Source organism: Pleurodeles waltl, chromosome 3_1 (assembly GCF_031143425.1).
Source record: "Pleurodeles waltl isolate 20211129_DDA chromosome 3_1, aPleWal1.hap1.20221129, whole genome shotgun sequence".
Lineage (NCBI taxonomy): Eukaryota > Metazoa > Chordata > Amphibia > Caudata > Salamandridae > Pleurodeles > Pleurodeles waltl.
In genome coordinates this window covers 608,645,887-608,934,244 of record NC_090440.1, presented here as the reverse complement: position 1 = coordinate 608,934,244, position 288,358 = coordinate 608,645,887, and the positions used below count along the sequence as shown (strand labels likewise).

At 45.1% G+C, this 288,358-nt stretch overlaps 1 protein-coding gene and 1 non-coding gene across 3 annotated transcripts; one reads left to right on the top strand and one right to left on the bottom strand.

Annotated features, from left to right (window-relative positions):
- The first annotated feature begins 51,820 nt into the window (after positions 1-51,820).
- PGGHG (protein-glucosylgalactosylhydroxylysine glucosidase) lies at positions 51,821-266,995 on the top strand. 2 transcript variants are annotated; one of them, XM_069223060.1, is made up of 15 exons: positions 51,823-52,035; positions 68,083-68,344; positions 109,373-109,583; positions 135,567-135,999; positions 141,146-141,265; positions 142,786-142,917; positions 156,782-156,893; positions 198,224-198,296; positions 204,389-204,525; positions 205,158-205,291; positions 205,455-205,550; positions 234,520-234,596; positions 245,049-245,069; positions 251,203-251,414; positions 266,565-266,995. In XM_069223060.1, the coding sequence occupies exons 2-15, from the start codon at positions 68,092-68,094 to the stop codon at positions 266,630-266,632; spliced, it is 2,079 nt and encodes a 692-aa protein (XP_069079161.1). In that variant the 5' UTR covers positions 51,823-52,035; positions 68,083-68,091; the 3' UTR covers positions 266,633-266,995. The 2 variants fall into 2 exon arrangements, 1 of the variants encoding a protein (XP_069079161.1); XR_011201384.1 differs by lacking the exons at positions 245,049-245,069; positions 251,203-251,414; positions 266,565-266,995 and having other exon boundaries at positions 51,821-52,035; positions 205,396-205,550.
- Positions 203,008-203,123, bottom strand: LOC138286222 (U5 spliceosomal RNA). Its single transcript, XR_011201887.1, has one exon. It is a non-coding gene; the product is annotated as a U5 spliceosomal RNA (small nuclear RNA).
- Positions 266,996-288,358: the final 21,363 nt, after the last annotated feature.

Genomic DNA, 288,358 nt, shown 5'->3' with positions numbered 1-288,358 from the left:
ACAAGGTGTAGCCCTCTCTCCTTCAGTTCACCCACCAGGTTTAGAGCTATTTCTTGTCATGGGTCCCAAGGCAATTCTCTACACACCTTGGGCACACACATAGGCCCTCATTATGACATTGGTGGTAAATCCCGCTTACCGCCATGCTAACGGCCGCCAACTTACCACAGCAGCGGCGGATATCCGTTCACCATATTATGACACACACACCAATCCAACAGAATTCAGCCACATACACAAATCCGCCAGTCCAAAGGTCAGCGATAAAGTGGCGGTATGGAAACCCACACCGTTACGCCAACAGAACACCGCCCATCACATTATGACCCATGAATCACCATGGCGGACATTCAACGTCAGTAAACAATTGGTGGTACATACCGCCGCGCTCACAATGGGCACCCACAGACAAAACAACACCACATTGGACAATTCAAACAACACACACCTGACACCCATACACATACCACACTCACACCACTATAAAACACATACCCACATTACCCACAACCCTTTACGATTACAAATCATTGCCACCAGAGAGACACCAAGACCTCTAGAGCCACACACTACTCACACCTATACACCACTCATGCACTCCACATCACACACCCCAACACATTACCCAACACACCCTCACCAACACACCTCACATACCACCCATAGCATCACAAAGACACCCCCGTTTCACAGAGGAGGAGCTAAGGGTTATGGTGGAGGAAATCGTCAGGGTAGAGCCACAGCTATTTGGAGCACAGGTGCAGCAGATATCAATAGCCAGGAAGATGGAGCTATGGCGGAGAATTGTGGACAGGGTCAACACCGTGGGCAGCACCCAGAACTAGGGATGACATCCGGAAGAGGTGGAACGACCTACGGGGAAGGGTACATTCCATAGCAGCAAGACACCAGCTCGCTATCCAGAGGACTAGCGGTGGACCCCCAACTCCTCCCCCACAACTCAATACTCTTGGCAATATTGCATCCTGAGGGCCTGGCTGGAGTCGGAGGAGGACTGTACTCCGGTAAGTCAACTCTCTACTATTATCACCCCTCTACCTGCATGACATCACATACCCTCACTCTCACCCTCACTCCCATCATTCCACTACATCCCACACACTCCACCATCACATCTCCCTTATCCCAATACCAAACCCAGCATGCTGTACCAATGCATGGACACCCCTCACAGCCCTGCATGGACACCCATCACTAAAGCATGCACAGCATAGAGAACTAACAATCTCACCATACACTAACATACACAAGTGAAAGCTGGCAGGGCAAATCCAACCTTAGAGGGGAAACCAGGGATGTACAATATGTCATACACATAAACCAGAACACAGCATTACATCCCCAGAGGTACCCCAGCCAATGTCACCGGAGAGGAGGTGCCAGCACTATCAAGTCCCCCAACTGAAGAGGCCCACAGTGATGACAGCAACTCTGGACTTCAGGATCTGGACGATCTACATGGCCCATCAGGGACCACTGGACAGCCGGCTACCCAAGCCCAGTCGCAGACCACCACAGAGCCTCCCCCTTCAGGAAACACCACCACAGCACCCACCCCGCATACCCACACCTCTGTCCCCAGGTCACGTCAATCAGCAGTGTGTCAACCTCTACAGGGATCCTAGGCCACACCTCGCCCCCAAGACAATCAAGGACCTGGGGTCAGTGGCAGTGGGCACACGGTTCAGGGGACAGAGGCACAGGCCAACAGGGAAACTGGGAGGAGAACAGGCCCATGGAACCGACCCTCCAGGTAGCACTTTCTGAGATCCTGGGAGACTATCAACACTCCCAGGACACGATGGGCCAGATCCTGGACATGTCACGACTTACACGTTGCTTGAGCCTGGAGTCCGCTGAACGAGTGACAAGGTTCTTGTTCTTGAATGTTCTGCTTAGGCCCATGTAGGGGCGACTCTTTCTGGTAGCCACGGTGCTGCAGGCGATAGGAACGCCAAGGGCAGTCCGTGTCCTTCAGAAGTAGTGCCAGAGGGAAAAAAAAACTAAAAAGGGGAAAAAACCTCAAAAAGGAAAATCCTGGAATAAGAGCAAAAATCAATACTTAGAATACAAGACCAAAAATGAACAGGAAAACACTGGAACAAAAAGCGTAACCAGTATCTGACGCACAGGAGAAGGAGCAAAGACAACATCCAAACAGAAAGTGTTGCAGCGCAAGGAGGAAAGGAATCACAGCCCTTAAATACCCATAGAACAGGAAGCGACCAGCAGGAAGTGCAAGGACACCATATTAGATAGGGAAAAAATACATAGAAAGCCATGGACAAGGCACCATAGTGAGTAGGGAACCAAGGTATGCTGGGAAGAGAGGGGAATAAAGGGAACAAGGAAAAACATAAAGGGGAGAACAAACGAGGGTGACAGTAAAGAAGAACACAATAGCAGGTGAGTTGGGGGAAAGGCTACCTGAGAATGGAGGCGTGCCACGCTAGAAAGAAACGAGGCCCCATGCCTAATTTGGGGCCTCAAATACTGCTGGAGAGTGCCGTGGCGCGACAGTAGGTCCCCCCCCCGGAGCCCCAGGTTTGTGTTGAAACAAGCCGTAAAAGTGACGAATCAGAAGAGGGGGGTGAACAGAAGCACATCTTCCCCAGAGAATTCGCTAAGAGGGTAACCCTTCCAATGAATCAGATACTGAAGACGGTTTAGAAAGACACGAGAGTCACAAATTCCTTGTACCTCATATTCTGGTTCATCATTCACCAACAAGGGAGGAGGACAAGGGAACTGCCGGGAGAAAGGATCAGGCATATAGGGTTTTAGCTGGGAAACATAAAAGACCGGATGGATCTTCCAGGTACGAGGTAAGTGAAGACGGACAGTGACAGGATTAATTAACTGAAGAATACGGAAAGGACTGTAGTAACGGGGTGTAAACTTATTCTGAGAGAGCCGCAAAGGCAGAAATTTAGAAGAAAGCCAGACTTTATCCTGGATGTGATACACTGGAGCCTCACTGCGCTTCTTATCTGCCATTCTTTTCATGTATCTCTTAGTGTCCAGCAGATTAGATCGAATCATTCTATGGATCTTCTGAAGTCGTTTGGAAAATGAGGTGATAGCAGGAAGCGAAGATGTAAAAATGTAAAATGTAAATTAGCACTTGTATAGCGCACTACTCACCCGTTAGGGTCTCAAGGCGCTGTACTCATACCGCTATGGAACCCCTCCTGGCTTTTCCCTGTGAGGAACCCACTCCTGAGCACCCCCAGGGTGAAGCCAGGCATCCAAGCGCTGTTGGGGCCGTTGTGGAGATTAAGCAAGCTATTGCCCAGAGTTGCACCCATGAATTAGATTAGGCACCGAGGCGAGAATTATCTGGTCAAGGGGAATTGAGCCCAAGACCTGCCGAAGCGGGACTTGAACCCTGGTCTTGAGCCAGATCTCTGCTTCAGGGTCTGCCGCTCTAACCATTGAGCCACACTTCTCCACTAGACTTAGGAGTAGTAGGAAAAGAGGTAGGATGATAGCCATAGGAACAGGAAAAGGGGGTGACCTTGGAGGCACTATGGACAGTGCTGTTGTAAGAGTATTCTACGATAGGAAGGTAAGTGTTCCAGTTACTCTGAGTAGAATTGCAGAAGCAGCAAAGGTACTGCTCTAGTCCTTGGTTGAGACGTCCGGTCTGCCCATTGGTTTGGGGATGGAATCCATATGACAATGCTACATTGATGTTCAAGGTCCTACAGAAATGTTTCCAAAACCGAGAGATGTACTCAGGTCCCCTGTCTGATACAATGCTGTGTGGGAGTCCATGTAGACGAAAAATATGGTGGATGAATATCTGACTTAGTTCTTGTGAGGTAGGTAATTTCTTCAGGGCAGTGAAGTGAGCCATCTTAATAAAGGAATCTACTGTTACCATGATAACCCGATTTCCTGCTGATGGAGGTAGTGAACACATGAAATCGGTCGAAATTGTGTGCCAGGGAGCTGGTGGAAAAGGTAACGGTTGCAATAATCCTGCTGGCCTGATACGGGTTATCTTTACTTGAGCACATATGGGACAGGCCTGTACATTACTTTCGACATCCGGTTTCCAAGTAGGGCACCAAAAAGATCGCGAGAGTAATTCCTGCATGGCCTTGATACCTCTATGACCAGCAATTGGGGAATCATGGCACATCTGCAGCGCCCTTTCTTGTGCTCTTTTTGTAGGGAGGAACAAAAGGTCCCTATAATAATAATATCCCTTCTGTTTATGTATTTGGGGGTTTAAGTCCTCAAGTTCTTGTTCAGAAAGGTTTGCATATTCCAGTTGTACCTCATCCAGGAATGATTGAGCTACACCAATGATCTTGCTAGGCTCAAGTAGATACTGTGATAGGGTAGGAGTACAATCAGGATAACGGCGAGACAGAGCATCGGCCAGAATGTTTTGGGATCCAGGAATGTAGGGGACATAGAAGTCGTACTGACTAAAGAAAAAGGCCCAACGAGCCTGACGACTGTTCTGGCATTGAAAGTTATGTAAACATTGTAGATTCCGATGGTCCGTTTTCACCTCAAAAAGTTCTTTGGAACCCATAAGGAATTGTCTCCATTCTTGGCAGGCAGTCTTAAAGGCTAATAATTCCCTTTCCAATACTGAGTAATGTTCTTCAGACACAGAGAGTACATCGGACAGATAAAAAACTGGATGTTCTAAACCATCGTCATCTTGTTGTTGGAGTAATACTGCTCTGATGGCTCTTTCGGATGCATCAGTAACAACAACAAATTGTTTGTTCGTGTCTGGATGTCTCAGTATCGGTGCTTAAGTGAAGGCCTTTTTTAGACTTTGAAAAGCTGCTTCAGCCGCCTTTGTCCAGATAAATTAATTGCGTAAATTCTCCTTTTTTCAGACGACGGGAAGTAGCGTTTCCCGATGGCTTTAGAGGACGAACGGGGCATGTACGGAGCATATGACCAGCAGCACCACAATACAGGCACAATCCTTTTTTCCATCTTTCTTCACGTTCACTGAATGAAAGTAGGCCACGAGTAGTACCCACCTGCATAGGTTCACATTCAGTTTCTCTTACGGGAGGGCGAGGTTCCTCCGGACAGTGCAAAAAGACACGTGAGGTGCTTGACTGGGAAGGTCCTCTATTTCTTCTTTTCTCCAAACGTCATTCTTGGAGACGATATTCGATGGAAAGAGCTAAATTCATCAGACCGCGAAGATCCTCTACTCGGGTGGAGTGCACTAATTCGTCTTTGATCTCCTCTTTTAGCCCTCTACGAAATAGAGTAACCAGAGTACGCTCCACCCAAGTTGTTTCGGCAGCCAGCTGTCGAAAGTGTGTTATGTATTGGAGGACATCTTGAGAGCCTTGTTGGATGTCACAGAGTGCTTCTTCAGCAGAGGCCTCTAATCCTGGATGACCAAACATCTGTTTGAAACAATTCACGAAGGCTGGATAATCAGACAATACTGGGTCATTGGAGGATACAATCGGAGTCGCCCAGGCCAAGGCAGGACCAGATAGGGCACTGATAAGATAACCCACCTTTGTCTTGTTGTGAGAAAATTGTGTGGGTCGGAAGGCAAAGTAAACAGTCAACGCATCCAAAAACTCTCGCAGCTTCGTTGGTTCACCGGAAAACCGAGGAGTTGAGGTGGAAACAGTAGGAACATCCGTAATGCGGAAGGCCAAAGCTTGTCGTAAGGCAGCATTCTCGTTTCGTAATTGTTGCAGTTCCTGAGCCTGTTGCTGAATGGTTGCCAGAAGGGACTGGTCAGGGTCTGCAGCCGCCACTGTATCATCCATTCTGCTAGACGAAGTCGGGTTTATTTGGCGCTGCAATCTGTCACGACTTACGCGTTGCTTGAGCCTGGAGTCCACTGAACGAGTGACAAGGCTCTTGTTCTTGAATGTTCTGCCTTGGCCCACAGGGATACACCAACATATACTGGGTGGGAACCAGTGCTCACCTATTAGCCACACCCTGTGCCTCTGTAATTGGGCCATCACATTTGGGATGCTGCTATTCACCAGGACAAAGGCATCATGCACCGACCCAGGATACATAGCATTGACGTGGGAAATATACTGGTCCGCCAAGCACACCATCTAAACATTCATGGAGTGGAAACTTACGATTCCTAACACCTGTTCATTCTGCCGGGGGTGGGGTACAAATGCAAAATATGTATCATTGATTGCCCCAATTATGTTGGGGATATGTCCCATTGCATAAAACTGGGCCTTCACTGTGGCCAAATCCTCAACATTGGGGAAAACAATGTAGCTGCACATGTGTTTTATCAGGGAAGACAACACTCTTGTCAGCACTATTGAGAACATTGACTGTGACATTCCTGCTGCCAAGCCCACTGTCACTTGGAAAGAACCAGTTGCCAGGAAATGGAGTACAGATAGCACTTGCACAAGAAGGGGTATCCCAGTGGGGTGACGGATAGCAGATAGCAGGTCAGGCTCCAATTGGGCACACAGCTCTGTGATTGTGGCCCTGTCAAGTCTATAGGTGAGGATAATGTGCCTGTCCTCCAGTGTAGCTAAGCCCACCAGGGGTCTGTACACGGGGGTATGTCTCCATCTCCTATTCATCCGCAGCGGTAGGTATCTAAGGGACACAAGAGTGAGGAGGCTGTCACAAACTGAACATTGGAGCTACAACAGTAGTTTGGATTCTGTAAACATGTAATGGGTCAGTGTGATTTGTGCAGTATGTGCCTATTTCTCCTGTAATGCTGCATGATTCCATAGGGCTGCCCCCCCATGAAATGGCATCCGCCTGTCCTGTGTGGAGGGAAAGGTGGAAGTGCCGTAATTCTTCTGACATGCGCCGTGGCGGAAGGTGGTCGGGAACCGCCGTGCAATTCCTCATTGGTTAAAATTGGGCCCTATGGGGTACAGTGGCTAATGGTGATCTATGCCAGGGGTGATAGTATGCCCCGCCACGGACGTGACTGCCATTTTCTATCTGATTCCTGACTTGCTACTTGACCTTCCATAGGAGAGGACCTACACTGCATGTGCTGCTGTAACCTGTGTCTGGAACCTACCATGGCCCGTGTGACCGGGGAAAAATCCACCCCCTTCACTCAGAGGAGTTGGAGAGACTGGTGGATGGGGTCCTACCCCAGTACGGCTGCTGTATGGTCCTCCAGACCAACAGGTGAGTACACTGTGGGCACGATGCATGTGGCAAGAATGCATGGAGTTGTGTGTGAAGGCCTTGTGTAAGGGGGTGGGTGGATGTCCTCTTTGTGGTGTACACATTGTGTGCTGGGCTATGTGTGTGCCAATGGTGATGGAAACGGGTATGGTGGACCATATGTGTAACTGGCTGGACTGATTGTCTAATGGTGTTTTCCTGTGTGTATTGTACTGCAGGTCAGTGCCCATCAAAAGAAGGGATTATGGCGTGCCATCTCCAAGGACATGTGGATTCTGGGGGTCTATGGCAGGCGGAGCACCCACTATCGCAAACGGTGGGAGGACCTGAGACGTTGGGCATGGAAGACGGCGGAGGCCCAGCTGGGGATGGCCTCACAACAAGGAAGGTGTGCCCATCGGACCCTGACCCCCCTGATAGCCCCCATACTGGCGGTGTCCTATCCAGAGCTGGATGGGCGCTTGAGGGCATCACAGCAGCCACAAGGGGGTGAGTACAGGGGCTATCATTACAACTTACGGCTAGTGGGGTGGTATCCGGGTGGTGGGTGTGTGTTACTGGGTGCCCCTAGGCCAGGCCTGACATAACAGCATAGTTCTTCTGGTGGCTAGGGTTCTGAAGGGATAATCCTGCCTACCTAGCTTGTAAGCATCCACTACTGGTCAGGGCTGCGTGTGTCCCAGGTGTGCTGCAGTTGGTGGTGTGTGCCCCTCCTCATGCCTTGGTGGCTAGCAATATCAGTGGTGGTGCAATGCATAGTGCATGGGCTTGTTCCCTGTGTGTGAGGGTGCTGTGTACGCCAACGGTGTTGTTGGTGCAGCCACTGACTCAGTGTATCCTTTGTCTCTCTCCCCCCTTTCTTGTTTTGTCATCCTGTCCTTATGTGCATTAGCATCATCTGGCGGAGGAGCAGAGGCACCGGCGACGGAGGGAGCTGCATCCCACAGGACCCAGGAGGCAGAGTCCACCGATGCTTAGGACACCAGTGGGACGGAGGGTGAGGGGAGCACCACGGCAGAGACTGGAGGGGAGAATTCAGACTCAGATACCTCCTCGGATGGAAGCTCACTGGTGGCGGCGGACACTTCTGTGACCACCCCAGCTACAGGTACAGCCGCCACCCCGTACCAGCACTGCCCTCCCACCAGCCCCACAGCGAGTTGCCCGTGCCCGCTCACCCAGGAGGGTGGGCATCTCCTTTGTCCCAGGCACCTCAGGCCCTGCCCCAGTGAGCCCTGCTGCCCTGAGTGAGGAAGCTGTTGACCTCCTGAGATCCATCTCTGTAGGGCAGTCAACCATTGTGAATGCCATCCAGGGGCTGGCAGCCCAGATGCAACAATCTAATGCATTCCTGGAGGGCATTCACAGTGGATTGGCAGCCCAACAGAGATCTATCCAGGCTCTGGCCTCCTCTCTGATGGCAGCCATTGTCCCTGTTTCTACCGTCCCCCTCCAACTACCACTTGCCAGTCGCATTCCCCTCCACCCCAACCCATCCCAAGCACACAGCCAGACGAGCATGCACACAGGACAACACCCAAGAGTGTCACAGGCAAACCAAGCACCACACTTCATCCCACAGGCACTCACACAAACACCAGCCAGTTGCAGACACAACATCCACTATTTCCACTGTCTCCCCCTCTTCCTCCTCCTCCACCTCCCACCCAGTTACGTCCACACTCACACCTGCATGCACTACATCATCATCCACTACCTGCATCATCACCACAGCAAGCAGAACACACATCTTACTGGCAGACACCTCCACAACAGCCATGCACACGTCCCCTGTTTCCTCTCCCACTGTGTCTGTCCCCCCCCAAAGTACACAAACGCAAGCACTCAGACACCCAGCAGCCATCCACCTCGCAACAGCATACAGCCCATGCACCTGCATCCAAATCCAGCAGACAGACACCTCCAACAACCACTCCCTCATCCTCCACTCCCATTACTTCTCCCTCTTCCCACCCCTATGTCCCTAAAAAGCTTTTTCTTTCCACCATTGACCTCTTCCCTACTCCTCCCCCCTCCTGTCCTGCACATATGGCCAGGGTATCACGAACCCAGCCAAGCACCTCAGCCACACGGTCCACGGGACCAGTTCCATCTGCACCTACTCGTGGTGGAAAGGATTCCAGGCCACATATACTGAAGGGGAAGGAGCCTGCACCAGCCAGCTGAAAGGGGAAGGAACTTGCACCAGCCAGCTGAAAGGGGAAGAAGCCTGCACCTGCCACCCAAAAGAGGAAGGAGCCTGCAACAGCAGGCAAGAAGGGAAATGAGCCTGCACCAGCAGGCAAGAAGGGGAAGGAGCCTGCACCAGCAGCAGGCAAGAAGGGGAAGGAGCCTGCACCAGCAGCTGTCACGGAGCCCCCACCACCAACCGTGGTTGTGCGGCCATCTGAGGGTGCAGGGGCTGTGCAAGAGCCTCCTACCAGCACCAGCACCACCACAGTGCAGCCATCCCAGGGTGCAGGGGCTGTGCAGGAGCCTCCCATCACCACCACCAGCACCACCACAGTGCAGCCGTCACCACCGGTGGACGCAATGTGATCCTGCCTCTATGGGCTGCTGTGCAGCCTGTCCACTCCAGAACTAGTGGGGAAGACACCCACTCGAGAGACTGTGGCCTATCATTCCCCAGGACAAAGCACAGGGCATGTGGCCCCCTCCAGAACCAGTGGGCAAGACACCCACTCGAGAGACTGTGGCCTACCACTCCCCAGGACAAAGCGCAGGGCATGTTGCCCCCTCCAGAACCAGTGGTCTGGTTTCTGCTTCCGGCTGAGGTGTCCCCCCCCTAACCCCCCTGAGGTGCCTGCCTATTTGCCAACTGATGCCCCTGCAGTGTTCTCTCCGTATTGATGCAGGTGACAAGTGGAGCCTTGGACTTTGCCCTGTGGCCATGTGGCCCACATGAACTGAGGACTGAGCAGTGTCCCTTTTTCTGTACATTTGTAAATATCTGTAGCATTGGCTAAATTATTATTTATACTGTGTTGATCTTATTATAATCACTTCGATACATTCCTGTTGTCCTTGCATTATTCAGCCCATTTAGGGGGGTTTACTTGTTTTCTTGTGCAGCTGGTTCTGTGAATGGTGTGTATGTATGTCAGGTGTGTATGGTGCGTGTCTGTGTCACTGTCGTTTTCCTCCCCCCCTCCCTTGTGTGCTAGGCGGCTGTACTCACAGTCGTTTTCTTTGCGGCGTTGGTGTTCATGGTGGAGCATAGCATAAAATATCATCGGAAATACTTACAGTTCTGGTTCCATGGCAGCGTGGTTCTTCCTTGTATCTCCAATGGTGAGTCCTTTTGCTTCTGTGCAGTGTTTCCGCCAGCCTTTTGATGTCGTTGGTACCGCCCCGGAAAAGGTGATGGATTGTCTGGTCTTAATATGCTGCGCGGAACTTTGACTTCCGCCTGGCTGTAGGCGGCTACCGCCGTGGTGGCTGTTGTTTCCGCCCTGGCGGTCGGTGTGGTACATTGGCTGTCTTTTGGAGATCTTTCTGTCATGGTCATAATTTAGCGGTAGTTACCGCCGGCCTGTTGGCGGTATTACCGCCACTTTATCACTGACCGCCAGGGTCGTAATGAGGGCCATAGTCTTGAATCTTCCTCTCAGTTTCTATGTTTAAACCAGGTCACCAGAAATCTGATCTAATTCTTTCTTTGGTTTTGCTAACCCCCAGATGTTCATTGTGAGCCATATTGATAACTGTAGTCTTCATGCTCATAGGAGCAACCAGGCGGTCGCCCCTGAATACTAACCCATCATGAACAGAAAATCAATTCCTGATCATCCAAAATTGGCAAGTTTGTTTTTGATAGGTCACCCTTTCACAGTTCATGGAAAACTGGAAATCAAGATTTCATTATTCTTCACTTCAGATCTCCACTCTTCCTCACTGATGGCCCCATTTGTTACAACACATACCATTTCTTCAGCCCAAATAATATCATCCAAATTGCCACACTCACCATCATGATCATCTGAGACCAATCTGGATAAACAGTCAGCCGTACGATTCTGTATTCCTGGAACATGCTCAGCCGAGAATATGTATTCTTGTAGCTCCACAATCCACTTATGAATTCTGGCTGAAACACTATCCAGCCCTTTTTTTATGAAGATCTGCCTTAGAGGTTTATGGTCTGTTCCAACTGTCAAAGTTCTGCCACATAAGAAATACATGAACAGTTTTGATGGACCAAAACTCTGCCAAGGCTTCTTCCTCGATTACTGAGTAATTATGTTCAGCCCCTCTCAGTGCCCATGATGCACCCACAATCGTGTGCTCCTCACAATTACCAATCTGAAGTAGAACCACCCCAACACCTTGTTACTGCCAATGGTAACCACCTTGCTAATTCTGTGTGCTTTAAAGGCATTTAAGTTGGGAGCGTTACGTAACTTACTGTTAATAGCATCAAACTCCTTCTGACAATCATCACTCCAAATATATTCTGTCCCCTTTCTGCACATACTCCGCATCACCATAGTTTTACTGGACATATTTCTTAAAAATTTGCTATAAAATTCAGAAAGGACCCTTCTTCATCATTGTTCTTGAGTGGGCACAGCTTACATATGGTTTCAACCAATTCAGAGTTTTGTTTAACCTCTCAGGCATTATGGTGTTACACAAATAGGAAATTTCAGTCTTCCCAAACAAACATTTTTCAACATTCAATGACTTCCCTTAACTTATGTAATACAGAAAAATGTTTTCTATAGTGCTCTTCCCAATTACATCCATAAATTAGCATACTGTCTTGGAACCCCTACAACTTTCCGAGTACTGAAACCATCAATCTATGGAACACTGAAGATAGATGCCCAACTCTTTCTGATGCGGCCATCCTAGGATATTGTCACCCTTGTAAGCCACATATACTTTAGCAGAAATAATGCTCCTTTTATACTCCACAGTGCTCATTAGTTCTTGTCCTACGTAACCCTCTAGCCTAACATCCATTTGACAAAGATGTGTGCCAAGGAAACATTTCTTGGAAACACCATCACCTAGGATAATAAGTCTTGAGCAAGAGTCAAACAGCTTATTAATTTCCACACCGCTTACCTTAACTTTATCCGCTGGATTGTCAGGTGGTTTGGCATTCACAATTCTCTCATTAATGTGTAATACTATCTCCTGCCCAATCTCCTTCACTCCACAACTCTTATTCATTTTCTACTGGGGTTTCCCAGATTTATCAGAGTGGGAGAGGCTGGGATTAACTGACCAACAATACCTCATGAAATGACCCTACCCCCACACTAGTGAAACTCAGCTTTCAAAGCAGGGCATCCACTGCAATATGCCAAATGGCCCATTTGCTCACATCTGAAACACTTACCTTTGAACCCTTATCCAGATTTAATAGCAGTTTTTGTCTCCACAGACATTAAAAGTTCTTCCACAGAATCACTTTTACGCAGTTCCTTAACACATTTGGGCATGAATTCCACCCTCTTGGCAGTGGCTAATTCAGCCTCACATGTGGCACCTCTTTTAGCCACAACTCTTCCCTTATCCGGTCACTTTTACAGTGCAGGAGGAATTGGTCCCTGATGTGATCCTCCACTAATGCTCCAAACAAGCAAGTACATGCTAATTTGCTTAAGTCTGTTATAAATTTCTCTACCATCTCATCCTTCTGCACACATCTCCCAAAATGGTATCCCTCTAAACTAGTGCTTGTTAATAACCACTTCAAACTCATTCAAACCCTGTTCCTCCTCCAGACTGAGCTCAGGCAGATTTTCCAACACATCCTGACCTTTTGATAGTGGCAGTTTCTTCAAGACTGTGGGAGAGCATCACCGCCGCCCACCTGCAGCAATCCACACATGAAAAAATAAAATGGCAATGAAAAGATTTCATTGCCATTTTATTTTTACCGATGTGCCTACCGCTACATCCGTGAGCCCATAAACATGCGGGGCATGTTCCCTGTTGCCGATAAGCAGCATGAAGGACTAAAGCAGGGCCGACTGGATGCTCCAAAGTGCTCATGTCACTTTGGCTGGCTGTCTTGCACCGGCCAAAGTGACGTGCACTTTGAAGCTCTCCACCCAGCTGTGTTAGACAGCTGGGTGGAGACCAAGCACAGGCTTCCAGGGCATGAAGGAGCATCCAGCCAGCCCGCTCCACTCAATCCAGGCACTTCTCTCATGCTAACTAACAGCATAAGAGCAGCATTTGGATTGGAGGAGGAAGCACAGCCAATGGGTAAGTACCATTTTTATTTTAGTTCAAATGTGTGATACATGTAAGTGTAGGGGTTGTCTTTTATTTTGTAGTTAGTGGTTATGTTTTTATTTGAGCTTTTTGAGGGAGGGGTATTTTATTTTGGGCTTTTGGATAGAGGGTCATTTACTCTGGGCTTTGGAGTGGGGGGTATTTCCTTTTGTTTTTTGGGAAGTGGTGGAGCACTTCACTAGTTCAAACACTTTCAAAGGGTACGAGCCGCCCCTGCCTTTTGCTCCAAGAGTATGTAATAAAAGTATCAATTCTCACTCTGTGCTCAAACTTGTGCCACACACTCTGGCATTATTATTATAGAATACATTCTTCCACCTAATCTACTTCATAGGAGGGTCACCAGAGCTATTTAGGAAGAATGACGGTGGTGTAATATTCTGCATAGTTTACAAATGCAAAAACTGCAGAACACAGTAATGTTGATATCTGCTAAAAAAATATTTAAAATATACTTTTACCAGTAGACAGAACTGTCAGTTCTTGGCAACTGATTGAAAGCACTATAATCCTTCTGTGGTACAATAGTATATTGACTTTGTTCCAAAACATTCATGTCACTAAAGACTTCCTCAACTATTTGACACAGAATAATCCAAAAAGTATGCTTGCTCCCCAAAACTCTGAACAAGGCTGTAATGGCTGCTATACTTGAGATTCTGAAGGTAGTGATTTCCCACTTTGAAGTACATTCAGCAAAACAGTCTTCCCAACATAAAATGGCGGCTGCATTGGAGCATTTTCTATATATATTTGTTCCCCACTTAAAATGGCGGCTGGTGTTTACTGGCGCTATGCCAATCTTCACCTTAAAACTCTGTTGTGCAACAACGATGGGGGCCGCACTTGTGCATTTCTTCTACAACAGTCCCCACTCATGCTTAACTTATGTTCCTGACCTCTTAAGATGTCCGCTGCACCTGTACGTTCGATTTCTCCACACCCAACAATATAAAATGATGGCTGCAACTGCTTGCTATCTTGCCAACATGTAGGTGCACCGCTGGGATCAGAGTCTTCCTCTCTGAAGGAATTACTTCATCTTAGATCCCCCGAACCTTTTGAAATACCACTACACAACTCCTCATGTTGCTGGATTCTTGTACACTTTGATTGCATGAAGCATGATGCAGATGAGATGTCAGGCTCCTAAACAGACCTCTGACAGCTCCTGCCTGAAGAGATTTTCAGGTCGAGCACACAAGCGCTCTGGCCTGTTGTAATCTATCTGTGGGCTCTTAACCACGCCCACTGCACTCCCATGACTATCACTCGTTCATTGGCTTGCCTTTAAAAAATCCTTTGTTATCATTATTAAATGCTCTACATTTGTCCCTCCTTGGGGAAGTTTTGTTACCACCTTGGCCATCGACCCTGTTACATGGATAGTTACACGTTTGCTGATATGTTTTGACTGCGAGCAAACCTCTTTTTTGTCTCTCCATCGCACTCATGCTCTTGGGGGCCATGGCTCTTTGAATCGCTCGCTTATGTCAACTGTTTTACTTTTCATTTTCAATTTATGTGGCAAGAAAAGTACAGTTCGGAATTTACAACGCTAATAGCTCTAACTCGAGCAAATGCGAGACCCGTTGCATTGCAAATGCTTGTTCTTTCATGTTGGGGCCGTGACCCACTTGTCACCAAGTGAAGTAAGGAAAGCACGACACTGACCACGTTGTGGTTGAATGGATCAAAAATGGTTTATTACTGACCCATCCACAGCTTGCTGTTTCTCCCCACTCAAATCTAACTCAGTATTCCAGTACATGGAACTTAAAACACCAATTTGCAAACAACGGATTAACTTCTTCAGCCAATGCCATAGTAAGGCTGTTTCTTGCTTCTTCCTGGGCAGACTGCATGCACTGAGCTATGTATCTCCTGGGCCTCAACGGACCCAGACAAATCGAGCCCTTCCTAAAATGAAGAAGGCAGGACATATGCTGGTTTATAGGCACTGAATTATTGTTGTTGATAAAAAAGTGGCTATGATCAGTGGCAGTGTAAACAAACCCTTGCACTGGTATCCCACAGGCTTAAAAAGTGCCAGATAAGAATACTTTGGAATCTGCGTATTGCAGATAATCGGGGGACATATAACTTGGCAGCAAAATTCATAGGTTTCTTGTAAAATAGTAAGATTTGACAAGTGTGCTGTTTTAAGATGATCAGTGCTTTTCGTAGCCCCAGTCAGACATCAATGGTTTTATATGCTTTTTTCCTCACCATTAAGTTCTTGTTAAGTGTTTGCGTGTGTTTATCTAACCTGAACACATCTGGAGAATTGCTTCAAAGGATCACAGCAGTTGTAAAAATGAGTGACATTACCTAATTTTTTACCAAATGGCTTCACAAATCATGATGTAACAAGTCTCTTGACTTCCAAGACATCACGGAAAGTTGTATTGGAATTGCACAACAATTGATCTCTATTGTCTATTTTGTAACCTTTAGTTATTTAAAGCAGGCATGTGTGACATGTTTTTAAGAAGGAATTGATAACCCGCAAAACGACTATCAATTAAAATTAACAATGGTGTTGCCACTGATAGAAGGGACAGGTCACATATAAAACCACAAGCTACTAACCATGCACAACAAAGTAACCTCTTATTGGGCCATCTGGAGGCACTGCAGCCCTTCCTCAGGCATTTGATACGCTGTATAAATGGCACAAAGGGGGTCATTACAACATTGGCGGTAAAAGCCGCTTACCGCCGTGCTGAAGACCGCCAACACACCGCCGCGGCCGCTGTAAACCGCCACGGTCATTATGACCCACAACTCGGAAACCACCAAAATACAGACACCCACAGAAGTCCGCCACACCAAAGGCCAGCGATAAACTGGCGATAACCAAACCGACACCGTCACGCCAACAGAAATACGCCCATACTATCACGACACACGAATCCACGCGGCGGTCTTTCAACCGTGGTATCCCATTGGCGGTACACACCGCCGCACTCAAAATACACACACTCCTACAAAACACAGCCACATTGGACAAATCCAAATACACACACCTGATACACATACAAACACCACTCCCACACACCCAATACAATATAAAACACACACCCACATCTCCCACAAACCCCCACCAAAAAAAAATCGGGACGACGCACAGAGAGAGAGACCATATAGAAGAATCGAGCACCCAGACGCACATATTACCATCACCCACACAAATACCACGCACTTCACACAACACACCACTACACATCACCACACTTATCACCACACATTCCACCACACACATCACCTACACCACCCCATGGCACCGCAAAGACACCCCAGGTTTTCGGAGGAGGAACTCAGGGTCATGGTGGAGGAAATCATCCGGGTAGAGCCACAGCTATTCGGAGCACAGGTGCAGCAGACGTCCATTGCAAGGAAGATGGAGCTATAAAGCAGAATAGTCGACAGGGTCAACGCAGTGGGACAGCACCCAAGAAATCGGGATGACATCAGGAAGAGGTGGAACGACCTATGGGGGAAGGTGCGTTCCATGGTATCCAGACACCGGATTGCAGTGCAGAAGACTGGCGGCGGATCCCCACCTCCTCCCCCAGAATTTACGACATGGGAGGAGCAGGTCTTGGCGATCCTGCATCCTGAGGGCCTCGGCGGAGTATCTGGAGGAATGGACTCTGGTAAGTCACATCTTCACTACTTTATCCCCCCACCCCACCTGCATGCCAACACATACCCCCACCCTCAGCCTCACCCCTATCACTCCTACTGCTTGCAAATGTCCCACCATCACACCCACCCATCCCAACACCAAGCCCTGCATGCGACCACAAAGCATGGACACCCACCACCATAGCATGCCCACTGCACATACCCATAGCCCCCCCAAAGCACCAACACAAAAGCCCCCACACAGGAATGCAAGCACTGGGGGACACGGGCACCCACCCATTGCACACCATTCCACGCACAGATGCAATAATCATGCTTTTATACCCCTGCAGGACCCCTACGCAACGTCACTGCACAGGAGTGTCCACAAATGTCCACCCCCCCCAGAAGAGGCCCACAGTGATGACAGCAGCTCTGTCGACCTGGATCTAGATGACCAGCCCGGCCCATCGGGGACCTCGGGACAGTCGGTTCCCCTCACACAGCCACAGGCCACTGCAGACCTACCCCCCTCTGGAAACACCAGCACACAGCACCCACCCAGCGGGCCCACACCTCTGTCTCCAGGACACGTCAAGCAGCAGTGTGTTCACCACTACAGGGCACCCAGGTTAACCCACCACCCCAACAACAACAGGGACCTGGGGGCAGTGGCAGTGGGCACACGGTCCAGGGGGCAGAGGCCCAGGGAAACAGGGGAACTGGGAGGGCTGCTGTGCGACAGGGTGGGGACAGGCCCAGGGAACCCACTCTCCATGAGGCCCTCTCCTCCATCATGGGAGCATACCACCACTCCCAGGAAATGATGGCTACGTTACTGGCCAAGTTTCAGGAGACCCAGCGCATGCAGGAGGAACAGTATTTGGGCTTCAGGGAAGAACTCAGAACCATCAGCTCCGCCCTGGGCACCATCGTAGGAGTGCTGAATCTGGTAGTGACCACTTTGAGGGACACTGTGGCACCACAAAGGGCCCCTGACACTAGCATGGACCAAGAACTGCCCACCACCTCCGCCGGTGCTAGTGGACAGGAGGCACCGCCACAGGACCAACAGGCCACCAGCACCCCACCCCCTGCAGGAGGAGAACCACCCCGCAAGCAGTCCCAGAGATCCAGGAAGAGGACAGAGTAAGATGCCAAGACCCCCGCCAAGGATGGATACCACCCTGATAGTCATCCCACTGTCCCACTTTGTCACCCTGTCCATCCTTAAACTGCCCCAGCTCCACTTCCCAGACCCATTTGGACAATGCACCTGTGAGACTAATAGACTGGACTCTGCCATGGACATTCCTCCACCATCACCGCTCACCTATTTACAACCCCCTCCAATATTTTGCACCTTAATAAACACAGTTTTTGCACAAAACAATCATGAGTCTGTATGTGAATGTGAATATATTTATCTGTAATTACAGTGCCAAAATGGTTATTTACATTGTGATGCCAACATACCAATGTCACACAGCTGTAGTCCATGGGGGAACAAAGGAGATGTCACACTGTGGCACCCAGATCTCTGAAATCGTAAGGGAAAGTGACAACTCAGTTACCATACACTGGGTGAAAAGGACAGACAGTACAGAGGTAGTAGTGTTTAAGTACATGTAGTAGGCCGGTTTGTATTCTTACCTCTGTTCATTGGAAATATTGCAGCATCACCGTGTTCCTGTTGTCTATGTCGTCTTCTTCGTCTTCCTCCTCTTCACTCTCCACAGGCTCCACAGCTGCTACAACACCACCATCTGGACCATCCTCCTGCAGAAAAGACACCTGGCGACGCAAAGCCAGGTTGTGAAGCATACAGCAGGCCACGATGATCTGGCACACCTTCTTTGGTGAGTAGAATAGGGATCCACCTGTCATATGGAGGCACCTGAACCTGGCCTTCAGGAGGCCGAAGGTCCGCTCGATCACCCTCCTAGTTCGCCCATGGGCCTCATTGTAGCGTTCCTCTGCCCTAGTCCTGGGATTTCTCACTGGGGTCAGTAGCCATGACAGGTTGGGGTAACCAGAGTCACCAATTAGCCACACACGGTGCCTCTGGAGCTGACCCATCACATAAGGGATGCTGCTATTCCGCAGGATGTAGGCGTCATGCACAGAGCCAGGGAACATGGCATTCACATGGCAGATGTAATGGTCTGCCAAACATACCATCTGGACATTCATGGAATGATAATTCTTCCGGTTTCTGTACACCTGTTCACTCCTGTGGGGTGGGGACCAAAGCCAAATGGGTCCCATCAATGACACCTATGAAGTTGGGGATATGTCCAAGGGCATAGAAGTCACCTTTCACTGTAGCCAAATCCTCCACCTCAGGGAAAACGATGTAGCTCCGCATGTGTTTCAGCAGGGCAGACAACACTCTGGACAACACGTTGGAAAACATAGGCTGGGACATCCCTGATGCTATGGCCACTGTTGTTTGAAATGACCCACTTGCTAGGAAATGGAGTACTGACAGCACCTGCACTTGAGGGGGGATTCCTGTGGGATGGCGGATGGGTGACATCAGGTCTGGCTCCAGCTGGGCACACAGTTCCAGAATAGTGGCACGGTCAAGCCTGTATGTCAGGATGAGATGTCTCTCCTCCATTGTCGACAGGTCCACCAGCGGTCTGTACACCGGAGGATGCCGCCATCTCCTCACATGTCCCAGCGGACGGTGCCTATGAAGGACAACAGCGACCACAGAGTCAAACATCCCAGAGGTACGTAACCCCAGCTTAAAATAAACACGGATCTTGACCCATCGAATGGCTTGTATGAGTGTGGATGCAAGGCCTAAGTATGTGTGATGCAGTACAAAAAGTAAGGCATGTAGGCCCCTGAAATGGCGGCTGCCTGACCTGTGAAGTGTGACAATGGGATGTGAGGTAACTGCGCTGCCGTTGTACACCGTGGCGGTAGGCGGTCGAAGACCGCGGCGCAATGCTGCATTGGTTAACATTGGACCCTATGGGTCTCAGGAGCCAATGTCGATGTGCACCGGCGGTCGCGGTACGCACCGCCGCGGACGTGACCGCCATTTTTTCTCTGTTAATTCACTCGATACCTGATCTTCGACAGGAGAGGACCTACACTGCAAGTGCTGCTGTGACCTCAGTCTGGAAGGGACAATGGCTCATGCGACTGGAGAAAGGGCCCCTGCCTTCACATCAGAGGAGTTGGAGAAGCTTGTGGATGGGGTCATCCCCCAGTACGCGCTACTCTACGGTCCTCCAGACAAACAGGTAAATACACTGGGAGCATGCTGTATGGGCTATGCCTGTGTTGAGTGGGGTGGATGAAAGATGGGGGGGGGAGAGATTGAGGCATGCTTGAAACGACGGTGAGTGCATGTGCCACATTGCAAGGGTAGGGATGGGGGGCCACTCACATTGATGGTGCAGAAGGTAATTACTTTTCTTCTCCCCCTGTACATTTCATATAGGTCAGCGCCCACCAGAAGATGGATATTTGGCGTGCCATCGCCAAGGACGTCCGGACCCTGGGGGTCCACCACAGACGGGGCACCCACTGCCGGAAGAGATGGGAGGACATTCGCCGCTGGAGCAGGAAGACGGCGGAGGCTCAGCTGGGGATGACCTCCCAACGTGGGAGGGGTGCCCGTCGGACCTTGACCCCCCTGATGTTCCGAATCCTGGCGGTGGCCTACCCCGAGTTGGATGGGCGCGTGAGGGCATCACAGCAGACACAAGGGGGTGAGTAGTCTCACATTCTGCTAACTTTGCGCGCTGTGGAGGTGTCTGGGTGGGGGAGGAGGGCTGTGGGTATCCCTAGGCCAGGGTGAGTTCCGTAGGCGAGGCCCCTCCGTAAGGCACGGCCCTGTGCCCCCGCCCCCCACCTCTGTAGGGTGCCAAGTACAGCTATTCATGGCCCTGTGTCACCTATGTGTGCAGATGTCATCCATAGCCTTGTAGGCCATGTCCCAGGGATTGCAAAGTGGACCCCAAGTGCGCGGCGTAGTGCAGGGGGCTTCTGTGTCTGTGCTGTCCGCCAACGGTAGCGGGAATGCATGCACTCAACATGTCTTTCTTCTGTTTCCCCCCCCCATTTTTGTGGTCTTCCTGTTCATGTGTGCATTAGCATCATCAGGCGGAGGAGCAGTGGCACCGGAGCACGAGGGAGCTGCATCCCACATGGCCATGGAGGGCCACACTACCGACTCTGAAATCGCCAGTGGGACGGAGGGTGAGGCGAGCTCCATGGCGGGGACACGAGCGGACATTAGTGGATCGGACTCGTCCTCTGATGGGAGCTCCCTTGTGGTGGCGGCAACATCTCTGCCCCCCGCAACAACAGGTACAGCCGCCACCCCCCGCACCAGCACCGCCCTCCCAGCAGCCCCTCAGCGTTTGCCCCGTGCCCGCTCACCCAGGAAGGTGGGCATCTCCTTCGCCCCAGGCACCTCAGGCCCTGCCCCAGTCACCCCTGCTGCTCTCAGTGAGGAGGCCATTGACCTCCTCAGGTCCCTCACTGTTGGGCAGTCTACCATTTTGAATGCCATCCAGGGTGTAGAAAGGGAAGTGCACCGAACTAATGCATACTTGGAGGGCATTCATTCTGGTCAGGCTGCCCTTCATCGAACCCTGCAATCTCTGGCCTCAGCACTGATGGCAGCCATTGTCCCTGTATCTAGCCTCCCCCCTCCAACATCCTCCACCCAGACCCAATCCCCTGTACCTCTGCCTATCCCAAGCACACCATCAGACCAGCCTGCACACACCTCAACACCCAAGGGCAGCTCACGCAGACATAAGCACCACACATCCCACAGGCATTCACACAAGCAACATCCACATACAGACATACCAACATCCACTGCCTCCACTGTGTCCCCCTCCTCCACGTCTCCCTCCTCCCTGCCAGTCTTGTCTCCACTCACACCTGCATGCACAGCATCTTCAGCCACTACGTCCCTCAGCAGCACACACACCAGAACACCCCGCACACGTGCATTCACCACCCCCACTGCCATTTACACGTCCTGTGTCTTCTCCCAGTGTGTCTGTGCCGCCCTCTCCCAAGATGCACAAACGCAGGCAGCCACCCACCCAACAGCCATCCACCTCACGACAGCCTACAGCCCAGGCACCTGCACCCAAAGCCACCCCACTTACACCTCCTACAACCACAACCTCTTCCTCCACTCCCATACCCACTACACCTACCCGTCCCACTGCTCCCCAAAAATGTTTCCTGTCCAAACTTAACCTCTTTCCCTCAACTCCCCCACCCCGTCCATGTCATAGGCCCAGAGATAGCACCTCAGCCACTACATCACCGGGCCCGGTGGTGCATGTCGTACATGGACACTGGAGTGCACCGCCCACCAGGGCAGCCAGTCTGGTACGGAGCCACAGCACAGTCAGCCCCCCCCTCAGAAACATCCAAAAATTTACAGTGCACGGCGGCAGAGGGTAAAGACACCAGGGACAAAAACCCCTACCAGGGCTCCCGGCGGGAGTGTCGATGCAGCTGGGACACCGGCCAAGGTGGGGAAGGGCCACAGGAGAGCAGGAAAGGCTGGGAAGGGCAACACGCCCTACAACACCGCCATCAGCCCAGCTGGCCAGGAAGGCCCCGCAAGCCCCATCCCAGCTGGCCAGGAGGCCACCAAAAGCCCCAGCACAGCTGCCCAGGAGGCCACCAAAAGCCCCACCACAGGACAGGTGGGCAGGAGGGCCCCGCCAGGCCCAAGCCATATGGCACATGAGCACCCCAGCATAGCCAGCACCGCTGAACAGGGGCCTGCCATCTCAAGCAGCGCTGAACAGGGGACCACCATCTCAAGCACCGCTGAACAGGGGACCGCCATCTCAAGCACCGCTGAACAGGGGACCGCCATCTCAAGCACCGCTGAACAGGGCACGGCTATTCCAAGCACCGCTGAACAGGGGACCGCCATCTCAAACACCGCTAAACAGGGCACGGCTATCCCAAGCACCGCTGAACAGGGGACCGCCATCTCAAGCACCGCTGAACAGGGGACCGCCATCTCAAGCACCGCTGAACAGGGCACGGCTATCCCAAGCACCGCTGAACAGGGCACGGCTATCCCAAGCACCGCTGAACAGGGGACCGCCATCTCAAGCACCGCTGAACAGGGGACCGCCATCTCAAGCACCGCTGAACAGGGCACGGCTATCCCAAGCACCGCTGAACAGGGGATCGCCATCTCAAGCACCGCTGACCAGGGCACGGCTATCCCAAGCACCGCTGAACAGGGGACCGCCATCTCAAGCACCGCTGAACAGGGCACGGCTATCCCAAGCACCGCTGAACAGGGGACCGCCATCCCAAGCACCGCTGAACAGGGCACGGCTATCCCAAGCACCGATGAACAGGGGACCGCCATCCCAAGCACCGCTGAACAGGGCACGGCTATCCCAAGCACCGCTGAACAGGGGACCACCATCTCATGCACCGCTGACCCATGAGCGGCAGAGGCAGTGCCGCATCTGTGTTGGACAGGGCTGCACGATGCACTCTGGGCACCAGGCCCCCCCCAGAACCAGTGGAGACATGCATCCACTACCTCATTCCTGCACAGGAAGAAGCACTCTGGCCAACAGGCACCCTCCAGAACCAGTGGAGACTGTTATCCACTTGAGAGACTGTGGCTTTGCACTCCCCATGATGGAACAGTGGGAAACCCACCCACTGTAGAGACTTGAGAGACTGTGGCTTTGCACTCCCCAGGATGGAACAGTGGGCATGGAGCCCCCTCGTGGATCTGGCGTGGTGCACTCATCCGGCTGAGGTGCCCCCCCCTTCCCTTCCCCCTGAGGTGCCTGTAGTTTTGCTATCTGATGCCCCTGCAGTGTTCTCTCCATTGAGGTCGGGTATCTGGTGTGTGCTTTGCCCATGTTTTTTGGGCCCAGTGGTCCACGGACAATGCCTGGTACAATGCCTGGACTTGTGAATTTGGTGTATATAATAGTTTTTAGTGTGTATATATTTTTGATTGCTGTATTTCAATATATTTCAATGGTTACAGTCATTTCCTTTTGTCTTTGCATTCTTCCAGGGGGTCTGGGGGGTGTAACTGTGATGTATAGATATGTATTAGTGTGTGTGTTGTAGTGGGTGAGGGTGGGGGTGGGGGTGTTGCGTGTGTGTGTCACTGTTTTTTCCCTCCCCCCTTCCCTGTGTCTAGGTGCAGTACTCACTGTTGTCTTCTGCGTCAGCGTACGTGCTCCTGGTAGAGGAGCAGGAAGACTATAGCTGGGAGGATTTGGAGTTCTGGCTCCATGGTGTCCTCGTTCCTCGTGGGGTGTGTAGAGGTGAGCGTTTTCCCTTCGAAATGGCTGTTCCGCTGTGTTTTTATCAGCGGTGAATCCGCCCCGGAAAAGGTGGCGGATTGGACTGTTGTGATACTGTGGGCGGTACTTTGACTCCCACCTGTCTGTTGGCGGTGACCGCCGCGCTGTTTGTTTGTACCGCCGTGGCGGTCGGAGTGTTAAAGTGGCTGTCTTTGTTGGCGGTTTCCGCCATGGTCGTGATTCCATTTTTTTTCCCGCTGGTCTGTTGGCGGTTTTACCGCCGCTTTAGCACCGACCGCCAGGTTTGTAATGACCGCCAAAGTGTTGTTTGTGCATCTTTTTTAGGTCTTGTCTGAGACAGTGCATGCACTGCCAATTGTGATATAGATATTTTTGCAAATTGTAATGCCTTATACTAATGAAACCTCATACTCTAGCTAACTTAAGGCAAACCAGGCATCAGACTCCACCATTAGTAGGATGTTTCAGTCTACCACGTAGAGACCTGTATTTTCTTATATCACTTGAGTCAAAATGAAATACGTCACACAGAGAAGGACGAAAACCTTCACAGACGGTTCTGAATAAAGTTTACACATTCAAGGTTAAACCTGCCTGCACTAGACAGAATTACATACTACGTAACTTTACTGCTCCATGTGCAGATATTGCTTGTGAGAAGCTCAATGTAGTAGAATTGTCAGAATCTTGTTGAATGTATTCATCTATATATGTTTCTCTTTTGCTTCATCCTGGTTGGTTGAGAATCTGTGAACCATATACTACCATAGTGAATGTATGAAATCTTTTGTTAAGAACCCTATATAAGAGTGTGATTTCTTGGTGTGAGAGAAAGCCCTTCCCACTGACTATGCTGGAATTCCTCCCCATCTCGTACTTTGTATTTGGCAGATCTGAACTTTACTGAGTTCTTGATTGATTCTGTGCCTTAACTGCTTTAGCACCGACCGCCAGGTTTGTAATGACCGCCAAAGTGTTGTTTGTGCATCTTTTTTAGGTCTTGTCTGAGACAGTTCATGCACTGCCAGTTGTGATATAGATATTTTTGCAAATAGTAATGCCTTATACTAATGAAACCTCATACTCTAGCTAACTTAAGGCAAACCAGGCATCAGACTCCACCATTAGTAGGATGTTTCAGTCTACCACGTAGAGACCTGTATTTTCTTATATCACTTGAGTCAAAATGAAATACGTCACACAGAGAAGGACGAAAACCTTCACAGACGGTTCTGAATAAAGTTTACACATTCAAGGTTAAACCTGCCTGCACTAGACAGAATTACATACTACGTAACTTTACTGCTCCATGTGCAGATATTGCTTGTGAGAAGCTCAATGTAGTAGAATTGTCAGAATCTTATTGAATGTATTCATCTATATATGTTTCTCTTTTGCTTCATCCTGGTTGGTTGAGAATCTGTGAACCATGTACTACCATAGTGAATGTATGAAATCTTTTGTTAAGAACCCTATATAAGAGTGTGATTTCTTGGTGTGAGAGAAAGCCCTTCCCACTGACTATGCTGGAATTCCTCCCCATCTCGTACTTTATATTTGGCAGATCTGAACTTTACTGAGTTCTTGATTGATTCTGTGCCTTAACTGGGCTTTGCGCTCTGATTTACTGATTGATGTTGACTACATTGAATTAATTCCTATATGACTAAAATTCTTAAAATAAAACCTTTAAGGTTGAGATGTCATCGTCGGTCATTCTTGTGGGACTAAATGTGTTATACATTACTGCTATATGAAATTGCCACCTTCTTGTTTATGTTATGTTATGTGTTTTTATAGCATGCTTGTCACCCGTAAAACAAGCCTAATTGAGAGCACCAACGTCTGTCTAGGGACTACACCGCCCCTGATCCATCAAGGCATGCTTCCGTTGAAGATTGAGTAGATTCTGCACACTGTCACTTGTGAGACACTTTGTTAGTGCTGGCTGCGTCTCGAGTTTTTTTTTTATTGCTGCCAGGTAGGTGGTCTGGGAAACATCTTCACAATTTGTGTTACACAACCCCCCTCTCTTGGAGATGCCTCTGTCCCAATCCTCCCTCCAGCAAATTAAAAGAAGTGCCATGATGTAACCAGTGATGACTGCCTCACAGCACTTTTTTTAGTTGAAAGCTTTCATTCAAACTGCAAAGCAGCCGCACAGCTGTGCAACAGGGCTAAAAATATTGACAAACCCAAAAGATCACATAGGCAAGGCCTATTGACTTTGCCAGTGCTTGCTTTTCGCGTGCTTCCTATGTGAAGTAGTGGGCTGAGGAACCAAAAGCAGCCCTGACAGAATTCTTAAAACAGGCCCACCGCCTTCATCTCCTAGCCTAATCTCTCTCTATCTATCCATTCTCTCTCTCTCACGTTCCTCCTCCTCTCTGCCGTCCCTGATCACTTTCTCTCTCCCTTCACCTCTCTTCCTTCCTTCTTTCATTCTTGCTATCTTCAAGTCTCCCCCCGTACCTGCTACAATCACTGTTAGAGAGCTGGGAAAAGTGACAAAGGCACCAGGCGCAGTTCTGGGCTTGCAAATTAGCCCAACAGGGAATCGCCCAGTGGAATCAAAGGCCTGCCCGGTTCCTATGTGGCCTGCATTATTATAAATGAAGTAACATAACAGTATGTACACATACCCTGAACTCAAATACCATTGAACACTTGCAACATACCAACCATATAAAACATTGAATACGATATAGCCAAGGAGTCCCAGAAAAGGATTCAGACAATAAGTAAACCTCCTGATTGGCAAAGATGACGAAAGGTGATAGCACTGGGAAGTTGGATGTTTTCTCTATATTGTGAAAGCCCAATGAAAAACACATCACAGACTACGGCTGGGCAGAGGTGCAGGATCCTGCTAGCCAAGCTGTCATTTCAGTCACAGTATGAATCCCAAAACTCTCACCAAGCTCCCTTCAAACGGATCGTGTGCCAGCAGTACAGTTAGCTATGCACACCCTTGTTGCATCATCTAACCATGGCCAGCTTTAGGGCGGTGTGAGAGGTGCGGCCGCACCGGGTGCTGACCTGATTGGGGGGCGCTGACCTCAGAGGGGCGCTGTGTTTAGCAATAACTTAGAAACTTGCGCTTTAAAAGCACCTGCTGAAAGGTTCCTTGTGCGTTTAGCCTTCAAGAAACAATTAAAATGTCAGGATACCTCTTGTGATTAATGTTCCTGGTAGGGAGAGAGAGATGGGAGTTTTGTCTAGCGGCAGCTTTAACTCAACATAAAGTAGCACAGGTTAGTATACCTGATGCAAAGAACAGAACTATATTTTATGTGGATAGCTGAGTGGATTAGTAAAGCCAGCTTTTACCAGTACGTTAAAACAAATGAATGTATATGAAAGGGGGCTAAGGAGGGATGAAGGACACATTTGCAGGGTGGTAGTGGGAGAATCCGAGGAGGTGGTCATGGGGTGGTGGGCACCAAAAAAGACTGTCATACAGGGCACCACCAGCACTAAAGCCAGCCCTGCATCTAACATCCTAACAATAGCCATACCGAGAAAGGAGATGGTGCGCCCGTGGAAAGAAAGTAGGCAATGAAAGCAAACAAGCATTGGCAAAGCATATAGGCCTGACCCTGGCAAATGTGCAATGTTTTTCAAAGTTTTTATTTTTTGAAAACACATTTAATATGCAAGAAAATTTGGCAAATATATAAAGGAGTGGCCCAGGAGCACAGACACACCAAACCTGAGCTTGAAGAGCCCTCCCTTTTAGGTAACTGTACTCATGCGATTAGGCACAATGCCATCACTTACAACAATTAGATGAAGTGGGTTGACCTTTTTGTCCATGTCTAGTGGTGTAGGCAAAATGTGACCATTTTGAAAAAATGAGGCTGAGGAGATAGCAAAATCTGTCTCTAGACCAACAAGCATTTGCAATATAATAGGTCTCGCATATTTCAAACAAGTTAATTGTCCTCTTTTGTCTTCAGTGCCAGCGAGCGAAAACAAAAGAAAACATGGGTGGAAACTGATAAAAGACGACTTGGCAAAATAAAAGAAAGTTAGCTTTAAAAAATAAAACTTTGTGATTTTGTTTATCCTGCTGGGTATGGTTTTGCCAGCTACAAGCTTCTGTTTGTGGGGCACTAAAAGTTTAAAAGAATATATAGTACCTCAATCACGTTGGGAGCAGCAGATGGGCACTAATTAAAATTAATTAATCAGTGCTTGATCCCTGCTCCACACAGAGGACCGAAAATGATGCCAGACATGCCTTGACAAATTACGAGGCTGTAAAGAAGACGCAAACCAACAAATGGTGAGTGACAGACGGGCTCCAAGCCCTTTATTGAAAGCAAAAGAGTCTCACAAGCGAGACGCATGCGCTAGCGCATGCACTCGCAGGGTCGACCCTAGAAAGGACCTCTACAGAGAGTGTATGTAGTTCATGGATTTTAAATGGAATGCTTTTAGAGCTCTATTTGCATGACATCAGCAGATATGCAGCTTCAGAAGGAGGCAGATCTAGAATTCCTGTTCTACTTCAGGCCTGGGGTACAGAAGATGACACCTCACTGGTCTGCAACATTCTGACTCAATCCCATGCCATGACAAATTTGGTAACTTGTTGAGAGATAAACATGCATGGCAAGCCTCCTTATCGAATATCGGAAATGTGCCATTCCTGAATACATCAGGCCACAACAGGCTTTCCCCAGCCTCTGCCCACACATGTCTGACAGGGGGCGGGCTCAGTGAGCCTGGCATCAATTGACACCTCACTGATCATCCTATTTAATACATTTACATGCTTTAATGGTCTCCTTTACCCAGCTGTCTCCTCTCCGCTCACAAAACGAGATAGCCTTCCTTCTTTTTCAGCCATGGACACGTCAGAGCTTGGATTAAACATTCAGGAATAGCTATTCATTCAGAAGAAAAAAAAATCCTAAAAAAACAAAAAAGAAATCTTGGTAACATTGTTCCCAACAGTTCTTCCCCACTTTAACCTCGATTTGCGTGTCTGCTATTACCAAGATATTGCCTCAGAGGAAGCAAGTTCAACCAGCTTAGTAGGTTCAAGAATGAATGGTTGACCAGGCCATGGACAGCGGATGAAAAAAGTAAAATGTGTAACAAGGGGGATTACAGACTGTATCGCAAATCTCTGTGTGCCAAGGGAACGCATTATTGTTACTTTTGAATTTTGAAGCACTCGTCAACTTGCGTTTGTTAGGACCAAACCAAATAAAATCTGAACCATCCTGGCCATGGACTAAGAATCACACGAATATTGAACTATGTCTGAAACATACGTCCGGTTGAGCAATTACGTATTGGGGAGTTTCATCATGACTAGTATTGTAGTTTCAGTTTCGATAATTTCTCTATTCTAAGTATTTTGCTGCTATGGGAAATATATAACAAAAAAGTGATACACAGCACAATCCTTCTGTCTTGACATACAATCAGAAGGCATCTTTTACTTCAAAGGTAATTTATTTTAGCGGAGTGTGTGAAAACTCTTGGGAGGTGACGTTGTATAGTGAATGGTCGTAGTGCCCTCTAGTGGGTAACTTATGTAAACACAACTTTGGTCCGGAATTTTACTATCCCTTCTGACCAGAGCTGCTTAATAAATCGTGAAGAAATTATTGTCCAAAGGGGCTATAGATATTTTGGTATACATTTGTTTTATATGTAAATCATTTGTAGCTAAACGAGGTGGGAAATTATTATACCATCAAATACATTTTTTCTTCAGTTTCCCTATATTGTCTTTCTTCCATTTTTGGTTAACAAATAGCACACTTACCTCATTATAAACTTGAGGGACTCGTGATTTAGTGGACATTATGCTGTGTCACAAATGTGCTGGAGTACCCTGCCCTCCAAATCCTCGATCCGTTCTGCGCGTCAGACAGACCATCAGTTTTCTGACGGCGGAGTCCCCTCTGACTGTGGTGTTGGAAAAAATACTCCCATGGCCTGTTAGAGTTGGGACGTCAGAGGAAGCTCACCAAACTGTCCAACCCATTTAGAGCGGACAGTGCATACAATAGACAAATTTAAGTCTAAGGGGCTGCTGCTTAACATACATAAAATGTAAAATGTTATATACCACTCTGTTTGAATTAACATTTGTGATCTCTTTTTATAGCTGCTTAAAGCCAGGGGCGCAACTAGACCCAAACTTCGGGTTGGCTAGGACTTCAGGCCGCAGTGGTGGAGCTTCCATGTCACGCAATGTGGGTAGAAACGTCCTCAGAGCCAGTATGAGAGCCCACATTGCTAATACATCTGGGTTTAATGTGCTAACACATGCAAACAGCATTTTTACTTGTCTGTATTTTAATGCATCAGCACATTACAGCCAGATCTATTGGCTTTGCCAGTCATTTCCACTCAGACACTAAGGGGGTGATTCTCACCCTGGCGGGCGGCGGAGGCCGCCCGCCAGAGTTCCCCCCTCCAGAATACCGCACCGAGGTCGGAAGACCGCTGCGGCTATTCTGTGTTTTACACTGGGCTGGCGGGCGACCGCCAAAAGGCCGCCCGCCATCCCAGTGTAAAACTCCCTTCCCACGAGGACGCCGGCTCAGAATTAAGCCGGCGGAGTGGGAAGGTGCGACGGGTGCAGTTGCACCCGTCGCGAATTTCACTGTCTGCAATGCAGACAGTGAAATTCCTTGTGGGGCCCTCTTACGGGGGCCCCACGACAACCCATACCGCCATCCTGTTCCTGGCGGGAGAACCGCCAGGAACAGGATGGCGGTATGGGCTGTCAGAATCCCCATGGCGGCGCAGCGAGCTGCGCCGCCATGGAGGATTCTAATGGGCAGCGGAAAACCAGCGGGAGACCGCCGGTTTTCCACTTCTGACCGCAGCAACACCGCCGCGGTCAGAATGCCCTGCGGGGCACCGCCAGCCTGTTGGCGGTGCTCCCGCCGACCCTGGCCCTAAGCATTGCTGGAGCTTTAAGAATATTCACCACACCTGTGAGCATCGGATATCTGCAAGATGGTTGGTACCAAGAGAGTCAAGTGCATGAGCGCATGTCTGACACTCCGAAAATAAAGCACTGAAGCCTTATTGGAGAGGTGCCTTCTATTACCAAAGACAACTAAAGACACATAATAAACAAAAATGTCCATGGAATAAGATGTGTATGGGTATGTCCAAATAAACACAAGAATGTGCTCTCACAAACATCAAGAAGTAAACTTCCATGAACCCTAATAAAAGTGTGATGTGTGCTAAAATAAAAAAAATATATGGGACTTCTATCTGAATGTCACAAAATGAGGGGGGCTCACAAAGAGTTAAAACATAAGGAGCATTCACAGAGCGGGTAAGCAGGATAACTTCACAATGTAAAAACATGTTTTTATATTGTTATTGCATAGACTTAGCTGGGGAGCAACATAGCGCTGTGTATGATGAAGAGTGATGGAAGCTGAACCAAGACTGTATACATTCAATTAAGGCATCATCAGATCATCAGAGGTTAAGTGATTTGCCCAGAAATGCACAACACAATTTTTGGTCAACTGTCATGCTGACTTCAAAATCATGTCCTCTTGTTGACTTACTCACTACTCCACATCTTCTTCCTTAGTTGATGTAATAAAACATTCAAAAAAGGTTAAGAGTTAAAAATGCTCCCAAGGTTTACCTTCACCAATCCTTGTTAACACCTAGATTATTTTGATGTTTTCCCATAGGCATTATGCTATGTTCCTTGTGATGTCTAGTGAGGAGACTAAATGCAAATTATTGTGGTATGTAGGTATTATAGAGGGATTACACCTTGAATACTTGTTTCTCATTTAAGGTTCAGGCTTAAAAATTATGAATATGCACTATAGGTTAGAGTATGACGTGACATATAACCTAAATATTTATGTAGTTCTAAAAAATTTAATGATTTATTAATAGTGATGTATCCCCTTTGTACCCATCAGCGTGGATCAGAGATCATGGTCCAGATGTTGAGTACCTTTTACACTAGGGTATTTTCTATAATTTAAAATAGTATACAGAGGGTGATGAATCTTTTTCAGTCTTTGGCACTACAATCTTTTGTGAAATAGCTAGGCGCTGCTCTGACAGGAAGGCACCAATATTACAAATTACATCTATAAAGCCATTTTCTGTTTTAGAGTTGTAGGTTAAATATCTTTCACAAAAATACAGGTACTTGCCAACGCCAAATTTGCACCCAGTAAAGTTTTCTTTTTCTCTGAATGAAAGAGGGTTGGCTTAATATGGCAACATTTAAATGTGTGTATGCGGCACCAGAAATTCATTTTGGTAAATAGTGTTGTCAGTCATGTTTATGAAGGAGACGAAGCTGTGTAAAAATTAGATTAAATCTTGTTATGGTCAACATCAACAGCATGAGACACACTGCTGAAGAACTAGAATAAGTGATATAAGGATAACCAGACAGAGACCTGGGCATAGACATGTGTATGTGGGAAGGTGTGAGCACACCTGCCAAACCTCTGCCCCCTCACACTGGAAAGCTGTAGCTCCAGTTAGTTGCACCACTTGTTCCACCAGCCACTAAGGAGCTCATGTTCATCCATCTGAACAGATGCAAAAGATGATCTCTCGCAGGAAGATGAAAGGATTGATAGCAGTCTAGGGGAGAGCTTAGACCTTTTGTCTGCTGAGGGTACCATGATTGGAGCCTGAGGCTGCTGAAGGAAATCCCTTTTCCTGTATCCTTGAAGTTGACCTACTCCTGAATGCATTATGCTTCACACATTCATCCGTTCAGTTTGAGGTTTGCCTACTGCAATCAAGCCCAGGGAGGTGGTAGCAGCAAGACTCACATTGAATGACAGCATTGTACAGGATATCCTGAAGAACCAGGACAATGGCACAAGTTATATCCATTGACAGAAGTCTGCAGAGTGAAATTAGCAGGAACTGACAGTATATTATACGTGCAGCAGCTTCACCCCCCAGACAGTGCTTAGTTTGGAAAAAAAACATAAGTGCATTCTCTTCTTTTACCATCTCAGTCACATTCTCCTCTCATTTCTTTTTCTTCTCTTTCATCCCTCCTTATTGTCTTATATGTTCTCTCTCTCTTCTCTGTTTCTATTCTCTACCTTGTCTTTGCACCTCTTTATTTCACAATTATTTCCTCTATCCCTTACTTTTCATCCTCATCCTCCCTCCTATCTTCTCTTCCTGACTCCTTGCAGAGACAGGCTATGCCAGACACTAACCACTCCCACAGATTAGGAGCTGGTGAATGGTATCTAAATCCCCACAAAAGTTCACTTTTTACATGGCAGAAATGAATGCTGAAAGAGCTGAACTCTGCCTGTGAAGTGGTTCACTATCTACCTCCCTCACTCCTCCTATCTACCTATCTCTCTATCTCTCTATCCCACTATCTAACTCCCTCACTCTCCACCTCCTCCTATCTTCCTATCTCTCTATCCATTTCTCTATCTATCGATTTCTCTATCTATTTTCTCTATCTATTTCTCTATCTCTCCCCCCTTCCCGCCACCCCCTCTATTACCTATCTTCCTATCCTCTCACTCTACCTCTCACCCTCACCCACCTCTACAACCCCCCCTCCCCTATCTTCACAACCCTACTCCTATCTTTCTCCCTAATCTCCTAAACCTCCTAACACTCACCCCCCTCCACCCTTAAACCCCCCTCCCCCAGCTCTTCTCACTCTACCTGTCCCCCCCTCCCTCGCGCTTTCCCGCCGCGACCTCCTGCACGCCCCCGCCCCCCAGCTCCCATTCGCCCCCAGCTGACCCCTCCCCCCCACCTCATATGGCGGCCGCTGCGCAACTGCGCAGCGGGCGCACCGCTGGCGCGCCAGAGGCAAGCCCGTCTGCGCCTGGCCCGCGCCCAGCGCCACGACCCCTGGTCCCCAGCTCTCCCAAGCCCCGCTGATCCGCTACGACCCCACCACCCTCCACGCCCTCAACCCAGGACGCTCCAACACCTGCTTCCAAGCTCACCCCAAATGCACCCATGGACCCTTCGCCTGCAACTACTGCAAACGCATCTTCCACCACGCAACTACCACGACCACAAGCCCACGCGCCATCAACCACCTCAAGTGCATCCTAGTCAACGCTCACTCCGTCCACAAACACGCCGTTGAACTCTGGGACCTCCTGGACTCCACAGCACCGGACGTCGCCTTCATCACGGAGACCTGGATGAACGCCTCCTCTGCTCCAGACATCGCCACCGCCATCCCCGAAGGCTACAAGATCTCCAGAAAAGACCGCACCAACCAAGTAGGAGGAGGTATCGCCATCGTCTTCAAAGACTCCATCAGCGTCACCACCTCCACCGAAGACGCCCCTCTCGCCGCTGAACACCTGCATTTTCAGATTCGCACCGACCCGAGGACCACCCTCAGAGGATCCCTCGTCTACCGTCCTCCCGGACCACGCGCCCCTTTCAGCGACGCCATCGCCGACTTTATCTCCCCGCACGCCCTCGCCTCACCGGACTACATCCTCCTATGCAACCTCAACTTCCATCTGGAACAAAACAACGACCCCAACACCACCACCCTGCTCGACAACTTCGCCAACCTCGGCCTCAAACAACTGGTGAACACCGCCACCCACATCGCCGGACACACGCTCGACCCTATCTTCTCCGCCAGCAAACACGTCTTCTTCAGCCACACCTCCGCCCTACACTGGACCGACCACAGCTGCGTCCACTTCACATTCCGACGCGAGACCCGCCACCTCCACACTCAACCCATCCCTCGTCGACAGTGGAACAAGATCCCTGAAGAGCAACTCTTCTCCGCACTCGCCGCCAACCAACCCACCCTCACCACCGACCCCAACGACGCAGCCCTCAACCTCACAAACTGGATCTCCAACTGCGCAGACAACCTTGCTCCCCTCAAACGCACGCATCGACAGACCAACACCAAAAAACCTCTCTGGTTCTATTACACCCTCAAAGAATCAAAGAAAACTTGTCGCGCCCTTGAGAAAGCCTGGCGCAAGGACCACACCGCTGACAACATGACCGCCCTCAAGAACGCTACCCGCGAACACCACCACCTGATCCGCACTGCCAAAAGGAACTTTTTCACCGACAGACTGGACAAAAACAGCCACAACAGCAGAGAACTCTTCAGCATCGTCAAGGAGTTCTCCAACCCCAGCGCCAACGCCAACGCCGTCACGCCCTCATAGGATTTGTGCGAATCCCTCGCCACTTTCTTCCATCGCAAGATCAGCGACCTCCACGACAGCTTCGGACACCAGACCCAACCAAACACCACCATCACCCTCAACAACTGGACCCACATCAACACGGAAGAAACCAAATCCATCATGAACTCTATCCACTCCGGCGCCCCTTCGGACCCCTGCCCGCACTTCATCTTTAACAAAGCCGACGACATCATCGCCCCGCACCTCCAGACCGTCATCAACTCTTCTTTTTCTTCTGCTACCTTCCCCGAATGCTGGAAACACGCCGAAGTCAACGCCCTACTAAAGAAACCTACGGCTGACCCGAGCAACCTGAAAATCTTCCGCCCCATCTCTCTTCTGCCTTTCCCAGCCAAGGTAATAGAGAAGACCGTCAACAAACAGCTGACCACCTTCCTGGAAGACAACAACCTGCTCGACCCTTCACAAACCGGATTCCGAACCAACCACAGCACTGAAACCGCCCTCATCTCAGTCTCAGACGACATCAGAACCCTGATGGACAACGGTGAAACAGTCGCCCTCATTCTCCTCGACCTCTCGGCTGCCTTTGACACCGTCTTTCACCGCACCCTAATCACCCGCCTCCGCTCCACCGGGATCCAAGGCCAGGCCCTGGACTGGATCGCCTCCTTCCTCGCAAACCGTTCCCAAAGAGTTTACCTCCCTCCGTTTCGCTCAGAACCCACCGAGATCATCTGCGGCGTACCTCAAGGCTCATCACTCAGCCCAACACTTTTCAGTGTCTACATGAGCCCCCTCGCCAACATCGTACGCAAGCACGACATCATCATCACCTCCTACGCCGACGACACCCAACTTATACTCTCCCTCACCAAGGACCCCGCCAGCGCCAAGACCAACCTACAACAGGATATGAAGGACGTCGCAGATTGGTTGAGGCTCAGCCGCCTAAAGCTGAACTCTGAAAAAACGGAAGTCCTCATCCTCGGCAACACCCCGTCCGCCTGGGACGACTCCTGGTGGCCCACGGCCCTCGGCACCGCACCGACCCCCACAGACCACGCCCGCAACCTCGGCTTCATCTTGGACCCTCTTCTCACCATGACCAAGCAAGTCAACGCCGTGTCCTCCGCCTGCTTCCTCACCCTCCGCATGCTCCGCAAGATCTTCCGCTGGATCCCCGCTGACACCAGAAAAACCGTGACCCACGCCCTCGTCACGAGCCGCCTGGACTACGGCAACACCCTCTACGCCGGGACCACAGCCAAACTCCAAAATCGCCTGCAACGCATTCAAAATGCCTCGGCCCGCCTCATCCTCGACGTACCCCGCAGCAGCCACATCTCCGCACACCTGAGACACCTGCATTGGCTCCCAGTCAGCAAAAGGATCACCTTCCGACTTCTCACCCACGCACACAAAGCCCTCCACGACAAGGGACCGGAATACCTCAACAGACGCCTCAGCTTCTACGTCCCCACCCGCCTCCTTCGCTCCTCTGGCCTCGCACTCGCTGCTGTCCCTCGCATCTGCCGCTCCACGGCGGGTGGGAGATCTTTCTCCTTCCTGGCGGCCAAGACCTGGAACTCCCTCCCCACCAGCCTCAGGACCACCCAGGACCACTCCGCTTTCCGGAGACTCCTAAAGACCTGGCTGTTCGGGCAGCGATAACCCCCCCTTTTCCCCTAGCGCCTTGAGACCCGCACGGGTGAGTAGCGCTTTTTTAAATGTTAATGATTTTTTATTTTGATTTTTGGTTCAACACAATGTATGAATCAATACTACTCTGTGTATAGGGGCTCAGCTTCATGTATACAGGGACTCTTGTCTGGTTCAGTGCAAGAAATAAACAGTCTGCAAAGAAACTCAACATTATATCTGGAGGAGCTCAGCTCCACCCATGCACAAACTCGGCTGTATCTGTGCAGGGGTTCCGGACTATGTATGCAGAGACTCAGCTGTATTGTTACACCCAGAGCTGCCACCTTTGGAACTGAGAAACCAGGATCAAGCCTTGGCACCGGCTCAGCATCCCAATTCTGGGAAAGCCCCTTAATTTGCCAAAGCCTAAAAAATGAATGTGACCTTGTGTATTGTCACTGGTGCTCCTGTAAAGCAGCCCATTACCTTCCAGTCGAGTTTGTTTTATATAAAGCTGTGGAAAAAAGGTCAACTCTATCTGTGAATGTGCTCTACTCTTCAATAGGATGGGGTCTGAATATGACAGAGACCTACTCTCTCTGCATGTGCAGGAACTAACTTTATTTGTGCAGCAACTCACCTATGTCTTCTAGGTATTCCGGCTAATCTGTAGAAGTTCAACCAACTTATTTTGCATTCATGGGAGCAGGAAAAAAGGAAGTGGTATATGTAGAGTGTGACTACAGGTGCAGAGAGTAGTATGAAAGTATACACTGTGATGAAGCCCAGGCCACTGCCTATGGATGATGTGGTAAAAGTGAAAATACACTTCAGTAAATGGGAAAAAAAGTAGACCTGGGCAGAAAAGCAAAAGACAAAGAACTAATATGAACAAAAGAGGCTCCATGTGCCACCGGCATTTCGGCAGGGGCCAGTGGGAGGGGGTGGCCAACTGCAGTTTTTGTCATCATATGTGAAAATTAAAACTTTCAGCAGGAGCCAGAGATCAGGCAACAAAGCCTGTGAAAACGGGAGCCCTATCAGTCAGATGAATTCTGGATTTGGCTCCAATTATTACTCCATAGAAGAGTAGTGGGTCAGTGGTCTGCAGACAGCTGCAATTTTGGCACTAGAGTAACTATATTTTGGCTGCCAATAGGTGCTTCTTTAACAATGCCTAGGGGTAATTTAGTAGATGGTCTAGCACAATGATATGGCCAGGTTACCCAGGTCAATCTTCTAAAGGTGCCAGGAGTATCCAATTTGCTCTGGAATGGTTTAGGGTCCAACTTACTTATTGACTCAAGGGGGCTTCCCTGGTATTAGAAAGTGAAGGAGTTCACCTGGTTGAGTACTAAGTAGGGGTCATAGAGGAAATCTGGGGGTTCCAAATCACATTTTGTTGGGAGGGAGCTTGAAGTGCCACCCCGATGGGTAGCCATGATTTTGAGAATTTCAGACAGAATTTTTTATGTTTAGCCTTGTATTAAAATGGATGTTCAATATACATGATATAAATATTTAGAAGTGTGTCAATATCAAGAAATTTTATTCATGTATATTTAGGGAAATAAATATGACCCGAGAATGTTTAATTCTCAAAACCTGGGGCCAGATGTATGAAAGCATTTTGCATTCGCAAACGGTGTGAATGGCCGTTTGCGACTGCAAAAAGCCATTTCAGAATGTATGAAAAACATTCTGAATGCAATTTTAAGAAATCGCTAAAATAGCGATTCCTTAAAATTGCGACCCTGTTTAGAGAGTCGCAAATTGCGACCCTCTAAATAAGAAATCGCAAATAAGGGTTCCTTATTTGCGATTTCTAAGCACATGTAAGAAGCAATTCCTAAATGCGATTTGGGCATTTTGGAATCGCTATTTACCACCAGGTTGTACCTGGTGGTAACCATGTGCAAATTTTAAAAATGCATTTAAAATGCATTTTTTAAATTTACATGTAAAGCACACATGCCCTTTTGGCATGTGTGCACCTTACATGTTGCAAAAAAATATTTTGGGGTGCAGCAGAGGGGGCCTTAGGCCCCCAGCACCCTGGGGTTTTGCATTTCCAAAATTGTGATTTCTGGTTAAGAAATCACAATTTTGGAAATGCAAAAAATTTGCAGATCTGGGCCTACAGGCCCATATGTGCGAATGGGGCCGGTATCGCAATTTGCAATTCGTTAATAGCATTTGCGATTTTTAAGAAATCGCTATTACCGATTCGCAAATGTGTTACATTGCATTTTGTGAATCAGAAATAGCGATTTCTTAAAAAACGCTATTTCCAACTCGCAAAAGGCCTCCTTGATACATCTGGCCCCAAGTGTTGTGTCCTCATGCTACTTCATTGCTTTAATGGGGAATGGGGCTAGTTTAGTGTATTCACCCAGATGTAATTCTCACTCAACCTCAGAGAGTCCCTCACTTGTGCTAATGTGAACTGTTGTACCTGGAACCAAGCTTGAGCCTTAAAAAAAACCTCTTCAGGTAAATTATGTTTGTTAATTATGAACTGCGCAGTAACAAAAATATCTCTATAACAAAAGCAGCATCCCACTAATTTATGCACATAAAATACTGTTCTGTAATCTGTATAATACACGTTCTTTGCAGAAGGCACATTAACCCTCTGCGCTACCTTAAATGAGTCACAACTGCCACTAGACAAAACTGTGATCTCTGTCTGGCAGGTACATTAATCACCAGAATTATCTTGGCACTTTTTTGTTGCCTGAAAATTGTTGGATATACAAGGAACTCTGAAGTGCTCTTAAAACTGCTGCACTTCTACAAAACCTCCCTTCGTAACAAAGGCAGCCCCCACCATTCCAGCCTCCATTTTGCCCTATGTCCAATACGGCCAGGTCCAGCTTTGGCAGGGATCACTTTTCAAGTGCAAATGCTGCCTCCATAATCAAAGTAATAATGGCCAATCATTGTCTCAATGAGAAATCCTAAAGCACCTGCCATTCACAGTGAAAGCCCCCACCATGGGTCTGTGAACATTTTATTATTACTGGTGACCTCTACTCCTCATTGCTTCCCAAGCAGTGCCCTGTACAGGGAGAGACAAGCACCGAAGAAGCTGCTGGGCTCTGATCTCACCGGGGGCGGGTGATGGGCTGAAGCCCCTCTTACCCAATGGGCATTGCGCACCTGATTAAAGCCCACGAGGGCCTTAGCATTATTAAAAATGTACACATATTTTAGATGCACTGACAATTTGATATCTTGTATTGTGCATTGCACAATTTGCTCAATTTTCCTAGTTGGCCTAGCCTTATTCTAATGTTGGCACCACAAAGTGAGAAATGCAGAAATTATTAAAGTCAGCCATTTTACATGAGAAAGTTGTATCTAATTCTCAAGGTCTTCTCGCATTGTTCCCACAAAAAAAGTCTGGCATCAGCTCCTTAGCACCTTTCTGCAGTTTCTGTTCATCGTATGTTTTCTCGCATTCTTCTGCATTGCAAAATGTTTTACATATGGTGCTCAAAATTGTACAGACTTTAGCATTGCATACTCCAACTGACCAAGGTGTGAAGCTCTGGTCTGTTCATTTGGCTTTTCAACTTTGCTTATTTTAGAGCCTGGTGGCTATCTTTGCATCAAGCACTTTAGACTTCCCTGAGCTATTACGAGTGACTGTTTTCTTTAACACATACATTCAAATAGGTTTTTTCATTTTCCCATTGTATCATCCTGCCCATTCTCCTGGTCACTGTCTGTGATGCGTTCTGTTTCAGGTTCTGAACAAGCCTTGTTGTTATTCCAATGAAGCATGCTAGGGATTTTGTGATCTTTGCTTTGGATTCCATTCGGTCTTTTAACCAAGACAGCAGCTAAAGCTAGGGACATGGCCCTTCCCTTATCACCCGTCCTGACAAGTAATATGAATGAACACATTTGTGGGGAGGTGGCATAAGTGGGAGGATCATGATGTATTTTTATATGTAACTCAAAAAGATGATGGACGGAGTGCTGAACAATGCAAACACTCACCCCCACTCACAGATCTGGGTTTAATCCATCGTTCTTTTGCTCACCATGCCACTCCAGTTTGGACCCAGCCATATGCAAATCAGTCTTGACCCTGTTCCTCATGGGAACAGTCCAGCCCGAGCTGCCAGGCCAGGTCCTCCCTGGACCGGAAACAAGCATCCTGGGACCAGTTTCAGGGTATCACCCTTCATCAGCCAGGCTAGCTTGAATCCAGTGGCTCAGTGAGCAAGGGACCCACGTCTGGACATACCCTTCCCACTGAGGGCAACTTTAGCAACACAAAAGGATGATAGGCGGAGTGCTGAACAATGCAAACACTCACACCCAGTCACAGATCTGGGTTTAATCCATCATTCTTTTGCTCACCATGCCACCCCAGTTTGGACCCAGCCATATGCAAACAGGGTCAAGACTGATTTGCATATGCTGGGTCCAAACTGGGGTGATGTGGCGAGCAAAATAATGATGGATTAAGCCCAGATCTGTGACTGGGGGTGTGTGTTTGAAAAGTTTCAACACTACGTCCATCATTTTATTTTGTTTTGTGATGCATTTTTATATGTAACCTTCTTCAGTTCAAATGCTATACAATGAATACCTGGACAATGCCAAAGCATATATGGGAAGGTAGTCTAACTGAGCCTTCAGATTTCTTTGGACTTATTGTACTTAATACCTAATGGTTGATTTGTGTACAGCTTAACTTAAAGCAGACACTGTGGGGAATCTTTCTCATATAAGTTGGCCTAGTGCAAGTCCCTATAAGCTGGCCAAGTGCCATTCCCTATCAGTCATTCCAAATTTCAGACAATTTTGCACTTTAGCTTCCGTTTTCAACCAAGGCGTGTTACTGATTGCAGTGGCCAGTATGTCTTAGAAATGAGTCTTGCACCCGTGATACAGATAAGCATAAGTATGTACTGTTGGGTGATACGCTGTAGACTGGTACCCATGCCACATCCTAAGACTAAGGCTTGACCACATCCCAAACTTAAAAGCGTTATTGCCTCGCCTTGGGTACACCTTACAGGTGAGACCAGAATACTTCGAAGTAGGTGGGTGAGAACATGGAAAGTTCATGCACTTGCAACTTCGCAATGTGTTGTAAAAAACATTGGGACAAATACATAAAAGCATTTATAAGTACGGCAAGTCAAACTGCAGGAAAACTCTCGTGTGTACTCCTACATGGCTTTGTGAATCAACTCCGTATTAACAAAAGTGCAAAGAGCACAGTCTATTTTATTTGCATGAATTCTACGTGCATTATCAATGAATATTCACGTTTTACATGTTTTGTGGCTAATTTACAAGAGCTTGTAGGAGTATGGATAGAAGTAGTACTTTACGCACTCCGTAATGGCTAGTGAAAAGGCATCAACATGAGCTTCACATAGTGCAAAGCACATCAAGTTTGTGGAATTTAAAAACTGCACGGGCAGTTTCAGCAGCCCGCCCAGTACGTATATTTGATATATCTGAGGAAGAATAGAAAAATAGTTTTATAACAAAACACCAGGAAAAACATGACTATTGTACGCAACAATTAATTGTCTTAATATTTACAAGAGCACAATACTTTGATATATTACTCAATTATGTTGATAATAAATATTAAAGCTACGTGAGGAAGGATCATTTACTTGGATAGAATTGAATGTGATATCTAGTGGGCGGTAATCAAATGACAGAAGTAAAGAAGCCTCTTCTTAAAACAAGTATTAACAAATCAAATATGTCTAGCTTTACTGTAACAAAATTTGCAAACACAGGCATGCAGAAATCAGCACATTAAAGTCAGGCCTGTTGGCTTTGCCAGGGCGTGTTTCTCCAAGTAGTTACTCACGCAGGTGGCTTAGAGCATACGGTGTTCAAGCTAAGCCCTCTGTGTTAAAAGCATACTGTAGTCATATGTTTTCGTTCACATAAGATGTTCCCTTGATGTAATATAGAGAAAGCAGTGGTGTAGGCAGACACACTGAGTCATCAATACTAACATTGACAATATGTCCTCGCCCTGCCAATCTTGCTCAGTTAGGCACTCGCGCACGCACACACACACCCATACATACACACACATTCCCCTCCCCCGACAAAGGCATGAATAAAAATTGTTGTAGAGCAAAAACAAAATAACAAGCATTGAATTCTGCATAAAAATGCATACGTGAGATAAAGAACTGATTTTGACGAAATTTGACAATTTGTTGTATTGGCACTATGTAAAATAGCTCCTCGTGCATTGCAATAGAACTACATGGGAGATTGAACATGTGTTTATTCAATAAATCCTGATTGGTGGGGTCAATGTTGATTTAGTTTCTGTAAATGGATCATCTTGAATGTAATATTCCCACACTCTTGGAAAGGGGATTTAATTAAACATTTTTTTTAAAAAGGGGAATAGAGATACTCCTTTATGCTGCAGTTTTATTTCAATAATGGACATGGCCCCAAAAATATTCCCTACATTTGTTTTGAGGAGGCAAATGATTGGTGCTTTGAAAATTGTTTAATACCTTTGGAGCAATTGGGCTTCCTGAGCAGCCATTCTACAATGGGCCAATGCTTTGTACTGTGGGCCGCGGCTCAGAGCTCGATAGTGGCCAAAGTTCCTTATAATTCTATGGACCAATTGGAGTCCAGGCATGAATAATGGAAGATACCACAAGAACTCCTGTTGATTATATCATTGCTACATTCGGACAATAGGGCTACACTGGAGGTATCGACTAGCTGTAGACTAATTGAGGAAATAGCAATTAGAAATGGCTAAAATAAGGTTGTTTGCTGACCCAAATATTATTTTGCGGATTGTTGGCTAACTTTCTATCTACAATTGTAGGTTCCCTTTCTCACTCCTCTGAAGTTAAGGATCTTCATATTGGGTCTCTCATTTTTTTCTAATGATTTAGCCTTGCTGGCCAAAGTCCAATTGGTTTACAGAGGAAAATCAATGCTTTGAATTTGCATTGCAACTTTACCTAATTAAGAATAAATAATGAAAAAAAAAATTAGCTTGCTTACGCAATAAACATATTGTTTATTCATGGTGGCGAGCTTGCAGGTATCAAAGAATATCAATGTTAGGCCTATCTTGCACCTCCCTTCTCTCTCGGAAATCTAATTTGCAGAAAACAAAGACAAAGGCTTCTAGTAATACAGCAGTCTTACTTCATTTCAGTAAAGAGTACAGTGGCCTTTCGATTACCATTCTGTTAAAAGCAACAATAAGGAAAATGTAACCAATTCTAGTTCATGGAAACAAAATCCTAATGATGGAAGGTATAGTGTTGTGTGAATTATTAATGACAGAACCCTTTTGGATCCTGATGGACTACGTAGAACTATGACGTAAGTGTTAGAGCGTGGTGAAGTGAATGCAGGTTTAGAATGCGATGTTCGTGGTTATACACAGATTAATAAAGACGTTTAATACCTGCTCCATGTGTGGCATAGTCATTGGCCAGTACACAGGCTTGGGAGGATGCTACTGAAGGTACTCTGAAGTCAGAAGCATTGTTTTAAACAGAGCTTTGTCCTTCCAGGGCTCAGCAATGCTACAAGTTATTAGAATTGAGCTGGGCTTATGTTCCTTTCTTTTGGAGAAAGTTTGAATGCCTAGCTTTTTGTTAAATATTAAAGATTTTAATTATAATAAACTTTTTAAAATTTGTCTTCTGGATATTCTTGAAGGTGAACACAAGGACTATGAGTGTGCAAGAGAATGAACTCATTTTGTAATTGGTTTGATATACACTCAAGGATAACCAGACATTCTAGAAAACAGGTGAGAAAAACTTACCAAACTGGAGAGCTTAGATCTGAATTATACTTATGTGCTTGCGTTTGGATAGAAAAGTCCTCTGCATGATAATGGATGTGCCCCAATTGTAGTGATGCCTGGATACCTGATGCTGAATTTTGTTGTCACAGGTGAATATGGATCATGTGTGTGCGCCATGACAGAGGCTTGTCTCACGGCCTGTGGTCTTTGTGGACCGAGATGGGAGCCCAAAGTGCTGCCCTCACAGTGGTGAAAGGTAGTGCCTTTACCAGGAGATAAGCAGCAAAAGAGTGGTGGTGGTAGCATACTGTGTAGTGATCAGTAGGAGTGAACAGGTCCTTTTTAACATGTGGCACTGGAGTGAGACCTACAGGCTCGTTCATTCAAAGTTACATTGATGTGTACTTAACCCTTGGCCTCTATTGGACTGATGTGGAGTGCTGAGCAGAGCATGAGTGGTGTATCTGCACTGGGTGTGTGTGCCTAGGAAAGATACAATTCAGGAATAATGAAGTACTGTGCAGTGTGTGCATGCTGAGTGCACGTGCTGGATGTGTGTGTCTGTGAGTGATACAGTACATAAAGGATACAGTGATGTGTGGTGAGTGTATGTGAAATGCATGTACTGGGTGTATGTGTGCCTGGCAATGGTACAATACATGGCAGGCTATGGGTTCCATTTTAGGTGACCCAGAGCTGCATAATGGAGAGGCGATAGAGGAATCCCCTAAGACAGATTTGTGCATTACTGCATTCCGTAATGTGGGTGGGACACACTGGAGTGGGGAGAGCGAAGGCTCCCCCGTACACTTCAAAGCATGCTCTTGATTCAGAGAGGGGTCACAAGGAAGGGGCTTCAGCACATTTAAGGAAGGGGATGGGGCTGATTAGAGAATCATAAAGAGTAGGGCTGAAGCCCTGGCTAACCTTTTAATGTACATACCATGGGGCTGTCCACCAGGTGTCTCTAGTCACTGCCATTTGCCTGTGTTGTGGGCCTATCAGTTTTGGGGTCACTCCTGCTGTGAAAGCCTGTTTTTAAGAGGAAGAGAGGGCACTTTAAAAGGAAGCAACCCCCCAACATAAATTTCAAAGACTCAGACCCTATATCACATTTGGGTCTGGGAATGTACTATAAAAAGGGGAGCTTGCAACCCCAGAAATTGTCAACTGTCAAGCAGCCAGTCAGGCAGTGCAAGGAGCAAAAGCTATGCAACACTTCTGCCTGTAAACAGGCCTGGGGGCCAATGACTGCTAGTCTCCCAGCTGGGTGAGGGAACATCACCTAGGGAATCCAAGACCATCTGCCCTGGAGCCTGGAGCACCAACATCTGCCTGCCTGCTAAGACCAATGTGACCTCTGAGTAAAAGCACTGGACGAAGTGGGGTCCACTGAGCAAGCCTGTCGAGTGGACTCCCTTTGTGAGGTGTGAGGAAAGAGATGCTGCACCCATCAGGTCGTTGTCCATATGCAGGCAAAAGTCGGTGACCCTCATATGCTAGAGAAGGGCCTCCGTGAAGTGAGCTGTGAACATCGCTGTGCCATACAGGTCATTGTCAGATTCCTGTGTAGAGTGGGTATTTGCCATTGCATGGTGGAGAGCCGGCGACCCTGTATGTCAAGAGAGGCCACTATGAAGGAATCTCCAATGCCGATTGAGTCAGATCCCATGTGCAGTTAAGATACCGTGACCCCCCATACGTCAGGAGGGGCTACCATGAAGGAATCTGCTATGCTGACCAGAGCCCATGTGTAGTAGAGCTACAGTGACCCTGTATGTCAGAGAAGGTCACCGGGACCAGCAAGCAGACTGACCTGATTAGGATTAGTGCCGGAAGAGTGAGGCCACCTTGGTATCCCTTATGCACCTACACGGGGACACAGGATCAGCGTCAGACCTTCACACTACATTGACGCACAGTGGGATGAAAAAAAGACTTACTCTGCCACGAGGAGCCACAAAGAACCTCCGGTCACTGAGATTGCAGAGCTGCATGTCAGGAACTCAAGGTCTGCCGAGTATAGCCAGCCTGGGCCATGTACAGTGAATTCACCTGAACGAGCTACTGCTGCTCCACTGCCCTCGAAGGGGACGTGCTCAGGAACTCCACTCGCTCAAACCCTGCAGGTAAGATTTTGGGCCAGTTGGCCTGGGAGAATAAAACTTCGGTGCTGGAACACCTTTGACTTTAATACAAGAGTCAGAGCAGGCACTTAAGACACAGTGGGGTTTACCCTGGATATTGCCTATAATGAATTGGGATTAATCACTATTGCTAGAGTGAGGAGGGAGTAGAACACAGAGAACTGCCCATGAAACACTAGAGCCCCAACTCAGGGGGACTGTGTAATTGTTTGTGAATGTCGTATTTCCCTATGTGTTGTCAGCAGTAAAAATAAAGTACTTCCTTTATCATAAAAGTGAGTATCTGGTTGGACAATAATTTACTGGCGCTGCTGCATGTATTTTGTGTTGTGAGCCTGTGTTGACCTCCCCATATCTACCTCCCCCCCAAGGGAGCCTTTGGGGGCACGTTAGTCCTAAGGTTCAAGTGCTGAAGGGGTATTTGGCCCAGTTACTCAGGATCCATAGTAGATCAGGCCCTGGGACATCAGGAGTAAAATGCCTAAACCCCCATGGTTGGTTCCAGTCACCCCTGTTTGCCCTCTGAAAAGGGAACTGACAGCCTGTGATTTAGAGTTCACCTTACTCAGCATTAGAAAAGAGTTATTTCTCTCCATGGAAGAAGACAGGAAAAACTGTCCTAAAATACCTTAACCTCTATGCTGCTTATGATATACTTTAACACCCAATGTTGCTTGAAAAGCTAGAAAAATAGACAAGGATATCTGGATCTACATTGCTAATAATTCAATTGTTTCTTAGCAAATGCTGCTACAATGGGTCAGATTGGCCATCTCCAAACCCAGTGGTGTGCAGAATGCCACAAGGATCATCCCTGCTTTGTCTCCTGTTACATAACCCTTAGCATATCTTCTTGAGCTCTACTATATGTACTTCCAAATCCACGTCAACTTCTGGTTGGATAACAGACCACATAACTTGACCAACACTACCCTTCAAGTGATCCTAGACTTCATATTCTCTCCTCCATTCTCTGTCCAGAAAAAATCTGGGCATAATTATTCACTTTGAACTTTCTTTCACTCCATAAGTTAACAGATCGGCCATGATCTGCAACTCCGTTAACTTTGGAACTGATGAGAACCATTGTCATAGCAAGTTTCAGCCACTGCAATATTACCAACACACATGTCTCTATAATGCTGATCACCAGTTTGCAAAGGCTATGGAACCAGGCAGCCATACTGTGTCACACTAAGCATGACGGTAGCAAAACTGTCTCCAAAGCACTCAACTCCCTCCCATTTTAAACAAGGATTAGGCTCAAGTTTGCCTGCAACATCTTTAAAGATTATACCTGCAGAACCTGTCACATCACTATTCCCCATCTACAAACCTTCATTCAGCTGCTCTAAGCTTCAGCAACCAACTGCCATTTAAGAGAGGAAAACATGGAGGCAAAGCCCTATGGTCCTGATTCACAAAGATTTTGGTGTGACTTACTCTTGTACTTCTGAATCCAAGTAGTAAAGTAGAAGGAAGCCCGGGGTTCTCCTGACTTACTCTTGAAAGACATGGGTGAGCCAGGAGCACCACAAGAGTATGTCACTTACTCAAACACCAATCTTTATGAATCAAGTCCCGTAAGTACAAGGCCCCAAACCCTGGAACACGTTATACCTTAACTTGAGATATGAAAAATCACACACAAGTCAAGAAACTCCTAAAAACCTAAACTTCTAGAACATCATTCAACCGAACTTTGATCAGTTCATGTGTTGTGACTGCGGAATATACGTACATTATAGGTTTCCACCTCTCCGGATTGCACTATAAGCTCCTCTTCCAACTCATCAAGCTGTATAGTTTGGCGGTATCTCTAAAGTACTGACAGGTGTCACATAGCGCTTCATAAAACTATTAAACTGTTAAATAATGCTTTCTTTATGTACTACTACTACGTGACTCTAGTAACATTTGTGAAGTCAATAGAACTTCAAAATTCCACTATAGGAACACAGCATATGTTACGAGTTTTTACACACATTTTGTTTTGGTTTTCTAATAAAGTCCGTAATTCATAGGTATTGCCTAATTCCCACGTTTTTAACTGGTGTCTTTGTTCTGGGGTGAAATCCGAGATACGTAGGAGTGAAGCAGCTCTGCAAAGAATCATGTATCTGGGGTGAAAGTTGAGCATTTTAAGGTAATTTACCACAAGGGCATGAATTTACCATGCATCTTTAAAATTGTTTGTTAGTGCTGGGCTTCTATTTACCATCAACCGAAAGGCCGCACCTTCCAGTGACAGTGATGGACGGATCCAATAGTCACTAAAGTCAATCAGAGTAAAGCTTTAGTGCACCGTGCAGCTGAAGAGCTCCAGACTGGGTCATCTTTAGGCCCACTTGGTGCCCACTGCATCTTCCATGTTGACTGAGCCCTTGTGTCTCTTACAGAGACTGCAACCATTGGAGAGTGCTTGTGACTGAATCGACCTGCCACTGGCTGTGATTGCAATTACCTGAGATTATTGAGCCTATCACCTTGGGTGTAACCAGATCACTTGAAGGCCTGTCAGTGCCCTGGCGGCTCTGCTGTTCGCGGGCTGGGTAAGAAGCAGCCCAGCCATAGTGGATGAGGGAGACGCTGCTCGAAACTGAAAGCACCTATGTTGAACTGCGGGAAGCTCGAGACCCTCAACCCAGTGCTTTAATGGGCGGGTACTATCCGGTACTGAGTACCGGCACTTTGTTATTTTGAGAGGGAGAGTACCTGCACTTCTCAAGAAAAACACAATACTTTTAATTGGAGAGTACCGGCACTTCTCAGAAACAAGCAGGTACTCTGACACAGAGTACCTGCACTTCTATTTTTCCATTTCAAGCACTGCCTCAACCTACTTCATCCAGCATGACACTCGCAGCATCCAAGACCCGAGGCCAGCGCAAGCTGGGGGGAACGCCAACTCCCTCTCCAGCAGCACCCAGAGCGAGGCTGTCCCTGCTCCCTGCCATCCCTTTTGGCACCAGTCTGTGCATCTGGCTTTCAGATTGGTCGAGAGGAAAGGAGAAAGGAGAACAGGGAGAGAGATCAAAGGAAACAGATTAGAAGGGAGGGCACATTAAACTAGAGGAAGAGAAGTAGGAGAAGAGGGAGAAATATAAATCCTAGAAGAAAGCCAAATCAAGATGGGGGCAAAAAGCGAGCAGATGAAAACCACAGACAAAGACAGGGTAGGAGAGGGAGGGAGATAGATTAAGGACTAGAGAAAGATGGACTTAAAATAGGGGGAGACTCTGGGAGAGACAGAAAATAAAAAAGAGGATGGGGCAAGAGGAAGAGTGAAAAAGACAGATAGGTGGGAAAGAGATGGGCTGATAACAGAGAGGGAGAAAGTAGGAGAGACATAAATAGGTGAGAAAGGGAGATACTGATGGAGAGAAACTCCAGTAACCTGCCTGCTAAGGTCAGGGCAAGCGCTGGTAGCTTCACTGTAAGGGCTACAGCTGCCAGGGGGGAGGGGGCAAGATGGTTCGGACAGTATCATTCTCAAGATTGCCAGCTGCAGATTGCACAATGTCTGGGTTCAAAATGTCATTATGTGGCCTATGGTCAACCGTCACAAATGGGCCATGGGCTAAAAAGACACAGTAATAAATACTTAAACAATGTGAAATTCTGTCCCCTTCCTCTCATTTTCTCTGTTGAGCCCTCCTGCATTAATTACAATATAATTCCATGTTAATAAAAAAAAACGCATTCTAAAATTAATAGCAACACATGCTCAATTATATAAAATTACATAAAAGTGATAATGGAACTTTGTAAAAGGTACATATTTTTTTAAGCCAAGTCTGAAATGTTATATTCCACCCACACTTCTCCACCATTGCTCTATGACCATAAACATTAGTAACAAATTGCTTTACATATGCTGAGGTGAGTGTTACACACTTTCAGCAAAGCATTTTAGCGAGCAACTTGTGCAAAATGCAAAAACAAGGCCATAAATTCAAAGTGCTGTGAGATTCGAAAAAGCAGTACTGGCTGAAGATAGGACTCATAATGTTGGGTCAGATTATACTTCTGGCAGCCATGCTGGAAAACTGTTTTTTTCCTGGTCCAAACGTGGATGAGGAAGCTGCAGCCATGTGGATGAGTCACACGTGGCTGTATCTTCTGTAACTGATACATTTGCCACACCGAGCTTTTAGTCAGGACTGAGCACCTTGCATTCTGCGACTAGTGGTTCAATGTTCACAGAGGTGGACAGGCTCTTTGTCTTACAAGACTACTGTGTGTTACCAAATTGATTGCATGTTGTTTATTAGATATCACAAATATTTACAATATGATCATGCTAGAAAAGAGTTAAGTTAGCTGTACTGTATAAATACTACAAGGAAAGTTTGAGCCCTTTTTGCAACAAAGGGGATACATCTGATGAGTATCTAGCTACATGGACATAAGTGCTTGGTCCTACCCGCAAGAAAGTGCCACTCAAAGTGACACACATTATCTAACTCTCACGCATAAGCATGCATAAACATTCACACGTCATACATAAGTAATCCCTTAAAACTTGGCCGCTATAGTGAAGGCAATTGGTTTCAGTGTGGGCAGAACCCAGTTAATATGTGAGATGATTCAGGAAAGAAAAAAATCCGGCTACTTCCCGAGAGACATCTGGCTGCAGTGGAAAAAAAAAAGTTTCTTCCTTCTAAACAGGCACGTAACTCTTTCCGGGGGAAGTGTGACCTAAGGATTAAAAAAAAAAAAATTACAAGTAGCCGAACTCCGGAGCGAAAAAGAAACCCGGTTCTGTGCTGGAAACGTCAAAACCCGAGCTTCTCACGGAGGCGGGCTGAGGACACGACGGATTCCGCAACAGAGGGAGCTGCGAACTTACACTGACCCTCTACCTCCGGCACAGTCCTCTCTCTGCGGAGACGGCGGTGAGCTTACACTGGGGTGTACCCACCCCCCTTCCCCGCATACTCCTTCTCTGTTAAGAAACCACTGGCACAGACCTGTATCCTCGTTAGGAAAGCAGGCCTCTTGCCTACACTGCTGCCCAAACCCCTCCCTACACTCACTCACTGACAAAGCGCATCTTTTAGCGCCAAACAAAAACATACACGTAGTGCTGGAAAGGGGAGACCATACTTTGGAATCCCATTGGTTTGGTGTCAAGGGGTGGGAGCAAAAGGGGTGGTGTTACAGGGGCGGAGTCGCGAGGAGCGAAGTCTGACAGTCAATATGAACAATGTTTCAAAACTGCTCCAAAGAGATTGGGAACATGTGATAGTAATCTGTTCTACTTAATTCTTTACCAAACAGATAGAATTGTAATTTTTTTTAGTCAAGGTGGCTTCTGTATAGATGTCTGTATAGATGTTTGTGTACCAAGCCAATGTAGGACCGCAGCCGTGGGAATCAAATCTACATAAGATATGTTGCGCACATAAATGTCCAGAATGTCACTTCTTCCTAGATTTAAATAAACAATACGAGTTTCAGGGACATTGTAGTGACCCGTGAAGTGTGATTAAAAGAATACTTGACAAGTACATCTCATGGTTTAAGGCTGCTACAGGCACAGGGCCCTTTGTTAAGTCCTTAATGTAGTGTAGGCAGAGTGGTGGCAGCTTTCTTTATTTTCGTCGCTGCCGCACGCTACATTGCCGCGCACGCTTTTTACCCAACAGTTTATAACTTTCGGACGTCACAAAGGCCCAACCATTCTTCTGCTTATGAGGGGAGAAGGGCTACCCCCCTCTCATATTGGTTCGCCCGGACCCGGGCACACACAACACTTAGGACGGTGCATATAGTGTTATGCATGCATGTCTCATTGAGGTACTATGGGGCATTGTCATTATTGTAGGCGACCCCTCTAGTTCTTTATTAAAACACAGATCTTTACAGGCAACTGTTAGCTGAAGAAGACATAGAGAAAGGTATGTGGGTTAATGCGGCAAGGAGGTAGTAGCTGTGAGTCCCCTGCACTGACATCTACTCGTCAAACGTCACTTAGAATGCAACATTTTGCTAATGCGCACCTGCTTGGTTTATAATTAAACACAATACATAGAAAATATTGGTTGAAGTGTGAACCTTTGTTTCGTTTGCATTCTCAAGAATACAGCACAAAATAAAGAAATCGTTTTTTTAATTAGCCTTACTGAGAACTACTATTCTGTTACAAAATACATATTTTGGATAGCTCCTCTTTTGTGCTTGTTCTTGGTTGAATCTCTATATCTGAATAGAGACGTATAATGGCACAGACATGAGGGGAATTCATCTGACTTTGGCCCCGTGGAAGAAAGAGAAAGGAAAGAAAATAGAAAAATAGGAAGAGAAAGCTAGAGAAGTAGTGACGTATTGAGATCACAAGCATGGACAAGAGCTCGCTCGATTGGAATAAAAAGACAGGAAGTGTAGGGTGGTGGAAGAAAGGGGAATGGGGTGGAAACATCTCATGGCTCTTTCTTTCCAGTGGCATTGGTACTCGCAACCTTAGCATCCAGGAGTGCTTGCTCCAAACTGCTTGAAAATATTTTAGGCCCTTAGGCAATTGTTTATATAAAAAATAAGAACTGACTGTAAATATGTGGATGTTATTACATTAACTGATATGGTAATCACCTGATGTTTTAAGCGCAAGTCCTGAGGTTATCTGACCTCCAGGTTGAGTCATTGCCAATCTTTTCTAGTAGAAGGTCTTTACTGGAGATCATTGGAGCACCCCTTTGTCAAAACCCAAAAGTAATTCCTCAAGCCTGACAATGTCTTCCATTAAAGCACCCAACCTCTAAGGAAGTGAGGTTTCAAACATTCAAAGCAGTGCCTCCCACAGATATCCTAGTCTTTCGTAATCTTTGCGGAGATTAGTTTCCAGCTGTAGTCAAAATACCTTCTTCAAGTCCATAGTGGAGTATATAACCAATAGTAACAATATCTTGGACGGATTACGCGACAAATATGGCAAATGCATGGGTTTATTCTTGCTTATACCTCTTGACAGGTCTGTGTTTCTTATACTATATGATGTGTTATTGTTCTTATTATCTGACGTAACTATTGTTCACATTACTTAATGTAAATATTGCCAATTTTGCTTGAAAGTTAATTAGTGCTGGTCCTCTCTGATGGATCACTATTATTGCTTATGCAACTTGTTGAGCTATTTTGTATATATGTCGATGAATTATTGACATGTAGGGCCTGAATTTGCCCTGCTAATGCTTTGGAAGTGGAGTCGTACACTGGCTGGCAAGAGTGCATCTTGGTACTTATAAGGAGAAGTAGTGTTTGCTCACAGTAAGAAGTGGTTGTGGGGGAGATGTCTTCGACCACCATTTTCTAAGGTAACCTCCAGTTGCCAATGTTTCCTTTAATCCTGTATTGAGTTTCTCCCAGTCTCGCTGGCTCTGTTGTTTGAAAGTAGGGCTTAGACATATATTCTGCTGCTGCCCGAATTAGTTAAATCATTTTCCCCAAAAAGGAAACAGTGGAAGTATTATCCTGCTGAACTTTTATTTCCCTGCTGCTAATGTCTTTCTTCATTTGCTTTTCTTTTTATATACTTGCATGATTCATAGTAAACAAGTTTTCTAATTCATTACTATCTTGCTGTGCCACTGGAAATATTACATTTGTATTTACCGTTTTCATTTTTCCCAAGTACTCCTTTTTAGAAACTCTTTAGTAGTAACTCTGAGCCTTTCAAAAAGAAATATATACTGCTGTGAATGGGAGTCAATTGTTATAATACAAACAAGGATTATGATTGCCCCAAACTACTGCTTGGTGAAAGTGTATTCTAGGAGGAAGCCACACACAGGTTTTCTGACCATGCCAGTGTGAAAGAAATCACTTATTCCTCAGTTTGACAAGGATGCTGAGCGAGTGGCCACTGATCTAGGCCATCACCGCACATCCTATCCAAAATACTTACACCTCCTATTGTCCCGCAAACACATAGCACACATTTGGAGATCTGTGTGCATCTACAGGACAGAAGATGACTCTGGTATCTTGTGTAGTAGTTGACGGGATGTTAAGAAATGAATTGTTGGGAAGTTCCAGGTTGATGATTATGTGACCATGACTCCATGGTGGTCAGTTGAGACAGGAACCTGGATGCTGTAGACTTGTGGATGAGGTGCTTTTAATAAATGAACCTGACCTATCACTTATTGGATTTTCTCATCTTTACACTGGTGATGAGTGGGCAAAAGCACCTCAGTGTAGGAGGCTGGCATGGTTTGTAGTGGGTACCTAAGGTACTTACACCTTACAGCAGGTCCAGTTATCCCTTATTAGTGAAGTAGTAGTGTTCTAGCAGCTTAGGCTGTCTAGAGGTAACTGTAGCAGAGCAGTTTAGGCTGAACTAGAAGACATGCAAAGCACCTGCAATACCACTATAGTTACACAGTACTTATACACAATAAAAGATTATACTCAGTGTTACCCAAAATAAAGGTACTTTATTTTAGTGACACAAGGCCAAAAATATCTTAGAGGCAATACTCCTTCTGGAGGTAAGTATTATACACAATATATACACTAGTAACCAAAATCAGGTAAGTAAACAGTCATAGAATAGTGCAAACAGTAGAAAATACAATAGATTGCGATAGGCCTAGGGGCAACACAAACTATATTCTAAAATAGTGGAATGCGAATGTCGAATTCCCCCCTAGGCAACTGTAGTGTGTAGAGGGGCACTGGGAGTATAGGAAACCACCAAAGGTAAGTAAAGTACCCCAACCCAGAGCCTAAGAAATCGGGAGTAAAGTAGAGAAAGTTTCCTCAGGACACACTACAAGTCGTGATAAAGGATTTTGCAAAAATCAAGCAAGGCTGCAAGCAACAAACGATGGATTTCTGGACTTGAAGACCTGTGGAGAGAGGAGACCAAGTCCAGAAGTCGAAGAAGGGTCCAGGAAGGACAGGAGCCCCTGCCAACCTAAAAAAAGGTGCAAAAGTGGATTCTCTGGTCAGAAGAAAAGTACAGAAGAGCACCAAAGAAGATGGCTGCAGGTTCCTTCTGGGTGCAGGAGATGTCCCGCGTTGAGTTGTTGGATGCAGGCTGTTTGCGTAGCTGGATTCCGCCAACAAGCCTTGGTTCAAGCAGGTACGCGTTTGCATAACAAAGGAGCTGCCTGAACCCTGGAGGGACCTGGGGGTCTCAACTCAGAGTGAGGAGACAGAGGGTGCTCTCAGCACTTCAGAGAGCCCACAGAAGACCAGGCAGCGCCCACGGAAGTCCCAGAACACAGGGACAAAGAAGATGCACAGTATGGTCTTCGCTAGCATTACACTGGAAGGTCCCATGCTGCTGGATAACAACTCACGGAGCTGTGTGTCACAGGATGGAGTGCTGGGGACCTGGGCTACGGTGTGCACGAAGGATTCTTGGAAGAAGTGCACAGAAGCCCAAGGAGCTGCAGAAGATGCAGTGCACAGGGGTACTGTTGCAGCACGGGGAGGCAAGCTCTTACCTCAACCAAATTTGGACAGCTGGACATTTGGACAGTCTGGGTCACTTCGGTCCACCACCTGTGTTCCAGGGAGCACGCTCGTTGTCAGGAGAGGAGTCCCAGAATACCGGTTGTCGTTGTAGAAGGGTGCCTGTAAAAGCAGGGAAGTGACACTCCACGGGAGATTCCTTCGGTTCTTCTGGTGCAGGATGATGACAGGCAGTCCTCAGAGCGTTCACACCTATGAAACTATTGCAAAAGCTGGCTGGAGCTGAACTTGCAGGTCACAGGAGTTGTCCTGGATACTGTCTGCGGTTGATCCAACTGTCAGAAGCTGAAGCAGAAGATGCAGAGGAGTCTTGGAGGAATCTTGCAAACCGAATCTGAGGAAACACCCAGAGGAGAGACCCTAAATAGCCCTGAGACGTGGATTGGCTACCTACCCAGGTATGCAACTATCAGGAGGGGTCTCTGACGTCACCTGCTGGCACTGGCCACTCAGAGATCTCCAGAGGGTCCCCACACCTTGGAATCCAAGATGGCTAACGCCAGGGACAATCTGGAGGAGCTCTGGGCACCACCCCTGGGGTGGTGATGGACAGGGGAGTGATCACTCCCCTTTCCTTTGTCCAATTAAATGCCAGAGCAGGGACTGGGGGTCCCTGAACCGGTGTAGACTGGATTATGCAAGGAGGGCACCATTTGTGCCCTTCAAAGCATTTCCAGAGGTTTTGGGAGGCTACCGCTCCCAAGCCTGTAACACCTGTTTCCAAAGGAAGAGGGTGTAACACCCCCACCGAAGGAAATGCATTGTTCTGCCTTCCTGGGATTGAGCTGCTCAGAAACCTTTCTGTGAGGTGGCAGCAGCTGGGGCTGCAGTGGAAACCTCCGAGAGCTGGTTTGGCAGTACTGAGGGTTTATGGTGGAGCCCCCAGGGTGTATGGGATTGCCCCCCACCCCCAATACCAGATTTGGATTGGTTAACTATAGGACTATTCCATGAACTTAGACACCTCACATTGCCATATTCGGAGTTACCATTGTGCAGCTACATATATGTACTGACATATATGTAGTGTACGCTTATCAAGGTGTCCCCACACTCACAAAGTCCGGGGAATTGGCCCTGGACAAAGTGGAGGCACCTTTGGGAGTGCAAGGGTGCCCTCACACACAGTAACTTTGCACCTACCTTCGGTAAATGAAGGTTAAACATATAGGTGACAAATAAGTTACCTAAGTGCAGTGAAAATGGCTGTGAAATAGTGTGTGCACTATTTCACTCAGGCTGCAGTGGCAGTCTTGATAAAAGGTTTGTATGAGCACCTTACAGGTGGAAAAGGAAATGCTGCAGCCCATAAGGATCTCCCGGAACCCCAATGCCATGGGTACCTAGGTACCATATACTAGGGACTTATAAGGGGGGGTCCAGTGTGCCAATTAGAATTGGAATATGGAGTCACTGAAGTGTGGTGACAAATTTGGTAAGTAGAGAGAGCATAAGCACTGGAGTTCTGGTTAGCAGAACTTCAGTGACACAGTCACTCATAATGACAACACACATAAGCCACAAACTAGCAGGATCCCAGTGAGACAGTAAAATCACACTGACAAACACTCACAAACAGGCCATAAATGGGGGTAACCATGCTAGAAAGAGGCTACTTTCTCACACTCGGCACCAGACCCTGAAGCATGACTGCAAAAGATTTGACCAGGACTGTGATCTGTTTTACAGCACTTAACTTTGGATAACCTTATAGCCTGCTCCGGGAACATCTACTATCACTTGAGAGTATATGGCACAGTAAAGATACCAATCCTGCTTCTAAACTCTTACATTTGGGACGTTTGAGGTGAGCACCGCCTAATGATTTTAACTGCAGCGCTCACGCTACTTAAGCTGTGGCAGGCTCCAATCTTGAGCCATCATATAATTTGAAAGTGAAAGCGATACTCCTGCTCCTACCTCGAGGCTTCATACTCAAGTGTAGTGTAGTCATGGTGGTACCAGTGAGCTTCATCTTCTTGAGAGAGGCTGTGCAGTTACAAGGCAGCATTCTACAGTGTGTGTGTCTTGTTTCTTTCGCGAGAAACTGTGCGCACTCTGTGATGTCCACACGCATTTCCGGCTTCACACATAACTTCCTCGAGATGGAAGAACAGAGAAATAGACTATGTCCACACTTTTACGGCCGTTGCAGTGCCGCATAGTGATTCATGAATACGCGCTCCATTCGGTGTGCTCAACATTGCAAACTATATACTGGAAAACACTGGAAAGTACAGTAAGTGGTTGCGTCCTTACTGTGCGCCTCAACTGAGTAACTTTTCTGGAAGTCTTTTTTTTTTTTTTATGTTTCCTTACTGTTTTATGCAGGAACCACCATTTCCTACTTCTCCCGCTAGAAGAGCTTATTTCATGTAATATAGTGATTGGATTTTTTTGTTGTTGTTTATTTGTTTACTAACATTTTACTTTCTAGGTATTGCCATGCAGAACATTGTTCCTCCATCATTTTTTCTCACCTCAACTGGAGAACCTTTAATCCGCTGGTCGAAATGGAAGAAAACATATATGCACTATCTTAAAGTATGCAAATCAATTGTTGTTACAATGTTTGGGTTGTAATGTACAGGGAATAATTGAACATTTACTCAAGTTGGAAGGAGATGAGAATGAGGAGTTGAACAAGTGTGACACATGTTTGAAAAAAAACGTGCAGATTTGGTACTACGTTGGAAGAACGCATCAGAGACCATTTCATGTTAAGATGTTGTTCTGACAAAGTAAGGCAGGAGTTGTGGTTGAAGGATGATCCATAATTCCATAATGTAACTCAATTAAATTATCACCATTGCCAAGGGTAAGGAACATTCCTTGGATTTTGTAGAAAAATTAGACAGGAACAAGAAGATTCCGTACAGTAAAGTTGAGATATTAAGAGGAAGAGATTAAAAGTAAAGTAATGTACCAGTCTAAATATAAAGGAGTGTGTTTTATGTGTGGGAATCCAGGCCATGTGGCATTTTAAAAAAATGTGTTCGGCATTGAGGGCTGTGTGTAAATTGTACTATAAGAAAGGACAGCTAGCTAACTTTTGTTGTTCAAACAGGAGCAATCCACAAGAATCAGTAAAAGTGGTTGAAGATTGCATTTTGTCAGTTTGTACCAAAAATGGAAAAATATCTTATTTCAATCAATGGGTTAACTATGGAGACCCTGTTTGATTCTGGAGCTTGGCACACTTTAGTGTTCAATGAATTGCTTGACAGGGAACTCTTTTCTCAAGAACGCCAAAGCCACGGGTGCCTTCTGACCACCATATTATGAGTACTGAAGGACTTCCGCCATAATTTGGGCAGAAATCCTCCAGTAGTCGTGCTGGCGGTTGGAGGCGCAGGGGTGGTTCCATCACCGGCCCTGCCCCGCCAAAAGGACTACGCCAGCTGTATTATGACCCTAAATACGGACTGGTGGTGTCTGATAGCGGGGCGCTGCTGGCAGTGGAAGCGCCTGTTCCCGTTTCCTGCTGACGACCTCCTCATCGGACAAGGTAAGTCGATCGTCTGACAGGGGAGGGTCTGGTGTTGTGTGTGAGTGGGTGTTGTCTACGTGTGTGAATATAAGTGTGTATGGCTATGTGAATGCGTGTATGATTGTTGAAGTGAGTGTGTGTTGGAATGTTTGTGTGAATGTGTCTATGTATGCGTGTGAGTGAATGCGTGTATGTATGCATGTGAGTGAATGAGTGTATGTGGGGTGCGTGTGGGGTGTGTGTGCGTTTGTTTTTATGTGTGGAGCGGGGTGGGGGATAGGGGTGGTGTTATGGAAGGGGGTTGGGGGAGAAGGGTGCTGGTCTGGAAGGGGAGATGGGGGGATATTGAAATTGCAGGGGGAGGGTTGGAGGGGTCGTCTGCCGGTGACAGGAAAGAAATATCCTGTCACCAGTGTCCTTTCCTTCAGGGTTTTCATGGCGGTGCTACCGCCGCGGAAACCCTGGCGGAAAGTCGACTCATGATACCGCCGGTGGACTTCAGTGAACCTCCAGATCGGAGATGCTGATCTCCTGCCCGGCTGTCCAACCATCCTGGCTGTACAAGTGGGAATGTGGCGGTTTGACAGAGGCCAAACCGCCACACTCATAATGTGGCGGTCTTCTCGGTGGTGAGACTACCACCGTGGCCCTGGTGGTCATCGGACTGCCAGGGTCATAATGAGGGCCTCAGTCACAAAATAAATTTGTTAGCGCCTGATGTTGTACCAGGAGGTTATGGGGGACAAACAATTGACCCGATGGGTTACTTTGAGGCTGACATCATGTTTAAAACCAACAGTATTCATGGAAAAGTATATATCCTGGTTAAAAGGGACAGTGTGTTGAATTGGACACATTATAGAGATCAGGGAGTTGTTTTAGATCCTAACTCTTCCCCTCCTGTGAAGTTGAAGAAAAATTATGTTAAAGAAATACTAATAAGTGCTGTTCAAAATGTGTATGCAATGAAAATTGATGAAGAAATTGATTTTTGTTTCAGAATTCCCTGATTTGTTCAAAGAGAAAATTGGATGTTTGAAAAGTTATGCACATCAGATCCTTGGTAGCCAAGGTTAGGCCCTTACTCATTTCTATGCATGTATCTGTAGAAAACGATCTGAAGAGACTGTGTGAGGAGGAAATTATTGAACCAGTAGAGAGTTCTGAATGGGTTGCACCCGTAGTATTGGCTCAGAAGCAATCAGGTGACATCAGATTGTGTGTGGATTTGAGGGCCTTTAACAAGAGTGTAATTGCAGATCATTTTCCTCTGCCCAACATTACAGAGATGATTTTGTAATTGCATGGAGCAAAATTCTTCACCTCATTAGATATAACACCAGCGTGCCGCCAAATAAGGGTGCATCCTGAATCAAAAGACCTAACCATCTTTGTGAACCCTTTTGAGACTTATTGTTTTGTATGTATGCCCTTTAGGTCAGGTTCAACGGTTGCTGTTTTTCAGTGCATGATGCACAAGCTGTTTGGAAGTCACTCTGGAGTGTCGTATTTCCAGGACAACATCTTGATTTAGTGTGAGACTTCAAAAATTCATGATGTCGGAGTGAAACAAGTTTTAAGCATCTTACAAGAAAATGGGTTAACTCTCAAACTGAGAAAGTGTGTATTTAAGAAGCAAGAAATAGAATACGTTGGCCATTGTGTAAACAGAGAAGATTTTTTTCCCAAAAAAGAATTAGTGGATAACATCCTGAATTTACATAGTCCAGAAAAGAAGGAGGAGTTTATATTGTTCCTTGGAATGCTGGAATTTCATTCAAAAATCATATCTGACTTGGCTACTAAAACACTTAGGGCTCATTATAACCCTGGCGGTCGGTGACCCCCGGGGCTATAATGGCGTTCGTACTATCAACAGGCTAGCGGTACTGGACACCACATTTTGACCGTGGCGGTACCGCCATGGAGGTCCTGGTGGTTGTAATCTACCAGGGGAACGCTGCCCAGGGGATTTTGACTCCTCTTACTGCCAGCCTGTCCACGGCAGTAGACACCGCCATGGAAAGGCTTGCGGTAAGGGGACTCGGCGTGCCCCAGGGGGCCCCTGCACTGCCCATGCACTTGGCATGGGCAGTGCAGGGGCCCCGAGGCATAGCCCCATCACGCATTTTGCAGTGAAATGTGCTACTGCACCCGCTGCACATCAGCATTGCTGCCGGCTCTATTACGAGCCAGCAGCAATGTTGATGTGACTTTTCCGCTGGGCCAATGGATGGTAACACTGTTACCGTCCGCTGGCCCAGCTGAAAAGTCGAAATAGGGAGCCAGACATACCACCAGCAGTTCTTTTGGGAAGGCCGCCGAGGTTGTAATGAGGGCCTTAATATGAGACATTTGCTCAAGAAAGGAAGGGAGTTTATATGGAATGAAGAATGTGAGTGGGATTTTGAGGAAGTGAAAAAAGAATTGGAGAAGGTGAATAATCTGAAATGTTTGGATCCCTCTAAACCATGTTTTATTATGACAGATACCAGTACGAAAGGTCTGGGGTGGTGTTGTTACAAGACGAGGGGAGTACGGAGCAGGAGTAGAAACCTACTGTTCATATTTTGAGGTCTTTACGGGGAGCAGAGGCCAATTACTCAACATTAGAAAGAGACATTCTGAGTGTATTCTGTGTAGTGAGGAAGTTAGAAAAGTTTGTGTGGGGAAAAGCCTTCACCATGCTGACAGACCACAAGCCTTTGGTAGAAGTGTTCACCAAAAAGAGACTGAATATGATCTCCATGAGAATCAGTAAATGGATTGTGGGGCTGCAAGAATTTAGGTTTCAAGGTTGCTATGCTCCCGGGTCACGCAACAATGTTGCTGATTGCTTGTTTGTGGTGAAAGCAGAAGACACTGAAAAGGATGAAAAAATAAAAGTGTGTAGTGTCTCTAATAGATGTGTATCACATGAAGATTGTATGGATGCAATTGGAAGAGATCCTGTGTTACAGGAAGTGTTGAGTGCTATTCAAGATTTTAAAAGGATTCTGAGATGGAAGGGCATTAGAAGGTACACAACAAATTGTCTTGTGAAGATGAAGTGCTTTTGCATGGATTAAGATTAATAATGAATAAGTTAAGAGAAAAAATTGTGAACCTGGGCCACAATGGACCTCAAGGGATGAGTAAGACCAAGGCTAGGATACGATTGAGTTACTATTGTCCAGGAATGGGTATACTAATTGAAAGAGAGGTCATGAAATGTCTTTATTGTGTGGGGAGTGACAAAGTGTACAAAGTCAGAAATCCCCCAATGGCATGTAGAGACATGCCCACCAAGCCATGGGAAGGGGTTGCTTTGGATATTGTGGGACCATTGCATTGCAGAGGAGTGTGTGGTTATTTGCTGGTCCGGATAGATCAATTTTCCCGCTCTGCAGAAATTGGTGTTACAAGTGGAATTGAGACCGAACGTATTGCAAGTTTTCTTGAGGAAATGTTTGATCATGAAGGCTTACCCAATACTATTCTGACTGACAATGTAATGCAATTTATGTAGGGGGAAATGGAGGAGTTTCTTTTTCGGAAGAGTATCAAACTTAGAAAGCGTTCCTTTTACCGCAGTGAGGGACATGGCAGAGTAGAGAGATTTAATAGAGGAATAAAAGAGTGCACACAATTAGAACTGAGTGCTGAAAAAACTGTAAGGAGGGCTTAAGGACATTTCTGCATGCATATAGATTATCTCCGTATTCAATGACAGGAATGTACCTTTTGAACTCTTCTGGGGAAGAAAAGCGAACACAGAGTTATCTCCAGGGTGGTTACATTGGGGTAAAGACAATACAGTAGTGTGTCTTGGGAGTCAACAGAGGATGTGCTTGTTAAAGGGATAAGGAGTGTGGGGAATTATAAGAAAAGCTATGATATTTAAAAAGTATGTGGCTTTGTTAAAGTTCAAGGGGGGATTTGGTCATGATTAAACAGCCAATGAAGACAAAGGATATTTCCAAGTTCTCGGGTCCCATAAGAATGCTCAAGTTGTTCTGCAGTGCTGTCAAGGTTGAAGATGGACGAATTTGGAATCTCAACAAAGTAGTGGGGTGCAAAAGAAATGTTCCTGAATGAAGCATATCCTCCTATATGACTGTGTGTGCTTTCCATTTCTTAAGATGCATTTCTCAGATTTAAACTTTGTCTGTACATTCTGTGTATAGTTGTATTAATCTGTATTTGATATTTTTGTTTTGTGCAAATCTGTTATTTTTTTTTCTTTTGTTTGTAAAGGAGCGAGCTTGTGGTATTTTGTTAGGTAGCTGATGGAATGTTAAGAACTGGATTTTTGAGAAGTTCCAGGTTGATGATTATGTGACTATGATCCCATTGTGGTCAGTTGAGTCTGGAACCTGGATGCTGTAGACTTGTGGATGAGGTACTTTAAATATATGAACCTGGCCTATCACTTAATCAAATTCCTCATCTTTACAATGAATAATCATACCTATAAATCAGGGAAGTGAGTTCAAGTGAAACATTGTTTTCAGTGTTTTTATATTAATTTCAGCTACATCTTGTTCATAAAATGATTTGTTCTTAAGTTTTGACCAATTCGTCCAGCATATCTGAACGTGAGTATTCATTGCCACTCAGTGACACAAATATACCGTCTTTTGTAATTCTTGTAAAGCTATTTGGCTGAATGTATATTATGACAGAAAGCAACATTGAATATTCATCTATGCAGTGTGGTTAAAGAACCAAAATCTCTGAGTTTAGTTATCTGGCTTCTGATGCATTAGTTTGATAATGGAGCCTCAAACAAAGCCAACAATTATGCTAGTTATCCACAAGGATGTAATCAGTTTAAGCATTGTTGATGAGGGTCAAAGGTTGTGTAAAAAATGCATGTTTTAGAAAACCTACATTTTCTTCACAATTTCCTAGAGAAAGTGTAACTTTTGTGCCCAGAGTTAAACAAACATCAAGACCTTACATTTTCACGACTCTTAGAGCAGTAGTAGTCTTGGGTGCGCCATGTTCAGAGTTGGGCATTTTTTTATTGGAGTCGATCAGCCACTTCCATGCCTGTGGGGCCTCAGAGGGGATGCTCGTGGGTAGTGAATTCTAGATTACCGCACGGCACGCAGAATGTCAAGCTTGGGCTTTGTCATGAGATCAAAGCAGCAAGGAGTTTCTGGCGGAAGATGGAGCTTGGCTATATAAAGTGTTCAATTCCATTTTTTAATTGGTATCACTCAGAATACAAGCCCCGGTATGGTTAAATTGAGGAAGGTGCTGCAGCGCCGGTCTCCCTGGGCACTGTGCTGACCAGGCGCATCCCAAAATCAAAAGTGCAGTATTCACATGATAGACAGTGTGTTGTATGCGTGGCATAATATGGCTTCCACTGAGGGACTCCAGGGGCCGTATTACATATAGGGTCCACTGTCCCTGTTTGCATGACAGCTCACCTTTAAGCATGTGCATCAGGAGCAAACAGGGACAGTGCACCCTATTTTAATTAATGCGCTGCTGGGGGGCAGCTGCTTCTTCAAAGCCACTCCATGCTTCTGTGTGTAGCCGGCAATCCCCCTATGCTTTGGAGATTATTGAGAGAACCCCATGCAGGTGGGTTCAGTGAGTGACTGCACCTGCCTGCAAGTGGATGGCTAGGCATCTACTGGACCCGTTTCGTCCCTCGAGATGGCTGCCCTCAGGCGCCACCCTCGCCAACTCACGCACTTGGACATTACAAGAAAGGTAGTCCTTTACATAGCAGACACATTCATTTCTTCGGAGAGTTCATTGGGGTGTATCACCACCCGAAATTTCTCTTCACTTTAGGCTTTGAAATTCCATATGTGACAAATACTATACGACCATTCAGAGCCTCACATGCTGTCACTGCTACAGCAACTAATTGCAGGTACTGGCATCAATGGAATTATGCCCAAATTCTGAAAATCATTTGCAGGTAATAGAAATAATTTTGACTCTATACCAAGCACAGTTGGGAGGCTGAATTACAAAAAGAGTTATCGATAAAATCTGGAAGTTTTGTTGCTCGCAAACAGAGAAGGTATCCTTAAAAAGCAGGCATAGTCTTTTCATTTCGAATTTTCAATAGATTTGACTATACTGCTGCTGGACTTAGATTGATGGGTTTGAATTTAGATCCAAAATGTCCATGCTGCTCCTACAATACAGCAGATTATATACACCTCTTGTGGCCCTGTCTTCCTGTGCGAAGTACTGGACCCAAATTTTTTAAAGAATCTTTTAAATTATAGGGTTTTAAATAGCCCTGTCACCCGTGGTAGCCCTGCTTGTTTATGTTGTAAAAATGGATGAGAATATATACGCACTGGCCTGCTTGTTGTCCAAACGTAGAGTGGCAGTGGCCTGGGTGGCTTGTTTAGTGTTCTGCAACAGCTGATTAATATGCCACTACTCCACCCATAACCGTAAGATATAAAAAAAATCTGGAAGCCGCTTAAATAATTTCTTATAGAGCAGGCGGACTGATGGCTGAAGTGTAGCACCATGTGAGAGCGAACATTGTGTAATGAACCGATGGGGACAACTGCTGTGAAGCAGAGTAAGGCCTTGTCCCTAACACGGAAGTAAGTTATGTATGCAAGCACACATGTAAAACTGTGATATATATGCAGTGCAGATGCTGGTAGATGTAATGATTAATTGATCATTTTAATATGCTGTCTGTTTACTTGATGTACTTTAACACTCCTCCCTCCCCACACCCCAGTTTGTGTGTTACACACAGTACATGAATAGTGGACAACTTGTCTTTAAAAAGCGTTAGATCCAAGATGGTGTCTTTCGATTGGGAACCATATGGACTTCTCAATCCAAGAAGTAGTCAAGTCTCTTCATATGAGGTCTGTTGCTGTTTTTGGCTTGTAAAAGACATCAAAACTTGGAAAGTTATTGTTTTTAAATCATGCTCCGCACCCACTTGCTGTAGATTTTATTCCTGATTTTTCTCTGCAATTTGGGAATATTCTTTGTGAAACCTCCATTTTGTGTTTTCTAGTGCCTTGCTGTTTTTGCTATAACATTTTCTCTAAGCAACTTTGGATCAACTTACTGTTCATCATGTGACACCAGTCCTATTATCCTACTTGTCTTTTTTGTCCCTCCTGATGTCAAGGGGAGTTTGGTGTCTTTTTGATTTTCACCAACCAAAACTGCATCAATAATCATGATCTTCACACATATCCAAATGACCTTTTTCACATGTGGGTTTTTTCTCCTATCTGTTATTGTTTAAGGAAGACATGTGTACCCACTGCAGAGTGGCACCATAGGTATCGAGAGGAGAAATCTCAGAGAGCATCAACAGACCTACATAGAATGCAGGGCATGAAAGAAAGTTATTTATAGGATTGGTGATATGATTTTCTTTTACGACGAATGGCAGATTAGAGCTAGAGCAAAGTAAAATAGTTAGTATAGTCGAAAGAAGACACACCATGCTTGGTTTATAGTTGGTGGGTAATGAAAAATGCTTAATTGTCTGGAGGAATTTAAAGCACTCTGCTACCATTATGGTGGAGTACACTGCCCCGGCAGATCGCCCCACTTTTATAGGGGCACTTCCTCCTGAAAAGTGAGGATTTTCTGTTGTCACCCAGCTCTAAATGAAGTCTGAGACTGGTGGAATTCACTGTAGTCCGTTTGTCAGATTCTGGGCATTTAGCCAGTGGTGATTGTTTGAAAGGGGAAAAAAGTAAACAAAAAATCTGCCTCAGTCTTGTTCCAAGAAGACAAGCATTAATTCCTATTATCATTTGAGCAAGCCTTTTCAGCCCTTCATAATATTTCAGTCAAACAATATTGCTCCCTCATTGCCATGTCCCTTTTAGAGCTTATCCAATCTGAATTTGAAAACACTGCCCCTAAATACAGAGGCTTCTGACAATTGTTAATTCATTACATTGGTAAGAAATGTATCAATACTAAGATCACATTCTAACTATCCTGTTTAATATGTCATTTTTAGGTTGCAACTATGTCAGGCTGTGGTGAAGATCCAAGAGTGTTTTCTGCACTTTCCCTGCCCTCCGACTCCCGTTATTCAGCAACAGTTGCCAATGGCTATTTGGGTACACGCATATATGGCGATGTACTCCATGTCAATGGGACGTACAATGGGGCTGTTCCAGACTGCCATCGGGCCATTATCCCCAGCCCTGTCAATGTGCGGATGAGTGTCGCTAGTGAAGAGCCGCTGACAGACTCCTTCTCCTTAAACACACAAACAGGTAAACCACATAACCTATTTGATAAAAGACTAGAAGCCAGATGTACTAAAATAATGTGTGCTAAACGTGGTTGCAGATTGTGCTCCAAGTTTTTTTTGTATATTTCTTTATTGATTTTCACATATTTAAATTCAAGTGATACAGAACAGTATAATGTTACGTCATTTCTTCTTGTCCATGTGTATTTTGTGTTTTAACAATCAAATCAGTTTATAGAGGAGTCCAGTCGTTTCACCTGCTACCGTGGTACATTTCCTGTTTGATATGCAGTTTGTTGAATATATAAACATACGTTTTTTTTTTTATTAACAAAACTATAAACTGTTTTGCTGAATAGAAGAATGAAAATTAATAATATATATTCAAAACTAAAATGTAAAGAAAAGGGAGAAAAAAATATATTTAACCGTCACCATGCTTATGTTGTATCATATGTTTGTCATGTTATGTCTGATATATATCAAGGTCTATTTCGCAGTATGGGTGGCAAGTGTTGTGAGTCGGGCTCATTCCCATTGGCATTCTGTTCTCTGGGTATGCATGTGAGTATATAGGGTGCGTGTGTGGCTATATAGTAGTCCTGTGCTTCCCCTAGGGGAGGGTGCTCCGTTTATGGAGGGCGTAGGTCATTTTTTGCTTCCACCTTCAGAACTAGTGATTCCCAATATTCCGCCCGAGCTTGTTATGCCCTCGTCCGGAGCCATTATAGGTGGTGAGCCCCTGCTTTGGACCATAACAGAAGGTCTTTCAACCATTGCGTTATTGATGGGGATGTCTGGGATTTCCATGCCATGGCTATCCTGCGCTTAAATAGTACAAGTGCTAAATCAATGAACTTGTGGAGGTATTTGTCTTTTTTTTTGGTTTTGGTTCGAATATTTAACAGGCAGAGGGATGGCGTCGCAGGTAACATAAAATCTGTTATTTCAGTAATTATTGCAGTAAGTGTATGCCAAATAGTTTGTAAATTCAGGCAGTCACATACCATGTGGTAAAATCCTACTGGGGACGTAGCGCATTGTGGACAGGTGGGTTCGTGTGTTGGGTACATATGATTTAGACGTTGGGGGTCTAAATAGGCTTGATGTATATAGTTAAAGTGGGTGAATCTAAATCTGGCATTACAAGAGATCTCCTTTACTGAGCGCAGTGCCAGATTCCATTCTGTTGTTGTCAGTGGGTTTGGTAGTACCTTATTCCATCTTTCATATGTTGTTTGTAATGGGGTATCGGTGTGTGCCCGAAGTGCTGTATATAGAGAGGAGATGATGCATTTAGTTGTCGTTGCAGAGAGTATAGCATGTACGACCAGAGAGGTGGGTGGTTCGGTATTTTCTGGGCCCCATGTGTGACATATACCTTGTATTATGGTGTGATAAGTGATAAACTGACCTGGTGTAATTTTGTATTCAGATATCATATCCTGGAAAGATTTAAGTGCACCATCAGAAAAGAGGTGTTCCATTCGTGTGATACCCTTATCTGTCCATAGTGTTCGTGTCTGGGTTGGTATATTTTGTAATATTCCAGGTATATGCCATAGTGTTATTGCCGGTGTGTATGGAGTAGGTGATTGTTTGGGACATAGGTAACGATGCCAGGACGTGTGCGCCGTTTTTAGCATTGGGGTTATAGTAGAGTCACCCTTCCTCTTACTAGACAACCACGTGTATAATGGTGTGGTACCCAGATAGCCTTTTAGTTCACCTGTCTCAGGGTGTAGTGGAGAGGTCAACCACGTGGGGCACCTAGACCCCCATCTTGGAGCGGTCTCTGGAGTACAGATAATGCTACTCTGCGGCGTTTATCTCCCCATATTAAGTCTAATAATAAACTATTTAGCATTTTGAAGAAGGCACGTGGTACCACAACAGGCAGTGCCGAGAAATAATATAACAACCAGGGTAGAATTAACATTTTAGATATCGCTATTCTGCCCATTGGGGATAAAGGTAGCGATTTCCAAAAATTAAGGGATGTGCGGGCAGACGTTAGTGCTTTGGTTAGGTTGCCATCTAGGAGATTTTTGGTCGAGTGATATATATATGCTCCTAAGTGTTTGAAGGTTTCATATTGCCACTGTAATTGTGTGTTGTTCGCGGCAAGGCATGCAGTGGGAGGGTATAATACTAAAGGAAAGACACATGACTTGGGCCAATTAATCTGGAGTCCTGATGCCGTGCCGAATTGTGAAAGTACATGTTTGAGTTCGGGAAGCGTTGAATGTACGTCTCTGAGGTATACAAGGGCATCGTCTGCGTACAGTCACACCACGTGGAATCTATGAGAGTCCCATATGCCCCAAATTTCAGCTTTGGAACGTAGGTAGCTTGCCAGGGGTTTCATAATAGTTGCGGCGATAGGGGGCAGCCTTGCCGTGTTGTCTATTAAAGCAATTAGATATTAGCCCGCCTGTTTTTACTCTTGCTAGTGGCTCTCCGTATAGCATCTTGATCCAGCGCAATAGGCAAGGACCAAATCCCATCTGTTCCAGACAGGCAAATAGGAAGTCCCACCCTAATGTATCGAAGGCCTTCTCTATATCTAGAGAGACCGCTACGCGATGCATGTCTTCGGACAGTGTGCTATGTATTAAATGTAAGAGGCGTCTGATATTTATAAAGGTGGTGTGGTTTGGAATGAAGCCTAATTGATCGTGGTGTACCAATGAGTGCATTATAGGTAGCAGGTGGTTGGCAAGTATTTTACCCAGAATCTTGCAGTCTAAGTTGAGTAGCGATAAGGGGCGGTACCACTTTACATCTGTCGTATCTCGCCCTAGTTTAGGCAGCACCACCATCAGGGCCTCCCTCATAGAGCGTGGTAGGGTGCCCTGTTGAAATGCTTCTTGGTATACTTCTCGCAATCGTGGATAGAGAGTGGTTGGATATGTGGCGTAGTACTCAATGGGTAAGCCATCAGTGCCTGGAGTTCTACCGCATGCCATTTGCTCGACCGCGGCCACAATTTCATCTAATTGTATGGGTTCTTCTATAGCATTGTGTTGTGTGTCATTCAATTTAGGGAGATGTATCCCTCTTAAAAAACCCTATGTTCTTTCCATATTTAGATCAGTAGGGCGCTCATAAAGCTGTTGGTAGTAAATACTAAAAGCGTTGTTTATTGCGAGTTGTGTCGTGGCCATACATCCGTCTGGCAACCTGATGGCCATTGCTAGTGTTCTATGGTTAGCTTCTCGGAGGAGCCAGGCAAGTACCTTACCCGAGCAATCTCCCTGTGCATGTTGTAAGGCCATACGCGTGCGATAATCGTAACGACTTAGGGTGGACTCTGCTTCATGCCTACGTCTTCTTAGTTGGCACAATTTTGTGGGGGACCCAGGAGGTTCCGCAGCATGCATTTCTTCCTGCTGTAAGTCATGTTCAATCTTGACGAGGTCCCGGGTTAATTGTTGTTTTACTCCCTAGGTAGTGGTCATACAGTGCCCACGAACAACCACATTATGTGCTTCCCATTCTGTTGCACGGGTGGGAGTTGTTTTAGCGTTTGTTAAGAAATATTGGCGGGTAGCGTCTGCCAATGATTCACGGAATGGGGGGTGTAGTAAGGCCTCTGTTTGCAGGCGCCAGGTAGGTATGGCGGGTCGTGGTGTGCCCCAAGACAAAAGTGCTGTCAGCGGATTGTGATCAGAATGTGTTTTCGCAAGATATTCTGCGTGTTCTAAAAGAGGACCATTATTGGTGGTGTTGAATAAAATATCTATCCTGGTGTGAAGTTTGTGTACCGGGGAGTAGAATGAATATTCACGGCCCTGTGGATGTTTTAAACGCCATACATCAACTAATCCCATGTGTGTACTCCAGGTACAGACTGGGGGCTGAGGATATTGGGGGATGGGATTGGTCTAGTTGTGAATCCATTATGCAATTGAAATCACCACCCCAGATCGTAGGTGCGAGTGGATCATTGAACAGGGCTGGTGTGAGCGAGTCTAAAAAGGGGATCTGGTTATTATTTGGGGCATAAATAGCCGCTAGGTTGATGGGTGCGCCATCTAACTTTCCCTCTAATATCACAAATCTGCCTTCTTTATCTATTGTCTGGGAGGTGAGGGCAAAGGGATCTCCGGGGGCTACCCATATTGGCAAATGCTGAAGTAACAGTGCCATATAGTTGACCTCGCCAGCGGGAATGTGCTTTCGTCAATTCTGCCTTTGTAAGATGCGTTTCTTGGAGTAGTGCAATGTGTACCCTATGGCGTTTGAGATATGAGTATATTTTATATCATTCAGTGTATGTTGCTATACCTATAACATTCCAAGTCATTATTCTATACAGTTGGGCTTGGGTCAAAAGGCGAGCTATGAGAGGGCTCAGAGGGTTACCTGCCTTAGGTGGTCTACCCGGTATTCGGTGGGCCCTTTCAATGGAGAACAGGGGTGGTACGTTTTCAGGAAATACCATGGATTTAGGCCATTTTTCCAGGAATGCTTCTGCGTTAGGTTGTTCCGATCGTTCAGGGAATCCAATGAATCTGATGTTGTTGCGTCTCGAGCGGCCCTCTGCATCTTCCGCCCTGCGATGAAGCACATTGAGCTCTTCCTGCATGGCTGCTACCTGCGTCTGTAGCGATTGGAAGGTTGGTTATACAGTCTGAGTAATTGCTTCCGTCTGAGTGACTCACTCTGTGAGTTTACGATGATCAGTTCTCAGTGGATTAACTTCCAATGAGACTGTGTCAATCTTGGTTTCTAATGAAGTTTTAGTGTCTAGTATTGCATGCAGGATTGATTCAAATTTTTCCGAGTGACGCTGTAATGTATTTTCCAGTTGGCGAAACTGTTCAGTTTGTGACAGTGGTTCTGAAAAGTCGTTGTCAGTTGTTGCCATAGTTTTGTTGATGGTTTTGTTAGGTCGTGATTTCCTCATGGTGGCGGTGGGCGAGAGAGTTGTATTTGCGCTATATGTCTTTGTTGTTGTTGATTTGCTGCAAGTAATGATCACGTTGTGACACTGCTTAATATCTGTGATGCAGCGACTGAGGCACCTTAGGTGTGTCCTTGTGTCATTTAGAACCTAAAAGAGTGGGCCGAGGAACACCTGGTGATATCTGAATGTTGCGTGTTGGCGGTGCCCAGGATTGAAAAGTGCATGGTTTGGTCTTTATGGTGTCTCTTAGGCAGTTCGTTGGGCACTGGTTACTGCATTCTTAATATACCGCGCTCAATGTCCGTGGGCCACAGCTCAGTCCGCATGTGCTGTGCAGGGCCAGGGACTCAATGGGCCCCGGTTCGCCACAGAGGTGTGTTGCCGGCAGCGGGGGATGAGAGGGAAAGCGAGCAGCTTCTTTATTTAAAAGATTCAGCGGAGCGGACTGCCCCGCGGCATGAGCGATGCACTCACCTCTGAAGTCCAGGCCGCATCGAAGGTCCGAGGTAACGGAGGACTTCCTCTTGGCACTAGGACGCTGGGTCGCACACGCGCTGGTGTGTTACGCAGGTATTCTTTGTTTACGCCGCGGGTAGATTGGCAGTGGAGCTGCCGGCGAAAGTCCGGTTGGAGCTTCCCTGCAGGAGTGGCTATTGCGCTGGTCATACCGCCATCTTGATTTTGATTTTAGAGGCGCTGGTTGTAGGTGCCATGTGAGGAGCAATACCTCATCTCTCACCTACACTGGCACCAGCAGCTTGTCCCTCGTTGATCCGCGATTTCGCAAGGGGCCTCCTTTGTATGCAAAGCTCCTCCTACGCATGTTTGTACAGGATATTTTCAGGCCCCGTACAGAGCTCGTTTATGAGCGTCCTATAAGGCCGCCATCTCGGCCACGCCCCCCGATTGTGCTCCAAGTTAATCTTTAATTTGGTATGCATCCTGTGTATTTATAGGTCACATCTAAAACTGTTCAGTTGCAGGGGATTGCAGAATTACCTTCCTAATGAATACTAATTAGGCAGTCTGCAAAAGTGAGGGGCTGCAAACTCAGGGATGTTGGCCTGCAAAGAACAGCACACCATGTTCTCTGTATTTGCATTCCAAAACAGGTAACAGAAAACTCGTGGTGCTTTTTTGTTGTTGTTTTTAAAGGCTTTTGGTTTTAAAATACAAACATCGGCAGGAGCAGGCAATGGTCCTGTTGAACACTGCCTACTCCCAATTACCCCTTTTCAAATCGGTTACTACCTCTTTTGAAGTGTTGGCAACTGATCACCAGTTTACAACTACAATTATGGTAACAAACTATTCATACATACCGTTGTGACTAGCAAATAAGAGGGGACACCACTTTCATGTACCCTCATAAGTGTGATCTGGAATATTTCACAAAATGAGATTACCCCCAGACAGACGCACTGTTTGGTCACAAATACTTTGATTTTACGAATCACAGGATACTCAAAATCAAACAGAATTTTTTACAGCTCCGTTAAAAAATGGTTACATTACTAATAGAAAATACCTTTTTATGACAGTTGTGTAGCTTTTGCCTCATCCCCTGAGAAAGATGCCTGAAAAATATTTAACTTCATTGTTTTCACATTCACTCTATTCCTACATCAGATATTTAAGTTGCTGCTACGGTTGACACCACTACAATTAACAGCCCAGTATCTTTGAAGCTGGTTCCTGTCATGGTTGTTTGCGTCAAGTTCATTAATACCTGAAAAATCTCAAGCTCTGCCTTGGATAATTCTCTACTAAACTCTGCATGTAACCACTCACTGCTTAGAAACACTCTTTTCAGACCCTATGTGATCAATGATTTCTTCTTTATTGAGGAAGTTGCTGACTGATCCAACAGATTTGTCAAAATGCAGTCAATAACTAACCTTCCCTTTTTAAACCATGTTTTTATTTAGTTTTTTTTTATTAGTAAAGACATTGCAAACTTTTCTTCACATTACTGTAACATGATAATCAAGAAATATGAATTCCTGAGTCACTATAATTATAAATGTGCCCAATTTTGGAGAATTTTCAGGTCTCCAGATTGTGACCTACAGACATGCTCTTCAGTGTGTCTTGCAGCCCGCTTGTGGTCCGAAATTTGTTAGTTAAGAGAATAAGCCAAATAAAAACCTAAAAAAACGGAACACACTGGAGGGCGGTGGCATGACATATATGCACAGACTTTTAGAAATATCTAAGTAGAGATCCTAAAGGGTGTATGGATTGGTTGCAGTTGGATCTAGTTGGAGGTATTGTGGACGGTTACCATTGTCTGGTGCTCGCCATGGGCTCAACATCTAAGGAAGAGTCTGTGAATGTTTTAAAAAAACAAGATGTCACTGAGCTTTTGGTATAGCAGTATTTGTCTCACAGAGACTTGGCAATGTAATTAGTCAGAATGCCCCATTGAACGGTATTGTGGTGGTGGTGAGGGTGTGATATTGCTCAGACCTTTTCTAACAACTAGTCTAGGGGGAGGAATTCATCCTTACCACTGGTCTGGAATGCTATCAAAATTTCAACCCAATCAGTGAAAGGAGGTGCTTCCTCTGGCCCCTTGCCTCTTCTTGTCTAATTGCTCTGCCCATATTTCCACTGATCAACGTCATATGGAGGCTTGGGTGGTACACCCACTTCCAGTGTCGAGTTACTAGGTGTTTTGCGAGCAGTAAGACAAGATCTTGGTCTAGGAAATGAGCTGTGAGTTTCTTTAAGTAATCCCAGAGTGCTGGCTTCCCAGCTTTGTATTTTCTTTTTTACTGAGAGAGTTCAGTAGTCCGAATATTAAATGAGAATCAAAACATTACATAATTTTACACATATTGCAATCAGAGATACCCATTACCCTCCTTAAAACACTAAAATGAAAGAGGATACATCATTGCCCATTTACCCTCTTTTTTTTTAAGAATGAATGCCATCCCATATAGCATTATATTTCATCAACCAAGAACCTTCCACAAATTCAGAAAGCTGGCATTAGACCCTGATCCTAATGCAGTTCTCCTTTCCATCTCCTTAATTTTACCCACTTTAGACCACCATTGTTTTGGGTTTTTTGAAATGTCTGAACTATTTCCGTCGGCCAGTTGGGAGAATTATCAATCAGACTATTAAGGCAATAATATTCAAACTTTTTTTGCAGGGAATCAGTACTGATTTCAGATGATTATCTGAAAACTGCTGCCTGAACATCTAGCAACTGCTCCAATCCCAATGTATGAGAGCAATAATTTGCAATCTTTTCCCACAATCGTCTTATTTTGGAGCAGCCCATATAATATGAGTCCAACTGCCCGCACCCTACATTGAGCAACGAAAACATTTATCAGGAATTTGAGGGTTGATTTTATGCAGAAAAACTGGTTGTTCTATACAGTAACCATTTAGCATAAAACTGCACGTGCCTGGGATTCGCACCCTTCAATAAAGTAGCATTAAACTCATTAATCTTATTTCAAGCAGCAACTGTGAGCTGACTTCTTGTCCTCCCATGAGCCTCAGTGTACTGTTCTTCAGCCCGGGTCCTTGGATTCCTCACCGGTGTCAGTAGCCAGGAGAGATCAGGATAAACTGATTCACCTGTGGATAGGGTAAACTAACATTTACATTCCACTATGTCACATACAGACTGAGTACTAAGGCTGGGGTAACTGTAATTACATATGCACTCCTCATAATCACCAATGAGTTAGGCCGTCACTCTTTGTAGAGGTGCCATTAACTGTGGGATACTACTCTTCCTGAGCCTCTACGAATCATGGACAGAACCTGGAAACCATGCAGTCACCTGGGAGATATACTGGTCAGCTAAGTAGACCATCTGCACATTAATGGAGTGAAAGCCTTTACGGTTCCTGTAGACTTGCTCATCAGCCTTGGGTAGTATTAATGCAATGGGGGTGCCATCTATGGTCCCAGTCACATGAGGGATATGTCCCATAGCATAGAAATCAGTGTTCACACAGGCCAAATCTACAGGAGTGGGAAATTGAATGTAGCTGTCCATATGTTTGACTAAGGCGGACAAGATATTCCTCAACACATTGCTGAACAAAGGTTGAGACATGACTGTTGCCATTCCCACTATCCCCTGAAATAAGACAGTGGCCAAGAAACGGAGCGCGTATATCATCTGCACAGTTAAAGAAATTACTGTAGGTTGTCGAATGACTGCCAGCAGATCAGACTCCAACTGGGTACACAGCTCTCTGATTGTAGCACGGTTCAGTCAATAGTGGGAGATGATGTGGCGTTCTCCTATCATTGGCAAGTGAACCAGCGGTCGGTACACAAGTGCATGCCTCACTCTCCACAGTGGTTGCAATATACACATGCATACAACACAAGTATGTCAACGATTACTATTCATGCATCCTACTGTAGGGTCACAAATGGGGAATCAACATCACATATGCTGCCACTTGTTGCATGCAAAGCAGACCTCAATATGCCAAGCCGTTGTAATTTCCATGTTAGTTGCACATACATCTGGGATTAGCAATGGATGACTTCATTGAGATGCTTGCCTGTCACTGGTAGTGTACAGTCAACATCAATATGCAAGTTTATTCCCACACTGTCATGCTGTAATTTCCTGAATCTGTGCACACTCCAAGTTTATACTGCCTGATTGTAATTTACACTGTAGCAGGGCGTAACTCATCACATGTCCATGATGGAAATGAGTAGTGACGCTATGTATTTGTTGCAGTGCAAAATGGCTGCTGCCTGTCCTGCATGCAAGGGACAGATGTCAGTGAGCTCATTTTACTGGCGTATGCCGTCATGGCGGTAGGCGGTGAGAACCGCCTTGCATCTCCTTATTGGTTAACATTGACGTCTATGGCAGGTGGGGAGTCTGCAGCCCACAGGACCCAGGAGGCAGAGACCGCCGAAGCCGAGGGGCCAGTGGGACGGAGGGCAAGCAAGATTTCTCCTCCGATGGAAGCTCCCTGGTGGTGGCGGTGCCTTCTGGGACCATCCCAGCACCATCCTTGTCCACCACTCCCATACCAGCACTGCCCTCCCAGTAGCTCCACACCCAGTTGCCCGTGCCCGCTCACCCAGGAAGGTGGGCGTCTCCTTTTCCGGAGGCACATCTGCCACTGCCAGCCCTGCTGCCTTCAGTGCTGAGGCTATTGACCTCCTGAGGTCCATCCCTGTAGGGGAGTCAACCATTGTGAATGCCATCCAGGACCTAGCATCCCAGATGCAGCAGAGTAATGCCTACCTGGAGGCAGTGCTTAATTTGTAAATAAAGAGGTGCCAGTGCCCAAAGTAGTCCTCTTAAACAGGCGGCTGCTGCAATTAAATGTGTGAACACGGAGTACTGAGGCGGTGTAATCCTGAAGCCATCTCAAGCCTCTTCAATCGATATAAAGCCACTCCCTGCCCCTTCAGCTCACTCTTGCAGCTTTCTATGTTCTTCCCTTGTGACGTTTTTTCGTTTTTCCCGTCCTCCGTCTTCCCCATATGTGTATTTTGCTCGCAGCAAATGTTTGAGGCAGAAGAGTAAGCCCTGACCCTCAAAAATAAGTGCACCGGAAACAACAAGCACAAATTAAGCACTGCCTGGAGGGCATTCAAGGTGCCTTGACTTGCCTACAGAGATAGTTTCAGGCTCTGGCCTCTTCATTGATGGCAGCCGGTGTCCCTAGTACTTCCATTCTCCATCCTGCTACCTGTGCCTCATCCCAGAGCCTTCTCCCCGCTCCCAGCCAAGCCACACATCCAGACAATCACTCACCCAACTCAACAGACAAGGTATGCGAAGACAAAGACAGGCACCACAATTCACACAAGCATGCACACACTCCACACACAAAAACAGACACAACATAAGCCGCTACCTCCCTGTAGGAGGCTGGCCTGGCTTATAGTGGGTACCTTGTGGTACTTACACCTTGTGCCAGGTCCAGTTATCCCTTATTAGTAGATTAGAGGTGTTCTAGCAGCTTAGGTTGATAGAGGTAGCTATAGCAGAGCAGCTTAGGGTGAACTAGGAGACATGCAAAGCTCCTATTATACCACTTATATCATATAGCACTATATCATAAGAAAACACAATACTCAGAGTTACTAAAAATAAAGGTATGCCAAAAGTATCTCGGAGGATATACTCCCTTAGGAGGTAAGTAATATACACAAAATATATACACACAAACCAAAATCAGGTAAGCAACAGTTAGAAAAGTAGTGCAAACAATGTAGAATCACAATGGAATGCAATAGGGAGAAAAAGACCTAGGGGCAACACAAACCATATACTCCAAAAGTGGAATGCAAACCACGAATGGACCCCAGGCCTAGTGTAGTGTGTAGAGGGTCATTGGGAGTGTAGGAAAACACTAAGGGTGTCCAAGATACCCCACCCCAAGACGCTGAAAAGTAGAAGTAAAGTTACCCTACTACCCCAGAAAGACAGTAAAGTCGAGATAGGGGATTCTGCAAGGACAACAACTGACTGCAAAGCACTGAAGACGGATTCCTGGACCTGAGGACCTGCAAAGGAAGGGGACCAAGTCCAAGAGTCACGCAAGTGTCCAGTGGGGGGCAGGATCCCACTAAACCCTGGATGAAGGTGCAAAAGGGCTGCCTCCGGGTGGAAGAAGCTGAAGATTCTGCAACAATGGAAGGTGCCAGGAACTTCTCCTTTGGTCAGAAGATGTCCCACGGCGGGTTGGAGGATGCAGAGGTGTTTCCACGCAGAAAGACTACAAACAAGCCTTGCTAGCTGCAAGAGTCGTGGTTGAGGATTTTGGGTGCTGTTAGGGCCCAGGAAGGACCAGGAGGTTGCCCCTTGGAGGAGAAGACAGAGGGGGCGCTCAGCAACAGAGAGAGCCCACCCAGAAGCAGGTAGCACCCGCAGAAGCACCTGAACAGACACTTAGAAAATCTGAGGACAGCGGTTGACTCAGAGTCACGAAGGAGGGTCCCACGACATCAGAGTCCAACTCAGCGAGTTGGGCAATGCAAGACAGAGTGCTGGGGACCTGGGCTAGGCTGTACACGAAGGAAGTCTTGCAAAAGTGCACAGAAGCCCGAGCAGCTGCAGTTCACACAGTACACAGGATTTCTGACTGGCGTGGGGAGGCAAGGACTTATCTCCACCAAATTTGGACAGAAGGGCCACTGGACTGTCGAAGACACTTGGACCCAGCTCCTGTGTTCCAGAGACCACGCTCCTCAGGATGACAGGGGACCCAGGGGACCGGTGATGCAGAAGTTTGGTGCCTGCGTTAGCAGGGGGAAGATTCCGTCAACCCACGGGGGATTTCTTCTTGGCTTCCAGTGCAGGATGAAGGCAGACAGCCCTCAGAGCATGCACCACCAGGAAACAGTCAAGAAAGCCGGTAGAATGAGGCGCTACAATGTTGCTGGTAGTCTTCTTGCTACTTTGTTGCGGTTATGCAGGCGTCCTGGAGCAGTCAGCGGTTGATCCTTGGCAGAAGTCGAAGAGGGAAGTGCAGAGGAACTCTGGTGAGCTCTTGCATTCGTTATCTGGTGAGATGCCCACAGGAGAGACCCTAAATAGCCCACAGAGGAGGATTGGCTACAGAGAAAGGTAAGCACCTATCAGGAGAGGTCTCTGACATCACCTGCTGGCACTGGCCACTCAGAGCTGTCCAATGTGCCCTCACCCCTCTGCATCCAAGATGGCAGAGTTCTGGGACACACTGGAGGAGCTCTGGGCACCTCCCCTGGGAGGTGCTGGTCAGGGTAGCGGTCACTCCCCTTTCCTTTGTCCAGTTCGCACCAGAGCAGGGCTGGGGGGGGATCCCTGAACCAGTGTAGACTGGCTTATGCAGAGTGGGCACCATCTGTGCCCTTCAAAGCATTTCCAGAGGCCAGGAGAGGCTACTCCTCCCAGGCCCTTCACAGCTATTTCCAAAGGAAGAGGGTGTAACACCCTCTCTCAGAGGAAATCCTTTGTTCTGCCTTCCTGGGACCAGGTTGCCCAGGCCCGGGGGGGGCAGAAACCTGTCTGAGGGGTTGGCAGCAGCAGTAGCTGCAGTGGAGACCCCGGAAAGTTAGTTTGGCAGTACCCGGGCTCTGTGCTGGAGACCCAGGGATGCATGGAATTGTCCCTGGTATGGTGTGACAATTCCATTATCCTAGACATGTTACATGGCCATGTTCGGAGTTACCATTGTGACGCTACATATAGGTATTGACCTATATGTAGTGCACGCGTGTAATGGTGTCCCCGCACTCACAAAGTCCGGGGAATTTGCCTTGAACAATGTGGGGGCACCTTGGCTAGTGCCAGGGTGCCCACACACTAAGTAACTTTGCACCTAATCTTCACCATCTATCCTGTGCTGTGGAATGTGCATTTCTTTGCATTTTTTCTATCAGATTCACTGTTCTTTCTTGTATTTGGGCAATGTATGTAGTGTTATGTCTTTGTATTGGTTTGTGTGTCTCTGCTTGTTGGTGCTAATGGTTTGGTTGTGTAGTAGTGATCCGGTGTGTGTGTATGTGATGTGTGTGTTTGGTGTGGCTGTGTTTTATGTGTGTGTGTGTCTCGGTAGGGGTGTTGTGTTGCCTGTGTGTGAGCGTGTGCGCGCTCACCAATGGCGTCAGCGGTCATAGAGGAGGAAGAGCGCTGGGAAGATTTCAAGGTGGCGTCTATGTCCTTGGAGGTGAGTGGATACTTTTCTACTTGCAGTTTCCGCCAGGCTTTGGGTGGCGGGTGTCCAGCCCCGTAAATCGTGGCGGTTGTAATAGGGTGGGTAGTGCAGTGGCTACTGCCAGCCTGGGGATGGCAACCGCCGTCAGCGGTGGTCTGGCGGCACTGGCGGTACTGTCGGCAAACTGGCTTGGTTGCAGTGGGTTGACCATCATGGTTGTAATATGGCGGTCCACACCGCCGACTTGGCTGCAGTCCGACTGTCATCGCTGGTGTGGCAGAACCATTACCGCCAATGTCATAATGAGGGTCTATATTATCAGCATACAGTTTAAAAGTAGTCATCCCGCTTATTGGTGTCACCACATCCACACTAGTTCGAATAGCTTTCGCCAAAGACTTGATTAAACGAGGCAAAAAGTATAGGCGACAAGAGGAGATCCCCTACTCACGTTGCATAGGCCAATATTGCAAGAATTGATAATTATTTGCACCACTCCTCTTTTATAAAGGTGCATTACTGTCTGACTAAAACTGGTGGGAAAGCCAAACTCTCTAATAATGAAAATACTTCCAAGCAGGCCAGATCAAAAGCCTTCTCGGCATTCTGCAAACATAACTTGAGCAGATATTTTGTTTTGTGAGAAATAGTCTAAGGCTTCAATAAAAAAAGTTAGTTTTAGAGAATAGTTGCCTGGCTGGCACGAAACCACACTGATCTGTGTGGACAATAGAACCCATAACCCTGTGCATTCGATTTGCTAATAGTTTAGAAAAAAATATATAATCAACATTTAATAGGCCTACAGGAATTACTATTTCCCTTACCCTTCGCCAGGAATCTAATTACAAGTGCCATACGAAAAGATATCAGGACTCCACCCACCCCAAACTCCCCACCCCGCAGAATATGGTTGGTCAGTTTTAATAGTTTAGAGTTTAACACTGGTGCAGTTTTCCTAAAAAACTGGGCTAGTATGCCATCTTCGCTGGATGCTTTTCCATTGGCCAGTGATTTCACAACCACCTCTATCTCCCGAGGTGAGAATTTGGCCACCAATGCCTGTGCTTGCCTTAATTGCAACATAGGAATAATACGTTTGCTTATAAAAACCTAAGTTGCGCAACATCAACCTGCTGCTGCTTACTATATATTTCTGTATGGTGTTTCAAAAAGATATTGTTTCCGCTGTAAGATCTTTTTAGAGGTAATGTACCCACAAATAGTTGCTTTAAAGGCCTCCTAGATGTTCTTGAGCTGGGCTGAGTTTCATTTGGCCTTGAAGAAGTTTGTTATTTCATTATTTCATTAAGAATGTCCTTACACCATTCTTCGTTTTCCAAATCAACTTCGTTGAAAAACCACCTTACACCTGCCCTTTCTGCCTTAAAGCCTGATAACTCCATTGTTACTAAAGAGTGGTCTGAGAAGCTAGTCTGAAAATGGCCATAGTTTTTAAAATTCAAATTACGGGAAGAAAGAAAATAATGCAGTCTAGTTGCAGATTTATATGTGGCTGAATAGCATGAATAATACAGTTAATCAAAATATTTATCTCGCCACAAATCTGTAAGATCAAACACTTTGGAGTACTGCTCTAAACAGCTAGCTATGCATGGCTTATTCTGCTTGTGCTCACCCGAAGATGAATCCAACTCTGGGTGTTGAAGAAGTTTAAAATCACCCCTCAAAATCAGAAAACCAGGGGTATTGAGTAAAGCCTTGCACAATTCAGTTAGAGGTGTTGGTTCATCTGAAATCGTTGCATATATAGTGGCTAGAGTGAGTCTAGCTTTATTAAGCAGTCCACTAACTAGCAGCTACCTGCCTTCTGTGTCAGCCTGAGAGAATGTAACTTGCAAAGGGAAGCTCTTATTGATCTAAACTGCCACCCCCTACATGCAGCACTTGCATTTGACATGCACCAATACCCGGCCCACTGCTTACACATTTTATATGTATCATCACTTTTATCCCTGAAGTGAATCCCCTGTAAAAGCACAAAATCAGATGAGTGCCCTCTGATCCATACATCTGTTGCTCGAGCCTTCTGTTTATTATTGATGCCAAAAGCATTTAATGAAACTATTTTTATATAATCCTTATGTGTCTCCATTTCATATTCTTGATGTCTACTTTTTGGATTATGTATGGCCTTAGTTTAAACTATATTTGATTTCCACATAGTAAAGTGTGTCTAAATAAATAAAGTGGCTGAGTGATAAAGTGACTGAGGGCCGTGCCTATTTATCTTAGCGATGATTGAAGCACGCACTTTTTAGCATGAAAGTGGAAAGTACAAATTAGTAGGCATCCAACGATGCACATGCCACAGCAAGTATCATGGCTCAGTATTCAAAATATTTGTCTGCCACTTGAAATTTAAGTGTTACAGTGCCTCGTGACTTTGCCATGCCTGAGCCAACCAGTCCTTCTGGGCCTGCCTGTTCCTTTCTTCTGTGCCAAGTACGCCACTTCCGATTATACCATTGTCGGCTCCCATTAAATATTCCGATCCTCTGTATAGTGATAAAGAACTCTCTCTTTTTTCACCCTGCAGTGACCCACCGATCCCAGTACCCAATCCCTGTGCCTACCCTAGGGAAAAATTGCCCATATTTCCTCCCTTCCACCCAGCAATACCTTGAGTGCTATTCTATTGCACCCTTTGTACTCAAGTACGCATTGAAGCAGTGGCTGCGCTGCATTCTGGGGGAGGAGGGTAGGGTCGAAAACTCTCCAGGCCTGGAGAGTTTTTGACCCTACCCTCCTCCCCCAGAATGCAGCGCAGCCACTGCTTCACCCCAATTACATTTCTCAATCAGAGCAAAAACATTACACATAACTATTATGCAACACTGCTATGCTAAACAGAGCTTTTAAATACATTTCAGCATACTTGAGGCATACTTGCTATATATGTGTACTGGAGCAGCTACTCATCAGTCGACTTTACTAGTCAGTTTCTGAAGAAGCTCCTGAGCATCACTGATATCATTGAAGAAGAAAAATTGTCCCTTTGCTAAAACCTTAAGCTTCGACTGTTGAACAATAGTTGCTTGAGCGCCCTTAGCTTTAAATGTGTCAGTCATTTTAACAATGTGTCTATTTTTCCGTGCCATAGCTGCGGACATATACAAAAAAATACAAATTGGGCACTTCAGGAGTTGAATGAGTCTTCTTTGTGATAACCTTAGACAAGGTGCACTCCTTTATACGGTAGTCGGCAAAGTTTAGCAGTATCGTGCGTTGGTACTTTGCCCCAGCAATTTGTGAAGCCGAGACTGTGTGAGCTCTTGTAATAGTTAAATCGCCTGCTAATTCCGGTATTGCCTGCTTCAAAAGAGCCTCTGCTCGTTCCCTTAATTGAGGGCCTTCTCTTCCCTCCGTGACTCCCACTATATGGAGGTTCAAGCTCCTATTGTAATTCTCCAAATCGTGCAATTTATTGTCCAGAGAGCTTTACTTTTTTCTAATTGATTGGCTTCCTGCTGCAAAAGCAGAACTTTGTCCTCTAAAGTCGAGATTCGGCTTTCAGCCTTGTTTAGTCTTTCTGGGAACAAAGCCATGGTTTCCTCTATCTTTGGCAGTCGTTCATGAAGCACTGATATTTCATGTGCTTGTGTATTCTTCAAGTCTCTGATTTCAGCAAGAATAAAGGCCAGTGCTTTTTACTGAATGTGCAAACCTATCCTCATTGTCGCTTGCACTTCGCTCCTGCTGTGCTTTCTGATGCCCTTCCTCAGCCTTAACTTCTGCAGGCACCGAAGATGTTACCTCAGTCGAGTTCATAAACTGAGGTAAATTCACTTCAGGCAGCACCCCTTGGCCGCTGATCTCAGCATTCTGAGGCGTTACCTGAGCCTCAGTCAGTGTCAGAGGCTTGGCTGGTTCTTTCGCAAATAATTACTATCGTTAAGGTCAGTAGGCCTCAAAAAGATAGCAGTTGGTGATTCAATAATACAATCTGAGCCTTCAAGTCCTGATACCGAGCGAGCCAACTCAGGTGCTGTTGTTTCCTCGCCGCTCATTGTCTCTGGAGTCTTCTCTCTGGTAGTTTGATTACTGGAGCCTCCTGTTTTTTCAACTTCCAGGAGTGCCTGGAAGTGTACATTCATTTTCTGTAAGGAATCAGGGTAAACTTTAGTGGCCACAGATACCTTCCCCTGGCCACCTTATGCCTCAGGTTTGAAGCTGAAATCAATTGGCTCAGTATGACAGCATCTTGCACTCTAATGTGCGCATACTATGGTTAAGTGCACAGTCCAAAGCCCAAATCGCCAGTTGCAGACAGCGATATTGCAATGCTATTTGTCTGAGTGCCTGCTAATACTTTACTAGGGGAGCGACTATTACTTATGACCTTTCTGGGCAACCCAACTCCTGGAGGGAAGCCCCAACCCACCCGACTCCTCAAGGTGGCTCATTCTCACCTGTGGAGTCCGGCAGGTTGGGAGCCTCTCAGCAGAGCGTACCTCATCCTCTCTCCTCCTCACGGGCTCAGATTCGGCTTTTTCCATGTGGCATATGAGCTCTGTGCATTGCCTTTTTGTCGCTAGCTGGGTCGCACACAATTACTTGGCCCCTCCTGGATCACCGCTGCCTGGTTGGGGTCAAGGGCCCGCTGTATTTGAAGGTACTTCAGCTGATGGAAGGCTCCAGATACGGCATTGTTGGCTAGCTCCGCTTCTGTGACCTACGGGCCTAGATAAGTGCTTCCGGGGGAGGAGCAAGGGTCGGAAGAGCACAGTAGTGGCGAAACGTGTGGGCTGTTACTCTGCCACAGCTATGTAATATTGTATTTCTTGTGATTTGGTGAAGGTGTGTGGTAACCGCCATCCACTATTGTGTGAAGGTGAGACATGCTCAAAGTATATGTTGGAAATTTGCTCCGACCAAGTGGCACCAATGACAACAGAAGCCACCACCAGGAAAGAATTCATTTATTTTGTTGGGCATAAAATAAGCCCCGTGTACCAGAAAAAAATTGAGTGCATATGAACCTTGCATTTCTAGACACAGTAGCCAGGCATGCAAGGATTCAGTCCAATTCATTGTCATTGAGTGTCCTGTCTAGTACAGCTTGGGTATACTTGCTAAGTTCTATGGCCAACCAGCTACTGAGGTATCTGCTGCTGCAGATAAAGTTAAGGTTCTATAAAAACGTATACTTGGGCAACTCCTCAGTGGTAATGGGCCAGTCTAGTCAGCATACAATTCAGTACATTGTATATTACAAACTGGGCTCTTTAAGTATCATGCTGTTCTGTGAGCTTCTCACAGTTTAGGAGAAAACCATACTGGAAAGGTTTCAAACACCCTGGCACAATGGTAAGGTCATATAAATTGCACATCTCACACTGCCCTCAGTCAAAAATTTGGTAAACACCTGTTAGAACTGACAGCCTTAGGGTGTTCTTCCCCCAAACATTTTGCCAGTTTGCCTCACATGTTTGCTGATTTCATTTTGTTGGCCTTAGGACTCTGACCACTTAACCGCTGCCAACCTTGCTAAGGTGCATGTGCCCTCTTCTTAAAACATAGCAACATTGGCTTATCTACAATTGCCATAGTTAATTTACTTATAAGTCCCTAGTAAAGTGCACTACCTGTGTTCACAGCCTGTAAATTAAACGCTACTGGTGGGCCTGCAACACTGTGCTACCTACTTTATTAGCCCTTTACACATTGCTCAGGCCTGCCATTACAGAGCCTGTGTGTGCAGTTTTAAACTGCCATGTTGACGTGGCAAGATAACCCTCTAACCAGGCCCAAACCTTCCTTTTCAATACGTATATGTCACCCCTAAGGTAGGCCCTAGACAGCCCAAGGGCAAGGTGCAGTGTATTTAAAAAGTAGGACATGCAACTTAAAAGTTTACATTTTGGAGTAGTGAAAAACTCTTACATTTATTTTTCACTACTGCAAGGCCTATCTCTCCCATAGGATAATATTGGGATTGCCTTATTACATTTTATAATTGTATGTTGCGTACCACTCACCTGAACTCCAGGTGGTTCCGATGGGGGTGACGATAATACCCAAATCCCAATGAGAACTGACAGGGCAGCAATGAAGGACACACTGCAACCCAAGGAGTTCCAAGGGGAAAGGGGGTTGGGATGAGAGAGAAAGAAAGAAATACTAGGAGTTCTGCGTATTCAGATTTCTCTACCCCAGGCACTGCTAGGCTCAAGATATCTAGATTCTGGTTCTGGATTCAGGATATTGGCAATCAGGATTACTCAGATACAAGGTTCTGGACTCAGATTTCCCTGCAATGAAACTACACTTTAAAGCAGGAAAAACTAAACAGATCTTTGGCATTAACTAACACCAAATGAAAATAACAATAATTCACACCAGAAACATTCCCCAGTGTGATTCAAGAAATATCCAGGAATTATCATCAACTGGAATTATCATGTACAAGGATTTCCGCTAAGAGAAAATAACTGGATTAATGACAACAAAACTGCTTCAAATTCTTTAATAGTTCGAGTCTCATGAGTTCAAGGTTTATATGCAAATATGCAACGACAATCAGATTATAGTTCTCAATGGCCCCAAAAGTCTTTAGAGCACCAACATCAGATTCTGATTGAGAAAACACAGATTGAAAACCACCTATGAGCACAAGATCCAGGAAGGTGCAGTTATTACAAGAAATACAACTTTTCAGTCACAAGGTTGATCTGAATATTATTGTTGAGTTTAGATATGTTTGATTAATTGGCGCTGATCAAGATCCCAAATGAAACAGAAAAACTTATATTACCTTATTTGGGATGACTTGTGTCTTTTTGCTAGCGCAAGATAGAGCGATGCAAGAGATGAATTGCTAGCTGCCCGCCTTTTACAGGTAGTGTTTTAACTGCAGAGAAGATCGGAAGTACTAGGTCGGAACTCAGGAAGTGCGTAGCTGAGAGAAGCCTGTGCTGTGAAAGTATGGATGCTGCTGCAAAGAGAGGACTGCCATTTTGAAGGGAAGGCTGCCAAAGACTGGAGACAGGTAAGCGTCGCTTTCAAGTTAAACAAGGCTAAGCAGGATTTAGTCTGAAACCAGATGCAAGGAAACACATGGGGAAAACAGAGGAACTCATTAGTCATTATTGTCATTGCACGTTTCTCAACTGTCTTTTTTCCATTCGGAGGATCAATTAAAGAACTGCAGTTGTTGACAGTTGACCTGTGCTTCCTGGATTATCTGGGTGAGGCCCAGGTGGTTGTAGACAGTTTAAATGTGCTTACTGGATTACCTGGGTAAGGCCAGGTGTTCAGAAGTTATCTTGGCAACGAGCATGGTCGTTATCTGCTTTAAACATTGCCATTATGTTAATACGTGAGTCCCCAAGTTACACAAGGTTTCAAAGGCACACCATGATTCAAACTGGTACTGTGATGAAAAGAAAATATCGTCCCTGATATCACTCATGGGGGGGGGTAAGAAGGTATGGCTAAGGTATAACTAACCCTGCTCACAGGTGGGACCATGACAGTGTCATTTCCAATTGGGAAAAGTGGGGGCCCTTAAGTTTGGTCTCTTTGGAATCACAATTAAAAATCACAACCTATGATGAAATCAGACTTTAAATTGTAATTCTGAAAATGCCACTTTTAGAAAGATGGCCTTCTCCTGCTCTTAGCCCTGTGTGCCTAGAGCCTGTCTCCAATACACGTCAGGGCTGGGTGACAGCTGGACTTTGCACATTCCTTCTAGACAGCCACACACAAAGGAAGCTTAGATGTGACTGATAAGCCATCAACATCCTGATGGGCATTCCTGGGCAAGATGGAAGGGAGGAGTTCAGACTTGCACTTGACTGGGCAGTGTCCTGCTCCAATCCAAGGGGCTGTAGTAAGTCTGGACCCAGGACCAGAAGAAAGGACCTCTGTGCACTTCAAAGACCCTTATTTGAAGTCACCCCCACTTCAAAGGCACACCTGGGTAAAGGACCTCTGACCTACCAAATCAGTACACTGCTGGACCGGTGAAGAACTCTGCCACGAAGAAGGACTGCTGTACTGCTACGAGGCCTGCCACTCTAGACTGCTGCTCTGTAAGAACTGCTTTTCTACAATGCTTCCCTGATGAGGAAGGTCTGCACCCATCTCACTTGAACTAAGAGTGACTCCAAGGGCTTGCACACATACTACAGCTCTGGGACCCCTAAGAGGTGCCCCTCCAGTCCTTGGCCATTGAGAGTGGTTTTGTAGCTCCTGAGATTAGGCTTTACAGCTCTTCATGACCTCGAACGGGCCTGCTTGCACCGGAACATTGCAGATTGCATGAAGTATCAGCGTGAGCCACTGCAAGTTTGTCTCTTTGCAAGCATCGCTGCTCGCAACTGTGAGGCTCCAGTCCGCCCTTCCCTGATGCCCGGCCAACTCTTTTCGCCCGCGGACCACCGCCAGCGATGCTCTCCTTACTCCCAGTGAACTTCTTCCCCACAAACAGGACTCTTGTCTCAACTTTGAGAAGGTAAAACTTCAGCAGGACTTGTCTGGGACTGTATCCAATCTGCTCTTCATTGCATTTGGCCTGATCATTTGGATTTCTTCCGGTCTAGCGTGACCAGGTAGCTCCAGTTGGCACTTTATGCTTTTGAGGACTACATTTCTCCTCAGCCACGCTCACAAGGTACTGCACAACACTGGACCAGAATACCTCAACAGACTGCTCTCCTTCTACACTCTGACCCTACAGCTTCGCTCCGCTGACCTTGCCCTTGCCACCATTCCACAAATCGACAGAACGACTGCCGGTGGCAGATCATTCTCCCACCTCACCGCCAAGATGTGGAACACTCTTCCCACCCACCTGCGACAGACACAGGACCTACTTACCTTCAGGAGACACTTCAAGACTTGGCTGTTCGAGCAGTAGCAGCTCCCCCCCCCGCACCTTGAGACCCTCACGGAGTGGTTACAACTGCAAAATAATAACAAAATTCAGTTTAATCTTTAAAAATTCATACCTTGACTTATACCTATTGGAGTTGTGTTGTTTTGGTCTTGTTTTACTTATAAAATTAACTTATCTTTTTCTAACCTGGTGTGGAGTCTTTTTGTGGTGTTTTCACAGTGTTAACGTTTGAAGTGTCACACAAGTACTTGGTCCAGGCCGGTGGTTTTGGTACCTAAGGCTGCTCACCTCGTGCCACACCAGAACTTCGGTTCTGTGTGGACTACTGTGGGCTCAATTCAGTCGCCAAGACTGATGCCCACCCCATCCCCAGAGCTGATGAGCTCAGTGATTAGTTACGAGCTGCCCAGTTCCTCAGCACATTTGGTTTAAGGTCTGGGTACTGGCAGATTGGCTTAACTGATGGGGCCAAGGAGAGGTCTCCGTTCTCAATGCTAGAGGGGCACTTCTAGTTCTGGGTTATGCCCTTCGGGTTGAAGAATGCCCCTGCCACCTTCCAGAGGTTGGTCAATCAGGTCCTGGCTGGGCTTGAGGACTTCTCCCACTGTAATCTTGGTATCCCCAACGATGCTGCTCTAAGGTGACACCGATGGCGCTGCTTGCACTATGGCCTGAGGACACTACTCGTTAGGTACATGAAGCATTGCCCTGTCCTACACCGCAGCCCCGGTCCACCCACGCCATCGCCATCAACTCCAGCATTATCAACAGATGCCCCTGTCTGCACCGCGGCCAGTGGGCGCCACATGGAGCCCGCCCTGTGTTGTATCGCCACCTTAGGCCTTCTGACGACAGTGCTTAGTCAACGACAATGACTCTGCCTGTACCACGACCTGGAGACACCGCATGTCGCACCGCCCTGCTTCACACTGCAGCCCTGGTCTCACCGACACCGCAGGACGCCATCCCTGTGCCGCTGCCTGCACGGTGACCTGTGGGCACAGCATGTTGCATCATCCCGCTTCGCGTTGCAGCCCGGACACTATAAATGCAAGCACCCCTGACTTCATCATCAGCTCGAAGTTCGATCTGCAATGTTTGTAGCTTTAAGGGCCCAACGACCCCTGCACCAACCTCCAGAACCGACGCCAGCGACGCCGCACTCCGGATCTCATCGCAAGGATCACAACATCCTACATTTCCAAGGTACTGTTTGTGAGTCTTTCCGACAGTGTAGCTGGCCCGTCGACCCTGCAGTCGGCCTGAACTTTTGGATTTGTTGTTAAGAACGCATTGATCGCCCCAGACGAAGCTATTGACTTCAAGGAACTGTATTGTTAAGTTAATTCTTGCAAAGTTCATATCTTTATTATTGTATGTTGGAATTTTTCCTGTTTTGGTCTTGTTTTACACAGATAAATATTGGCTAGTTTTCTGAAACTGGTGTGGTGTCCTTTTGTAAATGTTTTACTGTATTACTGTGTGCTATGTGCAAATGCTTTACACATTGCTTCTGAGATAAGCCTGACTGCTCTTGCCAAGCTGCCAAGGGGCAAGCAGGGGTTATCTGAGCTGGGTATCTCCCTTACCCTGACTAGAGTGAGGATCCTTACTTAGACAGGGTGTAAATTGACTGCCAACTAGAGACCCCATTTCTAACAGTGTGCATCTGACTTACCCTGACAAGGATTGTCGTTCCTGCTTGGACAGCGTGTATGCTCCTGCCAACCAGAAGCCCCATTTCTAACAACACCCTTCACATACCAGCTGCTTAGTGACATTCCTGTTCCGCAGAAAAACATGTAATTATAAACATAATTATTCACCAAACACAATAAGGTAAAACAAAATCCAGTAACAATACCTGAAGTTCTTTTATCTTCATTATCTTACTTGAAAAAACGTTTCTCTTTTTTTTAACATGTTAAAACCTTTACAACCACAGCCAACTTGTTTCGTTCAAAGGAGAACTTTTTCAATGTTTTGGTTCAAGCACAAAATATTTCCTTTGTATATCCATAAGAAAAACACCTTTTTCCTGTATATTTCTTATAATTATGCTATGACATAATAAACTGTGTTCGTTCAAGCACAATACATTTGTTTATCCATAAGAAAAACACCTCCTTCCTGTATAATACTCCTCATTGTGGTATGACATTATGAATGCAGATATAGCAGAAGAAAGGTAGCTGACATCGAGGTGGCTGACAATCCAGGCATGAAGTCTAGTCACTCCAATGGCTTGTGTTGTGGGACTATCAGCTTTGGAGTCTCTCCTGCTGTGACAGACAGCCTTTCAAGACGAAGAGATAGAGGAAGATTGCAAGTTTAAAAAGAAGCTAAATCCCAACATAAAACTTCAAAAACCTAGATCCTAAATCACAATTGATGTCTGGAAATGCATTATAAGTAGGGGAGGTTGGGAGCCCAATCATTTGTCTTCTGCCAACCAGCCAGACGGGCTGTGTGAGGAGGGGAAGCTCTGCAAGCCTTCTGCCTGTGACCAGGACTGGGAAGCCAACATCTGCTAGTATCCCTGCTGTATAAGGGGACATCACCCAGGGAAACCAAGACCATCTGCTTTGCAGCACCAGCACCTGTCTGCGTGCCAAGACCAGTGTGCCCTGTGAAGACGACAAGAGTTTTGGAAGGAGCAAAGCCTAGTGGGGAGGCCTATGAGAGGATTCCCAGTCCGAGGTGTGAGGAGATGAATGTGCACCGAACGAGTCGTTGCCATTGTGCAAGATCAGGTCGGCGACTGCATATACCAGGAGAGGGCTGCTGTGTAATCATCCAAGAACTGAGTGCCATGCAGGGAGCATGAAGCCTGTACCACCTCATTGCAGAAAACCAGTGTTAAAAATTGGGTCTCTAGTTGGCAGAGGTATACACCCTTGTTAAAGTAGGGAACACAATCCTAGTCAGGGTAAGTCACAACACAATCCGAATTATCCTCTGCTCACCCTCTGGTAGCTTGGCACAGAGCAGGCAGGCTTAACGTAGAAGGCAATGTGTAAAGTATTTGTACAATTTTCTACTCTGGGGGGACGTCTTTGTGACCCTGAGACTTCAGAACAGGAGGCAAGCTCAATCCAAGCCCTTGGAGAGCACTTTGTGGAAGGCAGAGTCCTTCCAGCAGAGTCAGAGGCCAGCTGGGCGACAAGCAGGGCAGCTGTCCTTCTCAGCAAAGCAGTCCAAGTGAGTAGTTTGGCCAGCTGGGCAGTCCGAAGTGTCTGATTCCATGTTGTCAGATATCCAGTATGTTAGACCTGGCAGCCTTAGGGTGGTCACCCTCAACTTTTTGCCTGCCTTCCTCCACTTTTTGACACTGTTTTTTCTGGTTTTAGGACTCTGCGCACTGTACCACTGCTAACCAGTGCTAAAATGCATATGCTTTCTCCCTTAAAACATAGACATTGGCTCATAGCCAATTGGCTTATATAATTTACTTATAAGTCCCTAGTAAAGTGCACTACATGTGCCCAGGGCATGTAGATTAAATGCTACTAGTGGGCCTGCAGCATTGATTGTGCCACCCACATATCTCAGGCCTGCCATTGCAAGGCCTATGTGTGCAGTGTCACTGCCAATTCGACTTGCCATTTAAAAGTACTTACCAAGCCTAAAACTCCCCCTTTTCTACATATAAGTCACCACTAAGTTAGGCTCTAGGTAACCCATAGGGTGCTGTGCAGGCAAAAGGCAGGACATGTACCTGTACAGTTTATATGTCCTGGTAGTGTAAAACTCCTAAATTCGTTTTACACTGAGCTGAATGGAGTAACAAGGTCATATTTAGTATGGCCAGAATGGTAATACAAAATCCTGCTGACTGGTGAAGTTGGATTTAATATTACTATTTTAGAAATGCCACTTTTAGAAAGTGAGCATTTCTCTGCACTTAAATCCTTCTGTACCTTACAGTCCACGTCTGGCTGGGTTAGTTGACAGCTCCCTTGTGCATTTCACTCAGGCAACCCTAAACACAGGATGCTCAGTCACACCTGCACACATCTGCATACTGAATGGGTCTTCCTGGGCTGGGAGAATGGAGGGCCTGACACTTACATGTCAAAGGACAGTGGCTTGCCCTCACACAATGGACTGCCAACCACCTGCTCGAAGTCTCCCTCCATTTCAAAGGCACATTTGGGTATTTAAACAGGGCCTCTGACACTACCAACTGAGACACTTCTTGACAAGATACCTACTGGTGAGGAACCAGGAAAGCTAGAATCCCCACCCGGGGTTTCCTTCCCAGCGGTGGAGGGACACCCTAGTCCTCAGGGTCCGTTTAGCAGACAGTACACAAATCAAGAGGAGTCACCAACTGGAGGAATAAAGAGAAGTTTATTACATGGATTATAGCTCGAGCTAATACAGAGTCCCAGGACAGTCAAGTGACTATCCTACGGAGGCTGCCCCATCACTCTGGGGCATCCAACCTTATATACACACAAAACTGCTTAGTCAGAGGACAACTCCACCCCTAGCGTATTCAAGGTCCTCTGCGGCCTTCAGAATATTTCAGGGATACACGTGTGGTGGGAGAAAGTACAGATGCAGCTGGCAGGAGGTGGTAGCGACCTGTACGAACCTGTTCTGGCAGTTACTGATTAAGCACAAAAATTCTCAGAACTATGGTTAGAACAAGTAAATTACAGCGATAAGCAGATTGCAGCCCAAGGCTGCGAGCACAAGGTCAATCATCAAAGTTCAGGAGGTTTGTCGAGCACATGGCAACATAATAAAGATAAACAGATGCCTAGCAGCTATGGTGTATGATTAAGTTTATGTACATTTTCTCAATCCCTCCTTTTGCCATCGTTAGGCAAGTTTGAACGTCATTCAGTGTCTATGTTAATGGACATAAGGTCTTTTATCTCCTGCTCAAGGGACAGCATAGCCGTGTGTTGAGGAGGGCGAACAGGCTAGGGGGCAAGGGATGCCATACAGCAACCGCACAAAGCAGGTAGGCACTGTACACAAAGACAACAGGTGAGGAATACAGCAGCGAGCACAAAAAGGAATATTAGTATCTTCCAGCCCCATTGGGAAATCAAGCCCCAAAACCAGTCGGTCAAGGACCATGTTCCTTCGTCTTGGTGTATTGTGGAAGCTATCGTATGCAACCTTTGAATAGCTTTATGCACTGAAGGGGCATTGTCTGGAATATAAACGCAGCAGCTCGATCCGATCAAAGTACAAACTCCACCACGGTCCGCCAAGATGATGTCAAGAACCATTCTGTTTTGAAGAGTAACAAGGCGGTCAGCAGCGAGCTCTGCAGTGATGTTACTCAGAGCTCCTGCTGTTTCATTTATTGTTGCTTCCACGACTCGCGTGAGATGTCTGATATCCCTACTGTTCATCATAGGGCTCCAAAATGGAAGGACTCCTTTAAAGTAGTCCAGAGCTTCTTGTGCTGAGGTATCTTCTGCCGATATTACCCCTCTCTGAGTCCTGTGGTGTTGAGGGCCAGCTGTGTAAGTTGGTGGTAGTAACCAAGCAATGTAACACGTGCCGGTCCAGGTGGGTACCAAGGAGGTGTAGGCATTATTACCACAAACAAAATACGAGTTTTGTGATGGTATCATGGTAGGCCAATTAGTTCCATTCAATATTACTGTAGCATTACAGTTACTGGCACCTACACTTCTATTACCACTTTTCTGAAAACAAAGTGGAGCCTTGACCTGTGTTACAAAAAATCTTCGGCCAATCCGGGATGTGGTATTAAAGGATAAAAAATATATGTCAGTAGACCTATTTCGTCGGTCAGCATATTCTGACTTTTCTTCCTTTGTTCCATAAACTCTCGTTCCAGTGGGCCAGCATAACCGGTATAGGTGGGTGACCAATAGTCCGGAATTAGTAGCATCCATTGAGGTAGCCCAAATGGCTGATAGTTCATACCAGGCGCTGCAGGAGCCATCAAAAGAAAAAGGGAATTAAATATATGGCAACCTTCTTTGCACGGAACTCGGTAGCAAGCCACATATCCAACAATTTGTTCTATTTACAGCCAGCTGATGTTGATGTAACATAGATATGAAGGTATTGTTTTCATATTCCTTACGTCGTCCTTACTCATGGGGTGGTAAGGAAACATGGCTGTGTTCTGAAGGCGGTGGCGTAGTTGGTGAGACCTCTGAATCAGAATCATGTATTACCCACCCAATGCAGGACAGAAGTACCAAAAATAGTATTGTTATGGTGAGACAAGAGATACGTGGGCCTAATAGTCTTTTTAAATTACTTATTTTCTTCTTTTTCCTCTTGTCTTCTTGTATAACACCCATTTCTCTTTATTGCTTGTCCCACTAGCAGTTCAGTCCGACCTAAGTGCTGCCCGTGACTGGTGGTTGCTTCACTGTGGGGTGAGACCAGCAGTCCTATTGACACACTCTGGTCCGCCCCGACAGACAAAATCACGGGCCTGCAGCTATCGTCAGACTTAGTACGGGGGACAAGCAATCAGTTCATTGTTCATTTTCTTATTTTCGTGGGTGGAAATCGTATCTTGTGGACTGTGGTATGGTCAGGAAACAATTGTTCAGTGTGACCAAAATCTGAGGGAACCTCCTGCAGCACACTGTCGTTCTGTTTTTTATCTCTCCGCGTAGTGTTGCTGAAATGGTCCTCAGTCGTCGGGTGGTCACCACTTTTTATTTCATCAGAGGGTACGAGTAGGGGTACTTTCTTACAGTGGGATGCATGTATCCAATTCTTAGCTCCCTCGACTTTAACTGCTGTTCGAGTAGCAAGAAGGACCTGTCGCGCACCTTTCCATCGAGGTTCAAGACTCTTTTTCCGCTGGAAATTCTTTGTGAGAACCCAGTCGCCAGGTAGTATCTTGTGACCTGGATCAGTGGATACAGATGGGAGTGCTTCACGCACCTGTTGGTGAATAGAACGCAAAGAATTAGTGAGTTCATTTAAATAGTCCATCAAAACAGGATGTTCTAGTTCTGAGTACTTGTGAGGTCGAGGGACCCCCCAGACATTTGCTGGCCTTCCTATCACTATCTCATGGGGTGACAACCCTGATCTAGAGTGAGGCGTCATCCTGACAGACATTAAAGCCAGGGGCAACGCGTCCGGCCACCGTATACCGCGTTCTGTGCATATCTTTGACATCTTCAATTAAAGTGTGCCATTATATTTTTCAACTAGACCTGCTGACAGGGGTTGGTTAGCTGCATGAAACTTCTGGCGGAGGCCCAACCCTTCACACACCCTTTTCATCACCTGCCCTACAAAATGACTCCCATTATCTGACCAGACACACCTTGGGACCCCAAACCGTGGGAAGAACTCCTTCAGAAGTACCTTTGCGGTAGTAAGGGCAGTATTATCTTTAGTAAGGTAAGCTTCTACCCACTTACTAAACATACAGACCACAACTAGGACATATTTCAAGTTGTTACAACTTTCCATCTCAATATAATCCATTTGTAGTACTTCAAAGGGATACGTTGGTGGTGAAAAATGCCCAGCGGGGACTGAGGCACCCTTCCCTATGTTATGTTGTAAACAAATCATGCAGGATTGAACCAGTTGGTCAGGTACTCTTCTGATATTTTTATTAGACCAAACCGGATCAAGCAAATCACAGATGCTTTTCGCACTAACGTGTGCAGGACCATGGGCCATAGTCACTACTGGCAGAACGAATGCATCGGGTAACATCCATCTTTCCCTCTGTGACAGATCTGTCCAGCACAGCATATTTTCATCTAACTTGGCCTTCCCTTCTTCCCATTCCTTTTTCTCCTGTTCAGTTGCCTCATCCTGTATCTTCCTGACACTCTCTACCGTGTTCCCAAATATTTCATGGGGACGAACCTTCTCTGTACTATCTACCACATACATGTGTCCTGTCTTTGCATACGCTGTATCTTTTGCTGTCTGATTTGCTAGGGCGTTGCCCCGTCCAGTTTCATCTGCCACCTTTTTGTGTGCACTACACTTCATGATAGCCATTGTTTTGGGCAATGCCAGGGCAGAAAGCAAGTTAGTTAGAAGGGTCCCATGTTGAATACGTGTCCCATGTGAGGTGAGGAATCCTCGTTCTTCCCACCAGCGACCAAAATTGTGTGCTACGCCAAATGCATACTGACTGTCTGTGTAAACATTCACATTAAGTCCTTTACCTAACTCACAGGCTTGTGTTAGAGCTATTAATTCTGCGGCCTGAGCAGAGTTATGTGGTATTCTCGCTATTTCAACTACAGTGGTAGCTGTTGTAACTGCATAGGCTGCAGAGGTAGTGCCATCGGGTAGCTTGATGCATGAGCCATCTACGTATAATATGCCATCAGGGACTTTCAGTGGAGTGTCCTGTAAGTCCACTCTCCCTTTTGTTTCATCCTCCGCCTGGAGAATGCAGTCATGTATGTCATCATAATAATCTTCAGTTTTTTCAGTAATTGGCAATAAAGTGGCAGGATTGAGCGTGTTGCACCTTTTTAATGTTATATGACTAGCTAAAAGTGTCAGTTCATAAGTAGTTAATCGTGCATTGGTAAGATGCTGTGTTTTTGTTTTGTTTAATAGTGCGTCAACAGTGTGTGGGACCAACAGGGTGAGGGGTGAATCCATGACTATCCCGGCTGACTGGCACACTGCAACCACTGCAGCGGCTACTGCCCGTAGACAGCTCGGGAGTGCACGGGCCACTGGATCCAGTAGGTCCGAAAACTAAGCACATGGGCATTGTTTGCCGCCATGCTCTTGGGTTAACACTGATAGTGAACATCCATTTCTCTCGCTCACATATAACTGAAAATCTTTACGATAATCAGGCGTACCCAGTACAGGTGCTGTGCAGAGTGTATTTTTCAATTCATCAATACCAAACTGAAAATCGTCATTCCATTCAATTGTTTCAGGACAATCTTTGTGGGTGAGATGCAAAAACGGTTTTATCAAAAGAGAATAATTAGGAATCTATTGACGACAGAAGGAGGTAATACCTATAAATGCCCTAACCCCTCTCTGTGTCCTTGGAACCGGTATGTCTCGTATAGCTTGTATTCTCTCAGCCGTCAACGTACGTCCCTCCTTAGACAGGAGGTGTCCTAGGTATATAACCTCATGTCTACAATATTGCAATTTGGAGAGGGAGACCTTATGGTGATGGTGTGCAAGATGTTTCAATAAGGCTACAGTATCTGTTTTACAATTTTGTTCTGAAGTGGATGCTATTAAAAGGTCATCCACATATTGAACCAGCGTCGAGGAGCAAGGAAAAACAAGGGTATCGAATTGACCCTTGAGGGCCTGGCTAAAAATGCTAGGCGATTCAGTATAGCCTTGTGGAGCGCGACAGAACCGGAAACTGCGACCACCCAGTGAAAACCCAAAGATGTGTCTGCTATCTGGATGAATGGGAATGCTAAAGAATGCATTTTTAAGATCGATAACAGAGAACCAAGTAGCGGAGGCAGGTATGATTGTTAATAATGTCAGGAACAACAGGGAACTGGGGTATTACAATCTTATTGACCGCCCGTAAATCAATAACAAATCGGAGTCCTGGAGACGCGGTGCCATCAGATAATTCTTTATGAACAGGAAGAACAGGACTGTTACAATCATTACCACGCGTGTCTTCAATGACACCCAAATCAATCAACTGGGTCACAATATTTTTGAGTTGTTGTTCAATGTGTTGGGATAATTTGTATTGGGGAAGACAAGGTAATTTGGCATTGGCTTTCAAGCGTATGACATACGGTGGTATGTCCAGACATCCAACATCGTCCTTATGTGTGGCCCATAAAATGTCTGGCAAATCTCGAAGTTCGGGGGGAAGTGGTTTTTACAGAAATTGTGACGGGGAAATATTTGGACCTAAAGTGACATGATCTCCATCCGGAGAGCAATAAATGGTGGCATACAATTTCTTTAATAGGTCCAAACCCAATAAATTCTCACTACAGGCCGAAGTAAGAATGAGAGGGGAGCTAATGGTGTAAGGACCTATAGCAACATGCAGCGGCTGGGAGACGGGGTTAGCCACCGGAACACCAGAAAAGCCCATAAAGACGTTAATATTGCCAGACAGAGGGACCCCTTGGACCCCTTCCTGTTTAACAGAACTTTTGGTGGCCTCAGTATCTACCAAAAAATCATGTGGAGTACCTTCTAATTGTACCTCAACGTGAGGGCCATTCTGCCTAACAGGAATAGAAACTGGTCCCACCCCCCTCTGTCGAAGGCTGTCCTAGTCAAAGGAGGACCCCTGACCTTCATACGCGTCATAGTCGTCATTAAAATATTGACGCTGGGATGAGGCATCAAAATAATTCGGGCAGGGGGTACTGTGGGACCGTGAAGGGGCCTGCTGGTGGGGTCTGTCTGCAGGAACAGACCTACCGCGTGGTCTGTAGTCCTGTTGCGGTGGAGGCATGGGGCGACCTGTGGAGTTGTCCTTATTGGGGCAGTCATTCTTCCAGTGGCCCTCCTGCTTGCAATAGGCGCAATGATTGTAGGAGAGGGAAGAACGGGGAGGGCGTTGAGCTTGCCTCCCATTTTCTGAAGTCTCAGGGCCAAAAACACTTCACCTCTGCAAAGAACTCCTTGTGCGGCAAACTTTTGATGCACAGCCTGCCAGAAATGATGCACAGCCTGCACTGCGGAAAGAAAATACCGCACACCAAACCGGAACGACGCAGCTTGGCTCCCTGAGTAGAGATCAACGCAACACCAGCGCTGCAACCAGAACTGTTAACGCATGACCCACTGGATCGATGCATAGCCGAGCTGGAACGACACAGCCCGACTTCCTGCGAGAAGAATCAATGCGTTGCCTGCCGGGCGACAGAAATTTCCCTGCATCGCCCACCGGATCGATGTAGCTCCTGTGACTTCATCCTGCACGCCCAGGATTTCTCTGCATCGTCCCCGGGGCGTCCAAATACCCCACAACCCAAAGAGGATTCAAACCTGCGCACCGGAAATCCATGCAAAGCCCTTGCTGCGTGGAAAAACATTGATGCATTGTCTGTGTGTGCCTGCAGAAAATGGCACACACTTCCCCGTTTTTCACGCATCTCCTCTCCTGCCGTCCCTTGTGGATAATTTAGACACAAACCAGGCACTTTGTGCTTGCAAGAGACACTTATTGCTTTTTAAGAACTTAAGACTCTTTTTATCATTTTCTAAAGTGATATTTCAACATGTACATTGATGTGCATTTAATCAGATAAATATTCTATATTACCATAAACCTGTGTGGTTTATTTTTGTGGTGTTTATACTGCGTTATTGCATGATTTATTGCACAAATACTTTACACATTGCCTTCTTCGTTAAGCCTGACTGCTCAGTGCTAAGCTACCAGAGGGTGGGCACAGGATAATTTGGATGGTGTGTGACTTACCCTGACTAGAGGGAGGGTCCTTGCTTGGACAGGGGGTAACCTGACTGCCAACCAAAGACCCCATTTCTAACACAGTATAAATACCCAAAAATGCCTTTAAAGTGGAGGAAACTTCAAAGAGTGGTTTTGAAGTGCACAAGTTTCCCTGTCAGCGCAGTCCTGTCTGCCAGGATCCCTGTGGCGGGTTATCAGTCCTTTGTGGGAGGGCAGGCCATTGGCCTTTGAAATGTAAGAGAGAGCCGCTCCACCCTTCCTGCCCAGGGAGACCCATTCGGTATGCAGATGAATACAGTTGTGACTAAGGTGGTCATTCTGACCCTGGCGGTCAAAGACCGCCAGGGCGGAGGACCGCGGGAGCACCGCCGACAGGCCGGCGGTGCTCCAATGGGGATTCCGACCGCGGCGGTAAAGCCGCGGTCGGACCGGCACCACTGGCGGGGTCCCGCCAGTGTACCGCCGCCCCATTGAATCCTCCGCGGCGGCGCAGCTTGCTGCACCGCCGCGGGGATTCCGACCCCCCCTACCGCCATCCAGATCCCGGCGGTCGGACCGCCGGGATCCGGATGGCGGTAGGGGGGGTCGCGGGGCCCCTGGGGGCCCCTGCAGTGCCCATGCCACTGGCATGGGCATTGCAGGGGCCCCCGTAAGAGGGCCCCTACATGTATTTCACTGTCTGCTGCGCAGACAGTGAAATACGCGACGGGTGCAACTGCACCCGTCGCACAGCTTCCACTCCGCCGGCTCGATTCCGAGCCGGCTTCATCGTGGAAGCCTCTTTCCCGCTGGGCTGGCTGGCGGTCTGAAGGCGACCGCCCGCCAGCCCAGCGGGAAAGTCAGAATTACCGCCGCGGTCTTTCGACCGCGGAACGGTAACCTGACGGCGGGACTTTGGCGGGCGGCCTCCGCCGCCCGCCAAGGTCAGAATGAGGGCCTAAGTGTCCTATTTTTATGGCTGTCTGGGTGGCATGCATAAGGGGAGCTGTCAACTAGCACAGGCCAGACATAGATTGGAGACAGGCTGTAGGACACAGATGGCAATAAGTGCAGAGAAATGCCCACTTTCTAAAAGTGACATTTCTAAAATATTATTAATTTCAAGTTCACCAGTTAGCAGGATTTTCTATTACCATTCTGGCCATACTAAACATGACAGGGCTAGTCCTTTCAGATCATAATCTACCACGTAAAAGTATATAGGGGTAGTTCTTATGCTGTTCTATGAGATGATCAGGCCTCACAGCAGTGGAAAACGAATTTGTGAGGTTTCCATTACCAGGACATGAAAAACACTTAAGTACATGTCCTGCCGTTTACTTACGTAGCACTCTGTCCTATGGGTTGTTGAGGGCCTACCTTTGAGGTGACGTATATGTCGAAAAAGTGGAGTTTAAGGCTTGGCAAGTAGTTTTAAAAGCCAAGTCGAAGTGACAGTAAACTGTGCACACAGACCTTGCAATGCAGGCCTGAGGCATGGTTAAGGGGCTACTTATGTGGTTGGCACAACCAGTGCTGGAGGCCCATTAGTAGCATTTAATTTATAGGCCCTGGGCACTTCTAGTGCACTTTTACTAGGCACTTACAAGTAAATTAAAAATGCCAATTGGGTAGGAACCAATGTTATCATGTTTAGGTGAGAAAGCACATGCAGTTTAGTACTTGGCCTCAGTGGTAAAGTGCGCAGAGTCCTAAAACCAGCAAAAACAGTGTCAGAAAAATGGAGGGGGGCAGACACAAAGTTGGGGGATGACCACCCTAAGGCTGTCGGGGCTAACATCCCGTATGCGAGGAGGGGTCAACGTGGAAGTAATTGCTGCCGACAAAGCCCCAATACCTGTTTGGGCCTTAACTGTCACCCCATATGCCCAGAGGGGGTGCTGTGGTATAGGTTGCTGTCCAGTGAAGTCTGAGGTCTTGCCAGTGGGTACCACAACAACCTTGTATGGTTAGAAGGGCTGTCGGTATCAGGTACTGAGGAGTTCGGGCCCCTGCCCGGAGAACTGAAAGTTGAGACCCATCTGTCTAAACCTGCATGAAGAACTTCTCCTGACCTACCTATGGACTCAGGACCACTCCAAGAGGAAATAGTCACATCGCTGGGAACAGAACAGGAGCACTCGCATAAACCCCCTGCATCCCTTTTTAGGGAACGCAGAACTAACCGTGCCAACCGAAGCCAAGTAGCACCTCTGATCACTGTGGAACCCGGCCGTGCAGCTCAAGGAGAGCCTGTGCCTGCCAGATGATGTGGTAAGTCCTGCATGCATACCTACTCGACTCAGCAGGACTGAGGCATCGAAAGTGCCTGCAGTCGGGCACCCGCTGAGACACTGAACGCCTGCTCGCTGATGGAGCAGGCAAGACTTGTTACAAGCCTACTAGGTCCCAGGGGACTCGCTGCTAAAGGTGCTGCAGCACCATAGACATTTTTTACTGTTTTCTAAGAGGTGGTGCATACTCTTGAGTAAGGTCTACTAGTGAGCATTCCCTAGATACAGCCACCAGTGAATGGGAAATAACCCTGATCGCATTATGAACAGCGATGGGACAGTGATTTGCCAGAGCCCCAACCTCAAGGGGATTGTGTTATTGCTTATGACTGTAGTACTACTTATTTGAATGCATAGAGTTAGAAATAAAATACTTCTTTTTATTGCAAAAATATGTATTTGACTGGACGTTGATTTATTGGTATTGCTGTGCGCATTTTGAGTTATGAGTCAAGTTCACTAACTTGTACCTGAGCCCCACCCCCCCTTCCAGGGGAGCTTTTGATTGCTCCTCCACAGCTACCACTGACAGTCAAGTACAGAAGGGGTGATTGGCCCAGTTGCTTAGGATCCATAGTAGGTCGGTCCCCAGGACATCAGGGGTAAAAGGCTTCTACCACCATGTTTGGTCCCATAGCCTCTGTGTGCCCCTGGCCTCTGAAAGGGGTTCTGACAGTTGCTGAAAGAATTTTACACGGGGAGGAACAAGTAGAAGATCTTAAAAACACGGTGTGAACAGCACTGAGAAACAAGATATCTGATTGTGATGAGTTGGAAAATGGATCCCGCCAAAACAACCTTTGGATTGTTGGTATACCTAAAGGTTCAGAGAACCAGAAGGCTCCTTCATTAAATTGCAGCTGCTATAAGAAGAAATGTTAAAGTAAGATAAAGATTGTTCCTCTGAACTGTTATCAGTTGGAAGGGTGTATTACATTCTGTTCTTGCCTCCAAAAGTGGACCCCCAAACAAAACTATTATTGTGTTTTGTTTAGATTTCCTACTGAAAGAAAAAATATTAAATAATGCTTGGGGGGGAAATGAAATGCTTCTCTCAGTATACTTTTTCCATTTTTCCACACTATTCTTATTCTATGGCAAAGTGTTTAAGAGAAATTAGATCTGTGTAGTTTAAATAGAAAGTAATGGGTATTTCCACAGCAGATGAGGCTTGACTGGTTTGAAAATAGCATGGCAGCGAGATATGGCTGTGTTTCATGAGCTTGAAAAGTACAGAGCTTTATTTTAAAAAATGACATAGAAAAGGATAGTAAAACAACTAACACAAGTAACTCCAAATTACTAAAACATAAACCCATGTAAACATGTTGGATTAAACTGACTGATAAATGCTGTTAACTTCATTCAGCAAGCATCAGGAAAGGACAGACGTGGGCAGATTGAATCAAGATGACAATCGGGCAACAGAACTGAAGGGGGGAGGGTATGGGTGTGGTGAAAGTTTTGGGGTAATGGAAAAATACCAAGAGGGAAAAAAGCTGCAGATCTGATTAGGAATAACGAAGACTGTTTAAGGTTGTGATAATTAATGTAAACAGTTTATATAATGTCCGCAAGGCAAACTCTATGTTTTCATATTTACAAGACATGCAAGTGCACTTTATATTTCTCCAAGAAATGCAAATTGTCCAGGAAAAGCCTTTTAAGGATAACTGGAAAACTAAGCCTAGATAGATTTTCGAAGTTACATTTCCTTGTGCCACTACATCACATAGAGGTACAGCTATAATCATTAGAGAATTGCTGAGTGTTAAAATAATTTAGTTGAAACTGACCCCAAAGGTTGATGGACTTAATTTCCTTTGTACATTGGTTTCATGTTATGAACCCACCACAAACAATCCTTACGTTCTGAAAAATCTTACGTTCTGAAGGTTTACATGACTGGAAACTTTATAGGAGTGGCACCGTGGTATATGTTTGACTCTAGACATAATGGATTAAAAAAAAAAAATACATGGGAAAAAGGTTGTCAGAAAGCATCTGTTTGAAGTAACACAGGTTTATGATTTAAAAGATATTTGGAGAGAACTATATCCCAGTGGATGACTGTATAGTTATCAAAGGTTCTTGTTGCTACACAAACTAAAATTATTAGTGCCATGTTTGCTGACCATTGTTTGGTATTTTCTACTTTTAAAACCTAAACAATGCAGTGAATAGTGCTCTACTACACTCCTCTTAACACTGATTACAAGATGTTCATGAAAGTATTAGCTCTGCAATTAGTGGTGAAGCAGGGTGTATAACAGGGACACCAAATTGCTGCATAAATACATTTCTTGGGAAAAGCAATCTTATATCTGTTCTAACAAAGTCAGGCAGTCCTTATAATTTTTCTTGATGCCAAGATGCCATTATTTGGAAATGTTTATTGGAGATGTTAAGGAGAAGGAACAAGTTTCAACAATTAAGAACAATTAATTAAAGTAATATTAGGTGCCTATCAAGGGGAAAGCACATAATTAAATGAGAATAGTTATTAGGGGGACTAGATCGAGTTGATCCCGTCTCCTGTACTATTCTCTATTTATGTCGACCCATATCTAGAACCACTGGGCATTACATTAAGGAATGATTGGGGTGTGTTTGGTTGATGACGTAGTACTCTATCTGCAACAGGAAACCAAAAGTCTTGCTCAAACTTTTTATTTAACAGTGTGCCCGGGGTAAAACATAAAAGCAAGGAAAAAATTATTATTACAGTTTGGCACTAAGCACGCCCAATCTCCATCTCCACATAAACAAAGCTTTTGGACACTTAGGTATTCATACAACTAATAATTTGAATGATCTATTTGAGTTAAACTATAAACATCTCATCAAGATTATAACAAATCATTTCAAAGGTGGGATCAAAAGAGGGCCTCGAAGTGATTGAATTAATCTGATTAAAATGGCACCACTGCAATGCTTGTTTTTTTTCTAAACCATCCCATGCAGGACCAAACTATGGCGCACCATTCTGTATGGCATTGATGGCTGCTGTATTTTTAGAAATACTATTTTGCCACGTCCCTTGGCTATTACAAATGTCTTAAGCTGTCAGGGTCCTAACACTGGAATAATAGTATTATGAAAGCAATAATCGCTCCAGAGGGGCTAGATGGATTTATATTTAAATATAATCATTCTAAATTTTTCAAGAAAAGTAGACTTAAAATTCTATAAACCTCCCTCCAGGTATGTCTCAAGAGTACTAAAATTCCCATCCTTCTATGAGCTTTCCGCTATCCAATTTTTATAGAATGTAGCAAGGTATGGAAACTTAGTGGCATCTCCTACTTTGGAGACATATTGGAAGCATCTGAAAAAAAAAAAAATTGCAACTTAAGAATGATTTAAATTGCTACCCAAAAGTGCGTTTCTGAAGTATCTACAAGTAAAGGACTGGATTCAAAATAATTGAATTGAAATTTGCTTCTAGCTGTCAAAAGGGAGGGTTGAGGGAAATGTGTGTGACAGAGCATCTTTCCTCAGAATACAAGATCATTTTTAAGGAGTTAGATCCATTCTGAAAGATTCAAGAAAAGTGACCGGAGGCAGGAAATATGTTAACAGAGGCAGAAATTATGTAATCCTATGTAATATATATATTTATTAGGGACTTCAATAATTGGTGTATATTATATTTCACATTGTTTAGGGTCTACTACTCACAAGATAAAATTAGAGAACGGTATGTAGGTGTGGATGCAGGATGCCTAAATGTGCGCAAATAGGTTCTTGGCTTGGGGACATCTGTTTGTGGAGTTTCAGAAGATCCAAGCAATGTGAGTTTTGCTGCAAGACGATTTAACATATATTTAGAAAATAGGGAAGAAGACTTCTCTTATGGCATGCCCCTCATGCACAAGAAAGAATAGAACATATAATTATATTGCAACATCGGTGGTGAGAATGATGAGAAACTCACCGATAATTCAGGAATGGTATACCGAAATGAAACAATGAGTTGTGGTAAAAGTATATTTAAGGGGTGGTTCCAAATTGTGTTGCAATGTATTTATATGAGTAATTACCCCTTCTTTTTTTTTTTTTTTTTTCTGATGTAATGTCTGACTGACCTTTTTTTCCTTCTGGCAATAAAAAAATCTTTCTAACCCCCACATACCACCTAACAACCCATGATTGTGGTGCATTCAGAACTTTTGTAAAGAATGGCATGCATTATGGGCTTGAGTTCTGTGCAACATACAAATTGTAGACCCCGCAAGTAAAATTTAAAATGCTTAAATGGTAAGGTAACACCAACTGCTTTAATATCCTCCACTGAGTAAATATTTTCTGAATGTGTCAAAGACCTAGATGCTATTAATCTTGACATTAACTGTGTGGCTAAGGTTGCACTGTTCTTATGGCTCAGATAAGGGGAAGTGCATAGTGGTGGTAAAGAATTTTTATGACTCGGAGAAGGCTAGTGTAATGCGTAGGAAGGCGTTATTAGTGCTAAGGTGGGTAGTGTATCGGTTAGTAAGAAGTTGTTAGAGCTCAGAGATGGGTAGTGTGTAGGGTAACATGGTGTTTTTAGGGCTTGGAGCAGTGTAACGTATAGTGTTTCCATTTCTGTTGGAATTCTGTAATTTGATATATTCTGCATTTAATGGTTTCAAGTTGAGTATTTTTTGCATTTCTTGTAAAACAAGAATATACCTCATTTGCACGGCAGAATGGATTGGGTTATTGTGTATTACTAACTTCTCAATTTAACATTTTTGTAAGCCAGGGCTTTCAACAGTGGAACACTTTGGATTTTTATAATTTCTTAATTTCTTCCCTGCAAGATAGGTTGGGGTTAGGTAGCTGCTACAGAGATCTGCATTCTAAGTGATTGTGGAATAAAACCACTAAGACCAATTGTTTTAGTAAATCACAAAAAACTTCAGTTCCTCGTAGACAGACGCACTTTGGTGAAAAATAATTTTCTTTCCTTTCTAGGTACATTTACACACATTCTGCAGTGCCCGGAATACACCGTGACCCAGCAGATTTTTGCCCATCGATCTCATACTCACTTGATTGCCTTCTCTATCATCATAAAAAGATTGAGTGCCTCAAGCCAGCCAATCACAGTGAGTCTGCAGACGTCATTCAAACCAGAGAGCCCGGACCTCAACCTTCAACGAGGACCTGATTTTCAGGGAGCTCAGTGAGTATGTTTGTAGGGGCATCTTAACTGTAGTGACCGGCATTGTGCTTTACAGTCCATTGGGTAAGCTGCGGCTCATTCTGGTCTCCTATTAAATGTTTGTCTGTGGTTGACTGTCGTGCTTGAAGGTGATGCATATTTTAAATTCCTCTTGAGTTTTTGCTTGAATAGTTTGAGCCAACAATGTTGTCTTAGGCCAGTCGGCAGAGCTGATCAGTTTGAGGCCTGCAACCAACACCTCCTGAGGGCTGGACCAACCAGCCCTGGTAGGCCACAAGCCTGTGAAAATTGGGTATGTTGATAGGTCGGCATTGTACAAAAGCCACCAATCGGAGGGCCGGTCAGCAGGGCTAAAAGGCGAGTTCAGGACGGCACTCCAACACAAAACGAATTGCACCTACAGACGCAGGCCAAAGGAGGAGAGATCCATTGAGAACTGGCTACGGGCCTTTAGGACCCTGGCTTGTGTGTTTCTGGAAAAATTCCCAGAGAGTTCAGCAGCCTTGTTTCTCCCTGAGCAGAACTGCACGCAGTGCAATAGAAGTACCAGGGGGATGCCTGGCTACATTATGATGAAGGGTTCTGGGAGATGAATGCATATATGGCGAGTCATCGAATGTGACCAGCAGGATGTGGAGGGTTTTACTAATCAATGGTTGCTGCCAGAGAGGGTGTAGGCACATGGAGCATAGTTTTCACCCATCAGGGGGTAAAGGGAGGCAGGAATGGCATACTCACAGTGACAGGGCCAAGGCCAACAGCAAGGCCAACAGCAAGCAGGTCAAGTCCTGAGCAGCAGCTTGTTGGAAATATCACAAGGACAAATGTAAATGGGGACAAGCTTGCAAGTTCAAATATAGCTGCAATAATTGTAGTGGGGCACATCCAGCAATCAACTGCAGAAAAGGAAGGGGAACAGGTGAGAGAAAGCAAGCCCGTAACTAAAAATAGTACACTAAGCTATGGGCCACCAAGGAGGGTGGGGGACAAAGAGGCCCCACACTTCACTTCTGACTCCCATTCACACGGGTGGCTGCTACAAATGTTAAATGGGTACCTCAAAAGGAAGGAGGGACAACTATTGGCAGAAGGTTTTGTCGCAGGTTTCATCATCCCATAACAGGGCCTCCAGGGGCACAGGCAGTGAAAGAACTTAACATCAGTACGGAGCCATCAGATGGTGGCTAAGCAGAAGGTGGGTGTAGTTAAGTACCCTCATTTTTGCATGGTTACCCCCACTTTTTGCCTGTTATCAGTATGTTGTGTTTACTGGGATCCTGCTAACCAGGATCCCAGTGAATGTGCTCTCTTCCTGTAAATTTGATTGCTTGGATCACACATACCCCACATTTGGCATACTTGTGCCCCCTCATAAGTCCCTAGTATATGGTACCCAGGGCATTGGGGCACCAGGGTTTCCCTAAGGGCTGCAGCATGTATTATGCCACCCATGGGAGCCAAGTAAAATGTTTCTGCAGGCCTGCCCTTGCACCCTGTGTGAAAAGGTGCATGCATCCTTTCACTTCAGGTCTCTGCACCAGATCACTGTAAGTAACCCCTATGGTAGGCCCTCCTAGCCCAGAGGGCAGGGTGCAGGTACCTGAGTGTAAGGGCACCCCTCCATGAGCAGAGGTGCCCCCACAAACTCCAGCTCCACTTTCCTGGACTTCGTGAGTGCGGGGACGCCATTTTACACGTGTACTGGACAGCTGCATAATGGTAACTTTGAACCAGGGCATGTTTGGAATCAAACATGTCAGAATCATTCCCCAATACTGTTGCCAGTATTGGTTGTATGATTTCATGCACTCTGGGGGCTCCTTAGGGGACCCCCCAGCATTGTTCCTACCAGCTTTCTGGGGTTTTCTGGGCAGCTCATGCTGCTGCCACCCCTCATACAGGTTTCTGCCCTCCTCCTGCTTGAACAGCTCAAGCCCAGGAAGGCAGAACAAAGGGTTTCCTTTGGGAGAGGGAGGCAACACCCTCTCCCTTTGGAAATAGGTGTTACAAGGCATAGGAGGGGTAGCCTCTCCAAGCCACTGGTATGCTTTGAAGGGCACATTTGGTGCCCTTCTTGCATAAACCAGTCTGCACCAGTTCAGGGGCCTCCAGCCCCTGCTCTGGTGTGAAACTGAACAATTAAAAGGGGAGCACCTGCTCCCCTGTCCATCATGACCCCAGGGGTGGTGCCCAGAGCTCCTCCAGATGGCCACTTGATTCTGCCATCTTGAATGCAAGGTCGGCAGAGGCCTCCAGGAGCATCTGAGTGGCCAGGTCAGGCAGGCAACGTCACAGCCCCCTCCTGACAGATGACCAATCCCCCTTTCTGGGCTCCCTCTTGGGTGGGTCCTCAGATTCAAAGTGCAAGACTCCAGCAGGACTCCTCTGCAATGTTTACTTCAACTTCCGACCACTGGGACCGCAACTGGACTCCACAGGAACATACAATCTACAGCTACAGCGATGACTCTGCTCTGCAAAATTGTTTCTCTGGCTCCTTCCAGCAAATTCAACATTTCCCTGGCTGTGCATCCTTTGAGGGCGGCAAGTCTTCAGTCTGCACCAAGAAGCAAGAAGGAATCTCCAGTGAAGGAGTCACTCCCCTGCATCTGCAGGCACCAAACACAATGACAGCCAGCTGCGTGGATCTCCCCTAATCATGAGCTGCAAGGATCTTGCATCACAGGTGGTGATCCGGTGTGGTCCCATTGGTCCTGTCTGCCAGTTGTCCAACTTTGGTAAAGGTAGGTCCTTGCCTTCCCACGCAGGACAGTACCCCTGTGCACAGCGTCTCTTGCAGCTTCCAAGGCTTGTTGGTATCTCTTCCATGAGATCTTCAGGCTTCGTGTAGCCCCAACCCCCAGCCCTCTTCCCTGCAACACACAGCCCTCTCCGTGCTTCTCCTGCGACGTGGAGACCTTTCTCCAGGTGTGCTGTGTGGGTCTTTCTGCGACTTCTGGGCTCCTTGCCTGTGGGTCTTCTGTGGGGGCTGCCTCTTCTTCTTCAGACTCTCTGCACTGCTGAGGGTCACCCGGGACTCCCCTCCATGGGTTGAGTCCCCTTGGACCTTGCTGGTCCCCGGCAGCTCCACTTTTCGTCTACTGCGAAATTTGCCTTTGCCATGGCCTGTTGGTGGTTTTTCCACACCACAGACTGCCCTCGTCTGGCGTGGGACATCGCTGCATCTCCCAGGAACACTTAGTCAGCTCCAGTGCTGCATTGCTGACCGTCTTTGTCTCACCGTCGACCAACTCCTGCATCCACAGATGGGTGGGTAGTGGCTCCTGTTACGATCAGACACTCCAACTTGAACTGGACTTGGTCCCCTTCTTTTCCAGGTCTTCCTCTTTCAGGATTCACCTCTGGTTTCTTGCAGTCGTGTCTGGTTCTTGCAATATCCTTCTCTGAAGTCCTTTTGGTGGGTTGGGAAAATCCAGTAACGTACCTCTTTTCTTCTGGTCGCTGGGGGGCAATCTGGTACTTACCTTTGGGCTTTCCTTGTTTCTCCAACTCCCCTCTACCGATTCAACTTCCTTGGGTCGGGACCCGACATTTGCATTCCACGTTCTTGTTCCCCCCCAGGACTTCAGTATTGCCTATTGCTTTTCACCATTTTCTATTGCTTTATATGCCTATTTCTGATTGCTGCTGTACATATGTAGTGTGTTTACTTACCTCCTATTGGAGTATTGCCTAATTAGTGTTTTTTATGCTTGTGTTACTGTAATAAAGAGCCTTTATTTTTGTAACACTGAGTTTTTTCTTTCATGTGTGTGAGTGCTATGTGACTACAGTGATATTGCGTGAGCTTTACATGTCTCCTAGATAAGCCTTGGCTGCTCATCCACAGCTACCTCTAGAGAGCCTGGCTTCTAGACACTGCCTACACATCACTGGTAAGGGGCAAAAACAGATATCGAGTCTGCTTTCCTCCTCTTGTCAGTTCCCCCAGATAGCTATCAACTTCTTGGTTTCCAGCTTGAGGGATCACTCTACTATGACATATGTTTGCTAATGGGCTGTGCCATTTCTTGCGCTTACTTTGAGGCCTTTAGCTCTTTTCTCGAATGGGTGCTGCAGTCTAGATACAAAAAAGGAGGGTGCACGCATTACCTTGACGACTTCTTGTTTATCAGGAAGACGGGTACGAATGAATGTTCAGAGCTGCTACAGGGTTTCACTGGGCTCACAGAGGAGCTAGGGGTACCACTAGCAAGTGTGTGTGTGATGTAATACATCTACGCCCATTTATACTCCAACAACATCGCCTCGTCAGTCTTTTGGAGTAAAAGACAAGGAATGGGGGGAGAGGACAGGGATGGGAATCTGCTGCGATGGGATTGACTGTCTCGCACGCCTGAGAGGGGTTTTAACCTTTTTTAGTGAGCATAAGAGGACTCTTTGTTGCTGCCTGTAAGGACATCTTAAGGATTTTGGGGGCCCTATGCCAAACGTACTTTTGAGGCCCATGTTTTGAGCAGCTTTTAACTTATGATCCAATTACAGGTCTTTCATGCCTTCTTTGGCCAGGTCACTGACAGCGTCCTGGCACACTTGTACAAATTCTAAATGTGTTTTTATCTAATATTCAGGGATAGTGACGTCTCTTTTTAATCGTGTAACACAGCAGCAGCTCACTAATATAACTGCAACTAATCCCTGTGACACCCTCCCATTTCTCATATGTGAGATCATGTGTTGATCTAAAAGAAACTTTTATTTTTGGATTTTGCATGAAACAAACACATTGCTCTGCAAAATATCTGTTATATAGACTCACACATCACCAACATGAAAATTAATTAAATCAAACGAAAAAGGTATTTAAAACAATCTGTTTAATAATCATTGAAGGTCATGATGGCAAGACTCTCTGCAGAACAGAGGTGGTTCTATCAGGGGGTGCCCTGAAAGACTGGGGCCCTGGGCCAGAGCTCACTGTGCCCATGCCTTAAAACGTCTATGGATGCCTGAGCCGCGGATCTCTGGTGCAATTTCTTTGAAAACGGCTGCAAGTGACGTGGCGATATGCTACCGCAACATTGGTCACTAGAAACAACATTGTTCTATATTTAATATTAGCCAATGCATGTGGATTCTAGGAGCTTTGATTAGTTAAAAACGCAAATCCTTATTGAATAAAAGTAAACCTTCCAGCAATTGGTTAGAAAGAGGCAGAGAATGAGAGTGGAGGGGAAGAACCGTCTATCGTAATAGCAGAATTTAGACAAAAAAGAGGAAGGGGGAGGGAGCACAGTATCTGGCATTCCAGCACACAATTTGCCCAGGTGCATTGTGGTAACTGCAGTGCACGATAACACTCACTGTGAGTGAAAGTCAATAGTATTTTTATTGTTGTCACTACCACTGCTGTGTATCTCTAGATACATGTTTCAGGATATTTGTGCTACTTCAGAAGAGAGTAACAACTCACATTTGGAGCTGCTGGCAACTCTATAACTGGTGTGCAATATCTCTTCAACGTACAACTGTAGTTCAGTCTCTATACAACTGCAGTGCAATATCTCTTCAACGCACCACTGCAATGCAATCCCTATACAACTGATGTGCAATATCTTTTTAACATACAGCTGCAATGCAATCTCTACAACTACAGTGCAGTATCTCTTCAAGATACAGCTGCAGTGCACTCTGTCTACAATTGTAGTGCACAATCTCTTCAACGTACAACTAAATTACAGTGTCTCTACAACTGTAGTGCAATATATCTACAATGTAAAACTAGAGTGCAGTCTCTTTGTAAATGTTGTGCAATATCTCTTCAACGTACAACGCTGTACAGTCTATCTCCACAGTACAACTGTAGTGCAATATCTGTGCAGTGTACAACCCTAATGTGACCTCTCTCTGCAGTACAGCTGTAGTGCAATCTCTCATCAGTACCACAGCTGTAGCATAGTCTCTCTTGAATGTACAGCCGCAGCGTGACCTCTCAATGCAGTACTGTTGTAGTGTTGTCCCTCCACCGAGTACATCACTAGTGTGATCTCTCTGCACAGTGACAGCACTGTGTTGCTGTGACATGCCCTGCTTCCGGTCCCATACCTCTTCGGTCGTCTGTGGTTACTCCTTCTCAGTGCTTAATTTGTGCTTGTTGTTTCCGGTGCTGAGCACCGGCGCTTATTTTTGAGGGCCGGGGCTTATTCTTCTGCCTCAGAATTTGCTGCAAGCAAAAGACACATATTGGAAAGACGGATGAAGGGAAAAACGAAAAAGCGTCACAAAGGGAGAAAGTAGAAAGCTGCAAGAGTAAGCTAAAGGGGCAGGGAGGGGCTTTAAATGGATTGAAGAGGCCCGAGATGGCTTCAGGATTACGGCGCCTCAATATTCCATGTTCACACATTTAATTGCAGCAGCCGCATGTTTAAGAGGAGGGCTTTGGGCACCAGCAACTTTTAAACACGGCTCCTTCTGCATCTGAGCACTCTGCTCTAATGTCCTCTCACCCAGGGGACAGTTCGTGAAGCATCGCCCACCAAATAAGTTTCTTTGGAGACTACCACCAAGCTTGTAACCGAGCTCGGGACTCTAAAATGCACTGGGACTATTGTATATCATGGAGCCCATTACCTAGGGGATACGACTGGTCACCTCCATAACGTCCTGTTTTATCCTGTGTGAGTTTGTCAGACTCAAGTTCTCTTTTAGCTGCTGTAGAAATATTTAGTCCCTCATTACAACCCTGGCGGTCGGTGTTAAAGTGGCAGTAGTACCGCCAACAGGCCGGCGTTAAAAAAAAATAGAATCACGACCAATGGCGGAAACCGCGAACACAGACAGCCACTTTAACACTCCGGCCGCCACGGCGGTAGAAACAAACACTGCATTGGTAACTGCCAACAGACAAGCGGAGGACAAAGTAGCGCCCACTGTATTTCAACACGCCTATTCGCCACCTTTTCCGGGGCAGAACCAACGCTATCAAAAGCACGGCGGAAACAGAACACAGAAGGGAAACCAATCACCTCTCGACACTCAACGAGGAACCAGGACGCCATGGAGCCCGAACTACAGGTGTTACCTAAGCTGCTGTTCCTCCTGCTCTATCAGGAGCAGGACAGATGCCGTTGACGACCACGGTGAGTACTACACCTACAACACGGGGAGGGGGGAGGGAAAAGAGAGTGACACACACATGCAACACGCAATACCTCCACCCCCACCCTCACCCACAACAACATACACACAAATACATGCCCAACAATACATATACATCCCATCAGCCCCTGGAAGAACGCAAGGACAAAAGGAAATGATTGTAACGATTGTAATCATAAAAAATCTGATAGTCAAAAATCAAAATTCAGTATATACAAATATGTACACCAACTATACAAGTCCGGATAGTATACCAGTCATTGTCCGTGGACCACTGGGCCCAAAATGCATGGGCGAAGCCCACACAAGATACCTGACTGGAAACGGAGAGAACACTGCTGGGGCATCAGATCAAAAATATACAGGCACCTCAGGGGGAGGGGAGGGCACCTCAGCGGGAGGGGAGGGCACCTCAGCCAGATGAGCGCACGACGCCACTGCTGCACGAGGGGGCTCCTTGCCCATTGCTGTATCCTGGGGAGTGCACAGCCACAGGTCTCTCAAGTCTCTCCAGTGGGTGGTTTGCCCACTGCTGTATCCTGGGGAGTGCAAAGCCACAGTCTCGCAAGTCTCTCCAGTGGGTAGGTTGCCCACTGCTTTATCCTGGGGAGTGCAAAGCCACAGTCTCTCAAGTCTCTCCAGTGGGTGGTTTTCATCCTGGGGAGTGCAAAGCCACAGTCTCTCAAGTCTCTCCAGTGGGTGGTTTGCCCACTGCTTTATCCTGGGGAGTGCAAAGCCACAGTCTATCAAGTGGATAACAGTCTCCACTGGTTCTGGAGGGGGCCTGGTGCCCAGAGTGCTTCATCCTGCCAAGGACTGAGGTAGTGGATGTGATTCTCCACTGGTTCTGGATGGGGCTTTGTGCCCAGAGGGCTTCATCCTGCCAAGGACTGAGAGAGTGAATGTATCTCTCCACTGGTTCTGGAGGGGGCTTTGTGCCCAGAGTGCTTCATCTGCCAAGGACTGAGTTTGTGGATGTATCTCTCCACTGGTTCTGGAGGGGGCCTTGTGCCCAGTGTGCTTCATCCTGCCAAAGACTGAGATACTGGATGTGATTCTCCACTGGTTCTGGAGGGGGCTTTGTGCCCAGAGTGCTTCATCCTGCCAAGGACTGAGGTAGTGGATGTGATTCTCCACTGGTTCTGGAGGGGGCTTTGTGCCCAGAGTGCTTCATCCTGCCAAGGACTGAGGTAGTGAATGTGATTCTCCACTGGTTCTGGAGGGGGCATGGTGCCCAGAGTGCTCCAAGTGCAGTGTGGCCGGTACAATTCCCTCACCTGGGTGTATGAGCCACGAGATTGCCGAGGTACAGGTAGCATGATACGCCATGGAGGCAGCGACATACCCCACACTGCGCGGCTTTGCATTCCACCTGCAGGTGCAAACAGTGATGGAAGTCATGCCTCATGGAAGCTGGCCAGGGTCCAGGAAGTCTCCTCCAGCCTCGGACGACTGACCACTGGGGATGGTAGCCATGTCAGCGGTGGTGCCCATGTCCGAGCACGTCGCGGGCTGGTGGCGGTGCTTGCGGCTGTGTCTGTGGCGGCGGTGCTGGCGGTGGTGCATGGTTCAGCACCTACTGAGGAACACAGCAGGACGTCTCCTGCAGCCTTGGATGGCTGCCCACTGGGGAAGAGGCTGGGGACTGTCGCTGAGGCTGTAGATGTGCCGGTGCAGGTGGCGGTTGTGGTGGCGGGGCAGCTTGCGGTGCTCGCCGGCGTACAGGTTGGTGTGGTCGTGGACAGAAGGTGTGACACTGGTCCCTCAGTCAGTGCCACCGTGCCCTCTCCTGACCTGCTCTTGTGCTTTTGTCCCTTCCCCACCTTTGATGGTGCCGCAGTTGTCTTGCCACTATCCCCTTTTGTTTTTGCTGAGCCCCTGGTGGCTGGTAGGTGTGGCTTCTCCCTCTGGGATGTGGGCACCTTTTTCACCTTGGCAGGTGGCGGAATGTCCTTGCTCTCGCTACGTGGCACACTGGCAGCCCTGGTGGGTGGCGCACTCGATGACCCCGCAGTTGCTGGCACCACTGTGCCTGGGGATTTGGTGGCTGAGGTGCTGGGCTGGGACCTGGGAAGCCTGGCCCTAGAGGAAGGATGGGGGAGGAGGTGTAGGGAAGAAGTCAATGTTAGCCAGGAAGAGTTTTTTTTAGACACACTGGGACGGGAAGATGGAGGGGGTTTGGGAGTGGAGGAAGAGGTAGTGGTTGTAGGATGTGTACGTCTGCTGAATTTGGGTGAAGGTGCATGGGCCGGAAGCTGTTGTGAGGGGGATGGCTGATGGGTGGGTGTGTGCCTGTGTTTGTGTACCTTGGGAGGAGGGCTCACAGACACACTGGGAGATGACACTGGGGATGTGTGAATGGTAGTGGGGGTGGTGATTGCACGTGAGCGGTGTGTGGTGATGGGCGTGCTGGTGATGGAGGTAGTGCCTGAAGATGTAGTGCATGCAGGTGTGAGTGGAGATGAGACAGGGAGGGAGGAGGAGGATGTGGAGGAGGGGGACACAGTGGAGGCAGTGGATGTTGCTGTGTCTGCATGAGGATAGTGCTTGTGGGAGTGCCTGTGGGATGTGTGGTGCTTATGTTTTCCAGAGCCACTTTGTGTTGATGTGTGTGCATGCTGGTCTGATGGTGTGCTTGGGATAGGCTGAGGTACAGGGGATTGGGTCTGGGAGGAGGAAGGTGGTTGGGGAGGCTGGACACAGGGACAATGGCTGCCATCAGTGCTGAGGCCAGAGCCTGAAATGCTCTCTGTTGGGCCGCCTGCCCAGAATGAATGCCCTCCAGGTATGCATTTGTTTGTTGCAAATGCCTCTCAACACCCTGGATGGCATTCAAAACGGTAGATTGCCCAACAGTGAGGGATCTCAGGAGGTCAGTAGCCTCTCAGCAGGGCTGACTGGGGCAGGGCCTGAGGTGCCTGGGGCGAAGGAGATGCCCACCCTCCTGGGTGAGCGGGCACGGGACACACGCTAAGGGGCTGCTGGGAGGGCGGTGCTTGTGGGGGGGTGGCGGCTATGCCTGTTGATGCGGTGGGCACAGAGGTGCCCACTACCGCAAGGGAGCTCCCATCAGAGGAGAAGTCGCTGTCACTGGTGTATGCTCCTGTCCCCGCCATGGAGCTCCCCTCGCCCTCCGTCCCACTGGTGGCTTCAGACTCCGTTGCTTCACCCTCCAGGGCCAAGTGGGTTGCAGCTCCCTCCTGCTCCGGTGCCACTGCTCCTCTGCCTGATGATGCTATTGCACACAAGAAAAGGGAGACTACAAAAAGGGGGGGGGATGACAGAAGAAAAACATGTTTAGTGCATGCAAAACCACTACAGTTGGCGGACACAACACACAGGGAGCAGCCCTCAGCACTATGCCATGCACTAACAGTTCCTAGAAAATTCGCCTGACCCTGGGGTACGAGGCCTAAGCCCAATTGCTGCACACCTGGAAGTCACAGGAGCTTGACTAGGTGTAGATGGCTCTTACCACTAGTGGGGCTAAGGTGCCACATAGCCTGCCTCACAAGGGACCTTGCATACCAAGTTCGCCCTGGCCTAGGGGAACACACTGCCCACCTCCCCCACCCAGACACCTCGTAATACGCGCAGAGTCAGCTGAATGAGAGTGTACTCACCCCCTTGTGGCTGCTGTGATACCCTCAAGCGCCCATCCAACTCCGAATAGGCCACCACCAGGATCTGGGACATCAGGGGGGTCATGGTGCGACGGGCACCCCTTCCACCTTGGGAGGCCATCCCCAGCTGGGCCTCCGCCGTCTTCTTGCTCCAGCCGCGCAGGTCCTCCCATCTTTTACAACAGTGGGTGCTCCGTCTGTGGTAGACCCCGAGGGTCCGGACGTCCTTGGCGATGGCACGCCAAATACCCTTCTTCTGGTGGGCGCTAACCTAGAGGAATGGTACAGGGGAAAGGGAATTACTCACCCATCCGGACCGTCATACTCATTGCCCACCAGTTCCCAACCATTGCCTGACGCACATACACTCACCATCCGCACATGCAGGCCTCAGCCCCCCCATGTATCTTCCATCCACACCACTCAAAGCAGGCATTGCCCATGTAGCATGCTCACGGTGTACTCACCTGTTTGTCTGGAGGACCGTACAGTTGCGTGTACTGGGGGAGGACCCCATCCACTAGTTTCTCCAACTCCTCCGAAGTGAAGGCAGGGCCCTTTTCCCAGACACTGTAGCCATTGTCGCTTCCAGACACAGGTCACAGCAGCACTTGCAGTGTATGTCCTCTCCTGTTGAAGGTCAGGTATCAAGTGAGTGAACAGACAGAAAATGGCGGTCGCGTCCGCGTTGGTGCGTACCGTCACTGCCGACGTACATCGTCATTGGCTCCTGGGACCCATAGGGCCCAATGTTAACCAATGCAGAATTGCGCTGCTGTCTCCGACGACCCACCGCGATGGTGTACAACGCCAGCGCAGTTACCTCATTTCCCCTTGTCCCACCTTACAGGTCAGGCAGCCGCCATTTCAGGGGGCCACATGGGATGGATGAAAACTGCGTCACACCTATCTAGGCCGGGAATACAGACAGATACCAGCACATTGCGGATTACTAACGTTTCTGCAAATAACACATTGTGATACCTCAGTGTTTGATGACTCTGCTCGCTGTTCTCCTCTATAGGGCACGTCTGCTAGGAGAGGTGATGAGATGGCACCATCCTCCGGTGTACAGACTCCTGGTGGACCTGTCGACAATGGAAGAGAGACACATCATAATCACATACAGACTTGATCGTGCAACAATCCTGGAACTGTGTGCCCAGTTGGAACCAGACCTGATGTCAGCTATCCGCCATCCCACAGGGATACCCCCTCTAGTGCAGGTCCTGTCTGTACTCCATTTCCTGGCCAGTGGGTCTTTTCAAACAACAGTGGCCATGGCATCAGGAATGTCCCAGCCAATGTTCTCTAATGTGTTGTCCAGAGTGTTGTCTGCCCTGTTGAAACACATGCGCAGCTACATCGTTTTCCCTCAGGTGGAGGATTTGCCCCCAGTGAAAGGTGACTTTTATGCCCTGGGACATATCCCCAACATCATTGGTGCCATTGATGGTACATATGTGGCATTTGTCCCCCCCGCAGGAATGAACAGGTGTACAGAAACCGGAAAAGCTACCATTCAATGAATGTGCAGATGGTGTGTTTGGCAGACCAGTACATCTCCCATGTGAATGCCAAGTATCCTGGCTCTGTGCATGACGCTTACATTTTGAGGAATAGCAGCATCCCTTATGTGATGGGCAACTCCAGAGGCACCGTGTGTGGCTAATAGGTGAGGCCAAGGTCCCAATACAGTTGACATAGGTGTCTGGGTATGGGGTTGTCCCTAAGGGTTAGTGTGTGTCTAACAGTTGTCCCTCGACATTTGCAGGTGACTCTGGTTACCCCAACTTCTCATGGCTACTGACCCCAGTGAGGAATGCCAGGACAAGGGCAGAGGAACGTTACAATGAGGCACATGGGCGAACAGGGAGGATAATAGAACACACCTTCAGCCTCCTGAAGGCCAGATTCCGGTGCCTCCATCTGACAGGTGGTTCCCTATACTACTCACCGAAGAAGGTGTGCCAGATAATCGTGGCCTGCTGTATGCTGCACAACCTGGCTTTGATACGCCAGGTGCCTTTTCTGCAGGAGGATGGGCCAGATGGTGGTCTTGTGGCACCTGTGGAGCCTGTGGACAGTGAAGAAGAGGAGGCAGAAGAAGAGGATATCGACAACCGAAACAACCTCATCTTGCAGTACTTCCAGTGAGACACAGGTAAGAAGATGTCACTGCTTCCCACATCTCATACTATTGTTGGAGCTAGCATAAGTCTGTCATTTTCACTCAGTGTATGGACACTGACTTGTCACTTTGATCCATTTCACATATCTGGGTCCCACTTTTTGCACTCTGCTATGTTTACTCCTGGCCTACAGCTGTGTTACATTGATATGTGAAACAAGTAAATTGACATTGCTATATTCCATAGATATTGCAATTACACATTTGTGAAAGCACAGACTGACTCCAGATTGTTTTGTGATTGAAGTGTGTTTATACCTGTGCAAATAAGTGGGGGGGGGGGGGTTCTAAAGTGGGCTGGGATGATGGTGGAGGTATGTCCATGGCAGAGTCTAGTCTATTTTTTTCACAGGTGCATTGTCCAAAGGGGCATAGGAAGTGGAGCAATGGCAGTTTAAGGATGGACAGGGTGACATTCGGGGGGGTCTTATCTCCTGGCAGGGGCCTTGGCAATGTTCTCTGTCTTGTTCCTGGATCTCAGGGACCGTTTGCGGGGTGGTTCTCCATCTGCAGGGGGTGGGGTGCTGGTGGCCTGTTGGTCCTGTGGCAGTGCCTCCTGTCCACTAGCGCTGGCAGAGGTGGAGGGCTGTTCATCGTCCAGGCTAGTGTCAGGGGCCAGTTGATGTGCCACTGTGTCCCTCCCGGTGTTGAGAAGTTCTGCCAGCACCCCTGCTATGGTGACTAGGGTGGTGTTGATGGACTTCAAGTCCTCCCTGATCCCCAGGTAGTGTTCCTCCTGCAGCCGCTGGGTCTCCTGAAACTTGGCCAGTACTATGCCCATGGTCTCCTGTGAATGGTGATAAGCTCCCATGATGTTGGAGAGTGCCTTGTGGAGAGTGGGTTCCTGGGCCTGTCCTCCCCATGTTTGCACAGCAGTCCTCCCAGCGTCCCTGTTATCCTGTGCCTCTGTCCCCTGAACCGTGTGCCCGCTGCCACTGCCCCCAGGTCCCTGATCGTCCTGTGTTAGTGGGGTTGCCTGGGTTCCCTGTAGTGGTGGACACACTGCTGATTGATGTGTCCTGGGGACAGAGGGATGGGCCCGCTGGGTGGGAGCTGTGGTGGTGTTTCCTGATGGGGGAGGTTCAGTGATGGTTTGTGACTGTGTCAGGGGAACCGACTGTCCCAAGGTCCCTGATGGGCCGGGCTGGTCATTTTGATCCTGGTGTGCAGAGCTGCTGTCATCACTGTGGATCTCTTCTGTGGGAGGACCTGATATGTCTGGCACCTCCTGTCCGGTGATGTTAGGTATGGGTCCTGTTGGGGTGTAAATGCATAGTTCTTGTATCTGTGTGTGCCATCTTGTGCAATGGGTGAGTGACCCTCTACTCCTGCGCTTGCATTATTGGCTTGGTCCTTGTGTGATTGGTGATTTTGGGGCATGAGTGAGTCTCTGTACTGCACATGCTTTGGTTTTGGGTATCCATGCATTGGTGTTACATGCAGGGATTGGTTTTGGGATGTGTGGGTTGTGTTAGTGGGATATCTGTGGGTTGTTGGGGTGATGGGTGTGAGGGTAAGGGTGGCGGTATGTGATGGCATGCAGGTGGGGTGGGAGGGATAAAGTAGTTAAGATATGTCTTACCAGAGTCCAATCCTCCTGCTACTCCAGCGAGGCCCTCAGGATGCAGTATTGCCAAGACTTACTCCTCCCATGTTGTTAGTTGTGGGGTTCCACCGCCAGTCCTCTGTACAGCAATCTGGTGTCTTGAAACCATGGAACGCACCTTCCCCCGTAGGTAGTTCCACCTCTTCCTGATATCATCCTGTGTTCTTGGATGCTGTCCCACTGCGTTAACCCTGTCGACAATTCTGTGCCATAGCTCCATCTTCCTTGTAATGGAGGTGTGCTGCACCTGTGATCCAAACAGCTGTGGCTCTACCCAGACGATTTCCTCCACCATGACCCTGAGCTCCTCCTCAGAGAACCTGGGGTGTCTTTGAGGTGCCCTGATGTGGTGTGGGTGATGTGTGAGGTGGTGTCTATTGTGATGTGTGAGGGGATGTGTTGGTGTGTGCTGTTTGAGGTGCGTGGATGTTGTGTAAGTGATGGCGTTGTGTGTCTGTGAATGCCGGTGTTGTTTTAGGTAGTCTCTCTCTCTGGCCTTCTTTCAAATTTTTGGGTGTAAGGGTTTGTGGGTGATGTGGGTGTTTGCTTTATATTGGATTGGGTATGTGGGAGTGGTGTGTGTATGTGTATCAGGTGTGTGTTTTTCGAATTGTCCAATGTGGTTGTGCTTTGTAAGTGTGTGTGTATTTCGAGCGCGGCGGTGTGTACCGCCAATGGATTACCGCGATTGAAAGACCACCGCGTTGATTCGTGGGTCGTGATAGTGTGGGCGTATTCCTGTTGACGTGACGGAATCGGTTTCCAGTTTATCACTGACCTTTGGTGTGGCGGACTTGTGTGGGTGTCTGTATTGTGGCGAATTCCGAGCTATGGGTCGTAATACCTGTATCAGAATTCCGCAGCCGCAGCGGTATGTTGGCGGTCTTCCGCACGGCGGAAAGCGTGATTTACCGCCAGGATTGTAATGAGGGCCTTAGTTCGTTCAGAAAAGTTCTTCATTGGTGGAAGTAGTTTCTTTCACAGGAGCATTTCTTGGTGTTTTCCACTTTATTGTGCTAAGTATCTATCTATCTATCTATCTATCTATCTATCTATCTATCTATCTATCTATCTATCTATCTATCTTACTTCTTCAGTTCTGCTGGGAAGGCATCTGTGGTTCAGGAGGTATTGATCATGTCTATTATTGGAAATGCAGCTGAGGTTGATAGCAATATGTTTAAAATGGTTGTGGTGTGTTGCGAGGTTTTTATGAGATCATGCAATGTTATAAGGGACAGTTTCTTGAAGGTGGATAGATATGATGGGTTGACCTTTGGAGTGTTGAAGTGTTTTCCTTCTGTTGGTAGTTAAGCTGAATGTTTCAGAGGTATATAAATAAAAACCTCTGCTTTGGAGGTGAAGTGGACACCAATTTGGTTGTAAAAAATCTTGAGATGGCGGTGCCGAGGTGGATGTGCAGCCTGGATTGCTAAATACTCACACACTCTTATTGTATTGTATTGTAATCGTATTTATATAGCGCTTACTACCCCTGACGAGGCGTCGAAGCGCTTTTCGATGAGTAGCACGCTACTCCGGTACCCAACAAGAATTAGTGATGGATTAGTATAATTTAATAAGGAGTACAGTTTTAGTATTATTATGAGTTAATTTGAGTTGCGGATATGAGAGTTTGTTAGTTAGATTGACTGGAGTAATGGAGGGGTGGAGGAGGAAAGAAATCCAGAAGTGTTAATTGGGAGTTTATCCTAAATTTGCTCAATCCAAAGGCTTGAGATGAATAAAAGGGGGGCGGAGGGGAAAGAGGATGTGGAAGGGTTAGGGAGAGCATAGTAGCAGGGTGAGATGAATGCAGGAGAATTTAGTAGGGTTGTGTGGGAGGTCACAGAGGTAGAGTGAGGTTTGGTGAGTTAGATGTGGGGGTGGAGGGATGAGCTTAGGCAGAGATATTTAGGAGATGGAAGTGGTCGAAGGGATTTGGGATGAGTCCGAGTGAGAATGGAGGATAGTTTGATAGAGACATGACATAAGAGCGATGAGTAGATAAGTGTGATAAAAAGAGAGCAGAAATTCATAGAAACATGCCAGGCACAGAAACAACATATACACATATATATATATATTTATACACACACACACACACACGACTATACACACACATCTGCACATACAATACATAATTAGAAACATGGGTAAAAAATACTTAGTCGTCCATCCATCATCCTGGTAAAAAGGCGTTAACTCCCCCACCTACCTCGAGGGTGGACGGGGCGTGGCCCAGCGGGCGGAGCCCACAGGTGCTCCACAAAGGGAGAAACCCTCCACTCTGTGTCTCCAGCAGAGGAAGACAGAAACCGCGCGTCCCAGTCAGACACAGACCACGCTCCAGCACATCATCAGCTCACCTCCAGGAAGGATTCCAGATCCCCTCCGCCATGGGATCTCTGAGCGCACTGCCCCGCCCCGCCCCATCCCTGCTAAGCCCAAGAGCCAGGGTGGGCCGTCCTTTCCAGAAGGTGAGCTTCAAACCGCGGCATCTGCCGCGTCCACATTGTACACTAGGGTACGTGATGGGCCACGGGGGCAAAACGTCTTCAGCAACCTTGTGTGCCCCCGGCAATGTCATTGCCACTAGTGCGTCCCCGCGGAGATGTCCTCGCGCCCCTGCGCATCATGTAGTTCTTTCCTAGAGCATTTGGCCTTTTTTTACCCCGTTTGAATAATGTGTTCTTTTGGTATTTTTAATGAATTATTTATAAATCCTGTTGTCCTGGGAGTCGTATTTTGCCTGGATATTTTTTTTTGTGCCATTATTGCTGGAATTAGCCAACTTCTCTTTTTAGCGTATTTATGTTTTTATTTCATAATTTAGGTATGTTTTTTTTTATTTGTGGCATTGTGGTTATCCAGAAATTGAGCTGCATTCATAGACCATCATTTCAATAATATAGCACTTGTTCTGTATGATTTCATCACGGTTTGAGATAATGCAAGCTGTGTTTCGAGTTCATCTATGTTCAACTTGTTCCACTGTCTCTAGTTGTTGTGCGTGTGTATGGCGATTTGTACCTTTTGATGTGATGTCATATCCCAAGGAAATGAGGTGATGAACTTTCTGGTGAACAGGGGTGATATCGTTAATTCTAATTGAGTCTGGATTGCTGAAGACCACGTCTACCGTATGTCCTTCAGTGTGTGTAGGCGAAAGGATCAATTACTGAAGGCTATGTGTTTGGACCAGTTCTGTCATATGATTTGGTTGTGGCATGCTTTGTTTATCAATCATTACGTTCAGGTCGCAAGTATACACGGATTAGGGTTTTTGATGGTTACGTCTGATATAATGTCAAGCAGAGTGTCTGAGAAGGCTATGCTTTTTGTTGGAGGGCTAAAGATTAATAGAAGGTTGTCATAGGGCTGCATCTTGCTAGCAACGACTTACAGTCTGTAAACTTTATGTCTTCTTGTTTATTGGCTGTTATAGTTTCATTGTTGATTATTTCCAATCCTCCTTCGGTTGTGCTGTGGCAGTTTTGTGTATGGCATCTGTATACTGGTGAAATTTACTTCTGATGAATTGTTCCTATGTAATCTCCTAGTCAGTTATGAAGAGTAGGTCTGGCATTTGGTGAATTATCGTTCCATAGATATTATGCCTGTTCTTGGCTATAGAACCTGTATTTCTCAGCATACACTTAAGGGGATGAACTTGATGATTGAGAGGAGTAAATTGGTGGTTAGGGGGTGTTTTTGGTGACAATAGTGGCTGTGATAGTTGTGAAAGTTGAATTGCGTCTCTGGTTAATATGTGCATCTGTAAGTTGAAGTTGGTGATAGCTGGGCATGGTGTGAATGGGGGGTGGGCACCTATGATGTTGATAGTGTTATCTGCACTGCATGAGGCTGGGTTTGTGGAGTCTCTTATGGTTTCAAATGTGCTGTTGTGGTTGCTTGCCAGCCATAACAGGCTCAGTAGTGATTTGCCAGTTTTTGTGGATGGGGATTAGGTTAAGTCTTGTGCTTTGATACTGGTGTTTGTGGAGTGGTAATTGTTAGACCTGACAGCCTTAGGGTGGTCATCCCCCAATTTCTGTTTTTGCTGGTTTTAGGTCTCTGTGCACTTTACCACTGCTGACCAGTGCTGAAGTGCATATGCACTCTCCCCTAAACATGATAACACTGGTTCCTACCCAATAGGTATATTAAATTTACCCGTAAGTCCCTAGTAAAGTGCACTACATGTGCCCAGGGCCTGTAAATTAAATGCTACTAGTGGGCCTGCAGCACTGATTGTGTCCCCCACATACATAGCCCCTTAACTATGTCTCAGACCTGCCATTGCAAGGCCTGTGCGTGCAGTGTCACTGTCACTTGGCATTTAAAACTACTTGCCACTCCTTAAACTCCCCTTTTTCTACATATACGTGACCCCGAAGGTAGGTCCTAGGTAACCCATAGGGCAGGGTGCTATGTAAGTAAAAGGCAGGGCATGTACCTATGTGTGAAAAATCACAAAATCGTGTTCCACTTTTGTGACACCTGCTCCTCTCATAGACTACTATTAGAACTGCCACCACATACTTTTAAGTGGTATATTCTGATCTGGAAGAAGTAGCCGTGTCGTTTTTAGTATTGCCAGAAAGGAAATTGAAAATCCTGCTTACTGGTGAAGTTGGATTTAATATTACTATTTTAGAAATGCCACTTTTAGAAATTGGCCATTTCTCTGCACTTACTGCCATCTGTGCCTTACAGCCCTGTCTCCAATCCACGTCTGCCCTGTGCCGGCAGCATCACTTGTGCATTCCAACCAGACAGCCATAAACACAGTACACTGAGTCTCATCTGCATCATTCTGCATACTGAATGGATCTCCCTGGGCAGGAAGAGTGGAGGGGCCCTCTCTTACATTTCAAAGTCCAGTGGCTTGCCCTCACACAGAGGACTGATAATCCCCCACAGGAATCCTGGCCGACAGGACTGGGCTGAAGGGGGAACTTGTTCAGGGCAAAACCACTCTATGAAGTTTGCCCCACTTCAAAGGCATTTTTGAGTGTCTAAACTGGGTCTCTGACCCCAAGAAATCAGATACTTCTGGATCTACAAATTAACTCTGTCAGAGGAACTGCATGGCTGCCGAAAGGACTCATCTGGACTGCTTTGCTGAGAAGGACTGCTGCCCTGCTTGCTGCCCTGCTGCCTGCTGGCTTCTGACTTTGCTGGGAGGACTCTGCCTTCCCCAAAAGTGCTCTCAAAGGGCTTGGATTGAGCTTGCCTACTGTTCTGAAGTTTCAGGGTCAACAAAGACTTCACCAGCTAATTTGTAGCTAGTTTTCTGACTTCAGCGACGCCAGGGACAACTTCAGTGACCGCAGCACCGATGCTGCAGCCTACTCCCTCCCCTTGGACCTTGCTGCCTGCAATGACTGCGGCCTGCAACGCAAGTCCAACGTTGTTGCGATGCTGATGACATCCCGCAGTTTTACTGTGACACTGTGAAGTCAACGCATCGCGTCTTGACCAACTGGATCCATCAATCCCACTGGGTCACAAGGAACAGACACCTTGCCACCAACGCCACTCCAGCTCCTCCTGCAACCAGATGGAACTGACGCCTCGCCTCCCCTGCCTCGCAGTACAGAACTTATGCCTCATCTCCATGGATGCCGTAATGGACTGACGCTGCATCGGCCCCTGCAACGCCTGACCTCCACGACTCCGTGCAACAACTTTGTTTCTTCGTTTTCAAACTGTACATGGGGGTCTGTGTGCCTCCGTGACCAGCGCCTGTGACGTCGGACTACTAGGAACGACTCATTCAATGATACAGTGATAGCCTCAGTTGGAGTTATTCTGATTCTAAGAGCGTTAGTGGGATTTCATCTTTAAAAATTAGTAACTTTGCTTTTATACGTTGGCTTTTCCTTGAGTTTACCTTATTTTATTCAGACAAATATTATCTATTATTCTAAACCTGTGTGGTGTATTTTTGTGATGTTTTCACTGCACGACTGTATGAGTTATTGCATGAATACTTTACAAATTGCCTTCTAAGTTAAGCCTGCCTGCTCTGTGCCAAGCTACCAGAGGGTGAGCACAGGATAATTTGGATTGTGTCGTGACTTACCCTGACTAGGATTGTGGTCCCTACTTGGATAAGGGTGTATACCTTTGCCAACTAGAGACCCCATTTCTAACAGTAATATGTTGTGCAAGTTTTGCTTTTGGCTGTGTTTTATTATGGTGTAGGAGGGGTAAGCAGAAGGCTGCAGATGGAGGGACAAAATGCTCATGTTGTGAATTTTAGATGTACAGGGTGTATGTTAGTGGCCGAGGAAGAGGGTTGCGTTCTGGTTTGAGAGCTGTGAATGTTGTGACTGAGGATAGATATGGATATTTTTCTGTCTTTTGTGTTAAGGCAGGAGGGGGTATTGGATGGAGGATGGTTGTTTATATTTAATCAGAGAGTTTTGTTGATTCCTGGTGTGTATTTATCAGATTGAAATAGTTTGGGAAGGTGATTTTTGTTTCTTGGAGAGAGTATGACTGATGAGGAGTGAGTTGATAGCAGAGTGGAGTAGAATAGGAGAGCCAAGTGGGAAAGCATGGGGGACTGAGTGTGTAAATTGGGGTTGATGGGAGTTTCATTGTGTTTTGGTGTTTGAGTAGTGAGCGAGGGCCAAAAAGGGTTGTGAGAGAGATGAGTAGGGATGTGAGAACATAAGCAGAGGTGGAATGGCAAATACTATCATGGGTGGGGTTGGGAAGTAGGAGCAGAGCAATTCAGAAGGGGTGTAAAGAGATACAATATGGACTCGGGTGAGTGTGTACTGGAAAGACAGTGGAGGCAGAAGTGAAGTAAGAGAAGTGTTGGTTGTCTGATGTAAAAGTATTTGATGATGATTTTTGTGGCCTGGATGGCAAAGATGGTGAACATTCTTTAAAGAGTTCCGGAACCTAACCTCGCTATCTATCCTCATCCTGCTGCTGTGACCGTCACTTCTTCGGGAACCGCCAACACAGCTGTCTGCGTGCCCTTGGGAGTTGCTTGGCCCACGCCTGTGCTTGCCAGTGCCCGATAGGGTAGGAAGTGCTCTGCTTGCTGGCCTGCCAAAAGTTGATCTAAAGTGGCGGTGGCCGGTGTGTGATGCCTCCCACATTATAGGCATACAGGCACCCTCCAGGTCCACTTTGTGTATGTGGGGGCTCCTGAGTTCTGATCAGCCTCACACCAAGGTCTCAATTACGAGTGGTGAGCGTTACTGGACTCAGTTAGAGCCCTATGTGGAAAGGCCTGCACTGGGTGCAGACATGGGACATGCGCCTCCTTCTTTCTTAGATCTAGGTACTGTAACGCCCTGTTGAGCTGCTGGGGCTGGGGATGGGGCTGGTCGTGCCTGGCCAGGCCCTCTCTTAGGCCTCTGCTTTACTGCTTCCTCTGCAACTCTGGAAGCTTCCCGGCTCTGCAAGACAGCTTCTTTCGGACTTAAGGTCTACTGTGTTGGAGTAGTCAAACTATGGGCTGCTGGGCCAGCAAGACCCTGGAGCTGATCCCTAGTGGTGGTGATGCCCAAAGGTTCACAGGTCATGGACTGCACAGGCCAAAGGTTCGGCGACTGACTCCACCTTCTCCTCCTGACTCCACCTTATTTGCCTCAAAGGCCACCGTAAGGCCCACCTTTCACCCTCTATGAATGGGTTACACCCAATGGCCTCTGCTCCCTCTTCGATGAGCAGCTCCCTGGTTGTGGTCCCAGAGAGGAACTCTTAATTGATGGCCTGATCCCTCTGCTACATAGAAGCTTGACCTGGTGGAGGGTGTCCCAAGCCCAATACCACAAGCCTATTCGATTATCCTGGGATGAGGGAAGTGCCCTGGCCACGCTGTGCTGCTCCATGAGGGGGGCCTAGATCTTACAGTGACTCATTGGGCCACCTGGGAGGGCAACATCTGTTGTGTAGTAAACTGTGTCTCTCTTCAGGGATCTGGGTCCATGGGACTTGGTTGTGGAGGCCCTCAGTGGCACCTTGTACTCTGCTCACTACCTGTCGGCTTGTCTGACTGCTCATGCCTGTGGGTGACGTAGGGCATTGCAGCACAAGTGGGTCACCAGAGCCAGTCATCTGTGATACCTGAGTTTCTGTGTTTGGAGGTCCGGACATAGCCACCTACTTAGGGAGGGGCCACCCTTCATCCCGGCAAGCACAGACCAAGACCGACCCATTCATCTGGAATCCTCCTTTGGCCTCCTTTTCCCCTGATACAATGGGAACAGAACGTATCCCACAAGCAATGCAGGCATCCTGGATAGCCCTCGAAACCAAAATTGGAGACGTGGGCAAGGGTGTAGCGTTATTGCAACAAACCTGCGCAACGTTGCAGATAAAGTCTCCGAAATAGTGGGGTGCATAGCAACACTTGAAGATACTGTTGTGGCTCTGTTCTATGGTTTTCCACACCTCCACATTCTCCGAAATCCTGGAATAAAACGCTGATGATGCTGAAAATAGTAGAGGGAGCCTGCCAGGAGAAGTTCTTGGATTCCTGGATCATTTCATGGCAGCAGAGCCGTTTTCCTTCTGCTTTTTCCTGGAAAAGACTTACTGGGCCTAAAGATAGCAGCCTTCCCCTGGGAACCTCCCAGGACCCTCATTGGCAAGATTACTAATTACAAAGACAGAGATGTGATTCTTAAAGGAGCTTGGGAACAAAGGTCTCTTTCTTTCCAATCCACTCGGATCGTTATTTTCCCAGACTACACCTGCCAGGTCCAAAAGCAGAGGAACTCATTTGATGCCATTAAGCAGATTTTAGGAGCAATGATTCTCACCTAAATGCTTTTGTTACTGGGGCAAAAGTAAACGTTATGGTCAAGAAAGGGGGATGTATTCATAGACTTCCACATTGAATTATTGATTAAGCGATTATGTATGTCCAATCTATGTTGCTTCAATTGTGCTTTATTGCTTTCGTAATTCCTTTTTAAAGATTTTCAGCAATATGTATTATACATTTTTGCAGCAAGAAATATTTTTTTTACTTGTGCTGGTAGGTGCTCCTGATAATAAAAACACAGTGAAAGTGAATATTGTGCAAAGAAGTGATGGTGATATATACAATATGTACAGAAGGTGGTTTAAGAATAATATGGACTTCTAACGGCTCTGTCAATCCAGAAAGTTTAATAAATGGGGATCCCCTCCCAGGCTCTCTGCTTGGGGTCAATCGGGCGCCTCTCCTGTGCTGGTGGTCAGCCCTTTGATTGATCCGGTGGGACCAGAAACCCATGCATGAGGCTCCTCTGGGGCAGGGAACGTGGCTTCTACAGATGGTCTGACTGGAGGGCTTTGCCGATGAAATATTATTGGTATCTTCAAACTAGGTGGCATCTGGAATGGCTCACAGATGAAGTAATTTCGGAAGCTTCAGATGGACATTGCACTTCATAGGACCCAATTCTTTAAATATGTACAATTGTGCCATGCCTTGACAGTTTACCAGTTGGCCCTAATTATTCTGCTGAATACAATCCACCAGAATCCAAAGTTATTTTTAGTTCCCTAGACCGAGGCAACATCTCGACCCTATATAGTTCTCTGCTAATTCACTCACAAAACCACTTTTTTGCTTGGAAAGAGAAGTGCGAGGGTTGAGTGGGCCCCTTGGAAGAGAACAACTGGAGGAACGGCAGGATGGACCCAAGAGAATTGGTCATGCCTTCCTGCATGCTCTACATGCTGTTGAAGTACTTGCATAGATCCTATCTCACTCCCCAACACCTGTGGAAAATGAAAGGGCTTTCCCTGCCTGCCTGCCTCAGGTGTGCTAGTAGAGTCTGTAGCCGACTGGATTTACTCCCCTCGCATTGCGCTGTTGGGCATTTAATAGGACACGGGTGGCCCCAGAGGTGATCACACCATAGTAGTTATTGATATCACCATAACTAAAATGTGCCATTGCATGAAACTGGAGATCTACCCAGCCCCCACCTCTGGTTGAATGTAGGGCAGCAATGGACTGGTGTGCTAAGTTAGAGGAACCGATGTAGAAAGCATGGGGTTGCTCGCATAAACATGGAAAGATCTAAGGCGGTGGTGTTCTTAATATTATAATATACTTACTCATTAGTGTATTGTATTGTACCCATTTATGATGTCTTGTTGATTCTCATCGACATGATTGCACTATGTGCTTGGTTTGTTTGTTATTTTGTTTTGCTTTATACAATGAAAAATCAATAAAGTTCGGTTATCAAAAAAAATATTTGGTGAAAGCGCTGAACTTGCTTATGCATTGGGCACCATGTACTCAACTGAAAAGTTGCTATGGAGAAGCCCCAGTGGAATTATTGTTATAATATTAGGGGGCGTTGCTTGGGTGTTGGGAGTGGTCATACATATGGAATGTTAGGGAAGGCTTTGTCACCACTTGTGTGGGCTGATGCTAATTGATGCAGTATTGAGGAGACTGGTTAGGGGAGTTAAATAGTTTTTAGTACAGAGTGGGCGGTGGAAGGAGGATGGGTGGCCTTACTTACCTATTTGCTTTGGAGCAATATTTCTGGCCTAGGTCCCTTACCAGGAACTAACATGTCCAAACAGGCAGTCCACTTAACCTGGCACCCTTTTACCTGGATGCCCAACCTGGGCTCTGTAAGGTTCTCGGTTAAATAGGAGATATCCCAAGCATTCACACTTTCAAGTTCCAGTCAGAACCGTGTGTGTTACAGACAGGGCAGCCTATGGGCAAAACTAAGCCCAAAGACACAAACTTGTCTAGTGGAACCCTCTTGCCTTAGAAAACCTGGGAGAAGATCTAAGAAAAAAGTGAGAAGCAGCAAAATTTTTTTTACAAATAATGACAACCATTTTTTCAGATTGTTGTGATGCATTTTTTCAGCCCAATACAAACAACTGACTATCCAAAAGCAATCAAAACACATGTACAACTAGAGATGGTGGACCCTAAGTTAAATTATTAGATATTGCTATGAGTCGTTAGCTATCCAAACTCCTTAACACCCAGTTTAAGTGAGCCGAGTAGTGCTACAACAACGTTTGCGGTATAGGGGAAGTAGTAATTATTGTTCAAGCTGTTTTGTTTAGAGATGGACCTTTAGAAACTTGTACTTTGATAGAAGTTTTATATGTGTAATACTGTATACTGCTTTTACTTGACAATAAAACTAAACTGGCCGCCAATAATTGTAATTCAAGTTTCTGATAATAGGTCTGACACGTTCCTGACTTTTTGTAATTGGACACGTGGTGTTCTTGTTTTCGGATCATCTTATGAGTAACAAGGTGGATCAGTTTCCATTGAGTTTAACTTGTTGAGCCCACCTCCATTCCCCAAAAAAGCGTTCTAAGATCTACATTCCTAGTGCATGCTGAATCTCTTTTTCGTCACATCCTCCTTAAAGTGCCTCAGTTTGCCTGACCTTTAATGATGGGGTCATTGTCCCTCTTGTCTATTTCAGATACATCTATGGGCAGACTCTAATCCCAGAGGTGGAGGACTGTTCTCTGAAAAGTGTGCACATGATCTGGCCTCCTGTCCCGCCATCGCTCACGCTCTCCACTAGTGAGAGGCAGGGGTCATGGGAATTTTTGGCCTCGGTGGCAGAAACACAGGAGGAAGCAGAGGAGAGCTTCTTGGCGGGGCTTTCCTTGATTGGTGCTGGTGAGCTGTGGACCTCACATGAGAAGGCCTGGGAGGAGCTCTGGGAAAGAAGCTGCATTGATGTGGAGGGCCCGTTCCCTCTGAGGCAGGCACTGTACGGGTGTTTGTACTACATTCTGAGCTCACTTCCTCCCCTCGGATTTCCTGGACTGTTTAATGGCATTAGTCCTGGAGGTCTGTCGAATGGGCAGCAGGGAGAGGATTACTGGGGCCACGTTTTCTGGGATCAGGTGGGTTTTCTTTGCTGTAGTTCATTCCGATACGTAGTCACGGGACTGAAAGTGTGTGTGAGAACTAGATTCAGAAATATACCAGTTTAATGTCTGTTTTCTCCATTGGGCAAGATCTAATTTGGTGTATGTCTCCAAGTAGTTGATGCCAAGGGAGAGCATCAAAAGCTGGCTGCTTTAAAATTACTCTAGCAGTCTATTCAGCCCCTTCAAAGTGGCAGGACATTTCCAACAAGTACGAGTCAAAATGTGTGACAGAGGTGCAACTTTGCCTGCTCGTTATTCTCCCTTAAGAGAAGATTAGAGCTCTGCCAGGACCAGAGATTACCAGCAGGGCTAGCTTTAGCGCTGGTGGCACCCGGTGCAACAGTCTTTTTTGGGGGCCACCTTGTGACCTCCTTCTCCAAGGATTCCCTCACTAAACACCCTCTAACAGTGCCCCTCATCTCTCCATAGCCCCTCTATCAGATGCATCTCATTTGTTTTATAGTGCTGCTCATACCAGTGTAGTGTGTCAGAGTACTTTACATCACACAAACATTATACAGAGTCAAAAAATTGTAGTGTGTAAATCAGTGGCGTAACAAAACTGGAGGGGGCCTTTCTGCAAAGAACATGGAGCGGTCCCCTTCTGGGCTCATTCTGGGGCTCTCAGGCCAGGAAGCTGTTCCAAGGGGGCTCCCTGGAGCTCAGCACCTCCGCTCCCACCCCCCCACCGCATGGCCTGCGTGTGCCTTTGTTATGCCACAGGTGTAAATCAGTCAATAGGAAATGTTACATAAAACAATAAGGAATATGAGGTGTAGGAATCGCATGTCATCCTTACATGAGGGCAGTATATTTTAAGTGTTTGTTCTAGAAAAGCACAAACTCAGAATGTAAAATGTACCACAGTGAATGGAGTTTGTTTTTCTACTTACAATGTATTTGTACCAGAATGCATGGAAAAAGATGTTTTTGACAAAACCAGTAATCAACTGAGCTATCTACATAAAATACAGGTCTGTGATCTGCATAGTGTACACTCTTTGCAACAGGCATATTAATCCTCTGCTCAAATGTATGATGAGTCAAAACTACTACTAGACAAATCTGTCTCCAGAAGAAATATTAATTACCAAAATTATCTTGACATTTTATTGTTGCTGCCTGAAAACTGCAGGGCTCACAAGGAACTCTGCAACAGTTTTTTTTTATTCCCATAAATTATTTCTAAACACAGACCCCCCCCCCCCACAACACTGCCCCAAACACAGCACAAGGTGCAGCTGCACTGGCCCTACCACCCTAAAGCCATCACTGAATGCCAGTCAGGGCATGGGTGGCCTTTATGCGCTCCATCTTCACAGCTTTAGCAGTCTTTCTGAAGCTTATTAGGTCATCTCTCCAAGTCCTGATTGGCCAACCTGCCTCTCTTCAGTTTGGAAGGTCCACAGCTATTCTATAATTGTATCCTGAGTGTGTTAGCAGAGAGATTTCATTTTTTGTAATTTTTAATGAGTGTTCAGCCCTTTCTTGGCAGGTTTGTAACTACCAATTCTAAACTGACACCTGGAGTTCCCCAAAAGACATGCTACACCACCCGCCTCTAAAAGCAGATAAAAGAGCTATTATGTCTTGAAATTTTAAATATGGAGGATGCTATAGTTTCCCATCTTTCTTTGTAGGTTATACCAAAAGTGAAATAAAATAAGAGTCAAGATAAATGCAGTGCTATGGAGAATACTAGTCCTAGGTGAAATGGTTACTTTCCACTGCATTCACTAAAAGTGAGAGTTTTGATGTAAATTCATGCAGAAAGACCTCTCTTGGAATTTCTATTAGTTGGAAAATTCTAAACATTTACCAAAAGTGCACATTTTTAGTATGAAATGTTAGTGTTTTTGTTAAAGGTTTCTGCATGCCAGACATATGATCGAAAGGCTGAAATTGTGGGAAACAAAATGGAATTTTCATGCTTTTGTTCCCCAGATGGAATTTGCAGCATTGGTGGTAATTCTGTAGAAAGAGCTAGAAATGACAGACATTTCCTAATGTTATTGGCCCATAAATATCCTAAATTGATTACTAAATGCACTTCGGGCCATATGTACGAACACATTTTCCCATTGACACAGAATGGGAAAAACCCTTTGCTACATCTGGCCCTTATACACACATCTCAAAAGCATTATGACGATCATCAAAGTTCATATCAAATATGATCTGTAGCAAAGGTCTCCTCGGTACCTCAGGCAATGATTCCTACAGACAAGGGATGAAAAGAGCCCTTGATGAGGTTAGATCCAGAAATTTAACATGCTTGAATTAGGATTGTATTTAATGAACAGATTTGGTTGAGCCAAGACATGCCTCTTGCCCTCCGATTGAGCTTTGCCTTTGAAGTTAGAGGAGTCCCACTAGCAAAATGCCCTGTACAGTACGCCAGCAGGAGAAGAGAAGTGCCACCTCCATTCTTTACTCCGACTCTATAAGCAGTACAAGTCATCCACCAAGGGCCAGTTGTGCTTTGTGACTGGGCACTGCCTTTCCTGGGCAAGTGATGACTAATGCAAAATGAGTGACTCCTAAGGCAAATGAACATTTTTGACACGTCAAGTCTGCATTTGTAAGTTGCTAGAAACCCCGTGGTATTCAGTCTTGTAACAATGCTCCCATAATAAAAGTGCAATCATGTACCCGTAACGGAACCAAGGTGCAATATTTGGCACAATAGTTTTTAACAATTTGCAAGTCAATTTGTACATTTACAAAGAGATTTATACACTTTGAATGTAGTTTGTAGTATGTGTGTGTGGCTTGGGATGGCAGAAACCGTTCATGTATCTTACATTCCAACTTTCAGCAAGGGTCTGGTCTCACTTTTTTACTTGACGTTTCCTAAATTCTTATTTGGATAGAAGTACTCTGTAAGTTTCACACATTCCCCCACCCCATTACGAGCACACTCTTCATTCAATTTGACTGGTAACCCGGGTCAGTGGTCGAATTGGGGTTATGATTTGGGAGCACCACATCCATGATGCAGTCATCCATGGACATATTGCATACTGCTAGTAAGAGACATTTAGGGAACAAATAGGGCCAAAATAGGAAAAAACGTGAATCGGTGAAGAAACAACGATTCTTGTTCGCAAGCGGAAGTTCTATCTTTCATCCCTTATAACTGAAGCCAAATAGCACACAATCCAGTTGTGTAGATTGTATTTCAATTGTTGAACTCTTATTCCAAATATAGAACTACGTTTAAACGTAGAACTTCTTTTACAAATACGGAATTCTTATTTTGACTGACGCACCCTAATGCCAAACTCATCATTATCTTTCAAATGAAGCCCTACAAATTCAGAATTGCTTTAGATGACCAGAGAAACACAAAGCCTTTAGCAGCGTGTTCTATAAATGCAGGATGGAAAGCAAATGTATAGCCACCAGCCAAGATTATCTGAATTCAGAGGGATAGAGCTGGATCTTATGGCTTCAGCTGGGGTTTAAGATAGCCGGGTATATTCCCCAACAAGACGCACATGTTAAGGAAAAATGTGATCAATACTAGGAACATTTACTACAGTCCTAGAGTCTGAATTCTATAACACTTGAGTTTCTGATATTGTATTAGCAAAATACTACTATTGTCTAATGCTGAGGCAGTAACAACCCTATTTATAGTGTCCCATCGTTGTCAGCATGTAGTGGGTGGGGAGGCTGCCACAACATTACATAGTAACTATATTCATATGTAAAGTTAAATCAGAGATGTCTCCTAATATGTTTCCTTTAGACTGAGATCAGGAGTAAGAAAATATTTCCCAGTATGAATGTTTAGATATTTAGGTATGAGTGTATTTTATGTGAGAAGATCCTTAGCAGAGTAACTTAGGGCCCACGTTAAGACTCAAGCAATTCATATTCATACGGTCTTGAATAATGTACAAAGTGGACAAAATCGAGGCAAAATCATCATTAGGAGGGGCAGAAGACCCAAAGATGAATGGAATGCCCATTTCAAAAACATAATTTGTATTCTAGCTTAGAACTTGTATTCCTCCATGGGGAACTCATAAAAAGGTGAGTGATCTACACTTGGTAAAATCTAGGAGCCAGATATATGAAGCCCTTTTTGTATTTGCAAAAGGCCCAGTACAAAAAGTGGGCCATTTATGACTGCAAAAATTAATTTTATTGTATATTAAGCCCAAATTGCACTTCTGTAATACCGTACGGAATCGCAATTTGAGTTTATGGCCAAATACGATTTTGGTATTTGGACAGCGCATGTTTAGGGTGTCCATTTAAGATGCTGAATCAGAACCGAAACCCGGTTGCAAAACGTTAATACTTTATGGATTACTGAAAGGTAGGGATAAGGCATTCGCCAACCAGAAGGGGTCCATAAAGGACACCTTCTTCTTTGTGAAGATTAAAAAAATATGTTTTTGGTCACATGGACCAATGCCTACTCTTAAAAACTGTTAGTAAGATTAATATATCCTCAACCTCCTTCCAGTATACTAGAAAGGACCGGAACTCCGATGGCTGTGTTTCAAAACTTTATTTTGCTGAGGTGCGATCAACACGTTGCGGCTACTACAAGCCTTTTTAAGCCCCTAATCCTAATGTATCTTTCTTATTTCATATGCAGAACTCGTACTCCAAAACTGAACTCTTGTTTGAAGTGTAGACCCCTGTACTCAGTATGTAGAGCGCCTATTTCAAATGTAAAACTCCTATTACAAATATTGTACACGTATTCCAAATGTACAGCCCCGTTTTCAAATGTGGATTTCACATTTAATGCACAGAACAATGTTTTAAATTTGGAATTGTTTTGTAAAGTTCCTGAATATGTCTGCTCTTAGGGGTTCAAAAATGGGAATTATTTTATCAGAATAATGATTAAATCTAACCTTCTTCACTTCTCCTGAACTGTACGTGTCAGACATCTGTCTTTTCAGCCATTAAACCCTGCTTTGCTCTAGTTGAAGTGTTTGCATCAGCCTGGTTGTTTGCTAAGATTGTTGCCAAAGAGCTTTTGCAACTACCCTCTGAGTCTTTCTATGCGAGTTCTAGTATATACTTACTTCCCTCTCCCACTTCCAGGCCATTAATAAGTGGTGTGTTTGAAATGTTTCCCATCTTTGTACAGGATACTTGGATATACCCCAATATCGTGCTGTTCTACCCAGAGCTAGCTCGTGCTGTGCTGGCTTATCGGATCCGAACTCTGAGTGGGGCGCTCAAGAACGCCACAAAGCAGGGACTCAGTGTAAGTGAGATACTAAAGCCCTCATTCCGTGTTAATCGGAGGGTTAGCACTACATTCTAAATGTGGGGAAGCTCGTTTCTTGTAAATTTAGCCTAATTTTTGTGTTTTGCTTTTGTGGAAGAGGTATTGTTTCATGAAAATGTGACGGCGCCACTTCACTGCCACTCTAAAACGGGCATCTACGACTGAGGAAAAACAGGTGGAAGGGCTTTCACTGCATTTGATTATTCATTTATTCTAAATGTACAGATATATCACGATTATGGTAATGCAGTTATTGGAATCGTGGTAGTATCACAATGGTTTGTAGTACTCTATATGAGGGTCTGTCAGTGAAAACTGATTTTAAACATTGATGTTCTACTTTTTTCTGAATTATGTTTATCTGATGGGTCCAAAGGCCTCTGCAATGACCAAACCTAGAACAATTGATTCTTTGAGTTGAGTGCTACGAATGCTTGTCAAGGGAGGCAGGCATGTGTCTGCCATGGACAGGGCCTGCCAGCTCTTGCTCAATGCAGAAATATTATGTTTTCTACATTAATATTATGTGGACTGGCCCTCACTAAAGGACAGGTGCTCTGCTTTAGTGGAGCTGTTAAAGGCGAAGCACCTGGTTTGTGTTTTCCATAACTCCTCCCCTGGCTGTGGTCTGAGAACTGTTGGGTTGCCCTGCCCAAAACTCTGATATCATGTTTTGACTTAGTTTGTTACCAAGCACAATCCTGTAGGACTATGCTGTCCACCCCTCTGTTCACAATGGACTACAATTTAGTGGATGTGACACATCTGTCTCCCTGGACTCCTCATACATGACCTGCTAAGGACAGTCCACTCCACATCCTGAGGAGGGCACAGACTGGATCAGAGCTGACCTGCTGCGTATCACACCAGGGCTAAGCCTCCTGCTGACACACACATTAGTAGTGGGCCAGTAGGGCTGGGCTGCCAAACACTTTGTCTATACCCATAGCAGGGATCAGAAGGTGGCACAGAAGGTGGCACAAGAATGAAAATATTTAATGGAATGAGCTTCTGCGAGCGACATGGTACTTTGAGAGAGCACTGTAAATAGTATGGATATTCACAAATAAATCGATAAAAAGTAAATGAGTTACATTAAATATCACTACTTCTTGCAGTGTTATGTTGCTTGATAAACATATGATCTTCCACGATTATTGCTCAAGGGCGAGGCTGCCTCTGACTACAACAGCCCGTATCTTGAATGGATGTGTTAAGGATCAGAGAGTTACACAGAGGTCAGCCATTTTCTATTCAAGGTGCTGGATTGACAGGTGGCAGAATGCGTACATGTGAAGTAACTTACCAACGCTCCAATAGAGTGATTCTGTGAAAAGGCATCTGGGACCAAAGCTAAGAGAAGGACTGACTAGACATTATTGGCAAACAAGTATTTTGACTATGATTCTTAACACTAATAGGTCAATAGCATAGTCAATATTTATTTCAGCAGTAATTGAAAACATAATTTCTGCATTCTTTCTAACTTTTCACAGGGTGCAAAGTTCCCATGGGAAAGTGCAATGACTGGTTGTGAAGTCTGCCCAGAAGAAATATATGGAGCTGAAGAAGTCCATATTAACGGAGATGTCTCACTAGCTTTTCAGCAGTACTTCTATTTGACGCAGGTAATAACACCGAGGTACATATGCATATATAATTAATTTTGGAGATGACTGAACACTCGTATCGTAATCTCATACTGCTATGGTGTTACGTCATCTACTAGAGTGTGCCAACTACCTTGGCTGGAACCCAGTGTAATTATGCCTTTTCTTGTCGCGCACCTCAATTTAGACTACATGAAATCATCTGCAGTGTTTTTGCTGTCAAAAAAGTTTTGGTCATTTGGATTCTCTTTTGTACTTCTGCTTTCTTAAATCTTCCAGTACTTATATTATTTTAAAAGGGAGCTCAAACATGGATGTCAAATAGGGAACTCTAAGGGTAGCAACTGTCTTTCTCTGTCCTTCTGCTTGCAACCCTGGCATGGTGTTGGTGATGCCTGGCTTTCAATTATTATCTGCCTCTTATGTGCTGATCATTTTACAAGTTGTGTAAATAAGTGAACTGGATTCTGTGATACATCTTCTTATACGTTCGAGTTTAATTGAAGCTAAATAAAAGCACTGATAACCTTAACAATCCTTGTCAAAGTCAGCAGGTCGGGCTTGCATTTTGTGTCCTCAGTAACATATAAAACAATCCCGTTGTTGTAAAAACACAAAGCAAGGTTTGAAGCTATCTTTGATAATCTGATAACATGTAAGAAAAAGCACCTATGCAGGATCTGAGCGGTGTTAAACGTATGAGGAAAAGTGACTCAAATTGACAGCTAAACAAGTAGCATAGTCAGTTAAATAAGCCTTCTTGATAGACTATAGTCAGATAGCAGCTTCTCATCCAATTACGCGGGGTGTTAAAATAAGCAGTTCAAACACAGACATAAAAGAATCCTCTTAATATTGGTTCTACACCATTCAAAACTTATCATCAACCTCATATTTCACATTAAACTCACTCTTTCCAACCCAACTATTTCTGTTGGCTCACCATTCTGAGATTTATCATGCATCATACACTTTACCCCTTTACTTTGTCGCTCCACTCTCAGACTTTCATGCATTTTTTAATTCGTGAATTTCTCTTCAGACCCTCCTTGGAATTCAATCTCGCTAGCTTCATTCTAAGTCCAAGTAATCTTTACTCTTCATTCATTATATTCTTTCTTAACCTTCCTTTAATTATATTCATTATTACATTCTCATTCCACTCCACTCCCTTTGAACACAGGTTTATTTTTGGTCATGTTATATTTTGAATTCGTTGTATTATCAATCTCAAATTATTAAAAACAGAAATAGACTCCTGATGTTTAGTTTTTAGAAGCTCTTCCAAGGAAACATTGTAATCCTTAAGGTAAGGTGCCAGAATTTACTGACCACTGAAAGCACTAATGAAGATGTAACATGATAAAGAACAAGTCAAAGTAAGCTAAAAAAGAAGTGGAAAGAAATGTACATATGTAACAATTCTGAATTTTCATAATATCTGCATATTGCATGAGCACATTGGAATATATGTTCTCTTTAAAGTTACCCTATGCATTTATACTTGTTTTATGTCTATTATGCTATTATTTGTAGTGTTTAACTCTTTGCTCTCACTTTTGGGTAAGAAATACTCAACTGGTGAAATCAAACACAACAGTAAGCCAAGTAAAAATACCAAACAAAGCTAAACAAAAATCTAACCACTAAATGTAAATGTACTAAATCAAAAGTTAAACATCAGTTGCTTCCGATATTCAGCTTCAAGCTTAGTGAATGTTCAAAGAAACCCTACCATGTTCAACTGAATACCAAAGGTACAAAGACAGACTGACTCTAACTATGAACACAGTGTACAAATTTAACATTTTAAAAAGTCAATTTAAAAAATCCCTTTCTATTAAGAAACTATTGAGTGATCTTCTCCAGTTATTATTCACAACACGTTCATGGAGGAGCGTCAATAAATTGGAAATGTGTCAATCGATAAACTGCACATCTAGTTCAATGTCATCGAGGTAAGACCATTCAGGACTTGCATGCTTTTTATTTGACACTCTTACTCTTGTTGATCTTTTGGCTACAGGCTGTTCACTTTCACTATCATTGGAGTCTTGTACTACTGGTTCTTACCCCTCCTCAATTATTTCTGGTCTTTTGTCTCTTTTCAGCACTTTTTTCTACCTCTCACTGATTCAGGCCACTTATCTTCTTGATGCACTTTCTTACCTTCAGATCCATTTATGATTACTACTGCATCCTCATCTTCACCTGCCACCTGGTTCACTTTGTTGTCTAAATCAGCTTGATTCACTGTAAACTGATTTCCTCTAGGGGTTCTTGAAATGTGGATTTTTAGCGTCACTCCTTGATCTTTCTTGGAGCTGGTGTAGAACTCCACCTTCCATGGATCCATACAGCAATCTCAAGCTTGACACTGAGAGTCAGTGGTTATTGTCACCACTTCTTCATCTGCAGTCGTCACTCTCTTTATTTGCAATATGTGATTCACTGTACCAAGCCCACACATTTCACAGCACTGCTCGTCACAAGGATCACTTAAAATGGACGATTTCACCTTGGCTCCAGGCAGGATTCACAGTGTGCTTCTTCACCACATCCTAGCCCCCAGGCTGAAGGTTTGGGCACAATTATTCTTTAGTTGATGGTGTTGCCAAATTGCACTTTTGAGAGTTAGATCATACAACACCAGCCAGACCCTTGCAGTAAATCTACACAATGTCATAATTTATAGACACAAATGCAGATGAAAGAATGCAATTAGATCTCATGGCTGTCCCCATTAACACCTCATGCAGGGAAAGTCCTGTCTTTTTATGTGGAGTACTTCTAAGACTCATAGGAATGAGTGGAAATGCAGCCAGCCACTTCATTGATGTTGACGCACACACACTTTTGCTAACTTTGATTTCAGCGTGCCATTGATTCACTCCACTATTTCTGACACTTTCTGCTCTACAACTGCAAGGGAATTTCTACTCATAATGTAAGGCTGTACAGAATAGCATCATTACTTCGTTATATCACTCTTAAAGTGTGTTCCGCTATCTGATTCTAAAGAAGTTGGCATCCGAAATCTGGGGATCAACTTCCACAATATTAGTTTGGCCACTGTCATGCTGTCATGTAGCCTTATTGAGAAGGCTTCAATCCACCTTGAAAACCAATGCGCAATCACTAAAATGTATCTGACACTGCTATGAATAGGCATCTCCACTAAATCTATTTGGACTCTAGTAAATGGACTCTCAGACTTTCACACGTGACTCATTTTCAACAGTTTTTATTACCAGTGTTAATTTGTTGACAGGTAGAACAATGATGGCACAAACCTTCTGCCACAGTTCTAAAGTGTGCATTGAACCAGAATGTGCTAATAGCCTGACCATAGCTTCATGACCGACATGTTTAGGTGACAATATCGAATTGGGTAAGACTTATTGGTTCTCAGTTGTCATCCAGGCTATATTGAGATCTGATGTACAATCTGTTGTTTCCCACCTCCTCTTTTCATCTTCTGATGACTTGTCCTGGAGCTCCCTAAGCTCACTCGAAATCTGGATTGGAGTCAAGAGGAAACAATTGACATTGTATTTTTCAGTTTTCTGCAACTTCATCTTCAATTTATGGCTCAAAGTGATCATATCGTTTTCAATTTTGTGGGCATCACACTTTACTAATGAAGGGCCAGATGTATCAAGGTTTTTTGCATTCAAATGCATTTTTAAAATGTACATGTAAAGCACACATGCCCTTTTGGCATGTGTGCACCTTACATGTCCCCAAACAATTTTTTGGGGTGTAGCAGAGGGGGCCTTAGGCCCCCAGCACCCTGGGGTTTTGCATTTCCAAAAGTGCGATTTCTGGTTAAGAAATCGCAATTTTGGAAATGCAAAAAATTCGCAGATATGGCCCAACAGACCCATAGGTGCAAATGGGGACAGATTCTCTATTTGCGATTCGGTAATAGCATTTGCGATTTTTAAGAAATCGCTATTACCGAATCGCAAAAATCATACATACCTTTTTGCATTTCTGAAATAGCGATTTCTTAAAAATCGCTATTTGAGAATTGCAAATCGGTTGTATGATACATCTGGCCTGAAATCTCTTTAGTTTGCTTGTGAATCAGGGTACCAGAAAATCTCATAAAACATCTTTGTGCAAAATTGTTGTCCACTACAAAAACTTACCGGCTCTCAGTGTAGATTGTAACACTCAATCCATAGCTAATCAGCATGCTCCTATTAGTGCAACTAACTCTGTTACTTTTGAAATCGTTTTTGAATAAAGTTCTTGTGTGGTGCTGTATTTAACTTGCAATCTTCTTTTGTTTTGTGTGCTAGCATCAAGCTGTCTACATATAGAATTAGTACTGAGTTACAAGGCAACTTTACATTTTCCAAATCCGTCTTTAAAATCTGGCTAAAGATTGAGGGTCTTTCTATGAACCCTTGGGGACATGACACCACACGAGGACTTTATGCAAAAACTTAAATGCGAAGAGATATTGACTATCCTCATGAAAAGTCAGTGACTGTGTACCATTCTTCATCAGTAGGAATCTGAAACAAAATCACAGCAGAATTCGGTACCACAGGACAACATAGGACTACAATTTATTGATTTTTCACAGGCCTTGGCCCACCCTCTATTTGCCACATATTTTTTAATGTCCATTAACAGAGACTTATTTTTTACTTAGGCGTTCTAGGGAAGACTGCATCTGGTTTGCCTGTAATTCTCAATGGCTCTGCATTTTTAATCAATTCAGTTTCTTTGCCTGTCAAATCCCATACTTCCTCATTCACTATGTGTCTTAAATAAGAAGGCAAATCCCCTTTTGTAATAACTGGGAAAAGAAGGACCATTGACTCCTGTGGTTATTTTTTAAATTCAGAATCTTCATTCTGCATTTCAGTTGCCATGCCATCCGCTGTGCAATATATCACACAGTTATCTTGCAACAAAGGTACCTGCCTAATACATTTACAGAGCTCATCTCACATATTATAAATTGGTGGTTGTTCCGTACTGATGATATTTTCACAGGAACATTTGCTGTTGTCTGATTAGTTACTAATGAATCCAACTTTGACCTTTTTTCTAAGAGGAATAGGATTGGAACCTCCATGGGTTATTCTGAAGAGAGGCTAGCACCTTTATGGATTAGAAATTATACTGGGTAAGCATTCACCTTACTTCAGCATATGGGACACTTCAGGCTACCTCTAGGACTTCACCAAGCATGCAAACATCCTTCGCCATCCCTCATGCACAGTATTGCGACTGAATCGGTCCTGTAGGGAAAGTCATTGAGATCTGGGTTTTTAATTATTAAAGGATGCTGTTGAAATCTGGAATTTTGCTGAAAATTATGCATTTTATTCCAGCGTTTTGCTGCAACACTGGAGCTACAGGCATATTATTCACATGGAATTAGCCTTGATTCTGCATGCGCTGTGCAGAAGCCAGTGAGAGTTGGACCATTGACTGGTATTGCAGTATATTCTCTCCTGTCTAACTTAGTTCTGCTGCATCTGAGGAATAAAACCATTTTGAACTTGATCTGGATTCTGTCTGCATTCCTGTTTCAAGTGTCCAAGGTGCCCCCAATAATGTCAGGGAGTACTTTTCTTCAACATGTTTTTGTTCACATTATTTCTATTAGAATTCACAAATCCTCTACCTCTACTCTACATTGAGGGACAACTTTCCCAACTTCCACAAATTGAACATTATTTCTCTACACACCCACTCCTTGCTTACTCAGATTTGTACTTGGGTTTTCACCATTATCAAAGCCTGAATCAAAACCTGAATGCTGGTTTCTAGAAGTCCTCTGAAAATGCTTGATCTGTGTAACCATAAGCTTTTCATTCGCCTTCCTCTGTTTCAAAATATAGCAGTCTCTACTGTGCTTTGCATATTTCAGTATCTCATTGATACTGTTAGTCCACACTCACCACTCTCTAATGAAAATGAGAATTAAGCTCTGGGCACAAACTCAACACAAAGACCAAAACAAACTGCTAATGTCTTCTTTTGTTGGATCTTCGACTCTTCTATATTGTCCATAGATTTGCATTAGCCTCTCATAATATACGTGCACTGCTTCCTTTGGCTCCTGAGTAGTTCTCATACGGTTTATTTTGCCAATTCACCTCTTTTCTGGAACTTTCTGCTTCAAATGCATTAAATTTTACTTGCAGTGGCATAGAGTGATGTAGAGTAGAATGCAGTGACATAGAGTGGTATAGAGTGCAGCGGTGTAGAGTAGAGTGACTAGAGTGCAGGGTGTAAAGCAGAGTTGCTAGAGTACAGTGGTATAGAGTAGAGTGGCTAGAATGCAGTGGCATAGAGTGCAGTGATGTAGAGTAGAGTGGCGTAGAGTGCTGTAGAGAGGTGTAGAGTGTGTTGGTGCAGAGTACAGTGGCATAGAATACAGTGGTGCAGAGTGCAGTGGTGCATAGTAGGGTGCCATAGAGTGCAGTGGCATAGAGTGGTGCAGAATGGAGTATAGTGGCTTTGAGTGCAGTGGCGCAGACTAAAGTGGTGTACAGAGAAGCACTGTGGTGAAAAGAACAGTGGCATAGAGTGGTGCCGAGTAGAGTGGTGCAGAGAAGAGCAGAGTAGCGTACAGTGCAGTGTCATAGAGTGGTGCAAATTAGAGTGGAGTACAGTGGTGCAGAGAATAACAGAGAGGCATAGAGTGCAGTGGTATAGAGTGCTTTGGGTAGAGTAGAGTGGTATAGAGCAAAAGGGTGTAGAGTAGAGCAGTTTAAAGTGCAGTGGAGTAGAGTAGAGTGGTGCAGAGTAGAATGTTGCAGAGTAGTGTGTAGTGACTTAGAGTGCAGTGGCATAGAGTAGAGTGGAGCAGAGTAGGGTGCAATTGTGCAGGCTAGAGTGCCATGGTGTAGAGTATTGGGTATGGAGTGAGTGGAAAAAAAGTAATAATGAAGGGGGATGGGTGCGAAGGAATAGAAGCTACACTGACAGGGATATGGGAGATGGACTAAAACACAAGCACTCATATGGAGCGCTTGAACACAAAGAAAAAAGTAGCTCCAAAAAAACGAGAGCAGTGGATGAACACAAGTACTTGGTCCATGAGCCAGGGGAGGGCTAAACACAAGAATAGGACATGACTTGCACATGCAGTGACAAATGGGAGCGAAGCAAATGAGAGTTACGCTGACTCTAGTAAATGGTAATCTGTGGACAGGCTGTAAGCCCACAGTATGTAAACAAAAGTCTTGCAGACAGAGTGCCTGCACTGTCTATGCAAAACCTAAAATGAAACAGACACATAAAAAAGCAAAATACGATCCCTTTCGGTATTCAATGCTTGTATGAGATACAGAATTTAATGTGTCATGATTCTGTGTACTTTTGAAATGCTAAATAATATTTCTTGCTCGACAGTGCAATCACCCATAGGCCATTGAATGATACAACAAATATCCAATAGTGTGAGGAAAGGGAGAAATACTCTTGCAGGCAGTGTTTAAAATGGAAATTTAGAAGTGGAGGCACTCATTATCCCAGAGTATGTTTTTACTATATATAAGTGCTGTTACTCTCCTATGAAACATATTGCCCCTCTGCTGAGAAGTGCTGGTACTCTCCCATGAAACATATTGGCCCTCTGCTTAGAAGTGCATGTGCTGTCCCTTTAAAATGAAGGAAGTGCAGGTACTCAGTGCCTGACAACACCTGCCCATTTAAAGCACTGCCTCTGGGTGTAACCAAAGCCCACGCCATGTATATTTTAAAGAGTTGTTAACGATGCATCTAGGAGATTGCTGCACTGTCATTCCAGACCTATACAAGCTGCCAATCTGTAAGTAAACTCTAGATCTGGAGGCCCAACTGCGACTGGACAGCGGCCAGGAGGCTGGTCTCTATATGAATCCCAGGGGCATAATTTAGAGTTCCGGGTGTATCTGAAAACTCTCCAGCTTTTGGAGGACATTTTTTTCGTTGCAGTTTTATATAGCACAAACTCGGCCTGAAGGTATTGGAGAGCTTTACTAAGCACTGGTTACATTACACTAGGACACATTCCTTTTTTCAAGGCACAGGGAGATGAAGGGATTTATCCTGAATTACAGGATGTTGAGCTGATGCCCAGGCATTTTAAGAGATCCCCTGAACCAGTGCTTAATTTGTAAATAAAAAGGTGCTGGTGCTTAAAGCTCTCCTCTTAAACACGCGGCTGCTGCAATTAAAAGTGCGAGCACATAATACTGAGGCAGCGTAATCCTGAAGCCTCCTCGGGCCTCTTCAATCCATCTACAGCCACTTCCTGCCCCTTCAACTCACTCTTGCAGCTTCCTGCTTTTCCCCTTTCTGACGCTTTATTATTTTTCTCTTCCTCCATCTTTCCCACGTGTCTTTTGCTCGCAGTAAATGCTTGAGACAGAAAACGAAGCACCAGCCCTCAGAAACAAGTGCCGGTGCTACGTACAGGAACCAACAAGCACTCCCCTGAGCACACACAAGCACAGAGAAGCAGCTTGGTAAGGAGAGGTAAGGGACAGCTCACCAGCTGCTCCCAGCCTTCTCCTGGTGACACACTTGAATCCGTGTCACTGAAGCCACCATAAGACATTATTTATACCCAGGAAGCACCACCTTGTCATTACCCCTCATCGGTTTCATGTTTTTTTTTTTTTTAGGGCCCACTAAGGCCTGGTTTCGTTGATAACTGGAACACACGTGGTCTGTAATTAATAACATAAACGCACAATTACCCCATCAAATAGGTATTCATAATATCTGATGAGGTGTGCGATTGCAGCCGGGGGCTCTACACTACACAGCACACGTGTGGGACAGCCCTGCCAACACACCTCTTACACAACCTGGGTGCTCCGACACAACCAGTTGATCATAAGGTGATAGGACGGTTACCTGTGCGCGCACTCATCAGTGGCGTCTGTTCGATCATGTGCAAGCAAGTCCTGCTTCAATGTGAATAAAATAGGGCAGAAATCTGTAGGATGAGAAAGCATCACAAGAACGCATACACCCCACATCACACTGCACAGACCCACAGCAGTAGAGAAGACATGAAAACAGCCATGTACCGGAAGAGATTACAGCAGACATCCGGTGCACTGAAACCAGGTGGGAGAAGAAAAGAGGGTGTCTGATCAACCAGCACCATCACATTTCCCCGGACTCCAACCACAAAAAATAGAGTGTTACTTTTTCTATTACTAGTGACATGTGATATCAATAGAACAACAGAAGCATAGAGCAGCTGACTTTTAAGCTCGGGAACCAGTTTCGAGTCAAAATTGTCAGATAATTGAGTCGCATACCCTGTTAAATAAGTCGTCTTGAATCAGATTAAAGTTAGATATATGAAAGTTTAATAGTGCAGTAATCATTCCAGAAGGCGAAATACAGGTAGTATTCATAACGCTCAAGTAATTTACGGAAATCACGAATGCAGCCTGAGCTCTGACACAGAGTCCAGACAGAGCACGCAATTGTTCCATTAGAGTCTGCTCTCTAGGAATCAGGAAAGCAACAGAGCGTTCTTTCATAGGAAAATATGCAGCAAAAAATCACAGTCAACATAAGGTGAGCAAAATGTTACAATGGCTCAGCAAATCACATTTCAGAATAGAATGGAACAATACATAACACATCCCAGCTCAATCTCCCAATGTAATTGGCTGTGACCGTGAAAATCTAGTCACAAAGTAAACACTTAAAGATTTATGAGATCAAAAGGCCCACTGACTTACAGCTAAGCTTAAACAAACACTGTTCTGTAAGACACATATAATCGTTTTGATGCTAAACATTCATGATACTAAGCAAACATTATTTTTTATTTAAAACATCTCACAGAAGCATTGGCAAAGGCAATAGGCTTGAGTTTAATGTACCACTGCAAGCATATTAGATTGAGACTCACACACTGGAGGAAACGAGCAGGAGCGGACAGAGAGGCCTATGGTTGTAAAATAGCCCCTCAGAAGTTCAGTGAAAGCACTGGAGTAGAGGTGAAAGGATGCACCCAAACAGCCAATAGCTTTAGGTGAGAGATGAATACTCCTCTGGGCTGAGCAAAGACAAGATTGACAAAAGCCTAGTAAAAGTAAGCCAGTGGTTGAAAAGTGTGAACCTAAGCTCAGTCTATTTCTGTTGTAAGCAAAAGGACTGTTTGATAGCACAACAGTAGTAAAACAATTTTGCTCATTTTGCTCATAGTTGAGTGAACAGAATCTGACAGGAATGTGCAACAAATAGAAATCTGTGATGGCACTGCACTACTGGTGTTGACATTAGTTTGCTCTCAAATCATGCAAGTGCATGGACATCATTTAAGGGTCGTCTGGCTTGCCTTTTGCCACCCTCACACAGCTTTTGTGACCTCTGGCCTTAAAGTTGGCAAAGTTAGTGCCAAGAACACATGGATAGCTCCCTCTTTTGATTGTTGGGTTCCCAGTCTTATTTGCTACCCATGCTTTTATATTATCATTCACTATTAGTGTAATACAAAATTGAGCACCTGTACCTGGAACAAGACTTATGCTAGCAACTGAGGTATGTAGAAAAATAATTTTAAATGTATATTTTGTGCATGTTTGCCAGTGAGAGTGTGTATTTTCGAGAGTGACAGAGACCCAGATTCACTGCCTTACTATGCTGCCATATGCCAGAGAATTAAGAGATAAAAATTGTGCTATACCTATTACGATATGGTGCGTTTTTTCTCTCCCGCCAGCTCTGATGTATCTTTGGCTGCCATGCGCCAACACACACGTCCTTGCACACAGTGCAAAGGTGTGTGGGTTCTCTAAAGCACAGGTTTAGTATCGGAAGGAGACTCGTCCAGTACAAAAACTATGCTTTATTACTTTTCCCTCTTTGTATGTGTGTTGTACAGTGGAGCACACGTGCAAAGTTGGAAAAATGAGGAGAAATAAAACGTTTTTCCTTGTTACGCCTGCTTCGAGGTGGCGTACACTTTTGGTGCTAATCCTTGTGAACGAATATTAGTAGATAGGTATTTCTGACAAATGCCCTTACTGTTTCCATGGGAATTCCCCTGTACCGCCCATGAAACGTCCCCTCTTGCAAAGTAGCCCAAAGTAGCGGGTAGCACAACTTTGCTTTACTTTGATATACTTTCAAATGCAAATACTATTTTGTGTTGGATTGTAAATGCCAGTCCAACACTCTGTACTGGGTTAGCGTCAAAAAAGTCACGCAAATCCGGTGCAAATCTGGACGAAAGTGTGTATGCGTGAACGTACGTGTCTGTATTAGTGAGCTTGGGTGTGTGTGGGTGAAATTGAGTGGGAGATGGTCGTTGACCAGTAGTGAATGAAAATGAGTGAAATTTAGTCTCAGTAAGCCAGTATAAGTCAGAGTGAGTGAGGATGAGTGAGTTAGAGTAATAGTGACTGCGAGAGCATGCGGGTAGATAGATGAGAATGTGAATGAATAATAACAATAATAAGTGTGAGGCAGTGTTAGAGAGTGTGAGGGAGAATAAATAAATGAATGACCAACAATGAGTGAGAAGGAGTGAGAGTAACAGTGAGTGCAAGTGATTATGAGTAAGCGACAAAGTATAGTGATCAAGACCAAGAGTGGATGTGAGTGAGTTTGAATGAATGAGAAAGAATTAAGTGAATCACACTGAGAATAAGTGAGAGTGAGTAGGACCAAAGGAATGAGAGTATGAGTCCGTGAAAGTGAGTGAGTGAGAAAGTATGAGTAGGTCAGGGTAGGAATGAGAGCGATAGAGTGTGAATGAGAATAGGAGGGCGTGTAAGAGAGTGAGTGAGAATGTATGAATGCACGTGAGTTCAAATGAATGTGAGTAAGTGAGAATGATTGTGAGTGAATATAACTGAGCGTTAGTCAGAATATGATTTATGCCTGGTAGTTTCCTGATGACTGTAGAATACTAAACGTCTTTCTTGGCTTATAGAGGCACTCATGGCAAAGTACTGGTGCTGGTGTACAGCAGACAAATTGTGGCATGACAGACACCTCACAAAAAATACTGGCACTAGCATACAGGAGGTAATTCTTGGCATGATGACCACTCACAATAAAATATTAGTTCTGGCATACTAGAGGCGATTCTTGGCATAAGGGTATCTCACAAAAAATGCTAGTGCTGGCACATTGGAAGTCGTTTATGTCAAAAGAGGACACCCAGGGCAAATGGGAGGGAGGCAACGATTGCAAAATGCTGGCACTCAATACTGGAGGTAAATATTGCCATATGGGTCACCCATGGCATATAGTCAGCATTAATGGCAAATTTTGGCACTGGCATATTGAATGTTATTTTTACCTCAGGGACATATGAGGGGTACCCATGACATACAGAGCCATTCAGAGAAAATTTGACAAATATGGGGTCAGCTCCAGAGGAGCTGCATGTTTCATTGGCTCAGTACACCATGGAAGGATTTGAATATTTCATCAGAGCCCTTTCAGAGTCTGTTGCCTTTTATGTAGTTTATGGAAAACGTGTGCTTTAAATGCACCTTATGAACCTGTTTGTTTGTAAATGTTCTTGGTGAAGAACCCACTTGAGCCCTTCTAGAAGAAGTCAGGCTCAGTTGCTTCAGTCGTTTCGCACGAATCAGGGCAAGCATTACTCTCCACTATTTTCAAAGATCATGACAGCACCCTAACATAGGTTATATCTAAAACAGATATTTGTATATGTTGGTTTGGTATATTAATAATTCAGTTATTATGTAACTTCAGCAATGTCAATTCCTATGGTATCATCAGGATTAAGATCACTTTCTGGGAAAAGTAAGGCATTGTATATCAGATTAGGCCACTTCCTTTGATGTCAAACGGTGGGTAAAGTCACTTCTGCTGGGTTTTTATTGAATCGGCATTCGAATGAATGTGCTAACAGTAAGTACTGTTATTATATGCTGTTAAGTTTACAGACATGTTAAGCCATCTGAATCTTATCAATTTGGATTTCATATAATTGACCAATCACTTGCCACACCTTAGGCTATCTGACATCATGTACCAAAATCATATCTCCACGCAGTCACAGATGGTGCTCTTGCACTGTGGATATGAAACAGGTGTTTGTTAGGGGTGGGCAGAACTCACTGAATTTGACTCTCGAGAATTCCATGGAGTTACATAAAAACTCAATGAGATTTTGCGGCGTTCCATCAAGAGCTGGAAAATATGCACGTCGTGTTGCTTGTGCTGCAGTTTAGCACCAATATTTACTTCAGCTGCAGAAAATCTATGCGAGAAGCAGCCCTCTGACTGTGACCGCCAGAGACTGCCCACATTAGAAAATGGCGCGTGGGGATGCCAAAATCTTGCTCTGGCTTGCCAGTTCATATTTCTGGAGCCTCGCGTGAAAAAAAATCCACCACACTGTAGACCAATTTCATGGGCAGAATGAAACATTCCCCCCACCCCTAGTGTTCAAATTTCTCTGGCACAGTGACAGAAATGACTATTTTGAAGAATGTGTTTCAGAATTCAAGCTCCAATTTCTGCAGCCTTTAATATGAGTTTTCACCCAAGCATCCATGCATTTGCTGAACAGTGGCAGGCATCGCTTAGCCATCTAAACCGTTCTGTGGTTGTGCCACTGTTCAGATTTGAGCTGCTGTTATCGGATCTCTTGGTATTAAAGCAAAATTGCAGTTATATTTTCAGCTTGTACTTTAATGCTGGGTTTAAAAACACCAAATAAAGGCCTTTTGCGTGGGGTCATCAATGATAATGGTGAATGTGTGATTTTTACTACACTGCACAATAAGGTTTTCTTTTCTTTTTACTCGCAGTAATATTATGATTGTTTGGCCCTGTAGTTTGCTGATGGTTTATGTCTTCCTTTGAATTGCTTTTCTCTTCATTTATCTCTTATTGTTTGTGCTGCGTGCAGGACTTGGACTTCTTCAGCAAAGATGGCGGCTGGGACGTTGTGAGTGCCATAGCTGCGTACTGGTGCAGCAGAGTCCAGTGGAATGAAGAGGAACAATGTTATCACATCAAAGGTAATTTTGGCCACGTTTTTCTGGAGTTTGCAATAAAGCCTTACATGCATTGTGCCAAGATGTGCAACAGACCACTTCAGTGAAGTGCTATATTTGTGGCTGTATTCCAAGCCCCACTTCACCTCTCCTGAAAATAAAATTATAGAGGTGCTGAGTTTCTGGCCCTCCAGTTAACTGTGCTGTATTGTTAATCAACTCGATTTGGCATTGTCCGAGACCGAGACAGACAAATACGGACACTTGGCATTTTACACATGACCTGTCTGAAGAAAACGTATCTTAGAACAAGCATTTGCAATGCAACGGGTCTCACATTTGTTTGAGATAGAACTATTAGCGTAATAAACTCCCAACCGGACTTTTCTTGCCATATAAATTAAAAATGACAAGTAAAGCAGTTTCACATAAGGGAGCCAATTCACAGCGCCATGCCTGCCATAAGCATCAGCGTGAAGCGACACACCAAAGGAAAAAGAAGTTTGCTTGCTTTCAAACTTATCGGCAGAAGTGCAATTAGCCATGTAACAGGGGTGATAGCCAAGGCGGTAACAAAACCTCCCCAAGGAGGGACAAACGCAAGCCATTTACCAATGTCATCAAAGGATTTTTGAAGGGCAAGCCCACTAATGAGTGGTACTGATGGGCGTGTTATGGGCATTGTTAAAAGCCCAGATACATACCATCACGTCGGAAAAGCAGCGCTTGCGCGCTGCTATGCTCGACCTAAAAATGTAAAATGCCATTGTACATAAACATGGCTGTACATTGCCGAGTCGCCCAAGATGAGTGTATGGACATCAGGGATATCTCCTAGCAGATTCTCATAAAAATGAGAGTAATGGCGCATTTTACACCATATTTTAAAATACACGTTCTAAAATACATATGCTTTACAGCTCTTTCATCATGGCACTTAAAAACAATCCTCAAAGGAGTACCACAGTAACCAATAGCTGTATTCCACTGTAGTAGCAAATACATGTATGTGCCTGTCAGAAAACAAAAACATTTGTCTTCTGGGCATGCATTGTTTCTATCATGAAAATCAGTGCCCACCTGATACAGTTTGCTCCACTAGAAAAGTGACATTCAGAATTGGTGTAACTAGACAGATAATCACAGCCTAAAGTATTGTTAGAAGAGAGATAACACCATAAAACTGAATGGCTTTTAGCTGCTCCAATATATAAACTAATACCAGGTGACGTAGCACTGCCCTTCTAATATCTGACTAATGCAAGGTGCTGTCACTAATATTAAAATCCTGCTCGAAACAGGTCACACGGTCGTAGTGCAATGAAGCCATGATGCCAACAGAGGAATAAATCCACTGTGTTATAGAATCGTTTCACGCTGATGTAGTTGAACACATCGTATTTGTCGAACATATGAGAGAGCACATGGAGTGCAAAGAGTCCCAGTCTCAACTGACACAGATCTCTACATGCAATAAAAAAAACACATATCTGACTCTGGCAAAGGATGGCCAGAAATGAAAATTGTAGAGGGGAAATGTGCTGTTGACATTGATCTGAACATACAAAAGTAAGAAGTGAAAAGTCAGACACAATAGCAAATAAAATATAATATGAGTATTACAATAAATGTTCACTCTAGCAAGAAACATTAATATGTTTTAGACTTCTAAGAGTCTGTAAAGGGACCAGGACAAGAGATCACACCCTCAACTTGAGAGGAACTTTCCAGATTCTGTCACAGCGTTGAAGGGTGATGCACGGCTGCTGCGCTGAGAAGCAGACGCATTATGAGTGACTTTCACCTGTATCCTCTCCTTTTCCTCCCCAGACACATTGACTTTGCATTCTCTAGATATATTCCATATTGACTGTTAAGCGCCTGTACAGAATTACCCCTGACTTCTAGCTCGTGTTGATTCCCTGAACCTGGAAAAATCTTTTTCCCACCAACAATGGATCCTTTATGTGTACCCAAACACCCACTCTAAACTTCGGCACTGCTTATTTTTCATTTTTAATATGCGAAATACAGATGATAATCAATTAGTTTAGCTTTGCACAACAGTGCTCGTCGTAGTCTCCTTTTATTCCCAACTTTCATCATCCAACATGGATATAATTCTGATGCCGTGTGTGAACCATGCATCAATTTAGTTGGTGAGTTTCTGGTTACTGTTTGCTCTGCTCCCTTATGGCGTCCACTAATCAATATTAGGTTTATGAGCAGTTTGGATACACTCTACCAACATGTTGTTGCATCTTTCATCTTTCTATTAGCATTGGGGTTGGTATAATCTGCTCTGTATTTTTTTTCAAAACTATTTTTATTGATTTGCGAGGATACAGAGCAATACAAGAGAGCATTAACTATATCAATCAATAAACCATACATTAGTACTTCTACATTTTGCGAGAGAAAATAATTTTGCATTCAAAAACCCATAAACATACTAGCAAACTTAAACATCTTTACAAGGGCGGTAGAGGGGAAGTAGAAGGTCCCTATTCATGCTTGGAAATAGTGAAGGTATCTGGTCTGTAGATGTTTTACTCCACACTTTCTAAATTATTCTTTTCTAGCACAAGAGGTAAATCGTACCTCTCTGGTGAAAGGATCCTGACAAGCTCTTATGACACTGTAAGTGGTGGGTTGAGTCACACATTTTAACCTCCAACCCTTAGAAATCTTTATTAATACAATCATATATCACATATGCCTTGGAAGAATATGAAAAGTACCAATAAAATCAACTTAAATTCTTTCTCAGGCCCATTTCACACAGAGTGCAGGTAGAATTCCGATGCCACGGTAACTAAATACTTGTCTGTCACATTACAGTGGACACATTGACACAGCAACCTCTTAACTTCTCCTTTAAAGTCAGGTAACCAGTGTCTGACCTTCATTTTCATTAGGCTCTTGATAAAATGGCTAGAATAATCTGTTTCAAGAATCCTCTGTTTGAAGCAGATTGTAGGAAGTGACTTCTTACCTCTGATCAACAAGCCATTTTCTAGGGACAGTTCGTCATAGACTTTCTAGAATGGCTGTAGTTCAAACCTTAACATTTTCTCCCAAGGCCATCCTTCGGGTACAAATCTCACCAGTTCTTCCAAAACAACATCCTTACCCAACTTTTCACACTACCTATTCTTGTCATAACCTGCTACCAAATAATTACCTTTGCAAAGAATGCACTTTCCAATCTCGTCTTTGCTCATATCTAAAAAAAAATAATCAATATACGCATTCTTATCTCCAGAAAAATGCATCACCCTGAAATGAAACCCTAATATCTCGGCAGATAGCCTCACCAGTCTAGCTTTGAATTTCGATCTTCTTCCTACTCCATATGTCAATTACAGCAATTTAAATGAATGATCTACATTCATCCTAAATATTTGGACACAGCAGACACATGCAAGCATTTCTTATTTTGATCACTTAGGCCCGAATTACGACCCTGGCGATCTTGAGACGAACAAGGTCGTGGTGGCAGTCAGACCGCTGCCGATGTGGCGGTCCGGCTTCCACATTCCGACCGTGGCAAACGTGCCACGGTCGGACCGCCAGCACTGCCAGGTTTCCTCCGGCCAATGGCAGAGAGAAACAGTGCTTTGCAGACTGTGAAAAGCGCAACAGGTGCTGGTGCACCCTATGCACCGCAACATTGCTGCCGGCTCAATTATGAGTGAGCGTCAATGTTGTGGGCTGTTTCCCGCTGGGCCAGCAGGAAACTGATAATAGGGGCTGCAGGAAGGTCACCACACTGGCAGTGACCTGACCGTGGGACTTCGGCAGAGTGGCTTTTTGGTCCGTTGAAGTCAAAATGAGGGCCTTAGTATCTTCTCTCAACATCTCTCTCTGTTCTTGGGGCAAATCCCATTGCAACTTTTTTTACACAATTATGTGGAGAGAGGAACGCTGCAAGGCCAAAGGAGCCAGAAGTGACAAACATCACACTGCAGTGACATAAGGCTGCACAGCTGGTGCAGAAGTTAAACGTTTCTTGACAAGATTAAAGTTCATTTGACGTTCTTTAACATACAGTTTGTTCCGTGAAATCTTAAAACAAATGAGAAGTACAATTTTCATAATCGAGAAAAATGAACAAACTTAGCTATTCCTTGCCTTTGCAGGGGCCTTGATGATGTCATCAAGTAAGCAGGGCTTTGACTTCACACTTTCCAAAAGGTTATACCTCTATCCTCCAAGATTGACAACATCGTTTGAACAGTACCATCATTGTCAGATTCTGTTTTTGAGAATATGACAATGTCATACTCATGTGCACAGGCAGAAGGAGACATGAGCAGAATCTCCACATGGGTGAGCTGGATAAGTTGAAAGCATGCACCACCATAGAAGGCACCACTTTGTACGTCTCAGCCACATTGAGGTGTGCATAGGCTAAATGAGACACAACTATTTTCCTATACACCGTTTAAGTTACCTCGAGCTAATGGTGGTGGCTGGTGTATGAAAATGTAGCAGGATCTTCAAGCAATTGAGGAACATTACCCCATGCACTTAACAAGCAGTCACTGGAAAGCAAAGGGTGGTTGAATACACAATACAAAACAACAGGAATAGCAAAACCACCATACAGTGTTACAAATTCCCAACTTACATAGTAATAATTTGAAGCAAGCCTTGACTACTGTGGAGATGGGCAGCAAATGATATCTGTAGATTAGGCAAAAGAAACAATTCCCCATACAAGTACAGTGTGTGGATGTATGCAGGTAAAGAAAGGCCCACTAGAAGCCCATCCTTATTACCAAAATTGTGATATCTAGCGAGCAGGTGAAGTGCAGATGGGCAAGCTCAAGTGACATTGAACCTGGAACCTTCAGTTATAGCACAAGGAAGATTCCATCATTGAATTCCCACCAGCTAATCCTAGCAATACCACATCTACTAACATACAAAATTGAAAGATAATCTCCCATATGCTACTAGTGGTGAAGCACGTGGTGTCGCGCAGGCTTTAATTTTTCGAATGAGACTACTGGATTTTGAGCGGCAGAATCGCCTGCGGTGTGGGAGACTGAGGCCCTCATTACGACCCTGGCGGGCGGCGGAGGCCGCCCGCCAGGATTCCGCCCTCCATAATACCGCTCCGCGGTCAGAAGACCGCGGAGGGTATAATGAGTTTTTCCCTGGGCTGGCGGGCGGTCTCCAAAAGACCGCCCGCCAGCCCAGGGAAAAACTCCCTTCCCACGAGGATGCCGGCTCGTAATCGAGCCGGCGGAGTGGGAAGGTGCGACGGGTGCTACTGCACCCGTCGCGTATTTCACTGTCTGCAAGGCAGACAGTGAAATACATTTTGGGGCCCTCTTATGGGGGCCCCTGCAGTGCCCATGCCGTTGGCATGGGCACTGCAGGGGCCCCCAGGGGCCCCGCGACTCCCCCTCCCGCCATCCGGTTCCCGGCGGGAGAACCGCCAGGAACTGGATGGCGGGAGGGGGAGTCGGAATCCCCAAGCCGGCGCAGCAAGCTGCGCCGGCTTGGAGGATTCCTTGGGGGCAGCGGGAAACCGGCGGGAGACCGCCGGTTTCCCTTCTCTGACCGCGGCTAAGCCGCCGCGGTTAGAATGCCCCGCGGGGCACCGCCGGCCTGTCGGCGGTGCTCCCGCGTGCCGCGGCCCTGGCGGTTACAAACCGCCAGGGTCGTAATGAGGGTCTGAGTCTTTAACCCACTACAGGTGACACCTGTCGCCCTAATATGGGTTTTGCTCCGGCTAACTAACAGTGCATCATCTCTACTCAAGTGCAGGGATGATTAGGCGGCCGAGCGCATGACATAATTAATTTCTCAGGGAAATTGTGGTCACTCAGGTCTCATCCTTTTCTCTCAATTACATTAGTCTCACATACACAATGACAAACAGAGACAGTATATGTTTCAATAAGGTTTTAATGAAGCAACTGCATCCTAAATAGCAAAGCATGTACTGGAATAACCAGGACGATACAGCATGCCAAAATTAGAATTGTGACAAGGAGAGTGAAGCATAGAAATAACACTACCATATTGTCACTAGAGTCAATAGACTAATTCCTACCTAGGCTATAATAGAGCACAGCATGTTAGGCTCTAATTCTGCCCTTCAGGTTACCCTCGGAAGACATCATCACCCATACCTGAGCAAAGGCATGAAGTCTGCATAAGCAGCTTTAGCGAAGCATTCAGCCATCAGCATACAGTTGTGGTTCTCTGGCTGGAATCTCCCTCTAACGTGTAAGGGACAAGGAAGTGTTTTTAAAATAAAGCAGCTTATATTCTAAGAAAATGTCCCTATGCAAGGATGTGTGTTTTTCTATGAATGTCAGAGACAAAACTGTTACCACGTTCACCGGAAACCTATCTTACTGCAGCCTTGAAAGAAGCACAGAGTGAACACAAATGTCTTGTTTAAGAACATAATGCTGGCCTAAGCAAAACAGCTAGATCGAAATAAATAAAACAAGACTACAAAAGTGGCTGTTGTAAGAATGTTAAACAAAGCTGAATAAAATATGTCTAGGTTAAAGTGCACAGCGGCAGGCCTAGTATGCTAAAATAACGTGCATGGAGCTATAACTAAAATGGCTACACAACAGTGGTATGGTAATGTGCGCATCTTACAACATGTCAACAATTGGAAAATGGTTGTATAGATTATGGTGACTTTGTGCCATGGAGAAATAGGTCTGCAACACCGATTGGAAGATACAGGATGTAGCAATACAGAAACCATACCTCAAATGTCTGATTTCCTTTGATAGCTTTTGCTCTAAAGATGTGAACGTGCAACGTGGGAGGGCCCGAGATACTGGACAATAGGCAGGTGTGCTGGGTAGTTATCACAACCTCCCCCGCTCCATCCTGTAGTTAGATATTGCAGCAATGGGGGAGCGGGCATATTCCTACCTTTACTTTCTGGGCTTTGCAGCTCTCCCCTTTGTACGGCCCGGGTTGGCAACGAGATGCTGCTTGGTATCTAAAGTGGGCAAGGAGTCGTGCTGCATAACATACAGCACAGAGGACACAAATAAGCTGTCCTGTGGCAGCTTCTGGAGGCTATGGAGCATCATGTCAGCAGCTGTGGTGCCTTTCCCGGACTGGGTGGCTGGTGCACCTTGTTTGCAATGGCAGGGAAATCTGTACTTAATTAATTTCAGCAGACAACTCTTCTGCCTTAGTTGCACTCCTTTTTTATTGAAAGAGTTCACACAAATACATCCCATATCTTAAGACAGACCAAATCATTTTTAAGATATCATAAATAAACCAGGAGAGCTAGACACTGTTATCCTATGTGTCCTGTACAGAACCACAGAAACAGGGATATAACACAACCCCCACTCCCCTTCTCCCACCAAACAGCAGGTTTCCGATAGCAGCAAGGCCTATATGCTTAAAGTCCTTCCCACAACTTGAGAAATGTAGTGTAGGAGCCTGACCACAGCATATAACAACATTCCAAACCCTCTAGACCACCAGTGTTCGAAAGTGGGGAGTGCACCAGACTTCCAATTTAGTAAAATTATGGACCTTCTATCAAAGTAACCACAGACAACTTATTTTTGTCTCTCATCCTAATACTGGCATTGGAGGATTATCCTAATAGGTTTGCTTGAACATCCTGAGAATATTTGATGTTCAATGTACGTATACAGTAATCAGTGATAGCGTCCCAGACCCCCTGAATCTTTGGACAGTCCCAAATAATATATCTCCAGCTCCCCTCACCATCTTTTAAACAACTGAATTATATTGCCTGTATCTGGGGGGTTAATCCTATGGAAAACATCTAAGGTTCTGTAAAGCAATGACTTGGTGTTAAATTGCATCCGACAGAGGTTTGCCCCATTCAGCAGAGCAAAGGTGAACAAGTTAATCTTGTTCCAGACCTCAGCTAAGATTATCATTCCCTCCCTTGCCTGCCATTTTTGTTTAGCTCTACTGGACCAGTTTCCCTCCTTATATTTTCGAAATGTGGCCATCCAGTATCTAACAGATCTATCGTTACTAGACTCAAACAGTTCTTCCTCTAATTCCAAGCTGGTCCTAATTTTTGTAAGAGCCAATTATTTAAATATCTACTTCGAATAAAGGACCAACAGTGAGAGGTCTTCCAGTACCTAATGTCCGATTCAGTATCTGGCAAGTCTTTCCCGGTATCTATATTTAGAAAATGTCCAAAACTCTGGTAGCCATTTATCCCCTATTCGTAAGCCAAATTCCTGTAAAGAATGGTCTGTGACCCTTTAAAAATATTGGTAAATCGAGTAGATCATTTAATAACGGGTACATTAAAAAACAAGCATTTGCAATGCAATGGGTCTTGTGTTTACTCGAGTTAAAGCTATTAGCGTTGTAAACTCCTAACCAGACTTTTCTTGCCACACAAATTAAAAAGTAAAACAGTTTCACATAAGCGAGCTGACGGCCACCATGCGCCTAGAGAAAACACAGAGAAGAAAACAGAAGTTTGCTCGCAGTGAAACATATCAGCAAAAGTGCAGTTATCCATGCAACTGGCAAAAGTGTAAATATCCATGTAACAGGGTCGATGTCATGTAAATCGCTCTACTACTGCCTAGGAAATACAGAGAAAAAATAGTGCAGAGACCATACGGAAAACATTGAGCCTCGAATGTTTTCAGTTGTTGGCTGGTGCGCTCGAGGCGGGCTAAATACTGGAAAAGGCATGTGGTATGCATGCCTTTCACTAATTAAATCAAGCTAATTTTAGAAGGCAGGCCCACAAACCAACCAAACTGATGGGCTTGACATGGGCGTGGTTAAAAGCCCACAGAGAGATTACATCAGGGACGAAGCACTTTGAGCTCGACCCTAAAAAAGGTGAATTTGACAGCATAGTTTTTTTTACAAAGATTGACTGAAAATCCAGAGTTTTTATATGTGCGCAATTGCAACATTCTCATAATTTTATGTTGTGTGCTAAGCATGACTATCCCTCCCCAAGAGGTCTTTAAAATATAGTGGCAACACAGTACGTTTTGCAGTAAAATATCCATAAAAATTAACTAAAGGACAATATATTGTTCAGACAGATAACAACATAATGTCATTATGCAGTTTCACATGGCCGATCGTTTATCACATGTATGTATACAATTAATTTTCCGTCCTTCTCATTCATGCAGATTTCAAGAATCACTGGGAAGAGGAAGGGTTGAGAAATCAAAAGTTATATCAATCTCACACACATGTGCTTTGACAGAACTAGATATATTCCAGGGCTCACTCTGTAGTGTTTCTTCTCACACAGAGCTTCCAGGATTAAAGAATATAACTGTGACACTGGTCTTAAATGTTCTGGCCCTGACAGCAGTAGTGCTATCACAGGATGATTTTCCCATAGTGAGGATGAAATGTATTCACACAACTTATGAAACTGCAGCTGTACTAACAAGTCCCCTTTGGCACCAAGCAATCAAAATAAGCAGTAAGACTCTTAAATTATGCATAAATATCAAACCTAAATTGCAGACAGAAGGACACCCTTGACCTCGATGTACATAAAGTTTATATACACTTGTATGCCCTCACTACATATGCACTCAATCACCAACTACAACACAGATGTAGGCAGTGTATGTTCCTAACAGTCACAACCTATAAACACACACAGATAATTAGCTCACATGCTGACAGTGTGCACTTGGACTGAAACACAACTTAAAAACAGAAGTGCATTCTTAAAACAATACAAATGGCTTACAAAAGTGTAAGAGCAATGGCTATTGTTCTCAGTGTACACCCCTCCAATTCAGAGTATATCCATCAGTCGCAAAAATAAAGTTCAGAAACACTAAGTCGGAGGTTCTTGTCAGGAGCTCCAGGGCGCACCTCCTTTGTCTTCTGTTTAGCCCTACATTCTGCACCTTGCCTCTGAGTTCGAACACTGTGCATTGTTTAATTTAACAACATTCATGAAAGCACGACTTTTGTGTTTTCGGAGAACACTGCCAGTGCTCCAGGCCGCCAATGATAGGAGGAGGAGGGGGCTAAGGCACGATCTAGCTACAACGCGCTGTTAAAACACAATACTCTGTAGGTGGGTTTTTGGATTGGATGTTTGAGGTGCGTAGTTCATCTATGGTCCCCTCCCTTCACACAGGCACAATCCATTTTATTTAGCAGACATACTGCACATGCCCCAGGAAACACAGTACAACTGCTAAAATGTGGCAGTCAGGGCACATGCTAGTGCATCTCTGAGGCCAGTGAGAAGCCACACGCAGCAGCAGGGGCAGGATCCTTAGCTCTGTCCCAGCTTCCTGTGGAGCTGTGCTTCCAGTCCTATCAAGAAGGTGGGAGGGGGATTTAGGTGGGTTTTCTTCTTTTCAAAATTGCCCTTGCTGCCTTGGCTGACTCCTTGTTGGGAATTATGGCTTTCTGGTTCCAATATCCAGCATCAGATTCCTGCTCTGATGCAAAAGAAGCAAGGTAAGTAATAAAAAAAATTCTGTGTTCATGTAGGTCTGTGTTTTCAAGTGTGCTTGTGAATGATTGAAAGTGAATGCGATTGAGTGAAAATGCGTGTTTGTGAATGCCAATAAGAGTTAAAGTGAGTGAGAATCTGAGTTTGGGTGTATGAATAAGTGAAAGTGAGTACAAAGGAGTGAGTGTAGGAGAGTGAGTACAATAGAAGGAGTGAGTGATTAGGATTGTGAGAGGGAGTGGAAGTGAGTCAGAGGCTGTACCTAGCAATGGTGCAGTAGATGCAGCTGCACCAGAGACCAGGGTCAGTGAGTGTGAAAGGTTGGGTGTGTGTAAGAGTGTATGTAAGTGAGAATGAGAACAAGTGAGTATGAGTATGTTTATGTGTGATCAGTAGTGAGTGGGAGCAGGGTCATAGCTTGGTCTGTAAGACGGGGATGTGAGCTTCAGATTTCTGAAAAATCACACGGGCATTAGGCGCGGCTTCTACACTATGGCGGAGGATCATCGCCCCCCCCGCCAGCAGCAGGATCTGCAAAATGAAAAATTAAAATGATAATAAACAGTGTTTATTATCCTTTTTATTTTTTAGGGGGCGGGCCCTGGGCGATGACAGAGATGGAGGGGGGAGTGCATAGCACTCCCCTCAGTGTTCATGTATGTTTGGCTGTCTGTCTCGGGCCAGCCAAATACACATGCACACTGGACTCTGTCCATTGTGTTGCCGGGTTGGAGAGAGCAGGCAGAGGCTCCCACTCTGCCAAGGAGCGCCAAGCCAGGACACTCCGGCCAATCCTAATGCTGCTGTCATGCGACAGCAGCATCAGGATTGGTCGCTGGGCAGGCTGGGAGCCTGTGCCTGCAGTGAGTGGAGCGGTAGCCAGAAGAGCGGCAAGGCTGCGGCGGAGGAGAGTTTTTTTTTTTTAAATTCCTTTATGTTGCTGTGACCCCACCCGCAGCTTTGCCCCTACATGAGCCCCCCCAAGCTGCATATATTGTTAAAATACATCATATAACAAGCAGATCGCATGAGAGTGGCTTAAGCTGCAGTGGAAAGAGAGAACAGTGCAGATTGGTATGATTAATAGGTGAGAGGAACATAATATTTTGTAAAAATAATTTAGATTTTTAGGGCTTTCAAATGTATGCATGCTTTCCACTAATTAAATCAAGGGAATTTTAAAAGGCAAGCCCATTAACCAACCAAACAGACGGGCTTGACATGGGTGTGGTTAAAAGCCCACAGAGAGATTACACCAGAGACGGAGCGAGTGGTGCTCGACCTTAAAAATGAAAATTGTTCTTTGCGCTTTAAAAATAATTGCAGATGTTTATAACAAACTTTTTTCGGTGATTTGGTCAGGTGTAAAAAATCCTTCATTTTATATTCCTGCATAATTTGGTTTAAAAATAAATTGCCGATTGGTTTATCAGGACTTTTGGGATAGAAAATCTAAATGAAAAATGTGCAGAGTTGGCAAAATAATATTCTTTTACATTTGGCAGTGCATAGCGGCTTTCTGCTGCTGGCCTGTATAAAGTGCTCAAACAAAAGTAGACCACAGATCATCAATTTCCTTAAAAACTTTATCTTCAGGGCACAGGGTAAGGCAGCGAGTAAAAAATTAAACAAAGGCAATACCAACATATGAATCAGGGCCACTCTTCCTATTAAGGATATCGGCAAACTAGTCTACCTAGAGAAGAGTGTCTTAATTTTCTTGATAAGAGGTAGATAATTTAACATAAATAAATCGTCCACATCTTCTGTAATATAAATACCAGGAATCTCTTTGGCTTAGAATTAACTGAGGAGCGGAGTTCTGGGGGTTAAAATCAGTCATAAAGTTAAATAGAAGAATTTCGATGTTTAGCCTATTTATTTAATTTATAGCCTCCTGCATTCTGAAATTCACAAATGTTGTCCGAAACCCTTTGTTTGGTGACCACATCGGGTTTTAAAAACAATGCCACGTCGTTTCCATATAGCTTAATTTTTGACATTCTACCCAGAGGTAGTTCTATACACCCATCTTGCCCAATGGCAATCGCCAGCGGTTCTATTCAAATTGCAAATAAGATGAGTGAAAGAGGAAACCCCTGTCTTGTGCCCTGATTTAACTTACAAGTGCTGATGTCGTCGGAATTTATGATTATATGCGCCGTGGCCCCCTCATAAAACCTGGAGATAGCCTGAATAAGATTTATAAGGAAGCCAAACTTCTCCAGAGTTAAAAAGAGGCTCTCCAAGCAGACCAGGTCAAAGGCCCTCTTGGCGTCTAATTAAAACACCTGAGCAGGTACCTGTTTTTGTTTAAAATAATCCAGAGCCTTGTACAAAAAAATGTGTATTCATAGAGAGTTGCCGGCCCTCAATCAACCTACAATGATCTCGAAGAAAAGTGCTCCGACCACTTCGGTTGGCCATTAACTTCATTACTATTTTATAGTCTGTATTTAGAAGGTTGATAGGCCATCACGAATTAATATTCTCTGGGTTTTGGTCGTTTTTCAAAAAGCTAACAATAGCAATATTAAATTATGGAATTTTACCACTATACAAAATGTGGTTAGCAAGTTGCATTATTTTGGTTTTCAGCAGCGGTATGTATTTTTTATAAAATTCGACCGGCAGGCCATCTTCCCAAAATAACTTTCTGTTGGCTAATGATTTGATGGCCTTGTCTACCTCCTCTGAAGTTAACAGGGCCATCAAATCCTGTGCTTGACTGCGTTTCAGCCTGTGAATGGAAAGTCTACTTAGGAAACATCCAAGAAATTCAACATCGACCTCCTGCTTGACGCTGTATATATGTTCACAGTGTTTCTGGAACCGAACCTGAATATGCCCTGGGTCGGTCATCCGAATTTTAGTCTCCTCGTCATACAGTGAGACATTCTGGGCCCTCTTTTCCTGGGCCTGCCAGGCCAAGAATCTCCCTGTGTACACACTCTCTTTATATACCTTTTGTAACTAGGCATTATCGACAGTATAGGCTTGCTCATAATAATAACCCAGCATTAACAATTTCATTTTCCTAAACTCTCATTTGATTATTAAGACTGTTATGCTGCAAAACATTGTCGTTGGACCGCTTCAGACTCTGCTGAAGTTCAGTTCTTTCTACGAGACACTTTTTTCCTGCAATACTCTTGGACGTTATACAGGCAAGTATGTTTGCTTTAAAAGCATCCCATACAATTTGTATACTAGCAGTATGTTGATCAACTTTGAAATAGTGGTTAATCTCATCCTCAGCCTCCTGAGACCAAACCTCATCCTCTAGCCTGACCCTATTAAAAGTCCATCTAACTCTTGACTTTGCGAGCTGCAGTCCCACCATTGAGACTGCTACTAGGGAGTGGTCTGAAAGCCCATTTGACATGTGTATAATCCCTTAAGGCCAAATCCTGGGTGTGTAAATAATAATCCAGTTTTGCTGCTGACATACCATTCTGAGATGCATGTATATTCATGCCTAATTTGATATTTATCTCTCCAACCATCCAGCAAATTTAGACCTTCATATAGTCAAATACAGGTTTGGCAGACCGCAGTTTGTTCTGTTTTCACATAATGGTGGATCAATCTAGAGCCAAGTTCCGAAGTAGGCTGAAATCCCCTCCCAGTATTAATTTGCCAGGGATAGATGAGAGAACCTGAAAAAGTTCCAACAGCGGTGCTGGATAATCAACAGTAGGGGCATAGATTGTGGCTACCGACATGCTAACATCACTGATTATTCCACCAACCCATGCACACCTCCCCTCTTTGTCCGTCTAAAAAATGCTTATGCTGTATTTAAGAAATTTGCTAACGTATACAGCCAACCCCCTGTGGGCTCTCCTATCATTTTATATACACACAAATCCGGCAAAATTTCTATACATAACAGGGCATGGCTTCCCCCCTCCCTAAAATGGGTTGCCTGAGGAAAAACAATATTAGGGGAGTGACTTTTTATCTAATCCTCAACACCCTTAGCTTTTCACTTGTTGTTTTAGCCATTGACATTTTACGAAATGACTTTCAAAGCATCATATTATATCTTAATTTGTTTACGTTTTCACTATGGGGATGGTGTGTAGGTGGTCCCTGTAGTAGGCCACACACAGCTTCTCGCACCTCACTCCATCACCTCCAGTTCTGATGACCAAAATGTACAGCAGACATTCAGCAATGTCGTAACGGGACCGACCACGGGCCATGGCCCTAATAGCCTGGTGATGGACCCAAGGGTATGGCTATGCCGCCCCCCAAAGTGTAGCCCTTGGAAAAGATCAGCGCGCACATGGGAGGCTTCAGTTGAGCATTGCAGGGCAGCTGGTGAACCTTGATTCACAGAACACCAGGCTCCTGAAGCAGCTCTTCGTCCAAAGCCTGCTGGTGGTCTCCCTGTCCCTAATGCTGAAGCCATCTGATCTCAGAGCCCTTCTCTCAAGAGTAGACCACACATGTAGACTGAAGCTTTCAGGTCACTTAGATGTAAGCAGGGTGTGTAATTGGTGAGGGGGGCAGGCCTGCAGTGTCTAGCCCTGAAGGAAACGGACAGTGATTATGCTGTTAAAATCACTAAAAGGTAGTAGTAAAGCAAATAAGGTGACCCGCGCAGGGAAGGATGCATGACTGGCAGGGGAGGCCTGAAGGATTTGACTGCTAACCAACTAAACAACACCTAAGGGAAAATGGTAGAAAATTGTACGGATACATGGCTGGCAAACTGGTCAGGGCTATAGATGGCAACCTATGAGCCAGCAATACTGGACTCTGCCAGTCACCTGAGGTCTTGGGACCCCCTAAGGCTCCATAACACATCAGCAAAATTAGCCACCCCCAGCCTGAGAAAAGGCGAGAAACAGCATTTCTGGGAGAGGGGTAGCTTCTCACTGTAGGTGCAGGGGTATGTAGGGCATGGTGCCCAAAAACAGGGTTTCTGGTCTAAAATTCTGTGAGAGCCCAGTGGAGACAGCTGGAATGCTAACTCAAATGGAGACACACATGAACAATAGAGCTACGGAATTCTTCCCAACAAGCACCTTGAGTAGTGCAAAAGCACTGGGCTTGGAGGCCAGTTTAGAGCCAAACCCTCCTGCACCCTCAAGCCCTGATATGTCACCAGGGAGACAGAACTTAATGGACAGTCCCCCGTGAGGATCAGACCTCGACAACAGCAGACAGCTCAAAATGTCTAAGCCATGAGTGGAAGAGCACTTTAGGTGACCCTCAGAAAGTGACTGAGCTTCCCTGTGCTTTACAAGGGATCCTGTGTGAGATTCTGGATTAAATAAAATCAATGAAGAGCATGCAGCAAACAATTGCTAAACAGGTCGCAGACCAACTGCTTAGTCTACAGGGTAAAATATCACAAGCACTCAATAAAATGGAAGAGATGGAGCAGTGCATCTCAGACTGTGAAGATACGTTGACCCAAGCCTCTGGGCAATGCTCCATATCAAAAAACAATTAGCAGAATTAAGGATTAAGAAGGAAGAGTTAGAAAACTGTTCCTGAAGGTCTAATCTTAGAATCACAGATATCCCAAAACATAAGGAGGACACGGAGGGTCCTATCACGTATGTGAGTAACCTGATTAAGAAATGCACCCTTCCGGACTATCTGCAGGACTTATCAATTGTGCGAGCGTATTGTGTGCCTGCCCATGCTCCTGCCAGTCTCAAATACCCCCGCACATTGCTGATAAATCTTTCTGTGTTCAGGTGCAGCCTTTGTGAATGCAATGGTTTTTATTTGAAACTACTGCCTCAAAGTGGCGAGAGATCGAGGACAGCACATGGAGATATTATATTGTGAATTGTGTCAGTGGGTTGTTGAAGAGTTCAGGACCTTGGATAGTTAATCTTGAGCTTAAAAATAATTTTGCAGTCTGAACCTATTTTATATTTACATGCTGTGCATTAATTGTCACTAGTAGTTTGATCCAGTATTATATCTAATGCTCACAAAAGTGTAACTCTTGAAAAGTAATTCGTTTTGCCTTTGTTGTGTACATAAGCAACTTACTTGTATGTATGTGAATACACTCGATGAGTGTGTAGAAGCTCCCCTTGCTGTACTTTATTCTCAGTGAAACTCCCCAGACAGGTGAGATTCATATCTTCCCCTCGCCTCTAAACCTGGCATCCTATTTTGGTCCAAGGCCTGTTTGACATGAAGAGAAAGGATGGCAGAAACATAGAAGTAAGTGGGTAACTATTCCGTTAAGTGCAAGGGAGTGACTCTCTACCAAAACGCTACCGCTATGCCTGTAAAACTCTGTGACTCTGTAGGACTGGTATCTCCTATTTCTGTGCTTTACTAAAATCAGATCAGCAGTCCTTTCTCCATCCCCTGCCCCACTGTACCAGTGATAAACTGACTTGACTCAGCTCCTAAGGGGGGGAGTTTTGAAAAGTACCTGAGGGTATAATACAGCTGAGTGGGCAGGAAAGGCTCTGTTTCCTATAGAGATTCTGCAGAAGGAGAGATTGTCCTATTCTCAGCACCTTTCTGCGCCCTCACATGGCCCACTGGTATACAGGTATGAGTTCTGGATGTGATCCAAAAGGTGTAGCCTGTTGATGTTGAGGAAATATTTCTGGGCCTTTTAAAGTTAGTTTATGAGTAGTCTGCAAGTTTCAGTATGTGATGTGATTTAGAAGGTATTTATATATGAATAACTGCTTCAGATGTAATCGGTGGAGATTTAGGCAGATTTTGATGGGGACATTTACAGCATGGCGAGTGGTGTGCCAGGTTGTCAAAGGCCATCACCTCTGCTTTCCCAGCATAAGACTAGCCACCATACCTAGAGATACACATCAGAAACCCTGAGCTTGGCAGAATGGGAACACTCGCAATTTCAATTTGCGTTAGTCTTCCCGCTCTGCCAAACTCTACATGACCACCTGAGTCTATGTTTATAGGAACCCTGCCTCCCTCTGTCTCTGATTTGTTGATACCTTGTTAGAACGCATTCAGAAAATTCCCAGGAGTGCTCGGTGGCATATAGGATAGATTATAGTCACCACTGGCATTGCCTTACTCATGTTTAAATTAATGAATGATGGGGGGAATGGCTGGCAGCCAGCCAAGGTGGACACTTGACTATTGCTCCCTGAGGCAGATAAGTCCTTTATTTGTCCTTCAAATCTATGCAGATCGTTGCCTATAGCGAGCCTCCTGAATCACCTGTTCCAAAAGGCAGAAGATGACCTTAATCTCCATGGACGGTCAATGTGTCTGTGGGTGTTAGGGCCACTGATCCCATTTTCTGATGCGAGGGGCTGTTCAGGGTGCTAGTGAGAGGTACAGGTGCTGTCTAAAGGGTGCAAGTCTTCTAGTATTGGTGGTTCTGGCTGGTAAAGAACCTGTGTTCTATGGCTTGCAGAAGTTCGGGAAGCCTGGGGCTTGCTCTCAGGCTTCAGTGTCTACCTGTTTATTGCCACCATCTTGGCCCACGTGCAGCATGCTCTGATAGATCTCCCTGTCTAGGTGCCATCTTTTTTTCAAAAGGACCGTTTTTTCCTTTCCGATTCCCTCTCATAGGCTTAGTGGCTTTTATATGCCTATCACTAAGAATATGAATAGAAGTAGTAATAGGGGCATAATAGTTATGCACACCTCGTCAGATAGAGGAGAGCCCTCTCACACCCCCTCTCATCATTAGTATTGATAGTCTGCCACAGCCCACTAAACCCTCAAACAATTTGCCATCTGAAAGGCTATGACTGGAATACACAGAGGATGGGTATTGGGAAAGAGTAGCTATTCTGTATGAAGCAAACCATGATGGGCAATGGAGACCTGAAATGGGACCAACTGTCCTTTGTCACAAAATGCTCTTCTTCTAAGACAACAGTAAATAAAGATGGTGGGCATGTTTCTAAGATGTCGAAATGCCATAACCAAACGGGGTCATTCGGATGTCCATTTGTCATATACAACTCAACAATCTATGTTAAGAATTGTCCTTTTCATTACATCCATTGTCCAATTACCCCTTATTTCTATCTTCACATTTGTACACTTCACAAATTATCACCTTAGCACTGAGCATTTTGGTTTTATCTGTTTTGCATGTATTCCTTAAAGTATTAAAAGCAACTGTCGGCAGAGATTGTTGATTAACTCTGCTGTTGAGGTAATGCTACATGTCTTGTGTTTAATTTTGATAACCAATGGTACCACTGGAAGCCAGTGCTGTGTGTGTGTGATTAAGATTTTCAGTGTCTGCAAAGCAGACACTGAAAATCGCGACGGGTGCAACTGCACCCGTCGTACACCAGCAACTCCGCCGGCTCCATTTGGAGCCGGCTTCATCGTTGCTGGGGCTTTCCCGCTGGGCGGGCGGGTGGCCTTTTGGCCCGCCGGGGTAGGAATGACCCCCTATATCTGAAACCTCGGCACTGAAAAAAGCGGCTTCGGAGCGGAAAAGAAGCTCTTACACAGAAGAGCAAGGACTTTCCACCCAAATGAAGGAAAGACATAGATTTGAGCAGGAACTAAGTATGGAAGAACCGGACCATACACAAAGGAGGTTACATATCCAGAAAGAGACTGGAAAAATACAACCTCTACCTCCAATCAAATCTAAAAGGAAACTTGCATTTCAGGAGACAGAAATGCAGCCTGAGGCAAAGGTGGTTAGAGACAAATCCCCACCACCAAGGTTTTCACCACAACCGTCCCCACCGCACTCACCACAACTGTCACCAGTGGGAACACCTCCAATGCAGTCACCTACACATACAGGGATGACACAGGATGATGCTGATGCATGGGACTTATATGATGCACCAGTATCGGATAACAGTCCGGATTGTTAACCAACTAAGCCGTCACCTCCAGAAGACAGTACTGCATATACGCAGGTACTATCCAGGACAGCTACGTTCCACAACGTAGCAATGCATTCAGAGCCAATAGAGGATAATTTCCTGTTTAACACCTTAGCATCCACCTACACTTCCTATCAGAGTCTGCCAATGCTCCCGGGTATGCTCAAACACGCAAAACAAGTATTCCAGGAGCCAGTTAAAGGAAGACCTATCATGCCTAGGGTTGAGAAGAAGTACAAGCCTCCCCAAGAGATCCTGTGTTCATAACACAACAACTTACACCGGACTCAGTGGTTGTAGGAGCAGCAAGAAAGAGTGCAAACTCTCAATCGTCAGGAGACGCTCCACCGCCTGACAAAGAGAGCAGGAAGTTTGACGCAGCGGGCAAACGAGTGGCAGCACAAGCAGCCAATCAATGGCGGATTGCTAATTCGCAAGCCCTACTTGCTTGCTACGACAGGGTACACTGGGATGAGATGCAACACATCATACAGCACTTGCCCAAAGAACACCAGAAATGTGCCCAACAGGTTGTGGAAGAAGGACAGGCCATATCCAACAATCAGATAAGGTCCACACTGGACCCGGCAGACACAGCAGCACAGACAGTCAACACAGCGGTAACCATTTGCAGGCATGCATGGTTAAGAAGCTCTGGATTCAAGCCAGAGATCCAACAAGCGGTGTTGAACATGCCATTTAACCAGGAACAATTGTTTGGGCCAGAAGTTGACACAGCAATTGAAAAGTTAAAAAAAAGACATGGACACGGCCAAAGCCATGGGCGCGCTCTACTCCCCACAAGTCAGAGGCACCTTTAGGAAACCACAATTCAGAGGAGGTTTTCGACAGCAAACATCAGAGCTTTCCACCTCTCAAACCAGACCCACCTATCAGGCACAATATCAAAGGGGAGGGTTTCGTGGTTCCTATAGAGGACAATTCCCAAGAGGAAGGGGAAAGTTCCAGGCAACCAAACCAAGCCAGACCAAACAGTGACTTCAATGTCACAAAACCCCAACACTTATCAACAGTGGGGGGGGGGCTAACCGCATATTATCAAAACTGGACACATATTACCACAGACGCATGGGTCCTATCAATTATCCAATATGGTTATTGCATAAAATTACAAATTTCCCGCCAGATGTTGCCACAAAGAACACACAATCTGTCCAAACAACACTTAGACCTATTACAAATAGAAGTCCAAGCACTATTACAAAAACAAGCAATAGAGCTAGTACCCAATCATCAGAAAGGAACAGGCGTCTACCACTATATTTCCTAATTCCAAAAAAGGACAAAATGTTAAGACCTATCTTAGATCTCAGAACACTAAATCTCTTCATCAAATCAGACCACTTCCACATGGTAACACTTCAAGACGTAGTTCCCTTACTAAAAAAGAAGGACTACATGTCAACATTAGATCTCAAGGATGCGTATTTCCACATACCCATCCATCCTTCTCACAGCAAATACTTAAGGTTTGTTAATACAAAGCGTACACTATCAATTCAAAGTGCTACTGTTCGGGATAATAACAGCCCCAAGAGTATTCACAAAATTCCTAGCAGTAGTAGCCGCTCATATAAGGAGACAGCACATGCACGTATTCCCATATTTGGACGACTGGCTAATAAAAACCAACACTCAACAACAGTGTCTTCTTCACATGCAATACGTCATAGAAACTCTACACAAACTAGGGTTCTCTATAAATTACCAGAAATCAAATCTGCAACCATCCCAAATACAACAATACTTGGGAGCAACACTCAACACACAAAGAGCAATTGCCACTCCAAGTCCACAAAGGGTCCAAGCGTTCCTAAATGTAACATCAAGCATACAGTCAAACCAACACTACCCAGTAAGGTTTGTAATGAAACTTCTAGGCATGATGTCTTCATGCATAGCCATTGTCCCAAATGCAAGGTTACACATGAGGCCCTTGCAACAGTGCCTAGCAAAACATTGGACACAAGCACAGGGTCAACTACAAGATCTAGTGTTGATAGACCGCCAAACACACTTCTCGCTTCAATGGTGAAACCCTATAAATTTAAAGAAAGGCCGGCCATTCCAAGACCCAGTGCCTCAAGCTGTTATCACAACAGATGCTTCCATGATAGGGTGGGGAGCACACCTCAACAAGCACAGCATACAGGGCCAGTGGGACAATCAGCAAAAACAACTTCACATAAATCATTTGGAACTGCTAGCGGTGTTTCTAGCATTAAAAGCATTTCAACCACTGGTAGCCTACAAACACATCCTTGTCAAAACCGACAACATCACAACAATGTAGTATCTCAACAAACAAGGGGGGACACACTCGTCACAACTGCGTCTCTTAGCACAAAGGATTTGGCATTGGGCAATTCACAATCACATTTGCCTGATAGCACAATACATACCAGGCATTGAGAATCAGTTAGCCGACAATCTCAGTCGAGAACACCAGCAAACTCACAAATGGGAAATTCATCCCCAGATCCTACAGCATCACTTCCGCCACTGGGGAACACCAAACATAGACCTATTCGCAACAAAAGAAAACGCAAAATGCCAAAACTTCGCGTCCAGGTACCCACACCCTCAATCCAAATGCAATGCACTATGGATGAGTTGGTCAGGGATATTTGCTTATGCTTTTCCCCCTCTCCCACTCATTCCTTATCTGGTCAACAAACTAATTCAAAACAACCTCAAACTAATACTCATAGCACCAACCTGGGCTCGCCAACCGTGGGACACAACATTTTTGGACTTATCGGTAGTACCCCACATCAAACTACCAAACATACCAGATCTGTTAACACAACACAAACAACCGCTCAGACACCCGAATCCAGCATTGCTCAATCTAGCAATCTGGCTCCTGAAGTCTTAGAATTCGGACATTTTAATCTTACACAAGAGTGTATGGAGGTCGTTAAACAAACAAGAAAACCAACAACAAGGCATTGTTATGCAAACAAATGGAAAATATTTGTTTGCTACTGCCAAACTAACCAGATCCAACCACTACATGCCTCCACAAAGGACATTGTAAGCTACTTGTTACACTTACAAAAGTCTAATCTAGCATTCTCTTCCATTAAAATACATCTCACTGCAATATCTGCCTATCTGCAGATTACACATACAACATCGCTTTTTAGAATCCCAGTCATTAAAGCATTATGGAGGGACTAAAAAGAATCATACCCCCAAGGACACCACCAGTACCTTCGTGGAACCTTAATATTGTATTAACACGACTCATGGGCCCGCCATTCGAACCCATGCATTCTTGTGAAATGCAATATCTGACTTGGAAAGTTGCATTTCTAAAAGCTATCACATCACTTAGAAGAGTAAGTGAGATACAAGCATTTACTATTCAAGAACCCTTTATACAAATACATAAAGATAAAGTGGTTCTCCGTACAAATCCGAAATTCTTACCAAAAGTCATATCACCATTCCACCTAAACCAAACTGTGGAACTCCCAGTCTTCTTTCCGCAACCAGACTCAGTAGCCGAAAGAGCATTACATACATTAGACATAAAAAGAGCACTAATGTATTTCATTGACAGAACAAAACAATTTCGTAAAACAAAACAATTGTTTGTAGCCTTCCAAAAACCTCATACAGGTAAGCCTATATCCAAACAAGGCATCGCCAGATGGATAGTTAAATGTATTCAAACTTGCTATATTAAAGCAAAAAGAGATTTACCTATTGTAGCAAGAGCACATTCCCCTAGGAAAAAAGGCACCACAATGTCTTTTCTTGGGAATATACCTATGACTGAAATTTGTAAAGCAGCCACATGGTCTATGCCTCATACATTTACTAAGCATTACTGTGTAGATGTGTTAGCAACGCAACAAGCCACAGTAGGACAGGCTGTATTAAGAACATTATTTCAACAACTTCAACTCCTACAGGCTAAACCAATGCTTTTTGGGGAGATTAGTGCTTGTTAGTCTATGCACAGCATGTTTATCTGCAGCTACACATGCCACCGAACTGAAAATGTCACTTACCCAGTGTACATCTGTTCGTGGCATGAGATGCTGCAGATTCACATGCTCCCTCCCACCTCCCCGGTAGCCTGTAGCCGTTCTTAGTTGAATGAAAATTGTAAATATGGAAATAAATATTATTTTGATACACATTAAGTACATACATAACTACTCCATTGCATGGGCACCTGTAGTATACTCGCAACTCCTACCTCACCCTCTGCGGGGAAAACAATCTAAGATGGAGTCGACGCCCATGCGCAATGGAGCCGAAAGGGAGGAGTCACTCGGTCTCGTGACTTGAAAAGACTTCTTCGAAGAAAAACAACTTGTAACACTCCGAGCCCAACACTAGATGGCAGGATAATGCACAGCATGTGAATCTGCAGCGTCTCATGCCACGAACAGATGTACACTGGGTAAGTGACATTTTCCATATAAGTACCAGGGTGCAGGTGGGGTGAATCCCATCCTCAATATATGTGGAATTTAATTCTGTAGACAAGATATATTGATGATCTATTTATTATCTGAAATGGTACACCCTCTGATTTTAAGACGTTTTTTGATATACTCATATTGTAGACAAAAACATGGTTGACTTTCTGGATGTTACAATATATGTGGAAAATGGAAATTTGCAAACAACATTCTGTTGCAAAGTAATGTCTGCCAACTTGACGTTACATGGCTAAGGTTTTCATCCCCATTTCATTTTGGACAATATTCCATAGGGGGAATTCTTGAGGTTGAGAAGAAGCTGTTCCCTCTTGCAGGGTTTTGAAAACAACTGCAAAATAACCAAAAACAGATTACGTGCAAGAGGATGCAAGGAGCATCATATTCATAGAGGGTATGAGAGGGCACCTGATACTAACTGTATGGACTTATTGGTTACCAACAAGCAAAACAAGGTCATACAAAATAGAATTGGAGAACAGGAACTAAGAGTCATCCTAACATACAGCAAAGAGAGCATACGGATCAGAAAAAATCTTCAGAAACATTGGCACATAACAATGGAGGACTTGGACATAAACAAGAGTCTCAAATCCTCTGTGTGAATTGCATTCAGGAAGGCCCCTTCAATCAGAGGCAAATTGATACGTAGCCACTTTAAGGACAGACAGGAAGAGACATGGCTGTCATCTATGAGTAAAGTTTTCAAGAGAATCTTCCAATGTAAAGTCTGCTCCATTGCTAAAAATACGAAATTGGTCAAAAACTGTAATGGAGTTGAAATAACCATCAATCAGATGATTAATTGTGAAACAACATATGTAGTCTACATCTTAGAATGCAAGTGCGACTTAAAGTACATTGGGAGCACTATCTATCCTTTGAGGAAGCTGATCTTGGAATATATCAGAGCAGTGGAGAATATACACACTTACATATGCAGTGGTGAAACATATAAAGAACATGCAAGGGTGACTTGGGGAATGCTGTCATATTATGGTTAAGGCACAGTGTATGTAATGTCCCAGGCTTCTGTTTGGTTCAATGGGATGTCCTGGGAACATCTTAACTCTTACTTCATGCACTCTTTTCCAATGTGTTTGCAATTGATATGGGGAGGGAACACCGAGCCTGAGGTTTCAGGCCACCGCTGAAATCCCATCTTGATCCATTATGTGATATTCTTGAACGATCAGACCCATGACACCAAACCCCATCTTGCTGGTGGCAAATGTGAATTGATCTATCAAAGTGCATTCTATCCATTTACTCAAACTGTACTGTGGTAGTATATGATGTGGGGCGAGCATTTCAAAATATGAAGCAACAGCTTCGACCTTAGATAAAAATTTGCCATGCTGTACCCAGCGATGCTGGAGATACCAGTTGATGATAAACTGCGCCTTTTTCAGATTGGTAAGAGGCTTCTAAGTACCTTGCAGTACATATCAGTGGAGACAGCAACAACATTGGTGTTGAGTGAGTCGCTGAGTTTTAAAGTACGGTATTCAGGGTCTATTTCTATTGAAGGGAGGGCACAGGTATGCTTAGTTCCATGCGCAGCTAGGGTCTGCACTGTATTCAATTTATATTTGCTGTTTTATGTCTCTTTTTGACCAGCCTGAGCTGATGTGCTTGTATTGTCTATTCTAGTTCCTGTACACTGTTAACTAGAGTTAGTCTACTTTTCTCATGATAGAACTGGCAGGGGTAGGTAAACTAGAAGGAAATTTTGTGTATGCAGGATGTGGGTGGGAGGAGCAAGATGGTGGCTGTGTGAGGCAGCCGTAATGCAGCTCTCTGTCTAGCCTCCGGAGCTGCAGCACGCTGTAGGTTATCAGTCTAAAAAGCATGCTCCCTAGCACAGTGATTGGTTTCTGGTGTGCTGTGGCAAAGCGATACACATGTGGCAGCAGGCAGCGCAATCGCGTGCTGTTCAGAGTAAAGTTCCTCTTTGTGTGGGAGCATTTCATCGCCGCAGCTAAAGTATTTTGTGGCTGGAGCCGTGGTCAGGCTGGAAGCAGAGCGGTGAGATGTATGGAGCTAAAGGTGGCCGGTGTGGGGCCTGTAATCTAAAAAGTATGGCAGTCTCTGGCCCTTCAACACAGTCTGCAGCCATATGAGAGCCTACTGGCAGTGATGCCCCGCAGGAGGAAAGTCAGATGTAGCAGAGAAGATAAGGAGAGGAGACCTCTTGGATCTATAATAATAGATTTGCTGTGAAACTCAGTGGGAGTCACTCAACAGACAGCACAGTTGTGGCTATGGAGTCCATTGGCACCACTGGCATTTGCAAGGAAGGAGGAAGTCTAGCTGAGTAGGGATGTCCCCAAGGGCAGCAGGTACTGTAACGAGCGATACGGCACCCTTTTAATTTTCCAGTATTTGAAATAATTGGTTGTGATGCGGCATCGCCCATGCAGATAACTTTAGACCCTGTGTTGCGCCCTGGCTATGATACTAAATAGGCAGTAGGAGAGGCAGGGGCGAGGGTGGCCCTCAGCAGGCAGGTTCAGCATGGTGTCTGAGGAAGGTTGAGGCCTCTAAAGACTAAGACAAAAGATATTAAGGAGGAGCCATATAAATTAGCGTACACTCAGAAGTCCAGCAGGCATGATAGGCTTATTCTGGGGCTACGAAGAGTGGCTCAGACTTGGACGGTAAGGGGTGCTTTTTCACCTTGTCTGACTGGTCACAGTGGTCTGAAGAGGAGTCGGATCTGACCAGCAAATCTAGTGCTAGCACTGCTGGCGAGCTCAGTGATGATACTGCTTCCTCAAAAACTCATAAGGCTGTTAAAAAGGGTGGGTAGCAGGCAGCAGCTGGGAAGGGGCTGAAAAAGGACTACTCACCAATAGCGCAATTACTTGGAGGCACTGTATAGGCCCCCTAACAGACTATCAGTCTGAATCCTCCCACCTTAGAGTTCATATACCAATGCATCATTGGGCATAGGTAGGAAACCCGGTTGGACAACTGCAGAGCTCAAGCTGCGTCACGCAAGCTGCAAGGAGTTGTACGCAAAGTTGCTAAGCCATGTGCTGCTATAGTAGAGCGAATGTCATAGTTTGAAATCAGGGCCGCAGTGCTTGAATTGGATGTTGTGTGCGCTAGAGGTCAGGTTGAGGTGCATGAAGCCCAGCTGATTGATATTCAGTGGAAATTAGAAGAACATGAAAACTGCCAGCGACAGAATAACCTGCGGGTGCTAAGAGTGGCAGAAGGCAAGGAGGGATCTGCCATAGCACTGACAGGATCTGATGCCGACTCTTTTTGGTGGACCTGTTTCAAAAGGCCTTTCCTGAGCTGGAGGGCTAGGAGATCCAGCAAGGGCACAGATTTCCACTAGTCCAGAAGCAATCTAAGTTGGAAGATGGGAAACCAGGGGCAATCCTGGTCTTTATCTAGAACTTCTTGTTGAGACAGGCAATTTAGGAAGAAGCCAGGCTGGAAGCCAAAAGCACCGTAGAGGACTGCTCCTTTTTTGTCAAACCTGAATTTTGTCATGTAAATGTGAGACATGCTGGAGGCTTTGTCAGCTAATTAAACCCTTTCAGGATAAGGGGGGCTCAGGTCTTTCTACTGAATCCTGCATGACTAAAAATTATTTGGAACAAGAAGAAGCAGATGTTTATGTCTGAAATTAAGGCAAATGAATTTCTGGGGGATATGAATGCTTAAAAAAAAAAAAACTGGGGTGCAGGGAAGGCTGAGGGAGTGTGTATATTGTTCCTTTTGGTGGGTGTGTGCTGATGCACTTATGTGGTGGTTGAGTTCACATGAGGGTTGAGTCCTCTGCTTTGGTGGCTGTACAGAGAGTGTGCTCCTTACGGACCAATGTGGGGGGAGGAGATGGGAGGGGTGCATCACAAAAAACAACAAGCATTTGCAATGCAAAGGGTCTTGCGTTTGCTCAAGTTAGAGCAATTATCCATGTAACAGGGTCGATGTCATGCAAAGCACTCAACTACTTCCCAGCGAGATTGCGCTGCCTACAAAATAAAGAGGAAAAGTAGTCCAGAAACCATTCGGAAAACATGGAGCCTCGTATGTTTTCAGTAGTTTACCAGTGCTCTCAAGGAAGGCTAAACACTGGAAAAGGTATGACGTATGCATGCCTTTCACTAATGAAATCAAGCAAATTTTTAAAGGCAAGCCCACAAACCAACCAAACTGATGGGTGTGATATGGGCGTGGTTAAAAGCCCACAGAGAGATTACAGCAGGGACAAAGCGATGTGCGCGCTTGATCCTAAAAAGGGATTAGGAGTAAATGTAAAGGTCAAAATAAGGATAAAGTGGAACAAAACGTGATCCTGCAATGCCTGGGCACAGTGGGGGTTAGCATAAATTGGCAAGGTTTCTGTTCTGTGGTATACAAGGAAGTGGGTGGCTGGAGGGTCTCAGCGCTGGTACTTACTAGGCTTTACCATGGTGCAGGTGGGTAAAATGACCATCGGTTCAGTAAATGTCGGAGGCCTACATGATAGTTCTAAGCGGTAAAGGGTGGCAGAGATAATTAGATCTCCGGGACCTGATATTATCTGTGAACAGGAAACACATATCCTTTGGGGGAAGAAGTAACTACTGAAGGTGTGGGGGGTGTACTATTCTTGCCTGTACAGGCCAGAGCTTCTCCATCGGGGAGTGTCTATACTAGGTAAGGGGCATATTGGCTGTAGTAAGTGTAAGATAGAGGGTAAACTGGGCATATGGGCGATTGTTGAATGCCTTATTGCTGGGGCCAGATTCACCATATGCTCCATTTATGGCTCTAATCAGGATGAACCAACTCTCATTAAAGATTTGGAGGGGGAACTGCCGACTTGACCCACCCGCTGATTGTTTGTGGGGACCTAACTTTGCATCTTGAGACTGGCAGAAAACCTGAAACTAATTACCAAAGGATAAAGCTTCAGGTGTATAGAGCTTTGCGGCACCTAATGGGCTGCCACGTTCTGGCATATGTGTGGAATGGAATGAAAGCCCTGAATCTCGGGTATGCTTATTTTTTGTGCCCACACAGAAAGTATGTTCGGCTGGATTATTTTTTTATATCTACCGGCCTAATGAGCAGGTCGTAGGCTCTTTTCTGACCATAATCCCTTAGTCTTGAAACTAACTGGCTTGGGGGTAATTAGGACTCAGAGTAAATGAACATTTGATCGGACACTCCTTTTAAGTGCCCTGAATGTTGATCACATGAAAAATTACATAAAGGATTTTCTGGAAACTAACAGAGGCAGTGAGAGGTGAAACCATCAGTTTTGCCACACATTCCCAGAAACAGCAGGGTAAGGAGTTTAATAGCCTGTATGAGCAGTTAACCGTCCTTGAAACCCAACATATTGAGGGGATTACACTGGGCTGTGATCTCTCATAGAGTCAACAGAAAATTGCGGTGATAAAAGGATGACTAATAGCTGCTATACTAGGAAGCTGGTGGAAAGGATACATGCATATAGAGGAGCAGCAGGACCTGATAAAATTCCTCTAGGGTTCCATGAAACATTTCATAGAGAATTAGCAACAGTTTTGCTCGATATGCTCCTGAGGGTTCAACAGGAGGAGGTTCACCCCATCTTCTTGGAAATCTAAAGCACTCCTGCATGCCAACTATGAGTGTGAAAGCCACCAGTTTTTTGTGGTTGATCTGTAGACCCAAGTAACTTCCAAATCTAATTATTTCTTTAGGGTCTTTGACCTACTAAAAGATGACGTCCACATATAGGCTTAATCTAAGAAACAGATCTTTGAGGAAATGATATCCCCTCAAACAGTTTTAAATCACATAACACAGGGGACCCAGGGCAACCTTGTCTTGTGCCGTTTAGTATAGAGAATGGCTTAGAGACATTGTCATTCATTCTAACCCGTGCAATAGCACTAAAATAAAAGAGGGATATTGAACCTTCCAGACCCTATCCCAGATGAATCTTAAACAGCATAGAGAATAGGAAACTCCACCCAAGAGGGTCGAATGGCTTCTCCGCAGCTAAGAAAATAGTGATAGCTGCTCATATCATGCACCTGCCTTCTTGGCATGGTACTGACATCATAATGTTCAGGAAAAAGAATAAGCGACTGGACAATCGGGGCTACTATCGGCCTATCTCCATTATCAACTCCGACGCCAAACTGTACTCAAAAATGTTCGTGGTGCACATGGGAAGGACCATAGCCCAGATGGTTTTGCCTTTGCAGCACAGGTTTATACGTGGTAGAGGGGCAACTGACCATGTCAGATGGGTCTTTACATTATTCGATATTGCTGAGGTAGCAGGAGACCCTCTGGCTATGATCCTCCTCAACGCAGAAAAAGCATTCAATAGAGTGTCTTGGAGGTTTCTTTGGGGGATCTTGAGGCACAAGGGATTTGGCCCAAGATTGATCAAGGTGATAAAGGCTTTGTAGCGTTCTTCATTTGCCCAGGTGTAAATTATGGGGTTAGAGTCAGCAAGGATAGCGATTACTAGGTGAAACAAGGCAAACCCGTTCCTGCTCCCCCATTCTGTTTGCTTGCTATATTAGCCCATTGCCAAAGCAAATATTAAGGAATCAAAATATCAACGGGTGAGGGTCAATAATTATGACACAAGGTATTAGCAGACGCCGACTAAATTGCGGTAGTCACTCAAGACATGGCGGAGACATATGGGGGTATTTCAGGTTACGTTCTCAATGTGCAAAAAACTCAGATCATATGCACTGATAATATAGCTATGTCAGATAGCAGTAGGGTTGAGGCAGCTACATACTTGAGGGTCAGGGTTTCACTAAAGGTTGGTTCCATCAATAAGATCAATTTTGATCTGTTATTGGGTAAGGTTAGTTCAGATTTAAGGCATCTTAACACTTTGCATCTTACCCTAGTGGGAAGATGCAATCTGCTAGAGATGATAGTGCTTCCTAAAGTGCTTTACTTTTTCAGAGCTGTATCTCTTAAGCGAGCAGGTCAGTACTGAGGAAACTGGATACCATGGGTGTAAACTTGTGTGGTAGTACAAAAGGACAGGGTGGACCCTCAAATATTTAGTCTTTCCACGACAAAGGTGGGAGGGTGGACAGCTCCCAGTTTCTTGTCTTTTTATTGGGCATTGCTTCTGCAGCACATTGAGGTTCTTTTCTCTGCAGGGAGGGGTAGGATGGACTACTCGAGGCAGTGCCCAGAGCTACCAACTATTTATGAGATATCCTTAGAGGGTCAGCATGGGGTGTTTCTTGAGGCAGATCGAGCCAAGCTAATACAAAAAGGTAAGATCTAAGATCTAAGGGTCTGGATGAGGGTTGAGAAACAGCTGGGTGTTAAAAAATACAATTGGTATACTCCACTGTGGCATTTGTAATGACAAGGAGATTGAGAATAAAGTGAATATCTTTTTCTTTATTGACTTCCTCCTCAGAATGCCCCAACGGTCATCCTCATCCGTTTTCCCTCCCCCAACATTCCAAAGACCGCATGCAGTGTAAGCCGTGCGCACAGACACACAAGGTAAAACAGAGGGATGGGAAAACACATGATACACAGGGATAAATGACAACATTATGTTTCCGCTCTTTGACAGAACACTACACATTCTCCACTGTTCTCAATAGCATTCCATAATGGACTCTGTAGGCAATGAGAGCAAACTGGTCTGTGTAGGCTGAGGGATCTCTTCTTTTCGGGGCAGTTGTGCTCATTTGGCGATCTGCAGCAGGATTTTAGGCTGGGGGTCAGGATGTTTTTTAAATATTTGCAGGTCAGGGACATTTTGAATAGGATAAAGGAGGAGATGGTTTTGATGGAAAGAATCCCCATAGTAGATACAGTCCAGCAGCCGGGAAGTAAGGTCGGTCAGATTTACAAAATTCTGTTGGATATGGTTTTCGATGACCTAGAACTGCAAGAGACAAGAAAGGCAAAGCTCCGGGTGGAGGATATACATTTGCATGCCTAAACTGGGATAGGGATGAAGGTACTTCTTTCAGCTAGTCTTTGACCTCAGCACTACAAAACCATGTTTAATATTTATTACACACCCTCCAAGTTGTTTAGCTGGGGTAAGAGGGAGGGTGATATGTGTCCCCGCTATGGTGATGGCCCAGCCGATGTGGCACATATGTTTGTTGGCTGTGTAAGACTACAGGCATTCAAAGAGGGTATTGAGGACTTCTGGAAGAAACAGTTAATAAAAGAGACCCCTATTACTCTACCCCTGCTGTTTGATATCGAGCAGGGCTCCATAGGAGATCAGGGACATCGCTATTTCGTTTTTATTTCCATGTCGTAAAACGCCTCTTGATAGCAAAAGCCTGGAAAAGTGCTGAACCACGCACTGTACAGCAATGGTTTGGGTGTCTGCTAAACATGTATAATTTAGAGAAGCCATTGCACAACTGTAAGGGGAAGGGGGCCAGGCAGCGAAGTAGGAGCATCTGGTCCCCTATGATAAGCTGGATAGCAGATAAGTTGGGCCTTGATGACCGGTTAGGTCCAGGCCCGGTCAGTACAGGGGAGTAGAGTGTGTACATACTCGCCTGTGACTTTGGCCCAATCTGAACATGATAATCTAGATGTTACTGATGGAGTAACTTGAATATGGTGAAAATCCTGAACCTTAGTATATTCATTTATATACAGCAATAGCGGCTAGGTTGGATCAATGTGGATGAACTTTTTAATCAATGCTTCAACTGAACATGCACAGGTTTCGCTGATTTCTCCTTCTGTTTTGTTTTCCTTTATAACAACGATGATCCTTGCTATATTAATAATTAATTGTCTTGAATGCCTTATAATAATGTATAAGGTATTGGTATTTTGTTTGTAGGCTCGATAGTGCGTTTTTGGGGAAATTAAAAAAGGGGGGAAAAGAACTGCCAGGGGTAGAAGGAACCTTACTGCTTCTCACCAAGTATCATGTAAGTAATTTGTGTATTACATGCTGGCAGTGCACAGCTTTTGTTAGTGATTGGGCTCACTTTCGGTTTAGCAGGCAGTGGAAGTGGGAGTTGGGTACAAGGATGAGTTGAAAGGGCGACTGTGACACTTTGGGTAATCAAAGTGGGCAGGGAGAACAGTGTGTTAATGTTCAGTTTTGGCCATATGGCATTGTTGACATCTTGCTTTATCTGGTGGTCTTATTTGTGCTTGAGTGTACTGATTTTCCACTGACACAATACACTGACACAGCCCCTTTCCTCTGTCTGATAAAATGCAATCTATGCCTATTCTATAATCGTAGTGAATTGTTAGGAATCTCAACAATGCCTGTAAAGCGAAAGTTGTTCTCTCCTACTTATTCAGTAGGAATAGTATAGACATAGCTCTGATTAAAGAGACATCTTTGTGCCAAACATAAATTCAAACCATAGCAGAAACAGGGACCACCCAATCAACTTGGTCAACACACATAGCCCAAATTTAGACTCTCTGGTCTGTAACTCTTCCAGAAGTGCTTGATCCACTTATCACAAACTTAGCTAGTAGCGCCGTATTATGGGGGAGTATCTTCAGTAAGATATTTGATCAAACTAGGGATAAATCCAATTTCATTCCACAACTATCACTTGCGGGCTCGGGTTTTCAGGCTTATTGAACCAACTTTCGCTCGTTGATCTGTGGCGATCTAAAATCTTAGAACGTACGCATATTATTTCTTGGTGCATGATGTGATGTGGCGAATTGATTTATGGCTAGTTACATGCGGTCTGTGCATGGACATCTAATATTTCCTTTCCCTCAGTATGCAGTCAGCTCATTCTCCTGTTGTAATATTTTGGTCTCACCTAGGCCTGTTCCCTACTCCCTGCTTCATGTGTTTCCTGGCTGAAGCATTTCTATATCTAGTGTTTAACAGAGTTAAAGAAAGCAATTGTGAAATTGGGTTCAGTTTAACCTTGTACCAGTGTGTGTGGGTGCACCATCTGACAAGAATTCAAGGTGTTCATACAGATGATGAGGTGTCTTTAGCCAAACAATCAGGAATACTTAAATCTATACACTCCAAGCTTGACAGACTTGAAAAGTAACTGAACAACCTAGAAACCCATTGTATGCCTTTGAATACGAAGTTGTTATTATGGGATGATTCTGTCAGGGAGAGGAATCTCTCGGACAAATGCAGAGTAGCTACTGTATATGTACTAGCTTGGCTAAACAGTGCTGATGGGACATTCTAGTTCAACCATATTCAGTGGCAGAGACAGAGAGCAGTAATAGAAATATGCTTTAGATGGGTGACAACTAGTGATGGTCGGTAGAACCTTACAAAGACTATTTAGACATCCTAGCTCCCCACCTATGAACAGTATTTGAGGAGGCAACATAGAGTCTGTTAGCTCATTTAGAGCCAGCTCTCATACCATACTTTTGGAACAGCTGGCAGGAACAGGATTTCAGAAAGAACCACAAAATTATTTTCTTCCTTCCTATCCAAACAAAAGCAGATACCTCACCTAGAGTACTTCTGTTCCTCAGCCAAAATCATCTTGGTAGGGGTCCCACAAGGCTATGTCTTTGTTCAAACTATATGTAACCACCTTGGCAAGCCTGATCGAATCCTTTGGTCAAAAGTGTTTTTATTACACATATGACACACAATTTATTCTAAGAGTGGACGGAGACCCTCAACAGTTCTCTGCCTCTGTAGTAAAAGATGCATACTGTATGAGAAACAAGCCCCTCACCCTGAATGGGGGTAAAACTGATGTAGTTTGCTTCGGAAACTCATCTTTATGGACTCAAACTTGGTGGTCATCAAAAATGGGATCACCTCCAACTCCTGTACAACAAGCAAAATCTTACCTGTGAGCCACATATAACCACAGTCACTTCCACATGTATGTGTTTATTAAGAGTCATTCATAAAAGTGTGCTGTTATTCCCAGCATCATCCACAATCACCATGATCAATGCTTTAATACTACTGCATTTAGATTACTGTAATGTATTACTGGTGGACCTCCCAAAGTACCTAACCTTAAAGATCCAGACAGTTGCAAGATTGGTTCTAGGATTGAATGGCAAAGCATCAATCTCAACCCATCTCTGCCAAATTCATTGGCTGCCAAATGTGAATAGGAGACTCTCCAAAGGACTTTGCCTCCATCCTAAAAGGCTTCATGGCCTGAGAAAGGATAACAACTTATGATCACTTTTGGTCTATTGTGCACCTACTCAAACATTAAGATCAGCATCTCAACATACACCCATTCCCAGACATACAGAAATCTAGAATATGTAGTCAGTTTCTCTATCGTCATTCCAAAGGCCTGGAATGGAATGCCTCCCATGTTGAGATCGTAAACTAATTTTCTAGTTACAAAAAAACAACGTAAGGCCTATATTTTCAACCTCAAAAGTTAATATCAGTGAACATGATTGCCTTAGACCTGTGCTCTCCCTGTTCCCCTATGAAGGACCAACACATAACCTTTGTATTAGCCACACTGCCATACTGCATTACCATACTAAGGGGGACAAGACAAAGTTGCCCTAGGTCCCCTCGGCGATTTCCGATATGGATTGAGTCACTGATCAGCTGTTTAAGTGGATATCATCTCCACAAGGCTCTTTTTCTTGGGTTCAGCCTATAAGTGGACATTATCTTTCAGTACGTCAGAGGCCTCAAGGAAATAATTAGATTTAAACATTACTCGTGTCTACAGATCAACCACAATAAACTGGTGGCTTTCACACTAATAGTTGGCATGCAGGAGTGCTTTAGATTTCCAACGTGAATGATGGGAAGATGCAATTGATTATTTGGGCATCCCAATGCACTAGGTCCAGAAGGTTGCCTTGCAAGACAACTATTGTGTTTTCCTCAAAAGCTCTCATAACCATAATTAATCATTGCATAACACTCACACTCATACTTTGGTACAGTTTGGGAAAGTGAAAATAATCATACTCCTGAACTCTCTTTTTCTGCTCTTCAATTTTCCAATAAAATTGACTCTTACAGCCCCCTAATAATTTGAGTCACGGACGTTATCAATGCTGAAAGTGATCTGGGCTAGGTGTGCATCAGCTGAGAGGTGCTTGTACTACCTTTTAACCAGTGATTTTGTTTGGTCCTGCATTTTAAGCTCTATTATTATGGAATGCAGGCCAGGTTTGCTTACTTCCTCCTTATAGCCCTTACAAAGTCAATGTTATGCAGATGATGTATTCTTGTTGGATACTTTTAGCTTATATTGTAAAGATGACTTTCTGATGATTAACACTGAGAAAAAGTCAATGATGATCTTCAGACATATCTTGATAAAGAAATACTATGCATGGAACCTGCAAGGCAAGATGTCGGAGACAGTCTCAGGCTTTTGTTGTTTGGGGGGTGACTTTCACTTACAGCTTTTCATTTAAGCAGCATGTGGAATCAGCTGTAAGGCAAGCAAAAATGATATCTGGTACAGTGTTCATGGTAGATACTGTTAAGGGACATAATTCAATAGAAATGATCTTGCAAACTTATAATTTAAACATAGCTCACATTTGGTATGAAAGAACGATTATGCATAGCCTAAGGGTCCTCATGAGCTGCACGTGGCCTAACCTCAGCCAGGATTTCCTTCTATAATCCTGAGAAAGCTTTACGCTGAGCCGGTAACTACGTGGGTAAGATGCCTATGATTTGCCTGGCTACGGCAGGCGGCCAGTCCTTTTCTTTCCTTGGTCCATGAGACTGGAATACGTTACTTCTTGATTTGCACCAAACTAAGGTAGAGGCTGTCTTCAACAAAAATCTCAAGACCTGGTTATTTCTACAACAGTTGTCTTTGCATTTGAGTGGTGCATCAGCGCCTCCTGAGTAACCATGCACTTTATAAATCCCGTCACGATCACTATTACTATCTCTAGTGTTATATATATATATATATATATATATATATATATATATATATATATATATATATATATATTTACCCATCAATCATTAGAAGACACCTGAGAGGCGATATTTACCAGCTTCTCGTAGCAGGAACAATGCCAGCACCATCCATCGATTTGAAAGGTAATTTATTTTATTATTTCTTGTGAAGTACAAAGTGCATAGTGCTATCCAGACAAATATGGCAACGCGTTTCGGCCTGAGCCTTCGACTGGCCATAGAGTTGATTGTGAAGTCAGTGTATTTAAATCATGTGACCAACATCCACCAATTAAAATCCATCATCATTTTATATCACTTAAATGGCATTTGCAGTCAGATTTTAACCCATATTTAATTTGTTTTTTCTCGAGTAGAGATCAAATTTGTCCTAAATATACAAATTTCTTATTGAATCAACATATGTGCTTAATATGATTCCACATCCATTAGCCAGTCTTAGTTATATCAACATTTAATTATATCTCTGTTACCTGTATCTCTGTTATTTTCCTATGAACTTAATCTTATTTTTTCCTCATTCTTATTTAGGTAAAGTACCAATTTCTACATTGTTTAACAACATTTATTGTAGAGATTCAAGGATTCATACCATTTACACCCAAAACTGGCTTATAAGCACTATGTGTCATATTCTCATTTTTGATCATTTTGGGTTGTTGACTCTCGGTAAAGTACCTTAAAAATTCGAAAAAATTTGATTAATATCTGTATAATTAGATACAATCAAATCAAGAACACTTTGATGTTTTTCTTAGGGGGTTTCTTTCTATAAGAGTCTTATTCGTTGTCCAGCTCCATAGTGGCTTCAAATGATCATCTCTGAAGCCTAATTCATTTTTCATGAAAGCTTAAGCTAAATAATCTAAATAGGTTCATGGCTCCTTCCAACTATTTTCTATCCTCTTAATAAAATTTCCATCTCTCATCTCCTATAGTTTTCTGTGTAACTCTGCATCCATGTTCAAACCCCACGGTACTTCAGTTCCAATTAGGATAATCCATTTGGACTCCATTCTTCTCAAGCTTTGTTCTCGATCCCCTCCTCTATCATTTTGTTTAATATATTGAATACCATAGTATCTTAGATCTTTCTGTTCACCCTAATGTTGTTCCCATATGTGTTTTGCTATTGAGTATGTTAAGTCTTGGTTAGTTATTGCCCTAATGTGTTGCAGAATTCGTAATTTCAGTTTGTTTACTGTGCTGGCCACATATTTTTAGCACCACACACTTTCCCATACATAAATCACATATGGGGTTTCACAGTCTATTCTTTCCATAATTCTCATTGTCCTTCCATCAAATGTTTTGAACTGCGTCACGTTCTTTCCATGAGTACACGCTTTACATTTTGTACACTTCCAAATGCCTTGTTGTTTATCACTCAGCCAGTTCGACATCTTTTTCTTTTGTGGAGTCATATAACTATTTGTTAAGCGATCACCCAATGTTAGCGCTCTTTGTATGTAATCAAAGGGTGGTTGGGTAGTAGTTCAGATAATGGTCATCTAACAGTAGTAGTATATATAAATGGTATACAATAGCTTTATCACATATACACTGTACTTGTAATGCACCAGATGCAATATAATACACATTACTAAGGACCTTTTGGAAATAATTGAACATGCTTTGTGGTTGAGGAACTTACCTTCAGTGTTGGACAGCCTTGGCATCAAAAGTTCAGAGATTATATGAAGTCCAAGTTATTTGACATAAAAAAAGAGAATAAACGATCTAAAAAGCCATGAAAGCTATAGAAGGATTTGGGGAATTCCATATGTGTTCAGTCATAGGAAGTAAGACACTGGCTGCTGATTTTAAGACTTGGGCTGCTACCCATAAAGGCAAATAGAAATATATGTAAAGGCTTAAGACAAATAGAATGAAAATGTCCTTTATGCAGAGGTCTAGATTAAACTTTAGTGCATGTTTCACTCTTTTCCAAATCTTTATATAATTTAGGAATAATATGGTAGTACAATTTTTTTAAATCTGCAAATTTGGTCTTTATGGATAATTTTACCTTATAAGACGAACTGTAAAGTTTTTGTATTGTAAAATGTTATTTTTTTTAATGATAAATAATGTAAAAAGGGGGAGTTTGCGTATGAGATAGTTACAAATGTTTTTAAAAAGATGTGTTTTTTCTTAAAAAAGATTGTCCTACCATATCTAACAATAAACTACTTTGACTACTGGAAACAGTACATTTATCATCAACAGGTTGAAGAATAGTCACTTAACTTGTGAGATTATTGCAAAAACATATAATGAAGGCCTTAGTATACAAAATGATGATGTCAAAAGGGAGAAATTCGGGAGTGCAGACTTGCAGTTTCATTTTCTACTTTGCAGCCTCCACTGTTCATCAACTTATGGTCTGATTCCGAGTTGAGCAAAAGTCAGGGGTCAGTGAGGTATATACCTACTCTACCATCTATTACAAATTTTTCCCCTGGGAATGAGGCATACCATGGAGGTGGGGTATTTACTGCACCAAAATCCATATCTTGCCTTCGTTTGTCATTTTCTCTAATATATTTCCTGATAAATTATGTCAGGGAAAACTGCAGGGTGTGATAATTATCTCACAGCTCATAATTGTCTGAGGCCTCACACCCCACCTCAAGAAGTTACACTGGCGCCCGATCCAGAAGAGATGCCAGTTCAAGATGTTGAGCCGCGTATACAAAGCCCTGCACAACCAGACACCTACGGTCCACCTCCCTCTTCGTTGTTGACAACCCCCCAGACCCGCTGAAGCAATAGCAGAGGACGCTCCTTCTCACAACTGGTGACCAAAGCTTGAAATGACCTGCACCTTAGGACCCCCTCATCACTCCAGCAATTCAGGAAAACACTCAAGACCTGGCTGTTTGACTAACAGATCACCACAAAGTAGTTAGAACTCCACTGCCTTAAGACCCTCACAGGTGTTTTGCTGCACTTTATAATTCCTTGACTGATTCATTCATTCATTCCTGCACAATGTGTTTTGCTCAGTTATTGGAACTAACTAAACAAGCCATAAACTTTTAACAGATGTGCTACATGAGGGATGTTTCTACAAGTGTAGCAGTTTTGGAAAAAGAATCAATGAGGACCCAAATTTTACCCACAATTAGTGCTGCTTTTTCTTTGTTTTTGTCAGAGCCAGTATTCTGTCTCCGTAATACTGATAAAAGCTGCAGCTTTACGCACCAGTTCTGCTAAAAGTGTTCTTCATTGAATTACCTTTGATATAGTCAGCTGCCAAGACGGCTTGCATTGAGACAAAACTACCCCAGTTATACAGTATATAACCACCTATTGTTAATATGGCCCTTCTCCTGTTCCTAAGTACTGTAAATTCTATGTGTTACTATTACCCATTATAATGGTATTCAGAGTATATTGCCAGGATTTAAACTCATGACCTGCAGTTGCCAGCCATGTTCCCTGTAAGGCGCGCGCACCTTTCCTTCTCCCATCGCGCAGGCCCCTTTGGCAAGCGCGCACAAATGTTCCACCATTCCTATACTTTGTGGTAGTTTAAATGCGTTATCACTTTCTAAGCCTAAATAAGCCTTTTAGAGTGATATACGTGCTCCCCTAAGGCAGATAATGCTTATATTTGAATCTGGATTAAAGTCAATGAAAACAGCGTTTAAATGCCGCGGGGAGTGTTTTAAACATCATTTGGCGTACTTTAGCATACAAGCGAGCAAGTGATATTTGTCTTGGAAATTAATGGTTAATGAGCTAGGAAATGCTTCAGAACAGTAGAAAATGTGCTGTTATCAAATGTTCCACCATTCCTATACTTTGTGGTAGTTTATATGCGTTATCACTTTCTAAGCCTAAATAAGCCTTTTAGAGCAATATACGTGCTCCCCTAACAGGTCATGTCCTTGGGGTGTGCAACCAGGTCACAAAACTGCCTTGATGCCCTATTGCATGGAGCAATGATATCCCTTTTTTGCTTTAGTGGTATGGAGAGGCTAATGCCAAAGATCTTGGCTAGTTATGCGCTGCGCGCGCGTGAATGGTCAATTTCTTGGCGCACGTATCCTTGGCTGCAGCGCACAGAGACCGCACACTGCAGCACACAGTGGAAAAAAATTAGAGGGAACATTGGTTGCCAGTAGTGAGAAGTTTATCTCACTGTGCCATCTTTCTGATATAGCGATTTGTCTTAGTCTGTTTTCCCTGAAATCCCATTTTCTGCATAAAAGTGAGTTTTAAAATGATCCTGTTTCAAAATGTCATTAGGAGCTCTGCAAAGGATATAATATATACAGCATTAAAAGTTAATTTGGTGTGTTGTGTCTGGCCAATGTCAATAATTATGTGATGTTGCTAAAGGCCGACCACACCTGAGATTCGAATTAGGTACTTTTACATTGATTTTCCTTTCCATATATTTCCTTCTTGTTGTTCGAGCCTATTGCTTCTGATTATTGAAGAGGAATGTTCCTTATTACAATTTGCCTACTCATAGCTCTTATCTTTGGGATGAAATCCCTCAATAGTTGTTTTTGCATTAAAGGAGGAGTTTAGTAAACCTTGAGGATTCTCACAAGGAATGGAAGCTAAATCTGAAACACTGACAAATATGACCATGTTTGCAATTACGGAACGTTCAAAACTGTTTTCAAAGACTTCTTATTGTTGCATGCATTTTGAGGTGAAATATCTCTTTATTGTTGCAGGTGTGATGCCCCCAGATGAGTACCAGTGTCACATTGATAACTCTGTCTACACCAATGCTGTTGCTCAGGTCAGGTAAAGGTTTAAAGAAGATTTAACCACCTGCCCTTAAGACATCTCTTTTGTGTGTCTGTCCCTTAAATGATATGCTTTGTGATTAAAGACGCATAAATAGAAACCCTTTGAGGTGTGGCTAATGTAACTAAGGTCACGGCTTAAAACATGGGAACTAAAATACCGTGCTTCACACAGTGTGCTACCTGCCAGGATTTGAGGGCCACGCTGTGCCTCTCTTGTTAGTTTTGTGCAATTGCATCCAGCTGCATCACATAACATGGAACTCATAGAACTAAAACAAGTCAGACCTATTGGCTTTGCAATATCAGATAAACCAGTACCAATGATTGTATTGTGAATAATTAGAATTGAAAACGTTTCTATTATGAACAAATATCCTTTAAATTAAAAAGTAAAAATTGTCTGTGGAACGGGAGAGGTCTTCAGTGTGTCTCATTCACTCCCCTTCACCTCATATCCATCTGCAGTCATTCATTCTGTTAGACACTTACACCCTTTTTCTTGCCACATCTTTCTGAAATCCACCACATACAAATCTCCTTGGTCATTCTTTGCATCAGTGACTTTGTACGGTCTTTCTGCATGTGCCTCCTTGAGTCACACCTGTTCTCTATGTGTGCGCACGCACGCACAGACACTCTCTCTCTATCTCGCTTTCTTTCTTCGCCAGTAAGCACACAATTTTTTTCCTGTGGTGCCGTCAATATTTTGACAACTTTGTACCTCCCTCAAACACTGTCACATAAATTGGTAATTACAATTTTCACATGTTTCCATAGCTCTGTGTGCTTTTCAGAGGCTCCAGTGCTCTCAATCATGGCCTATCATGAACTCCCATCCAGAATTTAAACTCAACCAAGTATCTGAAGGTGACTCTGTTTAGAGGAAGCACTTTCCAAGAGTCACATGTTGCACAGAAATAAAAGGTACAGAAACTTAACTTCTGGAAAATTCAAATTCTCTGAGGGAATGCAGCATGACGTCAAATATAAAATGTACAAAGGGACTTCGTACTGTCGTGGTTTATGCTATCAGGGTTTTTACGGTCATGTTTACTGCTTGGTTTTAAACATCAGATTTAACTCTTAAATCAGATTGTGAATAACTTTCAAATAAAAATGTACTTTGGGCTGCCTGTGCCGCAACTGGCATGAAACCAGCACTGTCACTCATGACACCTTCAGAGGCCAATACACATTCCTGGCTGGAGTTAATGAGCCTGCCTGCATGAGGGCAATAGCCTTCCTGTGGATTCAAGAAGGCACTGAACATTCAGGCTTAACTTAGAAGGCAATATGTAAAGTATTTGTGGAATAAATCATACAGTAACAGAGTGAAAACACCACAAAAATACACCACACAGGTTTACAAAAAGAGATAATATTTATCTGAATAAAATATGTTCAAAACGACAAAGATCCAATAAGCACAAGTTGAAATATCACTTTTCAAATGTTTAAAAGAGTCTCAATCCTTAGAAATCAATGGTTGTTTCTTTGTAACACACAATACCTGGGATGCGTCAAAAATAATGACGCACGGGGACCACAGACGAGGAGATGCGTAGAAAAATAAGGTGTTGCTCCAGAATTGCTGATGCGGCACAGAAGATGCATAATTTTTTTCCATGCTGTAAGGGGTTGCGACGTTTTTCAGGGGTGCAGTCTTGCTTTCTAAATGCGAGGCAGGGATGTTTCGATGCCCAGAGATGAAGCGCTGAAAATCCTTGACGTGCTGGTAGAAGAAGCAGGCGCTGCGTCGATCTGGTAGGTGATGCGTTGAATTTTCTGTCACAAGATAGGTGCTGCATCGAATATTCTGTTGGGAAGTCAGTGCTGCGTTTTTTCAGTCGGTGGTGAAGCGATTTCCCAGCAGCGATGCAGGCTGTACATCGATTTCAGCAGGCATTGTGTCGATTTTCAACACACCAGGATTTTCTTGAAGAGGTGATGTTTTTGTTGGCCCTGGGACTTCAGAAACTGAAGGCAACTTCAATTCAATCCAAGCCCTTGGAAGCACTACAGGAGGAAGGCAGAGTCCTTCCACCAGAGTCATAGGGCCAGCAGGGCAGTAGGGCAATGAGCAGGACAGCAGACCTTCTTAGCAAAGCAGTCCAGATGAGTCCTTTGGGCAGCCAGGCAGTTCCTCTGGCAGAGTGCAGGTTTACACCCAGAAGTGTCTGATTTGGTGGGGTCAGAGACCCAGCTTATATACTCAAAAATGCTTTTAAAGTGGGGGGAAACTTACAAGAGTGGTATTGAAGTGCACAAATTCCCCTTTCAGCCCAACTCAACACCAAATACACAACACATACATCTTTTTATGTTGAAAAGTAATTTGACATTTCTTCATGTTATCCACATTATGGTGTACATTCTTGGTACCTCTATTAATATGATGTGCAATATGAAACAAGCATTGACGGAGTCTATAAATCTGGCTTTGTCAATGCTTGTTTCTTTTTCTGAGGGTTTTTGCAAAACATTACTGTTGGAAAAGCTGCCTGGCCTTTGTCAACATTTTTGTGTGGATTTGCTCCTTGGAAAGGGCAGTACCCACAGTGACATCAGCCAGTTGTTGAAGTGGGCAGACTTGCGCAATTGTAACACAATCAAAAGGTTTGGCTAATGCCAGGCCTAAAAAGTGTTAATTGACACATTAACGGTTGTGACATATGGTCACTCAAGACACTTGATTTATAACTGAGGAGTTGAGGGGCACCTGCCAAGCATGTGTTATTCCATATTTGTCTTGCAAGTTGCCATTATCGCTCAGGCACCTTCACTTACATTTTATTTAAAAAATAACCAGTAGATTGGTTCTCTATAGATGATAAAGGTCTATCATATATTCCCTAGATCACTTATCAGTAATCTTCATTACTCTAATTCCGCCTTCCTCTACTTAGTCTCTAAACTCTGGAGTTTAATCTAAGAACTGAAAGAAAAGCACTAGTTGAATGATGCACAGGAGGAGGTGATAGCACCTGAAGGGAACAATAGGACAGGTGACTAAACAAGTGATGAATAATGAAGAGGAAGTATGTTTTAGACAAGCAGTCGCATAGTAAATGATTGCTTGTTTGCTTAATGGATCTGAGAGATCAAACGTAACGATGCACTCAACGTAACTACTGAAGGAGTTCAAAAGCGCTCTGTGTGTGAGAAGCTTGTGTCCAACTGTGCTGTTAGCATCAACTGCTAAATTAAATAGATAACCACTGACAACTGCAGATCAGTGACTAAACCACTGAGTGTCACAAAATTTACTTTGAAATGTTCACTGCATAGGGTTTGTTAGAGAGCCTAAATCTTGACTTGAAATGCAGGACTCTCTTGCTGATGTCCTGACACAGTATGCCAAGGATACCACGGGCCCTGGTGCAAGGAAGAACAAGCATTTGCAATGCAATTGGTCTTGCATTAGCTCGAGTTAGAGCTATTAGCGTTGTAAATTCCTAACCAGACTTTTCTTGCCACATAAATTGAAAATGAAAAGTAAAACAGATGACATAAGGGAACCGATTCAAAGTCCCACAGCCATGAGTATAAGGCCAAAGGAGAGACACACAAGGAAAAATAAGTTTGTTTGCAGTCAAACTTACCTGCAAACATGCAATTATCCATGTAACAGGATCAGTGTCCAAGGCGGTAACAAAACCGCCCCAAGGAGGGACAAACGTAATGCATTTAACAATAATAACAAAGGATTATTGAAAGGCAAGCCCATGAACGAGTGATAGTGATGGACGTGCGGTGGGCGTGGTTAAAAGCCCACAGATAGATTACAACAGGTCAAAGCGCTTGCGCGCTCTACCTAATGAATAAGTTAGACACATCCAGCGCTAGCCTCATCATATCGCTTTTTTCCCAAAGCACTGATAAAGCCAGTAGGTCTCACCTATGCAAGACCTATTGGCTTTGTCAATCTCTTTTGGCATGTTGTACAGCTGCTTGGCTGCTGTGCAACATGGCTCAAAATCAAATAAAAAAACACTATGGTGAAGCAAGCATTGACCTTGCCATAGCAGTTTTTTTTCTTTTTTTACTTTTTTACTTTCAGCATAGCAGCCACACTGCTGTACATGGCTAAGAAGTAGCATAGATAAAGCCAATAGATCTTGCATAAGTAAGAGCTATTTTCTTTGCTATTGCTTGTGACTTTAAGGCAAGGGTTGATTAAGTGATTTTTTCCAGGCTTGCAGGAGGTTAATTGGGCTGGATTTGAACTTTATTCACCAGTTCCAAAGTCAGTCGTGAAACCGTGGCATGATATAAATATATGTACATTTCACACACACATATGTATATATATATATATATATATGTAAATCTTGACTTTAACACACCTTTGCAAATAAGTCACAGAGGATGTTTGAATAAAACCCAGATTGGATACAGTTACGCGTTTCATTTACTAATTGATCCTTCCTTACCTGTTGTTATATATCGCCGCTTCGCACATGGTAATGGATCCTTTTGGATGATATGGAGTTTTTTATGCAGCATGCGTCCTTCTCATATGTCATGTGACAGGGCTGCATGTTAACCGCATCACAGTAAGAATCATAGGTTAACTGTGTCACAGTAAGAATCACTTTCCAAAATGGCTTCTACGGATAACAAAAGAATGTTGTCTGCACTTGAGGAACTAGCAAATAATTGATCTGTCTACTATATTGTTATATTTTCGTTTACTAAATAAGGGTAACCCTGCACTTGGCAGGGCTTTCAAAAACTGAGTGAAACTCTTAAATGTTCCTCTCCACGGAAATCTTTAGTTAAAGGCAAAAGATGTATTCAGTTTGAAGGAAAGGCAGAGTATATGTTTAATGGCCGCAGTACATGGTGCAAGGAAACACCGTTCCACAGATTGTCAGGGTGATTTAGTTTACTAAGTTCATTTTAGGAAACCCTTTAAAATACAACAAATTTTTTATAATTGTTTTAATCTGGTACATTGATAAAACACTTGTTGCCACAAAAAGAAACAACAGGAGGACTCAGAAGTGACACGGAATTATGGGTATGTAAATTTAGTCGTACGTCACGTGACAGGAAAGACTGCACCACAATAGTTTCCCTGCTCAAGTCGTAATGTCAGCACCTTTACCTCTGCACATTTTGAATGGTGCCTCACATGGGCTTTTGTGAGGACCAGTGGCACCTAAGGAGAGGATTTTTATATGCCTACTCCAAAGCATGCTGACTGGCTTGTTGCAATTCTTTTCAAGACAATGAATGAGCCAGTATGTTTTGTACATGAAGCCTATAAGGCTGCATCAGCTGCTGTAACAAACCAAGTATTGGCAAAGAGGTATTAGCGTTGTAAACTCCTAACTGAACTTTTCTTGCCACATAAATTGAAAATGAAAAGTAAAACAGTTGACATAAGCGAGCCGATTCAAAGCACCATGGCCGCCATAAGCATGAGTGCGAAAGAGAGACACAAAAGGAAAAAGAAGTTCCCTCGTAGTCAAACATATCGGCAAACGTGCAATTTTCCATGTAACAGGGTCGATGGCCAAGGCAGTAACAAAACTGCCTCAAGGAGGAACAAACATAAAGCATTTACCAATGATAACAAAGGATTTTTGAAAGACAAGCCCACGAACAAGTGATAGCGATGGGCGGGCGGTGGGCGTGGTTAAGAGCTTGCACGCTTGACCTAAAAATGGTGTCTTTGACTGCGGTTGCGGAAGTAAAATAAGAACAATTGTCAGGGTTAGTGGCCCACCACTGCATCAGTTCTAGCTACACCCCTGTCTAGACAACTCCAGTTTCCCATCACTATTCTTTGCCCTACGCCTAATCAATAAAAGTCTTAACCAGAGTACAGTGCAGTGACGTCGCCTAAATGCTGCAAAGTATTGTCAAAAAGCTGAATAAATAAATAAAATTGTAAATAAATATCAGCTCCGGAACCTGTAATCTCCTTAAATTTCCTAATAATCTATCTAACATGCAATTACCCGTACTGGTAAACTCTATAAATAAAAAAAATTTCCAGTATTGTTTGGAAAGCATTACTTCTGGCCAGGCGCCCTTCAGGATTGGTGTTTTTATGACATGTTCTTCCTTTCCACTTAGCCTAAACTTTGCTATCGATCTGGCTGATGTGCTTCAAGTCTCCGTGCCTGAAGTCTGGAAGGAAGTTGCACAAAAAATGAAAATTCCATTTGACCTAGAGAAGAAGTATCACCCCGAGTTTGATGGGTATGAAGCAGGTGAGTGAGTGTAAATGTACCCAGCTGACGTTTCCTGTCATTCCCTGTCCGGGCATCTGTGTGAGTGGCACTCTTTGAAGCGATACAAGAGATTGTTGAATATTTAATATGGGTGTAGGTAGTCGGAAGCAGGAAAGGGCATTCGCATTTTACTTTTCGCTAGATTTTCCTTAGACCGGCATGATTGCTGTTATGCCCAATGGGGCCAACTTGATCAATGTATCCTCCTTCTTTCCCTTCACCGATACCCTCACCTACCAATGCACTGTTTTCGAAAATTAAAGGGCTAAAACCTTCGTCATATACCTAGACCTATCCATGGAGGACCCTGTTGTTCCACAGGGTTGCACCTTTGTAGTGAGATCAAGCTGTCTCACAACCTGCAGTCTCATGTTTCCCAGGCCCCAACTTTGGGGAATATTACACCCACGATTTTGTAAGACAACACGATCACCAGTCTTTTGCAGTAGGTCCAGCAGTTTCTTTGCAGTCATTTAAAAAACAGAACGACACAGAGGGAAGCCATCACTTCTTGAAAATGGTTGTGATGGTGCCAGACAAGGACCCTGGGTTGAAATGTTCCCTAATATTCTTGATTGATATCAACAGTCGTCCATCTCTTTGCCATCTAGGTGTCCCTGTGAAACAGGCAGATGTTGTCTTGATGGGATTCCCGCTTACGTATCCCATGAGCCCAGAGGTGCGCAGAAATGACCTGGAAATGTATGAATCCATCACTGACCCTGAAGGTCCAGCAATGACATGGGTAAGGAAGCTAAGTTTTTCTTAGTGATCAATCCTACCTGGTGGCACGAACATATTTGATACTGAATATAAACTGATATTTTATTGTGTTCTCGAACTGTTCAGGTTGGAAAAACTGTCTTGGCAGCCATAGTACAACACGTCTCTCTTGGGTTTCTCTTCAGAGCATGTTTGCTGTTGGATGGTTGGAGCTGAAGGAGGTTCAGAAGGCACAAGACCAAGTGCAAAAATGTTTTTCAAACATTACAGAACCATTTAAGGTGGGAGACATGGAGAGTTTTTTTTGTTTAACATTTTCGAGCTAATATGTAATAGTGTAGCATGATGTACGTCTCCGGGCCACGTGTGTGTAATGTCATCTGTCCCCAGCCTCTGCTCTCTTATTCAAAGCCAGGTGAGGAGTAGTACTGCTGGATTACGAGCAGTCTGTTCAGTAGTCCTTTTTTTTCAGATACATTTTTATTGAATTTTAGCGGTATACAGTGGGAACAATTCATGAGACATTTAGGCCCGGATTACGAGTTTGGGTTTAATCATACCTGATAAATAACGATATCACAGGGTACCCTATTTATCGGGTGTGATAAATAACACCGATTACAAATTGATGTGGAATAACATGCAGATTTTGGTTTATCGCACTAAAATCCAAATTATATTTTTCATCTCAGATGTTATTCCTCATTTAATATCGCATGCATTAACAAACAACTCATAATTTCGACCCGTGTGTAAACAGTGGTTTATGCACGGGTCAGAATATACTGACCAATTTGTAATCCGGATGTGTAATCCACGTTCATTAATGCAGGCATCCTTTAGTGAGAAGACCAGAGGAAAAAAAGAAGAATGAGGTCAGTGTCCTTTCAGGCTCAGACTGTATGTGCGGAGGAGCCCCGTCCTGCCAAAAATTTGAATCCTGCTCCGGCAACACCCAACAGGCCTTTTGGTTCCCGGGTGTGTGTGCTATTGGCCCAAACTGCCCCCCCCCCCCTCACCAGTGCTAACTCCGTCCGTCACTCCTTCAAAATGGCTAATAACATAATGTCCCATCATGTGATGTGAATGGTGCACCCCGCCTGCCAGTTGAGTCGCCGTAGCACGTGGGCCGCTTCTTTCGCCCAGTGGCATACAACGCTCTGCCAAGCTGCAAGAAGTGGTGCAGAGTCAGTCTTCCAGTGTATCCCTATCACTCACCACACCAGTGCTAGCATGAGGTCTCTGTACCTACTTTCTGCCTTGTCCGCCATGGGGTGGGGCATCAGACCGAGCAGGCATGTATTCATGTGTTGCTGGCCCATAACTTGTGTGGCATATGTGCACACCGCAGTCCACAATGGCTGTAGTACTGCACACTGCCGTGTTATGTGGTCAAAGTCTGCTTTATCGGCTCTGAGCCTGGGGCTTTCATGCATCAATGTGCTGAACATCAGATGGAGGGATGATGGGGTGTGGTATGTGTGGTGGACATGGCTAAACTGCGATAACTTCAGCCGTGCATTTCTTGATACCCTTGGGATGTAGCTCAGGACCTTGTTCCAGTCACCTCTGTTAGCACAAACTGGAAGTCATGGCTTCAGTGATCTTCCAGGCTGCTGAGGGGTCTACCTGTCACCTGAACCAGGGCTTCATATATGTTAGTGATCCTTTGGTGCATAGGGCTCCATGTCAACAGCACCTGCAGTACTAGATCTACATCCGGCTCCTTGCTCGGGTGCCCCTATGTCCCACCAATGGCCCCTCTGAGCGCTCCATGTGTCAAGAACTGTCCCACTGGGATAATGTATATCTCTTGGAGCTCTTCATGAACAGTTTACCCAGGTCATCTATGGAGGCGCCGCCGCTGGGATCAATGCGCCGTCCATCTGACCCAAGTGAAGGCCAGGAGGCACCACAGGAGCAGATCCGGCGAATATTCCATTCCCATGTGTCAACGTCATCTGTAGCACACCCACCAATATTGAGCTACTCTTATCGAAAATAGTGTGCCTTAACCTCAAGGCCCGCTCACAGAACGTCATTGAGTACACCCCCCCTCGTTTTGCAAGGTCAGATGCTTGCTATCTCAGGAAATTAATCTGGGGTTATCCATGTCATAAGCCATTGCAGCTGGCATGCCATGTGGTGCAAGTTTTAGTTCGGCACTTCCAAACTGCCCACAGCCATTGGTAAATACAGTTTCTCCAAAGCCATGCAGTGGCATCCCAGGACCAGGTCAGCTCGGCAAGCCAGCTATTCACAGTGGTGTACATTGTGCAGGGTAGTATTAATGGCGCAATGACAAACATATAGAGTAGTCACGGCAGAGCAACCATTTTTGCTAGCGTTGCTATTCCTATAGGTGATAGCAGTAGCATCCGCCAGAAGGCCGATAGTAAAGGGGCCCTCCATCTGTTGCCTGTTCTCTGGAGTGAGGACAACCAAGGGTGTTTTGGCCAAAAAAGGAGTTCAGCTGGTCTGTGCCCGCGTCAGGTACCAGCCCATACGGGGCTTTGTAGTAGGCGGAGAACACCACCACTGTGTCCCCATGTCTGTGTACACGGTGGCCCTCTGGGTGCCGGATGGCTGTTATTATATAGTGGTCGCCTTGCCCATGCAAAGGTTTGTGAGCAGGTGCCCCACTTTGTCTCCCTTCATGTGAAGCCGTGCCGGATGCTCCCGTTAGTCATGCATGGCCAATCTGGCTCCCGTCTTCACATGCTCCCTTCTCTGCCATACCAGCTCGCCTCAGGCTTCTGCCTCTGAGACTGTGTAGATCTCCATGCACCTAAGTTCGGTCTCCATACGTCCGAGCTGGGACTGCAGGACAGAGTGCACCCCACTAAAATATTTGAGCCCTATGTATGAAACACAGGCTTTGCGATTTCCAAATAGCGAATATGTAGAAATCGATATTAGTGAATCACAAAATGTGATGTACGTAGGAGTGTATTCCACTATTAGCGATTTCTACAAATTCACATACACAACTAGGAAATCACTATTTTGGAAATCACAGAATTGCAATTTCCAAATTAGAAATCACAATTTAGAAAAAGTTGCATTCTGGCTGCAGAATTATGATGTCATGCTAGGAATTTAAGAATACCAGGGTTTGCCCACAACCCAGAATCCTAGGAAGATGGTGGAAGGAAGGCACCTCTCTCACCATTGGCAGTGGAATACCTATTCCTGAATTACACCATGTCGATGAATGATGGGGACAAGTATTCTGGCAGCAGGAAGCGCAAAGCTAAATTCTCAGAAACTGAGTTAGAGGTGCTAACCAAGCAATGTGTGGCACATGTGGACCAGCTTTTTGGGAACGAATCATTGACTGCTCCTGAAGGCCAGTATTGCTGCCACAGAGAAGGAGCAACATCTGCAAAGATGCAGGCACATGCAGCGCATGGCATGCTTTGATGCCTTCACTCTGTCAATCAATCAATTGGCGGTAGCCATGAACACTCTTGCAGGGAGAACTGTCAACCAATAAAGTGACATTGGGCACTGCTGTCAGGATGTTGTACGTGGGTTAGTACAAGTAACCACAGCCCTTGAAAACATACAGGCACACAACCTGTCTGTCCCCAACATTTTGCCACCACCGGTGAGGGAAGATGGCTCTAGTATCAGTGTAACATCTGTGCAAGAAGCTTGCTGTATCAGCTGTACACGCAAAAACACATCAGGATCTGACATGCCACCTCTTCCACAGGCCAGACTTACCGAGAAGGAAACCAAAGCCATAGGCAGTAAAAAGTTAAACCAGCGTACACTCAGAGTCATGAGACTACTTTGTTTTGTTTTTTCATACTTTGTTGCTTTGTTGACACAATAGTATGTCCTCTATGGATACTGTTGATTAAAGAGAGATACATTGTCACAGCCCGAATAAAAGGTGATCTTTCAGTTATGCACAAAGCATTACCATTATGTGTGATGAATTTTTCTTAGATGTGGTAGTCATTTTTACCTCACAAATAGTTGTTGGTGATGTCTGTGAGTCAAGCACAACCATCTGCTGCACATGTCCCATCCTGCTGAAACTGTAGTGGTGGTAGTTCCCCATCCAAGTCAGGTTTGGGCTGTATGCTGATGTTGTGCAGACCCTTCCTCATGGCGATGTTGTGTAGAAGTGCATATGTGGCAATGATTTTACAACATGTTTTGGGTCTGTAAAGCAGTGTTACACCGGTTTTGTGGAGGCATCGGAATCTGGACTTCAGTATGCCAGTGGTACATTTCATGATTGACCGTGTTGTTTTATGTGCCCTGTTTTATTGCCTTTCACTTTTGGTTCTTGGAGTCAAGTATGGTGTCAGTATCCAAGGAAGCAAGGCATATGCGCTGTCTCCTTTCAGAGCATGAGAAGGAACCATTGGGTCATATCACACAAAAAGTTCTGGCCACTGTATGAGTTGAGTGAACAATTCTCTTACCATGTAAAAAGCCATCACTAAATTCACCCTGAGACTGTCGGTTATGTATTCCACTGTGGCAGAGCATGAAGGACTCATGAAAGATGCCTGGGAATCTGGCCACAGGGTCTGTTATGATACATGAGGCATCACACACTGCCTGTACATTGACTGAGTGTGAGCTTTTCCTGTTTCTATATATGAATTCATTTGCTGAGGGGGGCATATGGCAATATGTATGCCATTAACACAGTCAATAACATAGGGGAACTGTGCTACCCGGTAAAACATTCATTTGATCTGTTGCAAATATTAGGGGGTATTTGGAAAATATATGCATTGGTTAAGATGTCCAGAAACCTGTGAAGGAACCTAGTAAAAGCACTTTGTGATACCCTTCCCGCCACTGCTATGAGCCCCTGGTAACAGCCTGAAGCTAATAGGTGTAGACAACACAATACCTGCATGTTTGGTGGGATTGCGTTGCTTCTGAGTGTTGGGGTCTGAAGCTGAGGTTGTAACTCAGCAATTAATTCCAGGAGTACCTCACTACTGAGTCTGTACTTCTCATATATCTCCTACTCTGTCTATTCAAACAGGGTGACCCTCACCCTAAATATCCTCTCCTGTCTCCTCCTCTTTCTATGCCTGGCAGCCAAAATCCTCATCCTCCTCACCAGAACATACAAGCCACCATTCTGAAAGAGACAGATGCATTTTGAGAGCCTTTTTTTAATTTGTAACTGGTTACCACCAAATCCTGATTAATGGTAATTGCATTTCCTGAGTGGCCATTTTTTTGTGACTATTTGAAATGATGAAATCCTTTGTACACCGTGTTAGTGATTCGCTATTTGGATACCCCTATTTGCGATTTTCTGTTTAGGGAATTCTAAAATGCAATTTCTACATGATGGAAATCGCATTTTGCACCACCACAAATGCCCTTTGTACATACCAAAATGGCATTTTGCCTGAAATTGTGATTCCCACAGTTATTGAATGCAAAATTCCTTTGTGCATATGGCCCTTAGATTCAGATCCCCTGAATACATGCCTCAAAGGTATCCCATTCGACCAGTGGACTTGTGTGGACATGCCTGAGTTGTGTTCAAAGTAGCGTGCAGTCTCCTCTATCACGATGCCATGATACGCTGTGTCTTCTAGTGCTGACATCTGTAATCGCCAGGTGGGAATGTGTGACCATACCGGGACCCATCTCAAGACCAGTAACATTGGGCAGTGGTCTGAATGTCATTGCCAGATATTCTGTTTTTTGCGCTGTTCCTACTAAGTGTCTGGATGTGAGGCATAAGTCTATTTTCACAAGTAATGTGTGCATGGTGAAGAAGTGAGAGTATTCCCTCGTCAGCTGCTGTGCCTGGCATCGCACTTCCAGTAGGTGCCAATTTGACAGCCACTTGTGCAACTGCTCCTCTACTTTACGCGCAGATGTGCCTTGCAGCGGTGTGTATGAGTGGTCCAATCCAATGTCTGCTACACTGTTGAAGTCCCCTTTTACCACCAGTGCCCATTCCAACTACTCCACAAGGGAGCCCTCAAATGTTGTTTGCCCTACATTTGGGAAGTATCGTCCTAATGTATGTATGTATCAGGGAGCCTTCCAGCTTTCTGCTCATAAACACATATCTACCCTCCGGGTCTGCCCTCTGCCATTTGGGCTGGAACATCATTCCGGGCACCACCCATAGCAGGACGCTGCTCGAGTACACAGAGTAAGTTGTGTGAAAGAGTTACCCTTCACACCTGACCCACAGTTGCTGCCCTGCCTTCCCGGTCAAATGTGTCTCTTGTAAAATAGCTAAGTGCACCGCACGCCTCACCAGGTACGAGCAGACAAGGTGGCTTTTAGCCGGCATTCTCATCCCACAGATGTTTCGTTTGAGAAATTAAACACTGAGGTCCACATTACGAGTCTGCCAGTCTTAAGACTGGCAGACTAGCTGTAGTGGTCGGACAGCCGCGGTCGTGGCGGTCGGACTGCCGACACCGCCAGGTTGCTGCCAGTCGACAACCCAGTGGTCTCGCCAGTTGTAATCCGCATGCAGCGCCACCCTGGGTATTACGACTCCCCAATGTGCCAGCCTTTTCAGGGCATTTGGACGCCATGGAAAGGCTGGCGGAATGGGGGTGCCGGGGGCCCCATGGGGGCCCCTGCACTGCTCATGCACTTGCCATGGGCAGTGCAGGGGCCCCCATGCACAGCCCCGTTGTGCTTTCCACTGTAGAAAGCACGACCGGTGCTGCTGCACCCGCTGCACCGCCACATTGCCGCCGGGTCGATTACGAGCCTGCGTCAATGTTAAGGCCCTGTTCACTGCAGGGCCGGGGGGCGAAATGCGATTTCCGCCGTTCTGGCAGTCAGGTAGCGGTACGAGTTTGAGTGTTGTAGTATATCGCCCACCATGGTAAGTTGAGTGTGAAGTTTAGGCAGCACCCTCTTTCCCCCGCCTGTGTCTCCTGCTGTAGGAGGCTGACCTGGTTTGTAGTGGATACCAAAGGTACTTACACCTTATACCAGGTCCAATTATCCCTTATTAGTGAAATGTAGTCAGTGTGTAGAAGCCAGACTCTCTAGGGGTAGTGTGGATGAGCAGCCAAGGCCTAACTAGGAGACATGCAAAGCTCATGCAATACCACTGTAGTCACACACTACTCACATACATGAAAGAAAATACTCAGTGTTGCAAAAATAAAGGTACTTTATTTTGGTGACACAAATGCCAAAAATACCATACAGACAATACTACCTTAGGAGGTAAGTAATACACAAATTATATACACTACTATGCAGAAATAGCTGTAAAAACAGTTAGAAAACAGCGCAAATAGTAAAAATCACAGTTAGAAATGGGCCTAGGGGGACCACAAACCATATACTAAGAAAGTGGAATGCGAAAGTAGGTTTCCCACCTAGGCAAGTGTAGTGTGTAGAGGGGTGCTGGGAGTACTAGAAAACACCAAAGGTAAGTAATAGAACCCACCCCAGTGCCCAGGAAAGCAGGAGTAAATCACAGTAACTTTCCTAGAACACACAAGAACACAAGAAAGAAGATTATGCAAGGATCAGAAGAGACTGCAAGACACCAACAATGGATTCCTGGACCTGAAGATCTGTGGAAGAAGGGGACCAAGTCCAAGAAGCACTGAAGAGTCCAGGGAGAACAGGAGCCCTGCCAACCCAGATGAAGGTGCAAAAGAGGAACCACCGGTGAGGAACAACAGTCAGTATTGCACCCAAGAAGACAAATGCAGGTTCCTGGTTGGTGCAGAGGATGTCCCACGCTGGATGGATGAATGCAGTCTGGTTTGCGTGGCTGGATTCTGCCAACAAGTCTTGGTCACGCAAAGCATGTGGTTAGCAGAAAATGGCGCTACCTGGGTCCAGGAGGGACCTGGTGGACTCTACCCAGGAAGGGCATTCAGAGGGGGCTCTCAGCAGGTCAGACAGCCCTCAGAAGACCAGGCAGGAGTCCCACAGGATGGGAACAAAGAAGGTGCAAAACGAGGCCCACGCAGCACTACTCAAAGGGGTCCCATGCTACCGGAGAACCATGCAGGAAGCTGTGCGTTGCTGGATAGAGTGCTGGGGGCCGGAGCTGCATGGTGCACGAAGAACTTCATGGAAGGATGCCAACAGGCCTTGACAACTGCAAAACATGCAGTGCACGGGGGTACTGTATTGCGTGGGGAGGCAAGCTCTTACCTCCACCAACGTTGGACAGTTGGACATCTGGACCACTTCAGTCCACCACCTGTGTTGCTGGATCCACGCACTTCTTCAGGAGAGGGGACCAAAGCCACCGGTCGTCGCTGCAGAGGGGTGCCTGCTGAAGCAGGAAAGTGACTCCTTCACTTCAAGGGATATTCTTTCGTTCTTCTGGTGAAGGCGGATACAGTCAATCTTCAGAGGATGCATAACCTGGAAACAGTTGCAGTTGCTGGCTGGAGCTAAGGTTACAATGTTGCAGAAGTCGTCTTTGCTTATTTGATGCAGTTTGTTCAGTAAGAAGGTGAAGTAAATGATGCAGAGGATTCCTGCTGAAGTCGTGCAATCTGAATCTGCAGAACCACCCAAGAGAGAGACCCTAAATAGCCCTGAAAGGGGGATTAGGCAGCTACACCGGTAAGGACCAATCAGAGGAGGGCTCTGACGTCCCCTGCTGGCACTGGCCACTCAGATGCTCCCAGAGTGCCCTGCCAACTTGGAATCCAAGATGGCAAAACCCAGGGACAGTCTGGAGGAGCTCTGAGCACAACCCCTGGGGTGGTGATGGACAGGGGAGTGGTCACTCCCCTTTCCTTTGTCCAGTTTCACACCAGAGCAGGGACTGGGGGTCCCTGAACCAGTGTAGACTGGTTTATGCAAGGAGGCACCATCTGTGCCCTTCAAAGCATTTCCAGAGGATCTGGAAGGCTACCCCTCCCATGCCTGTAACACCTATTTCCAAAGGGAGAGGGTGTAACACCCCTCTCCCAAAGGAAATGCTTTGTTCTGCCTTCCTGGGCTCGAGCTGCTTGAGCAACAGGAGGGCAGAAACCTGTCTGTGAGGTGGCAGCAGCTGGGGCCGCCTGGAAACCTCAGAAGGCTGTAATGGCAGTACTGGGGGTCCTCTAAGGAGCCCCCAGAGTGCATGAAATCATACAACCAATGCTTGCAAAAGCCTTGGGGTATGGTTCCAACATGTTTGATACCAAACATGGCCATATTTGGAGTTACCATTGTGAAGCTGCACATAGGTAGTGACCTATGTCCAGTGTACGCGTAAAATGGCCTCCCCGCACTCACGAAGTCTGGGAAAATGGTCCTGGAGGTCGTGGGGGCACCTCTGCTAGTGAAGGGTTGCCCTCACACACAGGTACTCTGTACCCAGACTTCAGGATCGGAAGGTTTGACATATGGGTGACTTATAAGTGACCTGGTGCAGTGTAAATGTCAGTGAAAGGGTGCATGCACCATTTCACACAGGCTGCAATGGCAGCCCTGTAGAAGCCTCTGCATGGGCTCCCTATGGGTGGCAAAAGAAATGCTGCAGCCCATAGGGATCCCCTGAAAGCCCAATGCCCTGCGTACCTAGGTACCATATACTGAGGAACTTACAAGGGGTTACCAGTATGCCAATTTTGGGTGAAATACTGGGTTACCAGTATGCAGTGACAAAATGTAGAGGAGAGAGAGCATAATCACTGGGGTCCCGGTTAGCAGGATCCCAGTGAGCACAGTCAAACACACTGATATCAGGCAGATATTGGGGGTAACATGCCAAAAAGAGGGTACTTTCCTATACCTGCCCATCCGGAGTCAGTCCTCCCAACTGAAAAGTCTTACTGTACTGTGCAGCGGATTCCACTGATTTTCCAAAGTGTTCAAGTACCTGGTATTTCCCTCAAACTATGTAAACAGTGAGCATTAAAACCTGCATGAGAACTTTCCTCACCAGAAGCAAACACTGGCCATATGTGTAACAAAATAGCAATGTGAACCATAGGAAGGGATGTCTTAAAAGGGGGGATAGACTTGTGTAAGAGAAAAAGCAGTCAGATGATAGTATAAAGAAAGTAGAAAGTACCTGGAAAAAGGCAGGTGAGTAGATGGTAAAATAGATGAAGAACTAGAGCAAAAAGCATAAGGTCAGTCGGGGTGCTGAGCAAGCGCTCTGGATATGGCAAAGGCAGGGCCCCCAGCTCAGACTAGTGCAAAGGAGTTGGAGTCGAAGTTATATCAGTTCCTTTGCAAACTGTGGATTGATCTTCTGGAGGCTGCAGAGCTCAGTGTCCGAACTGTGCGGAAGTTCTCTGGATTCAGTCTCGCCTCTGAAGTGAGCAGGGAGAGGGAGGTTGTGAAGTGCTGCTGCAGCCCTTAACACCTCAATCCTGTTTGTTTCTACCTAAAATTTGTTGGGGTTGCAATTGCTCGGCCTCCACCTTCTGCCTCTGCGCCAACACAGGTTCTCTCTCACTGTGACCACTTCTGGGAGGTGCTGGACTGTGAGGGGCCCCTCAGGTCTCTGCCCGATCCCATGCCTCCTTTAGGTCCGTGATGTAGAGGGAATTGCCCTCATATGTGATTCAAAGATGCACTGGCAAGAGCAGAGCGTGCTTCAAGTCCATGTCTCTGGGTTTTCTCTTCATGACCAGGAAAGAAGCCCTGTGGCTCTACACAGTCAGTATGTAGTCTGGGAAAATGAACACTTTGCTGGTTTCTGCTGCGTAATGGCCTGCTCAACGGGCCATGCAAAGAATGGCGTCCCTGTCACAGAAGTGCAGATGTTTAGCCACCACTGTTGCAGTGGGACCCCTAGCAGTGGCATCCTTGCTCAAGAGAAAAGAAAGTGGACACTCCATCAGGGATAAGTTCCCGCTGCTGCCTACCCCAGTGACCATGTCCTGTTGTTTATTGCCCTCAAGCATGCCCACCAGATGGATGTTACTGTGGTGGGCCCATCCCTCTGCGTCCTCCACTCAATCTTCCAAGGTTTTGAGGTGGTCCACACATTGCCATCCTGCCTTTGTAGATCCTACATCCAAGGTTACAGGTGTCTAAGGAAAGTCTCTGCTTGGGTCACTCTCTCCTGCAGCTTCTATTGGTCCTCTCAGAGGAAGCCCACTTCTGTTGCCACAGCATTGATCTTTGCCTCCGTGTACTCTTGGGAAGAGTTAAATGCTGTGAAGATCTAAGCAACCACATCTGTGTCCAGCGACATCCCTGCTATAGATGGCCCCTCTCCGTTCTCCTATTCATGTATGGCCCTCTCCTCTGTTCCTGGGTAAGCTGTTGCAGCTGGGGTGGGGGTCTTTGGGGGCTTGAGCCTCCCATTCTCACAGTATGGGAAGGTGCAGGATGGGTTGTGGGTGTCCAGTGACTCTCCTATTCTTCTCCTGTCAGTGTTGGTATAGCGTACCTCAAAGAGCCATTGGCGGTGGGGGGGCCCTGCAGGAGGCTCCGTTATCTTCATACCCACGAAGCCAGAGTGGCCTGCTTGTCCCAAATGTGCAGGCAGCATGAGCAGTCACCTGTTTTCTGAGAAGGGGTGGCAGTACACCCACAGATCAGATTCTCTGGGCCCTGTGTGTCCAATCCGCAGCATGCCCCAGCTAGGGCTACATGGCGAGGGCATGCCCTTCCCACCGCCACACTGCCTAATCTCTACCAGACCGTGCCAGTGCATTGCCCAGTCTTCCAATGGCTGGTTGAGGCCCAAGGTCCATAGTTGCTCCCAACAAGGGGGGAAGGGCTAATTCCCTCTCCAGTGGCACAATGGGAGAGAAAAGAGGGGGCCTCTCTCCTCAGCACCTCAGTCGCAGCAGGCTGAAGTAGGTTCTTGACGCTTTGTCTGCAGTCCCAAAGAGAAAGAAAGCCCTGGATGTATTCTGCTGTGTAGTGCCTCCCTGTCCTTGTGCGCGTGGACTGTACCCCTCAGCCAGTGGGTAGGACATCTCAAGCCCCTAACGGCAGTCCACTCTCTCTACAGCCAGGCAGTCCACTTTCTCTGCAGCTCCCCCTAACCCCACTATGTGGCCCCACACGGTGCGCTGCCTCCCAGTAATTCCTGTCGGCTCACCCAGCTGGTCGTTGCAAATTCCGCCATAGGAGGCCGGCAACTGCTCTAGATGACCCTCTCTGTCCAGTAACCCTTATGTCAGGAAGAAAAAAACACTTAACAACCCACTATTCAGGTGATGAACTTCCACCTGTCTTATCACTAGTAGTTTATTAACTTCTTCTATAGCTGCTTTAATATTTATTTCCCTTTCGAAAGCACTACTAATGTTTTGAGTTTTGACCAGTAACCTAAATCTCCACATCTGAGATTTGCCTTTCTCTTTTTCATAATATCATGCCTGATTGCCAGGCACTATTGGATACTGGAATATGTGAACTATGCTTACTCTCTCCTCCTGGCCTTGATGCCTGAGATATGTCTGTAACATCCTAGTGTCCCTTGTATCAGAACCTGATGAGCAAGCACTTTTGGTATGTGGGATTTCACTTATTTCTATCCTCTCCCCCTCTGCCTGGACACTCTGGCTGCCTATCCCTTCATTTTCCCATGCCTCAATGTGACACGTCGTGTTTCAGTGTGTGGTCTCAGCATGAACCTTATACCAAAGGGATCAGCGAGTACAGTGCCTCTAAAAAGGTTATCTATCAAATCTATGCTTGTCCTCTTCCCTGTGGTGTAACACAGAACTTTTTATAACGCTGCAGGCATTTGAAACTACCACATTGAGCTGGTAGTGCAGTATCTTTTTCTAGTCACCTTCCCCCTGATCGTGCAGTTCCACCAGTCTCCACTACCCTCTCTTATCAAGAGTGCAGTTCCTCCCTGTTATCTCTTCCTTCATTTATGGCAGTGCACTTCCTTTCATTTTTATATTCCTTCCTGTAGGAAAGTTAATACCCACCCATCGGCCCTCAGGACACAACCTTTCACCTTCTTCCACTCTTCCTCCTTAGAAGTGCACCTTTAGTTTGCCTCCATGACCCTCTCTCCTCGGTAATGCAATCCCCCAACCCCACTCAGTTGCACTCGTTCTCTTTCCCCATCTGTGTACTTTAATAAATGCTAGTTACATTTCTGTCACTTGCATATACTTCCACGCCTGGTAGAGCAGTTCTTTGTCTCCTTTTAGCTCCCTTCCCATAGTGAATTTCCTCCCACCCCAAATGCCTCTGTTGCCTCTATTTTCCCCTTTGTTTCCAGTAGACCGTTCTACCCCCTTTCATTGGAATGCTATAATGGTAGTGCAGTTACCCTCTACTTTGAGTCTTGGGGTATGTTTACTCCAACCTGCCTCATAGTTTTGCTTTTTTCCTCCTCACTGATAGTGTGGTTTCCTCTTGCTTCCTGCTAACACAGTTCTCCCATGGCCTTTCCCTAAGTTTTACTCATCTCTATTTCATGCAGTAGTGTTACTTCCTTATAATCCCTTGCAATATTCTCAAATGATTTTCATGTGTTTTCTCATGTCCTAACTTTACTTCTTGCCTCACTGTAGCAATGCAACACTTCATGTTGTAGTAAGTAGACACTACTGTGACAGCCTGTAAAGAAATGACTCCCTGTTGCAGTTACCCCCCACTTTTTGCCTGATACTGATGCTGACTTGACTGAGAAGTGTGCTGGGACCCTGCTAACCAGGCCCCAGCACCAGTGTTCTTTCACCTAAAATGTACCATTGTTTCCACAATTGGCACACCCTGGCATCCAGATAAGTCCCCTGTAACTGGTACCTCTGGTACCAAGGGCCCTGATGCCAGGGAAGGTCTCTAAGGGCTGCAGCATGTATTATGCCACCCTAGAGACCCCTCACTCAGCACAGACACACTGCTTACAAGCCTGTGTGTGCTAGTGAGAACAAAATGAGTAAGTCGACATGGCACTCCCCTCAGGGTGCCATGCCAGCCTCCCACTGCCTATGCAGTATAGGTAAGACACCCCTCTAGCAGGCCTTACAGCCCTAAGGCAGGGTGCACTATACCATAGGTGAGGGTACCAGTGCATGAGCATGGTACCCCTACAGTGTCTAAACAAAACCTTAGACATTGTAAGTGCAGGGTAGCCATAAGAGTATATGGTCTGGGAGTTTGTCAAACACGAACTCCACAGCACCATAATGGCTACACTGAAAACTGGGAAGTTTGGTATCAAACTTCTCAGCACAATAAATGCACACTGATGCCAGTGTACATTTTATTGTAAAATACACCACAGAGGGCACCTTAGAGGTGCCCCCTGAAACTTAACCAACTATCTGTGTAGGCTGACTGGTTCCAGCAGCCTGCCACACTAGAGACATGTTGCTGGCCCCATGGGGAGAGTGCCTTTGTCACTCTGAGGCCAGTAACAAAGCCTGCACTGGGTGGAGATGCTAACACCTCCCCCAGGCAGGAGCTGTAACACCTGGCGGTGAGCCTCAAAGGCTCACCCCTTTGTCACAGCCCAGCAGGGCACTCCAGCTTAGTGGAGTTGCCCGCCCCCTCCGGCCACGGCCCCCACTTTTGGCGGCAAGGCTGGAGGGAACAAAGAAAGCAACAAGGAGGAGTCACTGGCCAGTCAGGACAGCCCCTAAGGTGTCCTGAGCTGAGGTGACTCTAACTTTTAGAAATCCTCCATCTTGCAGATGGAGGATTCCCCCAATAGGGTTAGGATTGTGACCCCCTCCCCTTGGGAGGAGGCACAAAGAGGGTGTACCCACCCTCAGGGCTAGTAGCCATTGGCTACTAACCCCCCAGACCTAAACACGCCCTTAAATTTAGTATTTAAGGGCTTCCCTGAACCTAAAGATTTAGATTCCTGCAACAACAAGAAGAAGGACTGCCTAGCTGAAAACCCCTGCAGAGGAAGACCAGAAGACAACAACTGCCTTGGCTCCACAAACTCACCGGCCTGTCTCCTGCCTTCCAAAGAACTCTGCTCCAGCGACGCCTTCCAAAGGGACCAGCGACCTCTGAATCCTCTGAGGACTGCCCTGCTTCGACGACGACAAGAACCTCCCGAGGACAGCGGACCTGCTCCAAAAAGACTGCAACTTTATCCAAAGAAGCAGCTTTAAAGAACCCTGCAATCTCCCCGCAAGAAGCGTGAGACTTGCAACACTGCACCCGGCGACCCCGACTCGGCTGGTGGAGAACCAACACCTCAGGGAGGACCCCTGGACTACTCTACGACTGTGAGTACCAAAACCTGTCCCCCCTGAGCCCCCACAGCGCCGCCTGCAGAGGGAATCCCGAGGCTTCCCCTGACCGCGACTCTCTGAAACCTAAGTCCCGACGCCTGGAAAAGACCCTGCACCCGCAGCCCCCAGGACCTGAAGGACCGGACTTTCACTGCAGAAGTGACCCCCAGGAGTCCCTCTCCCTTGCCCAAGTGGAGGTTTCCCCGAGGAAGCCCCCCCTTGCCTGCCTGCAGCGCTGAAGAGATCCCTTGATCTCTCATTGACTTTCATTACAAACCCGACGCTTGTTCTAACACTGCACCCGGCCGCCCCCGCGCCGCTGAGGGTGAAATTTCTATGTGGGCTTGTGTCCCCCCCGGTGCCCTACAAAACCCCCCTGGTCTGCCCTCCGAAGACGCGGGTACTTACCTGCTGGCAGACTGGAACCGGGGCACCCCCTTCTCTCCATTGAAGCCTATGCGTTTTGGGCACCACTTTGAACTCTGCACCTGACCGGCCCTGAGCTGCTGGTGTGGTAACTTTGGGGTTGCTCTGAACCCCCAACGGTGGGCTACCTTGGACCAAGAACTGAACCCTGTAAGTGTCTTACTTCCTGGTAAAACTAACAAAAACTTACCTCCCCCAGGAACTGTGAAAATTGCACTGTGTCCACTTTTGAAATAGCTATTTGTGAATAACTTGAAAAGTATACATGCAATTGAAATGATTCAAAGTTCCTAATGTACTTACCTGCACTACCTTTCAAACAAGATATTACATGTTAAATTTGAACCTGTGGTTCTTAAAATAAACTAAGAAAATATATTTTTCTATACAAAACCTATTGGCTGGATTTGTCTCTGAGTGTGTGTACCTCATTTATTGTCTATGTGTATGTACAACAAATGCTTAACACTACTCCTTGGATAAGCCTACTGCTCGACCACACTACCACAAAATAGAGCATTAGTATTATCTCTTTTTACCACTATTTTACCTCTAAGGGGAACCCTTGGACTCTGTGCATGCTATTCCTTACTTTGAAATAGCACATACAGAGCCAACTTCCTACACAGCCTAACAGTGGTTGCAGTGTTTCTCACCATATTCTCTCGGGGTTATCAGTTCAGAGAGAGGTGGGCAACTTGAATTTATGGACCGATTAAAATATAAGCAGCCTTGAGGAGAATTTGGCTGCAGGCATGCTTGTCTTAAAGTGTGACTGAGTGTGTGAGTGCGCCTCAGCTGGTCAGAAAAGATGCTCCTAAGACATAGTACACAGGCAAAATGAGCTGGGATCTGGACCGGAAACAGCAAGAGAGAAGACCACACCAGGTCCTGTTACTGACACAACATAGTGTAAGTAAGCAATGTGTGGTAAAGCAATAATAATTACTGCTGCAAAGGACCATACTTCTATAGGTGATATATAAACAAACATGATTGTCTGGATCCCCTTAACCTGTGGTGAAAATTGCCAGACAAGAAACCAAAAAGGTCATGCAGGGGTGAACACTGGCAGACAAGAAGCAGAAACGGCCCTGCAGATAATAGAAGTTAGAAAAAAGAAACACGCTGCCACCTATACATGGAAAGCATATGCTTGCAATAACAAATACAATTAAACATAGCAGCAGGTGGCCATTTGCAATGATATTGTACATGGTGTTTTGTAGCTTTGAAGTCCCAGCATGGCCGCCATCTTGAGAACAAAACTATTTCATGGCGGTGGCCCAGTCTACAGTCTGTGGCCTCGCAGGATAAACTGTACTGCAGATAAAGTGAACAGCAAGCAAGCACCCTGCTAGCACAGTCTGGAGAGATGTAATATGTTCTAAAAATAATGAAAATAAAAAGATGAGAAGGAAAGAAATGAGAAGAAACATGTAAAATGGAAGGACTGGTCCATCCATCCTGGCACTGAAGAACACACATTTTTATTAGATAGAAGTCCACATGAGCAGCAAAATACCGTCACTCATAGTGAAATAAAGTCACTATCTGGAGTGACTGCCCCATGCTGAATGCAATCTGTGAGATCTTATGTTACAAAATACCTATCTGCAGGATTAACATGGTACTATAGCAATCCACTCTTAAAGGCTTATTGGCTTTAACATGTTTCATAATAAATAAATGTGGCCTATTGAACTCATTTTGTTGCTTTTAGCAACTGGTGCTTTTTGAAAACAGGAAAAGAGAAACAAAACCAAATTAGTAACATATACATAAAAAAAGAACAGGAAATACATAAAATGCATTTGGTTAAGGGGATTAAGAAATTAAGCGATACAACTCAATTTAATGGACATTCTGCTGTACCGCATAAGCGTTCAGTTTGCTTTAACAGATGTGTGATCTATAGATTCTGGGTGGAAGGGGAGCTTCTTTAGTGTTTATAACTTTCATTGTCATACCAAAGGTTTCATATTGGAGGAAACATGTCTTAAATTCTGGCTTCTCCTCAACTAGTATGGTAGGTTGCTGGCTCTAGAACTAACACAACACATCAGTGTGATTTTGTCTTCCAGGATTACCCTCCTTACATACTGCAGGTCCTGTGCCCAAGCTATAGTATGGCTCACATGTTATTTTAACCAAAATAATGTGTTGTTCCACAGAGGTGGCTCCGTGCATGTGGTTCTAGGCACCTTCATGATCACAAGGTTTGAAAAAGGTCTAATAGGTGGTGTTAATGACTTTAATCCTAGCAGTGGACCTTTAGGCATTTGGCTCCTTTCCTCTATTGGCAAACAGTGACCATTGGTCCCATGTTGCTACCTATTCAGGGAAATCTCCTTCAGGGTGGCATGTGATTCATTTTTGTCCTCACTCCCTATGATAGAAGTTCTGTTTGTGTTGCCTTGCTATGAAACTCGCCCTTTGGAAGTTACTGGGGAAGTTGTTGGGATTTTACTGTGCTGGGACGGCAGAAAGAGGGATTGATGGATCTTGTTGGAAGTGCTGCATTTTGTGATTTCCAAGGAGTACAGAGGTGTGGGATTTCTTTCCCAAGGTGGAAATTGAGTGAGCTCTGTATATGTAGCTCTTGGTTCACGTTTGACTTCCTTGTGTGCACTTCTGAAGTCTGTGAGGCTATACTGTTGTTTGTATTAATTTTAGCTCTAAACCCTGTCATTACTTATTGTAGGTTAGTAATCTACAACTTCTGTGTTGACTATGGGCAATAATAAATCACAAGTTTCTGAACTGTATGAAGCTCACATTGGCTTTTTGAACAGGGAGAACTGAAAATGGGCACTTCTGCAGGCTTCGTACCTATCACATGGTCATTAAAAAGCCCCCCTAAATGCAGCCTTTCTGCTTTCCAGTACCCCTGTCATACTATTTTTCCATGAATGAATCATGCTGAACCTGCTGTGGGAGCTGGGAATGTTGGTACTGTTTTGATTTGCTCTGAGGCCCTCAGTATCACTTCTTCTGTTCTTCTTGAATTGTGAAGTTGGACCTCAGCTACAGCTTCTCATTCCTTTAGACTAATCTCACCATGGGGTGAGGCAGTGGATGTGAATGGCTGTTGTGCCGAAACCTGCCTCTGCTCAAAATTCTTCTCCTTACTTGATATTACTGAAGAAATCCCCAATTCTTCTTCACAGCTCTCTCTCTTCTTCTAATCGCCTTCTCCTTGTATTCCTCTCCAGAATATCTGTGAGATTTCATGTAACAAAATACCTGTCTACAGCCTATAAAATAGCGTGATAACAATCCCGCCAGTAAAGGGCTATTGACTTTAACAAATAAGCCAAGCTTACTGCCTTTATCATAACGCTTTATAATAAAGAGATCACACCAATGGCTTCGGACATAACTTTTCCCATTTAAATAATCAGACCTGTCTCCTTTATCATTAATATTTCTCCATAACTGAGTCCTAATGTATGACTGTAGGCTACCATCAACCATACAGTCACAAAATTATAAATGTGCACAACATTGCAGTTGATAAAGCAAAATATTAGGTCTCCTAAAAGGGTCTAAAAAAGCATATTTTTTCACAGATGGCAACTAGAAAAGAACAAACACCATAATTAGTTACATAGAAAAAGTGATTTAATAGCATCACGGTGCCATTTGTGTGACTTTAAAAGGAAAAGCTACATCCATCACATTGGCTTGTGTGTGAACAAAAGGTCAAACACAATAACCTTGCTTGATGAAGAGTCTGAATTAAGCAGCTAGATAAACGATCAAAGCTTTTGGAGGCAAAGCACTCTTTCAGTGGAAGCACTTTACTTTTTGAAAAATAAAATGCCGTAGTCCGATAGACCAACATCTGGGCGGAGCAAGTTTCCCTCTCTGTAGAACTCCTGAAAACTCTTTTTTGGTCATATGAGGTCAGGCAAAAGCTGCACAATCAAGCCAGCGCTACAAAGATATTTTTGGGAAAATACATATAGTATCCAATAATTAGTGAAAGATAAAAAATGAAAGCCAATGGTGCCACCACATAGCTAAATGGCCCACAGGGAAACTTTTCTGAGTAGATATCAAGCCCCTGATCCTCTTCTTGTAGGTGCAATATGGACAGAATCTCCGATGGAAAAAGCAGCAATATATGAAAATAAAATCTTATGATCCTGTATGCTGTAGAATGATGTTTTTGCAACAAATCTCACCTCTGGGCTCATAAAATAGTGCTTCTGGACTGTTGAAACAGCACGTAAACAGCAAGGCATGCCCTACAGTTGATCTAACCATCCTTTCAAATAATTTTCTTGGTTCACCGGCAGCCCTATGAAACCCAAACCTCAGTTTCTTCCAGGGGCTGCTCCTTCGCAGTAGCGAAGGAGCGTCACACCACTGGCTGACAGAGAAGCAGAAAAAGAAAACAATAGTTTACTATTGTTTCATTTTTCTGCTTTTTGCACAGCCAGCAGTGCAAGGAGGGGTGGGGTGAGCCAGGCCATGAGAGATGGGAGGGGGAACGAGGGGAGAATGCACCTAAGGGCACATGTGTGCTTGGCAGGAGAAACTGCACAGACCCCAGGGCTGTGTCTGAGTCTCAGTCTGAGCTTCTCAGACCAATTCTGGAGCTGCCTTCATGCTAGGTTTACCACGAAAGCAGTGCTAGGATTGCTGGGATGCCTGTTCTGGTGTCCCAGAAGCCACAAGAGGAGTGATGAGCGAGGCGGCAGGGACGGAGGCAAGGTAAGTGTGTTTTAAAAAATATATTTTCACCTCATTTCTGCCCCCCTCCTGCCCCTCCCCTTGAGTTATGTGGCTGCAGCCACTGGTTGCTTCGCTTCCCCTGAAACTAGCAGACATCCAAGGTTAAAAATAATCCATCACTGCCATCTGCAAATGGCATATGTAAAACAGCAGCCACGTGATATAAAGTTGATGTGGAATCAGTTGATCTCTGTTCTCTGGGGCTGAAGGGATACACAGTGTCAGTTCACGCACCATAGACTGAGAAGGCCTTGACCACCTTTCAGGAGGGTGGGAGTAACTCAGTCCTCAAGGAAGAAACAACAGCAGTACCATGCCTTCTCAAATTGCCGTCAGAATAAACCCAGAGCTCCTTTAACAAGGTTCTGTGATCAAACTCCCTCTTCAGAATGACTGAAAGTTGATGGCTGAAGTGAAAAGAAGCTTCTAACTGGGAGGTCACAGTGATGCAGACAGTCCATGTGCCAAACGAAATGAACAGGCGTCTAGCATGTGGTTTCCATTCTGTGGTACATAATTTGCATTTTGTATAACTAATGCCTGCCTCATTCAGGGCTAATCCCAGCCTCAGGATTATATTAGCACTTGCAGCCCACACAGACGCTGAGGCACAGAAGCTGATGCTTAAAGGGGCTTCAGGGCCCCTCTGCGTCCCATCAGGCACTAACATGCCCCCAGAAATTTTGTATTGCCTAAGACAGGGAGATAGCTTCAGGCGGTGGGTGTGTTTGGGGTGCTACACCCCCCTAATAAATGTATTTTGTGATAAATAGTTGGGTACAGGTGCTTTCAGTGGGGTATGGTGCAGTGTCCGTCAGATTTCACCAGGAATTTTTACACACACAGACAAAAAACACACACACTCTGTTCCTCTGTCTGGTTGGAAAGACTTCAGAAGTGTTGGTTATTTCACAAAATAATGTGCTTTCTCTCACTTATTACCCCTACCAATCCGCATTGCTCTCTCTTTCTGCTGCCCATGAAGCCCCTTTTGTGCATCTTGCTTGTGGTATAGCGTTTTTTAACATTATGTGCCGGCGTGATTGTTGGGAAATCTGAAGCTCACACCCCCCCATTCTTACTGACCAAGCTACGTCCCCGGTGTAAGAGCACCTCTGTCGGCTACCACCTGGCCAGGTACCACGTGAATGGGTTGACACGCTGGTATGCCTGTATGCCTGCTCAGCGATAGGTAGTCATTATGGGCCTGAAAGAACTCGGAAGACTGGTAAGTCTGTCACAATGGATTTTGGCAGATGGGATATCGTTCACCATTGTGACAAAGTAACCTGTCAGCTGAGTTCTAAATCAGGCCCTATGTTTTCAGAACAATGCATATCCTTGAAGTAACTCCCTTAACATATACTTGAAATACTCACTAAATGAGTCCCACATCTAGCTAATTCTATGCAATGAACTGTACAAATCACATAGTGATTGACAAAGACTGCATGAATTTCACCTAAATAACACAGAATTTTAAATGGATGCAGCTTTAAACACAGGGCAGCATTGCATTGTATTGCAATTCCCTCTAGAAATGTGCATTTTATTGCCTTCCTTTAATGTATACTTTAAATTATACTTTAATTAAAGGGCTAATCTTACAATCCCGCAGATTATGGGCCAGAGACACAATAAACGAAAGCAGCTAGGAAGGGTTGTTGTAAAGACTTAAGAAGAGGGGAGAAGATAAGTACAACAGAACCTATTATGCTCCTTAAAAGTGCATTTGTCTGTATTTTACCATTATAATGGCGTATCTGGCATGGGGACTCAAAGGTTGGAGTAACAACATTCCATCATTGATGCCTGCTTCGCTTCACGTATTCTGTATTCTGGTTCGATCATGAAGTACTGCTCTCTTACGATTCCTTACATCTTGCTCAGGCATCTACCCTGAGCAGCTCGTGAGCCACTAGCAGCTCTCCAGCTATCTATGAGAAGCTCTCCTGAGTTCAGCCCAGACTACAAATATAGAAGCTTTTGCTTTTTTTGAATATTATGTCCATACCAAAATTAAAAGGCATGGATTCGAGATGAAAACGTGTGTATTCTCAGAACTCAAAAGCTGATGTCTGGCGAAAATGTTTGAATTTTCCAAATGTATTCAAAGCTATTATATGTATTTGGGTACTTTATTACTCATATTGTTACCTTGGTGTCATTGGGATTGTGGATATGGCTGTTCTGTATTACTCGTGTAGAGGCATTCTAAATTGATAATAGTTGTTAGGTCTCTCTTGCGACAGCGAATGCACACTCACTTATAAAGAGTACTTCCAATAAAGGGCTCACCCATTGCTTGCCATTCATTGGTAATGGTGTCACTCTGCTCCCTCCTTATTGGCCATCACGGGCCAGGCGTCACTTTTTTTTCTCTTTGATGAGCATAAACCAAGCATAGATTGATTCAGTTTAATTAGTGTCCTTCTGTTACTCGTGCTGTGATTCAGGTACTGTTTTTTTACTGCTGCCCTCTTTATATACATCTCATACAAAATATTTTCATATTGCTTATCACTGTACTTGTATGCACTTCAGTGCACTTACTCTGTTTCCAGTTCTCCATTCTTTCTGTTATCAAACACATTTTTGGATATTTTGTATCTATGTCTCTATCTTTTGTTTACTCGTACAGCTAAAATAAAATTACATTTTACAAGGGTTGGATTAAGTTGTTATACTGTATAAATGCCCTACTAATAACACATTACACCTTCATGATGCTTGCTACAGCACACCTGTTTTCATTGCCTTTCAGCAAATTCATCCCATTTATGCCTCATATCTTTGCATTGATCTTAAGTTTAGTTCCTTGTTTAAGGTACCTGCATTCACAATTGTATTACTCTATGCCAGTCTACTCTCTGCTGTTCCACTCCACGGTGCACCACTCCAATCTACAACACTCCACTATACTCCCCTCTATGCCTCTCCAGTCTATGCCACTCCATTCTATGTCACTCCAATTTACACCACTCCACTTTACACCACTCTCTCCTACTCTCTGCCACCCTACTCTACTCTATGCCACTATTTTCTATGCCACTCTGCTCGGACACTCTGTGCCTTTCTACTCTATGCCACTCCACTCCATTCAATGCCATTCCACTCTGCCACTGTACATCACTCTGCTTCACTCCACACACCTATATGCCACTCCACTCCATATCTCTCTACTATACTCTATGCCACTCTACACTTTGCCATTCTGTTCTACACCACTCCATTCTATCCCACTCTACTCTACGCCACTCTGCTGTGCTCTATGCTACTTCACATCACTCTACTCCACACCATGCCACTCCTCATCGCTCTGCTCTATTCTCTGCCACTGTGCTGTACACCACTCCACTCTATTCTACGGCACTCTACTCTATGCCACTCCACACCACTCTACTCTGCTCCACTCTATGCAATTCTACTACGCCAGTCTACTCTATAGCACTCCATTCCCCTCTCCAAGACTCCACGCCACTCTGTTCTATGCCATTCTACTCAACTCTAACCTATGCCATTCTAATCTATGCCACTCTTCTCTACGCCACTCCACTCAATCTCACTCCACTCTACTCCACTCCATTCCACACAATGCCACTCTATTTCACACCACTCCACATCACTCCTCTTTACTCTGACACTCTGTTCCATTCCACTCCACACAATGCCACTGTATGCCACTCTAGTGTACTTCACTTAATGGAATTCTGCTCTACTTCACTGTATGCCACACCACTTCAGACTGTGCCACTCCCCTCTACCCCACACCACTCTATGCAACTCCAATCCATGCCATTCTATACCACTCCACATTCTATTCAATGCCACTCCTCTCTACACCATTTCGCTCTTCTCTACCCCAATCTACTCTCTGTCACAGTACACCACTCCACTTCAAGTCACTCTACTCTACTTTACTCTATCTATGCCACTCCTCTCTACACCATTCTGCTCTATGCAACTCCACCCTACTCTACGTCACTCCATTCTACTCTACTCCACGCCACTCTACTCCAATCCACTCTACCCCACTCCACTCTTCACCACTGCGTGCCACTTGATGCTACTCCACACCACTCTATGCCATGACACTCTACTGTACACCACTCCATTCTATGGCAGTCCACTCTATGCCGCTCAACTCAACTCTACGCCACTCTTCTCTATGCAACTCCACTCCACTCCTTTCTAAACCACTCCACTTTACTCTACACCATGCTTCTCCACTCCACACCACTCTACTCAATGCCACTCCGCTCTGTGCCACTCTACTCTATGCCTCTCCACTCAAATCAACACCACTCCAATCTACGGCACTCTGCTCCACACAGTGCAACGTTACGTCACTCTATGCCACTCCACTCCACACAATGCCATTTTACGCTTCTCCAGTTTATGCTGTTCCACACCAATCCACTCTCTGGCACTCTATGCCAAGCCACGCCACTCTATACCACTCTACTACGTTCCACACTAGCACTCTACTCTTCATCACTGCATTCTATGGCTCTCTCCAGAATTCCACGCCACTCTACACCACTCTACTCCACTCTACTCCACTATGCACCACTCCACTCCTCTTGACTTTACGCCACTCCACTCCACACAATGCCACCCTACAGCACACTGTGCCATTCCATTCCACACAGTGCCACTTTATGCCACTCCACTCTACACCACATCACTCCACACCTCTTCACTCTATAACACTCCACTCTATGCAGTTCCATTCTATGCCACTGCACTCTACACTTTCGCTTCACTCCACTCCATCCCTCTACTCTACACCATTCTAAACTATGCCACTCCTCTTGTCACCACTCCACTCTAGGCCACTCCATTCGATTCTATGCCACTCCAATCTACACCATTCTACTCTATGCAACTCTAGACTAGGCTACTCCATTCCACTTTACGCTACTACATGCCACTCTTCTCTACACCCCTTCTTGACTGCACTCTACCCCACTTCACTCTTCACCACTGCATGCCACTTTACACAACTCCACACCATTTTATGCCACTCCATGTCACTCCACTGTGCATCATTCCATTCTACTATATGCAACTCCACTCTACTTTACTCTACGCCACTCTATTTCATGCCACTCCACTTTACACCACTCCATTTTGCTCTCCAACACTCTTCCTCACTCCACACCTCTTCATTCTATGCAGCTCCACTCTTCTCCACACCGCTCCAGGCTACTCCATGCCACTCCACTCTATGCCACTCCATGTCATTCTACATCACTGTAGTCTACACCACTATTCTCTTCACTATGGCACTCTATGCCATTCCACTCTGCGCCTCTACACTCCACACCACTCCACACAGTGCCACTCTATAGCACTCCATTCTATGCCACACAACTCCACTCCATACCACGCTAAGCCAATCAATGCCACTCTAAGCCACTCCAATCTGCCACTCTACACTACTCTACTCTGTGCCTCTCCATTCCACTCTACCTCACCTTACCTTACTGTATGCTGCTCTATTCTTCACCACTCTACACCAATCTACTCATCTCTACACCTCTACACTCTATTGCACGCCACTCTATTCCACCCTACTTCACACCACTCTACTCTACGCCACTCGGCTCTATGCCACACCACTCTTTGCCCCTCCTTTCTAAACCACTTCACTTTACTCATCACCTCTGTACTCCACTTCACAACACTATACTCTACACCACTCCACTCTACTCCACACCACTCCACTCCACTCTGACACTCCACACCACTCGACCTCACTCTACCCCACTCTATGCCACCCTACTCTATACCACTCCACTCTGCACCACTTTATTCTACGGAATGGCACTCCACACCATGGCACTCCACTCCACGCTGCTCTACACCAATCAGCGGCACTCTAGGCCACTGTATGCCACTCCTCTTCACACCACTCTATGTCACTCCTCTCCACATCACTCCACCTTACGCCACTTCACTGTACACCACTCCAGTCTACGCCATTCTACTCTGTCATTGTACTCTATGCCACTCCTTTCTACACTACGCCACTCCATGCTACTCTTATCTGAGCCACTCTTCACCACATTATCCCACTCCACTCTGTGCCACTCTATCCCACTCCGCGCCACTCAACTGTACACCACTCCATTCTATTCAGTGCCACTCCACTTGATGCTACTCAACTCTACTCCTCTCTACTCCATGCCACACCACTCTACTTTATGCCACTCTTCTCTACCTCACACCACTGCACTGTACTCCACGTCACTCAACTCCTCTGTATGCAGCCCCATTCTACCTCATTCCACTTCACACTATCCCACTGTATGGCAATCCCCACCACTTTATGCCAATTAATGCCACTCTTCTCTATGCCACTCTACACCACTCCACTCCACACCACTCTACTATATGCGACTCCAAGCCACTCCACTCTACACCACCCTACTCTATGCCCCTCCATTTTACTCCGTCACCCTAAACCACTGTGTGCCCCTCTACTTTTTGCCACTCTTTGCCACTGTACTCCACGCCAATCTACTAAACTTTCCTCAAATCTACGCCTCTCCACTCTGCGCCATGCCACTCTATTCCACTTCACTGTACTCTACTCTATGCCACACCACTCTGTCACTGTTTTTTGTGCCACTCCACTTGACTGTGTCAAGCTACTCCACTGCCCGTCACCCTACTTTGTCACTCCACTCTATGCCACTACATACCACTCTACACCACTCTATCTCACTTTACCCCACTCCACTTTTCTCTATGCCACTCCATTCTATGCCACCCTACTCTACTCCACTAGACTATACCTTATGGCCCTGTGCAGCACTCCAACTACTCGTTACTCCACTCCATGGTACTCTAAGCTAATGAGTTCCACTCTGCGCCACTCCACTCTATGCCACTCTACACCACTTCACTCTACAGCACTCTGCTCTGTGCGACTCCATTCTACTCTATGGCACGCTACTCTCTGCCAGTTCATTCCACTCTGTCTTTATGCCTCTCTATGCTACTCTACTCTACTCTTGCCACTCTTCACGACTCTACACCACTTCACGCCACTCGACTCCACTCTACACAACTCTATGGCTCTTCACTGTACACCACGCCACTCTATTCCACTCCACTCTAAGCCACTCAACACCTCTCCAGTATATGCCATTCTACTCTATGCTTCTCCTCTCCATTTTCCACCACTCCACTCTACGCCACTTCATTCTACAGCACTCCACTCTATGCCATTGCACTCAACGCCACTCCATCTTACACCATTCTACACCATGCCACTCCACCTTATGCCACACTGTTCCATGCCATGCCAACCCACTCTGTGCCACTCCACTGTGTACCACTCCACCCAATGCCATGCCACTCTACAGTATGCTACTTCGCTCTACTCTATGCCTCTTTACTCTATGCAACTCTGCTCTTTTATGCCACTCCACTCTACTCCATGCCACTCTGCAGCACTCCACTTTATGCCATTTCACTCTATACCACTCTACTCTATGCCACTCTACTATACTCTACTCTATGCCACTCCACTTCACGCCTCTCCACTCCACACCAATCCATTTGGTGCCACTCTACAGCACTCCACTCTACATCACTCACTCTACACCACTCTACACTAAGCCACTATATTCTATGCCGCTGAACTCCAGTCTACACCACTCCCCTCTATGCCACTCCACTCTTCTCTACACCACTCCACTCTACTCTATGCTACACCACTCCACGCTAAGCAACTGTGTGTTACGCCACTATACTTTACCCCAGTCCACAACACTCTATTCAGTCTATTCTATGCCAATCTGCTTCATGCCAATCTGTGCCACTGAATTTCACTTTACTATAGGCCACCCTACTCTATGCCACCCCACTCTGTACCACTTCACTCAGTGCCACTCTGCGCTACTTCACTCTGCCTGACTCAACACCACTGAGCTCTACTCTATTTTAGCCTACTCTATACCACTCCACCCTATACCAATCTACTCTACATCACTCTACTTTACACCAATCTACTCAACTGTACCTTATGCCACTCCACTCCACTCTATGGCACTCTACACCACTCCACTCTGTCACTCTACTCCACTCTACACCACTCCACCGTACTTTGAGGTACTGTACTCTACATTACTCTACTCTACGCCACTCTATGTTCTGTACTCTACGCTACTCCACTCCACTTTGCGCCACTCTATTCTACATCACTCTATGCTACACTTCTCTACACCATGCCACTCTACTGCACTCCACTCTACTCTGTGCCACGCCACTCTCCACCACTCTATTCCACTCCACTTTATTCTATGCCACTCCACACTGCTCCATTCTGTGCCACTCTACACTGCCCTCCGCCACTCTACTCTGTCACTCCACTCTATACCTCTCTACTCTGCTCCATGTCGCTCTGACCTATGCCACTCTACTCTATGCCATTCTGCAGTCTCCTTACGCTAGGCTACTAACTTTTAGCCATGGCCGAAAGACATTGGCAGAGCCAATAGTTCTTGCATAAGTGAGACCTACAGGCTTGGCCAATGCTTGTTCACTTTACTGCTAGAAACCCTGCCTAATGCGCTGGTGTGATCACTGCTGACAATCTCGGATTAGATGGTCACTATTATATCACTAAGATTAGTTGCTTGGGATGATTTTCATTTAACATAAACAGTTCTTATTACAGAAGAGTTTGGAGACCCCAGCTCCTGTTGTCCTATTTAAGTGGCGTTTGTAATTTAATGTTGCTTTGTCATGCTCCCTACTTGGATAAAGAACGAGGTGACAGTGTTCAGCGGGATTTGGACATGATAGAAAGTTACTCACCATCCAACGTAATTCAACCGGGCCCTAATAATATTTGTGTGATGGTAAAAGAATGCAAATGCTGTAAAATCCAGTTATGAATTCCACCATGTTCTGGGCATGACTCCTTTATTTTATCTTCTGATAGATTTGGACAGAGACAGCCGATGGATCAGGAGCAGTAAATTTCCTGACAGGAATGGGTGGATTTTTGCAAATTGTGCTTGTAAGGAAATGCCTCCTTGGCATGGTTGCCCCCTGACTTTTTGCCTTTGCTGATGCTATGTTTACAATTGAAAGTGTGCTGAGGCCTGCTAACCAGGCCCCAGCACCAGTGTTCTTTCCCTAACCTATACTTTTGTATCCACAATTGGCAGACCCTGGCATCCAGATAAGTCCCTTGTAACTGGTACTTCTAGTACCAAGGGCCCTGATGCCAAGGAAGGTCTCTAAGGGATGCAGCATGTCTTATGCCACCCTGGAGACCTCTCACTCAGCACAGACACACTGCTTGCCAGCTTGTGTGTGCTAGTGAGGACAAAACGAGTAAGTCGACATGGCACTCCCCTCAGGGTGCCATGCCAGCCTCTCACTGCCTATGCAGTATAGGTAAGACACCCCTCTAGCAGGCCTTACAGCCCTAAGGCAGGGTGCACTATACCATAGGTGAGGGTACCAGTGCATGAGCATGGTACCCCTACAGTGTCTAAACAAAACCTTAGACATTGTAAGTGCAGGGTAGCCATAAGAGTATATGGTCTGGGAGTCTGTCCAACACGAACTCCACAGCACCATAATGGCTACACTGAAAACTGGGAAGTTTGGTATCAAACTTCTCAGAACAATAAATGCACACTGATGCCAGTGTACATTTTATTGTAAAATACACCACAGAGGGCACCTTAGAGGTGCCCCCTGAAACTTAACCGACTGTCTGTGTAGGCTGACTAGTTCCAGCAGCCTGCCACACCAGAGACATGTTGCTGGCCCCATGGGGAGAGTGCCTTTGTCACTCTGAGGCCAGTAACAAAGCCTGCACTGGGTGGAGATGCTAACACCTCCCCCAGGCAGGAGCTGTGACACCTGGCGGTGAGCCTCAAAGGCTCACCCCTTTGTCACAGCCCAGCAGGGCACTCCAGCTTAGTGGAGTTGCCCGCCCCCTCCGGCCACGGCCCCCACTTTTGGCGGCAAGGCTGGAGGGAACAAAGAAAGCAACAAGGAGGAGTCACTGGCCAGTCAGGACAGCCCCTAAGGTGTCCTGAGCTGAGGTGACTCTGACTTTTAGAAATCCTCCATCTTGCAGATGGAGGATTCCCCCAATAGGGTTAGGATTGTGACCCCCTCCCCTTGGGAGGAGGCACAAAGAGGGTGTACCCACCCTCAGGGCTAGTAGCCATTGGCTACTAACCCCCCAGACCTAAACACGCCCTTAAATTTAGTATTTAAGGGCTACCCTGAACCCTAGAAAATTAGATTCCTGCAACTACAAGAAGAAGGACTGCCTAGCTGAAAACCCCTGCAGCGGAAGACCAGAAGACGACAACTGCCTTGGCTCCAGAAACTCACCGGCCTGTCTCCTGCCTTCCAAAGATCCTGCTCCAGCGACGCCTTCCAAAGGGACCAGCGACCTCGACATCCTCTGAGGACTGCCCCTGCTTCGAAAAGACAAGAAACTCCCGAGGACAGCGGACCTGCTCCAAGAAAAGCTGCAACTTTGTTTCCAGCAGCTTTAAAGATCCCTGCAAGCTCCCCGCAAGAAGCGTGAGACTTGCAACACTGCACCCGGCGACCCCGACTCGGCTGGTGGCGATCCAACACCTCAGGAGGGACCCCAGGACTACTCTAAGACTGTGAGTACAAAAACCTGTCCCCCCTGAGCCCCCACAGCGCCGCCTGCAGAGGGAATCCCGAGGCTTCCCCTGACCGCGACTCTTTGAATCCTAAGTCCCGACACCTGGGAGAGACCCTGCACCCGCAGCCCCCAGGACCTGAAGGACCGGACTTTCACTGGAGGAGTGACCCCCAGGAGTCCCTCTCCCTTGATCAAGTGGAGGTTTCCCCGAGGAACCCCCCACTTGCCTGCCTGCAGCGCTGAAGAGATCCCGAGATCTCTCATAGACTAACATTGCGAACCCGACGCTTGTTTCTACACTGCACCCGGCCGCCCCCGCGCCGCTGAGGGTGAAATTTCTGTGTGGGCTTGTGTCCCCCCCGGTGCCCTACAAAACCCCCCTGGTCTGCCCTCCGAAGACGCGGGTACTTACCTGCAAGCAGACCGGAACCGGGGCACCCCCTTCTCTCCATTCTAGCCTATGTGTTTTGGGCACCACTTTGAACTCTGCACCTGACCGGCCCTGAGCTGCTGGTGTGGTGACTTTGGGGTTGCTCTGAACCCCCAACGGTGGGCTACCTTGGACCAAGAACTGAACCCTGTAAGTGTCTTACTTACCTGGTAAAACTAACAAATACTTACCTCCCCTAGGAACTGTGAAAATTGCACTAAGTGTCCACTTTTAAAACAGCTATTTGTGAATAACTTGAAAAGTATACATGCAATTTTGATGATTTGAAGTTCCTAAAGTACTTACCTGCAATACCTTTCGAATGAGCTATTACATGTAGAATTTGAACCTGTGGTTCTTAAAATAAACTAAGAAAAGATATTTTTCTATACAAAAACCTATTGGCTGGATTTGTCTCTGAGTGTGTGTACCTCATTTATTGTCTATGTGTATGTACAACAAATGCTTAACACTACTCCTTGGATAAGCCTACTGCTCGACCACACTACCACAAAATAGAGCATTAGTATTATCTATTTTTACCACTATTTTACCTCTAAGGGGAACCCTTGGACTCTGTGCATGCTATTCCTTACTTTGAAATAGCACATACAGAGCCAACTTCCTACATTGGTGGATCAGCGGTGGGGTACAAGACTTTGCATTTGCTGGACTACTCAGCCAATACCTGATCACACGACAAATTCCAAAATTGTCATTAGAAATTGATTTTTGCAATTTGAAAAATTTTCTAAATTCTTAAAAGACCTGCTAGGGCCTTGTGTTAGATCCTGTTTAGCATTTCTTTTAGAGTTTAAAAGTTTGTTAAAAGTTTGAATTAGATTCTAGAACCAGTTTTAGTTTCTTAAAAAGTATTCCAACTTTTAGAAGCATAATGTCTAGCACAGATGTGAATGTGGTGGAACTCGACACCACACCTTACCTCCATCTACAGATGAGAGAGCTAAGGTCACTCTGTAAACTAAAGAAAATAGCAATGGGCCCCAAACCTACCAAAGTACAGCTCCAGGAGCTTTTGGCAGAGTTTGAAAAGGCCAACCCCTCTGAAGATGGCAACTCAGAGGATGAAGATAGTGACTTGGAGGGAAATTCCCCCCCTCCAGTCCTACTTAGGGAGAGCAGGGCTTCTCAAGCCCTGACTCCACAAATAATAGTCAGAGATGCTGGTTCCCTCACAGGAGGGACCAACAACTCTGAAATCACTGAGGATAACTCCAGTGAAGAGGACATCCAGTTAGCCAGGATGGCCAAAAGATTGGCTTTGGAAAGACAGATCCTAGCCATAGAGAGGGAAAGACAAGAGATGGGCCTAGGACCCATCAATGGTGGCAGCAACATAAATAGGGTCAGAGATTCTCCTGACATGTTGAAAATCCCCAAAGGGATTGTAACTAAATATGAAGATGGTGATGACATCACCAAATGGTTCACAGCTTTGAGAGGGCTTGTGTAACCAGAAAAGTGAACAGATCTCACTGGGGTGCTCTCCTTTGGGAAATGTTCACAGGAAAGTGTAGGGATAGACTCCTCACACTCTCTGGACAAGATGCAGAATCTTATGACCTCATGAAGGGTACCCTGATTGAGGGCTTTGGATTCTCCACTGAGGAGTACAGGATTAGGTTCAGGGGGGCTCAAAAATCCTCGAGCCAGACCTGGGTTGACTTTGTTGACTACTCAGTGAAAACACTAGATGGTTGGATTCAAGGCAGTGGTGTAAGTAATTATGATGGGCTGTACAATTTATTTGTGAAAGAACACCTGTTAAGTAATTGTTTCAATGATAAACTGCATCAGCATCTGGTAGACCTAGGACCAATTTCTCCCCAAGAATTGGGAAAGAAGGCGGACCATTGGGTCAAGACAAGGGTGTCCAAGACTTCAACAGGGGGTGACCAAAAGAAAGGGGTCACAAAGACTCCCCAGCAGAAGGGTGATGAGACAACCAAAACTAAAAATAGTAAAGAGTCTTCTACAGGCCCCCAAAAACCTGCACAGGAGGGTGGGCCCAGAGCCTCTTCACAAAACAATGGGTACAAGGGTAAAAACTTTGATCCCAAAAAGGCCTGGTGTCATAGCTGTAAACAGCATGGACACCAAACTGGAGACAAGGCCTGTCCCAAGAAAGGTTCCACTCCAAACTCCCATCCAGGTAACACTGGTATGGCTAGTCTCCAAGTGGGATCAACAGTGTGCCCAGAGCAAATCAGGGTCCACACTGAAGCTACTCTAGTTTCTGAGGGTGGGGTGGATTTAGCCACACTAGCTGTCTGGCCGCCTAACATGCAAAAATACAGACAGCAACTCTTAATTAATGGGACTAGAATAGAGGGCCTGAGGGATACAGGTGCCAGTGTCACCATGGTGACAGAGAAACTGGTTTCCCCTGGCCAATACCTGACTGGAAAAACTTACACAGTCACCAACGCTGACAATCAGAGAAAAGTACATCCCATGGCAATGGTTACTTTAGAATGGGGAGGGGTCAATGGCCTGAAACAGGTGGTGGTCTCCTCAAATATCCCAGTGGACTGTCTGCTTGGAAATGACCTGGAGTCCTCAGCATGGGCTGAGGTAGAACTAAAAACCCATGCAGCAATGCTGGGTATCCCTGAACTGGTGTGTGTGAAAACAAGAGCACAATGCAAGGCACAGGGTGAAAAAGTAGAGCTGGAGTCTGGAAAAATGGCCCAACCTACCAAGAGAACAGGAAAGTCAGTTGGGAAACCAACTGCAACACAGCAAAAGAAAGGGAACCTCTCTTCTCAGGAAGAAGTTCTGCCCTCTGGGGGAACTGAGCCTTTGGAGCTTGAACCTTATCAGGTTGAGCTCTTAGGCCCAGGGGGACCCTCAAGGGAGGAGCTGTGTAAGGGACAAGAAACCTGTCCCTCTCTTGAAGGCCTTAGGCAGCAAGCTGCTGAAGAGTCCAAAGGCAAGAAAAATGGAACACATAGGGTCTATTGGGAAGATGGGCTCCTGTACACTGAGGCCAGAGACCCCAAACCTGGTGCCACTAGGAGAGTGGTAGTGCCTCAGCTGTTCAGAGAGTTCATCCTAACATTGGCCCATGACATTCCCCTTGCTGGACATTTGGGACAAACCAAGACGTGGGAGAGGTTAGTCAACCACTTCTACTGGCCCAATATGTCCAACATGGTTAAGGAGTTTTGCCTCTCCTGCCCCACCTGTCAAGCCAGTGGTAAGACAGGTGGGCATCCAAAGGCCCCCCTCATTCCACTTCCTGTGGTGGGGGTGCCCTTTGAAAGAGTGGGTGTGGACATAGTTGGTCCACTGGAACCTCCCACAGCCTCAGGAAATATGTATATCCTGGTAGTAGTGGATCATGCTACCAGGTATCCTGAAGCTATTCCCCTTAGGTCGACTACTGCCCCTGCAGTAGCCAAGGCCCTCATTGGTATCTTTACCAGAGTGGGTTTCCCTAAGGAGGTGGTGTCTGACAGAGGTACCAACTTCATGTCAGCATACCTAAAGCACATGTGGAATGAGTGTGGAGTGACTTATAAATTCACTACACCTTACCATCCACAAACTAATGGCTTAGTTGAGAGATTCAACAAGACATTAAAGGGCATGATCATGGGGCTCCCAGAAAAACTCAAAAGGAGATGGGATGTCCTCCTGCCATGTCTGCTTTTCGCTTACAGGGAGGTACCACAGAAGGGAGTAGGGTTCTCACCCTTTGAACTTCTGTTTGGTCATCCTGTAAGGGGACCACTTGCCCTTGTTAAAGAAGGCTGGGAGAGACCTCTCCATGAGCCTAAACAGGACATAGTGGACTATGTACTTGGCCTTCGCTCTAGAATGGCAGAGTACATGGAAAAGGCAACCAAAAACCTTGAGGCCAGCCAACAACTCCAGAAGTTTTGGTATGACCAAAAGGCTGCACTGGTTGAGTTCCAACCAGGGCAGAAGGTCTGGGTTCTGGAGCCTGTGGCTCCCAGGGCACTCCAGGACAAATGGAGTGGCCCTTACCCAGTGCTAGAGAGGAAGAGTCAGGTCACCTACCTGGTGGACCTGGGCACAAGCAGGAGCCCCAAGAGGGTGATCCATGTGAACCGCCTTAAGCTCTTCCATGACAGGGCTGATGTGAATCTGTTAATGGTAACAGATGAGGATCAGGAGGCAGAGAGTGAACCTCTCCCTGATCTTCTGTCATCAGACCCAAAAGATGGCACAGTAGATGGAGTGATCTACTCAGACACCCTCTCTGGCCAACAGCAGGCTGATTGTAGGAGAGTCCTACAACAGTTTCCTGAGCTTTTCTCCCTAACCCCTGGTCAGACACACCTGTGTACCCATGATGTGGACACAGGAGACAGCATGCCTGTCAAGAACAAAATCTTTAGACAGTCTGACCATGTTAAGGAAAGCATCAAGGTGGAAGTCCACAAGATGCTGGAATTGGGAGTCATTGAGCGCTCTGACAGCCCCTGGGCTAGCCCAGTGGTCTTAGTCCCCAAACCTCACACCACAGATGGAAAGAAAGAGATGAGGTTTTGTGTGGACTACAGAGGGCTCAATTCTGTCACCAAGACAGATGCTCATCCAATTCCAAGAGCTGATGAGCTCATTGATAAATTAGGTGCTGCCAAATTTCTAAGTACCTTTGACTTAACAGCAGGGTACTGGCAAATAAAAATGGCACCTGGAGCAAAAGAAAAGACAGCATTCTCCACACCTGATGGGCATTATCAGTTTACTGTTATGCCCTTTGGTTTAAAGAATGCCCCTGCCACCTTCCAAAGGTTGGTGAATCAAGTCCTTGCTGGCTTGGAGTCCTTTAGCACAGCTTATCTTGATGATATTGCTGTCTTTAGCTCCACCTGGCAGGATCACCTGGTCCACCTGAGGAAGGTTTTGAAGGCTCTGCAATCTGCAGGCCTCTCTATCAAGGCATCCAAATGCCAGATAGGGCAGGGAACTGTGGTTTACTTGGGACACCTTGTAGGTGGAGGCCAAGTTCAGCCACTCCAACCCAAGATCCAGACCATTCTGGACTGGGTAGCTCCAAAAACCCAGACTCAAGTCAGGGCATTCCTTGGCTTGACTGGGTACTACAGGAGGTTTGTGAAGGGATATGGATCCATTGTGACAGCCCTCACTGAGCTCACCTCCAAGAAAATGCCCAAGAAAGTGAACTGGACTGTGGACTGCCAACAGGCCTTTGACACCCTGAAACAAGCAATGTGCTCAGCACCAGTTCTCAAAGCTCCAGATTATTCTAAGCAGTTCATTGTGCAGACTGATGCCTCTGAACATGGGATAGGGGCAGTTTTGTCCCAAACAAATGATGATGGCCTTGACCAGCCTGTTGCTTTCATTAGCAGGAGGTTACTCCCCAGGGAGCAGCGTTGGAGTGCCATTGAGAGGGAGGCCTTTGCTGTGGTTTGGTCCCTGAAGAAGCTGAGACCATACCTCTTTGGGACTCACTTCCTAGTTCAAACTGACCACAGACCTCTCAAATGGCTGATGCAAATGAAAGGTGAAAATCCTAAACTGTTGAGGTGGTCCATCTCCCTACAGGGAATGGACTTTATAGTGGAACACAGACCTGGGACTGCCCATGCCAATGCAGATGGCCTTTCCAGGTTCTTCCACTTAGAAAATGAAGACTCTCTTGGGAAAGGTTAGTCTCATCCTCTTTCGTTTGGGGGGGGGTTGTGTAAGGAAATGCCTCCTTGGCATGGTTGCCCCCTGACTTTTTGCCTTTGCTGATGCTATGTTTACAATTGAAAGTGTGCTGAGGCCTGCTAACCAGGCCCCAGCACCAGTGTTCTTTCCCTAACCTATACTTTTGTATCCACAATTGGCAGACCCTGGCATCCAGATAAGTCCCTTGTAACTGGTACTTCTAGTACCAAGGGCCCTGATGCCAAGGAAGGTCTCTAAGGGATGCAGCATGTCTTATGCCACCCTGGAGACCTCTCACTCAGCACAGACACACTGCTTGCCAGCTTGTGTGTGCTAGTGAGGACAAAACGAGTAAGTCGACATGGCACTCCCCTCAGGGTGCCATGCCAGCCTCTCACTGCCTATGCAGTATAGGTAAGACACCCCTCTAGCAGGCCTTACAGCCCTAAGGCAGGGTGCACTATACCATAGGTGAGGGTACCAGTGCATGAGCATGGTACCCCTACAGTGTCTAAACAAAACCTTAGACATTGTAAGTGCAGGGTAGCCATAAGAGTATATGGTCTGGGAGTCTGTCCAACACGAACTCCACAGCACCATAATGGCTACACTGAAAACTGGGAAGTTTGGTATCAAACTTCTCAGAACAATAAATGCACACTGATGCCAGTGTACATTTTATTGTAAAATACACCACAGAGGGCACCTTAGAGGTGCCCCCTGAAACTTAACCGACTGTCTGTGTAGGCTGACTAGTTCCAGCAGCCTGCCACACCAGAGACATGTTGCTGGCCCCATGGGGAGAGTGCCTTTGTCACTCTGAGGCCAGTAACAAAGCCTGCACTGGGTGGAGATGCTAACACCTCCCCCAGGCAGGAGCTGTGACACCTGGCGGTGAGCCTCAAAGGCTCACCCCTTTGTCACAGCCCAGCAGGGCACTCCAGCTTAGTGGAGTTGCCCGCCCCCTCCGGCCACGGCCCCCACTTTTGGCGGCAAGGCTGGAGGGAACAAAGAAAGCAACAAGGAGGAGTCACTGGCCAGTCAGGACAGCCCCTAAGGTGTCCTGAGCTGAGGTGACTCTGACTTTTAGAAATCCTCCATCTTGCAGATGGAGGATTCCCCCAATAGGGTTAGGATTGTGACCCCCTCCCCTTGGGAGGAGGCACAAAGAGGGTGTACCCACCCTCAGGGCTAGTAGCCATTGGCTACTAACCCCCCAGACCTAAACACGCCCTTAAATTTAGTATTTAAGGGCTACCCTGAACCCTAGAAAATTAGATTCCTGCAACTACAAGAAGAAGGACTGCCTAGCTGAAAACCCCTGCAGCGGAAGACCAGAAGACGACAACTGCCTTGGCTCCAGAAACTCACCGGCCTGTCTCCTGCCTTCCAAAGATCCTGCTCCAGCGACGCCTTCCAAAGGGACCAGCGACCTCGACATCCTCTGAGGACTGCCCCTGCTTCGAAAAGACAAGAAACTCCCGAGGACAGCGGACCTGCTCCAAGAAAAGCTGCAACTTTGTTTCCAGCAGCTTTAAAGATCCCTGCAAGCTCCCCGCAAGAAGCGTGAGACTTGCAACACTGCACCCGGCGACCCCGACTCGGCTGGTGGCGATCCAACACCTCAGGAGGGACCCCAGGACTACTCTAAGACTGTGAGTACAAAAACCTGTCCCCCCTGAGCCCCCACAGCGCCGCCTGCAGAGGGAATCCCGAGGCTTCCCCTGACCGCGACTCTTTGAATCCTAAGTCCCGACACCTGGGAGAGACCCTGCACCCGCAGCCCCCAGGACCTGAAGGACCGGACTTTCACTGGAGGAGTGACCCCCAGGAGTCCCTCTCCCTTGATCAAGTGGAGGTTTCCCCGAGGAACCCCCCACTTGCCTGCCTGCAGCGCTGAAGAGATCCCGAGATCTCTCATAGACTAACATTGCGAACCCGACGCTTGTTTCTACACTGCACCCGGCCGCCCCCGCGCCGCTGAGGGTGAAATTTCTGTGTGGGCTTGTGTCCCCCCCGGTGCCCTACAAAACCCCCCTGGTCTGCCCTCCGAAGACGCGGGTACTTACCTGCAAGCAGACCGGAACCGGGGCACCCCCTTCTCTCCATTCTAGCCTATGTGTTTTGGGCACCACTTTGAACTCTGCACCTGACCGGCCCTGAGCTGCTGGTGTGGTGACTTTGGGGTTGCTCTGAACCCCCAACGGTGGGCTACCTTGGACCAAGAACTGAACCCTGTAAGTGTCTTACTTACCTGGTAAAACTAACAAATACTTACCTCCCCTAGGAACTGTGAAAATTGCACTAAGTGTCCACTTTTAAAACAGCTATTTGTGAATAACTTGAAAAGTATACATGCAATTTTGATGATTTGAAGTTCCTAAAGTACTTACCTGCAATACCTTTCGAATGAGCTATTACATGTAGAATTTGAACCTGTGGTTCTTAAAATAAACTAAGAAAAGATATTTTTCTATACAAAAACCTATTGGCTGGATTTGTCTCTGAGTGTGTGTACCTCATTTATTGTCTATGTGTATGTACAACAAATGCTTAACACTACTCCTTGGATAAGCCTACTGCTCGACCACACTACCACAAAATAGAGCATTAGTATTATCTATTTTTACCACTATTTTACCTCTAAGGGGAACCCTTGGACTCTGTGCATGCTATTCCTTACTTTGAAATAGCACATACAGAGCCAACTTCCTACAGTGCTCTTTGGCTACACTGGATTCAGGCGAGTATATGTGGTGAAGCAACAAATGCACATTCATACACTAACACGAATATGAAAATATGTGTATATCCTTTGAAAAATTGGTGGGTAGCATGACATTAATGTTTGTAGTCAAGCTCACAAAAGTTATTGTGTTCCCTAGATTAACAAACACCTTCATCTATCCCTCTGTGCTTGCTGATGACATGTTGCATGATGTCGTCATTGGCCTACTTCCTAAATCAAGTGATTGTTTAGAACGATCACCAACGAAGCATGGAAATTCACTACATATAAATATTTCTCATACATATTCATTTTAGTTGTATGGAAACCCTTACTCGATTTTAGTATGGATTCGGTCATTGACACAGGCCCTAATGATCACTGACATTAATCGCCACATCACCATTAAGTATCATTGCAATCAACATACTGAAAAAGCTCTTGCTCAAAGGTCCAGTGTGCCTTTCTTTAATGCAGAATGGCTCATTTTACCAAGGGTTTAATACAATAACAATGTGTTCATATTTTAACAAAACAACAAGTAAAAAATCTATATTTGTAGCACCACAACAATGACTAAACATAGTTTCATGAAGTTTGAAAGGGATTGGCCCAAGAAACGTGGTTGAGAATTTCTATGGAGATAGGTGCATTTTTTTTTTTCTTTTAATATTCTTTAAATTGCTTTATTTGTATTTTACTTTTCATCTGATGTCACTAAATCCAGCATATGTCAGAGCACTTTATCTGAAATTGGTGGAGGAAATGACAATGAGTTTTTGATACCTGGATTATTTATGGATATGACAACACAATACAGCACAATTACATCATAAGATAAATAGCATGAAAAATGTACAATGAGTGGCAGGAGAACAATAGGTCAGAGGATAGAGGATTGTTAAAGCAAATGCAAATTAGACAGTGAGGAAAATATGGTTTCCCACCTTACATTGAGGATCTGGTGTGACAGCACTAATCTTAAATGGATGGGCCAAGCATTTCAGATTTTTGGGAGATTGAAAATGAATGCACGAAAGCCTTCAGTTTTATGATGCAAAGTGTCTAGTGCCGTGGTCGGGACTGACTTCTCCGAATTCTCTGTTTGATAGACAACTCCGTTTTCTGTGCGAAGTAGATGAAGACATTAAGGTGGATGGACTTGTACATGAGGCAGGCTATCTTAAAACTGATATTTTAGGGATATCCATTTTGTAGCAGAAATATATAGGGAGAGTGTGCAATTTTTTTTGTATTGATGATGATCACCTTACTAGTGGGGTGAAAGAATTCCTGGAGAAGACCTAGATGCTACTGTGATGCGTCTCGTGCTCCACTCTAATGGAATATCACCAGAGCTATATGATGAACTTGAAGTCCTGTAGAGGCATTGAAAGTTTGAAGTTGTTTGGTATCTTAGTTGAAATTTGGCACTGTCAGCAGTTTCTTTAATGTGGCAGTAAAGGTTGCAGGATTCATCAAGAATGATGTTGAGAGGTTTTGCAGAGGTTACAATATTGAGGAAGACGTTCAATGCTTTAAAGATTTCAGGCTATTCAAGCGGTGGACCCTGTTACCTGTATCTTGCAGAACAAATTTCGATATCACCTGCATTTCCACTACACAAAGCAAGCCCCCGGCAAGACTGGACATCCAGAAGTAACACAAAGAGAGGAGAAACACCAAGCCTCCTCTAACTTAGGACCTAGACTCCAGTTCTGGTCTTACACAAAATTCCTTGTGTCCCTCCAACAATTATGGCCATGCACTGGACAAGCTAACTGTCCACATACCAGTCACCTCTTGCCCACACCCTCATGGCACATGATGAAATACTGTATTCTCCACCAGCAATTTACTATGCCAGGGCAATGTGACCCATTATAGTTCTTGTGTTATGGATTTTCCAGCGCTCCATGTGTTCAAACTCCTCCTATTTGTGGGTGTCCCCTATAGGTGTATATGCTATATAGTTTAACAGTGTGCTCAAAATTATCTTCTGTGAGTTATGCAAAACTCCTGTTGCGTCATTGTTGAACTTTGTAAATTATCCTTCATCTCCAGGTATGAATGTCATCTCACTGTGTAGAGCCACCTCTTGTTGTTCATGATTATATTTACCACAATTAGAATCCCCCAAATTAAATTAGTATTAATCACCCAACTCATTGGTACTCATTTTATCCATACTTGAAGGATGAACAGCTAAGTCACCTTTGTTGCTTTCTAATGCACCTTCCAGCAAAGCTACCTTACCAGCTTTAATGAGCTTGCCAAACAACAAGATATCTTCATAAAATGACACTCTGGTCTTGCTGGCAGTCCTTTCAGTCTGCCTGTATTACTATAGAAGGGTGTTTGTAGGCGAGTGAGTAAATGAATGTGTTAATGTGTTTGTTGGAAAATGGGTTATTGGTAAGGGCAGGTATGCACCTATACTTAGCAATAGGCCTCGGTCAAAAGTTTACCTTAGGACATAGTCGTTTTTCTGAAGATTTTCTTCAGCGGGACGAACCTGCCAGTCCAATCTGACCTCCTGGAACTCTTCTTCGGATACGTGTCGCGGGAGCCCTCGTGGAGATTTTTACCTTCGGACTTAGTCGTTTTTTCAAGTAGAAAATCCTTCGACCGGGGCAAACCTGGATCTTGATCCGACGTCCTTGGAGCCCTCCACGGATACGCTGGCTGGGAGGTCCCGGTCAACTTCCTACGTTCGGACTTAGTCTCTTTTTGGGAGATTTTCTTCACTGGGATGAACCTGCAAGTCAAGCTGGGTCTCGGTTGAGGCAAGCCGGCTAGAGTTGCTGCGGCGGGTTGGTCCCTCTATGGAGCTTTTTTTCAAAAGTTCTCCAAACTTCTGGATCTTCTTCCAGATGTTCCTTTAAGGTTCTTTTGGGGTCCACAGCTCACCCCAAGGTTCCAGAGCTCTGAGATGATCCTTGGGAGTGTGGACTACAACTCCCAGAATGCACCTGGCGCAAACTCCTTTTTGGCCACTGGACGGTGGTCAGCTGGTTGGTTTCTTCAGGAGTTGGTGCAGGGGACTCTGGTTAGCAATTTTTCACCTGTAGCAAACAGGGAGTCCCTCCCTGAACCAGTTGAAGCCAGGCAAAGTCCTTCTTGTGGTGAATCCCAAGTGTGCAGCTGGTGAAGTCCTTCAGAGTGCAGGGTCCAGCAGGGCAGTCCTTCTTCTCCTGTAGTTCTTCCTTGTTGGAATCTGATGGGGATCTGAGGTATGGGTGCAGGTCTGCCAGTTTTATCCCTGCTCCTGGGTGAAAAACGGGGGGGTCCTGGTTCTCCAATCAGGGGCAGGGTCCTTCCCCCTGTGATGACCACTTCCTGGGAAGTGTGGCAAAAATCAATCCCAGGGAGCAACATTCCTCAAAAATCCATCATGGCTGAAAGTGATTTTTGGAGGTTACATCTGGCTGAGCCCACACACTGGTGTGGCTAAAAATCCTAAACATCCCCCCCCCCTCCTGCCCTCTCCTAATCTAATCAAGGGGGCACCTAACTGTCTGGGTTTTCAGGATGTGGGGGTGTTGCTGGGTTCCTCCAAATGTCCTTCTCTGCCTTTGAAGACCAGTTTGACAGCCCTCCCCCTTCCTGCCTCACCACCTGCTGAGGGAAGATCTCCTCCCACAGGCACATCTCTTTGTGTGAAGCCAGGCCACTTCACACCTCATCAAAGCAGCCTTGCCAGGCTGCCAGAGGCTGGCCAATCAGAGCACAGCAGCAAAAAAACGACAGGGCTGAAGTTGGCAACTTTTCAGGTAAAGTTTAAAACTCTTTACCTGAACAAGTTATATTAAATCCCACAACTTGAATTTGTGGGATTTATTATAACAATTAATTTGATACCAAACTCTTGGTATCTGTTACTTAAGGGGACTTTTAAAATTAACATAAAGTCTCCCCATTCTAGCCTATGGAGGCCATTCACTACAATGAGGGAAAAACGAATTTGGCTGTTTCACCTCACCAGGGCTCATAAAACTATTTATATAAGGTCCCTGCTTATAGTTACATGGCACCCAGCCCTAGGGGCACATAGGGCACACCTTAGGGGTGACGTATATGTACAAATAAGGTAGTTTAAGACTTTGGAACTACTTTTAATTCCAAAGTCGAATTTGCATGTAACTTTAATTTAAAAGCAGCCAGCAAGGCAGGCCTGCCTTTAAAATGACACTGGGCACCTCAGCAGTGCACCTATGGGGGCACTAACTATGCTGGGGTCCCTAAACCTCCATGCCCTACAATATACTTGGGACTTATAGGTAGGTTAACTTTGCCAATTATAATTAGCCTAATTTGCATATCCACTTTGCACAGAGCACTGACCCTGGGACTGGAAAGCAGTACCCAGGGCACAGCCAAGAGTCAGTAACCACCAGTACCTGTCCAAAAAGTTTGGGGGTGACCAGGGCAAAAAGGAGGACGTTCCTACAGTGTCTGTATGTTTCACTGTGTCTGTGTGTATATGTGTGTGTGCCCACATTGCACTCATTAAAAGAGTGATAGATGTCAAACTGAATCTTAGAATTTAGCAAAAACAAAATTACAGTCTGTCTTTACAAATTTATTGTAGAACTAATCAAACTGGCTATAGTGAAATATAGGTAGAATCTTACACCACTCCGAATTATATATTCATAAATTATGGGTGAGTATTTGTAAAAAGCATGTGCATCTCAAAAAAAGATGCTTGTCCAGTTATGGTGTAAACGTTAGTAATTCCAATCAGGAAAACTGGGCTCCACTTCTGTTGTGACAGTTGCAATGGACGGTGTTACTGGTCTTTCCCATGGTGTATGCTTGTGTTAAGGTGAATCGTCGCCAGGGTCGGACTGGCCTCAAAGGCAATCAGGCAGTTTGCTATGGGCTGGTCTGAAGGGTCAGTGCGTGGGACTGTTTTGTGGCACTGGACTGGTTTTAACTTTTGATTTCCCTGATTTTAAAACGAACATCGTCCGTAGTGAGCTCAAATCCATGCAGTCTGAAATACCTTGCAAAACACTTACACAGCATGTCTTTCCAAGTTCAAAACTGCCTTAATTTGCAAACATTGGTCCCTGCTTCAGCTATCTAAATCACTAATGGGGCAACTTTTATTTTGGGACCTGTAGCTATTTTCTGTCCGTCAGACCCTGCTTGTCACCCCGTTCATATGGTACATGTTTCAGCTACCCAACCCTAATTTGAGTAGTCAATACATTCCAAATTGCCCTTGATGGATCAGGAGCAGGTGCTGGTCCTTTTCAACACAATGATGAGAGAAAAGCAAGAGCAGAGGTACCAAGAACGGACACGTTTGCACCACAACTCTCACAAAGACAGGAGTTAGACTTCCATTTGTAACATACATAAGAGGGTACACTACCAGAAAATTGTGAGTTGTGCAACAGTTTTGTAGCCAGAATATCAACTACAAAGAAATCATGAGGGTAACAATATATAGGCAAGTACTGATTATAGTTGTATGTGTATGATGAAAATACATATCTTCAAGGTGCATATGTGTGGATATATGAGTAGTAAATGTATACATGCCTTTATGTACTTACCTTTACAATATTTTTGTATGATGATAATTTTGTGACATACAGCAGTGTAAGAGTAGAAAAAAGAGAAAATGGAGGCATGGTTGAGATGATTTAATATTCAAGCATTATAAATACAAGGAAGATGACCAAATTTCAGTGGAGCTTAACTTCTGGAAAAGAGGTTGTAAGATGTGACCAGGAGGGTTTCATAACAGGGCGGCACATATATGGATCAACTTTCTAGCTAGGCTATTCACGAAGGATCTTCAAAGCCCTGGGAGAGTCACGAGAGACTTTGTAGTGTGAGAACAAAGACAAACTTGAAACTACGATGTACCTACCATGTGAACAGGCAAATAGTGTGAGGTGGTAGTGTTTTTATGTATGTGAAGTTTGAGTGTTTGTTAGCTCACATGTTTATGTGTGACTAATGATTTTATTTACCTTTTTTCAAAACAACTGCAGTACATTCTTTGCCTGCCAAACATTCTATTTTTGTGTAAAACACAATAACTGCGAAAATATGTGAAACTAAAACTGAAATTGGTTTGTTCTGCACTGAGTGATCTTGCCTAGAAGTAACATGCTCATTCTTTTTCTAGGATTACTAAGAGATATTTGAATTTTGACCCTGCTTGTCCTGAGGAGATTGGTACATTGAAAATTACAGGAGTTTGCTATCTTGGAAGCAAGTTAACTTTCACTTTTGCACATGATAAGATTACGATTGAGCAGACATCGCTCTTTGGGCCTCGGAGCCCTGCCTTAGAGGCTGTGCTACCTGGATCTGGGCAGTGCTTTCCATTGGTCAGAGGTATGTTGTCTCCTAACTTCAATAGTATATTCAATGTCCACTACATGTGCACCCCTGAATTAGTCCTCTTACCCATATTTTCATTGTATTTTATTCCACTGGTAAAGTTGATCCGCTCTCCCTGCTTACCATGTCATGCAGTATGCCAGTCTAGCGAGGTCAACAGGACTTGATCTTTGCCAGATTTTTAGGATAACCACTGGCTACCTAAATGAGATCAGTTTGCATACATTCTAAGCAAATCGTATGTGATTATCCTACAGATCTGTCTTGGATTCAGCCCTACAGGACTTATGTTACTCAAAAGCATCTAATTCATTCAATGGACTAAACTTAACTAAAAGACAACATGCAGAATAATGTGTACATATGTGAAATAATGAATAAAGCAAGTGTAAATCACGTAAGCAGTAAGCAGTAGTTCTGCTGGTTAAAGATTACCAAGTCATTAAGGCATATAAATGATGATGACACTCCATCATCAATTCCCCACTCTAATCTTTCTGGGAGAAATTCCAAAAAAACACCCACCAGAAACAGTCCACTCTCTGCTGCTCTTTATATCAACGTCCCTCCTACTCATCCAACTCATAATAGATCTAACACTGTAGTTCCTCCATCTTTCTTTCTTCCCCCTTTCTTTTCACTACCATGCCTGCCATCAGCTGTATTCTTTTCACCTTTCTTGTATAAGCCTTTCTCTCTCTTCATCAACTTAAATGTATATATCATCAAAAACAGACAAATTACACAGATTCCAATAGTCAATACGGGCCTTAATATAGAGACTAAAAGTCCACTACCAAGCTCACTAAGGCAGCTACCTACAGCAGAAAAGCCTTTCCCAATTGCTTCCCAAGCACCTGTCTCTTTCATCTTCGTTGATCCTTTTGACAGATCTGTGTTATTCTCTGCTTACTTGTTGATCTTCTTGCTCTTATCTGCTACATAAGTGCAGCATTGCTGGATGTGCAAAACTTTACAAACTATGCCCACTTTTACCAGCAGAATTTCAAGAGCAGTCCTGTTTTGAAGAACCATGGCTCTAATGCTACTAATTCTGAATTTTTGACATCTATCGCACCTGCAGTTTTAGCCTCCAGCCTGTCACCTAAAGTGGACAACTTTCTAATTTTCACATAATTCAATATCACACCTACAGAAAAAAATCATAGTACCAAAAATATCACCCACCACTTCTGATCCACTTCGAAAAGAGCTCCCATGTGCAACTTTACTCCTGTCTTCTACATTCTCTACATGATACTAACCCAATGTAACAACTACCCGCCAATTAAATGGAAGCTGAACATGAGCATTAGTCCTACATATGTAATACAAAAAAATATGCAATAGTCCTGCATATGTAATACACCCCACGCACCACAGATTCTCTTCCACCCAAAATATACTAATTTTTTTAATTGTACTCCCTGTACACACTTACTCCATCCTACCTCTAGCGGATTCTTAACTTGTCGTTTCACTCATATGAAGCACAACGTCCCTTCCTATACCATATCGAGACTCCATCTTGGATACCCCTGCATCCTTTAACTCCTGTTCTTACTTCTCCCAACTAGTAGCCTTGCTATTTGAATTTTTATTATCCTGCTCCTATCTTGCCTCCAGTTCTTCTATAAAATCCTTTTTATCCATGTTCATTTTACAAGTAAGATTCTCTTTGTTATAGGGCAATATATTCTCACCATCCAGAAAGTATTGCCATTCATGTACACATGCAACTGCAGCATTCAGAATATTTGCCCTAACCATAGGTTGTTTGTGGATGGGCTTGTCAACATTTGAAAAATGATAATCTAAACTACCTTGTCTATAAAACAAACCAGTGATAATGCTACAAGTTTGGAGGTGTGTTATTAAATTCAGTGATATTTCTTACCAACAGCAACTGATGCTGGCAAATACATAGCACTCTTTAACATCTATTAACTTTGAATAACTATGCAATAGTTTGAATAAACTGTTATTTGAAATATTTCCCTTCAATCTTTTACTTTGCAAAAGCTCTATGTAAAAGATATGCTGCTCTTTCATCAATTAAAACATGCTCTACATTACATTGCTCTACTTCAGGAGTAAGGGTTGGGTGGCAAGTCATTCTTCAGGGGAACTCAAGCTTATTAGCAAGAATACCATTAAAGTGATAGAAATGGATGATACTATGGCCACTGTTGCTCTCACCTGATTCTGTGAAAGGGTCCACATCGTTTCTTGTTAATCAAAAGGAAAAGAAAATTCAAACATCACAAATAGTATAAACAAGTAGCCCACAGATGCCTTCTTGCCTGACTGAAGTTGCAAAACTGTTGACTTGTTCATGACAAATTGTCTATGATTAATATCAAGTTCAGCTGGTTTAAAGTCAATCCCTACTCCTACATCAGTCTTCTTCTAAAGGGACACCTCTACTCTTCTACAGGAGCATTGGCCCTAAAGGTCATCAGAAAGTTAAATCCAAGGGTTTAGTCATTCACAAATCAAAATTCTATCAAAGTCACAATATGGCAGCTTTAATCATGGAGGTTTCTCAAAAACAGTATGTCAGTCATCAGTCTCATGTATTCTGAAGTCATCTCCACTCTCTGCAAAGTATGTCTACTCCGGAGTGTCTTTGCCTAGCCTCCTGTGGTCTGACTGTTGGCTGTTCAGTGTCACTATCATTCTGGTCACTGGTCTCTGTCTCACATCAATCTCCTCTTTTTGGCCACCATTCTTTTCTTGGCCTCCCCCTGGTCTCACTACTTGTGCGTTCTCCAAGCCCAGAGTCTGCGCTTACAGCTTCTTCAGCTTAGGTCACTTTGGGCACTCGTCTCTCATTCACCACAGGCCCTGCACTTGCCTCAGGTTGGATTTGGAGATACTTGAGTGCACTGTTCATCTTCTCACTCTCAAGTTGCACTGGATTTGGCCTTTGGACATTAGTAGTGGCTGTCACCACAATTTTTCCAGTTTGTCTCACTGTCCGAGTATGTGAGGCATGAATCCAGTTTGGAAGGCCTCCACATTTAACAGCAGCATTCATAATCAAAATCATGTGATAGGGCTACGCCATCTGAGATCTAGGTATGACTTTCTCATGTGCTTCTTTACCAAAACCCAGTCACCAGGACTGATGATGTGGCGCTGCTCCTGCCTTGGGAGTGGTGTCGCCAATATTATCTGATGAGGGACAGAACACACCGAATCAGCCAGGCCTTGGTAGTAGTCAAGAACTATGTCATCTGTAATATTTACAGTTGCAGTGCAGTTGCAGACACAAAAGGTAGTGTTATAGCTTAGCCCATGAGAATCTCTTAAGGGGACAGCCCTCTCCTCCAATCTGGAATAGTTCTCAGGTTCATCATCACCAACTGAAGGGCACCAGGCAAATTAGATGTACAGACTTTAGCTAGATGGGATATCAACATCCAGTTAATCTGCTTCATAATGGCTAAAGCCTCAACCTACAGTTAAAAAGTCTTATTCACCTGTACAGCTGGGCACAAATGGTTCATTACTTCATTCTTGAACTGACTGTTACAATCTGATTCAAGAGAAACCAGGATCCCACATTGGGGAATCAACTCTTTGAGCAATAATTTGGCCATAACAAAACTGCCATTCCTCCTTGTGGGGTATGCCTTCACCCATTTGGAAAAGACAGACCATAACAAAATGTAACAGAGGCCATTACAAACAGGCATCTCAACAAAATCGAGCTACGTGCCATTAAAAGGACCACCTGACCTCCCTATTTGACTGGTGAGGACAGAGGTTCTTCTGCCTGCATGTAAGTGTTCGCACATGACACACCTTTGACATAACTCAGCTGCAATGACATGGGATCGAGGGTGAAAGCAATATGTACAAAAGATATGAATCAGAGCGCTTCAACCTATATGTGTAGCACCATGAAAATAATATGCAATGGGGGACAACATCTAAACAGGTAACACAGGACGACCATCTACAGAGACGCAGATTTCATACTCATTCATAGTATACCCTGCTCTGTACCATCACTGTTGTTCATATTCTGGTGCTCCTTCCTGCAGTTTCTTCACCTCTTTCTACATATTAGCAACAGTGAGCAAAAGACTTAAGGAAGTGCAATGCTCTGATATATTTGAAAAATCCCCATTCAGGTGCGAGACCAAAGAATGCAATACCTGGCTATCTCTTCCACTTGCTCATTTCCTGAAGTCGTCCAAATCATTTCCACTCTTGTATGCTGCGCACGTCAGCCGGCATCTCCAATGCATCCAAAAGTTCCATGACATAATGTTCATTACAGATGGGGGAACCAGATGAGATCATGAAACTCAGCTGTGACCACAACTGTCCAAAGTCGTGGACCACACCAAGCCGGTGCAAACTATCAGTGTAGATGGTGACTCTTGAATTGTCCAAAATACAGCTGGCTTTAGTAAGAAAAAACAGTTCAGCCACCTATGTAGAGGTTCCGTTGCAAAAACAGGAGGCCTCCATCACCCCTTCCAAGGTGCTTTCAAAAATTCTCTTTCATTTCTCAAGCAAGAGCCGTCTGCATATAATCGTGCTCTTTCAGAGAGGCATCTTGAATGATGGGCCTCTGTTTAGTACCCAACTCAGTAACATCCAAGTCATGGTCTACCCCATCAGTGTTTTCATCCATAACAGGCAATGGTACCAGTGTGGCTGGATTAAGATATGAGCATCTCTTCAGTGTAATGTTTTCTGCGGCAAGAATAATTTGCTCATATTTAGTAAGGTGACTATTGGTGATGTGCTGAGTTCAAGTACAGGTTAAGAAGATCACCACAGAGTCGGTCACCTTCACTGGAAAGGGTACCCCATTACAATGCCTTCACATTGTTGAATGCTGACACTAACTGCAGCCACCTCCTTTAGGCAACTCAGTAATGCTGCAGCCACTAGGTCAAAAGGGGCTGAAAAAAGGCAATGCAGCATTTGAAGTTCCATACATCTGCATCTGAGGGGAGCACTCTTCCCTGTCAGAACAGTGAAGGATAAAACGCTTCTAACACTCTGCCATTCCTAGAGCCAGGGTGGGGCAGAGACCTTCAGCTCAAGAAAGGCCTTTTCACTGTCATTGTCCCATGCTAGTGAATCTGACACATCTTTGTGTGTAAGCCTCTGCAGAGGCTTGGTCACTATGGATAAGTTGGGTATCCACTGGCAACAGCAGCCCACTGTTGCCAGGAACATCCTGAATTCTCTCTGCGTTTTGGGAGGGAGCATCTGCAATATGGCAGAAATTCTCACTTGAGACACTTTTCTTGTTCCTTTCTTCTGAGAATACTGCAATTTCTCAGGGGACACCTTATGTCAGTTTTCAGTTAACTGATTCACTAGGTTTGTAGTATTTTGCCTGCAGGGCTCTTACGTCATCTTTGCCACCAGTAGGCCATCGATGTATTGGACCAGGACTGAGTTATACGGCAACTTTAGGGTCTCCGGATCCTTTTTCAACATTTGGTTAAAGATTGAGGGGCTCTTGATATTCCCTAAGAAACTCAGCACCATGCCAGAACTCCGCTTCTGAATGTAAAAAAAAAATGGCAGTCTTCTTATAAAGGAATGGAAAAGTATGCATTTTACAAGACAATGACTGTGAACCACCAAGCATCACAAGGGATCTGAAGCAGTATAACTGCTGGATTCTGTACCACAGGACAAAGTGGGACAGCAATATTGTTAATCTTTTGCAGGTCTTGAAAGACCACTTTTTGATTTCTGCATCCCACCCTGATCGGGGAATTACAAGGATTTCCTAAGATCACTTTCAAAATGGCCAGCTCTAACATGGATTCAATTATGGGTGTAATTCCAGCCACTGCCTCTGGCGAGAGGTTGTACTGGGGCATTTGAGGAAATTCAGCATCCTGTCTGAGGGTTATTTTCATAGGTTCAACATCTTTAATCAAGCCAATATCTTTGCAAGAATAATCCCAGACTTCCTCTTTCACAGAATCCTTTAAGTAAGGGGCATATCTTCCTTTGTCAGAATTAGGAATAGCCCTACAATAGGTTTCTGAGTGCTCAATTTAAAATCTGCTTCTTCATCATGCGTTTAAAGCTCAACCCCATTTGGGGTACAATAGATCACAAGTTCAGCTTGCATAAAAAATCTATTCTCAGCAGACTTATTGTGCTGGAGTCACTTATAACAAACTGATACTCCTCTTCAAAGGGACTTATTTTCACAGGGAGTTTGATGGAAACAGTATTCCCTGTCTGTTTGCAATGCCTACAACTTGAACTTGTTTTACAGATGGGGTAGGTTTGAAACTTCTACTGTCCTAAAAGTAGTACGGGCAGCAACAGTGTGTATTAAAAAGGACACATCTCCTTCTACATAGAGGCCTCGCCAGTCTACCTTCAAAACCGCACTAAACACGCAGTCTTCATCCCCTCTCAGGAACCGCCTTTGTGACTGGTCACACCCTATATCTTTAAAGGTATCAAAGAATGGGAACTGTTGGAAAGTATCTTGGCTCTGGAAGGAGTTTTGGGGAACTCAAGCACTTGCATTTGCACTATACCTTGGAGAATTCGGATTACACTGCATCAAGGGTACTTGAGACATGTAAGGATTGGAGGGTCTTTACATTTGCACATTCGGGATTGGCATCACATATTTATTAAGCCCTTTTGCCATCAACCTGTACTCGATTTGGCTTTGAATGGCACTTGTGTTTCCTGTGGCCCAGCTTATTATAATAATGACACGATGTTGTCTACTTTAACATAGTTATATCAATTCCCAAATACGGACCATTCTGAATTCCTTTCTGGGATCATTTTATCTGAGCCAACATGAATTTCTCTTTAATGCTCTTTGGTCTGGCTTCAAGGTAATCACTATACTTTGCATACTGCAGGATTCCATCTAAAGTCTTAGAATGTCGGCAATTCACATTCTGTTTAATGTGCGAGCAACTCTCCAGGCTCAAACCAAGAATGAACTGCAACACAAAAATTTCAAGATCCCCACGCTCAGGATTTTCAACACCATTATGCTGATGGAAAACCTGCATAAGCCTCTTGTAATAGGCATGCACTGAGTCCTTATACTTTTGTGTGGTCCTTGAAATCTTCAACCAACCAATCAATATCTTGCTGGGTAGCCATAGTTTTCAAAACGTTAACCACCTGGTGATACTTCTTCATGACCATACAAGACGGGACATTAGTTATATCATCCCTCAGTAGCTCTGCAGTTGGCCTTTGTACAGCCACTTACACTCAACTCACAAATCAGTGAGGACAACCAAGGCCACTTTACACTCAACCCACAAATTACTGAGGACAACCAAGCCAAAGCACTGTTTAAATTTTCACAAATCTGTCAACTTGAGAATACCACTGATCAGAACTTTCTCTCAACTTTGGGAATTGGTTAGTAAATGTGAAAAGATCACCACAACTCCAAGGCACATGCACATAAGCATTTCCTTGTACTTCCCTCAGGAGATAGGCTTTGACCTATGAATCACTCCTACCCCCAATCCCTCCAGTCTCCCTTTCATCATCCTTCTTTGTCTGAGCTCATTTACTTCTAAACATTTGTGTGTTACTCCAGATTTGAATGTTACTGATTAGTTCTCTCAGCTGCAGTTTTAGCCCAGCGGTGCACATGTTCTTGAGTGTGTCCTCCATGATGAACATTCTAAAAGTTTTTCCTAATGTTGCACTTTTAGAAAGGTCAATCCCAAATGCTGTTGTTGTTGCTTCAAATCCTCATGGGCCAAACAAGCACATCTATCAGGCTCTTTATACAGATAGAAAAGTTCTTCTTCATTGTACCTATCTCTAAATCCAAAACCAAGAGTTCCCTTAATGGTTTCTTCCAAATCTTACTCACCTTACTACATCTAATGCTGTTGAAGGGGTGTCCATCTCTGATGACCTGAACTCATTCCTATCAGTCTCTATAGTTGGGACAGCCAGAACAGGAGTTTCTCCTGTTCAGGGTCTTGCTCCCATCTCTGCAAAAACATCAATCCCAGACACAACCATAGTAGTGATAATAGTGGGTGTGACCTGTGTTACGGGCAATAGTAGCATTATTCTATGGCATTGTTGGTGGAGGTGGTAAAGGAATCAGGAGCATCCTCTGGAGATCCAGGAGTGGAATAACCACTTATCATAGGTCAAGGAGTTCCAGGCACTTCTCATTGAGAAGGCTCTGATTGACAGGAGCACTAACACTGATATTTGTAGGAGACAGGAGTCCCATAGATGGCTGATCCCCCCAGCTGATGGAGCTACATTATGCAGGAGGGGTTGGGAAGCCAATAAATGATTCAGAAAGTCATCACTGAAGTCATTATCACTCTGTTCCTCATTCTTTATTTAAGCCTCACCCCCCTCTAATGCTTTCCTTTTCCTAATGTTTCCATTAGTTACAGCAGAGTACCTCCCAACTCCCTCAATCATCTCTGTCCTCCATGCTTTTTGCCCTGCGTACCACTTCACTTCCATCTAACTCCTGTTTTTTAGCCATGTTCTGATATATTTCCTTCTCTTTCACATGTTCTGCACATTCCCTTGTATTCAAGCCTTCATATTGGGCTGGTCTAGGTGGGAGCTTCATTTCATACAACACCCACCTCAAATTCTCAATTATTCTCAAGTTGAAAGTACCATGGGAAGGACTCTACAAGAACCCTTCATTCACAGTGATCTTATTCTAGTGTAAAACAAAATACACATGTATACACCAATATCTGTGGTCATGTAATAAGCAGGCATACCTTCGATCACAGACAGGGATACTTACATCATCAAAAAATAAAGTCCTTAGCTTCTTGATAAAATTCATTGTTTCTGAATATTTGATAATACACCAAGTCAATTGAAATAACTGGCAGTTTTCAGCAAATCACAAGGCAAAATGCAATGACACTAACAATCTCAGCTCAACACCAAGAAACTGTCCATTCTCATAATGGCATTCCCTGACACAAGGACCAATCTCAGCATGGCACACACGCCAACTGACCACTACCAGCATGGCACCCTATGACCCAAACAACTCACAGCACCTCACAACAGCTGTCACTCAACAGCGATTCAGCTTTTCCATAGCAAATTATTGAAACCCCAAGACAAAATAATATCTGTTGTGTTTTCCACTAAAGGAGAACTTAAAGTAAATAATCACTCTAGTAGAAATCACAGAATAGCACCAGAAGGGCGCTATCGGACACACAAAGTGAAATCTTGGCCATCCAAAAATCATCCTCACTAGTGCAGTCTGTTCCTCTGCACAAAGGACAACACAGTCAGGGATGCATAACCCTGCTATACTCATACTCCTAGGACACTGCAATTACTCAGGCACTACGGAACATCGCCAATTCTCTAAAGTGGACCATAGGACCCTCGTGGATGGGAATGGGGCAGATTTAGACTGGTTCTGGGGTAATTCTAAGTACCTCAATGAGAACCATGCTCTGTTACCAGATTTGATAGCAGGATAGATAAAGATGGTATTTGCACATGAATACTTGGCGCAAACTCTAACTCTGCTATATCCACTAGGATGGACCTTTTTCTCAAACTGAGATCACAAATTCAGTAACTTTCAATGACAGTGAAGCAGATTTTGCTCCACAGTAACAAAAAAATGTGTAGGTTTGCAAACCATAACGGTTTATTAGCAAATTAGTAAAGTTACAATCTCAATCAAATCAATTAGACATAAATCAAAATTCACTTGAATCCAGAAAACATGAAGATGATCCAAGTAGGTCAATTGAGTGAATGTGGGTATTGCGTTGTTAAAGACAACATATGCAAATCAAAGCAAAGTCCTGTTTCCATAAAGGAAACCCCCTAATGCTAAGCTAAGGTTGTGGGCAGGTCAGGGAAAGTAAGAAGAATCAGGTGTCAACAACTATAGCATTGAAAGAAGAGCCAGGTAAAGGTCCTGATTTGAATGAGAAGGAATGTACTTGCCCTTGAGAGTATCTCTATAGACAGAAAAATAAGGGGCATTGGTCTCAAGAGAAGGGAAAGAACGCCCACCTGCAAAGGTGGACAGGGACAAGTGATGTAACCAATTAACAAACTTCATACAATTAAAACACATTTCATCCAAGTGATACATTCTATAGGCTCCCATCAAACAGGTAATGATCAAAACCCAGTGCTATCCCTGTACCTTGTTGACCTTCGTGAATTCTCACAAAGAACTACTCTCTTCCTCAGTTTATCATCCCATGACGGTGCTGAAAATCACTGTCCAAACTAACTAATTGCTAATCTATGACCTTCATGTTGTAAGATAACAAAAAGAATACAATATCTAAATGAGAACACAGTTTCTCCGGTGTGTGAAATGGCAAAAGAATTATGCACATGAGAAAGTTACTTAGGCCTACTCATGACAATATGCTAACTAATGTTAATAAAAACATATACTTCATTCAATTTACTAAACTTAACTATAAAACAAAATATAGGATAATGTGTAAATATGTTAAATTAAGAATAAATCGTATACATCATGTAAGCAGTGTTAATACGGGTTGAAAATTAACATATTATTAAGTGCAAATAAGTAATGATGACGCTGTGTCATCACATTTAGGAATTCAAATTTTGGAAAGTTGCAATTGATCTGATATGTTTTTTTCTCGTTGAAGAAATTCAGTTTTGCAGTAACCTATGAGATAGACCAAAGTGGAAGTTTGAAATTTAGATTTGACAGAAATATATCTTAGGTAAATACTTTAAAGTAATGATAAAGATCATGGCAAGCAGTCCAACAGCCCACTAGGCAAATTGCTCACCATATCTAGAGAACTGCCCAGTTTAATGAGGACGTTTTCGCTGAAAGTGCTCACCAGGAGCACTTTTGGCAAAACTGTTAAATTGGATGGCAGCTGTCCAGCATATTGTATTTTAATTTTCTTTCGGTACTTGGGGTTCTTTTCTTTTTTTCTTTTTATGTTTCTGAAGAGGGAAAAAAGATTTTAACAGCTCCATGACCCCCTAAATAAGGAAGGCTTCTTGGAAACATAAAGAGCCCACTATCAGAGCCAGCTGAGGATTCCACTGTCATGAAGTCAGCATGGGCGTTTCAGGGGGGGAAAAGGGGTGCGCTTGCCCCTCCTGGATTTAGGTACAGCCTGGTGTGCAGGCTCACAATGCAGCATAACAGTACGGCCACTGTAGTGTTACAGTTGCCACTAGTATGGCCGCAGCCCCTGCTGGCGTTAAAATTATGCCCCTGCTCCGAAAGCAATTCTGCAGACTACCATGAAAGTCAGTTTAAGATGCGGGGGAAACTGGGAGTGTGACAAAGTGGAAGATCCACATGTGTAAAGCGGATATCCCATCCCCAAGACTCATTACTGCTTAGAGTCTTCAATAGTTTATGCATGCAAGCATTTACTTCTCGTAAGTCAACCCACGTATTGAACAAATATATTACATTTGGAGCATTAATCCATTACACTATGGCTCACCATATGACATGTTTAGGTAACTGATACATTGAGTAACTGAGTAAAAAAAAATTCTGGGTTCTTTATGGTAAGCTTAACTGGTTCAATACCATTTTTCTAAAATTAGCATTTCATTTTTATTTAGTTACGCTACTGGTTAGTGGAATATGTACTATTATTTTAGCTTGCCATTGTCACACCAACACCCAATTCCTTGTGAAAAGAACGGGAGCAGGAGTAGCACAACAACCACTAAAACTGATAAATGTGAACAAATGTGACATATCCTGCCTGTAAAACTACATCTTCAGAGACTTCAGAAGTTAACATAACCTCAAAACTAGCAAAAATGTAGCACATGGATTTTCTGCTGATTACTTATAGTCTTCTAAATGTTAAGCATTAGAGGATCACAAGAATGTGGAGAAACCATACTTAAGGTAATATTGGCAGTTTTAGGAGTGATCACCAGCTACGCAAAGCATGCACCAATGTATCAGACAGTATGTGATGTTATGAACAGTCTGCAGTATATCACATGATAACCTCATTTGTAAGCTGGCACTTAAATTCACATATGTTACAGACCTTATGAAGCTGACTCACATGAGTGGCATGACATAAGAACTCCTACATTACCACATCAGCAGCCTTACTCCACACAGTCCTAATGCTTGTGGTGAGTCCGCACCCATGACGCTGGCAATATTCTTGCCCAATATTACCATTTATATAGAAAAAACTCTGCCCTATCCTCGGGCATCAATTCCTATTGATCAACATCACTTTCTCTACTTCCCTATTTGAGAGACAGCCAATCTCCATCAGGCTCTTGCCATCATGCTATTGCACAGGAGTGCTATGGACGGAAGACTGTTTTTCTGTTGTGGTCCAAACAGGTGATTCGACATTGTGCTCGAAAAACAGAGTTGTGCTTTTACTGTGCTTTTGTTGCCACTCCTAGGAATGAAACTGAAACAGAAAGATGTGAGAGTTGGATACTTGAAAATTAGAGCTGATATGTTGATCTGTAGAGTGTGGGAGGGCAGTGTGACCTATGAGGGATGTACTTTTGTGTTGTACATACATGGCAGAGACTAACAGTCTGCCCACATAAGACTATGCATACACAAGTTTTCAGGAAAAGCATGAGAATATATGCTGTCATTCAAGTATGATGATACTTACCATCGTTAGAGTGTCCATAATGTTATATATGAGTCATTGAAAAGCCCAGAGAATGCAGGTGCTACCCTTGGAGGTGCATGATTCTGTTGATGCATTACAAAGTCTGTAGTCTAACAGGAGCAGTGAAGGCACCCTTTGGCAATGTGCATCATACACCCAGCTGTAGTATTTGTTTAGAAGTATATCTAGGAGAGGGTGAGGAGCAAGACAATTGAAGTGGCTTTATATAGTCAGGGATTTTATGTCCTTTAAGTGATCCAGCCTGGAGTGCCAGTGGGACATCTCATGGGGATGGGCATTAGTATATGTGATGAACGTTCACTTGATTGCAGCAGAGGAACAGCCCATTACTATGGCTTTAAACCAGTCTTAACATTTGCTATGGGGGGCCTATCCACACGCAGTAGAGGAGACTGGGCATTACGTGACCAGCTGTAGTAAATGTTCTGGGAATCCACCCAAGAGCAGCATTGGTCAGATACCTACACTTCTTCCCATTCTATAGAGACGTACAACAGCCATCTCATTTGTAAGGTGCTTTTGTGGAGGATAAGTGGGTGGATTAACTTACCTGTGCAGTCATAAAGATATAAAGAGAACTAACCAGCTATCTTCTAAACATGAACACTCGCTCTCTCATTTGCACTGGGTGCTAGCTTGGCAATATGATCTACAGGTCCCCCTTCACCTCTATACTAGTTATACACATTCTGTAAGCAGCTGCAGTAAATGGAAAAAAAACATTGCACCAGTATACCCAGTGTATTCAATCCACTCGGGTGCTGAACCTCGAGGCTCCACTACCAAACAACCCCTCAATGTTTCCTTATACTCATACAGGGGAAAGCACGCCCCACTTTAAATACAAGTCAGAAAACGTTTCTTTTAATCTTTTTGAAAGTAATCTATTATTCTCAAATGTCCACGGTGTTAGATCATCTTCACAATAATATTGAATCCATCCAACAAATCGCAACACAATAGGTCATTGACATTAAAATCTGGATTTATTCTTCAATCTTCTTGATAAAACACATATCTTCTGAGCACAGCCAATGTGTTTTGTTCCTACAAGGGACATTATCGGGCTGAAGTTTCAGTCGTAGTTCCCCTCCGGATTCGACTTGTGTCCCACTCTTTTGGCAACCCCGAAACCACAGAACAGAGATCTTGTCTTGAAGGTAGCCAGCCTCAGCAAAGATGCCCTTAGTTATGAAACAACAACATTTCCTTTGCGATGCTGGGTCTTCCATCTTTTCTTTGACAATGCAGAGTGAGTTTTTTGAAGATCTAACTGCACTATGGTCTTAGTAGTGTGATGATGTCTAGGATACGAGCATGGCTTTACTCCGACCCGAAGACAAAAGAGACTGGCTTCTATAAGGTAGGTTGTGAGCAGATAGACCCAAAGAGGAACTGTTTGAACCAGTGTCTGCTTCCAAAAGTTAGCACTGTTAAAAAAGTAACATGGGTATAGTTGCTGCGAGGTGACTCCATGTCACCGGGTAACAACATTTTTCAGAGCCCTTGTACTGCTGTACAGTTTTCCTCATGTTTCCATCCAGTCCTTGTTGAGCATGCTCCTAGCCACTCTTCCTCACAACACAAAAGTTGCAACCCACAGCTTATGTTCGGGATAGTACTTGCTCTCCACAACATCTACATGAGAGCTTCTTTCCGATCGAGACCATTCACCACTGCCAACTCAAAAACTTTCTGATTTCATTATCATGGTGGTTTCATGCACAGCAAGAGTATGCAGACAAGCTGCAGCAGATATATGCTTGCCTGATCCTGGGGTCATGTTGAGGCCTCTTCCCCAAGGTTCCTCAAAGTTGCACATCCCTCACCGGAAAGATAAGGAATAGAGGAGAATGTACATCTAAAGACCTGAGCTTAGTTGCCCACACAGCTTTGGACATTTTTTGCCTTGATGGGTGCTCGTGGAAGTATGTCAACAAGGACCCAGAGGCCTGAACAGCTTCTCCCAGACAACACAATGGCTTTGATTAGTACCTTGCCTGCTGCTATACTGCGTCTTTGGTACTGGAGTGGGGAAAACATAGGCCATTTTCTGATTCCTCCGCTTGTAATAATTTTTTACTGTTTTTAAGTGACTTTAAAATAAGTGCTCATATAGTGCCCATGTATGAGCATTTGTTTAGGTTATGGTAGGCTGCAAGAGCTACTGTCCATATCTGGGTGTTAGAGAAGCTTCATTTTGTACTACTTAACCTCCCCCATGGCTATTTTAATTGTGAAATCACTTTATACTTCTCTGTATAGCGAGCGAGTAAAGTTACATAGACCAGAAAACTAGTCACCAATGCGCACACCTGGCTCAGCTGAAATTTTAGGGAATTACTTGCTGCTTGATCATATGTCTGAACGACCCAATTACCGGTGTTTGCTTGCTTGTGCATTAGTCTAATGCTTTGAAACTTGAGCTAATCACAAAAGTGCTACATTTGATAACTTGCTTATTTTTTCTCCTTCCTAGGAAAGCCAGTCTCATTTGCTACAGAAGCCGGTCGAATACAGAGGAGTAGTTCATGTTGGCCGTTTTAAGTAATGAGCCTGGGATAACATACTAATGAGAGTGCACACAAAAGTTTTAAGATAAAACTGAAAATGAAGAAAGGAGCATTCTTGAACACCAACATGGTACAAGAGCAGTGGAATTTCTACAGGCACAATGGTGTCCTTTGAAGCTTAACAAACCCACCGTGGACCAATGCACAACAATGTCCGTGGCTGTCTTTCTGAGGCCATGTACAGCCAATGTCAGCAGATGCATTCTGCATATTAATTATGTAAATACTTTGCTTTCTAAACTGAAGGATCTGAACATGTGAATTTTTGAGTTGAGGCCAGCCTCATAAAACAGCAATTAGAATAAAAGATGTTATGCAGAATGATCAGCATCAGGTACCACAATGCTATTTTGCTCATGTTCTTTTTGTCTGATTTTTGGGTCACCCTCTTGTACTTTCTCTTTTATTTTTCAATGCTCCCCTTTTTTATTTTTCACTGCTCCCCTCTTAGTCTTATTTTTAGGTCTTCCAGACTCAGTTAAGATAAAAGTCATAAGTAAAAATATAAATACAAATACACATATATAGGGCCTGATTAGAGTTTGGCAGAGGGGGTTACTCCATCACAAACGTGATGGATATCCCGTCTGCCGTATTACGATCCAATTGTAGCCTATGGAGATCATAATATGGCAGACGAGATATCCGTCATGTTTGTGACTAAGTAACCTGTCCGCCAAACTCGAACTCAGGCCCATAGAGTGGCTTTTGGTCAGCTCTCTTCATCTGTTGGTTTGTTCAACTGCCATTCACATTTTGCTTCTGCCTACCTCACCATACAGCATCATGCAATGGGTCAGTCGTAATGGCAGCTCCATTTTAGGTGCTTCTTGACACAGCCCTGCCTCTTGTGAAGTGCCACTTACTTCCTTATTATTACTAATTATTTAACTGACCAGTGTTTATGAAAACACAACTTTCATATTTTCATGAACACTGCCAGTGCACTGGTCAGTTCTGTCAGCATCGTCTCCAGGCTCCTGATGATGAGAGTGTATGTGTGTGTGTTTGAGAGTGTCAGTGAGAGTGAAAGTGAGTGAGAATCTGAGTTTGAAAGGGAGTTTGAATAAATGAAAGTGAGTGCAAGCAAAAGGAGAGCTTGCGCCATAGAAGGAGTGCGTGATTAGGTGGGAAAGGGAGTAGAAGTGAGTTAGGGATGTAGCTATCGATGGTGTAGCAAGTGCTGTTGCACTATTGTCCAGAGTCTGAGTTTGAAAGGGTGAGTGTGTAGGTGAGTGTGTATAAGTGTGTTTGTCAGTGAGAACCAGGGAGTATGAGTATGTTTGTGTGTGTGTGAGTACCAGTGAGGTAGTATGAGTGAGAATGAGTAAGTGAGAGTGTGAGTTAGAGTGAGTGAGGAGGAAGAGAGTGAATGCGAGATGGAGTGATGATGAGTGAGAGAGTGTGAATGAATAAGGGTGTGTTTGCATGTTTTATGATTGTGAGTCTGCCACCGGCCATGACATGCTCAATATAATTCTGGGTGTATGGTTGCACCCAAGGTAACATGCTGCTGCTGGCAAATTCGATCATAATTCTTGGCATAAGGAAGGGCACCCATGGAAAAATGCAGGCCCTAACATACTAAAAGTAATTCTTGGCATAGGGGCTTCCATGGAAAAATGCTGGTGCTTGCATACTGGGGGAAATTCTTGACATGGGAACATCCATGCAAAATGCAGGCACTGAAATACTGGAAGTAATACTTAACAAGGAGACACATATGGTAAAATGCTGTTGCTGGCACACTGGAGGGTAATTAATTGCCTCAAGCAGGGTAGCCATGGCACACTAAAGCTGAGGTGTGGGTTAGGAGAAGCAAACCATGAGAAAATGCTGGTTCTGAAATACTGAAGGTAATTTTTGACATACAGGCCACACATGGTAAATGGGCAGTATCAGTGGTAAAATTCTGATACTGAAATATTGTATGTAATTTGTGTAATACCGGGGCACCCATAACAAAATGCTGGCATTGGTACCGTGAAGCTAATTCTTGACATATGTGGAACTCAAGGTAAACATTTTTTTTTAAAAAAGATCTGAACTGGATAGTATTATACCCAACCACTTTCAAAGATCACCAGCCACCACTGGTCAGCTCACTTCAGCCATTGACTCTGTTGCAGTATAAGTGATGCAATTTTTCCTGATTAAATGTGCACCTCCGCCTAAAAAGAATTGCACTTCGGTGCTAGCTTTCGTGGAATAAAACTTCACTTCATTATTGTATTTTCTTTTCATTCTTTTATCTTTTTTATTTTATTTTATTTTTTTGACTCATGTTTTCAGGTTACAGTTGTTCAAAGCCAATTGTATCGTTTCTGTTCATCCCTGAGAACAATATGGCCCTCATTCTGACCTTGGCGGGCGGCGGAGGCCGCCCGCCAAAGTCCCGCCGTCAGGTTACCGTTCCGCGGTCGAAAGACCGCAGCGGTAATTCTGACTTTCCCGCTGGGCTGGCGGGCGGTCGCCTTCAGACCGCCCGCCAGCCCAGCGGGAAAGAGGCTTCCACGATGAAGCCGGCTCGGAATCGAGCCGGCGGAGTGGAAGCTGTGCGACGGGTGCAGTTGCACCCGTCGCGTATTTCACTGTCTGCGCAGCAGACAGTGAAATACATGTAGGGGCCCTCTTACGGGGGCCCCTGCAATGCCCATGCCAGTGGCATGGGCACTGCAGGGGCCCCCAGGGGCCCCGCGACCCCCCCCTACCGCCATCCGGATCCCGGCGGTCGGACCGCCGGGATCTGGATGGCGGTAGGGGGGGTCGGAATCCCCGCGGCGGTGCAGCAAGCTGCGCCGCCGTGGAGGATTCAATGGGGCGGCGGTACACTGGAGGGATGCTTATTACAACTTAAAGTTTAAAAAAATATTGTAAATACACCTCCTCTATTGAAATTACATGTGATGCTTAATTTATTTCCAAATATAAAATTTCCAATCCAAATATATGACCATCGAGTTTAGATAGCAGCATGTTTTGTTTTTTCTTCTTTTATTTTTGTAGCATATGCTTGACCTATTGGCTGTGTATTTGCCGTGTAATACATAGAAGGAACTCTGGAATATTTACATTCTGTTTAGATGCACTTCATTTGAGACTCACCTGATGTGTGACTGACTGTACTCCAGCCAGCCTACCCGACCTAATTTTTAATGATCCCACCCTGTTAGTAATTTGTAGGACAATGTGCCTCCATGCACAGGACATACCTGCAAAGTTTAAAATTACCCCACTTATACATATCCTGCAAGAGATGCACATTTATTCATCCACCGGGGCGTACGTTACACCTGGTAGAATAAATACATTCTTCCCACATTCGCAAACGGCATGCCCTAGATGCAGAACATTGGGAGCTGAAGTGTTCCACATGAATTGAGATTGCGCTTACCTCACTGAATATTGGGCTGAAGTTGTGTCATTCATCAGCGACATGACAGAGAGGAATATAGTGACCACACCAGAGATATGCCTGCTTGGTATGTATCCGCACCCTACAAAATGCAAACTTACAAACAGGTTCATCGACTTAGCACTGATCCTTGCCAAAAGAAAGATATCACTGAAATGGAAATCACAGAGAGGTTCTCAGTTTGGGACCTGGAAGAAGGAGCTCTTCAAATGGGCAGAATATAGCTTTACTCCGGGACAATAAAAGAGGCAGTGGAAACGTAGATGTCCCACGTGCACAGGGGAGTTTGTGTGAGGCTGAGGAAACAGTGGGAAGTATCTCCCTGGCCTAGACAATAGGGTGCTTCTGCTGGAGTGTGACCTTTAAAATTAATATTAACATGAAAAGCTTGCAATATAGAAAATATAGAAAATGTGTTAACGTAGAAAATAATGCACACGTTTGAAATGTGCCCACGGGGAGTGGATACCAAATGTACACGAAGACTAATGAAACTTATGATGAATTAATAATGTACTAATGTATAGATTTTGTATTAGCATATTATGATTAGAGTCATGTATCAGGGTTTTGCTAAATTAATCACTAGGCCTTAGTTAGCAATGGTCTGGGCCTAGCTGCCTGGTCTCATATTAAACTGTGGTTTTCTAACGTGCAATGTGCAGCTTTCCTGAAGGACACGAAGCTGTACTTTTCCAGGAGCTAGAGATGTGTGTGTAGCTGTAGTAAATTCTTTCTCATGGGACCCGACTTGCTCAAGGAGACATTCTTGCTGAATGCAACAATGTAATTTGTAACAGGTGCAAGGCTGCCTTGACTAGGAGAAAACAATGGGACTACTGACTGGAGCGCAAAGTGTAACTTTTCTTACCTGACATTCTACCCGAGGACGACGTCAATTACAGGAGCCAATCAACTACATGAGAACTGTGTTTTGTGGAAAATTCTAGTAAGGTGCGTGGAGAATTATTGGACAGAGATAATGATGCACCAAATATGACCCAATAGGGAATTAAGGGCTAGTTCAACAGTTTTGATATAACCGCATAACCTGAGGAGAAATCAGCCATTCTTCACCATTCCTTGTCATTCCACTGAGCCATACTTTGCCACTATTCTTTTGAGACTTTGCCGTCTTCATCTGGATACCTTAAACCATTCTCTAAGTCCTTACTGATACTTGCTTCTCCTCCTTATGAGGGAAGAGCTTTATTCTTAGCTTTGCTGTACTGAGACTTTACCCTGTCCTGTCCTTGCTGATGGCGAATCGACTGATGTCCTGAGGACGAAGACTGATGCTGATTGCCGATTCGTTGGAGGGGTAACTATCTGATGATAATTGTAATTGTCTGTTTGCCTTTCCTTTCTAGGTACCAACTGCTCCTTTGATAGAGGCCATAGTTAGATGTTTTCCAAATTTGTGTTTGCTAAATTGTTTTGCATGAAGCCCAACATGCTGATGCTAATTCGAGGTTAGTTAAGGTGTCCACAAATATTTGACGCAAATAGACAAATGACTGAACCCTTGCTTTGTTGAATCGCGTATTATGGCAACTTTGCTAAGCAGCTTTTACTAATGATATTTTAATGTTGAACGTATATTCTTTATACATTTGGTAAATTGTGTTCTAATTACAAGTTTGAAGAGTCACTAATGAGTTTGATTACTAATGAGATTAATGGAAAGACATTAGATTGTAATTAATAGGGAAATAAATGTTTTAACTCTTAACTAAGTTGGTGTGGTTATTCATGACTGAAAGGTCATGGTGTGTTCGCTTTATTGATCCTTATTGAATGTTATTGACTAACTTGTTGATGAGATATTGCGAATATTGATTGAGTTATTGATATATATTGATTTGTAATGTCAAAAAGATATCTCGTACTGGGAAGTCCCCGAACGTGGTCAAAAGGTTCATTGGCCTAGGCGTGTCCCTTTGTAAGTTTACTTATCAAGGCTCTGACGCACTATCACTTCTGACTATCAGCTCCTTGAGATGATCAAATGAAATGGCTCATGCTTATACCTCTGAATCGCATTCAGTGACCAGTGGAGAAGTTAGCCTGGATACTGATATGCTGACACGATATACCTCAATCAAAAACACATGAAGATCCTTCAGTGCTTCGGGTCACACATATCGTTTTTAGTTTAGTTTGGGTTACAGTAACATGGTTCACTAACACAGGGCTGTGGGTAATACTGAGTACCACAGGAGGATGCATGAAGGGGATGACACGAGTTGTAGAAGGAAAATACAGACATCCCACTTTTATTCAGTGTTATCCCTGTGCTCGGTTATTCATTCTCAACAATGCCCAAGTCCTTTTTATTAAATTAATTTGACCTCCAGCCTATGAAGAATGTGAATGTTGCACAATATTGGTCATAAAATTTAATGTCATGCATCACGTCATCTATCCTCACAGAGCTTTCACGACATTTGTCAATCAAGCAAATTCTTACCTCAACAACTCCCTTTCTTCTGCCTGAAACTCCCAAAGATGGATTACTTATTCAAAAGGGCACTTCATTCATGACGCAAGAAACACACTAAAAACATCTGTGTATGTTGTAAACTGTTTAATGATAGCTTGAATTATGTTTTTTGTTGTTGAGATATTCCAGTAACAATTATTAAAGCTGCTCCTCTCTTTAAGGCAAACTTGGCAGCTAACTATTGATGTTCAATTAAATGTACAGCGTTCTCACGTGTCTTAATCTCCTCTGCCTAGAACTTAATCTATCAGTTGCTTCGCGTTATCGTTTGCAGTGAGTACAAACATCCAAGATGGAAGGTCAAGTGTGGCATTGAAAATTGGATTCAAATCTGCACTTCCAAGAGAGAGGCTGGTCTTCAAGCCTTTGTGGAAGATGGAGGAGGAGTAGCAGTCAGTTGAATCACACAAGGAAATGGTCAAAGTCCCATTCCTTTCTTCTGCCCTTGTTGATCTGATACGTCCACATTCGCAAATATAAACACTATAAATAGTACTATTGCCTCAATTGGCAATAGCTTTATTACGATTAAACAGTTGCCATCCACATATATTTCTGTTTAAAAACAGTGTAAAATGTTGGTGTGTGTCTGGCCACTGTCATTCTTTCCTGGATCCACTGTAGTGATGGTGACCTGTCACACACTTTTATTCTTGCACGCCTCTCAATCAGCAAAGGCCTGAATGTGAAAGTCAGTGGGACAACGCTTTAGAAACATCAAACATCCAAAACACAGATGTCCCCAGTGTAGTCTCCCTGAGGACTCTGTACCAGTGTGACATAATCACTAGAATAGAATGTAATTAAAGCTTGGTTTAGAATGTTGGAGTTCACAGCCACACGCAAAGGAATAAAGACTTGTGGATTATAGCTCTGTGTGTGGCCTAGTCATTCAGCAGGTTCCAGGCTGGTGAGAATGTTACAACTGGCGATAGAGGATAAGTAACCTGAAGAAGAAAGTGCTCTCCTTGAGAGTTTGCATTGGTCCAAGCAAACTGCTTGAGTGTGCCGTATGTGCCTTTGTCGAAGTGCCATGTCGGCAGTAGGTGTATGTGGAGTCAAAGTGCAACTCCAGATGATGTGAAGCATGTGACTAGAAAGAGAACTTCAAGTAAAAGTCTATGCATGGTTGGTCAAGAAACTACAACCAAGATCCTACAAAAAAGGTACCACGCTGCCATGCAAAATTAAGTTAGACATTGTTCTGAGAGTTAACTCTCAGGCGGATGTAACCAGGATTATCAAGTACAGGCAAAGATAATTATAGGTTGCTATATATTACTAAAAATAATAGTGCTGGCTGACAGAACAAGCAAAAAAGAAGCATAATACTACTACTCTTACCAGAGTCTTGATAAGTGGAGCATTATGACTTCAGCGCTGGACAGGGAGACCCAAGAAGAAGCACTGGGGTTCACACCATCACAGCTGCTGGGTGGTGGCTCAAAACAAATCCAGAGGTCTCCATGAGTGACGGGGCTCTGGTGTACACCAAGAAGAAAGTCAAAACTCCAAACACTGTCCCGGATGACCCAGAGGTTAAAACATAATCAGGCCTCAGTGATGAATCAGATTCCCAGTGACAATTAACAACATCTGACAGAGACCCATCCTCGACGTCAGCCGCTCCTATGAACAGTTAAAATGCTGCTGCCTTCCTGAACCCACTGCCACTATTCGATGCTGCCAAAAAGCTAAATAGTGGCGATAGATGGACTGACTGGATAGAGACATTTGAAGACTTCACTGATGCACTTGCAGAGACTGATAATAGGAAGATTATCAGGTATCTCAAAATCTTGCTGATGATGGTGTGAAAGAAATCATAAAGTAAAATGCCAAGAACTGACAAAGAATTCACATACAAAGTCAAATTAAGAATGCGTTGAATCTCAAGTTAAATCCAGGACCAAAAGTTGATTATGAACGATGTGTTTTCAGTCAAAAACGTCAAGGATTTGGTGAAACAATTTATGAATTTGTGGAAAGACTTGTCACACTCATCAAACACTGTAAGTTTAATTTATGAATTTTTGATTTTATTCATGAAGAAGCCTTGTGGGTTAGAATGATTGTTGGATGCTTGTCCGATTCAATCAGATGACAAATCCTGAGAGAAACTCTTAGTCTGGAGCTGAAAATTAAGCTCCTGCCATGGAGGCCGGACATGCCCAGACCAGGTCATGAGTGTGAAAAGTAATTTGAAACAAAAGACCGAAGGACACGAAGTTATGTCTACATGCAAAAAGAAGTTGTGTTTCAGATGTGGATTTGCATTTCCACATGAAGGAAAATGCCCGCCATTGATCAGCTATGCAAAGGTTGTGGTAAAGAGAACCATTTTGTGATGATATTCAGAGCAAAGGAAAAAGTAAGTATGGCATGGTGCAGAGACAAAATGGCCGACCAGAATCTTCCAGAAGCAACGTCTGATGCACGCCCATAAGGCCAATGTGCGACATCAATGGAGGCAAATAGATACTAAACGAAGTTGGTCATCATCTAAATAATCGTCAAATAGTTCTTCTGCCTCAATAATAAGTGAAGTGAAGAAAGGGATTGTGCCATGTTAATGCTTACCTCAGAAAAACGTAAACATGTTGGACTGGTTGCCTGTGAGGAGAAAAGTCAGTCAAAGAAAAGTCGATATGTCAAAGCAAAGAAATCATCCCAACACTGTCCAAAGATTACATTGAAGATAAATACCATTCATTATCAATAGCGGTGCATCAATAAATATAATCCGTAAAGAAAAGTACAATCAACTTTCTCTGTTACCGTGGCTTATGCCATCAAAGACCAAAGTGTACCCTTTGGCTGCATTGACGTCCAAGAAGAGTTGAGGTTCATTTACAGCAACAGTGAAACAGAGGAAAACAAAAGTACAATCACCGATTCATGTGCTTCACTGTACAATGGCAAGTGCCTGCTTGCTCAGTTTTAACATGGCTGCTGACATGGGACAGATTTAGGTTAATTAAAACATGAATGCTTGGCACAAAATAGTAAGTCAATTCCCTTCATTGTTTCATGGTTTAGAAAAAGTAAAGACTGAAAGTAAAGCTACATACTAATGAGGATGTCTGTCCTGTGACATAGATACATAGACAAGTTTCTTTTCATTTACAAGAAGTTGTTGAAAAAGAACTTGAATCATTACTTAAGCATAACATTATTGAACGTTCTACTCATCCAACGCCTGGGGTTTCTCCCATAGCAGTTGCTTTTCATTTATAAGAAGTTGTTGAAAAAGAACTTGAATTATTACTTAAGCATAACTGTTGGACCTGGCTTTTTGACGGGGTCATCCCCAAACTTTTTGCCTCCTTCCTTCTATTTTTTCTGAACTGTTGTTGTTGGCTTTTGACCTCTGGGCACTTTACCACTGCTAACCAGTGCTAAAGTGCATATGCTCTCTGTGTAAATGGTACTATTGATTGGTTTATCCATGGTTGGCTATTTAATTTACTTATAAGTCCCTAGTAGAGTGCACTATATGTGCCTAGGGCCTGTAGATTAAATGCTGCTAGTGGGCCTGCAGCACTGGTTGTGCCACCCACTTCAGTAGCCCCTTAACTCTGTCTCAGGCCTGCCATTGCAAGGCCTGTGTGTGCAGTTTCACTGCCACTTCGACTTGGCATTTAAAAGTACTTGCCAAGCCTAGAACTCCCCTTTTTCTACATATAAGTCATCCCTAATGTGTGCCCTAGGTAACCCCTAGAGCAGGGTGCTGTGTAGGTAAAAGGCAGGACATGTACCTGTGTAGTTATATGTCCTGGTAGTGTAAAACTCCTAAATTCGTTTTTACACTACTGTGAGGCCTGCTCCCTTCATAGGCTAACATTGCGGCTGCCCTCATACATTGTTGAAGTGGCAGCTGCTGATCTGAAAGGAGCAGGAAGGTCATATTTAGTATGGCCAGAATGGTAATACAAAATCCTGCTGACTGGTGAAGTCGGATTTAATATTACTATTCTAGAAATGCCACTTTTAGAAAGTGAGCATTTCTTTGCACTAAATTCTTGTTGTGCCCTTCAATCCACGTCTGGCTAGGTTTAGTTGACAGCTCCTTGTGCATTCACTCAGACACACCCCAAACACAGGGTACTCAGCCTCACTTGCATACATCTGCATTTTGAATGGGTCTTCCTGGGCTGGGATGGTGGAGGGCCTGCCCTCACACAAAGGACTGCCACACCCCCTACTGGGACTCTGGCAGACAGGGTTGAACTGAAAGGGGGCTTGGTGCATTTCTTAGACACTCTTTGAAGTCACCCCCACTTCAAAGGCACAACTTAGTATAAAACAGGGCCTCTGCCCTACCTCATCAGACACTTGCTGGAGAAGAAACCTGAACCAGAAACTACATCCTGCCAAGAAGAACTGCCTGGCTGCTCAAAGGACTCACCTGTCTGCTTTTCTACAAAGGACTGCTGCCTTGCTGTTGGCCTGCTGCCTTGCTGAACTCTTGTCTGGCTGTAAAAGTGCTCTCTAAGGGCTTGGATAGAGCTTGCCTCCTGTTCCCGGAAGTCTCAGGACCAAAAAGACTTCTCTCTTCCACTTGGACGCTCCGCGCGCCGAAATTTTCGACGCACAGCTTGTTCCGCGGCAAGAAAAACGCCGCACACCGACGCTGATCGACGCGACGCCTTCGGGACGACCGAAACTTTGATGCACGGCCTAGCAAGGATAACGCCGCCCGACTTCCCAGGAGAAATCGACGCGACGCCTGCCGTGAGATCCAAACTTTGACGCACGGCCTCGCAAGGACAACGCCGCCCCGACTTCCAAGGAGAAATCGACGCGACGCCTGCCATGAGATCAAAACTTTGACGCACGGCCTCGCAAGGACAACGCCGCCCGACTCCCCAGGAGAAATCGACGCGACGCCTGCCGTGAGATCGAAACTTCGACGCGCAGCCCCGCAGAATGACGCGCAGCCGGAAAACAAGCAGGAAAATCCACGCACAGACCCGGGACATATGGTACTCCCCGCGATCCACAGAAAGAGACTGTCCGCGCGCCGGAAAACAACGCACGACTCCCCGCATGGAAAATAACGACGCAAGTCCGTGTGTGCTGAGGAGAAATCGACGCACACACCAGTTTTCCACGTATCTCTTCTCCTGTGGCCCTCTGAGGAGATTTTCCACCAGAAACCAGGTACCTTGTGTTTGAAAGAGACTTTGTTTGCTTTCTAAAGACTTAAGACACTTTATATCACTTTTCAGTGATATCTTTATAAATTCATATTGCAACTTTGATCGTTTTGACCTGAAAATACCCAGATAAATATTATATATTTTTCTAAACACTGTGTGGTGTATTTTTGTGGTGTTATACTATGGTGTTGTATGATTTATTGCACAAATGCTTTACACATTGCCTTCTAAGTTAAGCCTGACTGCTCGTGCCAAGCTACCAGAGGGTGGGCACAGGCTGATTTTGGATTGTGTGTGACTTACCCTGACTAGAGTGAGGGTTCTTGCTTGGACAGAGGGCAACCTGACTGCCAACCAAAAACCCCATTTCTAACAATAACATTATTGAACTTTCTACTCATCCAATGCCTGGGGTTTCTCCCATAGCAGTAGTGCCTAAAAAAGGACCACGAAGAAGCTGTGCAAATGTGCTTTGACATGCGCCAAGCGAACAAAGCAATTGAATGAGAACGGCCTCTCGACCCGCACATTGCTGACATGATAACACAATAGAATGGTGCCAAGGTATTTTCTCGACTTGATTTGAATGAAGGTTTTCATCAGTTAGAATTTGAAGAAAGATATATCACAACCTTTTCTACACATGTTGGTTTGTTTTGATACAAGAGTTTTAGTGTATCATCGGCTGCAGAATTTTTTGAAGATGTCTTCCAATGCATTATACAATCTGTTGTGAATGCATTTAATTATATTGATGGCATACTAGTTTTAGGAGCTACACAGAAGGAGCATGATAGAGCCCTCACACAGTATGTCAATTACTCAATGATGCAGGATTGACCTTAAATGCAGACAAATGCAAGTTCAACAAGACAAAACTGAAACCCTTTGGTCATATCTTTTCTAATGGGGGTATGATGCCTGATCCTTCAAAAGTGCAAACATTGACAAATGCTGAACCTCCACAAGATGTTTGAATTGTACATACTTTTCTTGGGTTGTCCAGTTACTGTATGTTAGACCCGACAGACTTAGGGTGGTCACCCCTAACTTTTTGTCTGCCTCCCTCCAGTTTTTAGATACTGTTTTTGCTGGTTTTAAGACCCTGTGCACTTTACCACTGCTAACCAGTGCTAAAGTGCATATGCTCTCTCCCTTTAAACATGGTAACATTGGATCATACCCAATTGGACTATTTAATTTACTTATAAGTCCCTAGTAGAGTGCACTATATGTGCCCAGGGCTTGTAGATGAAATGCTACTAGTAGGCCTGCAGCACTAATTCTGCAACCCACTTAAGTAGCCCCTTAACCTTGTCTCAGGCCTGCCATTGCAAGGCCTATGTGAGCAGTTTCACTGCCACTCCCCTTTGTCTACATATAAAACACCCCTAAGGTATGCCCCAGGTACCCCATAGGGCAAGGCGCTGTGTAGGCAAAAGGCAGGACATGTATCTGTGTAGTTTACATGTCCTGGTAGTTTAAAACTCCTACATTTGTTTTTACACTGCTGTGAGGCCTGCTTCCTTCATAGGCTAACATTGGGGCTGCCCTCATACATTGTTTGAGTGGTAGCTGCTGATCTGAAAGGAGTAGGAAGGTCATATTTAGTATGGCCAGCATGGTAATACCAAATCCTGCTGACTGGTGAAGTTGGATTAAATATCACTATGTTAGAAATGCCACTTTTAGAAAGTGAGCATTTGTCTGCACTTAAATCTTTCTGAGCCTTACAATCCACGACTGGCTGGGTTTAGTTGACAGCTCCTTGTGTATTCACTCAGACACACCCCACACACAGGATACTCAGCCTCACTTGCATATATCTGCATTTTGAATGGGTCTTCCTAGGCTGGGACAGTGGAGGGCCTGACACTTGCATGTCAAAGGAGAGTAGCCTGCCCTCACACAAAGGACTGCCACACCCCCTACTGGGACCCTGGCAGACAGGATTGAACTGAAAGGGGACCTTGTGCACTTCTAAGCCACTCTTTGAAGTCTCCCCCACTTCAAAGGCATATTTAGGTATATAAACAGGGCATCCGCCCCTACCAACTCAGACACTTCCTGGAGAAGAAACTTGAACCAGAACCTGCATCCTGTCAAGAACTGCTTAGCTGCCCAAAGGACTCGCCTGTCTGCTTTCTGTGAAGGACTGCTGCCTTGCTGTTGCCCTGCTGCCTTGCTGCTTTCTGGCTGTGGTGAAGAAGTGCTCTCCAAGGGCTTGGATAGAGCTTGCCTCCTGTTCCCTGAAGTCTCAGGACCAAAAAGACTTCATCTCTACAAGAAGGACTCCTTGTGTAGCGAAATTCAACGCACAGCCTGCCAGAAATGACGCACAGCCTGCACTGCAGTGAAAATTTCCACGCACTCTGAACTGGAACGAGACAGCCCGACTTTGCAACAAGATCGACGCAGTGCCAGTTTAGCGACCGGAAATTCGATGCACAGCCCACCGAATCGGTGCACAGAAGAGCCGGAACGACGCAGCCCAACTTCCAGAGGGGAATCAATGCAGCGCCTGCCCTGCTGTAGAATATTCTACACAACACCCACCGAATCGACGCAGCTCCTCTGACTTCGTTCTGCCAGAGGAGGAAATCCACGCATCGTCCCCAGGGCATCTGAAAACCCCGCAACCCGAAGAGGATCCACAACTGAGCGCCGGAAATCGACGCCCAGCCGTCCCTGTGTGAAAACTAAATAACACATTGCTGTGTGCAGCCCAAGAAATCGACTCACACCCCCTTTGTTTCCACACATCTCCTCATCTGCGGTTCTTTGCAGAGATTTTGCACACAAATCAGGTACTTTGTGATTGAAAGTGACTTTGTTTTCTTTTAAAAGACTTCTGACACTTTATATCACTTTTACAGTGATATTGCAACATATACTTATTGCATTTTAATCGTTTTGACCTGCATCTTATCAGATAAATATTGTATATTTTTCTAAACACTGTGTGGTGTATTTTTGTGGTGCTATATGGTGTTCTTGTATGACTTATTGCACAAATACTTTACACATTGCCTTCTAAGTCAAGCCTGACTGCTCAGTGCAAAGGACTTTGCCACTGCTAGTGCTCCTTTGCAGGAGTCAATGAAGAAAAATGTTTCTTTTAGATGGTCACAAGAATGTCAATGAAGTTTCAAGAGAATCAAAAACTCCATTGAAAATGCTACAGAACTTACTTCAATCCAAAGCTTCATACAGAGATTGTTGTTGACGCTAGCCCGGTAGGTGCTAAGCTTGCACAGCATAGTGGACACCCAAATGCTAGATGACATATTGTGACCTATGCTAGTAGAAGATTGTCTAAAACAGAATGTGTTTATTCACAGCCTGAGAAGGAAAGATTGTTCTGTAGTATGGGCTTGTGAACATTCCCATGTTTTTCTGTATGGAAAGCCTTTTACGCTGGTGACTTATCATCAAGCTTTGCTGGTCATTTTTGGCAATCCAAAAGCCAATATGCCTCCTCGAATTGAACAAGGGGAACTACAATTGCAAGAATACAATTGTTTAATTGTGCATCAACAGGGAATGGATCAAAATCCTGCCGACTACTTTTCCAGAGTGCCTATCCAAGGTCATGGTACTCCATCCAAGACTGCTGAGGCCTACATCAATTTCATTGTTATGCCCAGTACACCATCTGCTGTGTCGTTAGCCTGCGTTCTCACTGCTATGATTCATGACAATGACCTGCTGAAATTAAAAAACACATAATAACATATCAGTCATGGAATGAACAAATTCGACTTCTCTGTAATGATGATGAACGTCAAAAATACAAAAATTATAAAGAAGAATTGTCCATATCTCAGGAAGGAGTTATACTATGATGATCGAGGATCCTGATACCGAATAGTCTATGACAAAAAGTGATCAAAGTGACTCATGAAGGATATTTTGGTATTGTTGCTACAAAGAGAGCGCTTTGTGACTGAGGGGGTCATTCTGAGTTTGGCGGCAATATAACAAGTAAGGCGGTGAACATAAAACAACACAGACAACCCGCCGCCAGCACCGCCACCGATGACGAGCAGCATCCGCCGGCGGAAGGCAACTTTATGCAGGCGGAAGCCAATAACCCGCCCTCCATATTCCGAGTAACCACTCCGCCAGGATATCCGGTGCGGTCTTGCCACCATGAAACACCTGGCAGAAACAGAAAGTACAAAAGGAAACACCCACCTTCAGGCACAGAGCATTGTATCTCGCCATACACCTTCAGGACCACCGACAACGACGAAGACGACAACCGTAAGTACACCTGGCACAGAGGGGAGCAAATGGCAGTGATACACTCCCACACATACCTCAGACAGACAGTGAAGGCCACACAAACACACAAAATATTCGTCAATGCCAAGTACCCAATACACACACAAAGCCAAGCAGATATGTGCCAAACATACCACACAACGCACACCAACACCACCAACACACCCCATAACCACACAACGACAACTACACCACAAACACCTCAACACTGGCATAGACGTGCATGTTGTGCGACACCACACATACACACACAACATGAACTCCATGTACCAATGACACACAATTAATAGCTGTGAACACACATCCAAACAATCATACAAGTGACACAACACGTACAACCAACAATCAAGAAAATACACACATGCAGCACTGTACACACAGACGCACACAACACCCCATACAAACACACAAGTAAGCAGTCACACACATCACAACATCCCCATGGCCCAAACCATCTACCCAGTGCATGCAACAACACAGACACTATCCACACACAGACCTCACACACCTTTGCACACAGATGTCACACCACCATGTAGAAGGAAACTAGGACAAGCATCTTATCCTGCCAACCACAGCAATGTGGGTAGTTGTATTCAACCAATAAATAAAGAAACTATATACAAAATGTGCCAATGGTAAGTCCAATGTCCACAATAGCAGGACACATTGTCCATGATACATGGGCCCAACTTGACTCCTGATTGCAAATAGGCCTCCACTTCATAGGGGCAGCAATGGTACAGGCAGGCACCTCAGGGGTGAGGGGGTGGTGGGGGAGGCTTGGATGTGGAAAGGGCATGCTTCAGCTTGGGCTTGGGAGGGGTGACTTTGGCAGTGGGTGGGCTGGAATCCTTGCTTGGTGGAGTAGCAGGGGAAACACCAGAGGGGGCACCCAAGGAATGAGAGGTGGAAGGGCCTGAGAGGGGCAGGGAGACACGTTGTTTACGAGGAAGACAGGGAGGGAGAGGAGTAGGGAAGAGGTCAAGGGCAGCAAGGAACGCTCTCTTAGGTACATGGGGTGGTCACATGCTATAGGGTTGGGAGTGGAGGTAGAGGGAGTGCTTGTCTGACGTGTCTGTGTGCTGTACGTGGATGCTGGTGTGTGCAATGTCTGTATGTATGTGGTGGCTGAATGTTGGGTGGGTGAGTGGGTACGTACAAATTTTTTGGGAGGGGGCAGAGATGCAGGGAGAGGGAATGGGTGATGTGTGAGTGGATGTTGTGGTGGAGTGAGCAAGTGAGGTGGGTGTTCTGCAGGTGGCAGAGACAGTAGTCATGGTGAGTGCAGATGTGGTGTGTGGGGTGTGTGACTATGAGTCTGCTGTTGTGGTGATTGAGGTGATTACAAAAATGCTAGCAGGACCAGTGTGTGATGATGCAGTGCTGGCAGGTGTGATTGGAGATGTGACTGTAAGGGAGGAGGTGGTGGAAGAAGTGTCTGTTGTTGTGTCTGCAGATGTGTGTTGTATGTGTGCATGCCTGTGTAAACATTTGTGATGCCTATGACTGTCTTTACGCACCTTGTCTGTTGTAGTGGGTGTATGCTTGTATGCAGGTGTACTTTGGATGGGTGTAGGGAGAGGGCTTGTGGATTGGGAACAGGTAGCTGTAGGGGGTACAGAAGATGAAGGGACACTGGCTGCAATCAACAAGGAGGCCAGAGCCTGAAACGATCTCTGTAGGCCAGACAAGGCACAGTGAATGCCTTCCAGGAACACATTTGTCTGCTGCATCTCGGATGCCAGTCCCTGGATGTCATTCATGATTGTTGTCTGCCCCACAGAGATGGACTTCAGGAGGCCAATAGCCTCCTCATTGAGGGCAGCACGGCTGACTAGGGGCCAGGGCTGAGGTGCCTGCGGCGAAGGAGACGCACACCCTCCTGGATGTGCGGACACGGGCAACTGGGTGGGGTGCAACAGGGAGGGCAGTGCTGGTATGGGGGGTGGCAGACAAGGATAGTGTTGATGTGGTCCCAGAAGGGTCAGCCACTGCCGGGGAGCCGCCATCGGAGGAGGAACCTGAATCAGATGTGTTGGTAGCTCCAGTCTCCCCCGTGGTGCTCCCCTCACCCTCGGCCCCACTTGTCCCCTCGGCTTCACTGGTGACCGCCTCCTGGGTCCCGTGGGCTGCTGCATCCCCACTCGCCAGTGCCCTTCCTCCTTTGCCAGATGATGGTAATGCGCACACTGACAGAGGGGGAGAGAGAAAAGGAGGGTGGGATAAACAGAAAGGGAGGAAAACATGAGAACCCATACATCTACTTCACATACAAACAGATAACAGTTCCTGCCTGTGAAACAATAGACCATTTAGCAATCATTCCCAAATAGAGTCATGCAAGCAATGTCCAAACTCATCTCAACCCTGCAGCCTAAACACCTGAGTGAAGACAACTACATGCCTATCAACTGCCAAAATGACTAATCCTAAATCCAGCCCAGGACCATACCCAACCACATGTCATCCATTACAGGATGATACAAATCTAGCAGAGAGGGACTGAGGACACTAACTAACTGACAGGAATGTGTGAAGTACCTGTGGTACAGAGGATCCATTGATGTAGGAAGTGAAGCAATTGCAACCTTCACGTAACATGCCTGTCATTACCCATATACAGTGCCATTATGGCCACTTTGTACTACTACAGTACATGCAGAGATAGAGGATGCAGCCAGTGACAAGATAGCAGACTTGAGAGACTCATACCTACAGGTGAACTTGTGTCACAGTACCACCACTTCATATCCTGCATGGCTCAACATAGCAACCGTCACACACTTCTACTTGATGGGTGTGACAACCAGGACTGTACAATCCCTAAATCTCATCTGACTACGTTAATTCCAAGTCCAAGGAGGGTGACAGTACACAACCATGCAGTAGTCACCTGACAGTCAACACTTACCCCCTTGTGGCTACTGTGCTGCCTTGAAGCGCCCATCCAACTCAGGGTACGCCACCTCCAGTATGCGGGCCATTAGGGGGGTCAGGGTCTGACGTGCACCCCTCCAACGTTGGAAGCCTGTCCCCAGCTGGGCATCTTCGGTCTTCCGGGGCCAGCATCGCAGTTCCTCCCACCGCTTCCTGCAGCGGGTGCTCCATTGGCATTGGACCCCCAGGGTCTGCACTTCCTTGGTGGTGGCTTGACATAACCCTTTCTACTGGTGGGCACTGACCTGAATGGGAAACATTGAGAAAAGGGGGGACATGATGTAAATAATACCAATGCAGCAGTAAGCAGTGGCGACACACAACAAGCATGGATCATGCACACTGCCAATATCCCACACATATCATGTGCATGCTACACACCTGATCAGGCATGACATGTCAATATGCACACACATACATCGTCAAGCACCACCCAACATGTGGGACAAAGGACGTTGTACTGACCTGTTGCCCTGGAGCTCTGTATAACCACTCATAAAGGGGCAGGACCCCTTTCACCAGTTTCTCTAGCTCCTTCATTGAGATGGGTGGGGCCCTTTCACCTGCAGTGCGTGCCATTGTTGCTCCAAGAGACAGGACACAGCAGCGCACAGAGTGGAGGTCTTTCTTGCCCGAATGCCAGGAGTCAGGTGAGCTGGCCCACACAAAATGGCGATTATGACCGCAGCGGTCATGATCGTCACCGCTGGCGGTGATTGTCATTGGTCCAAGTCTCCCATAGACATCAATGTTAACCAATGAGGAGTTGCATGGTGGTTCAGACCGCCCTCCACCATGACGACTTTCGCTGGTGGATAAGGTTATTTTTAGCTGACCAATGCATGCCGGACACGCGGATGCCATTTTAGTCTGTGACATTACTGTCCTGAGTTCACACAGCATAACTACCTGTATGTCGTCACAAATACATACTTTAGGTCTGACATGGTGGATATTGATACATGTAATGCTTGTCTGGTGACATTACCACACTTGTTACAACATTTATCAGCATGTATGATCAGTATAGTAGAACACATGGAACGTGTAGGTGTAGATGTCCTGTATACGTCCATTCCCACAGGAATTATGTGCCATCGTCTGGTTAGGTATAGAGGGTGGAGTAATGTGTATTCCCACAACATGACAGGCAACTTCTATGACTAAAACCTAATGACTGTCATGTGTCACACTTGGTAGCCTACATTGTGAGAGGTTCTCAGATTGTTGTTTGTGTCCCAACACAGATTTTGCCACAATGGAGTGATGAGGAATGCACCAATTTACTGGCCACTCATAGATCTTGAAAGCATGGAAGAGCGCTACATCATCATGACCTATCGACTAAACTGTTTGTGCATCAAGAGACTGGTCGCCCAGTTGAAGCCAGCCATCCTGCTAGGTTTGAGGAATCCCCATGCCATTCCTCCAACAGTCCAGGTGTTGTCAGTCCTGCATTTCCTGGAGAGTGGCTCTTTTCAGGTCACAGTGGGACTGGCTGCAGGCTTTTCACAGCCCAAGTTCGGTAAGGTGTTGCAAGATATGTTGGATGCCCTACTCAAGTATGTCCACAGGTAAATTAGGTACCTCCAGGCCAGAATTTCCCACTGTAAAAGAAGCCTTCTACAACATCTTAAATGTTGCACATGTAATTGGGGCCATTGATGGGACTCACATTCTCACAAAAAGGACAAGAAAAATATCTGGTATGAAGACCAGATTAGTTCAACATCTATGTGTAGAAAAAATGGCCCTCACCCACAATTTGTGGCATGTTTCATCATAGGGCCCTGCTAACACACTCCGAGAAATATATCCCCTTCGGAGTGGAGCAGTCAGGGTGGGGAAACATAAAAGCACATCAGACAAGACCAACAATAATGGCAAAGGGACCAGAGACGAACAACAGAAAAAACATAAAACTGACTCAAGCTAATCACTCGTCCTACTTTATTCTAGTGTAGCCTGGACAGGATTAAAATATGTCATCGGTGGTGTTTTCAGGGATTAATTACCTGTACACCCCAATATCTGAGGAGGGTCAACATGTTTTGGCCATTTCAAATTGCCAACTAGGGTCATACGGCCTTCGTCAGGACCTTCGTCCTATCCCCGTACTTGTAAGTATCCCTACCTGTCATTCAATCAGGAGGTTCACTTATTAGTGCTTTTGAGAATTTTGAGGTAAGGATACTTACAAATGTGAGACATCCAACTACATTAGGGGAGAACAGGTACAATGAGGCACATGGCCGGACGAGGCATGTGATTGAGCGGACTTTCGGTCTCTTGAAAGCTAGATTTTGTTGTCTTCATGTGTCTGGTGGTGCCCTACAGTACAAACTAGGGAAAGTCTGCAAGATCATTGTTGCATGCTGCATGCTCCATAATCTGACCCTCTGAAGGCACATCCCACTGTTGGAAGAGGGGGACATTAATGTTGGAGCAGTGTTTGTGGCCGGTGACTCTGATGCTGAGGGGGAGACTGATGAGGATGAGACACATGACAACAGGACTGACATGATTCATCACTACTTTAATTGATGTACAAGTATGTCTGCATTGTATATCATCTGAACATAAAAGATGTAATGCTGAAGCCAATCTGTAGCCAGTATTTGCATGCATCAAGGTATGTGTGGGGACTAGAGCCTTACATATTGGTTAACGAGCTTGAAGGGTAGGTGACTTACCATGAGAGGTAGTGGAAATGTACAGCTGCTAAGTACATGTGTGGAATGCTGGTGCCATAGCGTTACAGCCTTATAGTTGTAGTAAAGGTTTAGGGTCCTGAGTCTGCCTGTGTGGGGATATGTTAGGGGGACTTATCAGTCTGGTCCTGCTGCGTAGGCATGTCATGCTGCATTGTCATCTGCTGTGTGACAAGTACCTGTTCCTGATTACTCAGGGAGGTATAGAATAGAGGATGTTACCCATGTTACACCTTTCCTGTCCCACACGTGTGTGAATGCCTATGCAGACCCATACATATGGTGCATCATAGCTGCTGGGGCACTCATCCTGTGTTTGTGTTTAAATGTTATTGATGTATGACTGTGGATTACATTCCTTACAACATTGTACCTCATGCCATTTATTTTTCACTCTTCAGGTGACATCTGTGTTTGCAATCTGCTTGCTGATTTGCCTGTTTACATAGTTGACAGTGGATGTTACAAACATATGGATGTACTTGCACACCTGCTGGAGTATCCCACTACATCTGTAACTTTGACATTATTGTTGTATAGACATGTGTATTCTTTTGTTGTTCTGTAACAAAATTGGCAAAACAAACAATGAAGAGACATGCACCATAACTTGTGATAATTGGTGTTTATTAAGTGTTGACTATCACCATCCAGAGGAGTGGGGTAGTGCTCTAGGTGATGA

Coding starts and splice junctions, on each gene's coding strand:
- PGGHG (XM_069223060.1), top strand. CDS start 68,092: ATGTCAGGCTGTGGTGAAGATCCAAGAGTGTTTTCTGCACTTTCCCTG. Junction 142,918..156,781: donor AGTACTTCTATTTGACGCAG/GTAATAACACCG, acceptor TGCTGCGTGCAG/GACTTGGACTTCTTCAGCAA. Junction 204,526..205,157: donor GTTTGATGGGTATGAAGCAG/GTGAGTGAGTGT, acceptor TTTGCCATCTAG/GTGTCCCTGTGAAACAGGCA.